The sequence below is a fragment of the Hyla sarda genome, chromosome 12 (genome assembly GCF_029499605.1).
Source record: "Hyla sarda isolate aHylSar1 chromosome 12, aHylSar1.hap1, whole genome shotgun sequence".
NCBI classification, from domain to species: Eukaryota; Metazoa; Chordata; class Amphibia; order Anura; family Hylidae; genus Hyla; species Hyla sarda.
The window spans coordinates 79270728-79559085 of NC_079200.1; the positions used below are offsets into that span (position 1 = coordinate 79270728).

The window sequence follows — 288358 nt, forward strand, 5'->3', positions numbered from 1 at the left end:
AGCGAGGACGATCAACTAGAGGACAGTTAGCAGCTACTGCCTAGCCAAGATGTGGAGGAGACATCCGCCGCTTCCTCCGCTAGGCAGGCAAGTAGTGATGAGAAGAGTGGTGTGGGAGGTGGTGTTACGAGCGTTCAGGCTCCTGAAACAGACACTGTTGAGGATGTAGTGACATGCAGACACAACTCGATGATGATGAAGCCGATCGCACTTGGGAGCCGGGTGCAGAAGGGGCTTCATCATCATCAGGAGAAGAGGGTGGCAGGTTGCCCATGAGGCAGCAGCTGAGCCAGCAAGGTGGTAGCATGGTTGGGAGTCAGCATGGTGGCAGCAGTGGGAAATCTGGAGCCAAACGTGCCCGGGGTAGACCACCTGCTTCGCGGCAGCCTAACTGCCCGGTAGGTAGTGGAGCAGGGGTTCCCAGAGTCTGCGGCAGTAGCAGTCAGTGCGGACTGATGGGGGGAAAATCAGCTACTCGGCAGTGTTGCAGACTTTTGTCAAGCATCCAGAGGTTAACATGGCCACATGTAAGATATGTCGGCAGAAGGTGAAGTGTGGCCAGGGTCCCAATGTTGGCACCACAGCCGTGTCAACATATGCAACGTTACCCCATAAAGTGGCCTGGGAGAACCGTGGCTCCGATGTGGGGGTCCAGCTGCATAATCCAGTGGCACGCCGCTCCCTGTTCCAGCCAGCCAAGGCTCCACCACCTCAGTTGAAGGGAGCTGTCTGTCATTCCCATCTTCTGTTGGTCCAGGTGCTCCTGCTTCTCCTACTTTTCATCAGTCATTTCGGCAGCAATCCATCACCGAAGCGATTTCCAATAATCAGCAGTATGCACCCACTCATCCAACGGCGCAGAAGCTGAATGTGCTACTGTCCAAGTTGCTGGTGCTGCAGTCCCTTCCTTTTCATGTGGTGGACTCTGCACCTTTCAGAGAAATGATGGCTTGTGCCGAGCCATGGTGGAGGGTCCCAAGCCATAATTTATTTTCGAAAAAGGCAGTACCAGCCATGCACAAATGTGTAGAACAGAAGGTGGGCCAGTCCTTGAGCCTGTCTGTGTGTACCAAAGTGCACGGCAGCGATGTGTGGAGCTGTAACTACGGTCAGGGACAATACATGTCCTTTATGACCCATTGGGTGAATTTGGTTCCTGCACAGCCACACCAGCAACTTGGCCAGGTCACTCCGCTTACTCCTCCACGCTCTCACACTGTTGGTCCTGCGACAATGTCCGACTCTGCATCCTCATCCTCCACCATGTCCTCAGCCTTCACTGCACGGACAAGTCATAGTGCCCCTCCAGCATACCATGTGTGCAGGGCACAGCGGTGTCACAATGTTCTTTACCTGGTTTGCCTTGGCAAACAGAGTCACACAGGGGAGGAACTGCTCAAAGGGATTCATCAAGAAATCAAATCATGGCTTTCTCAGCAACAAATAAAAATGGGAACCATGGTGACCGACAACGGGAAGAACATCTTGTCTGTGCTGCATCAAGGAAGCCCGAGCTATGCACCCTGCATGGCACATGGGAAGAGGAGAGCCCGCTATCAGAGATCCCTCTACTTAAATTACAAAACATCTGGGCATCTGAGTGAGTGGTCCTTAACGGACCGACCTATCAAAATTTGGGCATATACTGATAACAAGTTTATGTTTTACCGTATCTCTAGCCTGTATTGTTTTGTTTCTCTTTCTCCTGATGAACCCTTCCCATTTTTCTGTGTATCGAAATAGGGGGGAAACGCGGCGGGAATTATTGCATATGGTGAATTTCCACACAATGCTATGGTTATAATATTTGTTATAGGAAAGTAATTTTGGCAGGCAATATTGCTGCTAACACATAGGGGCTTGGTTCCCTTAGTCACGCACTGAGCCGCGAATCTGGAGGCCTGTGTTTGTATTTTTTGCATTTCTTTATTTGCTATTTTGGAGGACATTTATTTTTATTTACAACCAAATAAATGTTACGTTTTAATTAAGCGTACCTGTCCTATCACAGAAAAAATAATGCTACCATATGTTACTCACTAGGTCATGCTGATGCTTTACATGTCTTTTTATGTGTCTAGCTTCTGTATTTGGTTAACAAATCTCTCTTTCCTGCTACTCACTCAGTCTGACATCCACTGCTCAGGAAGGGGTATGTCTGAGGCAAGTACTGAGGCCGCCCTAACTCACCATACATTTACTTCCTCCCTGAGTCTGCTGTGCTGGGTCTCTTCATCCAATCAATGCAGGCTGCTCTGTACCCCCATCCCCTCTGTTTTCAGACAGGACAGGAGTCAGCACAGAGGAGTGCTAGTCCCGTCCTCACTTCCTGGACAAAGATGATGCTGCAGCTGGATAGGATTATGTTCTGGATGGAACAGGAACCACTAGTGGTCTTACTTATAAGCCACAACTTCAAAAAAAATTGACATTTTCAAGAAGTATTTTAGAAAGGTTAATGTTTTGCCAAGATGTACAACATATAAAAAGTTTTTGATTCTGACAGTGCCCATTCAAAGGGGTATTCCCATCTCAGTAACTGGGTTCTCGAGCCAGTTGGAGATGGTTGGGAAGTCGAGAACAATCAAGTAGGCTTTTTTTTTATTGACTTTAATAGGAGCCACATCGGGGGAAGAGGACAAAGGGGTCCGAAGGAAAGGACAGATGAGCCTGAAAGAGGGGACAGATCAATCTGGAGGAGGAGGAGGAAACACAGAGGTCTAGAGGAAGCCAGGGGAGGACAGAGGATGACAAAGTATTCTGAAGGAGAAAGAGGAGGCTGGGCAAGCACAGTGGAGGCTGCAGAGGAAAAGAGTTAAGTAGTGTCTTTCTCCCTTTTCCATGTTAAGAACACCAGCACACTCAGTTGAACCAATCGTGCTTGTTGGCATAATTAGGAATATGTGTTTAGTTGAGAACTAATAAGGTGTATAGGTGGTAAATATCCAGCACACCGGACCCTCCCTCCACCGACTTCATCTGGTGGCGATAGGAAGTGGGTTTGGCCGACTTTGGTATAAAGTGTATGGGGACCTGAGGTGGTCCAGGAGATCTGAACATTTGCCGCACATAAATTATTATTATTATTATTATTATTAGATTATTACTGATTGTAGGCCCTCGGCAGTGGTACATCCTGTGATCAACTTATTATCAAAGGAACCTTCAATATTCTATGCCCTGGATTACAAGGTATACTATACTTATGTCTCTTAATTCCATAATAATTTAATAAACAAAGGTACAAAGGTAACATGCATGCTGACGACTTTACAATGTGACTGCATGGTCATAAAATAACGGAGGCCTAGCACTCCAGCAGACCCTACAGATCGGACGCAGATCACCCTCCATGTTTGCTGCATGATGTGAGGACCAGTAAAACTTGATTTATGCAGTAAAGAAAACTCTTACTATTTCACAAAAACATTTAGCGTGTGTGTTTGTGCACGGGGCTTTTTATGGAGTCATTAAATTACTTTAAGCATATAAATGTTCCCTGAAGCATTATATCAAATGCTGTATATCTTTCAACACCTTGGATTTAAGTTGCACCGTTCGGAGGCCTCTCAGCATCTGGATACCCTGAGACCCTCTGATATAATGCTGCATTATTCTGAAGAGATGCAGAGTTAATGTGACCGAGTAAATCCGGCTGGCATGCACCGCCTATGTAATCCTTCTTGTGCTAGGGAGCCAGGGTATTTAGTGCTCAGACAGCGCACATTCAATATCCTAACATTTGAGCTCTTCTACATTTTGTTCACTATTCAAATGTACAAGGATAAGCTTTACTTATGGCCTTGTCATGTGTAGAAATACAGAACTTACTATATTATTACAAGTCAATAACATTTTGTAAATATATTTCAAAGCAATGTTCTATTCACTGACAATACACAAAAGTAACTAAACTCCCTATTTATCAATAGCCAAACTGAAATCTTCCTGACCCATCTGTCATTACCGGTCACAACCTCTTTTTTTCTCAGTCATGTAGCTTATATTGCGGTTGATAAACTTTCTTACTTGTTCCAAAGAGGAATAATTGTTGGTGGGAACCTGTAGGGGCGCCTGTGACAAGAGTTGCGAAATTAATGGGTGATAGTTGAATGCAAGTTTATGCAGCATCAGTATGAGTAAAAACTGTCAGGCATTCACTGTACAAAGATGATTTCCATGGTAGGGCTGCAATAGCCAAACATTTGTCAAACAGAAAACGTGGATGTTGGATGTAGGCATGGAAACATGTAATATGGTCTGACGATTCCAGAGGCACTATTTTTCCCACTTACGGTTACAAGTACATCAGATGAAGCCTACAATGTTGGTCCGACAGTTGTCCCATAGGGGACTATAAGATGCAAAACATTGATTAGCATAGCATTGATCAGTGTTATCGGCACTCCACTGCTCCTGCCTGGATCTCAGGCATGGAGCAGGAGCAGTGAATCGGCGACTGGACAACGAGGAGGCAGGTAAGGACCCTCCTCGTCTCCTAACAGCTGATCGGGACACTGCGGTTTCACTGCGGTGGTCCCGATCAGCCCGAGTGACCTGCCTGGAATTTTTTTTTTTTTACTTTAGACGTGGCAATCGCTGTGTCTAAAGGGTTAATACCATGCATCACCGAGATCAGTGATGTTTAGTATAATCCAGGGGTCACGGCTATCGTTAGCCCCCAGGACTGAGCCGAAATGATGCGGGTCACAGAGTGACCCCGCGTTATATCGTGGGAGCGGGTGCAGGACGTGAGAGGTTAAAAATAAAGTAACAGCCCAGAAAACTCAAGATATGCTAAATGACCATCCCATGGTCCAGAATGATGGTGAGGCAATCTTGGAGGATGACAAGGCTCCTTTCCACACTGTTTGGGGCATTGGATCTTGGTTCAGGGAGCAAGAAAAGGTTAACCATTTACTCTGGCTAACCAGTTACCAGACTTGAATATTATTGAGCCTGTGTGGGATATTCTTGAGTAAAAGCAAGGTTAGGAGTAGATTCCCACCTCCTCCTTCTAGGAAATATCATCTCTATATTAGCTGAGAGTAGAAGAATGAAACAACATTTTCATAAATGTTGTTTGTGATTTATACCTGATTATTCCTCAATATATTTCAGCTGTATAATGTGCAAAAGTGGGTCCAACCCCCCCCCCCAATTAATCAATGTGTGATTTGTAGTCACACTGCTCAGTACTGCTCTATAATGTCTTCCATGCTGCTTTTGAGAGTGTGCAATAGAATTATAGAGGAGGAGGATCCCCTCTTCTGTGTGTGCAGTATATGGGATGCATCATAGCAGTTTATGTAAACCCACAAGCCCAGGGACAACTGCATATTAAAGATAAAGAAAACTGGTGAAAAATGCCATATACAAGTTATATAATGGCCAGAAATAGCTCTACTCCTCATGTACACACACAGGACTGCTTATGCTGAAAAGTTACTTGAAGCTACAGGTATGCTTTAAGACTGGACAGCTGCGTATATTTTTTACCTAGTAGAAGTTCGATGTCGGCACTTTCGTCGTTGGTGGTGCACAAGACTAAGTCACAACATAGTGAAAGAATAATTCTCAGCACTCACCAGATTTTTCATTTCATATCCTAAAAAGAACAGGATGCATTTCGGCCCTTCAGCCTTCCTCTGCTGTCTCAGACAGCAGAGGGAGGCTGAAGGGCCGAAATGCATCCTGTTCTCTTTAGGATATGTAATAATCTACTTGATGCATGGAATTGTGGGGAGTGCTGGGAATTATTATTTCACTATATCTTTTACCTAAGCACTCTTAAGTATGCCCCTACAAAATGTATTTATGATTATTATAGATGTGGTTGCCACTGCTACCATATTCAAGGTTCCCTTAAAGAGAACCAGTCACATGCTTAATGCTACCCAATCCACGGGCAGCATAACACAGGTACAGTGAGCTGGCCTTGATTAAAGCGTCTCTTCCTATACACAGAGAGGGAGAGACATGTCACTCAAGGCCACTTTCTATAAGGACCAAAACGTATTCCTAATTCTGTACAGTTCACCAACAAAATGGAGCCACCCTCGATAAATGAACATGTAGTACCACACTGTACTATAGAGAGGTGATACTAGGCAACCAATCAGTGAACACACTGCAGTATTACAGTGGGTTTGTCACATGAAATGCCCATGCTTATTGTATAGATCTTTCTGTCAATCACAAGTGCTACTCATCTGTACGGTCTGTAATATTTTATGCAGAATGCCCATTGTATGTTGAATATACTGAAACCAGAGACTATTATCTCTGAAAGTGCAAAAGTAAGTTGTAGGCCCACCTGAGTAGAGTGCATGCCCTCAGCAGTGAGCTCTCAGTCCTATCAGAACAGACTTCTCCTGGGTCAGGTCTAGTGAATGTTTTGTTCCATGTTCCAGACTCAGTCCTGGGCAGAAGAAGGGAAATGGACAGACTTACCTCACCACAAGCCATCCCTGCGGTAGAATAAAAACTTGCGGAAAAATAATGGGTAATGGCAAAAAGATGCCAAAAACCCTATTTTTACATGCAGAATGATTCTGAAAGAATGTCTGAGTTTTCATAATTTCCCTGTGTAATTCTGCTCTGGTTTGGCCAGTAGAGGGATTAGACACAGCCTGCCTGAACTGCACAGTCATAAATAACCACGCACGCTGCTTAACATAATGGTTTGCAAGGCTTTAAAATAAATACATGTATCCACACACCTGGGAACACTTGAATGGAGGGTCTTTGGGGGATATAAAAAAGCAGGTTGTGTGACTCCAATCTGAATCCATTACATTATTTTAAAGGCAGCAGCATTGTACAGGAGACGCGTTTCAAGAGGCTGCATAGAAGGAGCGTGGTGACTGACCCTGGACAGGGAGATGCAGAAACAGGTATTTCATATATACATCTTCCAGAGACATGTATATTGCAGACTAAGCCTATGAAACCAAGATGGGATAGACTGCTGCGCTTTGTGACTGTTATAGTCTACACAGTATGGCTACTTCCAGTCTTTGCTAGTGGAGGGATCAAGTTACAAAGTTTATGAGATGAAATCTTATACAGAAAAATGTTAAATAGTCTAGTCTATCAATATCTGTGTTTTGCATGTTGCACCGAAGCATTAAAATGGATTTTCTGCTAGATTTTTTTTATAAAAAGCTCAGGCTGAAACAGAGTTAAAAAAGAAAACAGAAAAACTTTACTCGTCCATAAATATCCTGCAGCTGTGAGGACATCACGTACATCCAGGAAGAGATCAAGGCTATAGACTGGTGCATCATGTGAACAATGTATACGAATTCATCACAGCAGTTCCAGTTGGGGGGAAATGGATGACACAAGAGCAGCGACAAATGTAGGACTAAGTTTTTTGTTTTCTTTTTTTTGCACTGGTTCCACCCTGTAAGACTCATGGAAAACTCCTTTAAGTTGCATAAATATTCCTAAGAATATCACTGCTGTGCAAATCCTTGTTCATGCAACATTTTCAAAACTTACACCATATTTTAGCCCTAGGGTTAGGTAAGAAAATGAATGACACAGGTATCTCAGCTATTTTGTACCTGGTGGGGGACAAACAGGATGGACAAGATCAGTCGTACTGTAAACTTGCTGTGCACCTGCTCTGTGGGCATGAAACTGAACTCTCTGCCTTAGAGATGTCTTTTTGTTATTGTGATCAGGAAGCGATCGCAATCTTCTGCTACACTGCAGAACAGCAAGGTCAAAACCAGACCAGAAATGTAGCACGCTCAGCTGGGGCTTTGGGGTTTTCATGAGCTGTAAACAATAATCCTCATAATTATGACAAATCACGGCTTGCAAAAAGCGGAAGGCGCTGCCTTGGGCCGTTACCGAGGGTGAGATGGTTAAATCAGGGTTGCGGTTTACTCACGTACCTGGTGATGTTGGGCTCAGAGCTTAACATCTATAGTAGCATAGAACATGCAGTAAGGGGCAGCCTCTGGACCAGGGTCCACCTGTGGAGGGTGGCTGAAGGATGCTTGGGTGTCTGCTGGCAGTAACCGTACGGGGAAGAAAAAAAGCCGGGTAATTTTCAGGGTGCACACCGCAAATTTCAAGGAACCATGGATGCCTTGGATTAGATTTTAGTTCTTTTATACATATAGACAACGCATTTCGAGAGCGGTCCGCTTTCTTTTTCAAGTACAGAAATGACATACAATCAATGCTTTATACATTAAAAAGTTTGTTTTTTTAAACGGGAGTTTTGCAGGATGGGTGACATAACACACTTGGAATATCACATCCTGTTCACACAGGTGTATATGACCAATCAGAGCATGGTATAGGTGTATATAAAATGACATCGACTGGTGAGTACAGTTAAAAAAATTATCTTGAGAAAAAGTGGTTTAAAATATTGCGAAAATTCAGTAGTTAAAACATAGGTTTTTTCTTTAGAACAACAAAGTACAGGAAAAGGGGGAAAAAAGGAAGGGAGGGAGGGGACACATTCCTCCACTTATCACTAGCTTAGTACCCGGTGTTGACCGCTTTTTTCTTCCTAATCCTTGTTGGGGAGGAGAATCAACAAAGGAGGAAGCTTTTGACTTCATATCCCGACCTCATATCTCAACCTCATATCCAGACCTCATATCTCAACCTCATATCCTGTCCTCATATATCAACCTCATATCATGTCCTCATATCCCGACCTCATATCCCGTCCTCCTATCTTGACCTCCTATCCGGTCCTCATATACCGTCCTCATATCCAATCCTAATATCCTGTCCTCATATCCAGACCTCATAGCCTGACTCCATATCCGTCCCCATATCCCGTCCTCCTATCTCAACCTCATATCCCGACCTCATATATATGTGGGATTTTCTAACGGAGGTATAGGATTTGGTTACTGACGGTGACAGCTGATTTTAGGATGGAACTAGTGACCGAACTTGCTAAAAGGAGTAATTTGCTAGTGTGAAACAAGCCTAAGAATAAAGACCAATTCATGCAGTGCCTCACGTAACCGCAAAACAAACACGTTAAGTGACCATGAAGAAGCATGCTTTTCATGTGCTTCACTATATGGCACGCAACGCACAATTAGGAGCAGCAATACTTATACTTTCCATAGTGTTGTGTTCTGCTGTTACAGGGAACCCATGGGTAACCTAGCCTCTCACTGATAAGGGATTAAGTAAATATGTTTTTTGCAGGACTAGAGACACTTGTATAAGTGAAGGGAATGGAGAGTCAATAGTTCAAGACTGAAGCTTTAAACCATTGGAAAAACTGCTGCCATTCAGCTAAGGCTATAAAAACTTGTAAACTCCGATTGTTAGCTTAACCTCTTCAGGACATAGGGCGTATGGATACGCCCTGCATTCCGAGTCCTTAAGGACCGAGGGCGTATCCATACGCCCGTGGGAATTCCGGTCCCCACCGCTAGCCGGTTGGGGACCGGAGCCGGATGCCTGCTGAAATCGTTCAGCAGGCATCCCGGCATATCGCCCAGGGGGGTCAATATGCGCCCCCATGTCGGCGAATGCCGCAGATCGCTGGATAATTCAGTCCAGCGATCTGAGGCGATTCCGGGTCAATCGGGTCTCCAGTGACCCGGTATTACTGGCTGTTCGGGGCCGTCTCTGACGGCCCCGAACAGCCAGAGCCTGCAGGGGTGAGGTGGCACTGGTGCCACCTCACGATCGCCCTGATTCGTCGGCCGGATTACCGGCCGACCAATCAGGGCGCCTGCTGCGGGTCTCACTCCCGCAACCCGCTCCGCCCCTCTTCCGGAGGATGTGAGCGGGTGCGGGACGTGCACCCCAGCGTCAATGTTGGGATCGGGGCTCCAGGAGCAGCGGCGGCGACGACGAGGGACTGACTTTCCGGCGTGGATCGTTGGAGGTGAGTGACAGCCTCCTGCTGTTGCTTAGCAACAGCTCCCAGCATGCAAAAAGGGCATGCTGGGAGCTGTAGTTATGCAACAGCAGGAGGCAGACCACCACAACTCCCAGCATTCCCTTATGGGCATGCTGGGACTTATGGTTTTGCAACAGCTGGAGGCACATTTTTTCTAGGGAAAAGTGTACCTTCAGCTGTTGTATAACTACAACTCCCAGCTGGCACAAACAGCTAAAGTGCATGCTGGGAGTTGTAGTGGTGCATCTGCTGGTTGCATAACTACAACTCCCAGCATGCCCGTTGGCTGTCGGTGACTGCTGAGAGTTGTAGTTTTGCAACAGCTGAAGGCACACTGGTTGTGAAACACAGTTAGGTCACAAACTCAGTGATACATAACCAGTGTGCCTACAGCTGTTGCAAAACTAAAACTCTCAGCATGTATAGTCTGTCAGCGCATGCTGGGAGTTGTAGTTTTGCAACAGCTGGATGTCCCCCCCCCCAATGTGAATGTACAGGGTACACTCACATGGGCGGAGGTTTACAGCAAGTATCTGGCTGTAAGTTTGAGCTGCGGCAAATTTTGTGCCGCAGCTCAAACTGCCAGCGAGAAACTACTGTGAACCCCCGCCCGTGCGACTCTACCCTAAAAACACTACACTACACTAACAAAAAATAAAATAGAAAGTAAAAAACAATACATATACACATACCCCTACACAGCCCCCCTCCCCTCCCCAATAAAAATGAAAAACGTCTGGTACTTCACTGTTTCCAAAACGGAGGCTCCAGCTGTTGCAAAACAACAACTCCCAGTATTGTCAGACAGCCGTTGACTGTCCAGGCATGCTGGGAGTTTTGCAACAGCTGGAGGCACCCTGTTTGGGAATCACTGGCGTAGAATTCCCCTATGTCCACCCCTATGCAAGTCCCTAATTTAGGCCTCAAATGCGCATGCGCTCTCACTTTGGAGCCCTGTCGTATTTCAAGGCAACAGTTTAGGGTCACATATGGGGTATCGCCGTACTCGGAAGAAATTGTGTTACAAATTTTGGGGGGTATTTTCTGCTTTTACCCTTATTAAAAATGTAAATTTTTTGGGAAAACAAGCATTTTAGGTTAAAAATTATATATATATTTTTTTTTACATATGCAAAAGTCGTGAAACACCTGTGGGGTATAAAGGTTCACTTAACCCCTTGTTACGTTCCCCGAGGGGTCTAGTTTCCAAAATGGTATGCCATGTGTTTTTTTTTTTTTTGCTCTCCTGGCACCATAGGGGCTTCCTAAATGCGGCATGCCCCCAGAGCAAAATTTGCTTTCAAAAAGCCAAATGTGACTCCTTCTCTTCCGAGACCTGTAGTGCGCCAACAGAGCACTTTTCACCCCCATATGGGGTGTTTTCTGAATCGGGAGAAATTGGGCTTCAAATTTTTAGGGGTATTTTCTGCTATTACCCTTTTTAAAAATGTAAAATTTTTCGGAAAATAAGCATTTTAGGTAAAAATTATATATTTTTTTTTACATTTGCAAAACTCGTGAAACACCTGTGGGGTATAAAGGCTCACTTTACCCCTTGTTACGTTCCCCGAGGGGTCTAGTTTCCAAAATGGTATGCCATGTGTTTTTTTTTTTTTGCTGTTCTGGCACCATAAGGGCTTCCTAAATGCAACATGCCCCCCAAAAACCATTTCAGAAAAACGTACTCTCCAAAATCCCCTTGTCGCTCCTTCCATTCTGAGCCCTCTCCTGCGCCCGCCGAACACTTTACATAGACATATGAGGTATGTGCTTACTCGAGAGAAATTGGGATACAAATACAAGTAAAAATGTTGTCCTTTTACCCCTTGTAAAAATTCAAAAATTGGGTCTACAAGAACATGTGAGTGTAAAAAATGAAGATTGTGAATTTTCTCCTTCACTTTGCTGCTATTCGTGTGAAACACCTAAAGGGTTAAAACACTGACTGAATGTCATTTTGAATACTTTGGGGGGTGTAGTTTTTATAATGGGGTCATTTATGGGGTATTTCTAATATGAAGACCCTTCAAATCCCATTCAAACCTGAACTGGTCCCTGAAAAATACCGAGTTTGAAAATTTTGTGAAAAATCGGAAAATTGCTGCTGACCTTTGAAGCCCTCTGGTGTCTTCCAAAAGTAAAAACACGTCAATTTTATGATGCAAACATAAAGTAGACATATTGTATATGTGAACCAAAAAAAAATGTATTCGTAATATCCATTTTCCTTACAAGCAGAAAGCTTCAAAGTTAGAAAAATGCAAAATTTTCACATTTTTCATCAAATTTACGGATTTTTCACAAGAAATGATGCAAGTATCGACAAAAATTTACCACTATGTTAAAGTAGAATATGTCACGAAAAAACAATCTCGGAATCAGAATGATAACTAAAAGCATTCCAGAGTTATTAATGTTTAAAGTGACAGTGGTCAGATGAGCAAAAAACGCTCTGGTCCTTAAGGCCAAAATGGGCTTGGTCCTGAAGGGGTTAAAGTGGTACTCCGGTGGAAAAACTTTTTTTTTTAAATCAACTGGTGCCAGAAAGATAAACAGATTTGTAAATTACTTCTATTAAAAAAAATCTTAATCCTACCAGTACTTATTAGCTGTTGAATACTACAGAGGAAATTATTTTCTTTTTGGAACCCAGAGCTCTCTGCTGACATCACGAGCACAGTGCTCTCTGCTGACATATCTGTCCATTTTAGAAACTGTCCAGAGTAGCATGTGTTTGCTATGGGGATTTTCTCCTACTCTGGACAGTTCTTAAAATGGACAGAGATGTCAGCAGAGAGCACTGTGCTTGTGATTCAGAAGAAAGCTCTGTGTTGCAAAAAGAAAAGTATTTCCTCTGTAGTATTCAGCAGCTGATAAGCACTGGAAGGATTAAGATTTTTTAATAGAAGTAATTTACAGATCTGTAACTTTCTTGCACCAGTTGATTTAAAAAGGGGAGTACCCCTTTAAACATGACTATGGGATTCTACTAGGGAAGTCATGTTTTTATAATAAATGTCCCTTCCTGGATCCTCCCACTGCCCTATCTTCAGCAGCAGATCAGCACACAAAAAGTAGAAGGCAGCAGCTTCTGCCCAACTACCTCTCTCTGCTAGAAGAGCTTAGAAGAACTTGGTGAAACAGCTTCTTGGATTCAGCTGTAAGTGTTTATAAATACATTTGCATATTAATACAGAGGAGTCGAAATCAGGGAGTTGGAAGTACAAAAAACTGTGGAGTCGGAACATTTATCTACCGACTCCACAGCCATACTCTCTAGACACTGCAGATATAAGCACCACTGCAGCCTTCCCCCACGTAGCATTGTGGTCTCTCTAGACCATGCTGGAAGCTGGTTTATCACCTTCCCTTGTGCCAATGAGTTGAAGGGAAATGGCCTCATTTTCAGTTATTTTTCTATTAAACACTCTTAAAATGTCTGCAACTCATAAACAATATTTATTAACATTTAAGATCTCTGTTTCCTGTCAGGGAATATAGACATTATTGACATTAACTCTCTGCATGGTCTGACTGCAGTGAAGGACTGTATTGCCAGGGGAATGTGTTATTACATTGTAACAAGCCATGCACAGAACCTATATTTTCAGTCAATTTATATTAACAAGTATCCATTCATGGACAGTAAACAGTAGATTTGAAAATATATTGAAATGTGCAAATTTCTGATCATTAAGCACGCACAAAAATGTAGGAGTTTTGTATGAAAGAGAACTACCATACACGCCTTGATGAATTCCCCCTCTTTGACATGTATATTAACCACCTTATTTTTATTTTAACCTAAAATCTGACGTTACATTGTTCCTGGATTGAATTTTAATGTTTTCAAACATCCCATCTTCATCCTACTCTAGTTGGTATGAGGAACTTCTCTCCCAACCAAAGTTCACCATTCCCTTACTATAATGTTAAACTTGAAACACTGCTGAAAAACCTGAGCCTACTAAAGCCCAGGAGGACACCTGAGGGGACTAACAATAAATAAGATACACATCTGACAAGTCACAGTATACATGTGCTGTATATAAGATATATTTATGTCACATACAGAACAAATGCTATGAATCAAAGCCTAAAGCCTATGCTATGCAAACTGCAAAATCCTCATTCTTCTGTATTACAATAAATCTGAAGCTGAATGTAAAGCACTGGAAGTTCTGTACCAAGCATTAATAAGTACCAGTCATTGTGTATTCAGGCTAGATCCATTACCACAAGTGCTTCACGTACAAACACATCTAAGACGAGACACTGTGTAAAAGAGACTGAGCATCTGGATGGTACAAGATTAGAACTGGATACATTCAGGTCCCAAAAGAGAAGCTGCATAAAATCCCAGGGATAGAGGTTATGTCTCTGTGTAATGGTGAATACAGAGGGGATGTCTGGCCTGATGTTACGTAGTCTTCAGGAAGTGAGTGGAAAAGATCTCTAGTTCTCTGTTAGTATACAGACAGGTAATAGGCAAAAGAAGATAATGCAACTAAAAACATTGGTATTAGTGGGTTCTCCGGAACTGAAAAATTGATGGCATATCTAGCTGTGGTGTCCTGGTACCATATAGTATACCGTACCTTGTATGGTGGTCCCCAAAGTCAGAGTTACTTCGTTCCAGTAGGGTACTCCTGGTGGGATAGCCCCTAGTCACCTCTTCCTTCTTTAATTTTGTGATGTTTGTATGTATATTTAATTGTGTATATAGTGTCGCAGGACCTTAGGTCATGTGACTAATGTTAATCCTTTTAGAGTATGTTAAAGGACCTTCCTAGGTCACATGGGTGGTCACATGTTTAGACCATAATTCCTTGTGTAAAGTGAATGACAGATGGTATGTACCAATGAGCTCAAGGCCAGCCCATATAAGGGAGCTGCCAGCCAATCCCCGCACTCTTGGGTTCCGGACTAGCAGAGAGGAGAGATCCGTGCAACTTACAAAGAAAAGACCAGGCCGAAGCCTGATAATACCGCGACTTACCAAATCGTGAGTTACAATACTACTCACCGCTAAAGTCTACGTGACTGCTGGACCTAAACTCAATCCCCTAAATCCAGCGGAACAGCGCATATAATTCTCCTGAGCTTAAAACTCACAAGGTCCCAATCAACTGTCAGGATCCTAATAGACTCTTATTGTACAAAGACTGTTCCTGTTTAATTCTGCATAAAATCTGCAGTAAAATTCCGACAGTTTTCTGAAACCTCCAGTTGTGGACATTTATTATTCCTCCCTATCGCTCTTGGGACGGGTGGCCATAGGACAAGCATATACAGAGGAGCCCTCACCCTGGCGTCACGACAGTTAAGGGTAAAACCAGCACCCTTTAGTTACTGCACAGCTACACCCCATATACCCTACACCCCCACAAGCTTACCACATACCAATATCAGATTGGTGGGGTCAGATGATTTAAGGGACCACAGTGCTCATAACCCTACATTGTATACCAGCTATAGTTTTAGTGGCTGCATATGGCATACAGCTCAGTCCTATTGAATAGGAATAAAATGTATTTGTTTAGGTTCACACTTGTGTTGGAAGCTCCATTAAGTGGCTCCGTGGCGAGTTCTGCCAAAAATATTATGTGTGATAAATTCATGAAAGCCAAATGACCGCATTTAAATCAATGCAACACTTTTTTTCTTGGTTGCTCAGTTTCAAGGATAAAGCAGAAAAACAGAACCTGCAATGCAATTGTGAACCCAGCCTCAATAGATACGCCTGCTACTAAAGAAATAAGCTGCACCTAATAAACAATGAAGGCGTCATGGTGCCCCAAATGCAGTGTCCCCACCAATCCCAAATGAATGGCCTCTCCTACAGATGTTATTTATTTTCTAGTCCTGGAGTAACCTAAGGGTAAGTCATCAATGTCAGATTGGTGAGTGTTCAACTCCTGGCACCCCAGTTGATGATCAGCTGACTGAAGGGGCCAGTGCGCTACCATCTAAAGCTCTGTACTCTGGCTGGTAACTGTACTTGGTACTGGATCTTGTCAAATTAAAGTGAATGGGAATACAAGATTCATTCACTATCAAATGTATGGAAATATGGCAGGTAGGAAGTAAGGAGGCTGAAGCACTCAAACAAGTGTTGTGGACCTTTAAATCAGCTGATCATTGGCTGGGTGCTGGGATGTCCCAACAAATCTGTTTACCTAAAATGATCTTATGTGCTTAGGGGCCTTCAATCCAACCCTGAAGCAAGATGATAGGGACAAGTCTGATTGGGGGGTGTTTGATTTTAACACTATAGATAAGGGTCTGTTTGTATCATGTATGGGCTATATACATATTTGGGATGCTGACTCCCAATGGATATCACATAGTATAGGTTTTGTTATGGCAACCAGACGTATGGATATACTGGCCATTCATTCAGAAGAGAACACTATGCATAATATTAAATCTATATACCTTACAATATAGATATGGGAACAGCTTAGTAAAAAACTGTTTTATAGGAACCATAGGTAGAACTGTTAATAGTTCTACAGTAGAGAACAACTGAAGATAATATAGGTTACTTATGCATTTTTCAAATTGAGAGATGTTCACTTCTATGTCCAATGAGTCCTGATCAGGCACGTGACTTCCCAACATGACAACCTGATGGCTCCTGGTAATAATTGTTCACTCACGCTTTATAATAGTAATATATATATATATATATATATATATATATATATATATATATATTACTATGTAACTTTATTATCTGCCTCAGAAGGAGAGACTTGAGTTGCCCCAGGAAAAGGTTTTACATAACACATAATCCAATCCAACATGGAATAGTAGTTGTGAACACAACAGTCCAAACAGAGCAGAGATAAAAGGGGACTCCTCTGCACTCGGAGCAGCCTCACTCCACAAGGGATTTTACTGCTGTTTTCCACAAGAAACAATCTTGGCTGGATGTGTGGAAGACTTGGCAGAGGCCTGTTGTCAAGTTGCTTATTTAACTGGGAAAACCCTTTCTGATTTTTTTCATGCTTTACAAATCAATCTTAACACACATGGCGTCTCAGAACATTTAAATATTTTCTTCTGCTTGTAAAAAAAAAAAAAAACAGACATCTTGACATTTTTACAGGGCGATTTCTCAGGCTTTGTGTTTTTTGCTGAGAAAACAGTCTCTTTTAGATTTCCCAATTTGAGGTGCATAAAATCTAATATTTTATCTAAGACAATGACCCAGATTTATCAATCTGTGTGAGAGAAAAAGTGGAGTGATTTTCTCATAGCAACCAATCACAGCTCAGCTTTCCCTTTACCAGAACTCATTAGCTGAGCTGTGATTGGTTGCTGTTGGAAAATCACTCCACTTTTTCTTTCACACAGTTTGATAAATCTGGGCCAATATCCACTGCGGAATCACAAAAAAAAAAAAAAAAAAACTGTTTTTTTTAAAAACCAAGGTTCCTTAACCTCTTAAGGACCCAGGATGTACGGGGACGTCCCCGCACCCGTACGTCCTGGCGTTTTCCGGTCTCTGCCGCGCGCCGGGCAGAGATCGGAACTGGATGCCTGCTGAAATCCTTCAGCAGGCATCCAGGGCAAACGCCGAGGGGGGCCATGTAGGCCCCCCATGTCGGCGATCGCCGCAAATCGCAAGGGAAATCGCCCTTGCGATCTGCGGCGATACCGGGCTGATCCGGTCTCTGGGACCCGACCGCCCGGTAATTTCGCATGATCCCGGCTGTCACAGACAGCCAGGACCATGCTAACGTATAGGAGCGAGGTGGCAAGCCTGCCACCTCCTCCTATACCCTGCGATCCGTCGGTTAGTTAACAGACCAATCGCAGGAGGGGGGGCGGTTACTTCCTCCCGTCCTGCCCGGCCCCTGAAAGTCCGGAGAGGACGGGAGAAAGACAGGAGGACGCGGCGGGGGACGGGGGAGTGCTGGGGACCGGCCCCGGTACTTACCTCGTCCCTGAAGACCCGGATCCAGACGATGAAGATGGCGGCGGCGGCGACAGGTGAGTATATCTTCAGCCGCGGTCGGGCCCTTTGCAGCAATGCACGTCGCCGTAAAGCGACATGCATTGCTGTAATAGGACCCTGTAAACTACAACTCCCAGCATGCCCAGACAGCCCTTGGCGTCTGGGCATGCTGGGAGTTGCAGTTTTGCAACATCTGGAGGTCCACAGTTTTTGGACCACTGTGCCCTTCCAGATGTTGCAAAACTACACATTCTCAGCATGCCCTTACTGTCCAGGCATGCTGGGAGTTGTAGTGCTGTAACATCTGGCCCTTCAGATGTTGCAGAACTACAACTCCCAGCATGCCTGGACAGTTTTGGCATACTGGGGGTTGTAGTTTTGCAACATCTGGAAGGGCACAGATTGGGAACCACTGTATTAGTGGTCTGCAAACTGTAGTCCTCCAGATGTTGCAAAACTACAACTCCAAGCATGCTGGGAGTTGTAGTTCGGCAACATATGGCTCTAAAGATGTTGCCGAACTACTACTCTCAGCATGCCTGAGAATGTTTAGGAGTTGTGGTTTTGCAACAGCTGGAGGCACACTGGTTGGGAAACATTGTTTCCTAACTCAGTGTTTCCCAACCCGTGTGCCTCCAGCTGTTGCAAAACCACAACTCCCAAACATTCTCAGGCATGCTGGGAGTAGTAGTTTTGCAACAGCTGGAGGTCCCCCCCCCCCTGTGAATGTACAGGGTACATTCACAAGGGCAGGGGGCTTACAGTGAGTATCGGGCTGCAAGTTTGCAATGCAGCAAATTTTGTGCGGCAGCTCAAACTCGCTGTAATCCCCCGCCCCGTGTGACTGTACCCTAAAAACACTACACTACACTAACACAAAATAAAATAAAAAGTAAAAAACACTACATATACACATACCCCTACACAGCCCCCCTCCCTCCCCAATAAAAATGAAAAACGCCTGGTACGTCACTCTTTCCAAAATGGAGCATCCAGAAGTTGCAAAACAACAACTCCCAGTATTGCCGGACAGCCGTTGACTGTCCAGGCATGCTGGGAGTTTTGCAACAGCTGGAGGCACCCTGTTTTTGAATCACTGGCGTAGAATACCCCTATGCCCACCCCTATGCAAATCCCTAATTCAGGCCTCAAATGCACATGGCGCTCTCACTTTGGAGCCCTGTCGTATTTCAAGGCAACAGTTTAGGGCCACATATGGGGTATCACCGTACTCGGGAGAAATTGCCTAACAAATTTTGGGGGGCTTTTTCTCCTTTCACCCCTTATGAAAAGGTGAAGTTGGGGTCTACACCAGCATGTTAGTGTAAAAAAATAAACTTTTTACACTAACATGCTGGTGTTGCCCTATACTTTTCATTTTGACAAGAGGTAAAGAGGAAAAAAGCCCCCCAAAATTTGTAACGCAATTTCTCCCGAGAACGGAGATACCCCATATGTGGGCGCAAAGTGCTCTGGGGGCGCACAACAAGGCCCAGAAGGGAGAGTGCGCCATGTACATTTGAGGTGATTTGCACAGGGGTGGCTGATTGTTACAGCGGTTTTGACAAACGCAAAAAAAACAAAACCCCACATGTGACCCCATTTTGGAAACTACACCCCTCACGGAATGTAATGAGGGGTGCAGTGAGAATTTACACCCCACAGGTGTCTGACAGATCTTTGGACGAGTGGGCTGTGCAAATTACAAATGTTGTACAGCCCACTGTTCCAAAGATATGACAGACACCAGTGGGGGGGTAAATGCTCACTTTACGCCTTCTTACGTTCCTCAAGGGGTCTAGTTTCCAAAATGGTATGCCATGTGGGGGTTATTTTGCTGTCCTGGCACCATATGGGCTTCCTAAATGCGACATGCCCCCCGAGCAAAATTTGCTCTCAAAAAGCCAAATATGACTCCTTCTCTTCTGAGCATTGTAGTTCGCCCGTAGTGCACTTCAGGTCAACTTATGGGGTACCTCCATACTCAGAAGAGATGTGGTTACAAATTTTGGGGGGTATTTTCTGCTATTAACCCTTGCAAAAATGTGAAATTTGGGGGGAAATGTTATTTTAATTTTTTTACATATGCAAAAGTCGTGAAACTCCTGTGGGGTATTAAGGCTCACTTTATTCCTTGTTACATACCTCAAGGGGTCTAGTTTCCAAAATGGTATGCCATGTGGGGGATTTTTGCTGTTCTGGCACCATAGGGGCTTCCTAAATGCAACATGCCCCCAAAAACCATTTCAAAAAAACGTACTCTCCAAAATCCCCTTGTCGCTCCTTCGCTTCTGAGCCCTCTACTGCACCCGCCGAACACTTTACATAGACATATGAGGTATGTGCTTACTCGAGAGAAATTGGGCTACAAATATAAGTATACATTTTCTCCTTTTTCCCCTTGTAAAAATTCAAAAATTGGGTCTACAAGAACATGCGAGTGTAAAAAATGGAGATTGTGAATTTTCTCCTTCACTTTGCTGTTATTCCTGTGAAACACCTAAAGGGTTAAAACGCGGACTGAATGTCATTTTGAATACTTTGGGGGGTGCAGTTTTTATAATGGGGTCATTTGTGGGGTATTTCTAATATGAAGACCCTTCAAATCCACTTCAAACCTGAACTGGTCCATGAAAAATTGTGAGTTTGGAAATTTTGTGAAAAATTGGAAAATTGCTGCTGAACTTTGAAGCCCTCTGGTGTCTTCCAAAAGTAAAAACACGTAAATTTTATGATGCAAACATAAAATAGACATATTGTATATGTGAATAAAAAAAATAATTATTTGGAATATCCATTTTCCTTACAAGCAGAGAGCTTCAAAGTTAGAAAAATGCAAAATTTTCAAATTTTTCATAAAATTTTGGGATTTTTCACCAAGAAAGGATTCAAGTTACCATAAAATTTTACCACTATGTTAAAGTAGAATATGTCACGAAAAAACAATCTCGGAATCAGAATGATAACTAAAAGCATTCCAGAGTTATTAATGTTTAAAGTGACAGTGGTAAGAATTGCAAAAAATGGCCGGGTCCTGAGGTGTAAAATGGCTGGGTCCTTAAGGGGTTAAAGGGGTATTCCGCCCCTAGACATCTTATCCCCTATCCAAAGGATAGGGGATAAGATGTCAGACCCCCGGGATCCCCGCTGCGGCACCGAACTCTCATTACAGCACAGAGCGAGTTCGCTCTGCACGTAATGATGGGCGGTACAGGGGCCGGAGCATCGTTACGTCACGGCTCCGCCCCTCATGATGTCACGGCCCGCCCCTTTCAATACAAGTCTATGGGAGGGGGCGTGGCGGTCGTCATGCCCCCTCCCATAGACTTGCATTAAGGGGACGGGCCACGAGGGGCGGCGCCATGACGTCACGCTGCTCCGTCCCCCATATCGCCCGTCATTACGCACAAAGCAAACTCGCTCTGTGCTGTAATCATAGCGCGGTGCCGCAGCGGGGATCCCGGGGGTCCCCAGCAGTGGGACCGCGGCGATCTGACATCTTATCCCCTATCCTTTGGATAGGGGATAAGATGTCTAGGGGCAGAATACCCCTTTAAGCTTGGCAATCCAGCATAGTATCTGTCTGCCCTGGTTGGGCCAGATTGTAAAATGTTGCATTCAGCATTCTTTGATCTAAGGCAACCACACCAGAGAGCATTATGCTAGTTATTTCTGGTGCGTCTGGCTTTCCCATCCGAGATGATTCAGGAGGGTCATTGGAAATTTGGGAACCCAAATTATCCATACATTCTGCATTATCCTTTATCATTACCCCTTGATTTAAAGGGATTGTCTAATAAAAACCTAAAATCTTTAAATACCAGATTAAGAACTTCAGAGTTATCGGGGAGAGTATTTAGGACCCTCATATAATGGAGAGAGCACCTTTGGAGGACCTGTGAGGTTGAGTATTGACATTAATGGGAACTGTCTAAAGCTCCATTTCCCAGTGGTGGTGTAGAGGTTATGATCGCCTGCTGACAGGTTCCACCATAAATTACTGCCAGAACATCTTTATGTTGGGTGTAAATTTGTGGCGCAGGTTCAACCTGCAAATCTGCAGCTATTTCCACCACAAAGTAAGTGGATGGGACTGTAAAAGCCATGTTCAGAAACCCCACTCAGAAATTAGAACATGCTGCTGATTTTCTGGATGCTCATTCTGTTGCAAAAGTGCTTTGATATACATAACATAAAACCCATGCCAAAATCTACTTCATTAGTAGTTACAACAGATTTTAAGGAAGAATAGCGCTTTGCAGCAGAGAGTCTACGATGGAACTCATTACAAGTTAATGAGGTCTATCAAGTGTCGATGGCGTTTGTTGTTTGACAGGTCCGTCACTGCAGTCATCGTTTTTGGTAAAGCATATACCATAAGCACTGTGTAAACCTAATAATAATGGAAATTCGACCCCAAGGAATGAACTTATATTAAGGTATGTAATGAATTGAAAAGAGAAATACGATGTAGCTGGATTCATATAAAATTGTGTAATTTATTATATAAATACATAGACTGGTATCTGGGCAAGGCCCTTGCTCCAGATCCAGTAATAAGTTGATAAAAAAAATTATAAAATAATGATGGGATTAAGAAAACAAATATAGGTAAAAAAAATAAAACAAAATAAGTACATGGAGGTTATGCTAAAAGTCAAATATTAGCATTGGTTATGTTGGATCCAATATACAGCGATAACCAGGATCACTAATTTAATACATCAGATGCCAGTCACATAAAACTTTGTTGAATAACGGTTTGATTTATATAGGTAGTTTCTATGCAAGATTAAGTAATCACTGGATAACCAGAGATACCAGAGAAGCAGTATAGTAGCGATATAGTCTGTCCCGCTGGATGAACTATACAGGAAGGCAAAGGCTGCGCCCGGCCTGCAGATACAAAAATACCTGTATGAACAATGAAGATCGCAGTTTTGGTGGTGTGTGACGTCAGGATGTGCTGACTCCGCTATATGAGGGATTGTCGGCTGTCTCCACTGTGATAAGGCACGGATCTGCATCCGGCTCACTACTGTGATGTCCGGGCAGCAGGAGTCACAGGTATTCGTGCGGCAGTTAGGAGGCACTTGGCAGTAGTCTCCTATTGGAGGGACTGCAGCGCTTGCAAGGGAGTATGAATGTTGATATGCAGTGGCAATAAGGTGACAGTACTCAATATCATATGGTGTACTGATAAGGACAGACGCATTTCGGGGAATCCCCCTTTATCAATGGCTAGATCTATTATCTAGCCATTGATAAGGGAAACTCCCCCGAAACGCGTTTTATGTGACTGGCATCTGATATATTAATTCAGTCATACAGTGGTTATCACTGTATATTGGATCCAACATAACCCATGCTTTTAGCATAACCCCAGACTTTTAGCATAACATCAGAGACAATCCATTAAGGTGGCATATTCTCATTCCTATGTACTTATTTTGTTTTATACCTCTCCTACTCTGGACATTTCCTAAAATGGACAGAGGTGTCAGCAGAGAGCACTGTGGTCAAACAGAAAGGAAATTCAAAAATAAAATAACTTCCTGTGGATTAGAACAGCAGCTGTTGTAAAGTAATTTACAAATCTGTTTAACTTTCTGGCACTAGTTGATTTAAAAAAAAAAAATGTTTTCCAGTGGAGTACCCCTTTAATAAACAGAGCTACTTTCTTTTAAAAACAGCCCCACCCCTGTCTTCAGGTTGCGGGTGGTGTTACAACGCCGCTCCATTCAGTTTTATGATACTAAGCTCCAATACCACACACAAACTGAAGAGAGGCACTGTTTGTGAAAGAAAGTACCTTTGTTTTTTCTAATCCCTGATAACCTCTTTAAGCATAATATTCTACCCAATTTAAGCCTGTATGGCTGTACCTTTAAGAGGCTGTATTTGTCTTGAGAACTACGGTTATTTAAGACAAAAAAAAAGCTGGAGCAATTTCATAGGACCCATGTTGACATAAGACTCTCGATACTTTTAAAGCCCGAGTGAATGTAAACTTCATGCCTGGAGAAGCAACTATTATTAGCAAATTCATGCCTGGAGAAGCAACCATTATTAACACAAATAAACTCAGCAGCTTCCAAGCTCCACAGAGAAACTTTATATAAACTGTAGTTACTCGGCACCCCTCCACGCTTCATGCGTCCTCCCCACAGATCCATCAGTTTGTCATGACAGTCCTGCTATTTTAATCCTGGTGATTCCCAGTCCGAGTATCTGTGCAGCTCCTGGTGTCTGCCTGCAGCCTTCTTTGTACATCCACAAAGCAATGCAATACCTGTACATTAACTCCATCATCATCCTCTATGTTTGTAGCTGACAGCTAAATAAGTCAGTAAAGTGCCATCTTTTAGCTGCCAAAATGTCTTCTTCCATAGAACTATGGAAAAGCAACTCCTCCCAATGGTTTGTACAGGTGTGAATATGGCCTGGCACTGTTTCGCTCAATTTGTAGCTTTAGAGGAAGTTGAGGTCAAATTCCCGTGGCAGCTTAGGATCCTGTGACGCAATGAATCCAAAAAATTAATATGCAAGAGCTTTTCTGTAACTCTCTAAGGGGAATGTGAATAGTTTTGCTTAATATTGAGCCCTTACACCTAATGGATATATAATGAAATGATTGGGACCGTTTAATTCGATGAAAATCTAATACACGGCTATTTGTAGTAAACGTTCCTGTACCTGAGGTCTTTCTCATATAGTTTTTTGCTCCAATGGAAGTTAGAAAAAATCTATACAAATATGGCCAGAATATACACACTGTTTAATGCAGACCATGGTGTACGCAGAAGATAGACTTAGGAGTTGCTCCACAATGGATAAGACATATTTCATACAACATGGTGATCACTTGTGTTGAGAAAATATTTTAGACATGATTTTGCACCGTCATACTGTAAATGTACAAAACCAGGACAGCTAGTTGCACTTTAGTTTTGGCTTTATTAGCAGGTTTGTTACTTTTGTGCCCCTTGGGGTATGTTTACACGCCAGACTTCAAATAAAATGTTTATTTTCACTGTAGAAATCTGAGTCTGAGATGGAGATGTTCTGTGGGACATTACCTGATGGAGGCCAAGGGTGTACTTTGATTCCCATCAGGTTGACCTGTATAAGCATACAGTTTCCTCAACTAAGGAAAGCACAGCAGACTAAACATAAAGAGGAAAGTGCTTCATGTGCAGGGTCCAGCAATATCATCATAAGGTATGTGGGTATTAGATCCACACATCGGGATTAGTCGTGTTCAGACCACAACATTCAAATGGGCCCTGGTAGTATTGTTCAGCAGCCTGGGATCTTCTGATTGGTGTATAACAGAGTAAGGTGGGAATACACATAGGGGGAGATTCCTCAAAAATGGTGCAGTTTGCCCATTGCAACCTATCAGATCTCTTCTTTCATTTTTCATAGGCCTTAAAAAAATGAAAGAAGCAATCTGATTGGTTGCTATGGGCAACTGCACCACTCTTCCTCTACACAGGTTTTGATAAATCTTCCCCATAGTTTTTGTCCTTTGGGATAAGCTATATTTTTCTAGGCACTCTTACAAAGTAATGATGACAGCCATGTATATATCCTGTCAGACACTTACCTTCTGAGCTTATAATCCTAATGGATGCCACAAGCAGAATGGGGCACATTTACTAATGCAAATATACCAAAAAGCCAGACACTATTTGCGCCCAAAAATTGGTGCTCCGGTGGAAAAAAATGTTTTTAAATCAACTGGTGCCAGAAAGTTAAACAGATTTGTAAATCACTTCAATTTAACAAATCTTTACCCTTCCGGTACATTTTAGCAACTGTATGCTACAGAGGAAACTCTTTTCTTTTTTAATTTCTTTTTTTTTTTTGTCTTGTCCACAGTGCTCTCTGCTGACACCTGATGCCCGCATCAGGAACTGTCCAGAGAAGGAGAAAATCCCCATTGCAAATCTATGCTGCTCTGGACAGTTCCTGACATGGACAGAGGTGTCAGCAGAGAGCACTGTGGACAAGACAAAAAAAGAGATTAAAAAAGAAAATAAATTCCTCTGTAGCATACAGCTGCTTAAAAGTACTGGAAGGGTAAAGATTTTTTTAATAGCATTAATTTACAAATCTGTTCAACTTTCTGGCACCAGTTGATAAAAAAAAAAAAAATGTTTTCCACCGGACTACCCCTTTAATAATGTGTCAAATTTATCAAACAGCCTCTGTCTGGTGCATCCTTAGACTGTCTATACTAAATCTGCCCAATGTTTGTTTGGCAGACAAGTATCTACCCCATCCGAACATGATTGTGCTCTGAACAGGGGAAGGGAAGACAGCCGCTACCAGATACCTCCATCCACAGTTATCTAATACCGGGAACTAAGGGATTGGGCATGCTTGAATCCAAAATGCCTGACTGTTTTCTTTCTCAACATCTGCCGTGGGTATAGATATGGGGGGGAATCTTCATACACATTACATAGCTGCCGATCCTGACAGAATGGGTTGGGTTTGGCCAACTTTCATCTAATGTATATGTAAATCTGTGCCAAAAATTTGTTACAGGAATTAGTAAATGGAGTTTTACAATGTTGTCTGTGCTAAAACCCAGAGCACGTAAAGCTTGTAAAACATTTGCAATTTGGAACATCTACTTCATAAATGTTGGTATTTAAACAAGTGGCAGATTTTGGTGCAACATGGCACTTACTGTCTACTTAATGCTTAATGCATAGTCTCATAGTCAAACTTTAGAGTTTTAGACCATTTGTCTGGAATGGGCTGACAAACAGTATTATCACCCATGAATTTGTGAAGGAGTCTTCTAGGAATTATTCTCCACGTCTCCAAGATGTCAACTATCAAATACCACACATGTACCCATTATAGCTATAACCTGGGGCAGGTCCATGTTCACTGAGCACTGGGGTCCTAAGTAAAGGAGCCCATAACAATCATGAGTTGAAGGACACAAGTAATAAAGGGTTTGTATACTTCTTTAATAATCCCTATCAGAGACCATAAATCATTATGTAACAAGGAAAGGGGGTTTGTTATAATGGGTGAGATGCAGTTGCTATCATTCTTGACAACAAACCAGCAGCAGAGCCTCTGATAGTGACAGCTCTGAAGTTCTATTGTAGGATTAAGTGTATAAAATGGAAATGTGTGTCTGGTGCCAGCCAGTACTCAATGCAGCTTAAGTTGAAACCCATCTGTAAGAAAGTGGAAGATGAGTCACATTCTGTTCTTGCCTAGAATTCAATCTGACCTCTGCTAACAATAAGCATTTAAACTGAATATGTAAAACCCTCTTGGATTAGTCTTTAGTGCTGTCTCGCTTTCTATCACCTCCCGTCAATCTTTAACCCTCTCCGTGTAACACAGTGGACACCCAATGGGCACAATGCAATGCGCCTAAGCCACTTTGTATTCTACAAATGGTTACCATCAGTAATCACACTTATATTACACTTTCCTTTCTAAGGCCCCTTTCACACTAAAAAATTCTCCGTATTTAAACATCCGTCTGAAGTTCCGTCTGAAAATCAGCTGAAATCAGCAGTTACAAAATCCTATACGGCCGTTAGAAAATCCCATTATAGTCTATGGGATTTTTCTAATAGCCGTTTTAACCCGTTATGGCCAGTTATTAATAATGGCCGTTATTTTGTTACGGAAGATGAACGATTTCTTCCATTACGATCTTCCATCACAAAATAATGGTCTATAACGGGTTAAAACGGCTATTAGCAAAATCCCATAGGCTATAATGGGATTTTCGAACGGCCGTATAGGATTTTGTGACTGCCGATTTCAGCAGATTTTCAGACGGAACTTCAGACGGATGTTTAAAAACTGAGAATTTTGTAGTGTGAAAGAAGCCTAAGAGATTTTGTAATACACATTAAGATCACTACCATCAATTGGAAAAGTAAGGTCTCACCACTAATAAAGCTTGCTGTACACATTACATTAATGTTAAATGAACTTGCAGAGTTCAGCAGCATCAACTGACCCTTTAATGTAGGGCTGGGCGGTATGACCAAATATGTGTATAACAGTATTTTTGTAACTTATGGTGGTTCCACGGTATATAACGGTATTTCCCCCCCCAAAAAATTAATTATTAGCCCAGCGCTGCGCTGTCCCCATCGGGGTACTACTCACATATCGCCCGCAAGCGCTGCCCTTCTCGTCCTCCTGTTTGTTGCGGCCGCCGGCGCTGACACTCTATACTGTACGGCTTCTTACATAACAGTGGACTCAACCTATCACCGGCCAAGGCGGAACATCGCTGCGGCCGGTGGTAGGCTGACGGCTGTCCGACGTTCCCGGCACCAGGAAGCTGGTGAGGCCGGTACCGGACCAATGGGAGGTGAGTTACAGTTTACTTTGTTTATCTTTTGCAACCCAGGCATAGGGATACAGAGTACAGTATATAATGTCAGCACCGGCGGCCCGCAACAAACAGGAGGACGAGGAGGGCAGGGCTTGTGGGTGATATGTGAGTAGTACCTCGATGGGGACAGCACAGCGCTGGGCTGATAATTAATTGGGGGGGGGGGCAGAACAGTGCTCACGGGTCACATATGATTAGTTCCCCCATGTGGGGACAGCACAGCGCTGGGCTGATAACTCATTCATTCCCGAGGGGGAGGGGCTAAACCGGTATTGCGATATGGGGAAAAATTCATATTGTGCAGGACAAATATTTCAGTATTCGGTATGAACCGGTATACCGCCCAGCCCTACTTTAATGTGTATCTACCCCAATCACAGATGTCAAGGAAGAGAAGGATTGGGCACATTGGATTTCAATATGTCCCTTCCTTTTGTTTTTAGGGAGCTAAACAGCCACAGAGGAGCGTGGAAGGAACTCAGAGGGAGGGGTCTGAAGGGGACTGAGTAGTCTACCTTTCCTCTTCCCATTCAGAATATATGCATATTCGGTTGAATCAACTGTGCATGTGTATGGGGGGGGGGGGGGGGATCTGGAGATATAGCTATGGCCAGTTTAAGATCTAGTCAATGACATAAATTCCAATTGAATCCCATATGACTGCAGTAGTCTCTCTAGCCATGTTTGTTGGACGACCGGCACGAATAAATTTCCATTTGATCACATTACTTGGAGTATGTGCATTATTTTGGGACATTTTCCTGAAGAAGACCAATCTCTAGAAGACATCTAGAAGGTTTTACTGTGTTTGTTAATCAGTTTAGATTGTTTAATTCAAGTGCCTATTACACCTCAGACACCACTGGATAACCAAATCTTTTGTTCTACTTATTGAAACCGATGTTTAAAAAGGACCAGTGGTATGTTCAAAAGACTGTCCACAGTCCACATGAAGCCTCTACACCACCTATTCTGTCTTTATCTTTCTAGTCTTCCATCCCTTCCTATGCATTCAGTGGTGATAGTTTAAGTACTCATTACTAGAGATGATCGAACTTTTGAAAAATTTGATTCGGCCGATTCGCCGAATTTTCCGAAAAAATTAAGTTCGACCCGAATTTATTTGCGGTGAATCTATATAAAAAATGGCTATTTCTGGCCTACAGAGAGCCTCAATATGGGTGTAGAACACTTTGCTTTGTTCTAACACGCATATCACAGTCAGAATAAATCCCTGGATCAACGTTCTGTCCCTATAAATCTAGCATACATAATCAGTGATGTTATTATTCTCCAGAAATGCATCAAGATCACTTTTGAACTCTTTTACAGAGTTCACCATGACCACCTCCTCAGGCAGAGAATTCCACAGTCTCACTGCTCTTACAGTAAAGAACCCTTGTCTGTGATGGTGTAGAAACCTTCTTTCCTCTAAACGTAGAGGATGCCCCCTTGTTATAGATACAGTCCTGGGTATGAATAGATCATGGAAGAGATCTCTGTACAGTACCCTGATATATTTATACATAGTTATTAGGACGCCCCTAAGCCTTCTTTCCTTCTAAACTAAATAACCCTAATTCCGGGAAATGGGAGGTAGTGGATCCTCTGGGCCTGTGTGGAAGATGACGTGAGCCATGCCAGGGAGCGGAGTCTAAGGTGCCACTGGTTTTCACCAGAGCCCGCCACTAAGCGGGATGGTCATGCTGCAGGCGGCACCCAGATCCCTACCCCTGGTACGACTCGTCCATACAGGTAGCTGGGAGGTGGCGTGGCACAGAAGGAGACTGGCAGGACGTGGCAAGATGGCAGTAGGTCATGGAAGGTAACACAGGTGCAGGGGAGGTAAGGTAGCAAGGAACAGGTACACAGTAACAGGGACACAGGACTTTCACTATGGCACAAGGTAACCAAAAATCCAGCAGGGAAACAAGGGAGAAGCTGATATTTAAGGACAGGGGACAGGTGTAGACACGATTAATAGAGCACTGACCCTTTAAGTGAAAGAGCTCCGGCGTGCGCGCCCTAGGAGGCGGGGACACGAGTGCCGGGACTGCGAGGACACGGAGAAGCAGAAGATGAAGGAGGTGAGTGACGGGCTGGGATTCGCATGCGGGCGCATCCCGCCATGCGTATTCTCAGCCTCGCCGGCAGCAGGAAAGCAGAGAGCGCTCACAGCCAGCGTGTCCGGCCGGAGCGCAGGTGTTACTGTACCTCCCCCCCCCCCCCCCCCTTTGGTCTCACCCTCGCCTTTCGAATTCAGAGAGTCCCTCACTACATGAGACCAGGGGGTTTCTGGTATGGACATAGGCTATAAGGAACTTGCAGGCTTCTGTCGCGGAGTCTTCAGTCTTCTAAGGTGACCAACTGGCAAGGAAGAACGTCCCCAATTCAAGACTTTACGTCTGAGTTTAACAGGCACAGAAGATGTAACAGGGGAAACAAGATAGTGATCTTGGCAATATTGTCCCCAACAAATGATTTCACCTAATGTCCTGTCAAGTTGTGGAGAATGACATTGAAGCCAAGTAAGACCAAGAAGAAGCTCGGAAGTACAATCTGGTAGCACATAGAACTCAATTTTTTCCTTATGCAAATTTTCTACTTCCATGACGAGGGGTTCCGTGCGAAATTGCATCTTAAAGTTCAGATTTTGTTAATTAACAGAAGAAATGTAGAAGGGCTTGGCAAGACGAGAAACTAGAAGAGGGTGTTTATGGACCTGGGAGGCACCAATGAAGTTACCAGCGGAACCCGGAGTCTGAAAGAACAGAATCGATGAAGAGACGTCTTGGCAGAGGAAAAAAATACTTGAAATGGGTGGTCAAGCGAGGAGAGGTAATATTAACATCTAGGGAAGCCACTCCTACTTGTCCAAGTTGAGAGCATTCTCCCAGACGCAGAGGATGTATAGAACAGTCTTTGAGAAAGTGCTCAATATAGGCATAAATTCTCATTGTGTCGACAGGATTTTTCTTGCTGCGTTAAGTGAAAACGTTCCACTTCCATAGTCTCTTCTGTAGGAGGCAAAGTAGATAGTAGGGGTGGATGTTGGGACACGGGGGCCAGACGAAGTAAATGCCATGTTCGGGCAGGTTCTTTTTCCAAAGGAAGTTCCTCCTGCCTCTCAGCAAAACGCACATCAATTTGAGTGGCTAAATGGATAAGTTTGCTTAGGTTAGCCGGAGAATCTGGTGCAGCGAGAGCATCCTTGATTCGAGAGAAACGTCCTTTTTTTAAAGGTAGCACACAAGGCCTCATCGTTCCAAGAAAGTTCAGAGGCAAGAGTGCGGAACTGAAGCGCATAGTCGCCAACGGAGGAGTTCCCTTGTAAGAGGTTCAGTAGAACAGTCTCAGCAGAGGAGGCTCGTGCAGGTTCTTCAAATGCATTATGGAATTCTGCAAGGAAGGCTGACAGGAGACCGGATCTCTACGATCGCAGAGTGGAGTAGCCCAGGTTATTGAAAGTTTACTTAAAAAGTAGGAGTGTTTACTTAGTACCACATAATGAATTTATTATATCATTACTTTCGTTCATCTTAACGCACAACTTTTTCATTTTTAATAACAGGATCTACCACCCACTCAGGTGCACGCCAATGGGGTCCCCAGTGGCTCCCACTTATGCCAACATGCTCCTGGGTTGGTGGGAGGAGACTATTGTCTTTGGGGATCACCATTCTCAATACCACGATTCTGGAATTTTTTGGGCCCGCTATATCGATGATATAGCTATTATTTGGTCCGGAACATCTGAACTGTTTGAAATTTTTTTACTGCCACTCAAAAGTAATAATATAGGCCTTAAATTTACCCACAAAAATTAATAAGAACACTCTTAATTTCTTGGATGTAGTCCTGGAGCATAATGAGAATGGTGGGATCAACACAAAAGTAGGAAACCCACAGCAGGAAATAACTTTGTGGGAGAGCCGCCATCCCACTCCTTTAACCCCTTCCCGCTATTGGACGTATGCATACGTCCAGGCGAATTACACGTTCGCGCAAATGGACGTATGCATACGTTCAAGCGATCTCCTGCTCTGCCGCGGGCAGCGCAGGAGATCGCGGGTGGGACTCAGCTGTCAATCACAGCTGGAATCCCACCGCAGCTGCCGGGGCCGCGATCCCGGCAGCATTAACCCCATAGATGCCGTGATCAGTTCTGATCACGGCATCTATAGTGTTTGCAGGGGGAGCGCTCTCCCCCTGCCCATCAACGGCGGCGCAGTGATAAAATAAGGGGGATCGGGGGTGTCCAAGACACCCTCGATCCCCCCTTGAAGAGATAGGAGTGAGGTGGCAGGGTTGCCACCCCTCCTATCCGTGCTATTGATCGGCCGAGCGACCGACCAATAGCAGACTGGGGGCGGGGGGGTTAAAGTTCGGTTCCCCCCGCTATGCCCACTCATCGGTGTCCGGGCACAGCAGGGGGAACCGTGTAGTAGCGGCGGCGGCGGCAGCGGCGATCACTTACCCGGCGGCTGTGATCACGGCGGCGGTGGAGGTGAGTATGACGCCGCGTGTCCGGGAGTCTGTTGCCTAGCAACATCTGCAGGGCGACAGTTTAGAGAGTGGTCTCTAAACTGTCGCCCTCCAGATGTTGCAAAACTACAACTCCCACCATGCCTTGACAGCCGTTTGCTGTGTTGGCATGCTGGGAGTTGTAGTTTTGCAAGATTTAGAGGGGTTCAGGCTAGAGATCACTGACAGTGGTCTCTAAACTGTAGCCCTCCAGATGTTACAAAACTACAACTCCCAGCATGCCCAGACAGCAGTTTGCTGTCTTAGCATGCTGAGATTTGTAGTTTTGCAACATCTGGAGGGCCACAGTTTAGAGACCACTGTCAGTGATCTCCATACTGAACCCCTCTAAATCTTGCAAAACTACAACTCCCAGCATTCAGGAACAGCAAATGGCTGTCTCGGCATGCTGGGAGTTGTACTTGCGTGCCTCCAGCTGTTGCATAACTACATCTCCCAGCATTCCCTTTGGCAATCAGTACATGCTGAGAGTTGTAGTTCTGCAACAGCTGGAGGCACACTGGTTGGGAAATACCGAGTTAGGTAATAGGTTCTATTACCTAACTCAGTATTTTCCAACCAGTGTGCCTCCAGCTGTTGCAAAACTACAACTCCCAGCATGCACGTTCTGTCAGTGCATGCTGTGAGTTGTAGTTTTGCCCCCCCCCCCCCCCCTCCCATGTGAATGTACAGGTTACATTCACACTGGCGGCGGATTACAGTGAGTTCCCTGCTTCAAGTTTGAGCTGCAGCAGCCGCAGCTCAAACTCCTAGCGGGAGACTCAGTGTAATCCGCCGTCAGTGTGAATGTAACCTAAAAACACTACACTAACATAAAATAAAGAGTAAAAAGGGGGGGCGTGTCCGGCTATGGAGTGAGACAGACGCAGGAGAGCAGAGCTCCGTCTCCCTGGCCTCTACAAACGGGGAATCCACCGCCTTTCATGAGCACTAGGCGTCCAGGAAAGAGGGGACACTCCGCAGGGACACCCGGGCACTTAGGGGTCCCCATCAAAAACTTCTTCAGTCCCCTGAGCAGGCTCTCGGAGCCGCCGAAGGAACTGGCGGGTCAGTCCAAAATGGCGCGGGAGCAGCCGCCACCATCTACTCCCGCCTCCTCCCCGCCGACAACGAGGCAACGTGCCGCGACTAACTCCTCGGCAGCACAGAAGACCCACTTACCCACTGGGGCCCGCAGAGTCGCAGCCACACCGAACCAGCTCCTCACCAGCGGAGAGACTGCACATCCGCCGCCTCCACGCACATTGAGCGCAGCGCGAACAGGAACGCAGCGCCCCACGGAGACGCCACGGGACGGTGACTGCCTGATGATCCCCAGCGTGCAAGAGAGCGGACGGGACCGGCAGCGGCTCTCCGGGGAAGCCTCCGACCCGTCCGTCTTCCCAATGGAGGCGAGTGCTGAGGGGGACACAGCTGAGCCATCACACCGGCCCCTGACTCCACTGACCCCACCTGCACAGAAGCCCCGTGTGGATCACTCACCCACACCCAGCACCCCTTCCATGTTTGGGAGTCAGAGGGGACCCCCCTCGCCCACCTCCCAGCTGTACCCACCTGAAGAGGGATTGATGCAGGGACTGAGATACTTGCCTGAGCCACTGGTGGGGCCCTGTGCAGCTGCCCGAGAGCCCTGCACTCGACCGCCCGCACATCTGTCTCCCTACCCTGCTTCACGTACGGATTATGCAAACGGGGATCTGACCCCCCAAGTATGGCCACAAGGAGATCCACGATCCTCGGGGACTCATGCTCCCATAGTGACTAATGATTCTCAAGGCAGTGACTACATTGCATCCTCCCTCCCTCCACCCGCTCAAGCTGTGGCACTTTTAAAGGGGCACCCCGAACTGCAAGCATTATTGGCGCTGCTCCCTACCAAGTCTGAGATGTCCGCCATGGCCTCTGATCTTAAGTTTGCATGGCGTCAGGATCTACAACCTGTTAAGCGCGATGTAGCAGACTTACAGGGAAGGGTTTGTGTTTTGGAGGACTTTCGTGAATCTGTCATTACCTCAATGAAAGAGATGCAAACAGCCCTGAACGCTCAAACGTCCACCCACCACGCCCTAGCTGACCACCTGGACGATATTGAAAACAGAAACCGCAGGAACAATGTTCGTATAAGTGGCCTCCCAGAAGCCACTAGGGCTCCTGACCTACACGCTACCATCACTGGAGTTTTCAACTTGGTCCTAGGACGCCCCCCGGAGACCCACATAGAGCTTGACCGGGTGCACCGTGCACTGAGAGGACCCAGCACGGATCCATCTCGCCCCCGTGATGTCATTTGCCGTATACACAAATATACAGTGAAGGAACAACTTATGCAAAAGGTGCGTCATATGGGAGATGTGGACTTTGACGGGGCTACTCTCCAAATTTACCCTGATCTATCTCGGCGTACACTTCGCCAAAGAGCCTTACTGCGACCATTACTACGTATGCTACAGGAACGCAATATCCAGTACAGATGGGGCTTCCCGTTTGCCCTACATGTCTCCTCTGGGTCCACTACTGCTACTCTGCGCCACCCAGGCGACCTACAGACCTTCCTCGATACCCTGGACCTGCCACAGCTGTCGCTCCCGGACTGGATAGCCTTCTTGAGGGACCCGTATGCCCCTCCACCAGTGCCACGAGCGTCGCAAAGAACCCCTACTCGCAGACTGACAGCCGGAGAACCTCTACCCCAGAGACAGAGACGACGAATGAACGGTCCGGAGGATCATGGCATAGAGCCCTGACCGGCTCTGAATGACTGTTCCAGTCGCTCACCCTAGTCTTAACTGCCTCTCCTTCCACCCCAACCCTCTAAGTCCCTGACACCTGCCACGGACTCAATTTTTCTACAAGCTGGACTGAGATTATACAATTACTGGCCCCCCCTCCCCCATCTACCCCCCCCCCCGATCCGCTGTTTCGTACTGTCAGCTCAGCAAACTTAAGAAACTCTTACATTCCTTGCAGCTGTGTGACGTGTGGAGACTCCAACATGCCAACGATAGAGACTACACGTTCTACTCTAGCCCCCATGACTCCTACAGCCGACTGGACTATATTTTTTTACCCCATTTTTATCTATCTCGGCTATCCTCTTCCCACATAGGTAACATATTTCTGTCCGACCACGCCCCGGTCCACTGTACGGTTTTAATACCCTCCCTCAGTAGACCCCAATATAACTGGAGACTGAATGAGTCTCTACTGTTGGACTCACTATGCCTGACCGACCTTAAGTCCACCATAGCCCATTTCTTGACCGACCATGCAGGAGATGACACGCCGCTTCCCACTCAGTGGGAGGCACTTAAATGTGTACTGAGAGGGGTGTTGATTAGGCATGGCTCTCGCCTTAAAAAGGCGAAGTCGGACAAGCTGAAGCTTCTACTCGACTCTCTAGCGACCCTTGAGGCCCAACACAAACGATCCCGGCAGGAATCGTCTCTGCGAGCCCTGATCAAAACCCGACATGACATCTGTACACTTCTGAACGACAGTTACAAATACTACCGACAACATTGCTCTAAGGCGTTTTACGAATGGGGTAACAAACCTGGGAAATATTTGGCTAGGGCGCTGCGCGACAGGAGAGAGGCGTTGTACGTCCCCTCTATCACAACTCCCCAAGGGGGCAGGACATTTCTCACGAGAGAAATCTTAACTGCCTTTGAAAGATATTACACTGATTTATACAACATTCCCTCTCCATCCCCGACCTTCCCCTCCTCCTCTCCCCCCCCTCTCCCTGACCGACAATTTGTCCAGCACAGCCCTTCCTAGACTGACAGACGCTGACATTGAGTCCTTGGAGACACCGTTCACGGAGGAAGAGATAGCCGCCGCCATATCCAATATGCCGGCTGGTAAAAGTCCAGGTCCTGACGGTTATACCGCCAAATTCTACAAGACACTGAAGGGAGACCTGCTCCCGATATTGTGCGGTGCCTTCAACGTCATTTCCAAAGACTCCACTTTTCCCCCTGATTCGCTGACTGCACACATAACAGTGATACCCAAAGAGGGTAGGGATCCGAACCTATGCGCTATCTACCGCCCCATCTCCCTACTCAACGTAGATACCAAGCTATTCGCTAAGTTACTGGCAGACCGCTTGGCCGCTGTTCTTGGACCCCTGATCCACCCTGACCAATCTGGCTTTATCAAGACTAGAGAAACGCGTGATAACACCATACGAGCTTTCTCCATCATCCATCTGGCTAGAACCGACAGTCAGCCATTGATGTTACTGTCGCTTGATGCCGAGAAGGCATTTGACAGGGTGGATTGGGGATTCATGAAGGCTACCCTCTCGCAGATCGGTCTGGGACCTGCTATGTTGGGCCGCATTTCTGCACTTTACAGTGACCCTCAGGCGAGAATTAGGATTAATGGCTCCCTCTCTTCCCCTATACAGATTCGGAATGGGACAAGACAGGGGTGTCCGCTCTCCCCCCTGCTGTATGTTTTATGTATGGAACACTTACTTAACGCACTCAGATCTGACCAGGCTATCTCAGGATTCCAGCGGGGTGGGGAGCGACATGTCTGCTCAGCATTTGCAGATGATCTGCTTTTGTATGTCACATCGCCGCAGTCATCTCTCCCTGCCATACTACGGGCTATTGCATTGTATTCCCATTTTAGTAACCACAAAATTAACTTCTCCAAAAGTATGGCCCTCAATGTCACGCTCCCGGAGGTGATGGTGGATCAACTTAAACGTGAACACCCCTTCCGATGGAACTCGGTCTCGATCAAATACCTTGGGGTTCAGGTTCCTTCAAACCTTTCCGATAGCTTTGCCCTAAACTTCCAACCCCTATTGTTATCCATTGATAGGGATCTACGTAAATGGACTAGGGGAACTTTCTCATGGTTGGGCAAAACGAACATTCTAAAAATGAACGTGCTCCCAAGGCTGCTCTATTTATTCCAGACGGTCCCGATAGCACTCCCACCCCCCTTCTTTAAAAAACTGGACAGCTTGTTCCGAGCGTTCATTTGGGCTGGTAGACCGTCGAGGATAGCCAAACAGATCTTGGTCAGACGTAAGCAAGCGGGGGGCTTGGCGGTCCCGGACTGCAAAGCCTATTATATCGCGGCTACACTGGCAAGACTTTTGGATTTCTTCCATGGCCGAACCTCCAAGAGATGGGTGGCGGTGGAGACAACAGTAAGTGGCCTCACCACCTCCTTCCCGTGGTTACCCCGTAGTGCTATCCCGCAGAGAGTTTTGAGGGACTTGCCTTGGGTGACTAAGGAACTGATCACGGCGTATCGTCGATACATTACGGGACGTGGATTGATTAGCCCTAATGGACCACTGACGCCTGTACTAGGTAACCCGCTTTTTGAACCCGGCCTACACTGCAATGAGTTTTTGGGGAGACCGCGGGACGTGCCTCTCCCCTTGAGCTCCTTCCTAAACGGTACCCTGATAAGACCTTACGCAGACTTAATACCCACTACCCTCCGCACGCCTTATACATATATGCAATACTTGCAATTGGACCACTTCATTAAGACAACAGGACAGACTCTACAATTGGCCAGATCACTATCACCCCTAGAGAAGATGTGCTCTTCTGGCTCCACTCCGGCCAGACCAGTCTCCCAGATTTATGGCCTATTATTAGAGGAGGCGGCCCAGTCTCCGCCTCGGTTTGTGGCGGAGTGGGAGTCAGAGCTGCACACAACCTATGCGCCTTCTGACTGGACTGCTGCATTCACTATGTGTCATCGCCTGTCCATCTCATGCAGAGCACAGGAGACCAACTACAAGTTGTTGTCCCGCTGGTATAGAGTCCCCTCTGTTCTACACCGTTTTTTCCCGACCGTGCCTGACTTGTGCTGGCGATGTGACACCCCCCATGGGTCAATGACCCATATTTGGTGGTCATGCCCTGTGCTTGGAGAGTTTTGGGGGCTTGTGCTGTCCCGTATAGCGCACATCTCCGGAGTATCTTACCCAAATGATCCTAAAGCTCTGCTGCTATCCATTCTACCGGTTTCCAGACAAACACCCTCTAAGAGATTAGCACACTTCCTATTGATGGCTGCACGGACGGTTATACCCAGACGTTGGAGGAGTCCCCTCCCTCCGACCATCTCGGAATGGTACAAGGAAGTTCTCTTCCTGTGCCGGATGGAAGAGTTGATGGCAGACTCTCATGGTAGACAGGAAAGGTACATTTCAATTTGGCGACCCTGGCTGGCCTTCATTGACTCCCCACTCTACACAGCTAGGGATAGCCCATGAGACATGACCCTACTTTACTTGACAGACGGCGGTTTCCTTGGGAGGACGAGGCTGGAGCCGTGAGGCTGGGTCGACTAGATCCGTTTGCGGTGAGTGTACTACTCTCTTTTACCCATACTCTCGCAGTCTGAGTGCCCTCTCCCCTCTAGCCCCCGACTTTGCTACCTCTCCTGCCCCCCCCCCCCAATGTCTCTACCTTTTGTCCCTCCCCTCTCTCTCTTTTTCCTTCTCTCCTTCTTACTTCTCTTGCCCCACCTTCTCTCACTGATGTTTCATATCTATATACATTTTTTTTTGTTTTTGTTTTGTTTTTTTTGTTTGTTTGTTGTAGTTTACTTTTCTCTTTGATACTAATGTGTTCTATGGATTTATTAGTTGTGATGTCTGCACTACCAACGTAGAGAATGCTTACATTGAGAATGGAGTTTTTCTGTAGATGGTCCACATCCCTGCCATTTCAGTGTTCTATATACTGCTAGACTCACGTTGACTGTGGCTAGCTATAGCTAAACTTACCTACGTTGTTACGCTTTCAGCGGAATGTGTCTTATGAGGACCCTTGTTGTTTACTACTGTACTAATAAATACTTCCTTTGAATAAAAAAATAAATAAATAAATAAAGAGTAAAACACTACATATACACACATACACTGCCCCCCCCCCCACCACCCCTTCCCCCCCAATAAAAATGAAAAACGTATCCTACAGCAGTGTTTCCAAAACGGAGCCTCCAGCTGTTGCAAAACAAAAACTCCCAGCATTTCCGGACAGCCATTGACTGTCCAAGCATGCTGGGAGTTTAGCAACAGCTGGAGGCACCCTGTTTGAGAATCACTGGTGTAGAATACCCCTATGTCCACCCCTATGCAAATCCCTAATTTAGGCCTCAAATGCACAAGGCGCTCTCACTTTGGAGCCCTGTCGTATTTCAAGGCAACAGTTTAGGGCCACATATGGGGTATCGCCGTACTCGGGAGAAATTGCCTAACAAATTTTGCGGGGGCTTTTTCTCCTTTTACCCCTTATGAAAAGGTAAAGTTGGGGTCTACACCAGCATGTTAGTGTAAAAAAAACATTTTTGTACACTAACATACTGGTGTTGCCCCATACTTTAAAATTTCACAGGCGGTAAAAGAAAAAAAGCCTCCAAAATTTGTAACGCAATTTCTCCTGAGGATGGCGATACCCCATATGTGGGCGCAAAGTGTTCTGGGGACGCACAACAAGGCTCAGAAGGGAGAGTGCACCATGTAAATTTGAGGTCTAAATTGGTGATTTGCACAGGGGTGGCTGATTTTACAGCGGTTCTGACATAAGTGCAAAATAATAAATACCCACATGTGACCCCATTTTGGAAACTACACCCCTCACGGAATGTAACAAGGGGTACAGTGAGCATTTACACCCCACAGGTGTCTGACAGATCTTTGAAACAGGGGTCTGTGAAAATGAAAAATACAATTTTTAATTTGCACAGCCCACTGTTCCAAAGATCCGTCAAATGCCAGTGGGGTGTAAATTTTCCCTGCACACCTTATTACCTTCCGTGAGGGGTGTAGTTTTAAAAATGGGGTCACATGTGGGGGGTCCACTGTTCTGGCACCACGGGGGGGCTTTGGAAATGCACATGGCCAAATTCTCTCTCCAAAAGCTCAATGATGCTCCTTCTCTTCTGAGCATTGTAGTTCGCCCCCAGTGCACTTCACGTCCACTTATTGGGTATTTCCATACTCAGAAGAGATGGGGTTACAAATTTTGGGGGGGTATTTTCTGCTATTATCCCTTGTAAAAATGTAAAATTTGGGGGAAAGCAAGCATTTTAGTGTAAAAAAAAGAATTTTTTTTTTACATATGCAAAAGTCGTGAAACACCTGTGGGGTATTAAGGTTCACTTAACCCCTTGTTACGTTCCCCAAGGGGTCTAGTTTCCAAAATGGTATGCCATGTGGGTGTTTTATTCTGTCCTGGCACCATAGGTGCTTCCTAAATGCGGCATGCCCCCAGAGCAAAATTTGCTTCCAAAAAGCCAAATGTGACTCCTTCTCTTCTGAGACCTGTAGTGCGCCAGCAGAGCACTTTTCATCCCCATATTGGGTGTTTTCTGAATCGGGAGAAATTGGGCTTCAAATTTTGGGGGGGTATTTTCTGCTATTACCTTTTTTAAAAATGTAAAATTTTTGCTAAACCAAGCATTTTTGGTAAAAAAAAAAATTTTTTTTTACATATGCAAAAGTCGTGAAACACCTGTGGGGTATTAAGGTTCACTTAACCCCTTGTTACGTTCCCCGAGGGGTCTAGTTTCCAAAATGGTATGCCATGTCGTTTTTTTTTGCTGTCTTGGCACCATAGGGGCTTCCTAAATGCGACATGCCCCCCGAGCAAAATTTGCTCTCAAAAAGCCAAATATGACTCCTTCTCTTCTGAGCATTGTAGTTCGCCCGTAATGCACTTCAGGTCAACTTATGGGGTACCTCCATACTCAGAAGAGATGGGGTTACAAATTTTGGGGGGTATTTTCTGCTATTAACCCTTGCAAAAATGTGAAATTTGGGGGGAAACACACATTTTAGTGAAAAATTATTATTATTTTTTTTACATATGCAAAAGTCATGAAACACCTGTGGGGTATTAAGGCTCACTTAATTCCTTGTTACGTTTCTCAAGGGGTCTAGTTTCCAAAATGGTATGCCATGTTTTTTTTTTTTGCTGTTTTGGCACCATAGGGGCTTCCTAAATGCAACATGCCCCCAAAAAACCATTTCAGAAAAACGTACTCTCCAAAATCCCCTTGTCGCTCCTTCGCTTCTGAGCCCTCTACTGCGCCCGCCGAACAATTTACATAGACATATGAGGTATGTGCTTACTCGAGAGAAATTGGGCTACAAATTCAAGTATAAATTTTATCCTTTTACCCCTTGTAAAAATTCAAAAATTGGGTCTACAAGAACATGCAAGTGTAAAAAATGAAGATTTTGAATTTTCTCCTTCACTTTGCTGCTTTTCCTGTGAAACACCTAAAGGGTTAAAACACTTACTGAATGTCATTTTGAATACTTTGGGGGGTGCAGTTTTTGTAATGGGGTCATTTATGGGGTATTTCTAATATGAAGACCCTTCAAATCCACTTCAAACCTGAACTGGTCCATGAAAAATAGCGAGTTTGAAAATTTTGTGAAAAATTGTAAAATTGCTGCTGAACTTTGAAGCCCTCTGGTGTCTTCCAAAAGTAAACACTTGTCAATTTTATGATGCAAACATAAAGTAGACATATTGTATATGTGAACCAAAAAAAAAAATATTTGGAATATCCATTTTCCTTACAAGCAGAGAGCTTCAAAGTTAGAAAAATGCAAAATTTTCAATTTTTTCATCAAATTTTGGGATTTTTCACCAAGAAAGGATGCAAGTTACCACAAAAATTTACCACTATGTTAAAGTAGAATATGTCACGAAAAAACAATCTCGGAATCAGATTGATAAGTAAAAGCATTCCAGAGTTATTAATGTTTAAAGTGACAGTGGTCAGATGTGCAAAAAAGGGCTGCGTCCTAGAGGTGAAAATGGGCTGTGTCCTTAAGGGGTTAAAAAGAGGCATCCCCAATGGCCAATATTATTGTACCTGAAGAAACTGCTCCTCTAAATCCACTTTTAAAATTGAAGCTCAAAAATTGAGATTGCGTTTTAAAGATAGGGGCTATCCTGATAGGATTCTAAGACGTGCCTATCAAAGCGCACAACAAAAGGATAGAGCTGACCTCCTACAACCAAGGGTACGGGACGATAACACCACTACTCTACCACAAATTATCACCACGTTTGATGCAGCAGCAGACCATGTAAGACGGATCATTAATCAATATTGGCCTATTTTAAAATCTGATCCACTAGTGGGTCAGTTGATTGAAGATAGGGCTATCATAACCTATAGAAAGGCTTAGAACCTCAACGATCTTTTAGTCCACAGTCACTTTTCACTTAAAGCCTGTGAGTACATAAAAGTGTCCAAGGCATTCAGTAGGTATACTGGCAACCGTGATTTTAAGAATTACAATTATGCCAATTGGAAGACAGTAGGGGTGGTTTAGTTGGCATCTTGCCCCTGCCCAAAAGGATATGTGGGCAAGACTCATAGGCAGTTTAGATGCCGCATCTTCGAACACGTGGGGGACATAAAAATCAGAAGGGACAAAACCCTTTCTAATCACATGCACCATTATCATGCCACTTCCCCCCTAAATGTCTCTTTTCAGCCATTGAGACATTAAAAATGGATAGCAGAGGAGGAAACTTTGATCAAAGACTCTTCCAAATGGAGGCCAGATGGATATACCCTCTTTGGACGGTAGCCCCTCTTGGCCTTAATGATGCGCTTTCGTTCACATTATTCATTTGACCTATTTTCATCTTTGCCCCCTTTCTTATTTAGTACTTTCTCTTTCTTAGAGTACAGTTATATCTTACAATGATGCCTTTATCTTTATCGTAGATTATCAATTTGGGATGCTTCCATATTTTTTATAATTTTGAACCATCTCTAGTGCTGTCTGAGTTGGTGGTTGTCAAGCCAAACATCCTTTTTGCATACACAATCTTTAGGTGTCTAGGTCATTTATGTTATCACCATCCAGCCAGCAGTGTTCTAATTATGGTTACCTTGCCTCTAGCTTACTATGTCTATCTCACCTGTTTGCTGGTCAACTGCTTGGCTGCCTGTTTATCCCATGTGACCACTCTTACATCTGGTCAGTGAGTCGGTCCATTCTATTTTATTCAAACCATTTTGAGAGCATAATTTACATAACATCTTGGGACATGTTCTTTATGTGTATTGACAGAGGGTTATTATCCCTTTATTGTATTACAGTTTGTAACATCCACTTTACAAACAAGAATTATTTTCTGGCCCGGTTTTCTTCTTGTTTTGCCCTCTATCTTCGGGTAAGTGGCTTTTGGACTGGAGGTGATTTATAGGCTGGTATCCTGGAGGATATATTTTTTCTTTATCATGTACATATGCATCTTTGCAGGCAACTGTCCTTGAATATTTGGTCCCTATCCTGGATCATTTAGCTGTCAGCCTGATTGTAACCCATGGAATGAGTATTGGTCGCTGTATATGTGTAACAATTTACCATGATTGGTAAGCAATTTATTCTTTGTTGTTTTTTGCCACATCACTCAAGTACTCATCAGTTCATTTGTGTGACATTGGCTTGTATTTATCTTTCAACAGTGGGCATGAACATATTTCAGGAGTCCAATTGAGACAATATTTGCCTATATATTTATGCATTTATTTATGAAATTATGTAAATGACCGTATTGTGTTCCTTACCTCTGTCTGTCAGTGACATATCTATACATCATACTGACTGTGGTCTGTATCTAGAAAGACTGACACTCACTAACTTATTGATGCTGCACTAATACCATTGAAATCATTACCCTTTATGTGCTTCTACTATCTGTGTTTTGTATTTTTTGTCTTCTGTATTCCACTGTTGTCTCCTCTCGCTCCCTGATGATCCCTTATAATCAATGGGTGAAACGCGTTGGCAAGAGAGGTCCGCTAACTGATTTTATGTATGCATTGTCATTTGCTCCCTAACCCTATCCGGCAGTTTCCTCTCTAGATAGGAAGGGTCTCTAGTGTAGACACTCACCTGTACCCTTTTTCCCTATCCCAGCCCTATCCCATATTGATTTATAATCAAGTAAAATTAAGTCCTAATATATCTAGAGCCTAATTGGTGATTTTCTTTGGTTATATACTTAAAGGGGTACTCCACCCCTAGACATCTTATCCCCTATCCAAAGGATAGGGGATAAGATGTCAGATCGCCGTGGTCCCGCTACTGAGGACCCCCGGGATTGCCGCTGCGGCATCCCGCTATCATTACTGCACAGAGCGTGTTCGCTCTGTGCGTAATGACAGGCGATACAGGGGACGGAGCAGCGTGCCGCCCTGGCCCGCAAGTCTATGGCAGTGGTGCGATGATCGCCACGCCCCCTCCCATAGACTCGTATTGAGGGGGGCGGGCCGTGATGTCACGAGCGGCGTAGCCATGACTTAACGATTCTCCGGCCCCTGTATTGCCCGTCATTACGTGTAGAGCAAACTCGCTCTGTGCAGTAATGAGAGCGGGGTGCCGCAGCGGCAATCCCGGGACTACGGTGATCTGACATCTTATCCCCGATCCTTTGGATACGGGATAAGATGTCTAGGGGCGGAGTACCCCTTTAAGTTGTCTCACCAAGGGACATTCTTATCAAACTGGCTTGGGGTGCCAGGTATCGTTTACCCACATTGTGTGTCTTATGAAGCATGAGGAGACCATATAGTGGCTATATGACACAGCATGGAGGTGTTGGCAGCATGAGGAGACCATATAGTGGCTGAATGACACAGCATGGAGGTGTTGGCAGCATGAGGAGACCAGATAGTGGCTGAATGACACAGCCTGGAGGTGGCTGAAGCATGAGGAGACCAGATAGTGGCTGAATGGCAAAGCCTGGAGGAGGCTGAGTAGATACTAGGGCTTCACAATCCCTAAGATTAACCCCTTAAAGACGGAGCCCATTTTCACCTCTAGGACGAAGCCCTTTTTTGCAAATCTGACCACTGTCACTTTAAACATTAATAACTCTGGAATGCTTTCTGTTATCAATCTGATTCTGAGATTGTTTTTTCGTGACATATTCTACTTTAACTTAGTGGTAAAATTTTGTGGTAACTTGCATCCTTTCTTGGTGAAAAATTCCAAAATTTGATGAAAAAATTAAAAAATTTTCATTTTTCTAACTTTGAAGCTCTCTGCTTGTAAGGAAAATGGATATTCCAAATTTTTTTTTTTTGGATTCACATATACAATATGTCTACTTTATATTTCCATCATAAAATTGACGAGTTTTTACTTTTGGAAGACACCAGAGGGCTTCAAAGTTCAGCAGCAATTTTCCAATTTTTCACAAAATTTTCAAACTCGCAATTTTTCAGGGACCAGTTCAGGTTTGAAGTGGATTTGAAGGGTCTTCATATTAGAAATACCCCATAAATGACCCCATTATAAAAACTGCACCCCCCAAAGTATTCAAAATGACATTCAGTAATTGTTTTAACCCTTTAGGTGTTTCACAGGAATATCAGCAAAGTGAAGGAGAAAATTCAAAATCTTCATTTTTTACACTCGCATGTTCTTGTAGACCCAATTTTTGAATTTTTACAAGGGGTAAAAGGAGAAAATGTATACCTATATTTGTAGCCCAATTTCTCTCGAGTAAGCACATACCTCATATGTCTATGTAAAGTGTTCGGCGGGCGCAGTAGAGGGCTCAGAAGCGAAGGAGCGACAAGGGGATTTTAGAGAGTACGTTTTTCTGAAATGGTTTTTGGGGGGCATGTCACCTTTAGGAAGCCCCTATGGTGCCAGAACAGCAAAAAAAAAACACATGGCATACCATTTTGGAAACTAGACCCCTTGAGGAACGTAACAAGGGATAAAGTTAGCCTTAATACCCCACAGGTGTTTCACGACTTTTGCATATGTAAAAAAAAAAAAAAAAATTTCACTAAAATGTGGGTTTCCCCCCAAATTTCACATTTTTGCAAGGGTTAATAGCAGAAAAGACCCCCCAAAATTTGTAACCCCATCTCTTCTGAGTATGGAGGTACCCCATAAGTGGACCTGAAGTGCACTACGGGCGAACTACAATGCTCAGAAGGGAAGGCGTCATATTTGGCTTTTTGAGAGCAAATTTTGCTCGGGGGGCATGTCGCATTTAGGAAGCCCCTATGGTGCCAGAACAGCAAAATAACCCCCACATGGCATACCATTTTGGAAACTAGACCCCTCACTAGTCCCAGAATGTAATGAGGGGTACAGTGAGCATTTACCCCCCACTGGTGTCTGACAGATCTTTGGAACAGTGGGCTGTGCAAAATTTTTCATTTTCACGGACCACTGTTCCAAAGATCCGTCAGACACCTGTGGGGTGTAAATTCTCACTGCACCCCTTATTACATTCCGTGAGGGGTGTAGTTTCCGAAATGGGGTCACATGTGGGTGTGGTTTTTTTTTTTTGCGTTTGTCAGAACTGCTGTAACAATCAGCCACCTCTGTGCAAATCACCTCAAATGTACATGGGGCACTCTCCCTTCTGGGCCTTGTTGTGCGCCCCCAGAGCACTTTGCGCCCACATATGGGGTATCTCCGTACTCGGGAGAAATTGTGTTACAAATTTTGGGGGGCGTTTTTCCCTTTTACCTCTTGTGAAAATGAAAAGTATAGGGCAACACCAGCATGTTAGTGTAAATTTTTTTATTTTTTTACACTAACATGCTGGTGTAGACCCCAACTGTTCCTTTTCATAAGGGGTAAAAGGAGAAAAAGCCCCCCAAAATTTGTTAGGCAATTTCTCCCGAGTACGGCGATACCCCATATGTGACCCTATTCTGTTGCCTTGAAATACGACAGGGCTCCAAAGTGAGAGCGCCATGTGCATTTGAGGCCTGAATTAGGGACTTGCATAGGGGTGGACATAGGGGTATTCTACGCCAGTGATTCCCAAACAGGGCGCCTCCAGCTGTTGCTAAACTCCCAGCATGCTTGGACAGTCAATTGCTGTCCAGAAATGCTGGGAGTTTTTGTTTTGCAACAGCTGGAGGCTCCATCTTAGAAACACTGCCGTACAATACGTTTTTAATTTTTATTGGAGAAGGGGGGTGGGGGGTGGGGGGGCAGTGTACGTGTGTATATGTAGTGTTTTACTCTTTATTTTATGTTAGTGTAGTGTAGTGTTTTTAGGTTACATTCACACTGGCGGCAGATTACACTGAGTCTCCCGCTAGGAGTTTGAGCTGCGGCAAATTTGCAGCGGGGAACTCACTGTAATCTGCCGCCAGTGTGAATGTAGCCTGTACATTCACACGGGAGGGGGGTCAAAACTACAACTCCCAGCATGCACTGACAGACCATGCATGCTGGGAGTTGTAGTTTTGCAACAGCTGGAGGCACACTGGCTGGAAAACCTTGAGTTAGGTTCTATGACCTAACTCAGTATTTTCCAACCAGTGTGCCTCCAGCTGTTGCAAAACTGCAACTCCCAGCATGTACTGATTGCGGAAGGGCATGCTGGGAGATGTAGTTATGCAATGGCTGGAGGCACGCAAGTACAACTCCCAGCATGCCAAGACAGCCTTATGCTGTTCCTGAATGCTTGGAGTTGTAGTTTTGCAATATTTAGAGGGGTTCAGGTTGTAGATCACTAAGTGGTCTCAAACTGTAGCCCTCCAGATGTTGCAAAACTACAACTCTCAGCATGCCCAGCCAGCAAACTGCTGTCTGGGCATGCTGAGAGTTGTAGTTTTGCAACATCTGGAGGGCTACAGTTTGAGACCACTTAGTGATCTACAACCTGAACCCCTCTAAATATTGCAAAACTACAAGTCCCAGCATGCCCACACAGCAAACAGCTGTCTGGGCATGCTGGGAGTTGTAGTTTTGCAACATCTGGAGGGCCACGGTTTAGAGACCACTGTAAACTGTGGCCCTCCGGATGTTGCTAGGCAACAACTCACCTAGCAGGACCCGGAAGCCGCCGCCGCACGTGGGGGATCCCCGCATGGAGGATCGCGATCCGGGATCCAGGTAGGGACCTTCGGCGCCGACCCTCCCTGGACGGTTCCCCCGTTTTGCCCGGACACCGATAGGTGGGCAAAGCGGGGGAACCGAACTTTAACCCCCCCTCCCCCGGTCTGCTATCGGTCGGTCGCTCGGCCGACCAATAGCAGGGATAGGAGGGGTGGCAACCCTGCCACCAAACTCCTATCCCTTTAGGGGGATCTAGGGTGTCTCGGACACCTACGATCCCTCTTATTTTCCGGGTCACCGGGTCACCAGTGACCCGTATGACCCGGAATCGTGCAGATCGCAGGTCTGAATTGACCTGCGATTTGCGCGCATCGCGGTCATGGAGGGGTCCCAGGACCCCCCTTGGCGATGTGCCGGGATGCCTGCTGTTAGATAACAGCAGTCATCCCGGTCCGATCACCGCTACCGGTGACGCGGCGCTCCCGGAACCCCGCGACGTACATGTACGTCGCCGCGCGCCAAGTGACACTTCGCGGCGCCGTACATGTACGTCGCTCGTCGTCAAGGGGTTAAAAGATGAATTTTAAAATTTCAATTGAACATTTATGGTAGCTAGCTTTTAGGCCCAGGCCCAGCAGCATCAGTAAACCATATATTGGCTGAATGACACAGCCTGGAGTTGGCAGAAGAATGAGGAGACCATTGATATTTAAGAGTTTGAAATATAAATTTAAGATTTTGAAACTGAAATTGAGGATTTTGAAATGTAAATTTTAACTCCCAAGATTTAGCGTCCCGGCCACGGCATGTGAGTACAAAGGACCAAATATAACAAGGAGTCACATGGCAGCACAATGACAGAGCCTGGAGGTGGCATCAGTATTAGGAGACCATATAGCATCTGAATGACTGCCTGGAGTTTGCGGCAGCATAGAGAGACCATATAGTGTCTGAATGGCACAGCCAGGAGGTGGCTAAAGCATGAGCAGGGGCGGATCCAGAGTCGAGTCTCGGGAGGGGCACTATTAGAGTATTTTGTGTTGGCGGACAGAAAATAAGATGTTGCTTACGGAACTTACAATATTATTAAATGTATCATACAGTCCTAACCTTGTTTAAGACTTTTTGGCCATGCCCACATGTCAGAATAATAATCAAATATACCAACTGCCACAGAATGGGAAAGCGCTAAAGAAGTTTTTACCATTTAAAACTACAGCTTCCAGTATGACCTAAGTAGTGGTAAGGGGATGCTGGGAGTTGTTGTTTCACCCATCATTACTGCAGAACTTACAAGTGACTCCAGCTCTTATGGGACACACACAGGAGGACACAGAATGATATCAGTGACTACAGGTGACGTCTTCTCTATAGTCTTTCCTTATCTAATTCAGATGTACATACCACCGGGACTTGTTCCAGCTAAATCTTCTCTCTGCAGAACTTGACGCCAAATAGCTCCTCACTATGTCAGCGGATTCTGATCCTCTATATGAAAACAATAATTATTATAAACCTGCCAGACACTGTATTATTCAAATATAATACTGGCACATACCTTCTAAATATAATTCTGACACACTGTATCCCCTGAATAAACAACACACTGTACCCTCTGAATATAATACCACAACATATCGTACCCTCTGAATATAATACTATCATACACTGCACCCTCTGAATATAATACTATCATACACTGCGCCCTCTGAATATAATACTACCACACACTGTGCCCTCTGAATATAACACTACCACACACTGTGCCCTCTGAATATAATACTACCACACTGTGCCCTCTGAATATAATACTACCACACTGTGCCCTCTGAATTTAATACTACCAAACACTGCACTCTCTGAAAATAATACTACCACACACTGTGCCCTCTAAATTTAATACTACCACACACTGCACTCTCTGAATATAACTTGCTGTGCAGTGCACCCTCTGAATAAAATACCCAAATGTATTGTTGCCCATAAAAAACATACCACCCCAGAAATTCCTCATAATCTACAATATACTTCTGAAATGCAGAACACTCTGTGCCTTCACATATAGTAATAATGCCCCATCTTGTGCCCCTACATATAATAATTATGACCCGTCCTGTTCCCCCCACATAATAATGCCCTGTGCTCCTAACATATATTGCCCCCTGTGCTGTGCCCTTCACATATAATTCCCCCGTTCTTTGCCCCTCACATATAATGCCCCCATCATGCATCCCTCACATATAATGCCCCCTGTGCTGTTCCCCTCACATATAATGCCCCCCGTGCTGTGCCCCTCACATATAATGCTCCTGTTATATGCCCCACACATATAATGCCCCGTGCTGTGCCCTTCACATATAATGCCCCCGTTCTTTGCCCCTCACATATAATGCCCCGATCATGCACCCCTCACATATAATGCCCCTATCATGCACCCCTCACATATAATGCCCCGTGCTGTGCCCTTCACATATAATGCCCCCGTTCTTTGCCCCTCACATATAATGCCCCCATCATGCGCCCCTGACATATAATGCCCCCTGTCCTGTCTCCTCAGGGGGCATTATATCTGAGGGGCACAGCACATGGGGCATTATATGTTTGGGGCACATGACAGTAGCATTATATGTGAGGGGCACAGCACAGGGGGCATTATATGTGAGGGGCGCATGATATATGAGGGGCACTATATATGAGGGGCGCATGATGGGGGCATTATATATGAGGGGCGCATGATGGGGGCATTATATATGAGGGGCGCATGATGGGGGCATTATATGTGAGGGGCACAGCACAGGGGGCATTATATGTGTGGGGCACAGCACAGGGGGAATTATATGTGAGGGGCGCATGATGGCGCATTATATATGAGGGGCACAGGATGGGGGCATTATATATGAGGGGCGCATGATGGGGGCATTATATGTGTGGGGCACAGCACAGGGGGCATTATATGTGTGGGACACAGCACAGGGGGAATTATATCATATAATGCCCCCTGTGCTGTGCCCCATACATATAATGCCCCCTGTGCTGTGCCCCACACATATAATGCCCCCATCATGCGCCCCTCATATATAATGCCCCCATCTTGTGCCCCTCATATATAATGCACCATCAAGCGCCCCTCACATATAATTCCCCCTGTGCTGTGCCCCACACATGTAATGCCCCCTGTGCTGTGCCCCTCACATATAATGCCCCCTGTGCTGTGCCCCACACATATAATACCCCCTGTGCTGTGCCCCCCACACATATAATTTATATGTGTGGGCACAGCACAGGGGGCATTATATGTGAGGGCCACAGCACAGGGGGCCCCCCTGTCATGTGCTCTTCACATATAGTGCCCCCAGTGCTTTGCCCTGCAGCCCCTCACATTAAAAATTCCCTTTTCTCCCCCCCCCCCTAAGTTTTTAAATCCCTCTCCCCTCCTCCTGTACGATATAGTGCCCTTAACAGTGGCACATATTCTGTCCGCCAAATCCCCTGGGCCCTGAGCATACTCTTAGTACTTACTGTATGCTGGCCGCGGGGACGGGATTTCCGGGCGCCGGCGCGATGATGTGACGTCATCGCGCCGGCCTGCAGTGGATTACGACCCCGCAGCTCACACGCTGTGTACTCACAGCGTGTGACAGCCAAGGTTAGTGAATGGTGGAGCGGAAGCTTACAGCTTCGGCTCCACCATTCTAGGGGGCGGGGGGGCAGTAATCTCGGGGGGGGGGGGGGGGGGGGGGCAATTTCCCCGTTGCCCCCCCCCCCTGGATCTGCCACTGAGCGTGAGTACACACTAAGGCTTCACAATCCCCAAGATTAAAAGATGAATTTTGAAATCTCAATTGAAGATATATGGTAGCTAGTGCTATCATAACATTTTTTAGGCCCAGGCCCAGCAGCATCAGTAAACCATATATTGGCTGAATGACACAGCCTGGAGGTGGCTGAATTATGAGGAGACCCTATAGTGGCTGAATGGCACAGCCTAGAGGTGGCTGAAGCATGAGGAGATCATATAGTGGCTGAATGGCACAGCCTGGAGTATTTTAGTAAAGCACCAGCCAGTGATTACTTTTGCCTGGACTTTCACCGTATCTAGACCCTTGACAGATTAACAGATTTACAATAGTACACTGCTTAGATGTAGGTATGCACTTATGAGGGCATTGAAAAAGCACTACAGTACGCTTAATAAACGTATTGGAGTAAAACACCAGCTGGTGATTACTTTTGGCTGTCCTTTCACAGTATGTAGGCCCTTGACAGATTAACAGGTACAAAATAGTACACTACTTAGATGTAGGTATGTGGTATGCACTTATGAGGGCAGAAAAATGTGCTACGGTATGCTTAATAAACATATTGGAGTAAAACACCAGCCAGTAATTACTTTTGCCTGGACTTTCACCGTATCTAGGCCCTTGACAGATTAACAGATTTACAATAGTACACTGCTTAGATGTAGGTATGCACTTATGAGGGCATTGAAAAAGCACTACAGTACGCTTAATAAACGTATTGGAGTAAAACACCAGCCGGTGATTACTTTTGGCTGTCCTTTCACGGTATGTATGCCCTTGACAGATTAACAGGTACAAAATAGTACACCACTTAGATGTAGGTATGTACTTATGAGGGCAGAGAAATGCGCTACAGGACCATAAAAAAAAATTTGCCCACAGCACCAGCAGTACACAACAATGCTAGAGCATACAGTCACTGGCCCAGATTTATCAAACTGTGTGAAAGAAAAAGTGGAGTGATTTCCCCACAGCAACCAATCACAGCTCAGCTTTCATTTTACCACAGCTCATTAGCTGGAAATTCCTCCACTTCCTCTTTCACACAGTTTGATAAATCTGGGCCACTGTGTACTAAACCCAAAATCAAAAAGACTCTCTCTCAAATACTATTAGGAATGGACTGCTGGGTTTGGATTATACTGTCTACAGACTAGTATAACCAGACCAGTTGTTGTGGAACAAAGACACAGATTTGCCCTAAAAAAGTATTTCTCCCTCTCGCTGCGTAATAATTTCTGTGCAAAAACACTGTGCTCTGTGTCCTACAGAAGGCTGAGGTGACTAAGAGGTGAAACGCTGCTCCAACAAGCTTTTCTGTGTAACACACTGCGATTTCCGTCCTCTCTCGGCAGTGGTAATGCATTAACCCCATAAGGACCCAGGGTTTTTCCATTTTTGCATTTTCGTATCTTCCTCCTTACCTTTAAAAAATCACAACTCTTAAAATTTTGCACCTAAAAATACATATGATGGCTTATTTTTTGCGCCACCAATTCTACTTTGTAATGACGTCAGTCATTTTACTCAAAAATCTACCGCGAAACGGAAAAAAAAATCATTGTGGGACAAAACTGAAAAAAGAAATACGCCATTTTGTAACTTTTGTGGGCTTCCATTTCTACACAGTACATTTTTCGGTAAAAATGACACCTTATCTTTATTCTGTAGGTCCATACGATTAAAATGATACCTTACTTATGTAGGTTTGATTTTGTCGTACTTCTGGAAAAAAAATCATAACTACATGCAGGAAAATGTATACGTTTTAAATTGTCATCTTCTGACCCCTATAACTTTTTTATTTTTCCACGTATGGGGCGGTATGAGGGCTCATTATTTTGCGTCGTGACCTGAAGTTTTTAGCGGTACCATTTTGCATTGATAGGACTTATTGATCACTTTTTATTCATTTTTTCATGATATAAAAAGTGACCAAAAATGCTATTTTGGACTTTGGAATTTCTTTGCATGTACGCCGTGCGGTTTGATTAACTATATATTTTTATAATTCAGACATTTCCGCACACGGCGATACCACATGTTTATTTTTAGTTACACTGTTTGTTTTTTTTTTATGGGAAAACGGGGGTAATTCAAAATTAGGGAAGGTGTTAAATGATCTTTATTCACTTTTTTTGCTGTGTTATAGTTCCCATAGGGAGCTATAACACTGCACACATTGATCTTTTACATTGCTCAGTGGTTTCTAATAAGAAACCACTGATCAATGATGCTGCCACTTGACTGCTCATGCCTGGATCTCAGGCACTGAGCAGTCATTTGGAGATCGGAAAGGATGGAGGCAGGTAGGGACCCTCCGGCTGTCATGCAAGCTGTTCGGGATGCCGCGATTTTGCCGCGGCGATCCCGAACAGCTCCCTGAGCTTACCGGCTTGGTTTTACCTTCACTTTAAACGCAGCATTCAACGTTGAAGGCCGCGTCTAAAGAGTTAATAGCGCGCGGCACCGCAATCAGTGCCGCACGCCGTGGCCCTACGTTATAGAACAGGAGCAGACTCATGACGTACCGGTACGTCATGGGTCCTTAAGAGTTTAAATGACGAGCCGCAAAATGGCTGCCAAATATGTAGGGCTGTGACATCACGGGGTGACTGGCTACTGATAGGCTGCATCCTGCATGTGATTCGGGGTCATTTCGCCAACTTCCCTACCCGCCTTGCCGCCTTCCCAGCGTTCCTTGCCGCATGTACTGACACGTGGATCCGCCATTTTAGGTGCCTTGGATAAAATTGCCGGGATATTCACATTAGATGTGAATCAAATATTTTATGAAATTCGTTACTAATTCGGGTTCATCAGCTTCAATTCGCTCATCTCTACTCATTACATTATGAGGGAATAGACTGAACTGCTAGGGGTATGTTCAGATGGACCCAAACAGCATAATTTTTGATTCAGAAACTGTGCTGATTTTCAGCACAAGCCCCTCCAGATCAATTGCACACTGGGCTTGAAATTCACCTAACAAACCCCACTGACTCTAATAGGGGCACTAAAATGGGCACTGTCATTAAAACTAATTTTTGCTATTAACATAGAATGTGTCGGCAGATAAGAACCATTTGGCCCATCTAGTCAATCTGAATCCTATCAATAGTCCCTGGCCCTATCTTATATGAAGGATAGCCTTATGCCTATCCCCTGCATGCTTAAACTCCTTCACTGTATTTGCAGCGACCACTTCTGCAGGAAGGCTATTCCATGCATCCACTACTCTCTCAATAAAGGGATACTTCCTGATATTACTGCATTAACCTTTGCCCCTCTAATTTAAAATTATTTCTTCTTGTGGTAGTTTTTCTTCTTTTAAATATCTTATCTATCATATCCCCTCTGTCTCTTCTTTCTTCCAAGCTATACATGTTAAGGTCCTTTAACCTTTCCTGGTAAGTTTTATCCTGAAATCCATGTACTAGTTTAGTAGTAGTTTAATAGAGTATCTATATCCTTTTGGAGATACGGCCTCCAGTACTGCACACAAAACTCCAAGTGAGGTCTCACCAGTGTTCTGTATAGCAGCATGAGCACTTCTCTCTTTCTACTGCTTATACCTCTCCCTATACATTCAAGCATTCTGCTAGTGTTTCCTGCTGCTCTATTACATTGTCTTCCTACCTTACTCCTAAGTCCCTTTCCTCAGATACTGAGGTCAGGACTATGTCAAATATTCTATATTCTGCCCGAAGGTTTTTATGCCCCAGGTGCATTATCTTGCATTTATGCACATTAAATTTCAGTTGCCAGAGTTCTGACCATTCTTCTAGTTTGCCTAAATCCTTTTCCATCCCTCCAGGAATATCAAACCTGTTACAGATCTTTGTGTCATCAGGAAAAAGACACCTTACCATCGAGACCTTCTGTAATATCACTAATAAAGATATAAAAAAAAATTGGTCCCAGCACAGATCCCTGAGGTACCCCACTGGTGACAAGACCTTGCTCTGAATATTCTCCATTGACTACAACCCTCTGTTGCCTGTCATTCAGCCACTGCCTAATCCACTAAACAATATGGGAGTCCAGGCTCAATGACTGTAGTTTATTGATAAGTCTTCTATGTGGGACAGTGTCAAAAGCCTTACTAAAATCTAGATATGCGATGTCTACTGCCCCTCCGCCATCTATTATTTTAGTCACCCAGTCAAAAAAATCAATAAGATATGTTTGACATGATCTCCCTGAAGTAAACCCATGTTTTTCATCTTGCAATCCATGGGATTTTAGATTTTCCACACTCCTATCCTTTAGTAGGGTTTCCATTAATTTCCCCACTATTGATGTCAGACTATTGATGGGCAGCCGAGGAGGACTTCATAACTTTGTCACCCAGGGATGGTGAAGATACATATTTTGCTGTATATAATGAGCTGTCAAGTGTTATATATGGCAAAATCTAATGATTGGTTCCCTAGAAGTTATAGAGGGTAGCACATATGTTGATGTTATAGTGAGAGTAAGGTTAAAATAACCTGACATATTGGAATACAAATACAGTGCATAGCAGTGAGAAAACAGCTCAATCTGTGGCTCTCTAGCTGTTGAACTACTAAACCCAACTAATGCAATGTTCCCCAAACTGTGGCTTTACTTCTATTTTAAAACTACAACCCTCATCATGTACTAACATCATCCAGCACAATCTAATGCAGCTCTCTCTAACCCATGGCTTTACTGCTATTGCAAAACTGCAACTTATATAACATCTTGACACAGGGTTGGGGAACACTTCTGTAAAGGATACTTATATCTGTGTATGTATACCCATACACATATATAGCCATATAGTAATTTTAAGAGCATTTAAGAGCATTTTAGAATAGATAGAAAACTAGTATTCAAAGAACCTACATTACATAGAAGAGAGTGCATGTATTTCTCAGTAATGTGGAAAGTCTTTGTGTTCTCTTTTTCTTGACCCCATCCTTGTCGTTTTAGTCACCCCATGACCTCCATCCATGTATTACTTGTGTTCTAAGGTGATGTCACAGGCCCCAGAGCCAGCGGGCAGAGACTCTTGTCACCCAGGCTAAGCTCACTTGGGGTGAGATCACCATTCAGGCAGCGTGCAGCCTAGACAGGGATCCAATGTGTACTGGTGTCATAGAGGAGGCTCCTAGAGCAATTTGTTTCGGCGAAGTAGACGCTGTGAATGGAGGTTTTACAGGGAACATGTGTTCATGCTCTTGTGTTCTTTTAAACCATAGACGATGGTAAACAAGCTAGTAAACCGATGCAACAACAAACTAACAGCATGCGTTGTATCTGCACTGTGTGCGCCCAAGGAACACCTGGCTCTTATTACTTTAATGATTTAAACAGAATACACACGGAAACGGAAAAGCGATGTTAGACCAGCCAAACGCTGCAGAAATTTTCCACCCTATATCTTGATGTAAAATGGTCACAAATACACAGCAAAATCTGTGTGTCTTTCATGTGGATTCAACATCTGCTTAAAGGGGTACTCCATTGGGATAAGATGTTTTCAGCGGAGTACCCCTTTAAAGGATAATGGTGAAATCCGTGGTAAAAATCTGTGGCAGGTCCACAGAATTGTATTCCAATGGTCAAATTTGCAGTATTTCTCCCGCATGTGAATTTAGCCCCAAAACAAGAGATTGCTTATTACAATCCAGTTTCAACTTTGTGAGATTTTAATTTTATAGGAAATCCCCAAGCTGTTGGCAAGACATAAAAAATGGGGGGCTCCTAATGTTACTTCCATGTCAGGTAATGGACTCCTAATGTTACTTCCCCTTGTCACGACAAGTAGCACTTCCTGTTTTCAGAACAACTCTGATTGGCCGATAGTGGTCATATACTAGTTAAGTGTCTGGCTCATTGCTCTGTCACTGGTACCGTATGGACCTACCACTTCCTTTTACAACGCTGTGTGCTATTGGGGGGTTATCGATCTTCATACCAGCTGAATGGTTTAGGAACATTTACATAGGTTTGTGAGGTTAGATTTCCATAGGTTGTTTATCCAGCTCAGCCTACTACACTGCAGTCTTGATCCAGAGGAAGGCAAAACCTCCATAAAAGGTTAAAAGCCAATAATATTTTCCAAGCCTATCATAGGAATAAATTCTTTAACAATCTTTCTTGAGAATCTACGAACTATAATCTGTAAGGTAGATGTTGATCTTTTTCTTGACTAAAGGGGTACTTCACTGTACAACAACTTATACCCTATCCAAAGAACTGGGCAATAAGTGTCTGATCAACGTTCCCCACCCTCGGAGAAGTGCACTTGCTGAAGAGAAGTGACGGCACCCTGTATTGGCCAGTCATTGGCTTAGCAGGCCATAACTTTTCTTCAACTCCAATGGTGAGGCCCGGAGTACACTGGCGAGAAGCTATGGACTCAGGATGAAGTGGTGAGAGCTGGGGCCCCTTACAGGTTTTAAAAAGGGTATTCCAGTGGGGGAAAAATATGTTTTCAAAACAACTGGTGCCAGAAAGTTATACAGATTTGTAATTTACTTCTATTGAAAAATCTTTATCTTTCTAGTACTTATCAGAAGCTCTATACTACAGAGGAAGTTGTGTACTTCTTTCTAGGCGGACCACAGTGCTCTCTGCTGACACCTCTTGCTGTGTCAGGAACTGTCCAGAACAGGAACAAATCCACACAGCAAACCTCTCCTGTTCTGGAAAGTTCCTGACATGGACAGAGGTGTCAGCAGAGAGCACTGTCGTCAGACTGGAAAGAACTACACAACTTACTCTGGAGCAATATAAAAAATATGTGAAAAAATGCTATGATGCCTTCAGATGAATATAAAATAGTAGTGTTTGAAACAAAATGGTAATACAAATGTAACTGGATAGCATTGGAGAAAATGTAGCCATCTGTATTAAAAAGATACAATTTATTACTAGATACAACCTAGTCCACACCACAGGAACCGTGTGTTTGGCTAGATAATCATAATGAGTAAAACTTTGTGTAAATGGGCAAAAAAAAAAGAAAATATAAAATATCTTATAAGTGGCGCTATTCGAGGTAATTTCTGCAGTATCTCCCAAACTGATCAACAACAGAAGAAAAGAACATCTGCACTCACCGCTCAGTATCGACCGATACTGAGCAGTGAGTTCAGATGTTCTTTTCTTTTCTTGTTGATTCTATGATTCTGCCGTGAGTTTTCTGCACCCCGCAGATCGGCTTCACTCTGAACTCCCTGGTACTCCAGAGCAGCTACAAGTTAGTGCCTGTCATACGTTGCCCGTTTTTCCCTACCTATTAGTGTGCTCTCCTCATGCTTGTAGTATACTATACCGCAGTTGACTTCTCCCAAACTGATCTCATTCATTAAAGGGGTTATTTCCCATAAAGAGATTTTAGTACGTACCTGGCAGACAGTAATGGACATGCTCAGGAAGGATCTGCACTTGTCTTGGGGCTAATTGGCTATGTTGTGAGATTACCTTAACACTGTGGCTAGCTGTTTGTGAACTAGTATTTCCTGATTGACTTTTCTTTTTTTGACTACAAATCACACAATCCCATCTTGCTCCCTCCTACACCTCAGCCACCCCACCTATTGAAACAAAAATGAGCTGCATCCATTCAAATCAGTGTGGTTTTCAATCAGGGTGCCTACAGCTAATGCAGATTGCTCTCTCCCACCAAGCGATCGCTCCACCCACTGAAGCAGATAGGCTCCCTGCCATCAGCTGACTAGTGAGTCAGGTCTCGGCCACATTGCAAGCTTGGAAAAATATGAGAAAACAGTCATTTTGTATGCTGGTAAAAATAAATATTGGGGTGAAAATCCCATAAGAATTGTGAGAAAACCGTCACACACAGGTACAGACACTATAATATGAACTACACCAACTTTATAGCCCCTGTAGCATTGTCAAATAAAAAAAAATTACTGGAATACCCCTTTAACCATGCATCTTTCATCCAGGGAGATATTGTGAAAAAGACCCCCTCAGGGATCTTTGGAGTTTTTGAGGACTTATCTTCTTTTATTATTTCCTGGTGTCCATTTGGGACACTTTGTGTATTAGTGTCTTTTAACAATTAACATCAGACCTCGGATATTCCTCTGAAGCATACAGCAGCTGATAAGTACTAGAAGGTTTTAGATTGTTAAATAGAAGTAATTTACAAATATGTTTAACCAGTTGTTTTGACATTTTTTTTCCTGTGGAGTACCCCTTTAAAATGACCACTGAGGCTTATAATATAGCCAGTAAGGGGCAGAGTCAGTAACCATCTCATTATCATAAGGTGTGGAGTCCACAGTCATCTCAATATTATGACAGACAGGATTACCATATATACAAAATCCATGAATTCAACAACACTCCTTTGTATGCAAGTTAATTCCCAAGTGGCTTAAAAACAAATTTATTAAGGTCAGGTTGAATATTATTTCATATAAATGCATCAGTCATCACGACCTATGTCAACTGGTATAAATCTTTTAAAAATTCAAGAACATATTTCATATGCAATATATTTATTAAAGTACAATGCTATATTCGTGTAGCGACTGGTGTGGGACAGTATTATTTACATTCATAGAAATGGATAGTATGGGGTGACTGGTATGTCCCTATCTAATAGCCCTACCTAGCGATACTGTAGGTCCCCTTACCTAATGACCTGGGCCTACACTGGAACCTCCTAGTGACCCTAGGCTACAGAGGGGACAGTCAAACAATAATGCTGAGTCGCCTGGGAGTGGTTGAGCAAGGCCATTGGCCCATAAGATCCAATATAGAGTATAGTATATTAGGTATAACGCACTGAAACTGTTTCAAGAATAGACATACATGTGGTAAATACAATACACTGTATATTGTATTTACCACATGTATGTCTATTCTTGAAACAGTTTCAGTGCGTTATACCTAATATACTATACTCTATATTGGATCTTATGGGCCAATGGCCTTGCTCAACCGCTCCCTGGCGACTCAGCATTATTGTTTGACTTTCCCCTCTGTAGCCTAGGGTCACTAGGAGGTTCCAGTGTAGGCCCAGGTCATTAGGACAGGGGACCAACAGTATCGCTAGGCAGGGCTATTAGATAGGGACATACCAGTCACCCCGTACTCACCTTGATCCAATGTATACTATCCATTTCTATGAATGTAAATAATACTGGCCCACACCAGTCTCTACACGAATATAGTGTTGTACTTTAATAAATATATTGCATATGAAATATGTTGTTCTTGATTTTTGTGATGTTGTCTTAACATATTTCCTCCTACCCTAGACGAGTAACATCTACACAAGTTACGTCTATGCGCTCCTTGGTATAAATCTTAGGCATACTAGTTTATAACAATAAAGAAAAGAGATTGCAATGACAGGTAATGCCTATACACAATTTACAGTAGGTGATGGTAACAGGATCCCACCTCCCCTTCTCTCTGCACAGGTCACAGAGCATGTCCACAACACTCTCCTATAAAAATCAATAGATTATGTTCTCACCTCCGCCCCTTCCCAACACACTGACCTCTGCACTGAACAAAGAGCCTCAACACTGCCCCATAGAAGTCAAAGAGTTTTCTCCAGACTAAATGTTTCTAAGGGCCAGGTGGCTGCTAAAAAAAATATCTCTGAATGCTGTTATCAACAATTCTGGCAAGATGACCACCCCCATAATCATGTTAAACAAATAAAATAAAAATTTTCAATGAGAAAATCAAAACAGATTAAACAAATGTATGCATTAAGATCTGACTGTAACAAACAAAAAAAAAGTGATATATCAGCAATTGATGGTCTATCCAGAAGGTCCCAGAACATCCAGGGATTATCCTGAGATTGAAAGTTATAACCTATATACAGGATTTGTGATAAGCCTTTGTAGGGTGGTGGTCCGAATAGTCTAATCTCCACTAATTATTAGAACAGAGATCAACTGCCCTCTGAGTGAACGTAGCAGCAGTGCACATGCTTAGCTTCTGCTCCATTCCCTTTCTATGGGACCTTTGACTGTAGCCAAGTACAGTGCTCAACTATCCTTAAGTCCTAAGCGAGTAAATGGAGTGGAGGCCAAAATGCCCACAGCAGTTCCATTCACTTGAGGAACAAGGGACCTACCCTTTCATTGGGGGACATCAGTTCTTGTGATTGGTGGAGGTCCCAGCTGTCGGACCCCCAACAGACATTTATCAACTTTCCTGTAGGTAATAACTTTTACTCTTGAGATAATTGAATTTAGGAAAACAACATGGCTTCTAGAAGCAGCGCCACTCCTGAGCTGCCAGAAATCAGACAAATATTTTACCAGCTTAAAAGGGGTACTCCACTGGCCAGTATTCGGAAGTAAATATTTCAAATGCTGTTTTCATGCTACTGGGGTCGGTCTTGCCCCTTCTGACCTCACAGCCATGCCCCCTCAATGCAAGTCTATGGGAGGGGGTGTGACAGCAAAACATGACAGCCACCTGAAGTGGTGGGTATTATACATAGAAAAGGTTTTGTTTTTGTATGTAATACTTTTCTCCAGACAGTATTAAAGGGGTATTCCAGATTTTTTTTTTTATTTGACTATGCTACAGGGGCTGTAAAGTTAGTGTTGTTCATAATATAGTGTCTGTACCTGTGTGTGATGGTTTTCTCACAATTCTGTGATGTTCACTCCAATATTTATTTTTACCAGCATACAACATGACTGTTGTCTCAGATTTTTCCCAGGTTGCAATGCGGCCGAGACCTGACCTCACTTGTCAGCTGATGACAGGGAGCCTATCTGCTTCAATGGGTGGAGGGATCGCTTGGTGGGAGAGAGATGAATCTGCAACTAATGCAACAGCTGTAAAACCACAGGTCTTTTGAATGGATGCACCTCATTTATGTTTGAATGGGTTGGGTGGCTGATGTGTGGGAGGGAGGAAAATGGAATTGTGGGATTTGTAGTAAAAAAAAAAAATAAAAAAAAAAAGGAAAACTCAAACAGGAAATACCAGTTCACAAAAAGCTAGCCACAGTGTTATGGTAATCTCACAACATAGCCATTTAGCCCCAAGACAAGCGCAGATCCTTCCTAAGCATGTCCATTAATGCCTGCCAGGTACGTACTAAAATCAACTTTAAAAGACACGGGGAGTGACCATACAAACAGGTATTCTCCTCCATGTAACTAGAATTTCTCTACTAATGCAATCACTATAATGGCTTCAATGAGGGTGTTTATTATTTCAGATAAATACATAAGGAGGTTGTATGGCTATATTACAAGTGTATTACTCCGACACTACTTCCAGTCTGCTTTTCCTGAGACATGCATGTATGGGATAAGTGTAAGATCCACTTATGTCTCAGTATTTGTGTCCTCAGGGGAAAAAGTTAACAGTGATCCGCTGACAGCCTGGCGATTGTTAGTTAACCCCTTTTTACAGGCCGATTACAGGTGATGTCATGGCACTGCACAGCCTACCAACCCTAATGGACTTAAACAGAAGCTGCGCTGTGCAGGCAGTTTTTATTAGCACGAGTACACACAACATTTTTTTTCTCTCCTTCTCTTTCTTCATAAATATATTACTGGGTAGTTTTCCTCCTCGCTCCCTCATAGCTCAGCTCTCAACAATTAAGTGCTTGTACTGCTATACTGAGAGAGCCTCAGAGAGCTGGCTTGGCCCAGGGCTGGGAGACGTCATGGATTCCTCAGTGTGAAGTTTGCAGGAAAGCCCTTAGTTTAGAAGATGGAGCACATCCAAACGTTCCCATAGCAATGGGATAAACAGGAGGAAACAGTGAGGGAATCCCTTTATTCAAACACTATAAACACTCGGAGTGGGGAAGGAAGTAGCCTTTCCCTCTCTAGTAACCTAGATCATAGACAACTGCTCTCACTTCATGTCAAGCTCTCATCCTTGTTGGTTCCTCTCCTCCGGGTTCCTAAACTGAAGAGGGTCTCCCTCCCCCTCCCCATTTTTTTTCCCCTCTCTCTTGAGAAGCAACTTTGCATTACTATGAACCACGGGAGATTTTTCTTTCTTTAAATATATATCTTTTTTTTTATTTTTATTTTTTATAAAGTATTTTTCTGTATCCTAATGCAGAGAGAAGCAGGCTGCAGACTGGCACAGTATCATCACTACATAATGCGGTCTATGGATCAAGGTACGTCAATGTCCAACAAGGGGGTTGGGGAGGGAGGTGACATGGTGACAGTGTACACAGGTACCAGATGTGTCCAGATGGTTGTTTAGTTATTTTATGTTGTTGATTCTGATAAATATATAATGTCCTAAGGAATTACAGCAACAACAATAAACAACTAACGCATATATCTACTATACATGTCTAGTAGTAAACTGTCTAAACAATAGCGTTCTATGTGAGATAAAAAAAAAACTATTATCTGAATAATATGCACAATTATAATATTGCATTTATTTACTAATATATCTATATGTATATCTATGTATCTATCTATCTCTATGTATGCCATATATATATATCTTATCTCATTTATCTAAGTATCTCATATCTACATATACAAGTATCTATCCAATATCTCTATTTCTAACCTATATCTAACTTGTGAGTTGTGTAGTAAAGCACAATGTGATGGACAGGATTGTTGTACTAACTAGAACTAGGATTTAAAGGCATAGACCCCATGAACTAAAGTGACACTGGTGTCACTAGAACTTAAAGGTGTGTATTACATGCCAATACATAGACGCATGCTAAATGCTCCATAGATCGTGATTTGTGGTGAACTGAAAACACATTTAGTATACAACCCGCATTACCCCCTGTAGAACAAAAGCATATAAACCCCAATATTGCTATACGGACAAGCTAGTGTCAACCATTGTCTTAGGAAGGTGAAAAAAAAATTACTGATATAAAGTATTTAATATGAATTGGCTCTTAAATGCGGCTAAAGGATACCGGCAGCTCTGCTTCCTACGCAATGACAAGGGGTTACATAACATTCTGAATAAGTCTGACCCCATGACCCTCTAATGTATGCATTTACATTAAACACATGTTGAGCATGTACAGGTCAGAGCACCAGCTCTTCCGAACGTATAAATCTTTTCTGCAACTAAATATCTACTTTGTAGTATAAGTAATTAAGTATCTGCTACAAAATATCAATATTGATACAGATACAGGATATGTACATTATATATTGACAGAGTATAGTTATAGAGTAAATGTTTATGAGGTATAGATATAGTAAGTATATATTGGGTAAAGATATTATATATGATTATTAGGTTTAGCTATAGTATATGTGTATTATGTAGGATAATTATTAGATGTTGATAGAGAATATTTGCATAGGTCTATGTGTATTCGGTATATGTGCATCAGATATATGTTTAGTAGGTACTGATAAGGGTATATATATATATATATATATATATATATATATACCCTTATCAATATAGTATATGTTTATTGGGTACTGACAGAGAATATTTATATAGGTGTTTGTGTATTTGGTGCAAGTACAGTATATATATTTATCAGACAGAGATATGGACTATGGATATATAAGTATAATAGGTCCTATTTCATTTGTAGTAATGTCAGACCCATTGCCCAATAAGTATTTCAGTATCTGACATCAGTGGGGGCCCCGGTGAGCTCTGTGCTTGGAGGGGACACAGTGCGCTCCCTTGTGCGAATTCTTGTGGCCGCTGGTCAGAATTACCGGATAATGAATAGCGATTTCGTGTACACAGCAACCAGCCTGGGTTTATAGAGTAAACGTACATCACATTGGTAGCTGGAAAGAATGTCTTCCTACCAGAATTAGGTCACCATCAGGCAGATGCGAGAGGGAATTCCGTTTGGGGAAAAAACACCTATTATTAATAGTTTAGAGCTTTGGCTATTGGGGCCAGTGTGGCTGCCAGGACTCTCCCACTCGTTTTCTGAAGGAGGTCCAACGTTATCTGGAAGATATGACTAGAAGGCTAGGAGTTACCCAGCCGGGGAGATCCTCTGCACCTCTCAGACCCATTTCCATGAGCCGGTCCCTGTGGGCCAAACAGGGTGACTCATTTTCCTGTCTCAATGCACAACGGAGGACACTGTGCGTCTTATTTTATAGTCATTTTTTGGATTAGATCATAAATTTCACAGGGAACTTTTTAAAGTGACACCACTCCATATATATGCTAAGATCTGAAATGTCACATCAAAGTTTTTAGAAGTTAGGAAACAATTCTGACCACCCAGGGATATTTTATCTGAGAGAGAGGGGCATTTATCATTCTCTTTGTCAGTACAGAGTAGCAATTATTTTGCACAAGCCCCCCTTGTGCAAAATAATTTGCAAAAACTTCCACTTTGCACAAAATAATGTCCAAACAAATGCACAATTTTGCTACTCTGCACTGGCAAAGGGAATGATGAATTTCCCCCAGTGTCTTTATAAAAAGTAATCTTCATAGAGTAAATATACAATATACTTTTCAGGGACTTTAATGTTACACATTGCAGAAATCACAAACATGTCATAACAACTACTAGAATTTGCTAGTTTATATTTAAAGGGATATTCAAGCCAGAAGCTTTTATCAACAAAACGCTAGATTGGTAATGGACTCACTATTGGGATCCCCAATGATCTGCAGAATAGGAAACCCCAGTCCCAAATATGTTCATCCAGACTCCTCTTAATTATGGTTTTGTAGCTGGAAACAATGGGGGATTGATAGGGGTCTTAGCAGTCAGACTCCCAATGATGCAATGGATACATGGTAAACGCTTCTGGCCAGAATACCCCTTTAATGCTGGATAAACTCACTATACATAAGTAATCTACATATATTCTGGGACCTTATTTCTATTTTTTCCTGTAAAGGTGCCCTCCTAGTGTGACTTTACTGAACCTACACAAATACCTTCTTCCCCTCTACAAAAGGTGGGAATGGTGGATGGGGTACTTGCTGGACCCCACCTATCATTTGTACGGAGATAGTGGCTGAAATCCACCCTCAATTTTTATTACAATCAGTTTAATATTTACCGGTAATTGAATTCTTTATTCAGGGCTAAACATTAAAAGAAGACTTCTTATCTTAAAGAGAACAAAATTCCATACATATTTTAAAAGAAATGCCTTTTAGTGTATTTTAAGATGGCAGAAATTACAGGTGGAAAATCCATTGCAGATTCTTTGGCATTTGTAGCATATTATAGTTTTTTACACCGCAGATTAGGCTATTCAGTGCAATTTTTGCACAGAATTGGCGCCACTTGTTTTTCTTTGATGCCAAAGAATTCAAATCCTTTTCAGGAAAACAAATTCTGCACTGTATGAAACTACAATGTGGATTTCCACTGAAAATCACCGAGCTGCAGTTTTCACATGGATTCTAACACGCAACTTTTCCTGTGTGAACATACAGTACCTCAATAATACTCTACTGCCACAAAGTCCTTTTTAGTGGCCATAATAGCCAAGATCATTGATATTGCTGTATTACTTACTAGAATAATGCATATCAATTGATTCCAAGGTCCAAATACACCATAAAATAATCCATATATAAAAAGATATATTATTAAAGGGGTATTCTTATTTGACTATGGTACAGGGGCTGTAAAGTCAGTGTAGTTCATAATATAATGTCTGTACCTGTGTGTGACGGTTTTATCACAATTCTTATGGGATTTTCACCCCAATATTTAGTTTTACCAGCATTCCAAATGACTTGTCTGGATTTTTCCCAACTTGCAATGCAGCCGAGTCAGCTGATGACAGGGAGCCTGTCTGCTTCAATGGGTGGAGGGATCGCTTGGTGGGAGAGAGATCAACTGCAACTAATGCAACAGCTGTAGGCACCCTGATTGAAAAACACAGGTCTTTTGTTTCAATGGGTGGGGTGGCTGATGTGTGGGAGAAAGGAAAATGGAATTGTGGGATTTTTAGTAAAAAAAAGAAAAGTCAAACAGGAAATACAATTTCACAAAAAGCTAGCCACAGTGTTATGGTAATCTCATGACATAGCCATTTAGCCCCAAGACAAGCGCAGATCCTTCCTAAGCATGTTTATTACTGTCTGCCAGGTACGTACTAAAATCACCTTATGCTGGATAACCCCTTTAATTCTACATTCATATAATGACACTTGTGTGTTAGAGCTTGGACTGTATTCAGTCCTTCCATTTAAAACTAATAATAGTAATCCTATCACTAAGGTCACATCAGGTCATGCTATACACATAGTGGGCACAAGCCAGTCCACAGACCACAAGCTGCTCAGACCCGGCGCTGGCTATGTAATCTGATGCGGGTAGTATACATATGGCTGCTCAAAAAATCTCCTGCTAACGTCGCCCAGAATATACTGGTTGCACTGCAGCTATGGAACTGGTATGTATCACAGACTGGCTGCTGGTGTTTTAGTTAGGTGAGAGAAATTTCCTTATAGATATAAAGATTGCTGACTTCCCTACTGTATGTAGATGCGGGCAGACTTCCTATTCAAAAGTCTCCACAAAGATCTGCTATGGGACACAACTAAATGCAATAACTGATTGCATGCCTATACTCCTGTCTGTTTGCCTGGACTCTCAGTTATCTGAGCAAATCCAATGACAATTCCTCCAGTGTGTAGGCATGAGTCTACTAGTAATCTATTTGCATTGAGTACATAAGAAGGTCCACAGGCATGAAGTTCTGGAGCTCGGCCAGTGTTGAAGGCAGAAGTCTGATCTCCAGACTCAAGGAGAAACATACTTTCAAGAAAATTAAGTATTTCTCACAGAAAAGGATTTCAGTAACACATGTTTTGCTATACACACGTTTATTCCATTTGTGTGTATTGGAACTAAACCATAAAAGGGAGGAAAAAAAGCAAATTGGACATAATGTCACAACAAACTAAAAAAATGGGCTAAACTAAATTTTTGGCACCTTAACTTAACTTATAATATTTGGTTGCGCACTCTTTGGAAAAAATAACTGAAATCAGTCACTTCCTATAACCATCAATAAGCTTCTTACACCTCTCAGCCGGAATGTTGGATATCTCTTCCTTTGCAACTGCTTCAGGTCTCTCTTATTGGAAAGGCGCCATTTCCCAACAGCAATTTTAACTCCTTAACGACGCAGGACGTATGTTTACGTCCTGCGCCAGCTCCTGCGATATAATGCGGGGTCACACCATCGACGGCCGGGACCCGCGACTAATCCCGGACATCACCGATCGTGCTGATGCCCGGTATTAACCCTTCAGACGCAGCGATTAAAGTTGACCGCCGCATCTGAAGTGAAACCGAAAGCATTCCGGCAGCTCAGTCGGGCTGTTCAGGACCGAACAGCTTGCAGGAAAGCAGGAGGACCCCTACCTGCCTCATCGCTGTCCGATGGCCAAAATGACTGCTCAGTGAGATCCAGGCAGGAGCAGTCAAGCGTCGATTACACTGAACAATGACATGCTATTGTATGGTAGTGAACAGTGTAAGAGATCAGTGTATGCAATGTTATAGCATATGGGGGCTATATGAGGGCTATAACATTGCAAAATGAAAGTGAAAAAAAGTGTTAATAAATGTGATTTAACCGCTTCCCTAATAAAAGTCAGAACCATCCCCTTTTTCCCATAAAAAAAATATGTAAATAGAAATAAACATATGTGGTATCGCCGCATGCGTAAATGTCCAAACTATAAAAATATATCTAGGTGTAGATAAAGGAAATGCGGACGGCACCAAATGTTAAACCCAAGTCAGAGGTACAAAGTATCCAGCAAGGTAGATAAGCACAGCTGAACCAATCAAATAGAAACTGTCCGGGTGGTGGTGCTAGGACAAATGAAAAGGATAGCTAGTAATATCATAGGTAGAAAGCATAAAAAGACATATCTGCACTCACCACCAAATTCGGAATAAGACGCTCCTACATGGAAATAGCCACAGGATCAAAACGACAGCATCGCTTTGTGCGCTCAGAGGCGATAACCGGCTATATCGCGCATCCGGTACTCTGAGCAAACAAAGCTATGCTGTCGTTCTGATCCTGTGGCTATCTCCATGTAGGAGCATCTTATGCCGAATCCGGTGGTGAGTGCGGATGTGTATTTTTATGCTTTCTACCTATGATATAAAAATATATACTTAATTAAACTGCACAGTCAATGGCGTACACGTTAAAAAATTCCAAAGCCCCAAATAGTGTATTTTTGGTCACTTTTTATACCATTAAAAAGCAAATCAAAAAGTCTGATCAAAACAAAAATGGAACCAATAAAAAGTTCAGATCACGGCACAAAAACTGAGCCCTCATACATCCCCATATGCAGAATTATTTTCTTCAATTTTGTCGCTGAGAATTTTTGGGTAAAATTACTACTGTCACTGCAAAGTAGAATTGGTGGCGCAAAAAATAAGCCATAATATGGATTTTTAGATGGAAAATTGAAAGGGTTATGATTTTTAAAAGGTAAGGAGGAAAAAATGAAAATGCAAAAACTGAAAAACGCTGAGTCCTTAAAAGGGGTATTCCGGTGGAAAACTTATTTATTTTTTTTTTTAAGTCAACTGGTGCCAGAAAGTTAAACAGATTTGTAAATTACTTCTATTAAAAAATCTTAATCCTTCCAGTACTTATTAGCTGCTGAATACTACAGAGGAAATTCTTTTCTTTTTGGAACACAGAGCTCTCTGCTGAATCACGAGCACAGTGCTCTCTGCTGACATCTCTGTCCATTTTAAGAACTGTCCAGAGTAGGAGAAAATCCCCATAGCAAACATATGCTACTCTGGACAGTTCCTAAAATGGACAGAGATGTCAGCAGAGAGCACTGTGCTCGTGATGTCAGCAGAAAGCTGTGTTCCAAAAAGAAAAGAATTTCCTCTGTACTATTCAGCAGCTAATAATTACACATCTGTTTAACTTTCTGGCACCAGGGTTTAAGATTTCTCCACAGGTGTTCAATGGGATTTAGATCTGGACTCATTGCTGGCCACTTCAGAACTCTACAATACAGAAATTTAGGTGCACTACTGTGGTAGATGTATACAATGACATTGGCTAATCCCTCAACACTGATGTTAAAATTGAGACATTCGCCAGTGTATCCTTATATTAACCCCTTAAGGACTCAGGGTTTTTCTGTTTTTGCACTTTCGTTTTTTCCTCCTTACCTTTTAAAAATCATAACCCTTTCACTTTTCCACCTAAAAATCCATATTATGGCTTATTTTTTGCATCGCCAATTCTACTTTGCAGTGACATTAGTCATTTTACCCAAAAATGCACGGCGAAACGGAAAAAAAAAATCATTGTGCGACAAAATAAAATAAAAACGCCATTTTGTAACTTTTGGGGGCTTCCGTTTCTACGCAGTGCATATTTCGGTAAAAATTACACCTTATTATTCTGTAGGTCAATACGGTTAAAATGATACCCTACTTATATAGGTTTGATTTTGTCGCACTTCTGGAAAAAATCATAACTACATGCAGGAAAATGTATACGTTTAAAAATGTCATCTTCTGACCCCTATAACTTTTTTATTTTTCCACGTACAGGGCGGTATGAGGACTCATTTTTTGCGCCGTGATCTGAAGTTTTTATCGGTATGATTTTTGTTTTGATCGGACTTTTTGATCACTTTTTATTCATTTTTTTAATGGTATAAAAAGTGACCAAAATACGCTTTTTTGGACTTTGGAATTTTTTTGCGCGTACGCCATTGACCGTGCGGTTTAATTAATGATATATTTTTATAGTTCGGACATTTACGCACGCGGCGATACCACATATATATATTTTTTTTTACACTGTTTTATTTTTTTTATGGGAAAAGGGGGGTGATTCAAACTTTTATTAGGGAAGGGGTTAAATGACCTTTATTAACACTTTTTTTTTGCAGTGTTATAGGTCCCATAGGGACCTATAACACTGCACACACTGATCTCTCATACTGATCACAGGCGTGTATTAACACGCCAGTGATCAGCATTATCGGCGCTTGACTGCTCCTGCCTGGATCTCAGGCACGGAGCAGTCATTCGTCGATCGGACACCGAGGAGGCAGGTAAGGGCCCTCCCGGTGTCCGATCAGCTGTTCGGGACGCCGCGATTTCACCGCGGCGGTCCCGAACAGCCCGACTGAGCAGCCGGGTCACTTTCAGTTTCACTTTAGAAGCGGCGGTCAGCTTTGACCGCCGCTTCTAAAGGGTTAATACCGCACATCGCCGCGATCGGCGATGTGTGGTATTAGCCGCGGGTCCCGGCCGTTGATGAGCGCCGGGACCGACGCGATATGATGCAGGATCGCGGCGCGATCCCGCTTCATTTCGCGGGAGCCGGTGCAGGACGTAAATATACGTCCTGCGTCGTTAAGGGGTTAAGGACACACCAGAGCCCGCACACCAACGCCAAGGTTTCTCAGATGGCACGGGACCTAACGCTTACCTACCTGTGCGTGAAAAGCAAAAAACCAGGGGCCAGTGGGCAATTACAGCAGCACTAGGCCGACATGCAGTCTGCTCCCAGTTCCCTCCAGCGTGACTGAGCACACATACAATGGGAGGAGGGAGAGAGGCTACAAGCCCCACCTAAGTTGGCTGATATAGGTGAATGGCCTCACAGGTGCAACCCTAATGCTGCCTGGAAAATGTTCAAGGCGCATTAACATATGGAGTTTACACACCTCCACATATAAAATTTTCAAACAACAACAAAAAACATGGTCCCAAAAGGCTGGAGGTGCTCAACCCCAAATGCGGTTGTGCATTTATACTGGGGGAGCAGATCCTGCTCTTGTAGTCCTTTGCTAGGGGCGATCCCCAGCATAAAAATGCATACAATGGAGGATGCCTGCAGTGGACTACAAGTGCCACAATAGAATCCTACACCAGATACACTTCAGAACTCTCCAACGCTTTGTGTGACCCAAAATCCATTGGTAATCCTCAGATTTCATGATGCCTTGCACACACTCAAGGCACCCAGTGCCAGATGCAGCAAAACAACCCCAAAACATCATTGAATCTCCACCATATTTCACTGTAGGTACTGTGTTCTTTTCTTTGTTGGCTTCATTCCATTTTCGGTAAGCAGTAGAATGATGTGTTTTACCAAAAATCTCTATCTTGGTCTCATCTGTCCACAAGACATTTTCCCAGAAGGATTTTGGCTTACTCAAGTAAATTTTGGCAAAATGTAGTCTTGCTTTTTTATGTCTCTGTGTCAGCAGTGAGGTCCTCCTGAATATCTTTGGAACTTGTTTGGAGCTGCTTATCCACCATCCGGACTATCCTGTGTTGACACCTTTCATCAATTTTTCTCTTAGGTCCACACCCAGGGAGATTAGCTACAGTGCCATGGGTTGCAAGCTTCTTGATAATATTGTGCACTGTGGACAAAGGCAAATCTAGATTGTTGATATTTTTCCACAATTTTGGTTCTCAAGTCCTCAGACAGTTCTCTTCTCCTCTCTCTGTTGTCCATGCTTAGTGTGGCACACACAGACACACAATGCAAAGACTAAGTGAACTTCTCTCCTTTTTATCTGCTTTCAGGTGTGATTTTTATATTCCCCACACCTGTTACTTTCCCCAGGTGAGTTTAAAGGAGCATCACATGCTTGAAACAATCTTATTTTTCAACAATTTTGAAAGGGTGCCAATAATTTTGTCCGGACCATTCTGAAGTTTGGTGCGACATCATGTCCAATTTGGTTTTTTTCCTCCCTCTTTTGGTTTAGTTCCAATATACACAAAGGGAATAAACATGTGTATAGCAAAACATGTATTACTGCAATTTTTTTTCTGTGAGAAGTACTTCATTTTCTTGAAAAATGTCAGGGTGCCAACATTTACAGCCATGACTGTATATTTATTTATTTATTTAAATGACAGTATTTAGAAATGTCTGACTTCTAAAGCTGAGAACAAAATTTGTAAACACATTGGTGAGAGAGACTAAATCAAGCCAGAAAACTGATGGTTATTTTATTAAGTTGTGCATTAAAAAGCCACAAGGGGGAAACCATACATTGAGATTTACACTTATCAACCACAACACAGTAGTTAACACTGTATATATAAGATAAACAAAAGCACTGAATGTATCCAGCCAGCGATGAATTGACTGTACATGAAGTTGATGGAGTTATCAGTCTAAAAACCGCCGTGAATCTACATAATTTACTGCCCAGTTTTTGTGGTTTTTTTCAAGTAATGAAAGCTTAATAGACTGCAATTATATGGAAGGAAAACCAATGTAAGGGTGCATTCACACCAACGTTTTTGCATAACAGTTCCCGTATACGTTTTCAATTTGAAAACCGTATGGAACCATATTGAAAACCGTATGCATTGACTCTCCATTGAAAACCGTATGCAAAATGATGCATGGGGTTGCATCCGTTTTACATCAGTTTTTTTCCTGTACCCATAACCGTAGCCTACCACGGTTTTTGGTTCGGGTGAAAAACCGTATTAAAACCGCATACGTTTTTTATAACAAGGGAGTCAATGGGAACCATACAGAACCGTATGTGCGTACGGTTCCATCTGGTTTGCACCATACGGTTATTGACTTTGCACAGTTTTTTCAATCAAACAATCAAACAAAATCAAACATTTCAATCAAACAAGTGAAATTTTATTCATGATGGAGTGAAAATTTAAAAATATATACGGATTTTCTTAAAAAAAAACTGATGCAACCGGACAACATTTTTCAAACCGTACACGGTTTTTAACTGTAAACGGGTTAAAATTTGTACACACGTTTTGATACAGTTTAGTACGGTTTTGGGGAATCTGGTTTTCATCAAAAACCTGATATGGGAATAGTATTGCAAAAACATGGTGTGAATGCAGCATAAGAGAGTTGGAGACCTGTGGCATTTTCAGAGATATAAACCAACAATGTTTCCAGGTTTCCCACGCAGACCAGTTATGTTTATGGACAGAGTGCATGCTTTCTCCTATACACCTCTTCACTCCTTGTAGCGGCTGTGCATTAAGGGTGCATTCACACGCTAGCAACTAGCAGCGAGTTTCCCGGTGCGAGTTACTCTACCATTCATTTGAATCTGACACTGTTGCAGACTGTCCGCGCACCCGTTCAGATGAATGGTAGAATAACTCGTGCAGATTTCCCGCTACTAGTTGCTAGCGTGTAATCGCACCCAAAAGGATATGGGCACCATTAAATGCATTTTTTTATGGTGCAAACAACATTTTCTCCATACGTTTTTATTATAAATTCAGCTTAGTTTCACTTCTACAGCCATTGTTATCACCTGTGTCCTGTTTCTAAAGAGAAACAGCCTGTCTGCTCAGCCTTGAGCCCCTATATCTACTCTCCTAAATTATCTCCTCAGCTGACTTAAAAGGTCAACTTTGTATTATAAATCAGCCTAGAATTTAGTTCAGGAGAGAGGGGATAAGGGCTGGAGACTGTTTTTCTGATGAAATAGGACACTTCTGATAGCATATGTGAAAGCAAGATTTATAGAAGCAAAACTAATCCTGTATAAATCACAGCATACTGGGCATTGTAGTCTTAAATGGGTTATCCAGTGGGATGTTGTTGTTTTTTTCAGGACTTAGGCAGTTAACAGCATATGAAAAACCCAAACTTTTACTTACCTCCTGTGCTCCAGTGGTGGCTTCGGAGAACCGGTCTGGTCCCGGTTGCACTCCTCTTCCGCTCAGAAATCCGCTCCTCTTCTGCCCGATGTCCCGCCTCAGCCAGTGATTGGCTAAGGGGTAATGTGACCCTCCAGGCCCCAACGTCACTCCAGGCAGAGGTATCACGATTTCTGAGTGGGAAAAAGAGTGCAGCCAGGGACAAATCAGGTCACTGAAGCCACCGCTGGAGCACAGGAAGTAAGTTATATTTTTTATATATGCTGTTAACTGCCTAAGTCCTGAAAAAAAAACTCCTGCTGAATAACTCCTTTAAAACAGCTGGAGAACCGCAGGTAGTATATATCACTGCTATAGACAGTCCCCATGCCTCAGGGCATGCTAAGAGTTGTAGTTTTGCAATGGCTGGAGATCCAACGGTCAGAGAACGCTGTAGTATCCTTATTAACTATACAACCCTGCAGCCATTAACTTTATGCACTGTTTACAATGTATATATATTACAATGAGGTTAAAAGTACTGGTGGGTTGTCCACTTGGCTTTCCATGTGACAAATGAGAGAAGCAGGAAGGAGACGGGAGTACAACATGTCACTGGTGAAAAATCACTACTGCTCGTACTTCTTTCAAGTACATTACTCTTTACCTCCCTCATCCCTATGAATCCAGAGATAAATGTCCCAACACTCACAATGGGTTTTATCAAGGTGACCTTCTCTCATCCTTTGTTTGTAACATTAAACTTTTTTCATACAAAAAAAAAAAAAAAAAAAAAAAAAAGCTTAAAAACAGCTGTAAAAACAAACCTGAGGAATTTTTAAACCAGGAATCAGACTGTGATGTAGCTATACTGATATGTCACCAATGGGGAGGGTGGGGCGGGCACTAAAAGAGCAGAATGATAGAAAGCAATGACATTTTCCACTTCCAGACACTGATATATGGATTTTCTATCATTAAGATAGCAGCAGGGTCTGTAAACAGCTGATACTTATTAGTAAGAAGATGAAGGCCATAAACTAGACAGGCTTGCTGACGGTCAGTTGACATGACTAGAGACACATTTACTTGATATTAGCAAGTCATATGTTTTCACTTAAGACTTAAGATATTTTTAGCTGGTGCTTGGTGCCAGTTAAACACATGAGGAAAAGCCAAATGGTGCCAGAAGGCTTTACTTCGAGATTTCTTAAATCATAAGGAAAATACACTTCTCAAAAAAATAAAGGGAACACTAAGATAACATATCCTAGATCTGAATGAATGAACTAATCATATTAAATATTTTCGTCTTTACATAGTTTAATGTGCTGACAACAAAATCACACAAAAATTATCAATGGAAATCAAATGTATCAACCCATGGAGGTCTGAATATGGAGTCACACTCAAAATCAAAGTGGAAAACCACACTACAGGCTGATCCAACTTTGATATGATGTCTTTAATGGTCTATTCACTCGCACAGTATTCTGTGCAGATTTGATGCACAGGATTTTCTGCAGCAGATTTCAATGTAAACTGGATGACTGAACACAGCTTCATATCCTGTGCATCAAATCTGGGCAGAATACTGTACTTGTGAATAGACCCTAAAACAAGTCAAAATGAGGCTCAGTAGTGTGTGTGGCCTCCACGTGCCCATATGACCTCCCTACAACGCCTGGGCATGCTCCTGATGAGGTGGGGGATGGTCTCCTGAGGGACGTCCTCCCAGACCTGGACTAAAGCATCCGCCAACTCCTGGACAGTCTGTGGTGCAATGTGGCATTGGTGTGTGGATTGAGACATGATGTACCAGATGTGCTCAATCGGATTCAGGTCTGGGGAACGGGCGGCCAGTCCATAGCATTAAGGCCTTCCTCTTGCAGGAACTGCTGACACACTCCAGCCACATGAGGTCTAGCATTGTCTTGCATTAGGAGGAACCCAGGGCCAACCGCACCAGCATATGGTCTCACAAGGGGTCTAAGGATCCCATCTCAGTACCTAATGGCTACCTCTTGCAAGCACAAAGAAATGCCACCCACACCATTACTGACCCATTGCTAAACCGGTCATGCTGGAGGATGTTTCAGGCAGCAGAATGATCTCCACAACGTCTCCAGACTCTGTCACGTCTGTCACAAGTGCTCAGTGTGAACCTGCTTTCATTTGAGAAGAGCACAGGGCGCCAGTGGTGAATTTGCCAATCTTGGTGTTCTCTGGCATATGCCAAACATCCTGCAAGGGGTTAAGCTGTAAGCACAACCCCCACCTGTGGACGTCGGGCCCTCATACCACCATCATGAAGTCTGTTTCTGACCGTATGAGTTGACACATGCACATTTGTGGCCTGCTGGAGGTCATTTTGCAGGGCTCTGGCAGTGCTCCTCCTGCTCCACCTTGCACAAAGGCAGAGGTAGCGGTCCTGCTGCTGGGTTGTTGCCCTCCTACTGCCTCCTCCACGTCTCCTGATGTACTGGCCTGTCTCCTGGTAGCGCCTCCATGCTCTGGACACTACGCTGACAGACACAGCAAACCTTCTTGCCACAGCTCGCATTGATGTCATCCTGGATGAGCTGCACTACCTGAGCCACTTGTGTGGGTTGTAGACTTCATCTCATGCTACCACTAGAGTGAAAGCACCACCAGAATTCAAAAGTGACCAAAACATCAGCCAGGAAGCATAGGAACTGAGAAGTGGTCTGTGGTCCCCACCTGCAGAACCACTCCTTTATTGGGGGTGTCTTGCCAATTGCCTATAATTTCCACCTGTTGTCTGTTCCATTTGCACAACAGTATGTGAAATTGATTGTCAATCAGTGTTGCTTCCTGAGTGGACAGTGTGATTTCACAGAAGTGTGACTGACTTGGAGTTACATTGTGAGGTTTAAAGGGGTACTCCGCCCCTAGACATCTTATCCCCTATCCAAAGGATAGGGGATAAGATGTCAGATTGCCGCGGTCCCGCTGCTGGGGATCCCCGGGATCCCCGCTGCGGCACTGTGCTATCATTACAGCACAGAGTGAGTTCGCTCTGTGCGTAATGACGGGCGATACAGGGGACGGAGCAGCGTGACGTCATTGCTCCGCCCCCCTCGTGACGTCACGACCCGTCCCTTTAATGCAAGTGTATGGCAGGGGGCGTGACGACTGCCACGCCCCCTCCCATAGACTTGGATTGAAAGGGGAGAGCCGTGACTGCACGAGGGGCGGAGCCGAGACATAACTATGCTCCGGCCCCTTTATTGCCCGTCATTACGTGCAGAGTGAACTCGCTCTGTGCTGTAATGATAGCGCAGTGCCGCAGTGGGGATCCCGGAGCTCCCCAGCAGCGGGACCGTGGCGATCTGACAACTTATCCCCTATCCTTTGGATAGGGGATAAGATGTCTAGGGGCGGAGTACCCCTTTAAGTGTTCCCTTTTTTTTTTTTGAGCAGTGTACGTTTCTACAATCTCTACAGAAATATCTCCAATTGATATAACCAAGGCCTATGCCTTTGAAATATGACTCTCGTTTCCAATGGGAATTGCCAGCGTTACCAAGATGTAAACTTCATTGGCAAAATAAAATGGATCAGCCCAGGCACATGAGGCCTTCTAAATGTTTGCAAAGGCTTAGAGGATGCAATAACAATCTATGTATTTCCCCTGTAATGGGCAAATATATGGGAAAATGCAAACAATTCTAAAATAGTACCTGTGATTTATCAGAACTTGTGTAGGCACAAATAGTCCTGTCAATTTGCATCTCCTTGTCAATTATGTAGGCACAGATAGTACTGCCTTCCTGTGTCTCAATGTAAGTTATATAGGCACAGATAATAACTAGTGTTGAGCGGCATAGGCCATATTCGAATTCGCGAATATTCGCGAATATATGGACGAATATTCGTCATATATTCGCGAATATTCGCTATAGCCTCGTTTTATTTTCGCGTATGCGAAAATACGTGCATGCGAAAATTAGCACATGTGGAAATTCGCATATGCGAAAATTAGCATATGCTAATTTTCGCATATGCGAAGTTTCGCACGCCAGTCTGACACAGTAGTATTACAGCCTTCTTTAGGCTGGGTTCACACTACGTTTTTCAACTACGGTTCCCGCATACGGTTTCTATCAAAAACCGTATGGGGAAAAAACGGATGGAACAGTATGGGAAAAAGTAAACCGTATGGGTTTTTAAACAGTATACTGTTTTTAAAAGTGCATACAGTTCCGTCAGTTTTTACAGAAAAAAAAACCATACGTTTTTGAAATTTTTGTCCATTTTTAATGGGAGGGGTCTTGGGTGGGGACTTTAGTATTCAAATGCGCATGTGCAAAGTAAAAACGTATACGTTTTTCCCGTATGGAACAGTATACATGTGCGTTTCCCATTGACGTCCATGTTAAAAAAACGTATGCGGTTGCAGTACGGTTTTTAAACCGGAGTCAAAACTGTGGTTGACCACGATTTTGTCTCCGGTTTAAAAACCGTACTGCAACCGCGAATATTCGTAATTACGAATATATAGCGCTATATTCGCGAAATTCGCGAATTCGCGAATATGCGATATTCGCGAATAATATTCGAATTGCGAATATTCGCGAGCAACACTAATAATAACATCCTGTGTCTCAGAGTAACTTATGTAGACATAGATAATAATGCCTTCCTGTGTCTTATTATGAATTATTTTTTTAATCTACCCATTAAAAGGGGTACTGCAGCAAAAATTAACTTATCCCCTAGCCATTAGACCCAGCCCCTCCTCCCCCGCAATCTGTTAGAAGCTGTGTCTGGCCAGGAGCAGTGGTGTGTGAGAGAGAAGTGGCCAATGTCCTTATCAGAAGGCTGCGTACCACAGCCTTCTTGTTCTACGCAAGTGGATGTCCCTGAGGTCCAGCCCCATCTACTCGTCAAATTGAATGTGAATTGTAACTAAAAACTTTGACAGGATTGACCTGTATTGTCACTTCTCTCAGATACCGAGATGGCCTGATCACTTACAGCTCCACTCAACAATTCCTGTTGCAACACTGAAAGTGCTTAAGTGAAAAAAAAAAGAGATGAAAAATGTATTAGGAAGTCACTAGACATTTCACCTCTTCTAACCACAACACATACATTAGACACTTTGCAGACCTCTTCTAAAAGCATTTCACTAATAATGTTGATTTTGGTTCTTGGATATGCATGTTTTAATAAGCATATCTGGCAGACTACAGAGCAGATCAGGAGAGATGCTGTCCATTGAGGGAAGCAGGTTAGAAGACCTAATGGACAATCAAGCATTTACTGAGGGTTTTAAGGCTAAATTAGACATTTCAATGGATATAATGGCGAGTCCATGTATTATAGATCGCAGTTCACTATTTACAGACTTTTAAGTTAATCTGCCGTACATTCTGGCTCTTTGTGTTTCTTCTATTCGAAATGTCTTTTTGATCATTATTGGATGTAGACAATGCTCAACGTCTCCAGCTTGTTAATCTCTAATGGGCTAAACCTTGTGAGGAGCAACAGGCCTGGGATATATGATATAATGTATAAAAGAGCCACTTACCTTTTGTGAATGGTTGTACAAGTCTTCAAGCCTTGTCAGAACTCAAGATGTTTGTATTTAAGCTTCCTATACAGCTTCTGTTTTGTCAGCTACTTAGCACCAAGAATGATCCATGACCATGGTCCTAGACTAGACATAAATATAGGAAGTTAACACCTTAAAGACGAACCCATTTTTTACCTTAATGACCAGGCTCTTTATTTTTTTATTTGACATTTGTCTCTTTAAATGGTAATAATTTAGAACGCTTTTTCTGAGCGGAGAGATTCTGAGATGCCCATTTTATATAGCTGTTTATGTGCAGTGTTATAGGTCCCTATGGGAGCTATAGCACTGCAAAAAAAAGTGAAAAAAAAAAGTTAACAAAAGGTAATTTAACCCCTTCCCTAATAAAAGTTTGAATCACCCCCCTTTTCCCATAAACAAAAATAAACATGCGTAAATGTCCAAACTATAATAATAGACCGTTAATTAAACCGCAGGGTCAATGGCGTACGCGCAAAAAAATGCCAAGGTCCAACATAGTGTATTTTTGGTCACTTTTTATATAATAAAATAATGAATAAAAAGCGATCAAAAAGTCTGATCAATGCAAAAATGGTACTGCTAAAAACTTCAGAAGATGGCACAAAAAATGAGCCCTCATACCGGCCCGTACGCAGAAAAATAAAGAAAGTTATAGGGGTCAGAAGATGACAATTGTAAACGTATAAATTTTCCTGCATGTAGTTAAGATTTTTTTCAGAAGTAGCGGTGGGGGGTGCAGTGCGGGGCATTATAGGATTATCGGCAAGGTGATTGCTGATACTGATAACGTCCAAAATTGTGAATATCGGCCGATAAAATCGGCCAAACCGTAAATCGGTCGATCCCTAGTTTATAGTGCACGTCATTACAGACGTGGCAATACCTAGTATGTATATAATTTGTATTTTTTATTTATTTACTAGCTGAATACCCGACATTGCCCGGTTTTTCCTTCCTCATCCTTGTTGGGGAGGAAAATCAGCAAAGGAGGAAGCTTTTGACTTCATATCCCGTCCTCATATATTGTTGTCATATCCCAACCTCATATCCCGTCCTCATACCCCAACCTCCTATCCCAACCTCCTATCCCGTCCTCCTATCCGGTGCTCCTATCCCGACCTCCTATCCCGTGCTCCTTTCTCGTCCTCCTATCCCGTCCTCCTATCCAGACCTCCTATCCCGACCTCCTATCTCGATCTCCTATCCCGACCTCCTATCCCGACCTCCTATCCCGACCTCCTATCCCGACCTCCTATCCCGACCTCCTATCTCGTCCTCCTATACCGATCTCCTATCCCGACCTCCTATTCCGTCCTCCTATCCCGACCTGTAATATGTGTACCAGGTATTGAAATATCTCCAGCCGTATGGAAGTTATGTGAGAATATACATTTCCCATTGATTTGCATGGGACGTTAAACAAAAACCCCGACCCTCACAAATGGTGGTAGTTAAGGGTTAAATTAACTATCCTATATTTTAAGTGGACATATAAGTAACATGTGACCAAGTATTATCGAAATATCTCCAGCCGTTTGGAAGTTAGGCAGTAACATATATTTCTCATAGACTTGTATGGGACTTTAAACATAAACCCCGCCCCTGGCAAATGGGGGTGAATAAGGGTTAAATCACCTATCCTATGTTTTCTGTTGACATATAAGTAACATGTGTGCCAAGTTTCATGTTAATATCTTGGAAGTTTTTGTGGAGCATACATACATACACACGTTGAGTTTTATATATATATATATATATATATATATATATATATAGATGATAATACAGGGCTTTTATTGAGAAAGGGGCATTTATTAAATTTTTACACTTCATACCTTTATTGAAGAACCTTTTATTATTATTTTTTTCACTTTTAACAAGTTACACTATGCTGCAATACATTTGTACTGCAGCACAGTATGACCTAATGAGCTGCACACACTACAGCCAGTGCGATAAGGCCTCTGGCTGCATCTCACAGGCTTCCGTAGCAGGAAGACAGGAGGTCATCTGACCTCCTGCTGCCATAGCAACCAACAGCGACCCGCTATTGTATTGCGGTGCCTCCGTTGGTGAACAAGGGGAGCACCCTCCCCCTGTCAACACCATAGATGCCGTGATCAGGATTGAGGAGGAACGTGTCAGGAGGAATGTACCATTATATGTATATTTGTAATAACCATTGGTTAAAAAATGTGTATATTTTTGGGTGATAAAATGCTGTCCCTGCAGCTATTGCCTGTGTGTCTTTATGAGGAGTCCCAGTGCGCAGAGCCCCGCTTGTCCTCAGTGCGCAGAGCCCCGCTTGTCCTCAGTGCGCAGAGCCCCGCTTGTCCTCAGTGCGCAGAGCCCCGCTTGTCCTCAGTGCGCAGAGCCCCGCTTGTCCTCAGTGCGCAGAGCCCCGCTTGTCCTCAGTGCGCAGAGCCCCGCTTGTCCTCAGTGCGCAGAGCCCCGCTTGTCCTCAGTGTACAGAGCCCTGCTTGTCCTCAGTGCACATAGCCCTGTTGGTTCAGCCCTCACTTCCTGTATTTGGACTCCTCACAGAGACAGAGAGGCAGTAGATGCAGGGACAAAAATATACCGTACACATTTTTTTAACAAATGTATATTACAAATATACATATAATGTTATTTTCTACATTATATAAAAAGTTTTTGCTAATGACAGGTACACTTTAATGGAGACAAAACGTTTCATTTTTACCTGGACAAATAGCTAATTTTGAAAAATGTATGCCGAGTTGTGATTGATTGCTATCTGTCAGACAAAAATTAGACATTTTTTTTCAGACAGAATGATAAATCTGGGCCAATATTATGTATATTTTAGGTCTACCACAAACAGTAATCCATGTGCAAGAAGTCCCTATGGCTCTATAGCTTTCCATGTGCCATTGTAAGGTGCATTCTCTTTACTAATATGCAGGAGTTACATAATAATCAAAATGTATATGCTTGCACTCATATTTTTGTTTTCAATATATTTGTTGCTTTTGATAAAACTCAATAAAACCTGTTAAAAAAATAATGGGAATTGAATTGGGATTGCACATAATCTCAGACTTCTCATTAAAATCAATGGGGCTTATATTCCATGTAAATTTCTAGATGGACTCTGTGTAGAAACCTGTGTGGAATCTGCCTCAAATGACTAAATGTGAATATACCCTTAGATGTCTAATGATGGAAATCATTTTCACATTCACTGACTCTATGGTGATCTTGTGCTCCGGTGTGTTGGGCTTCCACCTTTCTGATGATTATGGTCAGCTTTAGACTCCAATAGATAATGCAGTTATACTGGAGTCTCTGACATATGACTGCACCATAATAGAGGTGGCCCATACTCATTTTCCTTTAGTTAATATAAAAACGTCACCAGATCACATAAGAGGTCTACTGGGATACATTCCTGCTTGTGAAAAGGGAATATAGACGTAAAATTTAAGTATGTTATTTTAGGTGGAAATGTAAAAAATGCAAAGTGCATTTTAAACAGATACTAGAACAGGATTATATCATGAATTATTTTAACTGTTCATTACGAGCAAATATTTACCAAGCTGGGTGGGTTACGTCAATGCTTTATGTGTAGCTGTGGTCATCCTCTGCTGAGGTCACTTTCAGAAGGGCATACTTAGCACATTCTGGAACGCCTTCCCCTTACATAATTGTACAATGCCCAATTCAGCATATTTAGCAGATATGTGATGTATATGCGATGAACCAATTGCTAGCTATCAGCAGATTAGGCAACTGCTATGGAATTCTCTGCCCGTTGCCAAGACCCTATAAGTGAGTCATTTCATTCTCAAGATTTCATTTTCCTTTACGTCCAGTGAAATGAATTATTGTGCCCAGCGAAAATAGAGCCTGCGTTTTTCACTGACAGCTACACTACTTTTCCAGCCCATGTTGTGGGTTTCGGTTGAAACACTGTGCTTATTCAATGCTTAACCAAACAAGGGAGATGAAAGAAGCATTTAAATACCAGGCTGCTGCTGTTTTTGGAGGCCTTTACAACTCCAATAGAAACTATTACTACAGGCATCATTGCAGCAGTCACTAAGAGATCTCTTTTACCTTTTTTTGGTGGATGAGGTAGGTATACAAGTTACCGGTGAATTAATTAGTAACTTTATCTGTCCAGGCTGCAATTCAGTCTATTAAAGAAATGGACTTTCCTAAGGTTCCTAAATGTTATTAACCAGAGGTCCCTTAGCTTTTGAAGATCACAAGCCAGGCTGCTTATTAACCCCTTAACGACACAGGACGTAAATGTACGTCCTGGTGACGTGGTACTTAACGCACAAGGACGTACATTTACGCCCTGAGCATAAACGCGGGCATCGGAGCGATGCCGGCATCATGCGCTGCAGGTCTCGGCTGTGGATCGCAGCCAGGGACCCGCCGGTAATGGTGGACACCCGCGATCCCCCGTATGTCCGCCATTAACCCCTCAGATGCCGTGATCAATACCGATCACGGCATCTGCAGCATCGCGGTCACTTAACAGGATGATCAGATCGCCCGCAGCGCTGCCACGGCGATCCGATCATCCTGCACGGCAGACGGAGGTCCCCTCACCTGCCTCCGCTGTCTACCGCTTTGATCTGCCTTCCTGCAGACCAGAGCAGAAGATCACCGATAACCCTGATCAGTGCTATGTCCTATACATAGCACTGAACAGGATTAGCAATTGAGTGATTGCTTTAAATAGTCCCCTATGGGGACTATTAGAGTGTAAAAATAAAAGTAAAAGTAAAAAAAAATGTGAAAAACCCCCTCCCCCAATAAAAACGTAAATTGTCCCATTTTCCCTATTTTACCCCCAAAAAGTGTAAAAAAAATTATTTTATAAACATATTTGGTATCTCCGCGTGCTTAAATATCCGAACTATTAAAATAACATGTAAATGATCCCGTACGGTGAACGGCGTGAATGTAAAAAAAAAAAAGTCCAAAATAGCTGCTTTTTTATAACATTTTATTCCAAATAAAATTAATAAAAAATGTAATAAAAGTTTTGTATAAGCAAATATGGTATTAATAAAAAGTACAGATCACGGCGCAAAAAATTAGCTCTCATACTGCCGCTTATACGGAAAAATTAAAAGGTTATAGGTCTTCAAAATAGGGGGATTTTAAACGTACTAATTTGGTTAAAAAGTTTGCGATTTTTTTTAAGCGCAACAGTAATAGAAAAGTGTATAATCATGGGTATCATTTTAATCGAATTGACCCAGAGAATAAAAAACACGTCATTTTTACCATAAATTGTACGGCGTGAAAACAAAACCTTCCAAAATTATCAAAATTGCGGTTTTCTTTTTCATTTCCCCACACAAATAGTATTTTTTGGGTTGCGTCATACATTTTATGGTAAAGTGAGTGATGGCATTACAACGGACACCTGGTCGCGCAAAAAACAAGCCCTCATACTAGTCTGTGGATGAAAATATAAAAGAGTTATGATTTTTTGAAGGGGAGGAGGAAAAAACGAAAACGTAAAAATAAAATTGTCTGAGTCCTTAAGGTCCAAATGGGCTGAGTCCTTAAGGGGTTAAAGGGGTTATCCCAAAAATTTTATGTCATCCTCTGGCCACATGAAAACTGCTGATCAGTGGGATCCAACCACTGGGACCTCTACCGATCACAAGACAGACAGTCATTTGTCCTCTGAGTGAATGGAGTGGTAGCTCCAATCTATTGGACTTACAACCATAGGCAAGTTCAACACAATCCTATCTTTCAGTAGTTCTGCCCCTTTCACTTTCTATGGGATTTCTAAAGATAAATGAGAGTTAATCTTGGGTATTTTCAGAAGTCACACGAAGAGAGAATAAAGTGGCAGTCAAGCACGCCTTCTGAGGCTTAATTTACTTTTGATAACTGACCTCTGTTCTTGTGACTGATGGAGTTCACAGAGGTTGGACCCCCCCAGCAATCAGCTGGTTACCCCATATCCTGTGAATAATGATAACTTTTAATCTTGGGATAACCCCTTTAATTGTCCAAGAGTTTAGGAAATTAAAGGGGTATTTCAGAGAATATGTATCCTCCTCGCTTTCCTTTCTTTTGTCTTTGTCGGAACAAGGACCTTCCCTCTCAGCCAATCAGTGTTTTCAGTGGTGTCCCACCTCAGCCACTAATTGGTTAGAAGGGAAGATCTTTGTGCCTATACTGACACAGGAAGTGCAGCGCAGCAGGGACTGACATTGGGACAGCTGGGGCGAGAGCGTGAGGAAGGAAAGTATAGTCATTATGTCTTGATGCTGTTTTACCATTTGAAAGAGGGCCTTTAATGTCCATTGACAGTGCCCTTTCACTTGCAATCGGTGTGGATATTTTAGACGTCTCATGTCTTTAACCCCTTAAGGACCAAGGACGTACCGGTACGTCCTTGGTCCTGCTCTCCTGATATAACGCGGGGTTACACAGTAACCCCGCGTCATATCATGGCGGGCCCGGCGTCATAGTGAAGCCGGGACCCGCCTCTAATATCGTGCAGCGCCGATCGCGGCGCTGCGTGCTATTAACCCTTTAGCCGCGCGCTCAGAGCTGAGCCGTGCGGCTAAAAGCGAAACCGATAGTGGCCGGCTAGCTCAGTCAGGCTGTTCGGGATAGCCGCGGCTAATCGCAGCATCCCGAACAGCTGACAGGACAGCGGGAGGGCCCCTACCTGCCTCCTCGATGTCCGATCACCAAATGACTGCTCAGTGCCTGAGATCCAGGCATGAGCAGTCATGCGGCAGAATCGTTGATCACTGGTTTCTTATGAGAAACCAGTGATCAATGATGAAGATCAGTGTGTGCAGTGTTATAGGTCCCTATGGGACCTATAACACTGCAAAAAAAAAGTGAAAAAAAAAAGTGAATAAAGATCATTTAACTCCTACCCTGTTAAAAGTTTGAATCACCCCCCTTTTCCAATAAAAAAAAAAAAACAGTGTAAATAAAAATACACATATATGGTATCACCACGTGCGGAAATGTCCAAATTATAAAAATATATCATTAATTAAACCGCTCGGTCAATGGCGTGCGCGCAAAAAAATTCCAAAGTCCAAAATAGTGCATTTTTGGTCACTTTTTATATCATTTAAAAATGATTAAAAAAATGATTAAAAAAAGGGAGAGAGACTATAATGTCCGTTCTCGACAGAGAGTATCTGCAGTGTGAAAGGGGCCTTAGTCTGAAGAGGAGGCAGGAACAGGGTATAAAGTCAAGGTGGTGACTTTCTTTTTTCTTCTCTCTGCCCCACCAAACTTGATTGACAGATCTCTTTTTATATATGTGTATAGGAAAAGATTTATCAACCAAGCCAGGCAGGGAGGGGATCCACTGCAATATGGAAGTTCCCCCTAGACTTCAATGAAGAGGTAAGTAAATTTCCTTAAAGGGGTACTCCGGTGAAAACCTTTTTTCTTTTAAATCAACTGGTGGCAGAAAGTTAAACATATTTGTAAATTACTTCTATTAAAAAATCTTAATCCTTCCTGTACTTATTAGCTGCTGAATACTACAGAGGAAATTCTTTTCTTTTTGGAATGCTCTCTGATGACATCACGACCACAGTTCTCTCTGCTGACGTTATTATAATAATAATAATGCTTTATTTATTGTTGTCCTTAGTGGGATTTGAACCCAAGTCCCCAGCACTGCAAGGCAGCAGTGCTAACCACTGAGCCACCATGCTGCCCTTAGCATACATCTGCTATGCATAAAAAAAGACACAAAAGGAGCGCTCCATAGTGTAATACCGCCAATTCATGCAAGACGCTCAATGTAAATTCGCACTTACCAAAGTTGGTTGTGCAAGGGCCAGCACAACATGGATAAGGGTATGTAATGGTGGTCCACTGCTGCCGCTCCACAGGTATGGCACAAAAAAAACAATCACCTCCAAGGAAGGGTGGAACTCAGGCGCTGAAGGACCAGGCAAAACATTTATTCCCAGTGAGCAGTATGCAACGCGTTTCGCGCATAAGCGCTTCATCAGGCATATCCATATTGTTTTTCTATCTGCTATGCATGGTTGCTAAAATGGACAGAGATGTCAGCAGAGAGCACTGTGTTCGTGATGTCATCAGTGTTCCAAAAAGAAAGGAATTTCCTCTGTAGCATTCAGCAGCTAATAAGTACTGGAAGGATTAAGATTTTTTAATAGAAGTAATTTACAAATATGTTTAACTTTCTGCCACCAGTACCCCTATAAGGGTGTATTTATACGTACAGTATCCTGCGCATATTTGATGCACAGGATTTGAAGCTGCAGATTTAAAGCTGTGTTTAGTCATTTCGTTTACAAATATGTGCAGGTTACTGTACATGGGAATATACCCTAAGAGTCTATTCACACGTACAGTTTTCTGTGCAGATTTGATGCGCTGGATATGAAGCAGTATTCAGTCATACAGTTTACATCGAAATCTGCAGCAGAAAATCCTGTGCATCAAATCTGCACAAAATACTGTACGAGTGAATTGACCATGAAGGGGTTTCTCATGTCTTTAACCCCTCAATGACGAAGGACGTATATTTACGTCCTCTGCCACCTCCCGCGATATTCGTATAAATAAACGTAAAAATCTTCCTGCATGTAGTTATGATTTTTTCCAGAAGTGCGAAAAAATCAAACCTATATAAGTAGGGTATCATTTTAACCATATAGACCTACAGAATAATGATAAGGTGTCATTTTTACCGAAATATTCCCTGCGTAGAAACGGAAGCCCCCAAAATTTACAAAATGGCATTTTTTCTTCGATTTTGTCAGACAATGATTTTTTTTTCCGTTTTGCCGTGAATTTTGGGGTAAAATGACTAATGTCACTGCAAAGTAGAATTGGTGACGCAAAAAATAAGCCATAATATGGATAAGGGTTATGATTTTTAAAAGGTAAGGAGGAAAAAACGAAAAAGTGCAAAAACTGAAAAACCCTGAGTCCTTAAAGGGGTAGTCCAGTGGTGAAAAACTCATCCCCTATCCTAAGGATAGGGGATAAGTTTGAGATCGCGGGGGGTCCGACCGCTGGGGCCCCCTGCGATCTCTCTGTACAGGGCCCCGGCTCTCCGCCGAGATAGCGGGTGTCGACCCCCACACGAAGCGGCGGCCGACACGCCCCCTCAATACATCTCAATGGCAGAGCCGGAGATTGCCGAAGGCAGCGCTTCGACTCTGCCATAGAGTTGTATTGAGGGGGCGTGTCGGCCGCCGCCTCGTGCGGAGGTCGACACGCCCCATTCCCGCGGGCTGTCGGGGCTCCGTACAGGAGATCGCAGGGGGCCCCAGCGGTCGGACCCCCCACGATCTGCAACTTATACCCTATCCATAGGATAGGGGATAAGTTGCTCACCACTGAGTCACCACTGGACTACTCCCTTAAGGGGTTAATACGTCATCTGTGTTTGATCTTTGGGGTCTGACTCCTGAGTGCAGTAAAATGAGCTGCAGTACCAGGCACAGCCACCATTGTAAGTATGGCGCCGTACCTGGAGTAGAACCTCCATCAGAGACCTATGAATGACACAATACTAATGTTTCACAACCAGGATGCCTCCAGCTGTTGCAAAATTACAACCCCCAGCATGCCCGGACAGCCATTGGCTGTCCGGGCATGCTGGGAGTTGTAGTTTTGCAACAGCTGAAGGCACCCTGGTTGAGAATCACTGCTGTATACACAGGACATCACTGTGGCCCCTGGCCCTATTGCCTTCGGTGCAGTAATCTATGAACCTGACTAAAATAAAACCTGAATGTGTTGCCCATAGCAACAAGCTTTAATTTTATAAACTGCTGCGCTGTGATTGGTTGAAAACAGTTTGGCAACTATGTGCCAACCATGCCACGATATGGCTGCGGGACACCGAAACGTTTTATCCATATGAGGATGAGGTCACATGACATTACAATGCATTGAGATAAGTAAAATGCTGTGTTCTTGTCATTAGACAAAAGGGGCAGAGAGGGGATATAGAATTTTATGGGGTTAAACACCTCAATATTCAAAGCCTTATTCATAAACTGCGGCTTGTTAGCGACAGTAATACCAAATAATAGACATGCATGATATAGTCTGAGAATTCATTTTACTTTTCACCTGACACGTCCTCCAGCTTCCCTTCATCTACCGCGCCACTTGCACCTGAGGAGACCGAGCGAAACTCTTACACGTACCGCGGAGCATTCTGGGACTCGTAGTGAAGTTTACATCCCGCACCCCCATCGCTCAATATACTTATAAAATAGCTAAAACTACATCCCCCACAGCCTCCGCGCGGGTCATGTGACAGGGGGCGGCCAATCATCGTCGTAGATTCTGTCACACACCCAAAAGGTTCCGCGCCTTAATCGTCAGTTGATTTTTTCTTCCGGAGAGAAGGAAACGGTGAGGTGAGGGCCACACAAGGGCCCCAGCCTGGATATTACTACCTGACTACATGGGCACATGTGAACGTGTAGTGGTTTACAACAGGAACTGGTCTATTATAATTACTCTGGCAGCTGGGGGACTAATAGATCATGAATGTAATGGACATGATTTATTTTTTATTTGCATGTTTTTTTGTCATGTTTTTCCTCTCACCTTAAGCTCAACATTTACATTTTCCACTTACAAACTCATATAAGGGCTTATTTTTCAAGTAACCAATTCTTCTTTGCAATGACCTCAATTATTTTACCACAAAATCTACAGTAACCCCCCCCCCCCCCCCAAAAAAAATTATTTGTTGGGCAAAATAACAAAAAAAAAATAATAATTTTGTAACTTTTGGGGCTACTGTTCCTATGCAGTGCACTTTTTGGTAAAACTGAAATATTATCTTTATTCTGTAGGTCCATACAATTACAAAGATACCCAATTTATATAGGTTTTATTTTACTTACTTTTAACCTATTGGGGACCAAAGGCTTACCTGTATGCCCTGGTCCTGTTACCGGGGTTTGAAGCTTGCTAACGGTATCAGCAGCCAGGACCCAGGGTTAATGCCGGCACCACCGATCAGGCTGATGCCCGGCATTAGCCATTTAGACGCCGCAATCAAAGTTGATTGTGGCATCTAAAATGAAAGTAAAAGTATCCCGGCAGCTCAGCGGAGCTGATCGGGACCATGACGGTGAAACCGCGATGTCCCTGTCAGCTGAGAGGATGGCGGGAGGGCTCTTACCTGCCTCCTCGCCGTCCGATCAGTCCCTTGATGGTCCAGTCAGGCTCTGCAGGATAATACTGATCAATGCTATGCTATGGCAATCAGAAAATTGCGTGTTATAGCCCCCTATGGGGGAAGTGAATTAGCCCCTTCCTAATAAAAGTTTGAATATCCCCCCCTTTTTCCCATTTTTTAAATAAAATAAAAAATATAAATAAACATATGTGGTACCGCTGCATGCCTAATCGGGCATTTTTGGTCACTTCATATACCATAAAAAATGTAAAAAACAACCAAAAATTCCATCAAAACAAAAGTGGTACGGATAAAAACGACGGACCACGGTGCAAAAAAGAAGATGACAATTTAAAACACTCATTTTAAAACCTACATAAATTGGGTATCTTTGTAACCGTATTGACCTACATAATAAAGATAAGGTGTAATTTTTACTGAAAAGTGCACTGTGTAGAAACTGAAGCCTCCAAAAGTTACAAAATGGCATTGTTTTTTTTTTATTTCACACCACAAATAAGTTTTTTTTTTGTTTAGCCGCAGATTGTGTTATAAAATAAGTAATGTCATTGAAAAGTACAATTGGTGACACAAAAAACAAGCCCTTATATGGGTCTCTAGGTGCAAAATTGAAAGCGTTATGATTTTTAGAAGTGGATGAGGAAAAAAATAAAGGGAAAAAACGAAAATTTGGCCTAGTCCTTATGGGATTAAAAAGTTTTAACTTTTTGTCCAAAAACTAGTATGCGTAAAATTGTCCTCCTAACTATAACTCTTATTTTTCCGCATACAGGGATGTATGAGGGCTCTGTTACGCCGAGCGCTCCGGGTCCCCGCTCCTCCCCGGAGCGCTCACAGAGTTCTCCTGTTCGCAGCGCCCCGGTCAGACTCGCTGACCGGGTGCGCTACGATAATGTCCCCAGCCGGGATGCGATTCGCGTTGCGGGACGCGCCCGCTCGCGGTGCGCATCCCGACCCGCTTACCAGACTCGCTCCCCGTCTGTGCTGCTACGGCGTGCGCGGCCCCGCTCCCTAGGGCGCGCGCGCGCGCCGGGTCTTTGCGATTTAAAGGGCCGGTGCGCCACTGATTGGCGCATGGGTTTTAATTAGTGTCTTCACCTGTGCACTTCCCTATATTACCTCACTTCCCCTGCACTTCCTTGCCAGATCTTGTTCCCATTGTGCCAGTGAAAGCGTTCCTTGTGTGTTCCTAGCCTGTGTTCCAGACCTCTTGCCGTTGCCCCTGACTACGATCCTTGCTGCCTGCCCTGACCTTCTGCTACGTCCGACACTGCTCTTGCCTTATCCCTTGTACCGCGCCTATCTCAGCAGTCAGAGAGGTTGAGCCGTTGCCGGTGGATACGACCTGGTTGCTACCGCCGCTGCAAGTCCATCCCGCTTTGCGGCGGGCTCTGGTGAATACCAGTAGCAACTTAGAACCGGTCCACCGACACGGTCCACGCCAATCTCTCTCTGACACAGAGGATCCACCTCCAGCCTGCCGAATCCTGACAGGCTCATTATTTCCACTATTCTCTATAGTTTTTATCAGTACCATTTTTGTTTTGATGAGACTTTTTAATTGCATTTGATAATTTTTTTTTTTGTAGTATATAAATTGGCCAAAAATGAGCAATTTTGGACTTTGGTATTTCTATTTTGCTTACGCTATTGACTGTGCAGTTTTATTAACATTGTATTTTAATAGTTTGGACATTTACACACACGGTGATACCTTGTATGTTATTTTTTTATTATTTAATTTAAATAATGGCAATTGATTCTAAACTTTATAAGGGAAGGGGCTTATTCATATTTATTAATATTTTTTTTATATACATTTAATTTACAGTTTTTTATTCCCCATAGGTAATAACATGCAATCTTTCAATTGTGTACAATAAACAATGCTGTGCCATACAGCACAGCACAGCATTGATAATTTTTATTGGCGCTTCATTACTTGAGGCTGTCTACAGTTTAGAAGCACTGATCAGATGAGCCGGAGGCAGGTAGCAATACTCCACTGGTTCACGACCCCGCAATTTTGTCGCTGTGGTCTAGATCAGCTCCTTGACCTAACCGGCAATATTATTTTCCCGTTTTAGACACCTCAATCAACTATGATTGTGGCACCTAAAAGGTTTATGCCAGACTTCAGCCTGATTGGCAATATTCAGGATTAGCCGTGGGTAGTGGCTTCATACAACGGACATTTACACCTGATCTGCTGAAGGTGGTAAGAAATATAACATCCAATTAAAAGTAAACGTTGTACATTTATTTTTTTGTGGTGGAATTCTAGAGGAAATACATTATATTTTTTACTCCTATTATGCCTTTACAGCCTTCAGCTATATACTGTCCCCTACTGGAATCGGTTGTCTGTAAATGTGCCAGGTTCTCCAGAGCAGGGATACTCATCCTGTTGCTTTAATGGAAAGATCCCTTTTTACGCAGTGCATGATGGGAGCTTCTTATATTTTGTACACTCCTCTGGCATGGTCATTCATAGACAATGAATGGAGCGTCTGTGTACGAGTACCAACCCACCACTACATTCAGTTGCAAGAGTTAGGGCCTAGTTCTGGAGAACACAAGGGGACCTAGAATACTTTCGGATAGGGGATATGTTTTTTGTTACTGGACTGTGTTAACTATGGCACATATTCCCTTTCAAGGCATTGACATTGCATGTGTTTTTTGTGCCTTCAAATCGCCACATCTGAACTCTCCATAAAGGTTATGTATATACGTACAAAAAAATGTTGTCTGACAAGTAGGCCAGACATGTAATTCCTAGATACACCTAGAGCCTCATTATTCAGTAAAATGAATTATTTCAATGAGACTTGAGCCAGATCCTGTCTTGTCCTATTATCTTTACATATGCATTTAGGAAGATAACACGACTTTGACTTGTCTGTCATCACAAATACTTCAGGATAGTTTGTCTTCAGATCATTAGGATAAATGGATTTTTTTAGTATTAATCTTAATTTTGCAATGTAAGATCACAGTAATGTTTGTGATAACTAACTGCAGCAGATAACCGGGCATAACTTTATAATCCTGTGGCCTGCGAATGACCTTGTCAGATGTTTTATTTTAATTTTTAAAATTTTTTTTGCAATATGGATGACCTGTTAAACATCCTTATCCCAATATGTGAGCAGATAAAGACATACAGGGAACAAGTTTTTATATCATCACCAGAGTGCACTTTCGTGGGATTTATTAAAACTTGTGTTTTCATTTGTTAACATAAAATACACCATATTTATTAAAAGTCACAATATGGAATCTACGCATGCTGTGAGGGATTTGACCACTTACAACACTTGATCCCACAGGATAAGTGTATGTTTGAGAGGTTTATGACAGCCTGGGTACTGGGGGCTTGATTCTCCTTGAGGGCACACTGCCTCTCCACCTATTGTCTATGGGACTGCTGTATTTAATTGTCTTCACCATTCCAATGGCAGACTAATGACCCTGTCCTGAAGATCCTGTGGATATGGAGGGGATAAGTGTTGTTGGTGAGACAAGTGATTTAAAACTTAAAGAGATTATCCACCATAAGGTGATTTTAGTACGTACCTGGCAGGCAGTAATGGACATGCTTAGGAAGGATCTTTGCTTGTCTTGGGCTAAATGGCTATGTTATGAGTTTACCATAACACTGTGGCTAGCTTTCTGTGAACTTGTATTTCCTGTTTTCAGTTTTCTTGTTTGCCTACAAATCCCATGATACCATTTTCCTCCTTCCTACACATCAGCAACCCCACCCATTGAAACATAAATGAGCTGCAGACCTGTGGTCTTCAATCAGGGTGCCTACAGCTGTTACATTAGTTGCAGATTGATCTCTCCACGCATTAAAGCAGACAGGCTCCCTGTCATCAGCTGACTAGCGAGTCAGGTCTCGACCGCATTGCAAGCTGGGAAAAATCCGAGACAACAGTCATTTTGTATGCTGTTAAAAATAAATATTGGGGTGAAAATCACATAAGAATTGTGAGTAAACCGTCACACACAGGTAAAGACACTATATTATGAACTACACAAACTTTACAGCCCCTGTAGCATAGTCAAATAAAAAAAATTCCCGGAATACCCCTTTAAAATCCATTTAAAACAAATGTATTAAAGTGTCCCTGTGTCACAACCTTCCAAGTGTCACAGGAATGTGTTATCGAGCATTCAGACTCCCACTTTTTGGGCCTGGTACTTTACAAACTGCTGTATATCAACTACACTGTGTCAGCTTGATGTGCCAGCTAGTATAGTGATCTTCCTTTTTTGCAGCAGCAGACACCATATGACTGCTCTTTGTATGATGGTTTGCTGTGTGTTTGTATTAGAGTTAGCAGATTACAAGCGTTGTTCCTGTTCTGTGCCGAGGGGCAGTGTCACAGTGACACTGGCTGCTGACACGCTTGCTTCCCCAGTTGTGGCTGGAGAACACGCCTCCTCTATAGCAGGTGTCTGTATTGAGCAGGAAGTTCAGTACTAGCTATTTTTGTACTTCTGCCAATTTCACACACTTGTGATCTCTTGTCACCGAGCTGATTTGAACCGTGCCTGTCTTCCAGCCAGCCATCACTTTTGGATACCTTGCCTGGACCTCACCTATCCTACTCCATCGCCTGTACCAGTGGCACATTTCAAGGGTTCTCCCAATGACCTCCAAGAACATCAAAGCTCTGTTTTTCCAAGGATTAAAAGTTTTCTAGTGGATATAGGTTTTAGGAGGGGAAATCCTTGGATCCTCGTCTTGTGTGAGGATTTGTTCTGTGCTGTAAAGAAAATATAAAGATGAGCTACAACGATCGAGCTCCAGATCCCGACCTGATGGTCGGTTGTGACCCTAAGTACAGCCTTGAAGATGAATTAGATTTCAACATCCTGTTTGAAGAAGGTTTGTAAATATTCAGGACAGACGTAGGGATTGATATTTTGTGCAAAGCTTGATCAGAATGTAGAAAGGTTTTGTAAAATTAGACTTATTTGATGTTCTTTGGTTTGATAAAACTACTGCAGTGAAGGGTTAAAAGCACACATAATATTTACTTTATGCTTTTCAGCGCTTTGCAGTTTACTCACCATTGTGTACATACATTTATCTGCCATCCGCTGCTTGCAGGTTTGCATTGCATTTCACTTTGTTGCTATAAAGTAAATCTTAGGGAGAATATTTTTGTCCATTCCTCTGTTCTGCATATTTATTATGTTCATTTTACTGTTGTTTGTGTGTCAGAATCCGACATTTTCATTTAAAAAAATGTCTTAATGAAGATTCTTACCTTGTATTTGAATATCTAGCTGAAAGGTGCCTGAGCCCCTTGTTGTTAGAAGCAAATTACACCTGGTTTGTTTTCTGAGTAACTTGGTTATGTCGGGGTTAAGCAGAGGAGTCACTAAAGTCACAATTTGCATGGAGCGCACAGCATATGTGTTTACATTAGTCATTTTGCATGCATCTAGTTTGTATGCTAAACAAATATTTACATGCTTTACAAGATAATACGATGATTTATTTAGGGAGGTCAAAGCGCTGTGTGATGCAGCAAAACTGCAGCTGGCTGACTGCTTTAACCCTTTGGGTAGTGGCTATGTCACCTATCCCCAGAATGAAAGGGCACCAGCATCAATTTAGCTTTACATGCTTTTCACAGTTTTTTCAGTGCAGTGGCACCCACCCCAGCCTCCCACTTTGCAGGGAACTTTAGCACCGACTCATTCGGGTGAATAAAGCCAGCTGCTTATCCCTGCATAGCCAGGTGGCTGGGAATGCCGCTGAGCAAGGAAAAAATCTAACATGGAACCTGTCAAATTCCTTGCAGATACCTCCTGAATTTCCTTAATGGGAACTAGCCCTAAGGGGCTGAGGTCCTTTTGGTTCATACCCAATCCGCTGTGCGGATGGAACACTTAAAGTGGTTGTCTTATGACAGATGATGGTCGCATTTCACTAGGAAAAGCTGACAATGTCCGATCAGCAGGGTCCCACCGATGTGAGTGCTAAAACGTAGCGGCAGCAGCTCAAGAAACTTCTAATGGCTTTGTTTGGCTTTTTCCAGGCATCCACATGGTCGTTCCACACTTTAGTAAGCAGAGTAGGAGCAACAGAGAATGGCACTTTACGATAAAATAAAAAAGTATAAAGCTTTCTATCAAAAAAGTTTTGATACACAAGTCAAATGGTAAATTATCCACTTGATTTCCGGTAGATTTTATTGTATTTCTGCAAAGCAAGCTTCACAAAATTGCCATAACTTGTTATACCTTTCTGACTGATCGATCTGTCAGTCACCTGGAACAGGGAATTCAAAGATGTTATGGAAAAATATTTTGCCTGAATTCTTCCAACGTCTGTGAAAATACGAAGCAATCTTGTTTTTCTGCATTGTGTCATGCTTATGTATTCCTTTAAGCATGTACACTGCAGTTGATGGTTGTGGTTACACTTTACAGGTAGTATGACATTTGTCCTAATTGTGGTAACACCTTTGTGGTCGCTCTTCCACGAAGATAGGTCTTTTTACCATGATGCTACAAGATCACAAAAATTTATATTTTTTAAAACATACATATTACTATATTAGTTAGTGATATGACTTACAGAACAACTGGCAGTCGGCTTGGCCTAAAACAGCTTCTTTCTGCGTGCACACCCTCCTAGGTTAGAATGCAGTTTGTTGTCTTTGCAAAGAAAACCTTAGATAGAAAGGAATGTAATACATGATTTATGTATGAAGATAATCTGCTTCATAGAAAAGCAGCATGGAAGCACAAAGGGTATGTCTGATTTGGAGAACTAATTTAAGCTACCCTTTTGTACGCAGTCGATTAGATGTGGACTTTTGTGTACAATATTTATTCCACAAATCTCCATTTAAAATAGCGCATGCAAGTAAGAGTCACCGAAGCACTCTACTCATACTGAAAGATGATTGTTTTATTCGTGGATTATGCCCATTGCAGATTTTACACAAACCAATGTAGATCAAAATTAAAATAAGATTCCAATGGGGAGTGCCAACATATAACAGTATAACGTACAAAACCACTGACTCTAAAATAACTTTATTAAAATAACATCTTTATTAAAGCATAGCTCTGATGGTCTGGCAGCAGGAAACCTGTTTAACCCCTTAAGGACGCAGGGCGTATGCATACGCCCCCGTTTACGAGTCCTTAAGGACTCAGGGCGTATGGATACGCCCTGCGTTCTTCCGGCCCCTGCCGCTCACCGGGCAGGGACCGGATCGGGATGCCTGCTGATATCCTTCAGCCGGCATCCTGGCATATCGCCCAGGGAGGTCCTGAGGTCCCCCCATATCGGCGATCGCTGCAAATCGCGCGTCAATTCAGACGTGCGATTTGTGGTTATACCGGGTCAATCGGGTCTCTGCAACAGCTGGAGACACCCTGTTTGGGAAACACTGCCGTAGGGTATTTTTGTGGTGGATTCAAATCCCCAATTTAGTCCTCAAATGCGCATGGCGCTCTCTCACTTTGGAGCCCTGTCGTATTTCAAGGAAACAGTTTAGGGCCACATATGGGGTATCTCCGTACTCGGGAGAAATTGCGTTACAAATTTTGGGGGGCTTTTTCTCCTTTTACACATTATGAAAAGGTAAAGTTGGGGTCTACACCTGCATGTTAGTGTAAAAAAAAAAAATGTTTACACTAACATGTGTCACGATTCGGCTTACAGGTAGTGGATCCTCTGTGTCAGCGAGGGATTGGCGTGGACCGTGCTGGTGGACCGGTTCTAAGAGGCTACTGGTGTTCACCAGAGCCCGCCGCAAAGCGGGATGGTCTTGCTGCGGCAGTAGCAACCAGGTCGTATCCACTAGCAATGGCTCAATCTCGCTGACTGCTGAGAAGGCGTGGGACAGAAGGACTAGGCAGAGGCAAGGTCAGACGTAGCAGAAGGTCGGGGCAGGCGGCAAGGTTCGTAGTCAATATGGATAGCAGGAGATCAGGAAACACAGACTTGGACAACACTAAACGCTTTCACTGGCACAAGGCAACAAGATCCGGCAAGGGAGTGCAGGAGAAGTGATGTGATATAGCCAGGGAGCAGGTGGAAGCCAATTAGGCTAATTGGGCAAGGCACCAATCATTGGTGCACTGGCCCTTTAAGTCTCAGAGAGCTGGCGTGCGCGCGCCCTAGAGAGCGGAGCCGCGCGCGCCAGCACATGACAGCAGGGGACCGGGACGGGTAAGTGACTTGGGATGCGATGCGCGAGCGGGCGCGTCCCGCTGTGCGAATCGCATCCCCGACGGCCTTGTCAGTGCAGCGCTCCCGGTCAGCGGGACTGACCGGGGCGCTGCAGGGAGAGAGACGCCGTGAGCGCTCCGGGGAGGAGCAGGGACCCGGAGCGCTCGGCGTAACAGTACCCCCCCCCCCCTTAGGTCTCCCCCTTTTTTTGTCCGACAACTGCTTTACCTGGGACGAGGACACCGGGAGTGAATGGAGGGTTTCCTCACAGGCAGGCAGTACAGCAGGAGTGGGAATGGGGAGGGAGGGCAGAGGGTGAAGCTTGGTACGGGGCAGTGTGTCACCAGGACGGGGGCCATGAGGAGGCACTGAGGCTTGTCTGACGGGACTGGGAGGGGGGGAGAGGCATTTCTTATGGCAAGCAGAGTCCCAGTTCTTGATCTCCCCGGTGGTCCAGTCAAGGGTGGGAGAATGAAGCCGGAGCCATGGCAGACCGAGGAGGACCTCAGAGGTACAGTTGGGAAGGACGAAGAATTCAATCATTTCGTGATGGGGTCCAATACACATTAAGAGGGGTTTTGTGCGGTAAAGCACGGTGCAATCCAATCTGACTCCGTTGACCGCGGAAATGTAGAGCGGCTTGACGAGACGGGTCACCGGGATGCAGAATTTATTCACCAAAGACTCCAAAATACAATTCCCAGAGGCACCAGAGTCCAAGCAGGCCACGGCTGAGAGGGAGGAGTTGGCAGAAGGGGAGATCCGCATGGGCACCGTGAGACGTGGAGAAGCAGATTTTGAACCAAGAGACGCCACACCCACGTGAGCTGGGTGCGTGCGTGCGTTTCCTAGACGTGGAGGACGAATAGGGCAATCCACCAAGAAATGCTCGGTACTGGCACAGTACAGACAAAGATTTTCTTCCCTACGCCGATTCCTCTCTTCCTGGGTCAGGCGAGACCGATCCACTTGCATGGCCTCCTCGGCGGGAGGCCCAGGCGTAGATTGCAAAGGATACTGTGGGAGAGGTGCCCAGAGATCTAAGTCTTTTTCCTGGCGGAGCTCCTGATGTCTCTCAGAAAAACGCATGTCAATGCGTGTGGCCAAATGGATAAGTTCTTGCAGGTTGGCAGGAATCTCTCGTGCGGCCAGCACATCCTTGATGCTACTGGATAGGCCTTTTTTAAAGGTCGCGCAGAGAGCCTCGTTATTCCATGATAATTCGGAAGCAAGAGTACGAAATTGGATGGCGTACTCGCCCACTGAAGAATTACCCTGGACCAGGTTCAGCAGGGCAGTCTCGGCAGAAGAAGCTCGGGCTGGTTCCTCGAAGACACTACGGACCTCAGCGAAGAAGGACTGGACTGTGGCTGTGGCAGGATCATTGCGGTCCCAGAGCAGTGTGGCCCAAGACAAGGCCTTTCCTGAAAGAAGGCTCACTACGAACGCCACCTTAGACCGTTCTGTAGGAAACAAGTCCGACAACATCTCCATATGCAGGGAACATTGAGACAAAAATCCACAGCAGAGTCTAGAGTCCCCATCAAATTTGTCCGGCAGGGACAAGCGGAGGCTAGGAGCGGCCACTCGCTGCGGAGGAGGTGCAGGAGCTGGTGGAGGAGATGGTTGCTGCTGTAGCAGAGGCAGAAGTTGCTGTAACATGGCGGTCAACTGTGACAGCTGCTGTCCTTGTTGGGCAATCTGCTGAGATTGCTGAGCGACCACCGTGGGAAGGTCAGCGAGACTTGGCAGCGGCACCTCAGCGGGATCCATGGCCGGATCTACTGTCACGATTCGGCTTACAGGTAGTGGATCCTCTGTGTCAGCGAGGGATTGGCGTGGACCGTGCTGGTGGACCGGTTCTAAGAGGCTACTGGTGTTCACCAGAGCCCGCCGCAAAGCGGGATGGTCTTGCTGCGGCAGTAGCAACCAGGTCGTATCCACTAGCAACGGCTCAACCTCGCTGACTGCTGAGAAGGCGTGGGACAGAAGGACTAGGCAGAGGCAAGGTCAGACGTAGCAGAAGGTCGGGGCAGGCGGCAAGGTTCGTAGTCAATATGGATAGCAGGAGATCAGGAAACACAGGCTTGGACAACACTAAACGCTTTCACTGGCACAAGGCAACAAGATCCGGCAAGGGAGTGCAGGGGAAGTGATGTGATATAGCCAGGGAGCAAATGGAAGCCAATTAGGCTAATTGGGCCAGGCACCAATCATTGGTGCACTGGCCCTTTAAGTCTCAGAGAGCTGGCGCGCGCGCGCCCTAGAGAGCGGAGCCGCGCGCGCCAGCACATGACAGCAGGGGACCGGGACGGGTAAGTGACTTGGGATACGATGCGCGAGCGGGCGCGTCCCGCTGTGCGAATCGCATCCCCGACGGCCATGTCAGTGCAGCGCTCCCGGTCAGCGGGACTGACCGGGGCGCTGCAGGGAGAGAGACGCCGTGAGCGCTCCGGGGAGGAGCAGGGACCCGGAGCGCTCGGCGTAACAACATGCTGGTGTTGACCCATACTTTTAATTTTCACAAGCGGTAAAAGGGAAAAAACAAAACAAAATTTGTAACGCAATTTCATGAATGAAAAGTATTTCTATTAGCAGCGCATAGTGCCGAGAGCCGGCACTATGCGCTGCTAATAGAAATACTTTTCATTCATACGGCGGCAGGGGCATATGTATATAGAAGAGCTGTGGGGGGCAGACAAATAGCGTTATCTGCCCCCCCAGTGCTTCGATATACATATACCTCTGCTGCCATATGAATGAAAGGTATTTCTATTAGCAGCGCATAGTGCCGGGAGCCGGCTCTATGCACTGCTAATAGAAATACTTTTCATTCATATGGCGGTAGGGGCATGTGTATATAGAAGGGCTGCGAGGGCACATATACATTCGCTGCGGGGGTCATATCTAATGCGCTGCTGGGGGGCTAGATATATAGGCTATATGTCTGCCCCCCCCCCCCTCTGCAGCGCTATATATCTTTCCCCCCACAGTGCTCTTTGGCCCCAGCTACTCTCAAAGTTCATTTTTCAATCTCTCTCTGAGAGCCCTGATCGGCCATTCAGGGCTCCCCGCGGGGGATTCAAAAATGAAAGTAAAATACACTAATACATCGCAGGGTTGCGGAGCATGCCGCCCGCTCCCCTGCTTAATAACTTTTGATAGCATCGGGTCTCAGAAGTGAAACCCGATGCGATCAATCCCTCAGCCCCTGTACTACAACCCCCATCATGGAACAGACTCTGTTCCATGATGGGGGTAGTAGTGCAAGCACCAATGTAGCCTCCCCAGCTGTCTGCAGATCCTGCAGCCAGGGAATTTCTACTCCCATCATGGAAACAAGTCTGTTCCATGATGGGAGCAGTAGTAGTCCCAGCTGTGGGAGTCTGTAGGCAGAGGTGTTTGGCCATACATGAGTGATAAAGGTAACAGATGAATATTTATTCAGCCGTTAGCACCCTTTATTTCATCCGTTATTAAATGTCCGTTTTTACACAGAAAACGGACATTTAATAATGGATGAATGCTCATAGTGTGAAAGCAGTAACCCTGTCCTGAAAGACTGATGTGTTTTTCAGGTTTGGTAGAAGAAACCCTTTTGTTTTGCCCAGAATGCTGGCATTAAAAATATAAACCAGGAAGTACCTCCTGCCACTCCCCCGATATCTCCATTCTGGTCTTTGCTGTGATCCTCTTCCTGCTTCTGGGGTCCAACACGCAATGCTGAAGCTCAACTAATCCCTGCTGCAGCATTGTCCCACTTTATGCCAGATTGGGACCGGGCATTAGAGGGAAGACCGGTGCCCGTGCCCAAACTGTAATATTGCCGCCCAGCCAATTATTGACCTAGGTGGGACACCGCTGCGATTAACTGTTTTTTACATCTATTCATATATACATGCATTAATAGCTGCCTAGATCTGCCCAAAGACAGCTTTTCCTGTAGTAGTATGGAAGGTTTACAAAAAATTATATTTGAGTGGTCAGTAACCTTTCAACAAACCTTTCAGGCTAAGCTGTCTTGTGTGTACATGAAGAATAGCACTACGTCTGGGGAATATGTAATTTATATAAGTTTGCCTTTCTGCAGGCTTCATCTTTTCCTTTTCAGTTGTCTCTGAGCTAGTGGACAAAGACTAGCTGCCATGATGTCTCTATACACTGTACACACAAAGAGTTCCTGTTCCCCTTTATCTCCATAGCACACCCCTAGAAACAGCAAGCTGTGTAAGCTGTGAATCCAGTATCGGAGAGCAGATATAACACTAAAGCTTTCTACAGCTCTCTGTAGACTTCTTTGGGCAGCACATAATTTGATCCTTCAGTGATTCAGTCCATCTGGAGATGTATTTTTACTAGATTTTCATAGAGAATAATTGAGAGGCCTGATAAGTGGATAAATAGGCAATTTTGGCAATAAGAATTGTTACAAAGTGTCTTATTATATTTTCTTGTACTATTGATTCATGCAAAGTTTTTAAAAAAGTGAACATTCAAATATTTATCTGATGTGTCTGTGACTTAACATTGGTGAGTCAGCTATTTGTGATATTGCACAAGTTGCTTCCTCCTTTTACTGTAACCTAAAATCCAAGTCACATGTTTGATTTCTTTTATTCCTCTAAATAATAGTTTTTTTCTTCTTTATAATTTAGAGGGGAAAAGAACAACAGATACTGCAACAGGAACTAATGGATCCATAGTATTTCAATGCAATCCTTTGGCTGCATGCCTTAGGTATTGATGCATTGTTAAAGGGGTATTCCAGGCAAAACCTTTTTTATATATATCAACTGGCTCCAGAAAGTTAAACAGATTTGTAAATTACTTCTATTAAAAAATCTTAATCCTTCCAATAGTTATTAGCTTCTGAAGTTTTCTGTCTAACTGCTTGTTAGGTTCGTCAATGATGATGTCACATCCCGGGAGCTGTGCATGATGGGAGAATATCCCCATAGGAACTGCACAGCTCCCTGGACGTGAGTCATCAGAGAGCAGTTGGACAGAAAACAACAACTCAACTTCAGAAGCTAATAACTATTGGAAGGATTAAGATTTTTTTATAGAAGTAATTTACAAATCTGTTTAACTTTCCGGAGCCAGTTGATATATAAAAAAAAAAGTTTTGGCCTGGAATACCCCTTTAATCAATGGAGAAAAGAAAGTGTCCTGCTCCCAGGAAGTCCAATTAAAACTTAATGTTTAATATAATGCAAAGTTAAAAAAGCATTCCATTGAAGGAAAGTGACATGTCACTCATAAAAGATGGGTTTCGAGCATAAGCTCTTAGTCATGGCAATGATACCACCCGACTGAGGGGTTTAAATACACAAGCACATATGGCAGAGACCCCATTTCAGGTACACCCACCAGCATTCCAAAATGGAACTGACGTGTTGACCCTTCAGATGTCAGGTACAATGCACTGGTGCGGGATAATGGTGATCCGATTCAGGCTCACACGCTCTTGGTTGTCATCATATATGCAGAGGGTTGGGATCCGAATGGACAATGTGAAACAGAGCCAAACAAGTGGTTTACAAGTACCTAAAAACACAAATGCAAAGGGCTGAAAGCGTGGTTATACATGTTCACTACCAGTTGCTCAATAAGAGAAAGGGCAAAAATTATAGTCTTCTAATACCAAAAAACAACGCATAGCAGGCAGGTTTAGGAAATTCAGATATCACAAACAAACACAATTGATGTATTGTGCCTTTTTGCAGAAAATTCTGTGGATTGTCTGCCAAATTTTTTTCAGATTTCACCATTTAAAAAAAAAAAAAAAATGAGGAAAGCTATGTCAGCATTACATGTGGATTTATAAAGTGATTGTCATGTGAATATATAGGCAGCAATTTTAACTCCAGCGCTTGGGCGCTCTATTGGACCAGCGCTCCATGCTGATGGTAGATTTGGGATCCTATTATTGAGGTTGCAGCTGTCCCTCCCCCCCCCCCCCCCCAGCTATTATATACGTATCCCTTATGTATATAGGGGATATGTCTTAAATGCAGGCCATTCCTCTTTAAAGTAAAATATGTCTCTTTTCCATTTGTAGAACTGTATGTAAAAAAAAAAAATTTCACTGCAAATAGCAACATAATACAGAAGATGGATATAGAATATTTTCATTAGAAAAGTTAATGGGAGGAAGTTCACTGAGGAAGTGGTTTCGTTTCCCCCCCCCGAATGATCTCTGCAGTAGAGACATTACTAATATGTTTGTACCAGACCACACTAAGAATCCTGTGAATGAGTTTGGGATAGTTGTTGCCATGCTGATAGCTAAAGAATGGGATTTTGTTGCAAAGACATGCTCATATAGATATTCAACATAATGAAGAATTTGTGAAATACATCACAATCTATTGCAATTCACAGTGTATGTGTTGCTTTTAGCATTCACCATATTAAATACATGTCAGTAGTGAGTTTCTCTTGGACAGAGTCCAGCTCTGGATAGTATATGCATTCCTAAGGCTAGTGCATGTCTGTCCTTGATCTCCATATACACTTTCAAGTTCAGCCATGAAGTGTACCAGGCGCTATATATAATTCTTTTATATATATATATATATATATATATATATATATATATATATATATGTGGATACATAGATAGATATCCAAACAGTGTTGAGCAGCACTCCCAGTGAGAAGGTTGGCGGGTGCAAGCAGTCCCAGGCACTTAAAGCTATGTAGAACACAATATTGCAGCTCTCCAGATGAAAGTGAAAAATTATGAAATTTATTCCAATCAACAAGATGCAACGTTTCGGTCACCCAAGCATGGGCATGCTTGAAAATGGCCACATTGGGCGACCGAAATGTTGCATCTTTTTGGATGGAATAAATTTCATAATTTTTCACTTTCATCTGGAGTGCTGCAATATTGTCTTCTACATACATAGATAGATAGATATATTGTTTATGTACAACATTTTTTAGCTGTGTCTCTGCCATGTGCTTTTTACAGTTTAGTCTTCCTGCTTCTATTTAAACTTGATGTAAAATGTGGTTTCTGACATACTTACTGTGTGTTCTCCTGGAATTGTTGGGGAAAGTACAGAAGTGTAAGGCACTGAGTCCCTGCGCACATAGATGAGCATTACACAAATGCACTTTTTTTAAATCTGTATTACGGTCGAACCACAGACCTACTAACCCAAACACCCCAGCATCATAGTAAGGCGAGGTTCACATCTGCATTTGTGTTTTCTGCTTCATTTTTGTTTGTCTGCAGCATTGAGGAGTAAGAAAAATGAAAATGAACTGATACCTTTGATTTCAGTGGGTCATTTTTATCACCAGTTCATCTCAGTTTACATAAGTTCAGTCTGTGTTTTAAACCGACTGAAAAATAGTGCATACATTAACGAAAAAAATTACAACAAACCGAACTCAATTGTCTATTCCAAATTTTATGTTAACACCTTCCCACTATTGCACATATGCACACGTTCCTGCTGCTAACATGATTGCATAGCAATGCATACTTCTAACGGATATCCTTCCCTGTGCTGCAGAATATCAGCGGCTGAACCGGGCTGTCAATCACAGACAGGATCCCACCACAGCTGCCGAGACCAAGGTGGTGCTGGTCTCAGCAGCAGCATTACCCTCATAAATTCCATGGTCAGTACTGACCAAAGCATCTATAGGATTGACAGGGGAAGGGGGCTCCCCCTGTCCCCATCACGGTGTCCTGATGGTTGCTATGGCAGCAGAATGCCAGCTGATGGCCTCCTGTCTGCCAAGTACGGCAGCCTGTGAGGTCCAGCCATAGGCTGTATAATGCAGGCTGAGTGTCAGTGTAATAATGACAGTAATGCTGTCCTTCAGTACAGATGTCCTGCAGCATAGTATAACAGATAAAAAATTATAAAATAAAACGTTTATCAATAAATAAAGTTAAAGAAAATAATAAATAAATAAATGCCCCTTTCCCAATAAAGCCATCTATTATCACAAAACCTATACTATTTAGGTATGGCCACTTTTGTAATGACTTATATATTAAAACAATAATGTTACTTATCCCACATGGTGAAAGCTATAAAAAAAAAAAAGCACAAGAATCACAATTTTGGTTCAAAATGTGGAATTAAAATGATCATGTATCGCAATAGATGTAAAATAGTGCATCTCATCCAGCTAAAAATAAGCCCTCACACAATGCGGTCGGATAAAAAAAAAAAAAAGTTGTGACTGTCGCAACACACAAAAGGGGAACAAAAGGATTTTTTTGTGAAAAGAAAAAAGAACCTAAAAAGCTATATAAATTGGCTACCGCCATAATCATACCGAACACAAAATAAAGATAACATAATTTTTACGACATAGTAAACGCCATAAAAAAATCATTAAAAAAAAGCCAGAAATTTTCCAATTTTTTTAGTCTTTCACAAATTCAACAATAATTTACCTCTAATATAAAGTACAATATGCCACAAAAAATATAAAGTTTTTACCACTTAAAGAGACACATACCAGATTTGAAAATTGGAGCTTGGTCATTGCCGTAAAAACAGACAGCGCCCTTAAAGGGGTATTCTAGGCAAAACAAAATTTATATATATCAAATGGCTCCGGAAAGTTTAGCAGATTTGAAAATTACTTCTATTAAAAAATCTTAATCCTTCCAATAGTTATTAGCTTCTGAAGTTTTCTGTCTAACTGCTCAATGATGATGTCACGTCCCGGGAGCTGTGCATGATGGGAGAATATCCCCATAGGAACTGCACAGCTCCTGGGACGTGAGTCATCAGAGAGCAGTTAGATAGAAAACAACAACTCAACTTCAGAAGCTAATAACTATTGGAAGAATTAAGATTTTTTAATAGAAGTAATTTACAAATCTGTTTAACTTTCCGGAGCCAGTTGATATATAAAAAAAAGTTTTGGCCTGGAATACCCCTTTAAGTGGTTAAAGTCTGTGGTGATTTATGCAGACGGAAAAGTGTTCTGTTTGTGTCCACCATTTTTTATGACCATTTGTGTCTTTGTGTCTATCAATCTGAACATGCTCAGAAGGTGAATGAGATCCAGAAAATTAGGCCAGATCACAAAACCAGGCATCCAAAAAACAGCAGAAAGAAGTGTGCAAAAGGTGTTTGGCATATGTGGCTGCTCCAATCCATTATTGGACCCAAAGGTGGAGATTTATCAAAACCAGTAGAGAGGAAGGGTGGTTCAGTTGCATGGCAACCAATTACATTGCTTCTTTTATGTTTCAGAGGCATTTTTGAAAATGAAAGAAGCGATCTAATTGGTTGCGATAAGCAACTGCACCATGCCTTAACCTGTTCCCGACCCGTGACATACATGTACGTCATGGGTCAGGTGGGCGGACATGACGGAGGTCCATCGGTTGGGTCTGCGTCATGACCGGGAGATGTCCGTTGCTATCAGCAGCAGGCATCTGCCAGTAATGACGGACTTCGGCGATTGCGCCGAGGTCCGTCATTTAATTGGTTAAATACCATCTATACAGATCACAGCATTTAAACACTAAATGCTGCTATTCCCTGGTGTCTAGTGGTCCCTTTGTCTATGGGTTGCTAGGGAAGCCCGAGGTCTTACCTGTTCCTTGGAGTCTTCCCTGGCTCTGTGATTGCTTAGGGCTCACTTAGGCAGCCCTTAGCAATCAAGCACAGATTATGCAATAGCATTACATTGATTTATGTAAGCCATCTGATGATGGCTTATGATAGGCACCTAGGGGGGCCAAAAAATATGTATAAAAAAGTTTAAATCCTTAAGGTGTTAAAACTTGTTGCCTAGGGTTACTGAAATAGATCCTGGTTGTACCCAGTGAAGATCTGCCCCTTCATGATTAATTTCATCAGAAGTGGTGCATGCGCTAAGAAAGACCACTCAGACACCTGTCAGCTGAGATGATTCTTTTTTACAGAGGGAGCGACTACAGGGGGGGTTATAGGTTATACAATACAATGCTGTGTGCAGGAAGTTACGTGAATTGGGTGTGAAAAACAGCCAATTCGTTAAAACTCCTACTTATTCTTCATTAGATACATTTTCTTCTTTATCTTTGTGACATTCCACTGCTAGCCACCATCTTCGATACACGATGGGAGGGGTAAGGAGCATTTTAGGTGAAGGAGGAGGGAGTAGTTTAGCTGGAGGAGGATCTCTGTATGCAGCTTAAGAAAATAGAAGTATATATATGTTAGTACATTTCAATCCACTACATTTTACTGTATATTAGTACATATGAGTACACTACATTACAACCTGTAGTTCAGCTTTATATTTCTGGTTGAGCATACTCAGTTGCTGCTCTGGGATTAGGAGAAGAACTAGGAACTAGTATGAGTGGCTCAGAAGTGAGGAGCACAGTATGAACTGCACAGTAGTGTGGAGACTCTTACGCAGTTGGTGGAATATGAGTGGAAGAGGACAGCCTGGAGCAGATGTGTAGTAATAAATGATGGGAATAGTAGTCTGCTACCCACATGGGCTGCTTTTGAAGCCATGTCTACTCTCGCTAAACTGATAAGTAGCACATGGAGAGCAACAGTGTGACATAAAAGGTAATTATATACGTTTAGGATGTAGGATTAATATTTTACTGCTGTCCCTGCAGCCTTTAAAGTTTTCCGTCCAAACTTGGGAATATCCTTTCACAGAACATTGCCTGTGAATACGAATCAGTAGTAAACAGGCCCTGTGTGGTGGTGTAGTCCAAAAGTGACAACAGGAAGTGACAGGCTGAGGCCACACGTAGGCTGTGATATTTTACCTGTAGAAAAAAGTATGCTTAAACCCTATAAAAATGTACAGCCAAAACATTTTCCTAAATCTCAATATTTTGTGGTAAAGCCACACATGACCTGACCCTTTTAAGGGCATGCTATGTGACTTTTTTAATGGTCACCTGCTGCGTTCATATAGTACAATTTTTGGAACCCTTTAGAACAAAACTAGGGATTGGATCCAATCAAAGTTTGAATGAAAAATTTATACTTTTCAGTTCTTTGAAAACATTTTTGGTTTTGGTTAGAAAGATGCATAGAAAATGCACCAAATCACAATGTCAACAAGGCCTAGCCTGTATTAAAACTAGTACATTAAAACTATATATAAAAACTTTAGTTGCACCATTGTCATTTTCCTTTGAACTTAAAGGAATTAGTCAGTATATTCTATAGCTTAGAGAGGACTGATCACCTTTTTGTAGCATGTTGATCAACCTGAACCTGCTGCTATGTTCACTTGTCAGAATTTTCATTCAGCAGACGTCGGAGATCCCAGAGCAGCAGAGTCCCATTGTATTCAATGGGATTCTGCTGAGCTGTGCACGCGGTGGAATTTCCGCACCAGTCCACAGAAAGAATAAACCTGTCCATTCTTTCTGGAGCCTCTGCACGGAATGCATTTCTGTCTATGAGACAGCACATTCCTGTGTTACTAGTGCCGGCAGGTCACCGTTAGTCTGCAGAATGTCCCCACAGAGATTTGTCCATGTGGACATTTCAATGTGTGAACATAGCCTTATAGCGCTTTGTAGCCCCTCTGATGATTAAGGTATGAGCTGTGTACCGTCACTTTAACATGGCGTGATATAATGGAGGAAAGGGGCATTGACATCCTACAAAAAGGTATCGTGACCACAGGTCCTTTTTAATAAATTACTGCGGTATGCGTAACTGCGTATACTTAGCCTTGGTGCTGATTGCTCAAGTCACAATAAATTTTTTACAGAATTGTACGGTATCTGACAGAAACACTCTATGAAACCCTAGCACATTAAGACCTGGAAATCTCTGTTGGCGCCCTATTTCATTTTCATACAACACAGAGCGATATTTTCATGAAGAATGGTAGGCAGCTACAGAGCCCCTAATGAATACATATATAAACCACTATTTTTATAAAGAAACAAAGATGAAGTTCAGTTCATAGTATTTATTATGCGCTGAATGTCACCAGATATAATTATTGTTTTTACAGCATAACTCTGTAAAGTGTAGGAAAAAAATAACAAAACAGCATTTTGATGACCGATGCTCTTTAAAGTCTATATTGTCTTATTTATTCATTGCCAACATACTGAACCTGCATTCTTTTTTCTAATTACGTTTGTTATACTTTTTTTTTTTTTATACTTAAATTTTTTAGGCCTTTCTCATCTTCAAAGCGCTGAAAACCATAATTGAAATAATTTGTTCTTGTTAACAGCCTGGAATTAATTAGGACAAAAGGCTGTAACATACCAAGGCCTCATAATAGACAATGTTACATGGCTTTGTAGTGCCTGAATGTAACCGCTGCAGCATCTGTAGTCTCTAATGAAGCATGATTAAAGACAAGGGCTTCTTTTAACATTCACCAAAGACGTACAAGGGTAACTTGCTGGCGCTGTTCCTTTGTCTTTGCCATTATGCACAATGGATGGAAATGCTGCCAGCTTTCACTGCTGTGTTACTTTTCACTCTGTTGGAAAGGGACTTGTCATCTTTTTTTTTTGCAAAGTGCCAAGCGTTTAACCAATTGCCCCGTGTTAAACATCTAAAAGGAAACCTGTCACATTGTCACACACACATACATACATATATGTGTGTGTGTATATATATATATATATATACACACAAACACACACATACATATATGTATATATATGTGTGTGTGTGTGTGTGTGTGTGTGTGTGTGTGTATATAACTTCAGGCATAAACCTTACTTAGCTGCTGCACAGCCATATTTGAACCACAGCCTGTGCTGCAAGCTCTTGTCAAAGCTCCTGTTAATTTCAATTGAAGCTTGATATTTGTACCTTCTTATTCCAAGTGTTACCATTCCTCCTACTGAAATCAATTGGGAATATATACAAATATTTCTTTTTTTAAACTTGCAAAGTGTAACGGAGTCGGATGGGGATCCTCTAACCTGTGTGGCTGATGACACGGACCATATCGGGGAGCGAAATCTAAGGTGCCGCTGGTCTTCACCAGAGCCCGCCGCAAGGTAGGATGGGCTTGCTGCAGCAGGCGACACCCAGGTTGCCACCCCCCGACACGGCTTGCCCACACAGGTAGCAGGGCAAGGCGAGGTACCAGAGGATAAAGCAGTAGCGTAGTCAAATGTAGCCGAAAGTCAAGGCAGGCGGCAAAGGTGCAGAGTCAAATAACGTAGTGGGAAGGTCTGTATACACGGATAAGGCAACAGGCAAAATGGAACGCTTACCGTATTTTTCGCCATATAAGATGCTCTGGCATATAAGATGCACCCAATTTTAAAGGGTGAAAATCTAGAAAAAAAAGATTCTGAACCTTCATCGCTGTCTCCGCATCCCCGGGTGTCCTCATCGCTCCAGAACGTCTCTGCTGCCGGGTATCCTCGCTCTCCGTTGCAGCCATCACGTCGCTACGCACGCCACTCCCATTGGATGAAGGGATGGCGTGCGCAACGACGTGATGGCGATGAAGGAGAGCGCCGCCATGCAGGGGATCCTGGCACGGAGCAGACACCGAGGAGGCAGGTAAGGTCCCTCCTGGTGTCCTGTAAGCTGTTCGGAATGCCACGATTACACCGCGGCGGTCCCAAACAGCCTGACTGAGCAGCTGGGTTAGTGTCACTTTTGCTTCAGACGCGGCGGTCAGCTTTGATCACCGCGTCTGAAGGGTTAATATAGGGCATCACCGCGATCGGTGATGTCCTGTATTAGCCGCGGGTCCCGGCCATTGATGGCCGCAGGGACCGCCGCGATAGGACAGGTTTTAATGTGTATTTGCCATATAAGACGCACCAACTTTTCCCCCCGAGTTTTGGGGAAGAAAAAGTGCGTCTTATACGGCGAAAAATACGGTAATCTCAGGCTAGGGACACTGAAGATCCAGCACGGAAGTGTGGGAGGTGCAGGGACTTTTAATGTGGTGTCAAGTGCAAACACACACTATGGGCGCACTGGCCCTTTAAATTTCACCCGCAATGCAGATCCCAGCCCCGCCAGCAGACAGGGACCCTGGGACACTGCGCTCACGGCCGGAGCACAGAGCGTGACACAAAGTGTCTCAAGTTTTTACATCAAAAACCATGCAGGATTTACTTATGTGAGCATGCACTTGTATATTAATTTAAAGGGGTTATCCACCATAAGGTGATTTTAGTACATACCTGCCAGGCAGTAATGGACATGCTTAGGAAGGATCTGCACTTGTCTTGGGGCTTAATGGCTATGTTGTGAGATTACCATTATACTGTGGCTAGCTTTTTGAGAACTGGTATTTCCTTTTTGAGTTTTCTTCTTTGCCTACAAATCCCATAATTCCATTTTCCTCCCTCCCACACATCAGCCACCCCACCAATTCAAACATAAATGAGCTGCATCCATTCAAAAGACCTGTGGTTTTTAATCAGGGTGTCTACAGCTGTTGCATTAGGTGCAGATTGATCTCTTTCCCACCAAGCGATCGCTCCACCCATTGAAGCAGACAGGCTCCCTGTCATCAGCTGACTAGTGAGTCAGGTCTCGGCCGCATTGCAACTCGGGAAAAATCTGAGACAACAGTCATTTTGTATGCTGTTAAAAATAAATATTGGGGTGAAAATCACAGAAGAATTGTGAGAAAACAATCACACACAGGTACAGACACTATATTATGAACTACACTAACTTTACAGCCCCTGTAGCATAGTCAAATAAATAAAATCCTGGAATACCCCTTGGAATATTTGGGGCTCATTTGGGGCTTAGGAGTCCCGTCTTATCAGAGTCAGTTTTTTTCTGTTAGACCCCTGAGCCTAAAGCTTGCAGGAATTGAAAGGAGTTGTCCCAAGATTAAAAGTTTTCCCCTCTCCACAGGATAGGGTGTAACTAACTGAGTGACCGCTGAGACCCCCACAAGAATGAAGGTCAGTTATCCCTCGATTAAATGGAGTGGTGGTGTGCAGGCTCAACTGCTGCTCCAGTCATTCTCTATGGGGCTTTCCATTTCCATAAGTCCCATATTGTCCCATTGGCCATTTTCAGTAGTCACATATACAGCAAGCATTGAGCATGCGTGCTGCAGCTCCATTAATTTGGGAGACAACTGACCTTCATTCTTGTGATCTTTGAGGTCCCAGCGGTCAGATCCCTTTTGATCAGCTACTTGTTCCATATCTTGTGGATTGGGGATATCTTTTAATCTTGGGCTAACTCATAAATTATACTGAAGTCATAGTCCAGTAAAACAAGAAAAAAAAACACGGCACTCACCCTTTCACTGTGGCTCCTTTGTTTATTGAAGTATGACAGCATGGCAGGTAATACAGACTTGCAGGGGCATTTGAAGCGGTGGACCCTTTCATGCTATGATCAGCACTTCTTCTAGCCTCATCTTGAGGTCAGAAGTACTGATCATAGCACAAAATGGTCTGTTGCTTTACATACCCCTGGAAGCCTTTATTATCTGCCATGCTGTCATACTTCAATAAACAAAGGAGCCACAGTGAAAGGGTGAGTGCTGTGATTTCTTTCCTTCTGTTTTACTAGGATATTTTATATTGGGGAAGTCCTAGTTCTAAGACTGAAGTTAAACTCCTCTCACATTGGAACAGGTCCGGAGGACATGGCACAGTGTGGGAGTGATTCAGGTTGCTAGGGATGATTTTGGAATGTTCAGACCAAATGCAGTAGGCAAGTGACATGTACTGAGGGATGAATCTAGGAAGAAACAATACAACAAGAAATCAAAAGCATATGGAGTATGAGTAGTAAACTCTGAGACAGACAGTTGCCACTGCTTTATGATCATGGGGTCGGACCTTCATTCTTACAATTAGTCGGACCCCCACTATCGTAGAGTGATGTCCTATCCTAACAATATGCTAAACAACAAGACACAGTAAAACCCCTCTTAATGCAAGTGATGCAGTAATGGAGAAAATAGAATTAAATTTTATCACGTGGATATGGATTGCATGTCGAGTCCCTTTTTTTTTATTTTATTTTTTTTGCACATTAATAAAAATGTTATGCTGTTTTCTTATCCATACACTGTTTCCGGTAAATTCCTAACGCCACAGCCCCTAGTGCACTTTGCTTTTAGGTGATTGATTTAGAGCCATCCAGTCAATATTTCCTTTAATGTGCAAAAGTATGTTTTCCTGATAAAATAAGGCTGACTCAACACTCAATTGTATATTGCAACACTCTATTGTTTATGTTTGTGAGGCTTCTATGACAAACTGTAATGTGGTGAAGTGTGTTATACACTGAAGTTAGGATAGTGGGGTAAGAAGGTGGATCTAAAATAGTGGTCTTTAAACTGTTGACTGATACAAAACTGCAACTCTCAGCATGCCCGGACAGCAGTTGGTTGTAAGGGTATGCTAGGAATTGTAGTTTTGCAACATCTGAAGTAGTGATGAGCAGCATTGCCCATATTCGACCAACGGCTGTCCGGGCATGCTGGGAGTTGTAGTTTTGCAACAGTTGGAGGTCTGCAGGTTTGAGACCACTGCTGTACGCTGTATTCCTATGCCCGGGTTGCAAAAGATAAAGAAATTAAACTTCAACTTACCTACGTCGGCCTTACGCTGGGGACTGGAACGTCAGACAGCCGTCAGCCTATCACCGGGCGGAGCGATACCCCGCCCTGGCCAGTGATAGGCTGAGCCCACTGTCATGTAAGAAGCCGGCTAGAAAGAATAGATATGCATTTTCTTTCTGCGAACTCTGGAATCGGGATTTCCACAGCAGATACATCTGCCACGGAAATTCCACTGTGTGCACAGTACAGCAGAATCCCATTGAAATCAATGGGCCTCTGCTGCTGCAGAATGTCCATGCGTAATTCTGCATGGAAATTCCATCATGTGAACATGGCCTAAGGGTAAAAACATGATGATCAGGTCGCATTGCAGTTGCATTACGGTTTTAATACTGCAATTAAGTTTTTCTACTGCAATGCAACTTGTGTGTTTTCACCCTAACCACTATATTGCTAGTAGGTTCATCAATTGGTGAATGCCATATTGCTTGATGTTTTCATCCCATATGGAATGTCATGTAGCTGAGTGCTGCAGTCTTCTCTGGAGATACACAACAAATGTTAAGGGAGTTTTCTGACGACACAAAATTAGGGACAGGGATTGGGAGGGTAAATTAAGGAAAATATAAAACAACAAAATACTAACCCCTCTATTCACTCTCGCTCCAGGACCTCTGCCACTATGAAGTTCCCAGCAGAAATACCTTAATGTCCTTCCTGTATTTTCAGCATAGGGAAAACTGACTTTAGGGGCAGATTTTAAACTCAGCAGTGTGTTCCTTTATTTTGTGGACTTGCTGCAGATTGTTTTCCACTTGTTTTCCACCTGCAACAAAAACAATGTATCACGGATTACTGGGGGTCCAATATCCAAATGTTAAAAGTAAATTGAACAAAGTATTGAGACAAAACATTATACTCTCCTCCCCTAGCACTCATTTGGCACTGCTTCTCTGTTCACCCTCCAATCTTAAAATGGGTTTACTGACTGCAAAAAAAAAAATAATTATATATATATACATATATATATATATATATATATATATATATATATATTCTTTTTTAAACTTTGGCTTTCTTCCCGATGTCACTGATGTACTTGAAAGAGAACGGCTAGCAAAGGCTGGGTTCACATCACATTTTGCTATACTGTTTTCAGTCCGTTTTTCTAAAGAAAACCGTATACCAAAAAAACGGATGGAACAGTATGGGAAAAAGTAAACCGTATGCGTTTTTAAACTGTATACTGTTTTTAAAAGTGCATACATTTCTGTCCGTTTTTATTAAAAAAAAACATGTTTTTGATAATTTTGTCCATTTTTAATGGGAGGGGTGTTGGGTGGGGACTTTAGGATGCAAATGCGCATGTGTAAAGTAAAAACTGTATACGGTTGTTAAAAAAAAGTATGCTGTTGCAGTATGGTTTTTAAACCGGAGTCAAAAATGTGGTCAACCACGACAGGTAAGGCTGGGTTCACATCACGTTTTCTCCCATACGGGAGCTCATACGGCAGGGGGGAGCTGAAACCTTGCACTCTGGTATGCCCTTCTATGTGCCCCCGTATGTAATTCATTTCAATGAGCCGACCGGAGTGAAACGTTCGGTCCGGTCGGCTCATTTTTGCGCCGTATGCGCTTTTACAACTGGACCTAAAACCGTGGTTGATCACAGTTTTAGGTATGGGGAAAAAGCGCATACAGCGCAAAAATGAGCCGAACGGACCAAACGTTTCACTCCGGCCTGCTCATTGAAATGAATTACATACGGGGGCATATAGAAAGGCATACGGGAGCGCGAGGTTTCAGCTCCCCCCTGCCGTATGCGCTCCCGTATGGGAGAAAACGTGATGTGAACCCAGCCTAAGACCAGGACAACTCCCTGCTGGTTGCATGACAGAGCCCGCTCTCGTGAATGCCTGGTGGTCTAAATACTCCGACCCTGACTGATGAAGACTTTTGATAAGACTCTACTATATGTTAAAAGATTTTTTCTTTTCTTTCATGACAGTTCCATTTTAAGGTTATAAAGGTTCCCATACACTTGCTGATAGCAGAACTCTCAGCAACAATCACCTAATGGTCATAGACATTAGATGTTCATGGGCAGATCCGAGTAACATATTCTGTGGACAGGCAGGCATTGTGTGGACATCTGTTATGAAATGCATGGACTGAACTGGATAGAATCTGTGTGTGCTTCCTATGTTTTTCTCTCATCACCTTCCTTATCCATTCAAATAGCATGGCTGAGCTGGAGCAATGATGTAGCTTGTTGCTTGTTCAATCACTAATTCACCAGCTAATATCTATGTTAAGTTTTTCCTTACATTTCCTCTTTTAGAACTGTATTGGATATATTTTGTTTAGCATGCTAGATAAACCAAGAAATTATTTTATGATAAATGTTTTCATATGCATCATTTAGCTTGGTAGGATGTGTGGATTTGTTCTTTCTAGCCAACATGATACAGGATTACAGGGTCATACCATTCTATACATAGTAGGTTATTTATAGTGTTTTATATAAACAGTATATGTGGAATGTACCACATACTACTGACATAACATAATAATAAAGCTGATATACATAAAGCACAAATATGTTTTCTTTTGCAGAATGACCTGAGGGCATTGCATCTCATTTTCTATTTGGCTTACCGTAATTCTGCAGAAAAACACAATAGTGATTTACTTCTTTAGATCTCCACAGTTCAGTGTGTGTCAGAACCAAACATTTACAACGCTTCTGTATTTAACCTAGGGAAAGACTGTTCTTACAACAGTATATGCAAATTGACAAAGATATTTTATATTGTTTGTGGCCATATCTTCAGACCTAATATACAGGTTAGAAATCTGGATTTCAGAAGTTTGGTTGGAGAGCAGAGCCCTATGAATTCTCCCGTTTTTAATAAAATATTTTAGTTTAAGTTTAATTATTATCCTTAAAGGGATCCTGTCATACCCCTCATGCTGCCTGAACTATGGGAAACTTAGGGTATGAAACGCTGCAGTTTTTCAGAGTAATCACAGTTTAATAAATGTCCTGAAACGAGTATGGGCTCCAAGTCACCATGGTATCAGATGGATTTGCCACACCAGACTTTATTGATACATCTCTTCCTATATACCAATAGGTAGAGACATATCAATCAGCCCTGACTGGAAGAAGACAACTGGGACCATCCTGGTTACTTAAATCTGCTGATGTCTCTGAAATATCACAGCCTTTCAGACTTAGATTATATTCACACATGGCATATGCCCTGTAGATTTTGTGCAAGGGGATCTACAGGGTGCAAAAATTCTGTTTTATCTGCATAAAGTCTGCATCCATTGCTGAGGATTTGATGCTGAGAATATATCATTGCAGATTTTATGCTGTGTCCAATGATTGTGAGAAGAATAAACAGCGTATCAAAGCTCTCACTGATTTTCTTGCATGAAATCTGCAGCATATATACTACACGTGGACATACCCCTGATCATACATGACAGTGATAAGGGAGTTCGTCTCTCTTTCATGCTGCCTGTGGTTTGCCCAGCCTGAAAACTTATGACAGGTTCTATTTAGTTTCTTCTCTAATCAACATTCAATTGTCCATGATTATTACCATAAGTAAATATATAGTTTTAAAAAGACCCTTCTTTTTCCAGAAGAATCGACTCCTCCACATAAAATCATCAGCCAATCATCTTCTGGAGTTGCGTATTCTCATGACGATGTCTCCGATTATCGGTCCAGATCTCTGGCTTATCATAGGTTATCCTCAGATCCCACGAGCATATATGAACAGCACAATAGTGTAGGGTCCAGGTACCACTTAGACCCTAAAAATGCTACTGGGGCTCCAGCTCTGAGTCCAAGGATTGAGATCACTCCATCTGAACTGTTTCATACAGGTTCATTTCGCAACAGAGATTCAGATACTTTGGTAGAACATCAGCCAAACTTGGCTGCTACCTTGCAAGTCTATACTTATGATGGCTACAGAGAACCGCTTTGCTTGAGCCCTGCTAGTAGTGGGTCATCAACAAGTTATATTTCAGAGACTAATTTTTCTCCTTACACTTCACCTTGCGTTTCACCAAATAATGGTCCTAATGATGACCTGTGTCCACAGATACAAAACTTCCCTCGTTATTCTCCTAGAGCTTCTCCAATAATGTCTCCACGGGCCAGCATCACAGAGGACACCTGCCCAGGACCACGTTCTCCATCTCCTCGACCCAACTCCCGGTCTTCATCCCCAGGCTTCAAAAGAAGGTACCCTTGTCCTGAGCTCAGCAATAGCCACCAAACCAACATTTCTCCACGACAGTCAAGAACACCTTCTCCCCAGACATCGCCCTGTGTTCATCTGAGGGACGATAACTCTTCACTGAGTTACATTAACCCTTCTTCATCTGCACATCTTATGGAAGACCTGAGTCTATCTACCGATCCTTCATGTGGTGTACCAACCAAAATGTGGAAAAACAGCTCGGATCGTTCCCCATTGGCTGCTCATAAGAGTATGTCATGTCAGGTTTATCAGCCTTCAGAATATGGGCCTTACGATCATGAAGAGAGGAAGAATTCGGATCCGGGATCAATCCTGCTTGTGCCACCCACCTGGCCAAAGCAAATTTTACCAGCAATGCCGTACTACAGGTATAGTTTTTCTTGTTTGATTTAATATAATAACATTTATTGATATTTATTGGTTACAATAATTGTTTAAAAGCAAAATAATAGTTTACACTTGTTTACCTATTAGGTTTAAAGAAGTCCTACCACCATTGACCTTTATCATACCTTAAGTGCAATCTCAGGAGCCAGGTTCCTGAAGCTCCCATTGGGATGGAGCAGTAGTGTGCAAGTCCTGCCAAACCATTCACTTGCTATGAGACTTCTGAAAACAGAAGAGTGATTGCGGACTCAATCGGCAGTCGCTTAACAAGTGAATGGAGCTGAACTACGCATGCCCAACTGCTATTCAATTCTGACAGAAGCTTCATGAACCCTGAGGGGCATTTACTAAGATGTGTGTGATTTAGTTAATTATTTTTATTTTTCCGAAGATTGCAGGGCAATTTCACTCTTCACATACACCAAAGAGCTACGCTAGGTCTGGGCTGGTGTAGAATTGAACCTTAGTGGTGGGTTTTGCGACAGTCGCAGTTGATAAATTCATTACCACTGCACTAGACTAACCCTTAACATCTGGCCTGTACCCTGTTTTTAAAAAGAGGTGTAAATCGAAAAGGCGCAAAAAATAGCCTGAGGCACAGTGCTGTACCTAAATAGGGACAAAACAACACTATAAAAAAATGAAAACAATGATAAATGCCCCCATCTGTTCATAAAACTGCAGGGGGTCCCACCAATAGGACCCCTCATAATTATATACTTATCCCCTTTCCTGTAGATAGAGGATAAGTGTCACAACCCTTTAAGTTGTTTTAAATGATGTGTGGGGCCAAGTACAAATTGTAAGGAATGCTGATCCTGTAGATTTGGTGATCACCTAATTCTCTACAATGCGGCTTTATTATTATTTTGTAAGCATTTGGAAAAGTCACTGTTAAACTATTCAGGGAATGCAAGAAGCTATCACCATCAAGAATTTTTGGACTTTAGTGTAGAAATTTCTGATAATGGAATGAGGTGGGGCATTACATATCAGGGGGCTCTTCAGCGTATGATAGATCATCACTGGAGCTGTGTATTGTGGGTTATAGTTCAAGGTACAATATGGAAGGATATCAGCAGTCAAAGGTAGGGCTGTGGAGTCGGTCGATAAATGTTCCAACTCTGCAGTTTTTTGTACTTCCGACTCCGACTCCCCAACTCCGACTCCTCTGTATTAATATGCGAATGTATTTTATACATTCCTTGAAGGAAAGAAAGGCAACATACATGTCCTTACCACAGGACTACTGGCTGGGAAGCCAACAGTCTAATGTATTGAACAGTTTGTGTGCTGATCTGCTGCTGAAGATAGGGCAGTGGGAGGATCCAGGAAGGGGCATTTATTATAAAACATAATTTCCCTAGTAGAATCCCATAGTCATGTTTAAAGTTTAAAGGGGTACTCCGCCCCTAGACATCTTATCCCCTATCCAAAGGATAGGGAATAAGATGTCAGATCGCCGGGGTCCCGCTGTGTGCGTAATGACGGGCGATACAGGGGCCGAAGCAGCTCCGCCCTTCGTGACATCACGCCCCCCCTTAATGCAAGTCTATGGCAGGGGACGTGACAACCGTCACGCCCCCTCTCATAGACTTGTATTGAGGGGGCGGGCCGGGACATCACGAGGGGCGGAGCCGTGACGTAACGATGCTCCGGCCCCTGTATTGCCCGTCATTACGCGCAGAGCAAACTCGCTCTGTGCAGTAATGATAGCGCGGTGCCGCAGCGGCGATCCCGGGAGTCCCCAGCAGCGGGACCCCGGCGATCTGACATCTTATCCCCTATCCATTGGTCTGCTGATCTCACCTCTTCTGAGCATGCTCAGAAGAAATAACGGTTAGTATAAACTGGGGCAAACGGATGACATTAAAGGTTCATCCGTTTGCCATAGACTTCAATGTTAAAATTATGATGTCCGTTTTTTCTTCCGTTTTTTTCACGGAAGAAAAAATACTGCATGTGCCGGTTTTTCTGCTGTGAAAAAAAAACGGTAATGAGTGCAGACGGGTGCAAACGGATTTAAATGGATTGTAAAAAAAATCCCATTGACATGAATGGGATTTTTTAAAAACCGTTTTTAATCCGTTTACAGCCTGCAAAAACGGAACCAAAATGGGGATAAAAAAAACGGGGACAGACGGCCGTGTGAACGCACCCTTAGTGTTCCAATTTTCAAGAGAAGTCTGGAATAAGACAGTCAAGGGTCTCATTCTTGCCTTTTCAGGTAAACAGAAGATCTAAAAAGACATTCACAATATATAGGGTACTGTCCCATGTAGCGCTTATGCAGCGTATTTCACGCTGCATATTCCCAGATGAGCAGACACACAGGGCTCCCCTCGCAGTAAGCCCTGTGTGCAGTGAGCTTTGGAGGCGGCACAGTCACGCCGGTGCATGGACTTGCCTACAAACCTCACTTAACACACAGGGCTGCCGCCAGTAGCTCTGTGTGTATGCTCATCAGAGAACATGCAGCACATTTACCGCTGCGCAGCAGATTTTGTGCAGTGTGAAATACGCTGTATAAGTGTTACATGGGACTGTGCCCTAAATGAATCTTTGTGGAGGTATTCCATTAGTGTAAATCCTGAAGGGGTTATCCAGGGTTAGAAAAACATAGCTGCTTTCTTCTAGAAATTGTGACTCTCTTGTTCTCATTTTGTGTGTGGTACTGCAGCTGAATTCCGTTTAAGTGAATGGAGTTGTAATACCACACACAACCTGAGGACAGGGGTGTCACTGTTTTTAAAACAAAGCAGATATGTTTTTTCTAATCCTGGATAACCTATTTTCTTATCATTATTATCATTAATCATCATTGGTATCTATCACCCAGCTCTGCATGATCATGTGCATATGTCTGTTAACCTAGACCTATAGGCATATCCCTGGTGTCTTCTACATTCTGTAATGGCACACAGCCATGCAATACACTAATCACATTAGCCAATATGACAGCAGATGGCTGAAACATGTACACATTCATTTTCTCCCAAGAGTCTTTATCATAAAAGATCTCCCAGTACTAAATTACTCCTACCAGTCTTAAACAAGTGACTGAATAATGCACACAATCCTTGATCTGATCTTTAATCATGCAGCCAGACTGAAGGGCCCTTTAGAGGCACGTCTTCCTCTGGATCCTGAATGCTTCTGCAAAGTAATTTAGAAAAATGTGTTAAAGCAGATGAGTGTATTCAATAATATAGGAAACTCCATTACTGACTGTAAGTACTTCCTATTGAGTACAATAGTAGATAAGTCGATTATTTCAGAAGCCTTGATGGTACATGCTTCTTAGCAAGTGTTCCAATGCTTTTCATTAGATAAGTGGTCTCCAAACTGTGGACCCCCAGCAATTGCAAAACTACCATGCTGGGAGTTGTAGTTTTGCAACAGCTGGAGTTACACAGTTTGGAGTCTACTAATTTAGATGCTCATCCTGAATAGTCCTACCTGACAAGACAGAAATGGTCATTCTGTTCACACTAAACCCGATACATCGAGTTATAGTGCAGGTGAACAGGAGACTGATGCGGAGTCTCTGACTAATATAAATACCTTCTGTCCGGCACCCAATCCCTCTGAAAATCCTCTTCTATTTTTGCTGAGTTTGAATATTCATGGTCGCTGGTCATGTGAGCACTTGTGTCTACTGAGCACTCACGTGACCAGCGACCACGAATATTCAAATCCAGCCGGCCGGCCTGCCTCCAGCGCACAATTCTGCGAAGATAGAAGAGGATCTTTAATGGGATCGGGCACCAGACAGAAGGTATTTATATTAGTCAGAGTCCTCGCATCGGTCTCCTCCGGTGTATTGGGTTTAGTGTGGGTGAACAGGATGGCCATTTTCCTTTAAGATAACTTCTAGCATAGCTGCAGATATGATTTCTTCCTGCAGATTCTCAGCTGGTAAACAATATACCAGAGGTATTAAATGTTAATTTAAACATTTTCACACGTGTATATATGAACTTTCTGAACATGAAAACAGATTTCTTCAGTAAGAAGATTCTTTTGAAGTTAGGACTGAGGTGACTTGCCTTACCATTAGGCCCCATTTACATGACAGGCACAAGCAAAACAACCAGCACTAGGATCATTAGGTAATGTGCCATCTCCATAGATGATGATGCATTTCCAAGCTGATTCGGCAGAAAGAATTGAATTGGTCAGTCCGAATTTTTTATTTCTGCCTCAGATGTTTTCTCCGCGGAAATTCTGCCATGTGCACAGTGCAGTAGAATCCCTTTGAAAACAAAGCTGCAAATGGAATTTCCAAGCTGAATTATTTTGCCGGATTCTGCTTGCAAATTCCACTGTGTGAATGGGGCCTTACACAAATATTAAGATAGTAAGATGGCAACAATGCAGATTTCAGATAAGGAAATCTGGGATACATTATTTTTGTCCTCATTGATCCTGTCGCTTTTTCTTTACAGTATCCCTGTTGCTTCACTACCTCCTCTTGAGTGGCCCCTGACAAGTCAGGCGGGCTCATATGAACTCCAGATTGAAGTGCAGCCTAAACCACACCATCGTGCCCACTACGAAACTGAGGGAAGCCGCGGAGCAGTAAAAGCCACCACCGGAGGACACCCTGTAATTCAGGTAAGGTCGAATCATTTAGTATCATAGACAATGGAAAATTGTCCTGACAATATTTTTTTTTTCAAGGTCCAGATTATTTTATTCTTCTCATTTATTATTCAGAAGAATTCTTTAAAAAAGAGTACATTTTAATTTTAAAATTTTAATTTTAGATGAACCGAATAAGGCACTTCAAAGTTACTTCTTTGGTTCATCATTTACAGTGGACAAAAAAGTATTTAGTCAGCCACCAATTGTGCAAGTTCTCCCATTTAAAAAGATGAGAGGCCTGTAATTTTCATCATAGGTATACCTCACCTATGAGAAACATAATGAGAAAAAAAGACATAAAATCACATTGTCTGATTTTTTAAGAATTTATTTGCAAATTATGGTGGAATATAATTATTTGGTCAATAACAAAAGTTCATCTCAATACTTTGTTATATAACCTTAGTTGGCAATGACAGAGGTCAAATGTTTTCTGTAAGTGTTCACAAGGTTTTCACACACTGTTGCTGGTATTTTGGCCCATTCCTCCATGCAGATCTCCTCTAGAGCAGTGATGTTTTGGGGCTGTCGCTGGGCAACACAGACTTTCAACTCCCTCCAAAGGTTTTCTATTGGTTTGAGATCTGGAGACTGGCTAGGCCACTCCAGGACCTTCAAAGGCTTCTTACAAATCCACTCCTTCATTGTCCAGGCGGTGTGTTTGGGATCCTTGTCATGCTGAAAGACTCATTTCATCTTCAATGCCCTTGCTGATGGAAGGAAGTTTTCTCAAAATCTCACGATACATGGCCCCATTCATTCTTTCCTTTACACGGATCAGTCATCCTGGTCCCTTAGCAGAAAAATAGCCCCAAAGCGTGATGTTTACACCCCCATGCTTCACAGTAGGTATGGTGTTCTTTGGATGCAACTCAGCATTCTTTCTCCTCCAAACACAACGATTTGAGTTTTTACCAAAAAGTTCCACTTTGGTTTCACCTGACCATATGACATTCTCCCAGTCCTCTTCTGGATCATCCAAATGCTCTCTAGCAAACTTCAGACGGGCCCGGACATGTACTGGCTCAAGCAGGGGGACACGTCTGGCACTGCATGATTTGAGTCCCTAGCAGCGTAGTGGGTTACTGATGGTAGCCTTTGTTACTTTGGTCCCAGCTCTCTGCAGGTCATTCACTTGGTCCCCCCCCCCATGTGGTTCTGGGATTTTTGCTCACCGTTATTGTGATCATTTTGACACCACAGGGTGAGATCTTGTGTGGAGCCCCAGATCGAGGTAGATTATCAGTGGTCTTGTATGTCTTTCATTTTCTAATAATTGCTCCCACAGTTCATTTCGTCACACCAAGCTGCTTGCCTATTGCAGATTCAGTCTTCCCAGCCAGGAACAGGTCAACAATTTTGTTTCTGGTGTCCCTTGACAGCTCTTTGGTCTTGGCCATAGTGGAGTTTGGAGTGTGACTGTTTGAGGTTGTGGACAGGTGTATTTTATACTAATAACAAGTTCAAATAGGTGTCATTAATACAGGTAACAAGTGGAGGACAGAGGAGACTCTTAAAGGGGTACTCTGGTGAAAAACTTCTTTTTTTTTTTTTTTTAAATCAACTGGTGCAAGAAAGTTAAACAGATTTGTAAAATACTTCTATTAAAAATCTAAATCCTTCCAGTACTTATTAGTTGCTGAATACTACAGGGGAGATTTTTTTCTTTTTGGAACACAGAGCTCTCTACTGACATCACGAGCACAGTGCTCTCTGCTGACATATCTGTCCATTTTAAGAACTGTCCAGAGTAGGAGAAATTCCTCATAGCAAACATATGCTGCTCTGGACAATTCCTAAAATGGACAGAGATGTCAGCAGAGAGCACTGTGTTCGTGATGTCAACAGAGAGCACTGTGTTCCAAAAAGAAAATAATTTCCTCTGTAGTATTCAGCAGCTAATAGGTACTGGAAGGATGAAGATTTTTTTTAATAGAAGTCATTTACAAATCTGTTTAACTTTCTGTCACCAGTTGATTTAAAAAAAAAAAAAAGTTTTCCACCGGAGTACCCCTTTAAAGAAGAATTTACAGGTCTGTGAAAGCCAGAAATCTTGCTTTTTTGTAGGTGACCAAATACTTATTTTCCACCATAATTTGTGAATAAATTATTTAAAAATCAGACAATGTGATTTTATGGATTTTTTTTTATGTCTTTCATAGTTGAGGTATACCTATGATGACATTTACAGGCCTCTCTCTTTTTAAGTGGGATAACTTGCAGAATTGGTGGCTGACTAAATACTTTTTTGCCCCACTGTAGATGCTTTCTGCACTTAGATATAGGACAGGCTGGCCAAAACTCTGGAGCCAGGTATAGAGTTAACAAAGAAATCTGTATTTGAACCCTAAAACTTCAATGGCATGTGTAGGTCGTCAGCCTAATGCTTTGAAAGAACTGAGAAACACATACTGTAATTATATGTAATTTCTTTCTATATTACTATAACCTTTCCCCCAAGGTTTTCTAGTACTTTAACATTGAGAATAAATGACAAGATGCATTGTTGTGGGTCATATATGGAACAAGGCCATGCAGTAGTTGGGAAAAAAAGAGTACTTGCAAATGTACTAATGCCACACTGCCTCAGCACAGATCCTACATAGTTACATAGTTTCTATTGTTGAAAAAAAAAGAGTCCTTCAACTTTAAAGGGGTATTCCGACCTAAGACATCTTATCCCCTATCCAAAGGATGAGATGTCTGATCAAGGGGGACCCAACGCTGGGACCCCCCGCGATCTCCAGGCAGCTCCCGGCATTCTGGAGGGGGCGTGGTGTCACTAGGGGACGTGACATCTCCGAAGCAGCACCCGGCAAAGAATGGGAGCTGCCCAGAGATCGCAGGGGGTCCCAGCATCGGGACCCCCACGATCAGATGTCTAAGGCCTGAATACCCCATTAATATAAAACCTTAGTGTGTTGATACAGAGGAAAGAAAAAAACCCATAAGGTTGACGCCAATTGCCCCAGAACAGAGAAAAAATTCCTTCCAGATTGCAATAGGGCAATCAGAATTAACCCCTGGATCAACGTTCTATCCCCATAAATCTAGTATCTATAACGTGTAATAATATATTTTTCCAGAAAAGCATCCAGGCCTCCCTAGAACTTATTTATTGAGTTATACATCACAAAATCATGGGGCAGAGAGTTCCATAATCCCACTGCTCTTACAGTAAAGAATCCCCATCTGTGATGATGGCAAAACCTTCTTTCCTCAAGAAGTAGAGGATACCCACTTATCATGGTTATCGGCCTAGATATAAAAAGATCACTAGAAAGATCTCTATACTGTCCTTTCATGCATTTGTACATTGTGATCAGATCGCCCCTAAGACGTCCTTTCTCCAAACTTAATTACCATTATTTATTATCTTTGTCGCCCTTCTCTGCATACTCTCTAGTTCATCCATCTGTGCAGACAGATGCTATCTTCTGGTCTTTGTTTACAGGCTGCCATGTTTAACTGGCATGTGACCACTGCGGCAATTCAGTAATCTCAGCAGCTATAAGACTGGCAATAGCCTCCCAGAAATCATGAAATCATGCAACTGATCATTGAAGATATACAAACACATATATATATATATATATATATATATATATATATATATATATATGATCATCTACATGATCAAATACAAGGAAAGTGTTGAAACCAGAGATCCAGGCAGTTTGCTTTCTTTATCTAGTCTTAAAGGGGTTCTCCCTTGTTCATACAGTTTTTTTGTTATTATGTTTGTGTGTTATGTGTGTATAAGTATGTGTTTTTTTATGTGTGTTGTGATTATGTATATGTATTTTCTTACCTTTTGTGAAGATCCGGAAGCAGGCCCCTTTTTCTTCCAGTGGGTTGCTGTGCACCTCGGCCTCTGCCATGTTGTGTTCGGTAAGTGGGATGTCGGGGGGTGTGTTCTTGCTTCTGTCCTTCCTATCTTCTGACGTCCGAGGCGAATCTTTTCTTCCTGTTTCTTCCGTGGCTCAGCGACGAATCTGCGGCCTCTTCCGGCGCATGCGCAGGTAGTTTTTTGGGTTTTTTTTTACCAATAAAGTTTTTTTGTCTAATTGACAAACTGTCTGCACATGCGCGAGTACGCAAGTGCTACGCTAACAGCGTAGCGTATGTTAGGTCTACGCTAATAGCGTAGCTTCGTGCAAGCGCAGACAGTTTGTCAGTTAGACAAAAAAAACTTTATTGGTAAAAAAAAAAAAACTACCTGCGCATGCGCCGGAAGAGGCCGTAGATTCGTCGCTGAGCCACGGAAGAAACAGGAAGAAAAGATTTGCCTCGGACGTCAGAAGATCCCACTTACCGAACACAACATGGCGGAGGCCGAGGTGCACAGCAACCCACTGGAAGAAAAAGGGGCCAGCTTCCGGATCTTCACAAAAGGTAAGAAAATACATATATACCTAATCACAACACACATAAAAAAATACATACTTATACACACATAACACACAAACATAATAACAAAAAACAGTATAAGCAAGGGAGAACCCCTGTAAGGTGGGCAAATCTTTTTAATAAATGTGGGCCTCCTTTCCCATGCGCATAAACATTTGGCACGACCGTACGTTCATGTGTTGTCTACAGAAGAGGGGGGTAAGCCGTAACAGACTGATTTGGCGATGGCTTATGGTGGCCATTGACATTTCATATTTTCTGGCAGAGCAACAGAGTTTTGGTAAGTTCTTTTTGTTCATATCTTGTATATCTGACTGTGATCAGCTTTAGCTGCTTTAATATCCAACTTAAAATCATTGCTGTTCCCAAATAAATCCAAGGCTTGTTCAGCTCATGTGTAGCAGAAATGCTAAGGCCAAGTGCACTATGTTGAGTTCTTATCTGTGAAAGGATCTGTCCTTCCCAGGATCAAAGTGCATTAATGGAGAAGGTGTGTCATTACTTTATCTTATCCCAGGCACAACCTGTCCATAGTGTACATTGCAGCTATACAATTGTCTGTCTTTGTTATGGCCATATCACTGGAGACCTTGCTCCAGCCTACCTGGCTTTTTTCCTTGCTTGTTACGTCTTTGAGAGTAAACAAGTGTTTGAATGCTTGGGCGAACAGGAGTATTATTGTCATCTGGAGAGAGTTGTCCCATCCTCACTGCAGACAGGTGTGAGCTGGATCCAGGGTGATGATAGGTCACTGTTTGCACAAAGTATAAAGCAGTTTTTAAGCCCTCAGCATATGAGAGGCAGCTATATACACTGCTCCAAAAAATAAAGGGAACACTAAGATAACATATCCTAGATCTGAATGAATGAACTAATCGTATGAAATACTTCCGTCTTTACATAGTTGAATGTGCTGACAACAAAATCACACAAAAATTATCAATGGACATCCAATTTATCAACCCATGGAGGTCTGACTATGGAGTCACACTCAAAATCAAAGTGGAAAATCACACTACAGGCTGATCCAACTTTGATTTAATGTCCTTAAAACAAGTCAAAATGAGGCTCAGTAGTGTGTGTGGCCTCCACGTGTCCGTATGACCTCCCTACAACGCCTGGGCATGCTCCTGATGAGGTGGCAGATGGTCTCCTGAGGGATGTCCTCCCAAACCTGGACTAAAGCATCCGCCAACTCCTGGACAGTCTGTGGTGCAACGTGGCATTGGTGGATGGAGCGAGACATGATGTCCCAGATGTGCTCAATTGGATTCAGGTCTGGGGAACAGGCGGGCCAGTCCATAGCTTCAATGAACTGCTGACACACTCCAGCCACATGAGGTCTAGCATTGTCTTGCATAAGGAGGAACCCAGGGCCAACAGCACCGGCATATGGTCTCACAAGGGGTCTAAGGTTCTCATCTTGGTACCTAATGGCAGTCAGGCTACCTCTGGCAAGCACATGGAGGGCTGTGCGCCACCTCAAAGAAATGCCAATCCCACACCATTACTGACTTTCCGCCAAGCCGGTCATGCTGGAGGATGTTGCAGGCAGCAGAATGTACTCCACAGCGTCTCCAGACTCTGTCAATTCTGTCACATGTGCTCATTGTGAACCTACTTTCATCTGTGAAGAGCACAGGGCGCCAGTGGCGAATTTGCTAATCTTGGTGTTCTCTGGCAAATGCCAAACGTCCTGCACGGTGTTGGGCTGTAAGCACAACCCCCACCTGTGGATGTCAGGCCCTCATATCACCCTCATGGAGTTTGTTTCTGACCATTTGAGTGGACACATGCACGTTTGTGGGCTGCTGGAGGTCATTTTGCAGGGCTCTGGCAGTGCTCCTCCTGCTCCTCCTTGCACAAAGGCGGAGGTAGCGATCCTGCTGCTGAGTTATTGCCCTTCTACGGCCTCCTCCATGTCTCCTGATGTACTGGCCTGTCTCCTGGTAGTGCCTCCATGCTCTGGACACTATGCGGACGGACACAGCAAACCTTCTTGCCACAGCTCACATTGATGTGCCATCCTGGATGAGCTGTACCAACTGAGCCACTTGTGGAGGTTGTAGACTCCGTCCCATGCTACCACTAGAGTGAAAGCACCACCAGCATTCAAAAGTAACCAAAACATCAGCCAGGGAGGATAGGAACTGAGAAGTGGTCTGTGGTCACCACCTGCAGAACCACTCCTTTATTGGGGGTTGTCTTGCTAATTGTCTATAATTTCCACCTGTTGTCTGTTCCATTTGCACAACAGCATGTGAAATTGATTGTCAATCAGTGTTGCTTCCTGAGTGGACAGTGGGATTTCACAGAAGTGTGATTGACTTGGAGTTTAAGTGTTCCCTTTATTTTTTTTTGAGCAGTATATCTTTGTTAAGTCAGAAAAGCTGCTGACTCCCTCCAAGCTGCATCTAAAAATATCCTGAACAACTTATTTATTTTCAGTAAAGCAGCTGAAAAGTGGTGTTTTCATCTGGCCAGACTCAGAAGCTTCCCTTCCTGTGACTATAACCACCGCTAACACAGTCTGTTCGTCTGCTCTTTGGTCCTGACTCCTGACAAGAAAATGCTAGACAGACAGCGGTGACACAGCCAGCCGGCTTTTTTATGCAACCTCTTGTATGTCAGTCCTTAACCTTTTCAGTAACAATGACTGGGACCAAGCTGTAATGGTTACTATTAAGAAGTACAGTGCTAGCACACTGAATTACAGACATATTTAATAATGTATTCATTTCATGACAGCCCTTACAGATGTTGGATCATGTAGGCAATATTAACATGCTGTCAGTTTCTGGGCTGTTCCCATAGCAGCAGTCGTAGTAGCATTCTTTTAAGGCTATGGTACATTTTTGTGAATTTAGCCCGATTTTTCTATTGCAGCAGCAGTATGGTTCCCTGCCTCACTACTATTAGAATGCAGAAATGTTTACTCTGTCATCAGCTGTGGATTTTTGAGCCCTGTCTGTTCTACACTTGGGATGTAGAAATGAATTTCCATGTCATTATTTTGGTACTTCACTTGGCTAGCGATGCTCAATTTTGCATTGCCGCATAAAATGTGTGAGGCTTAGGTAACACTGGTGCCCTGTGTTGAGCGTTTGCAGTGCAACGTGTTACTTGTCTCCTTGCTGTTATCTTGTGGCCAACATAAGTGATGGTGCTTCCTTTGTGTTTTTAACCACAGTCATGTGCACGGCCAGCACAAGATACAAATCGTGAACAACGCCTGTTCTGGGCGGATTGTAGTCTGGCACGAAAATGTGTATCTTGCCTGGGAATAAGAGTTGTGTGACACCAGGTGATCATATTTTTTATTTCTCTTTGCCTAACATATAAAGAGCAAGGCCAAGTGTTTCAGGCACCATAGAAGAGTAGTCACTGAACACCGGAAGCTTCATTAATTTCCTCTTTTTAAAAAAACGTCTGTCTCGTAGATGGTTCAGTAAAATAAAGGAAGGAAGTAACCATGACGGAGAAAGGACAAAGCACAGAGGAGACTGATGCAGCTTTTCTTGCTCTTGTGCCTCCATATTTTTTTTATTTAGAAATTGAGGCAGTGGCCATTATATTGGCTCTCTTGTTACCACTCTGGGTAATGTATGTTTTTATGTCTCTCTCTCTCTCTCTCTCTCTCTCTAATGCCCCAAAGCTTAGAACCTTATGGTCTTCAAAAGGATTTAGTCTCTTTTAATATTATTTAACATTGGGTCCATTTAACACTATTCCCCTTAGTTTCAGTCTGCAACCTTCATACCTTTGTCCAGAGCCCCTGATGTACAGCTTACTGCTCTTAGGTTCAGATTCTTCTCATATGGTGTGTCCATCCATTAATACACGCTTGATAAATGGTCTGTGTGTTCAGGAATCATCAATTTTCTGTGAGTGCTTTCCTTTCTGCCTACACATGTATACAGCCCATGTTATTCCGCCATGTAAACTGCATTGTATCTGTTTTTCTTTCTATTTACAGCCTGTGTTAGCTGTCCTGATTGTATGCTCTCCTACCTATCTACAGCCTGTGTGGATTGCTCTTCATGTATGCAGTCCCAACTCTCCACTCTCTGTTGCAGTCGCTAACACAGAGAGAATGGAGGGGGAGAACAAACTCCCCATTCTCTCCTTTTTACTCATACTCAGGAACCAGATAAAATACTTAGACTCTGTAGAAGCAAAATGGAAGGAAATTTTTAATAAAGACTATTTATAAAGTTGTCATTTTTTTGCATTCAGGAAACAATTAAACAGTGCAGAGGTACCCGTAGACTTTAAGCTACCACTTCTCACTTCCACAAGAGCAAGGAATTTGGCAGGAACAAGTTAGGTGAAAGATGACCGATGCTGGATACTTAAATATAATGCTCTCTCAATCCTTAATCAATGGCTGAAATCACAGAGCAAATTACCATTTTGTTTATCCAGTTCTCGTAAGGTACCAGGCAAGAAAGGCCTCGTTGTTGGCCTGGGCGAGGAGTGATCAGCTGCCAGTGTGCCTCATGTTCCCTCCAGTTACAGACTGCTTCATGTCTGTTCAGAGTTATAATATCAGACCAATTATGCAAAAAGATTAAGAAAACGTTTCAACAGAAAAATAGGATCTTTAAATCCCAAAATATGGGATGGAAAGGCAGACATTACGTCTGGCTTTTCTTTGCTTGTGTGGCAAATGTGACTCAGGGTTCTTGGTTTCTGTCCAGCTGGTCCTGTGTACTCTTTATAGATGTTTTTATTGTGAACAGCACACCTTTTTTAATGCAAATAATTTCCTTTCCAGGTGTTGGCTGTGTTATTAAATGTGTATTTTTTTTCTTCTTTTCTTTACACAGAAAATGTGCTCACATTAATATACATTATACTTTTCACAAAAAAGGCTGCATACGTTTTACTTTAAAAAAAAAAAAAAAAAAAAAGGTTGGAGGCTTGCCCTTGTTTGTTGTCATCCTCCTATCATCCCCATATAATCTTGGTTGTTTGTTTTATCTGCTACATATTATTTTACACACAGATGTATCGTGACCCAGGCAGGTGGTGCAAGGAGGAGGTGTTGATAGATGGAAGGATGTTCATGTCATGTTTGTTAGCCCTTCAAAATAAGTTTATTCAATTTGGTAAATGGTAAAAAATTAGTTCCCTGATGGTTGGGGTGCAATTCTGCAGGCAGCTTTTTCTGTTAGAATACATTGTGATTACGGCAACATGTATACAAAAGTTTACAAATAAAGAGAGTAATTGTGTTTAAAGTGTTCCTGTTGTTAACAAAAACATTTGAAACCATGTAGACAATACTATTATATGTATATTTGTAATATACATTGATTTAAAAATTTGAATATTTTTGGGTGAAAAAATGCTTTCCCTGCAGCTATTGCCTGTGTGTCTCTATGAGGAGTCCAAATACAGGAAGTGAGGGTGGAACAAGCAGGGATTTGTGCAGGCTCCTGACTTGTCAATCATCCTCATGTGTGAGCCAGAAGCTTGTCACAGATCCTCAATGCACAGTCCTGCCTGTCCTCACTGCACAGATCCCTGCTCAGTGCACAGTCCTGTATTTGGACTCCTCACCAAAACATACAGGCACTAGCTGTAGGGACAAAAATATACACATTTTTTTTTATCCAATGGATATTACAAATATACATATAATGGTATTATCTACATTATACAAAAAGTTTTTGTTAAGGACAGGTTCACTTTAACTGTGAAACATATCCTAATTTCTGAGATCTGTAATGTGATCTCAATATAATTTATACACACAGGAAAATTCTGTAACTCTCCAGTCCTTGCACAACCCCTTTAACATATTTATATATATGTGTATGTTTTTTTGAACTTTTTTTAAACTGTCATTTAGAGGAGGGACAACTGGGTGTCTGACTACTAGGACCCTCATCTTGAGCCAGACAGCCAACTTGTTATTTATGTCTTTCCACATCTCCCTTTTATTACTATTTAGGTTGGCCAAGCAAACATGTCCAGCTGCTTAGCCCCAAAAATGCCAACCTTGGACCCTGGTGGAGGTCCAAAGTTATCCCAAAGTGGGATCAATTTGGTGATCTAATGGTCAGGTCTCAAAGGAAATGTGTCAATAGAAAGTGTCCCGTTGTTTAAATTTTCTTTTTTTATTGTTCAATATCTTTTAAGAATTTTTTGTTGAGTTTTTTTTCTCCTTTTTCATTTTACTGTCTATATTATAAAATAATCCTAATTTTTTTTCAATCAGGCCTCTAGGCCTAATAAGCTGTAACCACCTGTTCTGAAGAGAAAAAATGAATGGTCTCCTGACTATCATCACAGACAGGATTACACTAAAAGGTGATATCAGTATATAGATAAGAGAGGATTTGGCCATTCACATTATGTGATGGTTATATCTCACTCTGCACAGCAGCTTCTGCAGAGGTCACAGATCATTCCTCGATAATTTTCCCATAGAATAGTGTCCCCTCCAGTCTATTGTTTCCTATGTGCATGAGGCTGGCTGTAAAGGATACCTCTAAATGTTGTGCAAAAAATCTCAGGTAATATAGCAAAGCCCCATAATCATGCACAAAAGATTTTTTTTTAAATTGTCAGGAAATAAAACTTGTTTTTTTTTTTTTCTCTGGCCAATTAGTTCTTTTCAGACACAGTGCTACCTACTGCCACCTCTGTCCAGAGCAGGAGAACGAGGAGGTTTTCTCTTGTGCTGGACAGTCCCTGACACAGACAAATGTGGGAACACTGTTGGACTGGAAAGAGCTACAGGACCTACCCCATGGCATACATCAGCTAATAAGTACTCGAAGGCTTGAAATGGTTAAATAAAGGTAATTTACAATAATTTATATAGTTTTTTGCCATTAGTTCATCTTTTTTTTTTTTTTTCATTCAGTTCTTAGACAGTTTCAACTTTTGTGACCCAGTTAAAGGACTAAACAAATTAAATTAAAATAAAAAATGAAAGGCTAGGTGCCAACTGAGAATTTAAACTGAGATTTTCCCAGTCTTGTCGTACAAAATGAGATATATTATTCATCTGCTATAGCTGCTTGTCTGCTATAACTAACTTTATCATTTGTTGGGTCCAGGGTCTTTAGTCTTAGAGATTTTATTTCAAATTGATTCCATCAATACTTTGTGTTGCAGACCTCATGATCCTACTATACACCACCACCAACCCTTGGTCATAAATTTAACATTTGATGTGCTCTCTAAACCTTTTTTAAGACAGACATAGATGATATTCCTTACCATGATTGTCAGATTTTCCAGTTAAAAATATCAAGCTTAGTAGTGACAGTAGACTTTTATGTCTGTGATTCACAATATGTTCTTCCTGGTCAGATGCCAGGGTCTTCTGTCTGCCCAAAAGTGACACAGGACAGTATTGGGGTAGAGCAGACTTAGAACACATTAAGGTGAAATTCAGACATATTTGGCAGTCATTAAAAAATTTCCACAGTTCCGTTCCTATGTGGCAGCAAAACACGTCGAGGAGAATTACAAAAGTCATATAAGCAAAAAATTATTATTTTTTTTTAATAGCCAAGTTGGATTGGAACAATAGAAAGACAAGTTGTAGTGACAATCATATGTTTAAAAAAAAACAAAAAAAAAACATTTTAAAAATCACAGGTTTGTTATTGTTTACCGTTAGGGTAAATTATTTTCATAGAAGTGTTCCCCATTGCTAGTGTAGAGTTAGCACAAAAAGCAGGACCTGGTATGGCTAACTATTACATAATTGGCCATTTTTAGAGATGAGCGAACCAAACCCGTAAAAACAGAGTTTAGTCAGAACTTTGCTAAAAGTTTGGTTCGACTAGAAATCAAATTTTAGGTGGTTCTGTTTAGCAGAACTTACTAAAATAACATCAACAACATAGCAGAAAGAGGAAGGATCACATGATCCCCCTATATTGATTTTCAAACTAGACTCCCAGCCAATAAGGAGGCAGTATAGTGGTGATGTCAAAGCCAATATAAAAGCCTATGGATGCTCTCTAGTATACAGCCCCTAAAAAGAACTGGAAGGATTAAGATTTTTTAATAGAAGTGATTTACAAATCCAAAAAAAAAAGTTTTCCACGGGAGTACCCCTTTAAAGCGTACCTGTCAGATCACCCAAAAAAAAAAAACTGTAATATGTTGCTAAGTATCTCATCCTGATCATGTACATGTAATTTTTATGTGTTTATGACCAATATTTCTCTTAGAATTTACTTTATTTACTTGGAGTGATTGCAAAGTGAAAGTACTTTTCATTTACAGCAGGGGGCGGGTCCTCACTGTGATGACCACTCCCCATCCCTCACTGCTCTGGGAGCAGTAAACATTTCCTTTCTAGTTTTATGCTATACACACACATACACACACACACACTGTGTGCCTACAGCTTTTGCAAAACTACAGCTCCCAGCATGCCACATCCTATGAGTTGTAGTTTTGCAACATCTGGAGGCATATGATTGGTGAAACTGATTTTCAGCAGTGTTGCTGCAGGCTGTATTCCTCCACTTGTTGCAAAACCACAACTCCTAGCATGCCCACACATCATTTGGCTGTGCAGGCATGCTGGGAGTTATAGTTTTGCATCAGCTGGAAGCATATGATTGTAGTCCCCCGTAACACACACATACACACATTCACTTCATATATTCACATATACACACACATATATATACATACAGGTACACTTACTTTTTAAACAAAGAAATCCTCCATTCAGTCTTCTGTCTCTTGCTCAGTCATGACAGCAGTGTGCTTCGGTCTCTCCCCCCTTCTCTTCACATAGCAGACAGTGAGGGAGCCAAGAGAAGTGTTCTTCTGCCCCCCTTCTCTTCACACAACAGACAGTGAGGGAACCTGTGCTTCTGCCCCTCCTCCCCTTCTCTCCACAGGAGCACACAAGCAGCAGCTTTATACCTGCAGACCTGTCAATCATGAAGTGGGTCCATGACGTAGGTGATGATGCATGGACACAGCAGGTCTAGTATGTATCCTAGGAGGCAGGGGGGCAGTTTTTTGACTGGCTTTTTCAGTATGAAATACTGAAAATGTTTCAATGAAAGCAATTGCAAAACCTATTAGTTTTGTATGCTTTACAACATATCAAAAGTGTTTGTATCTGACAGTGCCCATTTAAAACTAGCTCAGAAGTACATGGTTATATTTTTAGGTGCCCTAATAGTGTTATACAGGGCTTTAAGGGCTCTTATACACACATTTTTGGGCTTTTGGGGAAGTACAGGTTCGGAGAGAACTAGTTTGTCAGAACCAGAAGTTCAGTGAACTTGCAGAACTGAACATTAAAAAAGTTTGCTCAACTCCAACCATTGTCCCTAATAGATGTAGATTTGTGTGTAATCACAGCTTTCCATTACAGGCAAACTTATTTCTGAACATGCTCGGAAGCTTTCTGTGGGGTAAACTGCATTAAGGAATAATGCCTGATCCCTGGACACTTTAGTAGGGGTCTTTTGTCTGAAAAGGTAGAAACTCTTGTCGCGTGTGAAAAAAGGAATGGAAATTTATGTAAATGATACAGTAAGAACAGACTTCTGTGTATTTTACACAGGCCCCTCCTCATGTGAAGATGGATGAAAATCTTAATGTAAAACTTAATGTATTGACAGAAAATGTTCTATATAATTTACACTGAGATCCTCCATGGCCTTTGGGTTAAGATTTACTGCCAAGTCTATAAGGGGCTAGTGTCACTGACAGGATCTCCCACAAGCCTGTATCTTCTGTGGTGGCGTGATGAAACCACAATGCTCGGCTCAGCAATTTATTCTCAACTGTGTATAGTTGTACGGCCTATCTGTGGGAGTCCATCGTTCCCTTTTACAGTTTGGGAGGAAAGTGGAATATCAATAGGAAACCCTTAAAAATATGGGGCTAATATCCCATTTTCACATGTATGTAATGTTGGCTTCAAGGCATCAGTTCTCATAATAAAAGGTAGGGGTATGTAGCATCTCTAGAAGATGTAAATGGTAAAGCATTTCTTTATTATATGCCCCCATCTACATATCTTCTGTCTTATATCGGAAGGTAGCTAAATGCTCTTAACTTTTTTTATGAGAAGTGATGTTACTTGAATCTAATGGCTTAGTAGGAAAGTGCAGTTTGCCAAATATTGAGCACTCTTAGATAAGGGAATCAATAGTATACTCCTTGGAGTAAAATAAAATGGACATTTGTGTTTACCGAAGTAAAGGCTTTGATCTTTGGCTTTACAATATTACTTTAGTGCAGCATATAAAGCTCTATTATATATTCAACTCAGGGATCTCCACATAACACCTGCCACCTGACTTTACAAATGCAGCAGTGGCCTATTTTACACTGTTTCTATAAGGCTGGGTTCACTCCACGTTTTTGCAGTACAGTTCCCTTATACATTTTCAATTTGAAAACCATACGGAACCGTATTGAAAATCGTATGCATTGACTCTCCATGGAAAACCGTATGCCAAAAGATGCATCAGGTTGTGTCCGTTTTGCATCCTGTTTGGTTTTGCCAGTTTTAGTTTTTTACCCGTACGTATACATTTTTTTTTATTAACATGGGAGTCAATGGGAACCGTACAGTGTATGTGAGTACAGAGCCATACGGTTTTCACCATACGGTTTTTGACTTTGCTTGGAATTTCTATCAAACAAGTGAAACTTTATTCATATTGGAATGAAAAGTTGAAAACGTATACGTTTTTTTCTTAAAAAAAACGATGCAACCGGACATAATTTTTCAACTGTATACGGTTGGATTAAAATTTGTACACACATTTTGATACAGTTTATTAGTCAGGTTTTGAGGAATCCGTTTTTAATCAAAAACTTGATACAGGAACTGTATTGCAAAAACATGGTGTGAACCCAGCCTTAATCCCATAGAAGTAAATAGGGGTTACAAAAACCGTGTATCGCTGCCAGGTACAGTATCCTATTGGAAGTCTGAGCATGGAATACCCCTTTAATTCTCTGGCTTGAAGCAGTGCTTCTCTTTATTAAACTGTGAAATGAGGGGGCACTGTTCATTTACAGATTAAATATCACCCTGTTTGCCTATACTTCCTCTTTGAAAAAGATTACAGATCATCAAGAGTAAGAACTGCACAATTTATTTGTTTAACCCAGATGCCTATCACAAGATATTTACATGTTTTTTTTTATTATTATTATTTTTGTACCTGGAGAATAGTCCTTTAAGCATTTTCATTCTGTATTTCATTTTCTGTGTGTGTGTGTGTGTGTACATGCCTAAAAAATGCAAATGAAAGAACATCTGTCACCTTAACAGACCTGCCTCTTATCTAAGACTTCTACTGAAATACATGTCACACGTGATGTTCAGTATTCTGTATAAGCCCACTAGTCTTTTCAACAGGGAATGTTAAATTGTCTTAAAATAATAATATGATGTACATTTCCCTGCTTCATCTACTGCTGCTCTTACAACACTTGAGGATCAGCAGACCGGCCTGTTTGCTGAAGTTGCCTAGTATTGCAGCTCAGCCATATGTGCTTGAGTAAGTCTGCGCTGCAGGACCAGACACAACCAGTGGACAAAATATATAAATACATATATATGCGTAACTGAAAAAAATGATGGACAGGTAAAGGCTTTACTCTCGTTTGTGGAAAAAAGTGGATGTGTTACTTGTATTATCGTGATTTTACAGTACTGTTTTGGGAGCATAGTGTAAACAAATGTAATACATGGTTTTAGTCTGGTTTACCTGTGCTGTTTCTTCAAAAAACACATCACAAATTTAGAGTAAATGGTGCAGTTTTGCAACACACCCCAACATTTCATTCACAACTATTCACAACTATTTCTACAGCTTCATGGCTACATGGAAAACAAGCCTCTGGGACTTCAAATCTTCATTGGGACAGCAGATGAACGGATCCTCAAGCCACATGCCTTCTACCAGGTCCACCGTATCACAGGAAAAACTGTTACTACCACCAGCTATGAAAAGATTGTCGGCAACACCAAAGTCCTGGAGATTCCGCTGGAGCCAAAGAACAATATGAGAGCAACGTAAGACTGAAGTTTAAGACAGGCTATCCTAGTATTGCCAATTTATGTCTCTACCAATAATCATTTTTAGTCCACTACTACGGAGAGCCTCAGTGGCATTCCTTTTAAAGGTATATTTCCAACATTAAAAACTATTCCCTATCTACAGTATATGGGAGAAAAACTGACCATTGTGGGTCTGACCACTGAAACTCCCATCAATCCTTAGAACTCTGAATCATTCCCAAGATTGGATGGGGTCCCAGCGATCAGACCTCCACCAAACAGCTTTTTATGCCTTATCCTGTGGATGGGGTTAACTTTTGATGTTGGAAATACGCTCCAGTTCTAGAGCAGGAGACAGCCTTAAATTTTATCAGTGAATACTATCCACAGTACACTGACATGCCTTCTGGTGATTGCCAAGGCGTGGGTGTATTTTCCCACAGAATCTAAAGCTGTCCATAAAATCTTGGTTAAAAACAGCATAAATAGGCGGCCTCCAGTCATCTGGGCCAATAGCAATTGAGATGTAGCTTAACCCTATCTACATAGATAACCCTTTATTAGTACTAGTTACTAAATAAACACACATATGTTTAATTGTATATACTGCGTGTACAGAGGTATATTAGTTTTGTCCTGTGCCAGCAGATTTTCTTCAATTTATTTTTGAACCTTAAACTATAATCTAAGGGGTTTTGTTTTCTATGGTAAGTAACAAAGTGATGTGATTTATTTTTCCTGGAACAAGGAACAAGCCATCTGGGACCCCCACTGATCACGAGAACAGGGTCCTAAGTCCCCTCAGTGAAATGAGCAACACATGATTGGTCATCTCATCATCTATTCACTCTCTGACCACTAAAAATAGCAGAAGACAGTGTTCAGCTATCTTCACAATTCCATAATGAGTGAATGGCACACTCCTGCCTTGTTCCTAGGGCATAAGGGACCCCCATTCTCGTGGTCAGTGGGAGTCCCAGCAGTCAGAGAACAACAATAATTCTTTCAATATGTTTTTGGAAGAAATCATCTCAGTTTTTCTAGTGCTAGATAACTTCTTTATTTTTGCTGCCCATACCAAGTGGAAAAGCATAGGTTTTTGCATTGTGGCAGTAAAGCCAGCCAAAAACAATTACCCCTGATAAGTTTTTTTTTATACACTTACAGATATTTTGCTATGATCGCACAATTTGTCAGCTGGAAATCACAAACATGAGTTTGGAGTTTGTCTGATATGTTTGATGTATGTGTCTCATTAATTATTAATTTATTATCACCAAATATTCACACTATTTATTGTTTGTATAAGCCATGTTATTTGGCATGTCTTCTATGACTAGTAAGGGTGCATGAACACCATGTTTTGTGCCTCTGGCACTGTTCGGTTCAGTCTTCGACCATATCCAACACTAGGCCAGAATTGAAAACCACAGCAGAGTACGCTTTTCAGTCCGTGCCAAAAGTCTGATAGGGTCGGAAAATGACCCGGTATGAGTCACTCTATTCAGGTTATTGGAATCAATGGAGAGAGGAAGAAAAGAAGCAGATACGGCGCTTCGATAGTGCAATTATTCCAAGGGTTAAGCTTTAATTTGTGTGAAAAAGAAAATGAACTTTGTTATGCTCACCTTATAGTGTTGTGTTGGCAGGCACAACACTGATTTGCGCTAGAGATATGTAGCAGAGTCGGGAGGCAGCTGGCTGTCGGTCCCACTGTGCGAGCAGCGGAGTTGCAGATGTACTGGTGCAGACAAGGGATACCTGGCAGGGTTATCCAGATGTCTGGGAGAATATTCCGACTTTTGGCTGAATTGGCGCACACCCAAGGAGTCACAAGGAGGTGGTGAAGAAAAACTGCTTTATTGAGAACAGAACAACGCGTTTCGAAGGGTCAACCTTCTTCGTCAGGTTCACCACCTGCTTGTGACTCCTCGGGTATCCCTTATCTGCACCAGCAGAATTGGAATCAATGAGGTATGGCAAAGGTCCGGCACATATATGTTGTTAGGCGGTTTTTAGCTTCTGCTGCCGGATCCGTGCCATGAATCCACAAAAGGCGGCGTGCATAAACTCTATGGAGAGTAGTAGTAGTGGTTAGCCTGCATTAGACTGCAGTACAAAACTGTCATCTGGTATCTATTTGGCTGTTGATAAAAAGAAGACTACCGTTTTAGTCACTCAAATATCTATAATGTGAATGGAGATCTATACAAGACAATCTGAGGCTTTTATTAACAAATGTAATGTATCCTGTCATATTGTCTATGTTCTCAGAATTGATTGTGCTGGGATACTGAAGCTAAAAAATGCTGACATTGAGCTGAGAAAAGGGGAGACTGATATTGGGAGGAAGAACACTCGAGTGCGACTTGTCTTCCGAATACACATTCCGGAAGCCAGTGGAAGAATTGTCTCTCTGCAGGTAGCATCCAACCCTATAGAATGCTGTAAGTACAGTTCACTTTACTCTGTTTACCACAATATTGTAAATACTTGAGTGTCTTTATTTTCCAGCAATCTAGTGATGTATGGCAGATCTTTTCCATTAAGCCATTGTTGCCACCTCTACCCTCTTGTTTTCAACTTGTATTCAGTTGCTTTTAGCAGCATAATTGGATTTGATACATAGACCTGGAAAATAAGTTGGCAACCTACCAACTGTAGCTAGGATAAGGGACTATACACCTAATGGACATTGGAAATGATCATATACTGAACTGATGGTCTCATTCATAAATAGGACTGAGTAATGACCAGATATATTGAGCTGATCTGTCACAAAGCCAGCGTAGCCTTCTGTGGTTGGTTGGTTTGTCATTGAATTATGTGCACACTCCCGAAACTTCTTCTTGCTCGGATTACCCACAAGCGACTTCCTGAGAAACCCATTTTGCTTGTATAGAGGTGAGATAAACATCAGCAGGGCTGAAGAGTCAGAACAGCTTTGTCTGCTTTACAAGTGAAAATATGAGCTGTGTACGCCTGAATGCTGCCACCGAGCTTTTGGAGACACTAATATTAAACAAAAAATGTAAATAGCATTATATGTATGCTTCATTTACTCTAAAGTACTTTCCTTCTTAGGCTGTGTTCAAATGTTCCAACTATTCAGCGGTACCACAACTAATTACAGCATGCGTTATTATAAAAATTCTGTATTTTTAGCAAATTACAGTAACATTTGTAATTTTTCCTGCAATATTGAGAATTTGCCATAAAACATGGCAAAAGAACAAGTGGTGATTAGTTGCGGGACCACTTATTATCTGAAATGTGTGAATGCAGTCTAAGGACCGCTGCTTTGTTTTAGGTTTCCTTGCTGCTGCATGCAGTAGAAAACAGCTAATTATTTCATTGGTAAATCCATACAACAACCAATTTATTTTCTGGAATGAAAATGCTTAATTTTCTTAAGACAATAAGAAAATGAAGCATTTTTCCTTCTGTACATTAATTGGTTGTGTTCGGATTCGCCATTAAAACTTTTAAAGGGGTACTCCGGTGAAAAACGTTTTTTTTTAACCCCTTAACGACACAGGACGTAAATGTACACAGGATGTAAACATCCCCGCTGCTGATAGCAGCCAGGGACCCGCCCGTAATGGCGGACATTCGCGATCGCGCGGATGTCTGCCATTAACCCCTCAGATGCTGTGATCAATACAGATCACGGCATCTGCAGCGCTGCGGTCACTAAAATGGATGATCGGATCGCCCCCAGGCGCTGCCGCGGCGATCCGATCACCCAGCATGGTGGCCGGAGGTCCCCTCACCTTGCTCCGGCCGTCTCCCGGGGTCTTCTGCAGAAGATGACCGATAATACTGATCAGTGCTATGTCCTATGCATAGCACTGAACAGTATTAGCAATCGAATGATTGCTATAAATAGTCCCCTATGGGGACTATTAAAGTGTAGAAATAAAAGTAAAAAAAGTAAAAAATAAAAGTAAAAAAATGTGAAAAACCTCCTCCCCCAATAAAAACGTAAATTGTCCCATTTTCCCTATGTCACCCCCAGAAAGTGTAAAAAAAATATTTGATATACATATTTGGTATCCCTGTGTGCGTAAATATCCCAACTATTAAAATAAAATGTTAATGATACCGTACGATGAACGGCGTGAACGTAAAAAAAAAAAATAAGTCCATAATAGCTGCTTTTTTTTTTTACAACATTTTATTCCCAAAAAAATGTATAAAAAAAGTATTAAAAGATTTATATAAGCAAATATGGTATCAATAAGATCACGGTGCAAAAAATGAGCCCTCATACCGCCGCTTATACGGAAAAATGAAAAAGTTATAGGTCTTCAAAATAGGGGATTTTAAACATACTAATTTGGTTAAACAGTTACGATTTTTTTTAAGCGCAACAGTAATAGAAAAGTAAATTATCATGGGTATCATTTTAATCATATTGACCCAAAGAATAAAGAACACATGTCATTTTTACCGTAAACTGTACGGCGTGAAAACGAAACCTTCCAAAATTTGCAAACTTGCGGTTTTCTTTTTAATTTCCCCACACAAATAGTATTTTTTGGGTTGCGCCATACATTTTATGGTAAAGTGAGTGATGGCATTACAACGGACAACTGGTCGCGCAAAAAACAAGCCCTCATACTATTCTGTGGATGAAAATATAAAAGAGTTATGATTTTTTTGAAGGCAAGGAGGAAAAAAAGAAAACGTAAAAATAAAATTGTCTAAGTCCTTAAGGCCCAAATGGGCTGCGTCCTTAAGGGGTTAATCAACTGATGCCAGAAAGTTAAACAGATTTGTTACTTCTATTAAAAAATCTTAATCCTTCCAGTACTTATTAGCGGCTGTATACTACAGAGGAAAATTATTTTCTGTTTGAATTTCCTTTCTGTCTGGACACAATGCTCTTGGCTGACACCTCTGTCCATGTCTGGAACTGTCCAGAGCAGGATAAAATCCCCATAGCAAACATATGCTGCTCTAGACAGTTCCTAAAATGGACAGAGGCGTCAGCAGAGAGCACTGTGGTCAGACAGAAAAGAAATAGTGGTATAATCCTCTGCTTGAGCTTCTTAGGTTTAATGTGACTTTTTTAGTGGCCTATAATAAAAGTTAAGCTAAGTTTTAGTTCTTCTGCAGTAAAACCCTCACCTGCAACATACTGAAAGGCTATGTTCACACGACAGAATTTCAGTGTGGAATTCTGCATGAAAGTTCTCTGAATTTATAGCCAATACACTTCAATGGGACTTCTGCTGCAGAATTTCCCCTGCAGGAATTTCATTGAAGTGAATGGGCAATTAATTTCTGCAGAATTTACTGCAGAATTTTCATGCAGATTTACATGCAGGAATTCTGCTGTGTGAACACAGCCTAAGGCATTTAATGGGATTGTCCAAAGGGTAAAAATGTTCATAAAAAAAGGTGTAGACTGCCTAAAAATAGGAATATTAGAATGGAAGAGGTGGGGGATTGTAAAGGTGAGTGTTTTGGTTTTGTTTTGGTCTTTTTTTTTTTTTTTTTTGGGGGGGGGGGGGTACTTGGGCTCACCTTTACAGGCAGCTAGCAGCAGCAATTTTGGAGTTGTTAGTTTTACTAAGTTAGTAGTAAGTAACTTCAGGCCCATCCTGCAGTATTCCTCCAGAAGAAGGGTTGTGTGAATCCGAGGCGTGTCTGCAGGGTGTACCAAGATCATTTCTCAGGAAAACCTTGGCTGGAATGATGAATTTTTATTGCTTGAGAAGTGGGTCTGTATTGCCAAGTGGCGGACTTGGAAGACTGTTGTTTTTCTGCAGCATCAGCCCACAAAGTGTCTCTTTAATGAAACACAGACACACACTTTTGGGGTCTACTAAAATATTTCAACATTTGGGGTTTTCCTTCTGCGTGTGGTTTTTGGTCAGATATTCTCCATAAGTCATTGGCTGTCAAAAAAGAAACAAAAAACAAATAACTTACTGTGGTCTGTACATTCTGCAGGGTTGTGCGGCGTCATTGATTTTCTGAATCATGGATCAGCTATTAAAGTGCACAGCAGATGTTAACTAAAAGACCCGACCATTGTAAAAGTTGTTGTTACAATCTGTTATGTGTGGCCTAAATTTATGGAATATTAATAATGACCGTATTTATATCGTGCTAAAAATTACTTTTTCTTTTTCAGCTCAGCGATCAGCTCATGAACTCCCTCTAGTGGAAAGGCAAAATATCGACAGTTGTCTCGTCTATGGAGGGCAGCAGATGCTTTTAAATGGACAGAATTTTACAGCTGAATCCAAAGTTGTGTTCACAGAAAAGACGCCTGGTAAGGAATTTAATGTTTTGTTTTTTTATTACCCATTATTGATGTTGTGCTAATATACTCTAAATATATACAATTATGTTTCCTCTGGTTTCTGTCACAACTAGGATTCACAATCTAATTGTCCAGTCAGATACACACACATTTCAGAGACAATTCTATATGAAGTCAATTGGCAACAAGAGCACAAAATAGCACAATATACACAGTTTGCAGATTTTGCCTAAAACTGTTTATAGATAATCACAGAAAAATCTTGCTGTGCAGGATGGAGTATTGTCTCCGTTGTCTATGGAGCTGCCAAAGTACAACGCTCAGCACAATGAATGAAGGAGCGGCACATGTGTGTTTTGCTGCTTCATTCAAAACAATGTCTCTGGGCCCTGTTCTTGAGATTACAGGGGTCCCCCTGCAATCTGACTCATGTTCCTAAGGTGTTTTAACTCAAAATGCCACCTGTAATACATGAACTTCATAGTGACATTAGGGGAGATTTATCAAAACCTGTCCAGAGGAAAAGTTGCTGAGTTGCCCATACAAACCAATCAGATCGCTTCTTTCATTTTTCACAGGCCTTTTCAAAAATGGAAGAAGCGATCTGATTGGTTGCTATGGGCAACTCAGCAACTTTACCTCTGGACAGGTTTTGATAAGTCTTCCCCATTAGGTATATATGGAGCAGAGAAATTATTATACCTACATACAAGCATTCTGGATAAATATGATGCCATTTGGTTCTTCACAATGCTTGACCAGACTTATGCGTGTACCTTAAGATATTGCCACTTAGGTAACTTAACCTGATCACCCAACCTTATTTAGATCTTCCCTGCTCTACAGGTCCTTCCAAACATTGCCTGGAACCATCTATAGCTGGGCCCTAAGTTTACTTGTTTTGTGTCAGTGCCCTTCCCACATTTTGTAATCGTGACCTAGAGCCAGACATTGGTGCTTTCTGCTGTGTTTACGACACTGTCTTTCTACTGCGTAGTCTTGTGCTATTGCCTTTTTATTGTTGTTGTGAGTGCCTCTTGAGTTTGTATGGATTTACACAGCCTTGTGCCAGTTTGATTTCTATTTTAATGCCTAAAGCTGCCTTCTTAGTTTCTGTCATGCATCATATTTGGTTTACTGCACTTGTGCTTCTATAAAAGAAAGTTTTTTTTCTAAATTAAAAAGTATATATGGAGCAGGCATTGGAGCACTGGTGATGGCTGCTATCAGCAGCTAACAGCAACCATCAGCATTGTGGCATCAGTTACATTCCCCGGGCCTGTCATCTCTGTTTTTAAAATATAAAAATGCCCCACAATAAAAATTTGTTTTACCCCGCCCCCATGTTTTTCCCGTGTTCATAGTTGGTAACACCTTGGCAGAACTGTCCAAAATGTTACAATATATCGTTAATTATACCACATGGGGAATGCCATAGCAACCGTGAGGACTGTGAATTTATGGAACGGTCTACCTCAGGAACTGGTCACAGCAGGAACAATTAACAGCTTTAAAACAGGGTTAGATACATTCCTGGAAAAAAATAACATTAATGCTTATGCAGAATTATAAAACTACATCCCTTTCCCTTATCCCCTTACACCCTTCCCTTCAATTCCCTGGTTGGACTTGATGGACGTATGTCTTTTTTCAACCATACTAACTATGTAACTATGTAACAGTCACATCACATCATAGACACAAACATGATTTAAAGTGTACCTGTCAAAAGATTTTTTTTCAAACTGCATGTTTTTGTTACATTAATCCTGTAGACTGGTGACGAGGTGATATTATTGCCCTCACTGGTGAAAGTCCCATCGATGGCACACCTATTTCTTATCCTCTCCATTGCAGGGAGTGGGACCAGATCTGGGCTGTTTGCCGGCAGTACTCACACAGGGATACTTTTCCCTTATTTCTCTGGCCACTTAAAGTGAATACTACTTTCTTCTGTGCCTTGACACAGTGCTGGAGAACTTTCACTGGATTGATCAGGCTGTTACTGTGCTGGGGGATGATTTACACAATACTATAGACAACATGTGAAGGGAGAAAGGGAGCAGAAAGGAAAGAAACAACAGCAGGAAAAGGGGTTACATTAAGCACTGAGCTCCTCCTGTTGTTGCTGCTGCTGATAACAAGAAAAAGGAAGTGATAAGGGGGGGGGGGGTGAGATCACACTACAGCAATATGAACATACAGAAGTAGGTCTATTGGTATTTACACAATTGACAGCTGCTTTATAGTAGTGAGAGATGGAAAGGGAGCTCTGATTTACCTTTGAGGAGCAGTGTGGATAATTTTTATCAGGCAGACTGGTTCAGCTTGCAGGTTCCCACCTGAAGCTTCTTCCCTCTCTACTGCACAAAGCCATTGCTACACCCTCCTCCACTCCCTCTAAGTTGTCCTGATTTGGCTGTAACTGTAGACAGGTTTCCCCCCACAACAGGCAATAGATAGTAGATAGCAGGAGTCATTTATGATTAATGAAACAATTAAAAAATATGCTAGGAATCACACAGACTATCATATAAAGTTTTTAGAAACAACAGTAACAGTTTAAAAAGTGATAAAAAAAAAATCCCATGTACCCCTGAATTGTATAAATAAAAAATCTTTGCTCATTGTGTTAAAAAATGATCTGTCACCCAGCTCTATAGACAGCCTGAATACCGCAATTTCTACTGTATTTAATTATTTATTTATTTAGTAGTGAAATACATAAAACTGTATATAAATCTTTTATAGCTCTAATCGTACTGACCTGCAGAATATAGGGATTTAAGCTTTATTTGAGCATGTTTAGCTTTTTTCTCTGAGTGCTGTGATTTGCAATGCCTGGCATCGTGAACTCAATGCATGAATCTCCAAAATACTGAAAGCTGTTTTAACTCTGATGTCATTGGGATATCCCCAAAAAAACATTGCAAAACAGGAAAAATCCAAGTGCTCTGATTGAGAAACAGAGTTGCTGCAAGCCAGTTACCATGGTTATAAGAAGCACAGGGAGACGGATGGAATGGTTTGGAAGGTTCCTTTGTGACACAGTCCTCTGGAATTTTACAGATGGTAAATCCTGATTAACAGAGGAATCCACCATTCACTCCAGCCATTCCGGCTCTGTCCTTTTCACGGGGGCGCACATTGAAGCCTGCCTATGCATTATTGTTCTGCACTGAAATCTAATGCCATTGTTTTTATAGGGAATCTGTGACTAGATTTATGCTGCACTATATAAGGACAGCATTAAAGGGGTACTCCGCCCCTAGACATCTTATCCCCTATCCAAAGGATAGGGGATAAGATGTCAGATCGCCGCGGTCCCGATGCTGGGGACCCCCGGGATCCCCGCTGCGGCACCGCGCTATCATTACAGCACAGAGCGAGTTCGCTCTGTGCGTAATGACGGGCGATGCGGGGGACGGAGCAGCGTGATGTCATGGCTCCGCCCCTCGTGACATCACGGCCCATCCCCTTAATGCCACACCACGCCCCCTCCCATAGACTTGTATTGAAAGGGGCGGGCCGTGACGCCACGAGGGGCGGAGCCGTGACGTAACGATGCTCCGGCCCCTGTACTGCCCATCATTACGTGCAGAGCGAACTCGCGATCCCGGTGGTCCCCAGCAGCGGGACCGCGGCGATCTGACATCTTATCCCCTATCCTTTGGATAGGGGATAAGATGTCTAGGGGCGGAATACCCCTTTAACTAGTGACAGAGAGGGGTATTTATGAAGGCTTTTACACTGTTGTTTTAACTGTGTTTTGTCGCTATTTCCTTTATATGTTACTTTTTGTGACAATCATTTGTGCCAAACGGTTTAGAACATTATCAATGAGGTGACGGTGTTAGTTGTGATTTCAGTTGAAATCATGCATTTGTTTGAAATTCGTTAATTGCGACTTTTCGATTTGGCGAAAATTTTGGCAAAAATACCTTAACTAAGGCGCAAATTCACACCAAAATCAAAATGACTGGGAAAATAGCTACAAGAATAGAACGTAGAACATTTAAATAGTGCCCAAACAGAAAGTGGTAAAAGGACCCTGAACAATAAAAGAAGCAACCTGATTGGTTGCTAGGGGAAAATGCAACACTTTTCCAAGGCAGAGGTCTGGATGAATATCCTCCCTAATGCACAAATTAAAAACAGCAAAAAAGACCCTGGCTGTGCGAGCTTTACCTCTGTGAACCAGCCAGGGCCCCAAGATCAGATTTAACTGCCTCACAGTCAGAAAGTTCTGCCTGGAATTCTGGGGCAGGATTTGTGCCAAAATTACAAACTTGTGTGCAACAATAGAGAATTGTGGTGCAACTAAGCTCCATTTGGCGCAAAAAACATACACACATTACAACACCATTATTGATGCATACCCCACAGAGACTTTGTTTACAATAATGTATCACTTACATCTTGTAATGCAACCATTCACCTGATATACAAGAGGAGGAACACTGTGCTGCGCAGTCCCCTGACATTGATTGTAAGTGCTCTGCCTATACAGAGTATTGATAGATAATAATAATTTCTTAATTTATATAGCACCAACAGCGCAGTACAGAACTTGTCATCACTCACATTGGTCCCTTTCCCCATTGGGGCTCACAATCTAAATTCACCTATCAGCATGTTTTTTAGTGTGGGTTAAAACCAGAGAGCATACAAACTCCTTGTAGATTTGGTCCCTGGTGAGATTTGAACCTAGGACTTCAACGCTACAAGGCAACAGTGCTAACCACTGAACCTCCATGCTGACCGCTGTTAATCAGAGGGCGGAAGGAGGGGGTCCTCATGGATATCCAGGACTATCAACCACACACACATAATGGGAAGGACTGCTTGGCTGTGCTTGGTGTCCTCAAAATCAATGAGGATATCAGAGAAACGACTGCATGACATAATGTAGGTAATACATCACATCACCAGTTTATACTGCCCTCAGTTAGGGCAGAATAAACCTAGTGGTAGAGTCTCTCTTAACTCTTAGAAAAAAAAAACCTGAAAACACAATCCATCCCCTGTTAAAGGCCTCTGATTTTATTGGAAACTGGCAAAGCAAGAGAAAATCCCCCTTCTTGTGAGTCAGAACCTCCATATGACTCATTTTAGTGTTCCAAAGCAAAATATGAATCTATGTGTTCATATTATCTGTGTGAATTGATATAACCAATATGTGTCGTAGCGATATGGATGTGCTCAGATGCAGAAGTTGTCATGCTAGCAGGAGGTTACAGACCTGTCAAGTTCTGAAATTACTGTGCAACTTTTCATAGATGATTTTACTGCCCTGGCTGGTAAGATACTTTCCTAATTTTGAGACACGTTGAACCACTTTTAGTTTTATGACGTTTTCGGAGAAATTCCAGTGCAAGTTCTGTTTCCCTACATTTGTTAGATATTCTCATTATTTGTGGTTAAAGCATGGATAGAAAACTGCATTTAACTTACCCCCTTAAATTGGTACTTATCCTTAATAAAGAGGTTTTCCATGACTTTTAATTGAGCCTATCCTAAGTGCAAGCTGTCAAAATCTGAGTAGTGGGGTCCCACCCTAATCACTGTATTACACTGTACACTGTATTCTCTGTATATGGCACCTGCATATACTGAGAATAAAGACAGTGTTCTGAAGTTTGTGGCATGTCTTAAGATTCACTTCCGATGACCATTGATCGAGCTGTTTCACCCCAAGTGCTGTACTGCACATGCCCAAGCTATACATTGCACAACTCCATGAAAACCAGAATACCGATTATCAGTATTCAGAATACCACTGCAGCTGTGACAGAAACCGAAAAGTGGCCTGTCTCATGGAGGTTAGCGCAGACAGCTGCGCTAAAAACGTCAGGACAACAGAGCTCATGGATTCCCCTCCTTGTTGTGAATTTGAAGCGGGGGAAGGAGGAGGAAGCAGGCGTTTTGACAGCTTCATTCACATCCCAGTCCAGAGAGGAGGAAGACTCACTGTATAGGCTGTAGTTATATGTCATCAGCTGTCAATCAGACGGGCCGATCCAGGGTTCCTGTCACAGCTGCTCTGGAGCAATGTGTAGCTTGAGCATGTGCACTACTACAGTCGATCGCTGATCACTAGAAGTGACAAATCTCCATTTCAGAACACCAGAAGCAAACATCTCCATACATTTCTCGGTTACTGCAGCTCAGCAATCTTTCACTTTTGTGGACCCCCACTGACCAGACACTAGTGCCCTTTAATTCTAATAAACCTCAACATACAATAAAAACTTTGAGCAAGCAATTGCTTTGGTACACAGGCATTTCCCTTCTTAAACTCTTCAAAAATATGCTTGATACAGTAATCAAATATTTTTGCACCTGTCAAATCCTTTGTGGTAGTACGGTACTCAGGATTGTTGCTAGACCACATTGCCTTTTTATATGATGATTCATATGACAGCAAAGAGCGATAGAGAAACCAGATAACAGATTATAAAGAAAACAGGAAAATACATGAAATGGACACAGTTTACCCTGAAATTCTCAGAATGCGTTTGTTAATTTCAGTCACACTAACCTCTTGAAGAGAAAACTTGATCAATGCCTGGCGTATATTTACAGGCATCTTGCACCAGAAGAGGTGCACATCTTTTCATTTTTCCCATTTTACATTGATGCCTCTTTTCAGAAATGTTTTTGTCAAAATTAATAATACGGTTTCCCTCTTTTTGGTGCAAATCTCCCCCCCCCCCCTTGTTTAAAAAAATAAAAATAAAATAATAGAAATAGCATAGAAATCAGCTCACAACTTTAGCATTTTTCGGTTGGCACGGGTCAGGAATCATTATTGGGGGCACCTCCTCTGTGCACCTATGCACCTATGTTCAGGTGACCTTTGAATTTGTTATCCTTTTCGTAATGGCAAATACTCCTTTAATGACTTCTCATTTAATGTACCTTGTCTGTATTCTTTGTTCATACCACCGAATTGTCAGATAAGAAGTGGACTTCTATTTCTTTTGAGCTACAGGAACCCAAAAGTGTCTTTTGTTTAACCTTATCTCAGTTCTTGGCACACTTCTTACTCATACTAAATGCATGACACAGTTTGTGGCTCTGATTTGCAGTGTGCCTTCATACAGTTGTTTAACATTTCACAGCCATTGTCTTCTTGCCGCCAACCCTAACATTTTGCCTTTAGGGAATATTAGTCTTCAACACCCTTATAAGACCTTTCTTATCATTTAGTGAAAACACATTTGTGCTCCAATAGATGATATATTTTCCAGAATGCATCCTGCATTCAGGAACATTTAAAAAATTCATAATTCTACAAGCCAAATACAAGGGAATCAATTTTGCTAGTGTATCAGATTTACTTTGATTTTTACTAACTCAAATATCTTTTTGGTATTTTCAGATGGCCAGCAGATTTGGGAGACAGAAGCCACAGTGGATAAAGACAAAAGTCAACCTGTAAGTTGGATGGTTTAAAGCATGGGTGCTTGGGTACCTCCAGCAGCCTTTGGTTTAGACCAATGTGCCCCAACATGTGCCCTTCAGCTGTTGCAAAATTACAATTCCCATCATGTCATGGCAGCATCTAGATGAAGGCTGGGGAACATTGGTAGATGCTAATACCAGTATATAGAAAACCCATGATTTTGCGCAGTCATACAATAAAATTAAAAAGTGTGATAACTAGGTTATTATTGATAGATAAATTAGTAGGCCGGCAGGATATTGTCATGTATCAAAAAAGGCATGGACTCAAGGGACAGGGACATAATACTCCCCCTTTATAAAGCATTGGTATGGCCTCACCGTGAATATGCTGTTCAGTTTTGGTTGCCTGTCCATAAAAGGGACACTGCGGAGCTGGAAAGTGTGCAGAGACGCGCGACTAAACTAATATGGGGCATGGAACATTTTAGCTACGAGGAGCGATTAAAGGAGTTACAATTGTTTAGTCTTGAGAAGAGACGTTTAAGGGGGGATATGATAAACGTATGTAAGTATATAAATGGCCCATACAAAAAATATGGAGAAAAACTGTTCCAGGTTAAACCCCCCAAACGACGAGGGGGCACTCCCTCCGTCTGGAGAAGAAAAGGTTTAGTCTAAAGGGGCAACACGCCTTCTTTACCATAAGAACTGTGAATTTATGCAACAGTCTACCTCAGGAACTGGTCACAGCAGGAACAATTAATAGCTTTAAAACAGGGTTAGATACATTCCTGGAACAAAATAACATTAATGCTTATGCAGAATTATAAAACTACATCCCTTCCCCTTATCCCCTTACACCCTTCCCTTCAATTCCCTGGTTGGACTTGATGGACGTATGTCTTTTTTCAACCATACTAACTATGTAACTATACTGCACTGCCTTTGCATGCCTTCACTCTTAAGAATGAGAAACTGCTCAGTATCCATATGTGGACTAACTTTTTGTACTATGCTGCAGTCTTGTGTACCTCCTTTCCAGCTGTATCCTATCCTGCTCTCTGTAGATTTGCAGGATAAACGGTTCAGTAGGAACAGACAAAGGACATTATGTTTCTTTTATACAGCTTAGGTAAAAGCAAAGAATATTCGATGGCACATGCGGGCGGCTATAGAGTCATGCAGTGACATCAGCCATTAGTCACATAAGTATACAGTATGGTATACTTATTTTGAAGTATCCAACACATTCATTTGCTTTCCTGTACAGAAAAAAAGAAAAGAAAGCTCATGCTGCCCCAATAACGGCTAAATGGTCTTTTAATCTCCTTCAGGTCATTTGGAGCCTATTGGTACAAAGGTGTAGCTATAGAGGTAGCAGTCGCATCAGGGCCCTGGTGTTTAAGGGGGCTCCAAAACGCATCTGCACTATAAGAGACCAGTATTTTAATTGGCATATGGGACCCTGTTGCAAATTTTGCATCGGGGCCCAGAAGCTACAAGCTACGCCTCTGGCTCCGAATGTGTTTAACTGAATGTGGTGTAAACATATTATTAAGTCATAAGTGCACAAATACACTTAAAGGGTACCACTAAGGAAAATTTAAGACAAAGCAGGAAGCTCAGTCTCATAATGCAGACGGAGAGAACAGTGCCCCGTTCCACTGTTTAGCCACTGAATTTGAATCAGGTTAAAATGTATGTCATTTTCAGAAAATTGATCAAGGGATTAGAGGAATGGTTTAAAGGGGTATTCCAGGCAAAACCTTTTCTTATATATATATATATATATATATATATATATATATCAACTGGCTCCGGAAAGTTAAACAGATTTGTAAATTACTTCTATTAAAAAATCTTAATCCTTCCAATAGTTATTAGCTTCTGAAGTTTTCTGTCTAACTGCTCAATGATGATGTCACGTCCCGGGAACTGTGCATGATGGGAGAATATCCCCATAGGAACTGCACAGCTCCCGGAACGTGAGTCATCAGAGAGCAGTTAGACAGAAAACAACAACTCAACTTCAGAATCTAATAGTTATTGGAAGGATTAAGCTTTTTTAATAGAAGTAATTTACAAATCTGTTTAACTTTCCGGAGCCAGTTGATATATAAAAAAAAGTTATGGCCTAGAATACCCCTTTAAGGCTAGGATTCCACTGAGGTTTTTGCATTGCAGTTTTTTCTGCCGTTTTTACCTTTGTGTGGAATCTGTCTTTTTTTCCCCTTTTTTGTCCCCAAAATTTGTTGGGTACAAAAAAAAACACAAAAAACAGTGCACACATCTCATAATAGGACATAAGAGTACTGACAGTATGCACGTAACTACTCAACGATGTAAAATAACATATACCCTCTACTTTGCAAGTTTTACGTTTTATTATTAAGTTTTAATATGAAGACACACATAATTTTAAATGAACACTGCCAGTCAGTATGATCCGCATACGGAAACACATTGTGAAACATTGCCCGTTCTAGCCATAAGACATCACTCTGACAGGTGCGACTGTTACGTCACCATTGTGGGCAGTTCACATGGGGTGGTCCCGCACCTGACCCGTTCGCGGGCTTTTTACTGTTTTAAATATCACTTGCTTTTGTATGTAATGTATAAGCCATTGTTCATTGAGAAAGAGGCGGAAGCCTCGAAACGCGTCTGAACCTGCAATAAAGAACATAAATCCAAATATTGGATGTCTCTCCATCTTTGCGGTATGCGCCAGAATACCCAGATTTTTTTCCTACCTTCCACTTGTATTTTTAATAGCAACATTTTTATTATTCTTTAATAAAAAGTGTACGTTTCACTTTTTTCTCTCTATTTTTTTTTACATTTTTTAGGTAGTACCACTACTCCCAGCATAGAACAGACTGTTCCATGATGGTAGTAGTAGTAGCTGTACTAATAGACATATCACCCCAGGTGTCACTCCTGACACCCGATGCGATCATTCATAATGTAGCAGAGATGCGGAGCGGCTCTGTACAGCGCTCGCATCTCTGCACTATACTCCGGGCCATCCAGTGATGGGAATAGAACATCACTTTCCACTCATATTTTCCACCCAGAGTGGCGATTGGCCGGATGGTTGCAGCCAATCACCATTCTCAGCGGGAAATATGAATGAGTGATGTTCTATTCATATCACTGGCCAGCCAGATTATAGTGCAGAGATGCAAGAGCTGTACAGAGCCATTCCGCATCTCTGCAATAGATAGGACAATTGCATCGGGTGTCAGGAGTGACACCCGCTGGGATCTGTCCTTAACTGCAGGTACTACTGCTCCCAACAAGGAGCACACTCTGCTTAATGCTGGGAGCTGTAGTACCTGCATTAATAGACAGATCGCAGAGAGTGTCACTTCTAACACCTGTTGCGATCTGTCTATTAATGCAGGTACTACAGCAGAATGTGCCCCATGTTGGGAGCAGTAGTACCTGCAGTTAAGGAAAGATCACAGCAAATGTCACTTCTGACACCCGCTGTGATCCTCTTGTATAATGTATAGATGCGGCGGGCGCTCTTCTATGGTCCCCTGCACTGCCGTATATATATACCTATTCATATTTCCCACAGAGAGTTGTGATTGGCTGGAACAAGTAGAAGAGCGGCCAGCCGCATCTATAAATTATACAGAAGGATCGCAACGGACCCGGGGCGATCTGTCAATTAGTACAGGTACTACTACTCCCATCATAGAACAGTGTGTTCCATGCTGGGAGTAGTAGTACTACCTAAAAAATATAAAAAACAAAGTGAAAAACACACACACTACATTTTTATTATTGTTGGCTACATTTTTAGTGCCCTGCCCGCCCACATAAATTGATCCCTGTTTAAAAATTAATAAAAATTTGGTTAAAAAAAAGATACATTTTGTTAAATACTATTTTTTCCATCACTACTGTATCTTTTTTATTATTATTTTTTAATGGTACCCTATGAAATTTTATTAGAAAAGGTATCTCCATCACTTTTTTGGAGTCCAAAAAAAAAAAAGAATAAAAACCGCCGGCAAAAATGCCAAAGTTAAAACCCACATGGAGTTTTTCTTGGCATTTTTTCACTTCATAGACTTCTATGGGAGGAAAGATTTTTCCAATAAAAACACCAAACTAGGATTTGGAGGCCGTTTTTGAAAACCAACCTCTGAGCCCAAAATAGTTGAAAAAGCCCAAACGGCAATGTGACAATCCTCAGTGGAATTCTAGCCTAAGGACTGTTTGTAGTCTGTAAACATGCAGAATGATAGGTCTGCACAGGAGCTGTGTACACAGTGTTGTATGACATTTTTAACCATTTTTAAGCAATTGCAAAATTGCTTGATTCCTTATTTTAGATCAGGACAATGAAGATGTACACTAGAGACTCCTTTTTTTTATGTCAATTTAATTTATAAGCATAGACATAAGGTTGTGCTGCTTTTCCAGTATGTGACTGGCCATCTTTTCCTGTTTTAGAACATGCTGTTTGTTGAGGTGCCAGAATATCGAAATAGGCATATCACGTCTCCAGTGAAAGTGAATTTCTATGTTATAAATGGGAAAAGAAAAAGAAGCCAGGCCCAACACTTCACCTTCCTGCCAGGTAAGTTCATTACCATCCACGGATATTTTTTCAGAGAGGATAAGTATTTTTTTTTTTTTAGGGTTCCCTCATTTTTTTTCAGTACTGAATATTGTTTTTTTTAAGGGTTTATTCAAACATACAGTACCCTATGCATATTTGATGCTCAGGATTTGAAACTGTGCTCAATCATTTACTTTACATTGAGCTCTGCCGCATAAAATCTACAGCTTTAAATCTTGTGCCTAAAATATACACGGGATACTGTATATGTAAATACGCCCAAAAGGGGTATTCTGCCACTGTTATGGTGTCGGTCTCATCTGCACGTGTTGTTGGCAGCACAATGACTTACCCACTCAGCCTTTCACTAAACACTCCTGTTGGCAGGTTCTTGTGCCTACAGGGGAAAGTGCTGTCCAGCAGGGACCAACACTGTGACACCGGCAGGTAAGATAAGTATAAGGCTTTGTTCACAAAATGGAATTTCAGTGCGTAATTCAGCACGGAGATTCCGCAGCATCAGAGTCCCATTGATATTACTGTGATTCTGTTGCACTGTGCACACAGCAGAAATCCCAATTCTGGAGTCTGCAGAAAGAATAAACATGTCTATTCTTTTTCTGGAGTCCGCACTGAAATGCATTGATATTAATTTGATATTAATTTGAGTTGGTGAACTATGTAGTTTGATATTAATGTAGTGACTCGTCCAAGCACATAATGGTATTCTTGATATTATATTTCAGATTCGTTTTTTGTCACTAATATGAGCATTATATCTGTTTTGCTCTTTCAGTGCCATCTATTAAAACAGAGCCTCTTGAAAATGAATATACTTCCCTAGTCAGAAGTAACGCGCATACTGGGTTAGGAACAGCAGCACAACCTTTCTACCCCCAGCATCCACTGAGCAGTGAATCCCCTTCATGCCTAGTGGCCAACTTGGTCTCCTGTCAACAAGCAAGAGTTGGCCTTCCATCACCAGATTCACGATATACACAGCAGAGCCCATCAGCAGCTGTGTACCAAAGAAGCAAAAGCCTTAGTCCCAGTCAGCTAAGCTATCACCAGCCCTCTCTGGTGACTTCTCAGATCACAATTCCTGATCCTCATAGATCAGTCCTTGTCCACACTAGCTCTCCGATCCAGTCTGCAGCAAACCCTCAGCCATCTCCAGTAATCCACTTTTCTCCCACCAATCATCAGATGAGATGTGGAAGCCACCAAGAGTTCCAGCACATCATGTGCTCCGACTTTGCTCCCAGTCTTACACGTCCAACCCAGGCGCAAAGAGTAAGTCCCACCAACTATCCCACTGTAATCCAGCAGCAGTCCAATAGCCAGAGGTCTCCTAAGAATTGTCCTCCAGCCACAGAACAGAAGGAAATCTTACCTTCAGGAGTCACGGTTAAGCAAGAGCAGAACCTGGATCAGGCCTATTTGGATGATGGTAAGCACTGTCTTTTTTGTAACTATGCTAGAATGTGCACAGTTTGCAACTTTCCAAGCTGTAATACTACAAATGTATAGCATTCTTACCCCTGGACTGTTATTCATGCGGTATACAATTTGTAAAGTCTATTCATCCACATTAACTATTCTCATCTAAAAGCTATACACGTTTCAGAATGACGGTAAAGTGCGTAGGAGGCTTAGAGCAAAGATACTAAAGCTGAACAATACTCTGAACTTAGGTATTTTTTTATTATTATTAGTGGTAGGTAAGTGAAAACATATACTTAACATGTTTGTTAAAACTCAGTAAGGTAATATTTCCCCTTAACTATAAGCTCCAAAGCCACCACACTTCCTGGATATGTTCCCTATAAACCATCCTGCCTGATATTCATGGCCCCTGTGGCCTCTCTTGCCTTCTATGGCTACATGATATTCTTTGCTATCCTTCTCTCTCCTTGCCTACAAATCCCAGCAATCATTGCAGCTCTGCTCTGTCAGTCAGCTCCCTCCTGATCTGAACAGCAGAGAGACATTCAGTGTGTGATTGGCTAAGTCTGCACACACTAGAGAGCATGAGACCGCACTAAAGAGAGCATGACTCATCAGTCCAGGACAGAAATCACATGGTCTGTGTCTCTCAGGAGGGTGGGGGCTGCTTTCAGAGAGGGATTTGGACAGAGACAGAGTGGATGGCTGGATGATGTAATCTCCTGACTTCATGCATGTAAGTGACAACAAAGAGGGCAAACTACTCTATATAGCTATTGAATTATAGTTGGACAACTAAATAGGTTCATGAGAGGGAAAGGATAGGCTATGAGTTTAGTTCCCCCGGAGTACCCCTTTAATAATCTATAATGGTGTTTCTTTGTGTAATTTATTAGGTACCCGATGTTTTTCTAGTTATGCCTGTTGAAAATATTTTATAATTATATAGACTTATATAGTGTATGTATATATATATATATATATATATATATATATATATATATATATATAATTGATAAAAGTGAAAAATAGTAGAATATAAAGTCTTATACTTTGTGGCCCATACGATAAAATGAAAGACTCCTCCTTTCGAGTAGACTTCTGTCTTTCCCTTTTTCTATTACATAATATGAAGCTCATAATGGTTTTTGAGGATTCCCTCTTAAAACAAGAATTAGGGGGTTCACACTATTATATATATATATTTATATGTGTATATATATATATATATATATATATATATATCGAGGTGCTTGTGTTGCATGTACCCTTGGTGCCAAATTATGCACAATGGAGAAGGAAAATGGTACAAACCTCTAGACATATATATATATATATATATATATATATATAATTTAATTAAAAATGTTAGAAAAAAACTAGTCAACATTTATTAATAGACAGAAAATATGTTCAAGCAGGGCCCTTGCTATGGACTATATCTAAGATAAAGTGCACAGTAAAGTGCAATTACAACTGTATCCGAAAGTATCCAATAACAGAGTTTATGATATGCACCACTCACCACACCACTCACTGCACCCGGAGCTTTCTGCCCAGTGGTGCGGTGAGTAGAGCACCAAACTCTATCATAAACTCTGTTATTGGATACTTTCGGATACAGTTGCAATTGCACTTTACAGTGATACAATATCGCAAGACTGTGGGTGGCTATATCGCTATTCAGCAACAATATCATATTTAGCAACACTATATTGTTTTAATACTGTCACGATGCCGGCTGGCAGGTAGTGGATCCTCTGTGCCAGAGAGGGATTGGCGTGGACCGTGCTAGTGGACCGGTTCTAAGGCACTACTGGTTTTCACCAGAGCCCGCCGCAAAGCGGGATGGTCTTGCTGCGGCGGTAGTGACCAGGTCGTATCCACTAGCAACGGCTCACCTCTCTGGCTGCTGAAGATAGGCGCGGTACAAGGGAGTAGGCAAAAGCAAGGTCGGACGTAGCAGAAGGTCGGGGCAGGCAGCAAGGATCGTAGTCAGGGGCAACGGCAGAAGGTCTGGAAACACTGGCAAGGAACACACAAGGAACGCTTTCACTGGCACTAAGGCAACAAGATCCGGCAAGGGAGTGCAGGGGAAGTGAGGTGATATAGGGAAGTGCACAGGTGAACACACTAATTGGGACCACTGCGCCAATCAGCGGCGCAGTGGCCCTTTAAATCGCAGAGACCCGGCGCGCGCGCGCCCTAGGGAGCGGGGCCGCGCGCGCCGGGACAGAACAGACGGAGAGCGAGTCAGGTAGGGGAGCCGGGGTGCGCATCGCGAGCGGGCGCTACCCGCATCGCGAATCGCATCCCGGCTGGCAGCGGAATCGCAGCGCCCCGGGTCAGAGGACGTGACCGGAGCGCTGCCGCGGGGAGAGTGAAGCGAGCGCTCCGGGGAGGAGCGGGGACCCGGAGCGCTCGGCGTAACAGTACCCCCCCCCTTGGGTCTCCCCCTCTTCTTAGAGCCTGAGAACCTGAGGAGCAGACTTTTGTCTAGGATGTTGTCCTCAGGTTCCCAGGATCTCTCTTCAGGACCACAACCCTCCCAGTCCACTAAAAAAAAATTTTTCCCTCTGACCTTTTTGGCAGCTAAAATTTCTTTGACCGAGAAGATGTCCGAGGAGCCGGAAACAGGAGTGGGAGGAACAGATTTGGGAGAAAAACGGTTGAGGATGAGTGGTTTGAGAAGAGAGACGTGAAAGGCATTAGGGATACGAAGAGAGGGAGGAAGAAGAAGTTTATAAGAGACAGGATTAATTTGACACAAAATTTTGAAAGGACCAAGATAGCGTGGTCCCAACTTGTAGCTAGGGACACGGAAGCGGACATATTTAGCGGAGAGCCATACCTTGTCTCCAGGGGAAAAAACGGGGGGAGCTCTTCTTTTCTTATCCGCGAACTTCTTCATGCGTGATGAAGCCTGTAAGAGAGAATTTTGGGTCTCTCTCCATATGATGGAAAGGTCACGAGAAATTTCATCCACAGCGGGCAGACCAGAGGGCAAGGGAGTAGGGAGGGGGGGAAGAGGGTGACGGCCGTACACCACGAAAAATGGGGATTTGGAGGAAGACTCAGAGACCCTGAAGTTATACGAGAATTCGGCCCATGGGAGGAGATCTGCCCAGTCATCCTGGCGGGAGGAAACAAAATGTCGCAAATAATCACCCAAGATCTGGTTAATCCTTTCTACTTGTCCATTGGACTGGGGATGATATGCAGAAGAAAAATTTAATTTAATCTTGAGTTGTTTACAGAGAGCCCTCCAGAATTTAGACACGAATTGGACGTCTCTATCCGAGACAATCTGCGTAGGCAACCCGTGAAGACGAAAAATGTGTACAAAAAATTGTTTAGCCAACTGAGGCGCAGAAGGAAGACCAGGGAGAGGGATGAAATGTGCCATTTTGGAGAATCGATCAACGACCACCCAAATAACAGTGTTGCCACGGGAAGGGGGTAAATCAGTAATAAAATCCATACCAATCAGAGACCAAGGCTGTTCGGGGACAGGCAGAGGATGAAGAAAACCAGCGGGCTTCTGGCGAGGAGTCTTATCCCGGGCACAGATAGTGCAGGCTCGCACAAAGTCCACAACATCCGTCTCCAGAGTCGGCCACCAATAGAAGCGGGAGATGAGTTGCACAGATTTCTTGATACCCGCATGACCTGCGAGATGGGAGGAGTGACCCCATTTGAGGATTCCGAGGCGTTGGCGAGGAGAAACAAAGGTCTTTCCTGGAGGAGTCTGCCTGATGGAGGCAGGAGAAGTGGAGATCAGGCAGTCAGGTGGAATGATGTGTTGCGGAGAGAGTTCAACTTCAGAGGCATCCGAGGAACGAGAGAGAGCATCGGCCCTAATGTTCTTATCGGCAGGACGAAAGTGAATCTCAAAATTAAATCGGGCAAAGAACAGAGACCACCGGGCCTGGCGAGGATTCAGCCGTTGGGCAGACTGGAGGTAGGAGAGGTTCTTGTGGTCGGTGTAGATAATAACAGGAGAACTTGATCCCTCCAATAGATGCCTCCATTCCTCAAGTGCTAATTTAATGGCTAGAAGCTCTCGATCCCCGATGGAGTAGTTCCTCTCCGCTGGAGAGAAGGTCCTAGAGAAAAAACCACAAGTGACAGCATGCCCGGAAGAATTTTTTTGTAGAAGAACAGCTCCAGCTCCCACTGAGGAGGCATCAACCTCCAATAGGAAGGGTTTGGAAGGGTCAGGTCTGGAGAGGACGGGAGCCGAAGAAAAGGCAGACTTGAGTCGTTTAAAGGCGTCTTCTGCTTGAGGAGGCCAGGACTTGGGATCAGCATTTTTTTTGGTTAAAGCCACGATAGGAGCCACAATGGTAGAAAAATGTGGAATAAATTGCCTGTAATAATTGGCGAACCCCAAAAAGCGTTGGATAGCACGGAGTCCGGAGGGGCGTGGCCAATCTAAGACGGCAGAGAGTTTGTCTGGATCCATCTGTAGTCCCTGGCCAGAGACCAAATATCCTAGAAAAGGAAGAGATTGGCATTCAAACAGACATTTCTCAATTTTGGCATAGAGTTGGTTGTCACGAAGTCTCTGAAGAACCATACGGACATGCTGGCGGTGTTCTTCTAGATTGGCAGAAAAAATTAGGATATCGTCCAGATATACAACAACACAGGAGTATAACAGATCACGAAAAATTTCATTGACAAAGTCTTGGAAGACGGCAGGGGCGTTGCACAGTCCAAAGGGCATGACCAGATACTCAAAGTGTCCATCTCTGGTGTTAAATGCCGTTTTCCACTCGTCCCCCTCTCTGATGCGGATGAGGTTATAGGCGCCTCTTAAGTCCAATTTAGTGAAGATGTGGGCACCTTGGAGGCGATCAAAGAGTTCAGAGATGAGGGGTAAGGGGTAGCGGTTCTTAACCGTGATTTTATTAAGACCGCGGTAGTCAATGCAAGGACGTAGGGAGCCATCTTTTTTGGACACAAAGAAAAATCCGGCTCCGGCAGGAGAGGAGGATTTACGGATAAAGCCCTTTTTTAGATTCTCCTGGACGTATTCGGACATGGCAAGAGTCTCTGGGGCAGAGAGAGGATAAATTCTGCCCCGGGGTGGAGTAGTGCCCGGGAGGAGGTCGATAGGGCAATCATAAGGCCTGTGAGGAGGTAGAGTCTCAGCTTGTTTTTTGCAGAAAACATCCGCGAAGTCCATATAGGCCTTAGGGAGACCGGTTACTGGAGGAACCACAGAGTTACGGCAAGGGTTACTGGGAACCGGTTTTAGACAGTTCTTGGAACAAGAGGACCCCCAACTCTTGATCTCCCCAGTGGACCAATCCAGGGTAGGGGAATGAAGTTGAAGCCAGGGAAGTCCAAGGAGAATTTCCGAGGTGCAATTGGGGAGGACCAAAAGTTCAATCCTCTCATGATGAGATCCGATGCTCATAAGAAGGGGCTCCGTGCGGAAACGTATGGTACAGTCCAATCTTTCATTATTTACACAATTGATGTAGAGGGGTCTGGCGAGACTGGTCACCGGGATGTTGAACCTGTTGACGAGAGAGGCCAAAATAAAATTTCCTGCAGATCCAGAGTCCAAGAAGGCCACTGTAGAGAAGGAGAAGGCAGAGGCAGACATCCGCACAGGCACAGTAAGACGTGGAGAAGCAGAGTAGACATCAAGGACTGTCTCACTTTTGTGCGGAGTCAGCGTACGTCTTTCCAGGCGGGGAGGACGGATAGGACAATCTCTCAGGAAGTGTTCGGTACTAGCACAGTACAGGCAGAGGTTCTCCATACGGCGTCGTGTCCTCTCTTGAGGTGTCAGGCGAGACCGGTCGACCTGCATAGCCTCCACGGCGGGAGGCACAGGAACAGATTGCAGGGGACCAGAGGAGAGAGGAGCCGAGGAGAAGAAACGCCTCGTGCGAACAGAGTCCATATCTTGGCGGAGTTCCTGACGCCTTTCGGAAAAACGCATGTCAATGCGAGTGGCTAGGTGAATAAGTTCATGTAGATTAGCAGGAATTTCTCGTGCGGCCAGAACATCTTTAATGTTGCTGGATAGGCCTTTTTTGAAGGTCGCGCAGAGGGCCTCATTATTCCAGGACAATTCTGAAGCAAGAGTACGGAATTGTACGGCATACTCGCCAACGGAAGAATTACCCTGGACCAGGTTCAACAGGGCAGTCTCAGCAGAAGAGGCTCGGGCAGGTTCCTCAAAGACACTTCGGATTTCCGAGAAGAAGGAGTGTACAGAGGCAGTGACGGGGTCATTGCGGTCCCAGAGCGGTGTGGCCCATGACAGGGCTTTTCCGGACAGAAGGCTGACTACGAAAGCCACCTTAGACCTTTCAGTGGGAAACAGGTCCGACATCATCTCCAGATGCAGGGAACATTGGGAAAGAAAGCCACGGCAAAACTTAGAGTCCCCATCAAATTTATCCGGCAAGGATAAGCGTATCCCAGGAGCGGCCACTCGCTGCGGAGGAGGTGCAGGAGCTGGCGGAGGAGATGACTGCTGAAGCTGTGGTAGTAACTGTTGTAGCATAACGGTCAGTTGAGACAGCTGTTGGCCTTGTTGCGCTATCTGTTGTGACTGCTGGGCGACCACCGTGGTGAGGTCAGCGACAACTGGCAGAGGAACTTCAGCGGGATCCATGGCCGGATCTACTGTCACGATGCCGGCTGGCAGGTAGTGGATCCTCTGTGCCAGAGAGGGATTGGCGTGGACCGTGCTAGTGGACCGGTTCTAAGGCACTACTGGTTTTCACCAGAGCCCGCCGCAAAGCGGGATGGTCTTGCTGCGGCGGTAGTGACCAGGTCGTATCCACTAGCAACGGCTCACCTCTCTGGCTGCTGAAGATAGGCGCGGTACAAGGGAGTAGGCAAAAGCAAGGTCGGACGTAGCAGAAGGTCGGGGCAGGCAGCAAGGATCGTAGTCAGGGGCAACGGCAGAAGGTCTGGAAACACTGGCAAGGAACACACAAGGAACGCTTTCACTGGCACTAAGGCAACAAGATCCGGCAAGGGAGTGCAGGGGAAGTGAGGTGATATAGGGAAGTGCACAGGTGAACACACTAATTGGGACCACTGCGCCAATCAGCGGCGCAGTGGCCCTTTAAATCGCAGAGACCCGGCGCGCGCGCGCCCTAGGGAGCGGGGCCGCGCGCGCCGGGACAGAACAGACGGAGAGCGAGTCAGGTAGGGGAGCCGGGGTGCGCATCGCGAGCGGGCGCTACCCGCATCGCGAATCGCATCCCGGCTGGCAGCGGAATCGCAGCGCCCCGGGTCAGAGGACGTGACCGGAGCGCTGCCGCGGGGAGAGTGAAGCGAGCGCTCCGGGGAGGAGCGGGGACCCGGAGCGCTCGGCGTAACAAATACATTCCACTATACGTGCACTTTATCTTAGATATAGTCCATAGCAAGGGCCCTGCTTGGATATATTTTTGTATATTTACTTTAATAAATGTTATTGTGTTTTTACATACAACTAGTCTTTTTCTAACATTTTTAATTTAATATATATATATATATATATATATATATATATGTCTAGAGGTCTGTAAGATTTTCTTTCTCCAGGATTCCCTCTTGCTGAACATCTTGCTTGACCAGTAAACCACATAAGCAGTAGCGCTGTATTGCTTCGATATAGCCACAGCAAGAAACCCGAGTAGTCTTTTAGATATTCATGCTAAAATTCCCCTTAAATAATTATTTATAAACATACTTTGAATGACCATACTATGAAACTGTAAGTGAGTTCTTGCACATTTTATTCAAATGTATTGTTGTATGTATGTTTATAGCATGGTAGATTAACCACTCTCTTATGACCAATGGGACGATTTTTTGTTGTTATCGGTAGTAACCAGTCCTGTACGTATCATTTATGATCATGTTATCCATTTGTTAGAGTTGTTTGTATTTAGAAGTAAAGCTAGGGTCACGTCATGCTTTTGTCTCTGTTTCATTGTTTCCGTCACAGTCAGTTTAATTTTGCTGTATACAACAACGCACTATTGTACAGTATATGTTAAAAATAAATCAGATCTATTATGGTCAGTTTTTAAATTATGTAAGGCAATAGGAAACAAACTATTCTAAATGCTATACAGAAGCATCTGTTCTTAGCATCCATTAATGTATCTTCCATTAATAACGCAGTGTGAACACACTATGCTGGACAAAAATAGATGTCCCATTGAATAAAATAATGAAGAGGGCCAATGGGTTGAGTATTATCAGGGCCACACATACACAGTACAGCACGGACTGACCTTCTTTTTTTTTGCTGTGCAAAAAGCCTTTTGAGTACAATGTGAACTTCAGACATAGACATCACTCTGTCCATGTGTGTATAATCCCATCAGCAGCCCGGTCCTGCCAGAACCTGAATTTCCTATGCTGATTAAGTATATAATGCCGTAATAGCACAAACACGTCCCATGGGAGGAATAGGGGAATCTCTCTCCCTCGGAGGTAGGAAAAAGATGAGGACATTTGTCTGCGGTCATTCTCTGTATGTTCACTTTCTGAATAATCTTCCTGTACCTGAATAATGCCGCTGTCTGCCCTGACATCATCCCTCTTTTTATGCTACTTTTATTGTTTGCTCATAACATTTTAAATAGGTCTGGTAAAATTTTGTAAAAATCTAGATATGCATTTTCCATTGCTTTACCATTCTGTCTCTTAGTGTCCCTGACGCTGGCCAAGGTTTAGGCTGCCAATATGGAGTCGGTTAAGCACATTAAACTACGTGATCGCTGCAATGATAGTTGATGGCCCCAAGTGCTGTCTGCCCTGTAACATTCCTCATGATTATAAGAGTCCTTTTCTTCTGAGGATTAAAAATAACACGGAGTTGGGTGTAGTATAATGACTGGATTTGTATTCTGTGGCCCACAGTCATTTGGCTGCCCATCCAGCAGCTTTCTGGAACAGTGAATGTTGACTCTCAGTCTTGTACTTGATCTCCACTCTGGAGTCGTCTTACTTACATACTGTTAAGGTTTCTTCAAAGAGAATCTGTGCCCTCTGAGAATTTAGGAAGGTGACTGTAGCTCCAGTCTTTGTACTGCACTGTAATGTTCTTTTCTCACTTATTTGATATTCACATTGTGTACAATGATGTGTGGCCATCTCCTCTCAGCAAAATCTCATGAGCACTGTCATTCATGACAACTATGTCATGTAATGGAGCTTGGTCTGGGAGGAGCAAGATTATTGTTGTCTTGAAGTCAAGCAAGAAACCATCATATTGCTAACTTCATTTTTCATTGGGCCTCTGGAGAACGAGATCTGGCATCTGGTTACTCTGCTTCTTTTTTTTTCTGTCTATCGATATAAATAATATCCCCATTTTAAAATCATAGTCATTCTCTTAAATGTATGTCTTAGAGGAGGAGATCTACCCTTATAGATAAGTTTTTATTTTTATGTCTTATAGCCTGCCAGTGTCACTCTGTGTACCAAAATTGACACAAAAAATTTGGTGCAAAATTTTATACTAAAAACATATCCCTTATCGACAGAATAGGACTTAAGTGTCTGATCACAGGTGGTCCAATCTCAGGGACCCCCACAATCTCAAGCTGAATGGAGTGGTGAGTCAGCACAAGCTCCATTCATTCTGTGTTGAGGGAATTGGGGGGTAGGGGGGGAGGATAGGGAATGTAAAGAGTTTATAGGTTTCCTTCTACGGTAAAGAGAGATCTTTATTAAATTAAAACACAAAGGCGAAAAAGTTCTTTAGAAAAAGGTGTGCCACGGTTGTGTTGTATGATTTACTCAGCAACACATAGTTTTAAAAATCTGCCAGATACGGGGCATGTAGTCATTGGGGCAGTCCCTGGCAGCTGCTCTCCACTCCAAGAGTGATGCTCTCTCCCTATGTGTGGGAGGGCAAGGACCAGCGGCCTCCCTTGACTGCAACTAAGAAATCTCTGATCAAATCTGCAGCATACACAACAAATACCCTTAAAATGAAATCTGTGCCAGCTTTCACCTAGTGTAGATCTTTCCTATTATTCACGCCCCCTTGTGACGTAACGGCCCGCCCCTCATTACAAGTCTATGGGAGGGGGCGTGGCAGCCATCATATCCCCTCCCATAGACTTGCATTAACACCTTAAGGACTCAGCCCATTTGGGCCTTAAGGACTCAGACAATTTTATTTTTACGTTTTTGTTTTTTGCTCCTCGCCTTCAAAAAATTATAACTCTTTTATATTTTCATCCACAGACTAGTATGAGGGCTTGTTTTTTGCGCGACCAGTTGTCCGTTGTAATGCCATCACTCACTTTACCATAAAATGTATGGCGCAACCCAAAAAAATACTATTTGTGTGGGAAAATTCAAAAGAAAACCGCAAGTTTGCTAATTTTGGAAGGTTTCGTTTTCACGCCGTAGAATTTACGGGAAAAATGACATGTGTTCTTTATTCTTTGGGTCAATATGATTAAAATGATACCCATGATAACATACTTTTCTTTTACTGTTGCGCTTAAAATTGCAAACTTTTTAACCAAATTAGTGCGTTTAAAATCCCCCTATTTTGAAGACCTATAACATTTTTCCGTATAAGCGGCGGTATGAGGGCTCAATTTTTGCGCTGTGATCTGTACTTTTTATTGATACCATATTTGCTATAAAACTTTTAATCCATTTTTTATAAATTTTTTAGGGAATAAAATATTATAAAAATGACTTTTTTTTTTACGTTCACGCCGTTCACTGTATGGTATCATCAACATTTTATTTTAATAGTTCAGATATTTACGCATGCGGCGATACCAAATATGTATATAAAATATTTTTTAACACTTTTTGGGGGTGAAATAGGGAAAATTAGACAATTTACGTTTTTATTGGGAGAGGGGTTTTTTCAAATTTTTTCTTACTTAAATTTTTTACTTTTGTTACTTTTATTTTTACACTTTAATAGTCCCCATAGGGGACTATTTATAGCAATCATTCGATTGCTAATACTGTTCAGTGCTATGTATAGGACATAGCACTGATCAGTGTTATCGGTCATCTTCTGCTCTGGTCTGCGGGGAAGGCAGATCAGAGCAGAAGACTCCCGGAAGGCATCGGAGGCAGGTGAGGGGACCTCCATCTGCCGTGCTGGATGACAGGATCACCGCGGCAGCGCTGCGGGCGATCCGATCATCCATTTTAGTGATAGCGATGCTGCACTTCCGCGGATGTTCGCCATTACCGGCGGGTCCCTGGCTGCGATCAGCAGCCGGGACCTGCCGCGCATGATCCGGACATCGCTCCGATGCTTGCGGTTATGCTTAGGACGTAAATGTACGTCCTGGGTCGTTAAGTACCAGCTCACCAGGACATACATTTACGTCCTGCGTCGTTAAGAGGTTAAGAAGGCGGGCCGGGACATCATGAGGGGCAGAGCTCTGATGTCACAATGCTCCGGCCCCTGTATCGCTGGTCATTACGCACGGAGCAAGTCTGCTCTGTGTAGTTATGATAGTGGGGTGCCGCAGCCGAGATCCCAGGGGTCCCCAGCAGTGGGACCCCCGCGATTTGACATCTTATCCCCTATCCTTTGGATAGGGGATAAGATGTCTAGGGTCGGAGTACCCCTTTAAGTTTCAGCAGTTTTCATCGTACAATGATTGAATTTAGTTTGCAAGAACCACCCCTTTAAAGGGGTACTCCGCTGCCCCAGAACGTTTTGTTCCGAATACTGGGTGCAAGCGGCAATGGGTTGTGATGTCACGGCCATGCCCCTCATGGAGTCACACCACGCCCCCTCAAAGCAAGTCTATGGGAGGGGGCGTGGTGTCCGCCACACCCCCTCCCATAGACTTGCATTGAGGGGTTGAGGCATGACATCACAGCCACGCCCCTCGTGACGTCACGCCACAACCCCTCAATGCAAGTCTATGGGAGGGGGTGTGGCAGACGCCGGGTGCTGCACAGAGATCGCGGGGGTCCCAGCTGCGGGATCCCTGCAATCAGACATCTTATCCCCTATCATTTGGATAGGGGGTAAGATGTCTAGGGGCTGGTACCCCTTTTAAAGACTTTCTTCCTTAAACTTCTGGACAATTAAACCAAATTATAGCTGAAAAAGATAGGTGATTATGGTCTTGCCCTTTATTAATAGATAGTTCATTATTATTTACCAGACAGGGCTGCGGGGTCAGCTTAACAGTGTCAGTATCAGGCCTTGGGTTATTACTAAAAAAAAACAAAAATGCCATAAAAGTCTGGTATGATCCACCACAGTGAAGAATAAATCAAAAACACAGCTATGCTGGCATCGATGGTGAGCTCCGTTCCAGTATCTTTAGCTGGTTTTGTTTTAAGTGCAGTGCCTAAAACTTCAGCATTTCCTGTGTAGACAACCCACCAAAGCTGAACTGAGTAATGGTCTTGTGCTACCAAATCATCTTTAACCATTTCAAAGTTGTTTTCCTGGGTCATGGCTTCCAGTGTGCTGGCAATGCTTTTATCTTTGTGGTTGCCTTGTTTATATGAGAACTCCTAGTGTCTTCTTCTGTAGTGCACACGCCTATTGCAGACACAAACTTGTCTGCACCAGTTTAATTTTATAGTACATATAGTTTGATATTCAGATCTAAACATATATTCGCTTATGTGTCAGGGCAGCTCTACGTGGACCAATTTTTAATCCTAATCCTGTGATTGAACAGATGATTAGACTGTGCAAGGAGCCTATGGACGGCTTCTGACTTACAACTGTACATACATTTTCAGTCTTACTGGAAAATCTGTAACCAGTCATTTTTATTTGCAAAGAAGTAAGCATAGAGCCACGTTTAAATACATTATATTAAATATTTTACTGTTCCAGAGTTACATCGTGTATTATACTCCAGAGCTGCACTCACTATTCTGCTGGTGGGATCACTGTGTACATACATTACATTGCTTATCCTGTACTGATCCTGAGTTATATCCTGTATTATACTCCAGAGGTGCATTCACTATTCTGCTGGTGGGGTCACTGTGTGCATACATTACATTACTTATCCTGTACTGATCCTGAGTTATATCCTGTATTATACTCCAGAGGTGCTTTCACTATTCTGCTGGTGGGGTCACTGTGTACATACATTACATTACTTATCTTGTACAGAGCCTGAATTATATCCTGCATTATACTGCAGAGCTGTATTCACTATTCTGCTGGTGCATTACTTATCCTGTACTGATCCCGAGTTATATCCTGTATTATACTCCAGAGCTGTACTCACTATTCTGCTGGTGGGGTCACTGTGTACATACAGTACATTACTTATTCTGTACTGTTCCTGAGTTATATCCTGTATTATACTCCAGAGCTGAACTCACTATTCTGCTGGTGAGTCATTGTGTACATACATTACATTACTTATCCTGTACTGATCCTGAGTTATTTCCTGTATTATACTCCAGAGCTGGACTCACTATTCTGCTGGTGAGTCACTGTGCACGTACATTACATTACTTATCCTGTACTGATCCTGAGTTATTTCCTGTATTATACTCCAGAGCTGTACTCACTATTCTGCTGGTGAGGTCACTGTGTACATACATTACATTACTTATCCTGTACTGATCCTGAGTTATTTCCTGTATTATACTACAGAGCTGAACTCACTATTCTGCTGGTGAGGTCACTGTGTACATACATTACATTACTTATCCTGTACTGATCCTGAGTTATTTCCTGTATTATACTCCAGAGCTGTACTCACTATTCTGCTGGTGAGGTCACTGTGTACATACATTACATTACTTATCCTGTACTGATCCTGAGTTATTTCCTGTATTATACTCCAGAGCTGAACTCACTATTCTGCTGGTGAGTCACTGTGTACATACATTTTTACTTATCCTGATTTCAATCCTTTATTATAAAAAAAAACATATTATTCCTTACTCGTAGCTACTTCAACAAAATGCTGATACAATCTATTAGATTATGGTATATTCTGATGCTGTGTGATTATATATGTATTTTTTCATAGTACAATGTCTACATCTAGCTGTTTCACTGCTTCCCTGGAGCTCTGATTGCTAGCAGAATTGTGAATGCAGCTCTGGAGTAGAATGCAGTTTTTACAAGGTAACCAATGTAACATTATTCTGCTTTTATGTGTCCATATGTAGTCTGGAGAATAGTGTTCAGATGCTTTACCATATTTCAATATAACATCCCTTTTATACTGTTTCCTTCAAGTGAGCCATGATTTAGGAGATTTTATTAAGCACTGTCATGTGCCGCTGTGATTCTGAGTCCAAAACATCTTGATATGTGGTGTAGGGATAATAGCGTTCCACTGTCTATGAGATGCCCTGTTTCCTCTTGCAATTATTTTACCCCTCACCGCATTAAAATTACTTCTCGGTTCTACTTATATGGTGGCTTAAATGAACCATGAAAGTGAAGGGACATTACAACATTCTATATTACATGGTATTAGTACAGAGTTCTTTTGTTCTTAATGTTTTATGACATAATTACATTGGGTTATTACAAGATGCAATCTCTAGCTGAACTGACTGCTATAGTAGGAAAAAGCGGTAGAGTCATCCAACAACAGGGATGACCCATCTCACTGTCTCCCCAATATTTAAGCTGTTTCTCAAGTAAGTTGTGCTATTTATAAAACCTTGCTGCCACATGCCTACATCTGTAAAGAATAATATTAAACATTATTATTTTTTTAGAGAGGCAGAATAGTAACCAGAAAATGTAACAGTTAATACATCTTTACCTCTCCATCTTTTTATATGAGTTCAGTAACTATATAATAGTTTAGCAGGTTAACGCCCTAAACGTTTTTCACACTTTTGACATGTCTTAATATTCTCCGAGCTTGTGGTTTACATTAGAATGTGCTGTACATACAAATGACAGGTTTTGCCTGACCCAGCTCAATATATATATATATATATATATATATATATATATATATATATATAGAGGTTAAAGAGGTTTTATATATATATATATATATATATATATATATATATATATATATATATATATAAAATGGGTGTGCAAATTATTATCTGAGTATTAAAACCTAGTTATGTCCTTCTATAGAAGCCAGGCCTGCAGTATTTTTCTTGGCTTGTCGAATCTCTCCTCTGGCATCAAAAGTGTTAAGCTAAGTAAGGTTAAGAAAAAATGTCTACTATGAAATTCTCAATTTAGTGGTTACTGGGTGCAATTCAAACATGGAGAATGGCCTGTGTCACCAGTGGAAAAGGCATGCTGCGCCCTCTATCAATTTCATAAAAATTTCCTGCCATTCTAGAAACATTAAAGTGCCCTTAAGCTATGTTCACATCTGCATGGAGGTTCCGTCTGCTTATCTACTTATCTGCTTTGTCTGGAAGAAAACAGGGGGGGGGGGGGGGGGGGTGAAGCCAATGGATCCGCTGCATGTCAGACACCAATAGAGCCTAACAGACCCCATTGAGTTTAATATAGTCTATTGGATATTCGGCTAATGTCTGTCATTTTACTGTATTTAATCTAGACACAAAATAGTGCATACTACATTTTATTTGGCTCCAAAGCAGATGTGGGCCTAGCTCTAGTTTTTCGACAGAATAGAAGCATACATGGTGTTGTATCTTTGCCTATCCCTCATATAATCCTGTTATGTTGCTTAAAGGAATAATGTGGTGAGGACAACTTTGGATAGGGGATACATGTCTGATTGCGGGGGGTCCGACCGCTGGAACCCCTCACAATTTCCTGTACAGTGCCCTGGCTCTCTGCAGGGAAGGACCTGTGTTGGCCACCGCTTCCTCCATGCATCTCTATGGGAGAGAAGGAATACAGTGTTCCCTGATTTGTGCTGAAGGCGATCGCCTCCTTGCACGGAGTGGAAATCCTTCCATGCACTAGGAGAGTGGGGTGCCGTGCAGAACATCTGGGACCCCTTCAATCAGACACTTATCCCCTATCTTTTGGATAGTGGAAAAGTTTCCCTAAACCACATAACTCCTTTGACATCTTTGTAATACTGTAGGATCTTATACTGTAGGATGTTTTTATGTACCTAGAAACTGGCAAAGGTATCCTTCTGGTTATACACCTACATAGCTGTGCTATGTAATCCGAAATGGGTGTCTGAAGTTTAGTGAAGAGGTTGTCATTTTTGGTAGGCACAAAGAGGGGGGGGGGTGTATCTTTGCGTGTGCATATCAAGTTCTTTTTAACCCAGTTTTCCTGGACGAACATCATATGTACTTCCCTCACATAAAAGAGGTGCACAAGTTTTTGAGTGAGGTCCGTATATTGCGTATATACAGTGGGGAAAAAAAGTATTTAGTCAGCCACCAATTGTGCAAGTACTCCCACTTAAAAAGATAAGAGACCTGTAATTTTCATCATAGGTACACTTCAACTATGAGAGACAGAATGGGCGGAAAGAATACAGGAAATCACCTTGTAGGATTTCTAATGAATTAATTGGTAAATTCCTCTGTAAAATAAGTATTTGATCACCGACAAACAAGCAAGATTTCTGGCTCTCACAGACCTGTAACTTCTTCTTTAAGAGTCTCCTCTGTCCTCCACTCGTTACCTGTATTAATGGCACCTGTTTGAACTTGTTATCAGTATAAAAGACACCTGTCCACAACCTCCAACAGTCAAACTCCAAACTCCACTATGGCCAAGACCAAAGAGCTGTCGAAGGACACCAGAAACAAAATTGTAGACCTGCACCAGGCTGGGAAGACTGAATCTCCAATAGGCAAGCAGCATGGTGTGAAGAAATTAACTGTGGGAGCAATTATTAGAAAATGTAAGACATACAAGACTGATAATCTCCCTCGATCTGGGGCTCCACGCAAGATCTCACCCAGTGGTGTCAAAATGATCACAAGAAAGGTGAGCAAAAATCCCAGAACCACATGGGGGGACCTAATGAATGACCTGCAGAGAGCTGGGACCAAAGTAACAAAGGCTACCATCAGTAACAAACTACGCCATCAGGGACTCAAATCATGCAGTGCCAGACGTGTCCCCCTGCTTAAGCCAGTACATGTCTGGGCCCGTCTGAAGTTTGCTAGAGAGGATTTGGATGATCCAGAAGTGGATTGGGAGAATGTCATATGGTCAGATGAAACCAAAGTAGAACTTTTTGGTAAAAACTCAACTCATTGTGTTTGGAGGAGAAAGAATGCTAAGTTGCATCCAAAGAACACTATACCTACTGTGAAGCATGGGGGTGGAAACATCATGCTTTGGGGCTATTTTTCAGCAAAGGGACCAGGATGACTGATCCGTGTAAAGGAAAGAATGAATGGGGCCATGTATCGTGAGATTTTGAGTGAAAACCTTCTTCCACCAGAAAGGGCATTGAAGAGGAAACGTGGCTGGGTCTTTCAACATGACAATGATCCCAAACACACCACCTGCACAATGTCCGAGTGGCTTCGTAAGAAGCATTTCAAGGTCCTGGAGTGGCCTAGCCAGTCTCCAGATCTCAACCCTTATAGAAAACCTTTGGGGAAAGTTGAAAGTCCATGTTACCCAGCGACAGCCCCAAAACATCACTGCTCTAGAGGAGATCTGCATGGAGGAATGGGCCAAAATACCAGCAACAGTGTGTGAAAACCTTGTGAAAACTGACAGAAGACGTTTTACCTCTGTCATTGCCAACAAAGGGTATATAGCAAAGTATTGAGATGAACTTTTGGTATTGACCAAATACGTATTTTACACCATAATTTGCCAATAAATTCTTAAAAAATCAGACAATGTGATTTTATGGATTTTTTTTCTCATTATGTCTCTCATAGTTGAGGTATACCTATGATGAAAATTACAGGCCTCTCTCATCTTTTTAAGTGGTGGATGACTAAATACTTTTTTCTCCACTGTAAATACAAAAATAAACAGGGTAAAACCATGATAAATCTCCCCCAAGAAGTATACATATATCAGCAGTATCACAGACCTGAGATGTCGTCTGAGGCACAGATGTGACTGATGATCGCCAGTGTGCTGACAGAACACTTGTCTCATCAATGGTAGGATCACAAAGGGATCCACAGGAAAAAGCCTGGCTTTTGTATTGTTCTAGAGCAGAGAGTACAAATACAGGACAGCATTTGCAGATGGGGAGGGGGGGGGGGTGTTCTATAGCCACATATGTCTGCAGCATCAATTCCCTGCACCATTATAATCTTTACACAAATATAGTTTGCGAGCAGTGGCTGAGGTTCTGTAAACTGCATAGGAGCAAAATCCAAAAGTGCAGATGTGAATGTAACTTTTCCTAGTATTCCCCTCTCTGTATTGCACACATTTGGGACCAGACCCCAAGGTATATGGCACTGTCCAGTGGAATCCAAACACTGAAGAACTTGTGGCGATTTGTGATTTATTTCCCTAACTAATAACAAACAGCTCTGAACAGTAGACAAGTTAAAAAAAAAAACATAAAGCCCCATTCACACGGCAAAATTCAGTGCTTATTTAGGAGGCAGTTTGCAGGCAGAAAGGATACTGCATCCAAATCAGTGTCTTTACTGCCTCCCGTCGATTTCAGGGGGAAACAACTTGACAGTGCACCCACTGCTTAATTTACAGATGGATTTGGGAGTATTTTTGTGGGACTTTATCTGGAAATCAATTGGGGTTTGAAAATTTGTGCAAAGGTCTGTGTGAATTCTCCATCATCACCTGATCATTGCAGATTTCAGCATTTTATTTTTTAGCCATGTGAACATGTAGACAAAGACTGTATGAGGACCACACCAGACAACACCCCATGTCTGTCTTTACTAGACTCATTTGATCAGGCCTCTGAAAGCAGTGAGGACACTATAGTAAACTACAGTCTGGTGAATTTTTAGATTTCAAGATTTCTATACTATCTTAAGTGTTTAAAGCTGAAAGAAGTGCTGTTCTTAGAATTATTTGTGGCACAGCAGAGCCCAGAGTTCAGGCATTGAAGTGTATTATTACTTGGATTCTCTTAGATAGCAACATGACTTATATTTATTTACTGAGTAAACCCTATGAAATAGAGACCCTTCCAAGCTTCCAGCCCTGAGATATTACATCATGTCAGCAAATGAAGACCAGCTCAAAAAACAGACTTAGTGTGATCCAAGCTGTATGTCTGACTGGCTGGGAATGGCTGTGCATGGGGAATAACCCTGTACTGCTTATTTTGCTCCTTCAGTAGATTTCACAAACCATAAGTATATACTTTCTCTGTATAAGTTACAGATACAAGGGAAGAGTGGTTACCAAGGTTGCCGATATTTGTGTTTGAGCTAATACATTTTAGGTGTTAAATATCCTAGACTAAGTAAAGAGGGTCACAGGGACTTCTAGGGGCAACTTTGGCTCACTGGGGATTAAGCAGGCATGCCAGCATGGCCATATAAGGGGTGAGCAGGGTTAGGGAGCCCTTCTGTTGCTATGAAGGGGTGGGCATTGAGTGGACTAAACCAATGGTGGAGACTTCCTATGAGACCCAGGGTATGTAAAGGTGAAGTTATCCTCTTCATCTTGGTTCCCAGAAGTGATTATCCCTCCCTCTATCCCTCCCTTTGTTTGTGGTTTTGGTTTTTCACTTATTTTGTTAGTTTGTCAAGTCAGAGCTGGCAGTATGGAGAAGAATATGAAAAAGAACGAGCAGGGAAGGCCTACTTGCCTGCTGGGAGCCCGGTAGTTGGCAATCTACTTCATGCCGTCGCGTTGTAATAATAGCTCTGACAGATCCTCACCCAGCATAAAGTTTTCTAGTTTTCTTGTCATTATTTCTAAGATAAAACAGTATTGGGGGTATGCCAGCCCAGATTGTTCGTAGGTTTGCTTGTTGGCAGTCCTGGATGTATAGTTGGGTATGGTGCTGTGTCTTCCTTTACCTAATTACGCTCTGCCTGGCTTATTTCTGCAAGCTATACCCTGTCTACACAGTTTGTGTTCTGGATTTCTGTTTACCAGGTATGATCACTGTTCTAGCATTTTAGAGAAATACAGTGGGGGGGGGGGGGGGAGTATTTAGTCAGCCATTAATTGTGCAAGTTCTCCCACTTAAAAAGATGAGAGGCCTTTAATTTTCCCACTTAAAAAGAAGAGAGCCATGTAATTTTCATCATAGGTGTACTCCGGTGGTTAATTTTTTGACTATATGGCATCTTCTTTGTAAGTTTAGTTTTTTTGCAATATACATGTGTTATATGTTTTGGCAGCATGTGTGTGTTTTTCTTACCTGTTTGTTGGGCAGGAAGTTCTGTAGTTCATAATGTTTTCTTTTACTGTTGTCCACAGTTCTGAGTCTGTTGTGGACAAGATGTCACAGCTTTTTTTTTTCTCTCTGTCTGTATGAGAGGAATAAGCCACGCCCCCTCATCTCATCCAGCTGAGTACACAGCTCCTCACCTCCCCTCACCCTGCTCTGTATTCTAAGGATGCAGGTCTGCACAGGAGAAGATAAGTGTTATCTGAAGGGGAGGATGAGAAGGTGCACAGGCTGGGGATGTATGGACTGCAGGGGAATAAATCTCATACTGGGAATGATCTCTATGGGGGAGATTTATCAAAACCTGTGCAGAGGAAAACTTGCCCAGTTGCCCATAGCAACCTATCAGATCGCTTCTTTCATTTTTCACAGGCCTTTATAAAAATGAAAGCAGCAAGCTGATTGGTTGCTATGGGCAACTGGGCAAGTTTTCCTCTGCACAGGTTTTGATAAATCTCCCCCTATATGTGAAGGGGGGGGGGGGACTCCTGAATGACACATGGGAGTTGTAGTCCCTGTTGTGTGTGTGTGTGTATGCTAGTGTTTACAAACCAGTGTGCCTCCAGCTGTTGCAAAACTGTAACGCCCAGCATGCCCTGACAGACTTTGGGCATGCTGGGAGTTGTAGATTTGCAACAGCTGGAGGTACACTGGTTGGGAAACACTGTTCTAGCCTATTCAGCATACACATCATGTTACACCAGTGTTTCCCAACCAGTGTGCCTCCAGTTGTTGCAAAACTACAACTCCTAGCATGCCCAAAGGCTGTCAGGGCATGCTGGGAGTTGTAGTTTTGCAACACCTGGAGGCACCCTGGTTGGGAAATACTGGTGTATGCCCTACAGAGGTGTGGTGAACTACAACCCCCAGGAGACTACAAAGGCAGCATGCTGGTGTTATACCACAGACTGAAGACTCCTGAATGACACATGCTTGGAGTTGTAGTCCCTTTTGTGTGCGTATGCCAGTGTATCCCAACCAGGGCTGATTATATTAGTGTGCTGTGTATAAGGGGGCTGACCCGGGAAAATAGTAGGATGGGTAAAGGGTGGAACAAACAAACAAAAAAGAAGGAGGATGCCCCAAACCAGCAAGGCATGTGGCATGCTGGGATTTGTAGTTTTCAGCACAGCAAGAAGCAGGAAATAGAAGCAAAGATAGGAAAACAAATGGGGGATAAAAAGACAACAAAGAACGCAAATAGAGTAGGCTAAACAACAAGAAGAGAAATGAAACAAAACAAATAGGGTAAGTCAAAAACGGAAAAACACGTTGACCACCGGAGTACCCCTTTAACTATGAGAGACATAATGCGGGAAAAAATCCATAAAATCACATTGTCTGATTTTTAAAGAATTTATTTGCAAATTATGGTGGAAAATAAGTATTTCGTCAATACCAAAAGTTCATCTCAATACTTTGTTATATACACTTTGTTGGCAATGACAGAGGTCAAATGTTTTCTGTTAGTCTTCACAAGGTTTTCACACACTGTTGCTGGTATTTTGGCCCATTCCTCCATGCAGATCTCCTCTAGAGCAGTGATGTTTCAGGGCTATCGCTGGGCAACATGGACTTTCAACTCCCTCCAAAGGTTTTCTATGGGGTTGAGATCTGGAGACTGACTAGGCCACTCCAGAACCTTGAAATGCTTCTTACGAAGCTACTCCTTTGTTGCCCAGGCGGTGTGTTTGGGATCATTGTCATGCTGAAGCCATGTTTCATCTTCAATGCCTTGCTGATGGAAGAAGGTTTTCACTCAAAATCACATGATACATGGCCCCATTCATTATTTCCTTTACACTGATCAGTCGTCCTGGTCCCTTAGCAGAAAACAGCCCCAAAGCATTATATTTCCACCCCCATGCTTCACAGTAGGTATGGTGTTCCTTGGATGCAGCTCAGCATTCTTTCTCCTCCAAACACGATGAGTTGAGTTCTACTTTGGTTTCATCTGACCATATGACATTCTCCCAATTCTTTTCTGGATCATCCAAATGCTCTCTAGAAAACTTCAGATGGGCCCAGACATGTACTGGCTTAACCTCTTCAGGACATAGGGCGTATGGATACGCCCTGAATCCCGAGTCCTTAAGGACCGAGGGCGTATCCATACGCCCGTGGGAATTCCGGCCCCCACCGCTAGCCGGTTGGGGACCGGAGCCGGATGCCTGCTGAAATCGTTCAGCAGGCATCCCGGCATATCGCCCAGGGGGGTCATTATGCCCCCCCATGTCGGCAATCGCCGCAGATCGCTGGACAATTCAGTCCAGCGATCTGCGGCGATTCCGGGTCAATCGGGTCTCCAGTGACCCGGTGACCCGGAATTACTGGCTGTTCGGGGCCGTCTCTGACGGCCCCGAACAGCCAGAGCCTGCAGGGGTGAGGTGGCACTGGTGCCACCTCACGATCGCCCTGATTCGTCGGCCGGATTACCGGCCGACCAATCAGGGCGCCTGCTGCGGGTGTCACTCCCGCACCCGCTCCGCCCCTCTTCCGGAGGGCGTGAGCGGGTGCGGGAAGATGACCCCGGGTGCTGGGGACCCCGATCCCCGGCACCCCTGTTGGGATCGGGGCCCCAGGAGCAGCTGCGGCGGCGGGACTGACCTGTGTGCCGGCAGCAGCAGGAGGTGAGTGACAGCCTCCTGCTGTTGCTTAGCAACAGCTCCCAGCATGCAAAAAGGGCATGCTGGGAGCTGTAGTTATGCAACAGCAGGAGGCAGACCACCACAACTCCCAGCATTGCCTTATGGGCATGCTGGGACTTATGGTTTTGCAACAGCTGGAGGCACATTCTTTCTATGGAAAAGTGTACCTTCAGCTGTTGTCTAACTACAACTCCCAGCTTGCACAAACAGCTAAAGTGCATGCTGGGAGTTGTAGTGGTGCATCTGCTGGCTGCATAACTACAACTCCCAGCAGTCCCGTTGGCTGTCGATGACTGCTGAGAGTTGTAGTTTTGCAACAGCTGAAGGCACACTGGTTGTGAAACTCAGAGTTTTTTTTTTTACCTAACTCAGTGTTTCACGACCGGTGTGCCTCCAGCTGTTGCAAACTACAACTCAGCAGTCACCGTACACCATGCACCGTACATGCTGGGAGTTGTAGTTTTGCAACAGCTGGAGGCACACTGGTTGTGAAACACTGAGTTAGGTCACAAACTCAGTGATACATAACCAGTGTGCCTACAGCTGTTGCAAAACTAAAACTCTCAGCAGTCACCGACAGCCAACGGGCATGCTGGGAGTTGTAGTTTTGCTACAGCTGGATGTCCCCCCCAATGTGAACGTACAGGGTACACTCACATGGGCGGAGGATTACAGTAAGTATCTGGCTGCAAGTTTGAGCTGCCGCAAACTTTCTGCTGCAGCTCAAATTGCCAGCGAGAAACTACTGTGAACCCCCGCCCGTGCAACTGTACCCTAAAAACACTACACTACACTAACACAAAAAATTAAATAAAAAGTAAAAAACACTACATATACACATACCCCTACACAGCCCCCCTCCCCTCCCCAATAAAAATGAAAAACGTCTGGTACGCCACTGTTTCCAAAACGGAGCCTCCAGCTGTTGCAAAACAACTCCCAGTATTGTCGGACAGCCGTTGACTGTCCGGGCATGCTGGGAGTTTTGCAACAGCTGGAGGCACCCTGTTTGGGAATCACTGGCGTAGAATACCCCTATGTCCACCCCTATGCAATCCCTAATTTAGGCCTCAAATGCGCATGGCGCTCTCACTTTGGAGCCCTGTCGTATTTCAAGGCAACGGTTTAGGGTCACATATGGGGTATCGCCGTACTCGGGAGAAATTGTGTTACAAATTTTGGGGGGTATTTTCTGCTTTTACCCTTTTTAAAAATGTAAAATTTTTGGGAAAACAAGCATTTTAGGTAAAAAAAAAATTTTTTTTTTACATATGCAAAAGTCGTGAAACACCTGTGGGGTATAAAGGTTCACTTAACCCCTTGTTACATTCCCCGAGGGGTCTAGTTTCCAAAATGGTATGCCATGTGGTTTTTTTTTTTGCTGTTCTGGCACCATAGGGGCTTCCTAAATGCGGCATGCCCCAGAGAAATATTTGCGTTCAAAAAGCCAAATGTGACTCCTTCTCTTCTGAGACCTGTAGTGCGCCAGCAGAGCACTTTTCACCCCCATATGGGGTGTTTTCTGAATCGGGAGAAATTGGGCTTCAAATTTTTAGGGGTATTTTCTGCTATTACCATTTTTAAAAATAAAAATTTTGGGGGAAAACAAGCATTTTAGGTAAAATTTTTTATTTTATTTTTACATTTGCAAAAGTCGTGAAACACCTGTGGGGTATTAAGGTTCACTTTATCCCATGTTACATTCCCCGAGGGGTCTAGTTTCCAAAATGGTATGCCATGTGTTTTTTTTTTGCTGTTCTGGCACCATAAGGGCTTCCTAAAGGTAACATGCCCCCCAAAAACCATTTCAGAAAAACGTACTCTCCAAAATCCCCTTGTCGCTCCTTCGCTTCTGAGCCCTCTACTGCGCCCGCCGAACACTTTACATAGACATATGAGGTATGTGCTTACTCGAGAGAAATTGGGCTACAAATACAAGTAAAAATTTTGTCCTTTTACCCCTTGTAAAAATTCAAAAATTGGGTCTACAAGAACATGTGAGTAAAAAAAATGAAGATTGTGAATTTTCTCCTTCACTTTGCTGCTATTCGTGTGAAACACCTAAAGTGTTAAAAGGCTGACTGAATGTCATTTTGAATACTTTGGGGGGTGTAGTTTTTATAATGGGGTCATTTATGGGGTATTTCTAATATGAAGACCCTTCAAATCCACTTCAAACCTGAACTGGTCCCTGAAAAATACTGAGTTTGAAAATTTTGTGAAAAATCGGAAAATTGCTGCTGACCTTTGAAGCCCCCTGGTGTCTTCCAAAAGTAAAAACACGTCAATTTTATGATGCAAACATAAAGTAGACATATTGTATATGTGAACCAAAAAAAAATTTATTCGTAATATCCATTTTCCTTACAAGCAGAGAGCTTCAAAGTTAGAAAAATGCTAAATTTTCAAATTTTTCATCAAATTTACGGATTTTTCACCAAGAAAGGATGCAAGTATCGACAAAAATTTACCACTATGTTAAAGTAGAATATGTCACGAAAAAACAATCTCGGAATCAGAATGATAACTAAAAGCATTCCAGAGTTATTAATGTTTAAAGTGACAGTGGTCAGATGTGCAAAAAACGCTCCGGTCCTTAAGGCCAAAATGGGCTCCGTCCTGAAGGGGTTAAGCAGGGGGACACGTCTGGCACTGCATGATTTGAGTTCCTGGCGGCGTAGTGTGTTACTGATTAGAAATCCCACAATGTTATTTTCCTGTATTCTTTCCCCCATTCTGTCTCTCATAGTTGAGATATACCTATGATGAAAATTACAGGCCTCTCTCATCTTTTTAAGTGGGAGAACTTGCACAATTGGTGGCTGACTAAATACTTTTTTTCTCCACTGTACCAGCAGCTAAAGCCCGGGGATAGGATCCTGAATGGATTTGGTATTTCACTACTTTCAGATTTGGTTCACACTAACCTAATACTAGTCCCTTCAAGTCATGAGTCATGTAGTTGATTCAGGAATTGTGGCCATAATACAGATGTAAAAAATACACGATGGTGTGAACCCAGGCTCTGGCTTCAGTGGCTCACATACTTCTGTATTATTGTGGCCTGACAAGAATGCTAACCACAGAAAGTGTAAATGCTTCCAGCTCTTCCATGTGTGCAGTCTTATCCAGTCAGTGAGCTGAAATGTAGATGCATGAAGCAGCCTATGTCTCAGTGATACTAGAATTTCCTAGGACACACAGAGGAAGAATCCACCTCCACTCTGATCATCACACTGCTGGTTTTATCCTATGGCGGCGCGTTAGGATTTATCCAGTGATTCCACCTTCACCAAATCCAGTGTCAGAGCGATTATTTATTTAGTTTGTAATTTCTTTTTATTCACAAAAATATTGTACATAAATGCATTATATTAGAGATCATAAAAGAACAATATTTCATTTCATGCAGAAATATACAAACTTGCATTCATGTACAAAATATAAATGTGATACTTCAATAGACTTCAGAAAAAGTCACATATATACTCGTCACTTACATATAATGAATATCACATGTTTCTTAACCCCTTAACGACGCAGGACGTATATTTACGTCCTGCGCCGGCTCCCGCGATATGAAGCGGGATCGCGCCGCGATCCTGCATCATATTGCGTCGGTCCCGGCGCTCATCAACGGCCGGGACCCGCGGCTAATACCACACATCGCCGATCGCGGCGATGTGTGGTATTAACCCTTTAGAAGTGGCGGTCAAAGCTGACCGCCGCTTCTAAAGCGAAAGTGAAAGTGACCCGGCTGCTCAGTCGGGCTGTTCGGGACCGCCGCGGTGAAATCGAACAGCTGACAGGACACCGGGAGGGCCCCTACCTGCCTCCTCGGTGTCCGATCGGCGAATGACTGCTCCGTGCCTTAGATCCAAGCAGGAGCAGTCAAGCGCCGATAACACTGATCACAGGCGTGTTAATACACGCCTGTGATCTGTGTAAAAGATCAGTGTGTGCAGTGTTATAGGTCCCTATGGGACCTATAACACTGCAAAAAAAATGTTAAAAAAAAGTGTTAATAAAGGTCATTTAACCCCTTCCCTGATAAAAGTTTGAATCACCCCCCTTTTCCCATAAAAAAAATAAAACCGTGTAAAAAATAAAAAAAATAAACGTATGTGGTATCGCCGCGTGTATAAATGTCCGAACTATAAAAATATATCATTAATTAAACCGTATGGTCAATGGCGTATGCGCAAAAAAATTCCAAAGTCAAAAAAAGCGCATTTTTGGTCACTTTTTATACCATTAAAAAATGAATAAAAAGTGATCAAAAAGTCCGATTAAAACAAAAATCACACCGATAAAAACTTCAGATCACGGCGCAAAAAATGAGTCATACCGCCCTGTACGTGGAAAAATAAAAAAGTTATAGGGGTCAGAAGATGACATTTTTAAACGTATACATTTTCCTGCATGTAGTTATGATTTTTTCCAGAAGTGCGACAAAATCAAACCTATATAAGTAGGGTATCATTTTAACCGTATGGACCTACAGAATAATGATAAGGTGTAATTTTTACCGAAATATGCACTGCGTAGAAACGGAAGCCCCCAAAAGTTACAAAATGGCATTTTTTCTTCGATTTAGTCGCACAATGATTTTTTTTTCCGTTTCGCCGTGCATTTTTGGGTAAAATGACTAATGTCACTGCAAAGTAGAATTGGCGACACAAAAAATAAGCCATAATATGGATTTTTAGGTGGAAAATTGAAAGGGTTATGATTTTTAAAAGGTAAGGAGGAAAAAACGAAAGTGCAAAAACGGAAAAACCCTGAGTCCTTAAGGGATTAAAGACGTTGATAAAACATAAATTTCTTTATAAATACACCCCCCCCCCCCTTTTCTCCACAGGACAGGGGGGTGACGGAAATGAAAACATTTTTTTAACTCATTCATACTCCCCGATTTTCCCAATGTTTGGCTCTTTTTATAGTAACTCCTCCCGCTTTATCGTTCGTTAGAGTGATCTCATACTTTTTAATTCTTTCTACTAACAGTTCCCATACCTTAATGGATGGAATTTTCTTAGCAAACCAATTCCTAACTATTAATAATACTCCGAAAAAGACAAGTTTAGACAACAGTTTAAGTCATTTTGAAGCTTCTATTCTGTGCATATTACCCAAGATAACCATAATTAAATTAACTTCTAGAATCCCATTGATACGATCTCAAATTTTTGTAACAATTGCAATCCATGCGAGCATTTGCATAGAAGATGTTCAAATCCTGCATCACTCATTCAAAACAAGGACATTCAGCAGAGGCTCTCATACCACATTTAAAAAGACTCTCAAGTGTATAATATAGTCTAGGAATAATTTTAAATTGGATTATTTTATAGTTCTCATTTAGTGAAACAATTTTCGGACTTTTCAATATAGTATTCCATTCACCCATTTTCCTTTCTCATCTCTTTTTACTCAGAAATTCAACTTCTTGAGAGACAGTATTTTTAATAGTTTTATAGAAAAAAAGATTGACTTTGTTATATTCCCCATAAGTGTTTCAAATTGATTGTTTTCATGTGATCTCATCCTGAAGCTCTTGCCTTATACCACTGCACTCTGTTGTTAATGGAGGCTGAGACAGAGAAAAAAGCAGGCCTTTTACCCTCACCAGTGTGCACTCTGTACTTTGGCTCTCAGACATGAAGGTTGGGGTTACAGAATATTTAAAGGGTCTACCTGTGCTTAAGATACAATCTACATATAACTTTGAGCAACTTTGCAGATACTTACATTTTTCTCAGAAAACCCCAAAAAGCAGCATGTCTGCTAGGGGAAAGGGGCATGTCCCTGACATATTTACTAATGTTTCCACATAAAATGTGGTGGATTTGAGCTCTGGAAAACCCATCAGATCATAACAGTTGTAAAAAAAAGCAAAATGTAGGGAAAAATGTGTAAATGCCGTGGAAAAATACCTGTCAGGAAAAAAAAACCTCCACTTTTAGTAAATCAACTACTATATGTATATTTATAATTGTGTATATTTTGGGTCAAAAAAACTGTCTTGTCCCTGTAGATATTGCTTGTGTGTCAAAATACAGCAAGTGTGGGCATGACAAGCAGGGCTCTGTGCAGTGAGGACAAGCAGGACTCTGTACACTGAGGACAAGCAGGGCTCTGTACACTGAGGACAAGCGGGGCTCTGTACACTGAGGACAAGCAGAGCCCTGTGCACCGAGGACAAGCAGGGCTCTGTACACTGAGGACAAGCAGGGCTCTGTACACTGAGGACAAGCAGGGCTCTGTACACTGAGGACAAGCAGGGCTCTGTGCAGTGAGGACAAGCAGGACTCTGTACACTGAGGACAAGCAGGGCTCTGTACACTGAGGACAAGCGGGGCTCTGTACACTGAGGACAAGCAGAGTCCTGTGCACCGAGGACAAGCAGGGCTCTGTACACTGAGGACAAGCAGGGCTCTGTACACTGAGGACAAGCAGGGCTCTGTACACTGAGGACAAGCAGGGCTCTGTGCAGTAAGGACAAGCATGGCTCTGTGCATTGAGGACAAGCAGGGCCCTGTACACTGAGGACAAGCAGGGCTCGGTACACTGAGGACAAGCAGGGCTCTGTGCAGTGAGGACAAGCAGGGCTCTGTGCAGTAAGGACAAGCAGGGCTCTGTACACTGAGGAAAAGCAGGGCTCTGTGCAGTGAGGACAAGCAGGGCTCTGCAGTGAGGACAAGCAGGACTCTGTACACTGAGGACAAGCAGGGCTCTGAACACTGAGGACAAGCAGGACTCTGTGCACTGAGGACATGCAGGGCTCTGTGCACTGAGGACAAGCAGGGCTCTGTACACTGAGGACAAGCAGGGCTCTGTACACTGAGGACAAACAGGGCTCTGTACACTGAGGACAAGCAGGGCTCTGTACACTGAGGACAAGCAGGGCTCTGTACACTGAGGACAAGCAGAGCCCTGTGCACCGAGGACAAGCAGGGCTCTGTACACTGAGGACAAGCAGGGCTCTGTGCAGTAAGGACAAGCATGGCTCTGTGCATTGAGGACAAGCAGGGCCCTGTACACTGAGGACAAGCAGGGCTCGGTACACTGAGGACAAGCAGGGCTCTGTGCAGTGAGGACAAGCAGGGCTCTGTGCAGTAAGGACAAGCAGGGCTCTGTACACTGAGGAAATGCAGGGCTCTGTGCCGTGAGGACAAGCAGGGCTCTGTGCAGTAAAGACAATCAGGGCTCTGTGCAGTGAGGGCAATCAGGGCTCCGTACACTGAGGAAAAGCAGGGCTCTGTGCAGTGAGGACAAGCAGGGCTCTGCAGTGAGGACAAGCAGGACTCTGTACACTGAGGACAAGCAGGGCTCTGAACACTGAGGACAAGCAGGACTCTGTGCACTGAGGACATGCAGCAGGGCTCTGTACACTGAGGACAAACAGGGCTCTGTACACTGAGGACTAGCAGGGCTCTGTACACTGAAGACAAGCAGAGCTCTGTACACTGAGGACAAGCAGGGCTCTGTGCACTGAGGACAAGCAGGGCTATGTACACTGAGGACAAACAGGGCTCTGTACACTGAAGACAAGCAGGGCTCTGTACACTGAGGACAAGCAGGGCTCTGTACACTGAGGACAAGCAGGGCTCTGTACACTGAGGACAAGCAGGGTTCTGTGCACTGAGGACAAGCAAGGCTCTGTACACTGAGGACAAGCAGGGCTCTGTACACTGAGGACAATCAGGACTCTGTGTACTAAGGACAAACTCTGTGCAATAAGGCCCTGACACGCCCCCAGCTCAGAGATCAGGGTAATTGACAAAGTCGGGAGCATTACAGAGCCTTGCTGATTACAGATATACATATAATGTTATTATCTACATTGTATAAAATGTTTTTGCAAATTACAGGTACACTTTAAAGGGTTTTCAGGCAACCCCACGCTTATGAGACCTGTTTCACAGATCATACAGCAGCTCTTCTTGCTAGATTATAGACCCCCCCACCTTACATCCTGCTATCTTGACATCCATAATGGCTGTCCATATGCCACACAGTACTTGAGTATATGGATGCCACAGAAGATCATTAAGCTAACATAAGGATCAGGGGATACGTATACCTGGACCGCTGTCTGATTTGTGCAGCTCCTATCCTATTCAGTGGATAAAATATGGATGCTACGGCATGAACTCAGAAATGGTTGTAGATCATATCAAGAAGTAAACTGAAATATAATGTTCAGTATTTAACCTGCCCTTTAACTCTGTTCCAAAAAGGGTTTATATTCATAATAGTTGACATTGAGTATTCTAGGATCTGTGGCTACTTTGGTGGCTTTTTTTTTTAGTATGCGTACCCCATTGCTGACTCTGGATAGTGTAGCTTATATGTATGGACACAGAGCGTTACATTCAAAACAAATCCCATTCACCTCACCCATGGAGTGACTCTTCCTGGAGATGAAATATAAAAGTGATGAGAGTTTGCTATGGCAGATGCAACTGTATCCAGGGAGTCCCCCGTCTGTGGCACCCACACAAAAATGACCTGGCACCCTGACAAACCAGGAAATGGATTGTCTTGACAAAACAGTGCGCTCTGCAGTGCCTGGATATACTGATTTTGTTATGCTAGCAAAACAAGTTCTATGGAAACCATTGTAAAAGTGAGGGATGGGCTTCTCCAGAGGGTTGGGGAAAGCCGCTTTTTGTTTGTTGTACTTGGCTTCTGTGAGGCTTTCATTTCAGGGGAGGGTGGAAGAAGGGGGTCTCACGAGAGCCTCCTTATTTTCCACACCAGAGGGTATGCCAACCTGGCATTAGGATGTCTTTTTTCCATCATCTTCCTTCCAAACATGTTGGGTCGCCTAAAGATAGTCTTGTCAGTGGCCGTGAAGGGTGGAAAAAATGAAGCATGAATGGATTAGGCACTGAGTAACTGGGTTTCCCTCTGTAAACAGCTGCTAACAAACTCGCAGTGTACACTGCAGTTCATCTGGAGTGTTCAGTAGCAACCGGAGCTGTGCTTCATGCACTGGCATTAACCCTTACAGCAGAGATAACCTGTTAGCTGTGGGCTAATATAAATGCCATACCTGTGTAATGAGATTGTAGGGACCATGGGGCTCCCTGTAGGGATCTTAGGACTCTTTTTTTATGGCTAGGAAACATATAGGGCTGTCATGATTTAATTCTGCTTCATTTTGCAGGGTGCAGGGAGGAAGCATAAATAAGCTGATTCCTATTGCGATATCACCCCATAATTGGGGAAGTCTATAGATTTGCTTTTTATTAGGAATAATCTATGCCAGTTATGCCCCTATAGTATTGGATCCATACCTAAGCCATTCATTGTGATCCACCGTAGTAGGAATCCTTCTATATATAAGGAATATTTAGTGATGACTACTCCTCTGTATATTGGTGCAGATGTGTCTGAACCTGCCGCTTGCTGGCACTGACTGTCTTCTCTTTATTTAGGAGTGGTGAATTTAACATGTTTTCGCCCTAGGGATTCAATTCAAATCCTGATATATTAATAGGTCCATAGAGCGGAGGCCAGGAATAACTTCACAGCAGAACGTGCTATAAACCTGCGGATTGTAGGCTGGGTGTGCAGACATTCATTTGTGATGATGAAGTTTACAGCAATCTGTATCTTCTCCATCTGCTGTAACTACAGGCACCACAAATAATTTGAAAGCCAAAAGTCATTTGGGCATGCTGGTACCTGTAGTCCTACATGGCCTGAAGTAAAATTCAGGTTCTTTATATGGAGGTTGTTGAATACTAATGGAATGTGTGTTCTCTCTCTGTCCTGGCTGAAATTTATCGAAAACAGTGCAATGTAAATTTGGCTTTATGATGTTGACAGGGTGATAAGGCTGCACTGAAAGTATATTTTCGTGTTATGTTTAGAGCAAATCAAACTATAATGGGACACATAAGTAGGAATGTTTATTCGCTCTTAAAATCGTCAACACCTTATAACTTTTCAGAATTTATTACATACATGGACAACCGTGTGTACACAGAATCCGTCAGGTCCACCAGGCAGATAGCTGCTGACAGGTTGGGGGTCAGTGGGGACCACAGAGTTATTTTTCCTGCTTTAAGCACCTCTCCGGCGATGACCTACAGGAAGGAATTAAAAACAAGATTAGATTTCATGCGTAGTGATGGCCAGCCCGCCCTTTCTCACCCCTCCCCACTTTAATGTGTGTATAGGTGTGTGCTTTGACCCAGCTGTTTGTCTATCAGTGATGGGTGGACAGTTTGACCATGAGGGCCTTACATGGGCTGATAACATGGCCTCAGCTACCTGTTTTGGCCACATTCACTCGAAAACAGGATACGTAGATCGAGTGAAGCCAAGCAGAACATAGGATTCCCCACGCCGCACAGCCGAGCCCCTCTGCAGCTGTTACAGCTCTTTTTACCATGAGAAACAAATACTCAATTACAGTAAATGACTCAAAGCATTGCAGAATGGAACAGGCATGTTTCCCATGTGTGACCGTCCAGCTTTCAAACATAGGGAACAGAGTTCTACTAGTAGAAGGAAAATCAAAAAAATCAAAGAAAAAAAAAACAAAGAAGAAAAAAAAATGCAGAAAAGAAAACCTTCTGCTATGAAAGTGAATGCATGAGGGGCATTCCTATAAAGATAGGTGGGCCTAGGTCTGGCACAAATGGGTTTGTACAAATGGGTTAGTCAGGTCTACTTGTCAGGCTACCTTTTATATTCAGCAGTTTTGAGGATCCTCAGAACTAGAGAGAACATCAACATTCAGTAAAGTTGCCAGACCCAAGAAAAACTATTCCTGTAATGTAATAATTGATATTTAAAATGCATTCCATCCCTGTACTTATTGTAGATTGTGGAGATATAAAACCCAGCTGGCCCATGACTGTCTGATATAATTGGTGGCTTCACTAATACCCATTGCTAGCATAAAGAAGCTAAACTGAGACTGGAATAGACAGTAGGACTCTGGTATACAGCCACTACTGGTGCACACTACAAATTGGTGGTGGTTTTGCATTGATTGGGACATAAAATAGAATATCTGCGCATGTGCCTTTGTGTTTTCAGCTTTGGGACTGACGCGCTGGGGTATTGTTAACACTAACCTTGCCAGAGGGGAGTCCCTGTGTGCTGGACAGCTCCCAAAGGTTTGCTAGGCGCTCTCTGGCAGATGACCCTCCCGGCTGAGGACGAACTGCGCATGCGCCCAACAACGGAGCCGATTCACCGCGAGCAGCCCAATCAGCAATCAGCTTATAAGAAGCTGAAAGGAAGGAGGTCCACGATTATGACGGTGGAATATTCATTGGCACGGGAGGCGGGCACGTATGGAGCATGGGGCAGGCTGGCCTCCAACACAACACCCTGCAGGGTGACGTAGCAATGGAAAAATGGCGGCGGCTGAAAAAAAACAGTGGTCGAAAAAAGCCAGAAAACTAATGAAGTAACCAGCTTCTGGGTTTGAAAATAAAGTAAAAAATAACCCAATTACAGTAGCGTTACCAGCAGGAAACAAAGGGGTAATAACATATAGCCACAGTACTACCTAACTGCCCCAAGAAGGTTAAAGCAGTGGAGAACCCCTTTAACAATTACACTGTGACTCCCACATATACCTGGTAACCCTTGGGGGAATACCTGTCTCCTATGACTGGCTCTGCAGTAACATGCTGCTTGCTTCTCATGTTTATTGTGTCGTTCACAAGTGAGTAGATTGACATCATGCAGTTTGATGTGGTCAGTCACCCCCTAACTAAAATAAAAGAAGTTTTCAGCAAATAGTTGAGAGTCGAGTGTTTTCAGCAAATAGTGCAAAACAGTGTTTGATGTAGTGATTTTCAGCCAAACACTGGAGTGAATTTTATACTTTTCCATCCATGTGAATCCAGTTTTGCTTTTTATATAAATTGTACCTGTCATTAGGGAAAATGTTTGACATGTCCTAGTGACATGTCAAAAGTTTTAATCTGCGGGGGTCTGAGAGTTCAGACCTCCGTTGATCAGGAGAGCGAGCCGGGAGACAGCGCTGCCGCGCGCTCCTCTCTGCCTCTCGCCTGCTGTGTCACATGCTCAAAGACTTACATGGCGAGTTTATCTCGATCACGTGACACAAGAGCCATGAGAAGAGCACAGAATTTTCCCAGGCCTCCACCAATCAAAACTTTTGACATGTTGCTAGGGCATGTGAAAAGTTTTTCCAAATAACAATAGCCATTTAAAGGAGAAGTCTCATGTCATCAAAGTCTCATCAAAGGAGATAGTCTCTATGGAGCCCTGGCTCCCCACACAGAGTGGCGCATCACAACCCCGCCCGAAGCGGGGGCCGCCACACCCCCTCCATATATCTCTATGGTAGAGCCATTTGGCAATCTTCGGCTCTCCCATAGAGATATATAGAGGGGGCGTGGCGGCCCCACCGCTTTGAGCAGGGGTCATGACGTGCCACTCTGGTGGAGAGCCGGGGCTCTGTACAGACGATCACGGGGAGCCCTAGCTGTCAGACCCCCGTGATCTAAAACGTATCCCCTATGCGCAGGAAGTTTTTAGTAACATTGAGCATGAGACTTCTCCTTTAAAGAACAGTGTCAAAAACTGCACATGTGATTGTAGCCTAATGCATATTTTCTGCAAGACTGCATTAATTCACCTGACATTGTGGCTTTTTGGCTCCTTCAGCCCTGTGTGCCTTCCACTTGCACATGTAGCTCAGGTATTAAATATCAGATTAAGTTCTTCATCTTGAATCATTTTCCTTTCAAACCCCAAACTGCATATTTGTCTAGCAGGAAATGAATATGACTTGGGTGCTGCAAGTGGCAGAACAGCAGTGTTGCACTATGTAATGTTTGTAAAACATGAGCCTCGGTGAAGTTTATTGTAAAATTATAGTGATGAAAAATCCCCTTCTGTCACCAAACCACTTGTTCTTTTCACACCTCATCTGGGTCTAGAAGTAGAAGATTGGTATCAAACATTTTAAGTGCAGCAGAAATGCCCTAAATGTAGCAGGGAAAATCCACCTTTTTTTTTACAGTAAACCTCACTTTCTCACTCTTTAGCATGTGCGACACAGGGTTACATTAGCGTAGGCCGACATTCTGCTTATCAGATCTCGATAGGAAATGCAGAGCAGGAAATGACATGTGTGAGCACAGTCATCATGCGGTGTATTCTCTGCCCAGGGGCACTAGCAGCACTGGGCACCTTCTGATCTCATTAGAATCTGTCCCCTTACTCAGCAATCTGATTTGCATAGACATTCTGCTTATGGAGGAGATGGACTGTGGCTGCTGTGCATTAGTGCTGTCCACAGGCATGAGGGAAATGCAAAGAAAGCCTCTCCTTGGCTGCCTGGGTTATAGTCTGAGATCTAGTCTTAATAAAATACACTTTCCAGATGGTCTATCCTCAGGATATTAGAACAGACTGTGGCACTCATTTGATCACTGCAGCCTCTTCAGTATATACCCCAGCTGCAGGTCCATTCAGACTGCATATGCTGTACTTTTAGTAGCGGCCGCACAAGGTACTCCATCATTGTCCCATTTAAATGAGCGCGGATACACTGCAGTACCTCACAAGCCAATGCGGACACTGAAGAGGCTGCACAACCTCTTCAAAGTGCTCACTGGCGTATGTGCCCTGATGATCTAATTTTCATGCCCTATGGAGGGGGGGGGGGAGGCAGGGGTACAACTCCTTTTAAAAAAGGTTTAGCAGTTAGATTTCAATCTCTCTAGAAAAGGGAGTAAATCTTACACAGTTAGTTCCAGTCTCAGCTGAGCAGTAAATACAATTGTATCCAATGCTTCATTATCAAATCTCTCTGATTGTTACAGTGAAAAACCACCTTATTAAAAGTTATCCAAATTTAATATTTACCTGTGCACTCATTCAGATGATGGGCGGGATTATACAATCAAGGGGGCATGTATTAGGCAAATATGCCCCTCAGTGTACAGCATACACACCCCCTGACTATATAATCCCGCCCATCACCTCATCGCCTGTCACTCCAATTATTAAAATTAAGTTCACGCCCATTTGACCAATTCCCTGAATTGTTGGACAAAATATAAACTCTCATATCTCAGGAACAGAAGGATGTGTCAAGACAGGGCACCCTAAACTATTTAATAATAGTATAAGGCACATAACTCCTCTGCACATCTCATCACTCAGAGATACAAATGTCTCTGGATGAAGTCCTCATCCTCCGACAATGTTTTGAGGTGTTGTCCATGCAAAAATCTACTGCCCAGTGTATCTTCCCATATAAAATACTTACATCACCCATCCCTGTATATACCATACAAACAGATGTATAATGGATACTACAGTGGTAGAGCTGTTAGTGGTGAAGAGTATTTCTAAGGAGGCTGTTCCTTCTTGGTTAATACACGGTACAGTGGAAACCTGTGTACTACAACCCCCATTGTGTTTTTACTACTACATGAAAAATCTCTATGTAAGGAAGAAATTTTTATAAAAATAGTAGTAATCATTCTGTGTTGGAGCAGTGGAGAAAAATACCACTTAGACTATTATCCTGTATAAAGACATAAACCTGAATCTGCATTATCTATGTCTGAAAAGGAGTGCAGGGTTACCTAGAGCGCTCCGCATTCTGACCTCCATTTTGCTCTCTACTGCAACACATTGACTGCTAACACAGATTGTCTAAATATATATTAGAAAACTAAAGAAGGATTTTTAAGGAAATTATGAAACTTTATTTACATACCATAACACTGAGCCCCACATTGTTACCCCCATAACATATAGCCCCACAGTTTGTACACTGACCTTGTGTCATGCTAAAACCAGTTTCCCACTATGTAGAGCAGAGATTGTGACCCAATATTTCTTGTGCTGCATTGAGGAAGTGAACATCTTCTCTTACATTGTCTGCATGGTTCTGCTATAAGCTGTGATGATGATGATGGTGAAGGTTTTATTTGATTTCATGTAATTTCTTGCATGACTGAAATGTGATCAGAATTGTTACAGAATATATGGTTTCTGTTGGGTTTTGTGACATTTTACATGCTGTCTGGGGCCCATGAAGAGTCCAAAAAAACATAGCTACAAGCCTTTTACAATGGCAAATTCTGGATGGTTGCCATTAGTAACAGCACCACTGCTAAGTGCATACATTTGTATTCCTAGCCCCTTCTGTGTGCTGTTCACAGGGGCAGGGACTATATCATTGGACTCTTAGAAAAAACCCCAGATACTGTGGAAAAGCTTTATCTGGTCCTCAGAAACCAAAAAGTTGCAGTTGTAGCATTTTTTTTTCTTTTCTCCTTTCTTTGTATCTACCCGAAACTCAAAATTGGTTTTTGCAAATCTTTTTCAGAACTGATAGATACAAACCTTAGCTGGATACAAAACATTATATGAGGCCGGGTCAGTGGTCTCTGAGGCAAGAATTGAAAGTAAAAAGGTAACTCCTCCTCATTTTACTCCATTTTCCTGGCAGTTTCTCACATTTCTGATCCTTTCACTTAGTCAGATCTTTTTTCATTATGACTACTTTCTGTTTCAATGTGAATTTCTTAAAGATTACTCAGAAATTTTGGCTTAGGTTTCTGTATTTCTACCAGGACGTTGAGATACCTTCATACAGTGGGTGGAATTGGGGAGGGGGGTCTATTTAGACCTGACCATTACAGAAGTTTGCATGATTGTTGCCATAGTTGTCAGAAGTTGCATTACTAGAGAATCTTTTCAGAGTTTCCAGGTCTTTATCTTCTCTTTGTAGCTGCTTTCTTTGCTGTGCATGGATTATGCAGGCTGTCTTGGTTCATCAGGGATCTAAGACATCACTAAAGCACTATAGGACTGCTTCTGATGATGTCACTGATGTTGTGTGGTGTCATATGGTAGTGCCGCCTACCTTATAATATGCTGATGTAATGTTACAAATTTGTATGGTAGATATGCTAAGCCATTATATATACTGACAATATGTCTTTGTTATCATTGGTCATCTAAATAGTAAATATATAAAAGAGCCTTGTAAGAAAGTAAACTAGTTATCATAGATGCATGCCTAAAATATAATGTTTGACGTATAACTAGGATATGCATAGTGTTGAGCACAAATAATCGTAATGCAAATTTTTATCGCAAATGTCGGTACTTTGCGATTTCGCTAATATTTAAAATATAGTGCTATATATTCGTAATGACGAATAGTTTTTTCTTGTTTTTTTTTATGCGAATTTTCCAATGCGAATTCCTGCATGGAAAAAAAAGTGAATGAACATAGCGAATATGCAAATTTTGCGAACATAGGACGAATAATTGTTAATATATTTGTGAAATATTGGGAATTCGAATATGGCCCCTGCTGCTCATCGATAGATATGCATAAGAACAAAAGGAACCAAAATATCTTAATATGGTCACAAGTCAAGCTGGGATTTACAACACAGCTCTGTTTAGGTGTATGAGACAGTAGTTTCCTGGGCATTGGGCATCCAGGAGTGCTGCTCTGCAGGTATATACATTGTTAAGGAATAGCTGTTGCTTAGCTGGAATCTAACACTCTTTATACTGGAAGTTATAGCAGTCGGAACCCTTGAGAATTTGATAGTCTTTCCTGTTCATAGGCTATTATTCACCATCATGGAAAAAGCCCTGTAACACGGCTTAAATGTTAAAGTCCACTGGAGTGTCAATGCACATGTCCGACTGCCACTCCATAAAAATGGGGGACATGAGTCCTCTGTTCTTGTGACTGTTGGGGGTCCAAGCGGCCAGATACCCACCTATCAGCAACACTCTTCATCTATCCACCAGATAGATGATATGCGGTTGATGATATTGTCCCAGGAGGCAAGAGTACATAATTGTTGGATAGTGCTACCAATAAGAAACAATTTACTGGGGTTTTCATTATACTGGTATTAATGACTTCAGAATTTCATTATTTTAAAAACTGAGTAAAAGTTTGCAGCAGAGCGTGGACACATACACCATAATAATTCTGCACTATTATACATATACTATTATAATCCTTTATTATTAAAAAATATACCATTATAATCTTACACTACACTATAAATTATTATAATGCTACACTATTACACATACACTATGTTGCATAATTTCCTATTGCTATGTCCACATTTTCAGTATCTCCGTAATATTTGCACTGGCCATCTTGTACTGCCTATACAGGACAGACATGATCCATTGTCCTGTTTTCTCATCCCCTCCTGTTATTGGGATTCCTCAAGGCATAGCATTACACCCAGCCCTGTGTTGCGTTCAGTACCCTGCCATATTGATGTCACACCTATGATGGCTATAGGGTATTTACGTGATCTTGTGAGATGGTGCTGGGCAGGGATTGTAGAACACAAAAACAACCTGGACTCTCATGCTTAAGTGGTAACTCTCATTAAAACCAATTTTTGCTATTGCACTCCTTATAGTAAATAAAAAATCTTTCTAATGTACTTTGTTTAAAAAAAGTTTTCTATGTTTTAATTGTGTTTGAAAAAGCTGCCACTAGGTGTCTCCTTACTTGTCCTGAGCACATTTCCCCCATCTTATGCACAAACTTTGGACTCCTGCTGGCCTGGCAGAAGTCCAAACACAAGAAATGCAGTCTGGAGTGCTGAGAGGGGTGTGTGTACAGCCTTATCATAGCCCAATCATAGCTCGTCTCACACTTAACTGCTGTTTGCTGTGTGTAGCAGAGTGAGGGAGGAAGTTCTCCCCTGTATGGCTTCAGATGATGTCACACCTGTTGGGTAACGCCCCTTCCCAGTCTTTGAATCTGACTGAGACTGACCAGAAAATACAGAGTAATATCAAGGTAGAAAACTAAAAAATAATAAAAATAAAGGCAGGGGGTGGCTTATCATGATGAGGGCAGTGAACTGGGAGGATTGTAACATTTATCAAGTTAATGAGAGGTACTCTTTAAATATATTATACGCTATACTACTATACTAAGGTCTTAATTCTGTAAAAACTTTGGGACAGATTTACTGAAACTTTTGTACATTTTGGCTAGACAATGCTCTAAGGTGCAAAGTGTCTAGACATAATAAATGTGGTGCAGCGTATGTATGTATAGTAGATCGGCCCTATTGTGGCAGGGGTGAGAAACCTCCTTAGGCTAGGTTCAGACTACGGAATTTCCGCCTGCAATACCGCTTTGAAATTACAGGCGGAAATTCTGCTTGCTAAAATGTATAGTGTAGTGAATGGGTTTCCATTCACAAATTCACACTTCGGAATTTGTGAACGGAAAATCCGCTTGGAAATTTCCGCCTGAAGAATGGCGTTGCTCTTTCTTCAGGCGTAAATACTCGTGGAACACATTGCAGTCTATTGGAGACTGCAGTGTCCGCACAGTCCTAGCACCGACTGATTCAGTTGGCACTGGCCGCACTTGGAATCTCCGGGTGGAAATTTTCTGCCCGGAGATTCTGTAGTCTAAACCTAGCCTTACAGGAGCTGTTAAGTCTTGTTTAAAGAAGCAGGCCACATAATGTATCATGCCTCTTCATTCTGACAATGTGGCCTCCATGTCCTCATCGATATAGTAACCCCAACGATTGGTCAATGCCTCTCCCCAGTTTGCCTGGATGCAGCCATTTTCTCAGTTGCTCTGGACCGTGTGACCCACCGATCACTGACTAATTATTTTCAAGCTCTCACGGTTTCTGCACTAACTTTAGCTATAAACCTGTGATGTGAGAAATCTGTACAATGTTGTCCTCACCTCCAGCCGCATCAACCCCAGTGTCACCACCCAGCGCGCACTCGTAAAGAACATCTCCTTTTGTGCAGCCCCCAGGTACACACGGGCACCGCCATTCAATGGCTCTTTTAAGAAAGGTTTGGCACCACCTGCTGCTGGCACAAAATCCAGACCTTCACCAAACAGAGGCCCATTCATGGGCAGCGTGGACTTTATTATAGATTTTTACAGCCCCTAGCTGAAAGTGGCCTAAATGTCTTATGACTGTTCTGTCGGGTCTTGTAGGTTGAAGCGTCAGGAAATTAATTCCCCCAAGAGTTATTAAAACTTATGGACAAAAACATACAAGGAGCGTTATTACCCAGCATTCTCCTGGCAGCTGTAACTGGGACAGACAAGGCATTACATCCATCACTAATGTATACTCTGATTTAGAGGCTGCAGTGCATAAATCAGAAGCAGTATCTTCCATTAGGAAATCTTTTGTACTAGATTTGTACTAGTCACTCAAGAAGGGAACCAAGGACTAAGGGGGGGGGAGATTTATCAAAACCTGTGGAAAGTCAAAGTTGCCCAGTTGCCCATAGCAACCAGAGTGCTTCTTTCATTCTCAACAAGGCCTGTGAAAAATGAAAGAAGCGATCTGATTGGTTGCTATGGGCAACTGGTCAACTTTGCCTCTCCACAGGTTTTCACTAATCTCGCCCTAAGAGAATGATAAAGATATAAGACTACACAACTGCCGCTTCTTACCATTATAGTGCTGACTGTCAGCAGAGAAAAGTCATCAATACCTATGTTTGCCAAGTGAAAAGATGTGCACCCATCATGAAAAGGCCCAGGGCAAGAGTCAATCTGCTAATTGCTGGCGATTTTTGGTTTTACATAACTTTAACAGATTAAGTGTGAATGAGGTGTGACATTGTTGTATCACCACCAGCACAAGGGAACGGAAACATTCACTTGCCCACGATTTCAGATTGCAATAAATCTGACATTGTGTAATGTGGACCAGGAATGGTGGGGGTGATCAGAGTATTTGTGGTTGGATCCTATCTATAGAGACGTGGGCAGCTATGGTTTCAAGAACTACACAGTCCTTGTTATTTATAGCCGCAGCGTATGGGTGACAAGCTAACGGAAATGTTAAGGCAGCTCACACTCTGAATGATCTGCCTCTATCAACAACTAAGATCTACTAGCATAAAGCGAGACACTGTATGGCAATTGTTGCCAGAAAACAGGGCGCACATGCCAAGTGCCTGACAGTTTTCAAAAGTGTCTGGAAAAGGGGGTGTGCAAACTGAAGTCCTGAAATGTGCCAGATTTTTTTTAATGGCATGTGCCCCAATTTTGTCGCAGCCCCTGGTGTAAAGTAAGGGAAAAGTCTATCAAGATACACCTCATGAACCATATGCACCACTGGGATTACATTTGGTGTATCTTTTTTTTTTGCATAGCAAATTTTTGCTATGCCAAGGATAAAATCCACAACATATTCTTTACATGTCCACACATCCACATCATATTTTTCTGCAGCGCATTCATTTTAATGTAAGCTACTGCAGCACGTCTGACCCTTGTGAACATTTCAGTATAGCAAAATACAAAAAAGAATTATCACATCATGGGGAGTAAACAACTTTCCTGATGTTATGTGAAATGCTCTATTTATTTATTGGCAGAAGATTCAGCAACTTTGTAATACTTTGTATCCTAATTTCTCACTATTTTTAAGATTCTGATAGCAATTGAAAATGCCCCCAGCAAACAAAGGCTAAAAGCTATTAGTAGAGGTAAAACGGGAGTCCAAGTCGGGGAGAGATTTGCACCTCTCCTGTGTTTAGAAAGTTGTAGAATCATCGTATGTGCATGCAGATTTTTATTTGCATTAGGTCTTTCTCTGGCTGATTACTTTCTAACATTGCACCAAGGCTGTTCTCATATTGTGATCTGCTACTTGTTACTCATATATCAGAAGAAAGATGATACCCAGCACTCACCAGTAATGCACAGTGAAGATTTATTATGCCATTGTGTAGTACAAGGACACGTTTCGGTGTGGGAGCCTTCCTCAACTGTTTGCCATAGGCTCCAATGCCAAAAAGGCGTCCTTGTACTACACTATGGCATAATAAATCTTCACTGTGCATCAATGGTGAGTGCTGGGTATCATCTTTCTTCTACTTGTGGCTTTACCCTACCGCAGATTCCACGGAAGTGCCGACATATCCCTTTATTGAACCCATATATCAGAGACATTAGCGCAACTTTATCTCAGGTAGTCAATAAGAACACAGAAATTGCATAATGAACTGAGTGAAAGATGAAGACATAAGTAACTGTATAGTGTATATGAGATCCTGACCCCCTGCATGTAAAGTACATTTGAAGGAATTTGTCATTGTACAGGATGTAAAGATGTGACAGGGCTGGAAACTGATTTTTCACTTGAGCCTCCTTCGTTTCCTTACTGATCTGTGAATATTTACTTTGTCTGGAATCATTTTATTTATATTCTCTTTTGTCTACAGTGAATGAAATTATCAGGAAGGAGTTTTCGGTGCTGCCTGCAAGAAATCAAACATAGAAGAGCGACGCTGCCAGGACCTCTCATACTGAACGCTTCGTTCCCTAACCTCCATGATCCTCCTGCCTCATACACCCCACCTTCTGTTTCCTCTTCATCCACGACAAGCTGCCGATTCCAGCACCACAAACAATATCCTGGCACCGTGCTCTACCGGGCTCCTGTAAACATCAAAGCCACAAATTGTCCTGTCATAAGAAGTGTATCCCAGGACCAATGATGTGGGAAATCTATAAGATGGTGAGATGTGAAGGATGATTTGTAAGATCTGAGAAGAACAATGGCTCAAAGTGACAACTGGTAGGAAATAAAATGAGTCGCAAGACGGATGGCGCTTATTGAGAGTCTGTGACGGTGGCATTGAGAGAACGGTGCTCAGGATGTTCCAAAAGTACACAGATAAGAGAGCGCACATACTGAAAAGAGGCCAACGTGTGGCCCTCCAGCTGTAGTACACTACTAGTTCCAATGTACTTTACTGCCAGAGAGTCACAATGTGTGCTGTACAATCTGCTTGTGTTATATTACTTCAGAGTTCCCTAAACTATGAGTCTTCAGATGTTACAAAATTACAAATCTCATCATGGTCTGACAGCCTGGGTCTTTCAGGGAATGATGGGAGTTGTACTTTGGCAACAGCTGGTGAGACATAGGTTTGGAAACACTGTATTACTCTCTGTTATAGTTATTGGAGGGACATTGTAGATATGCGCTGCCTTATACAACCTGTCTCTCGTCTATTCTGTAATACAGTCGCTTTTGTGCCTCTTCCCCTCAGTCTTATCATAATCCATACAATGCATAAGTAGAACATCAGATTATTATATTTTAGCTAAAATATATACATACATTTCTATTGTCTTTTGTATAGATGATTTGTGCCATTTAAAGCAGGGATTCTAAAACTGCTCGAGCCGGCCGCTGCTTCAGAATTATGCCCCATTGTTGCCACTTATATGTACAGCCCCCCGCTTACTCTCCTCTGACACCCTTAATCCGGCACCAAACAATCCCTGCTCTAAATTGTAAGTAGAGATCTCCCGACAGCATCTGTAAATAGTGAATGCAGAATCTGTTATTTATTGTGTCTAATCAAATGTTTAGATCGAGGAATTAACTAATGTGCTTGTTTTATAGATTATATATAAGAGCCGCCTTTGTATATTTCTGTGGTATATAATGCTTTAAAAAAGAAAACTTTATCCGAGGTGTCCCAAGGACCATAAGTCAGGAGAGCGGTGCCCATCACTTTACATCCCCATAGCTGAGAACACCTTCATGTTGTGGTTATTTACCACAGCGACCCAATGTTACATAGTATCCAGTAGGATTATTGTTCACACAGTGCAATGTTAGGGCACACTGTGGGTTAAAGCTGCACATTTGTAGTTGTTTTCCACCATTCATTTTCTATTTGCAAGCATTTTGAAGCCTATTAATAGCCTGTTTTATAGTCTATTTGCCACATATTTTACATGTATTAGGAGCATTTTGGGCCCCCCACTGACTTCAATGAAAGCTTTGGACTTGTAGACTTTTTATATAAACATGCTTTTTAAAAATAATCACCATATGAACAATAGCTCATATTTCCCATTGAAATCAGTGAGGTGGTGCATAAAGCTCTTTGTGAAGTTTTTATAAAGTATGTGCCTGGAGATCTCCTGGCATATGCATTAAACTGATCAATAGACCCCCTTCACCTGACATAGTGTTGTCTTCTGTTTGGGTGGTGTCTAGCAGATTTTCTTTTTATGAGAATTGTGCAGATCTCTGTGCTATTCCAAAGACGTGGATCCAGTAAATAACATATCTTGCATAGTATACTTTTTTATACACTTTACAGATTTTAAGGGCTCGTTCACTCCCCAATTTGTGCCTCCGAGGTACGGATATATTAGCAATAAAAAGAAAAAAGTACAACTCAGCTCACCACCTTCAAAGGTAATTCTTGTATGTCGGACAGGTACAGATCATGTAGAGGGGAGCATGGAATATAAAGCGGGCCATATCCTGTGAGCACAAATTGAAGAAAATTCAGGTGTTCTCCCAAGAACAGATGAAAAATGAAATGCTGACGCGTTTCAAGCTAAAAACCTAGCTCTTAATCATGGCCATTAAGAGCTAGATTTTTAGCTTGAAACATGTCATCGATTACTTTTTTCTTTTGTTTAACATTATTTTAATTTGTCCTTTTAAATCAATACCTATTAAAAGTAAGTTTTATCTTATCATCTGATCTTGGGAGAGCTGGAATTCACCGGAATTTTCTTTAAGTTTACGGATACATTAGTAAAGTGTCAAAATGACATGCAGACTTATCCATGTTTGGATAGGCCTGGTCCCCATTCATAATGTCTTGAAGTGAAAAGTACTGCAACCATGTTTTCTCAGTCTGAGCCAAAACTTTGATATGTTCAGAAAATAACCCAAATGTATTCACTAGCTGACTACACTCAAGCCATTGAAATCAATGAGTCCCATGTCTGTCCAAACATGGATACACTGGCATGTTATTTTGTCAGTTCCCCGATATCGGTGCTTCAGAGGCACAAATCGTGGTGTGAACCCTGCCTAAGTGACATCACCCTGCCTAAGTGACATCAGTTGAAGGAATACATCTGAGGTAAATGTTGCGGAGTCCTTTAATGTACTCCTCTAGTCAGTCAGTAGGTAAACTGGAATTGTTGTCTATGCACACAGGAGCACTGCACATGAAGTATCTATGGCCCTGCATTATCGTGCCGCAGGCGCTCTATGTCACAATAGTCTCTCCTCTGGGGCAGACTTGACCTTCTGACACATTTGGGCGCAGCTATACAGCAGATGGTGTTTTCTCCATTCATTTGTGTTGTTAAAAATCTCATTCAGAACCATATAAGTGGTCGCTGGGGTAAAATATACTGCATGTGAATGAGTCCTTATGACTTTATCCCAAGTAGTCATCCCATGGGCAGGAGAAGGAAAGGGCTTCCAAAACTGCAATGTGACAATCTTAGCTTCACTTCAAGAAGTCAGTATTTGCCTTCTCCGAATAGATATGCGGTAGCAATATAAGCCATAGCCTATGGAGCATGTAATAAGCAATCAAAGCAAATCCAAAGAGAAGACTACTGCTGAGGTTCCAGCATTTGTTGTTACTGCTCTGGGAGCCTCTGTCACCTGCACTTATTCAGTAACATAGTGACTGTGGTTCCCGGAGTAAATGTTCTGGTTGTTATTTAATTTACCAAACTGCCTTATATGCCTAAAAACCTTATATGTCTAAAAATTGCTAAAAACCGGTCCCTATGGGCAGCACCACTGATTCCTCAGTCCATGCCAGTGTTTCCCAACCAGGGTGCCTCCAGGTGTTGCAAAACTACAGCTCCCAGAATGCCTGGACAGCCAAAGGCTGTCCAGGCATGCTGGGAGTTGTAGTTTTGCGACATCTGGAGGCACCCTGGTTGGGAGACACTGGTCCATGCTTTAGTCATGTCCTTCCAGTCCTGCCTCATTATTGGTTTAACAACTAGTAGCAGAGCTGTCATGCATATATTAAACTGTAGCTGTAGTGTGTAAGTAAAATAAAACATGAGTTGCAGGTAACACACTCAGCTCTGCAACATCTGTAGAGACCATGATTCAGAGAGCAATTTATGGGGGGTCTCATAGGATCTCCATGTCCTATTCCAAAGTGGCATTACAGCAGGCTGAACTGTAAGCCCTAGTCCTCGCACAGATAGTTCTGCTTATCCACACTGTACTGGAGGCGGTAGTCGCTCTTCAGCATTCAGAATGGCTGCCGTTCGTGTCTCACATTAAGCCTCCACGTCATGCTGCCAGCGAAGCCTTAATGTGTTTACCTAAAGCAGGAGATGTGCTCGCTGTGCCTGGACTACGGCCATATTTGCACATGAGGAAATTCTGTTTTTCCTCAACAATGTGAATGTTTTTACCACAGTGCCTTCCTGTCATTGTACCAAAGAATCTCAGATCACATTGTCTGACGGCTGCACACGTTCTGATGGATTTTCCATGAACGGCATCAGACAAGTGGTGGTGGTGGAATGTGTGCAGCTCTGGGTGTAGCACTACAGGTCTGCAGGTGCCTAATGATAAGTATTAGCACCCTCAGTCTTCTACAGGAAATATATTGGTGTGGGATAATCGCATAACTCCTAAACCCGGCAAGAATAACCCACAAAGATATCCAACCTTAGACTGATCACATATAGATCAGGCTGTAGAACAGTGTTTCTCGAGCGCTGTCCTCAAGTACCCCCAACAGGTCATGTTTTCAGGATTTCCTTAGTCTTTCACGGGTGATATAACTGTGGTGATGCCTGATTCACTGACCAGAATTATATCACCTGTGAAAGACTAAGGAAATCTTGAAAACATGACCTGTTGGGGGTGCTTGACGACTGTGCTTGGGAAACACTGCTGTAGAGCAGGGATCCCTAACTTGTGGCTTTCCAGCTATTGGCTGTCAGAACTTGCTGGGAGTTGTAGTTATGCAAAAGCTGGGGAGCTGCAAGTTGGGAAATTCTTCTCTTAAAGGGGTTCTCCGGTGCTTACACATCTTATCCCCTATCCAAAGGATAGGGGATAAGATGCCTGATCGCGGGAGTCCCGCAGCTGGGGACGCCCGTGATCATGCACGCGGCACCCCGTTTGTAATCAGTCCCCGGAGCGTGTTCGCTCCGGGTCTGATTACGGGCGACTACAGGGCAGGCGGCGTGTGATGTCACGCCTCCGCCCCCATGTGACGTCACGCTCCGCCCCTCAATGCAAGCCTACGGGAGGGGGCGTGATAGCATGATCACGGGCGTCCCCAGCGGCGGGACTCCCCCGATCAGGCATCTTATCCCCTATCCTTTGGATAGGGGATAAGATGCGTCAGCCCCGGAGAACCCCTTTAATGTTGCAGACTGTCAGTGCATGGTGGGAATTGTAGTTTTGCAACAGCTAGAAAGCCACAGGTTTGGAAACCCTTGTGAAGGATAACCATTCCATTAATACAAGGTAAGCAGGCTGAAGAAAAAGTCACTATCGCCACAAGTCTAGCTCAAGTTAGAAAGTGCTGGTGCTGCCAATAGCGACCAATCGGATTCCAGATATGATTGTTATATGTTGTCATTACCACGTGTAGCCCAAAACTCTGCTCCATCTGTATGTTGCTTTTTTCCTGTAGATTGTAAGCTCTTTGGAGCAGCTTTGTCAGCTGATAAAGTTCTTGATGCGTTATTCTCGGATTAGTTAAAGGAAACTGTCAGCAAGTTCACTCACACTAAACCCAATACATTGTGTTATAGTGTGGGTGAACAGGAGTCTGTAACGTGCTCACTTACTTAGTAAAGTTTTGTTTTGGCTGAGTTTGTGTCCTCTAAAGTGTCCACCATCCATCCCGGTTTTGCATGCAGCAGTCGGGTCTCCCGTTGGCAATCTTGCTTTGTGTTCCGGAGGCAGGCGCCTGAAGCCTGCCCCCCTTGTTGCATATTCATTTTTTGCTTCTCCACGTCCTAATGACGTGGCGTTATCCGCCCCCCTAAGGGCTGCGCCCTGTCTTCCGAGCACATGCGCTGTTTTTTTTACCCAGCTTTCCGTCCTGATGACATGAGAGCTGTGCGTCCTCAAAACTGCTCTGCGCTGCAAAACAGTGCTGCAAAACTGTCAGAAGACAGAGTGCAGTGCTTGGAGGGGCAGATAACTCCACGTCATTAGGATGTGGAGAAGCAAAAAATTAATATGCAACAAGGGGGGAGGGCTTCGGGTGCCTGCCTCCGGAACACATAGTAAGGTTGCCAGCGGGGGACCCGCCTACTGCGGGCAAAACCCGGATGGATGGCAGACACTTTAGAGGACGCAAACCCGGCCAAAACAAAACTTAACTCAAGTAAGTGAGCACGTTACAGACTCCTGTTCACCCACACTATAACACAATGTACTGGGTTTAGTGTGGGTGAACTTGCTGATAGTTTTCCTTTAAAAGGGTACTTTGGCCCTAATACATCTTATTCCCTATCCAAAGGAGCGTGACGACCATGGGGTTGGAGTATCGTGATGCCACGACTCTGCCCCCATGTGACATCACGCCACTCCCCCTCAATGCAAGTCTATGGGAGGGGGCGTGGCGACCTTAAGGATCCATCAAGAGCGGACAATTTTCTCACTCAACATTGTAAATAGCTGTATGTAGAAGATGATGGAGGCAGATGCATCATGTGACTTGTAGTCCTCCCCAGTGTTATTAAGTGGTCTTATTGTCTGATCATGAACTGGACCAAAGAGCCTGGATCGCTCCAGTGTCCTGGGGGTGAAAGGCGTGATTTGCACTTTCATTAATACAACTCGTGCTCATCACTTTGTACAATGTCTTAGTATAACAGTGTACGTAGCTCTCCTGCCGCGCAGTACAGCTTGGAAATGTTCTCAGATGTTAACACAGCATGTTTTTTTTTACATAAATACATTTTATATTCTGTATCTTAACCTGTCTCTGTGTGATTATTCATCAAGCAGAAAATGTTATAAGTAGCTTACCCCTCTGTAACCCTACCGGGAATTCAGACTCTTCCTAAACTGCTCAAAAAAATAAAGGGAACACTAAGATCTCAATGAATGAACTAGTCGTATGAAATACTTTCGTCTTTACACAGTTGAATGCGCTGACAACAAAATCACACGAAAATTATCAATGGAAATCAAATTTATCAACCCATGGAGGTCTGGATATGGAGTCACACTCAAAATCAAAGTGGAAAACCACACTACAGACTGATCCAACTTTGATGTAATGTCCTTAAAACAAGTCAAAATGAGGCTCAGTAATGTGTGGCCTCCACGTGCCCGTATGACCTCCCTACAACGCCTGGGCATGCTCTTGATGAGGTGGTGGATGGTCTCCTGAGGGATGTCCTCCCAGACCTGGACTAAAGCATCCGCCAACTCCTGGACAGTCTGTGGTGCAACCTGGTGTTGGTGGATGGAGCGAGACATGATGTCCCAGATGTGTTCAAACGGATTCAGGTTTGGGGAACGGGCGGGCCAGTCCATAGCATCAATGCCTTCCTCTTGCAGGAACTGCTGACACACTCCAGCCACATGAGGTCTAGCATTGTCTTGCATTAGAAGGAACCCAGGGCACACCACACTAGCATATGGTCTCACAAGGGGTCTGAGGATCACATCTGGGTACCTAATGGCAGTCAGGCTACCTCTGGCAAGCACAGGGCTGTGAAGCCCCCAAAGAAATGCCACCCCACACCATTACTGACCCACTGCCAAACCGGTCATGCTGGAGGTTGTTGCAAGCAGCAGAACATTCTCCACGGCATCTCCAGACTCTGTCACATGTGCTCAGTGTGAACCTGCTTTCATCTGTGAAGAGCACAGGGCGCCAGTGGCAAATGCCAAACCTCCTGCACGGTGTTGAGCTGTAAGCACAACCCCCACCTGTGGACGTTGGGCGCTCAAACCACCATCATGGAGTCTGTTTCTGACCGTTTGAGTGGACACATGCACATTTGTGGCATGCTGGAGGTCATTTTGCAGGGCTCTGGCAGTACTCCTCCTGCTCCTCCTTGCACAAAGGCAGAGGTAGCGGTCCTGCTGTTGGGTTGTTGCCCTCCTACGGCCTCCTCCACGTCTCCTGGTAGCACCTCCATGCTCTGGACACTACGCTGACAGATTCAGCAAACCTTCTTGCCACAGCTCGCATTGATGTGCCATCCTGGATGAGCTGCACTACCTGAGCCACTTGTGTGGGTTGTAGACTCTGTCTCATGCTACCGCTAGAGGGAAAGCACCGCCAGCATTCAAAAGTGACCAAAACATTAGCCAGGAAGCATAGGAACTGAGAAGGGGTCTGTAGTCACCACCTGCAGAACCACTCCTTTATTGGCGGTGTCTTGCTAATTGCCTATAATTTCTACCTGTTGTCTGTTCCATTTGCACAACAGCATGTGAAATTGATTGTCAATCAGTGTTGCTTCCTGAGTGGACAGTGTGATCTCACAGAAGTGTCATTGACTTGGAGTTACATTGAGTTGTTTAAGTGTTCCTTTTATTTTTTTGAGCAGTGTAGTTGCCTGCAGGGTATGAGGGGTAAGTGCCAGGAGGCTAGCGCCCGTTTATGGTGATTAAATTCTTAAAAGAGTGGTCCAGCCTTACAAAACTGATGGTTTATCTTTAGAATAGACCTTTAACATTAGATCCACAGTTTACATAGGTTCGTACCTGCATCAGCTGTACTGTTAGTAGCAGTGGTGGAAGATGCTTCAGTGCATCGCTGTTCACTTTAATGGGACAATGTTGCAGTAGCTTGCACCCTCACTACCAATAATATGGCAATTGCAAGTAAGAGCAAAGCTAAACATTAAGATGACTGATCCTTTTAGACAGCTGATCGACAGGGGATAGGCCATCAGTATTCAAAGGCTGGATAACTTCTTTAACAGGCTGTTTACATTAATTTCTTGGTTACTATTGGCAATATGTTTTGTTTTAAAATTTATTTTTATTAATTTTTCGCAAACATAAAATATAAAGCATATGTATTCCAATTATGCAATAAAAGTTGTATAACAAAGCAATGGACAACAAATTTCAATTATTCTTCCACAAAACTTACATATGCAAGTAGTTTGCATTAAAGAACTTGCAAAAAAAAAAAAAAAATACATATTCATATAGGGGGAGATTTATCAAAACCTGTCCAGAGGAAAAGCTGCTGAGTTGCCCATAGAAACCAACCAGATCGCTTCTTTCATTTTTGAAAAGGCCCCTGAAAAATGAAAGAAGCGATCTGATTGGTTGCTATGGGCAACTCAGCAACTTTTCCTCTGGACAGGTTTTGGTAAATCTCCCCCATAGTGAACAAATGCTACCTTTTTGTTATTTTTATTTTCACTTTGGTTTAGTGGGTAGAATCACAGAGGGAAAAAAAGAAAAAACAAAAACGTAATATGAGTTAAATTTAACCCTTACCCATTCCCATTTGGGATGGTAAAATCTATGGGACTTCCAAACCATCTCCCAATCACGTTATTCTCAAGCTGCAGAGATTGCCCAGGACTTTTAAACATCCTTTCCGTTATGCAGGTGTAGAGAATAGTGCACGGAATTTGAGGATGGGACATGAGGTTGGGATATGAAAACGAGAGCATTATTGTTGATTTGTCCTCTCCAACAAGGTTTAGGTAGGGACTCTGCTGTTATAAAATATAGATAAGCTGCTGCCTGTGGTCTCGTCCACCATCATTCAGGGTCTGTACTGCACCAGTGGATTACATTGGGATATATAGATTTGCTGCATCACTTCAATACTCACATCCGACAGTAATGCAGGAAGCGGTGTCTGTGTCAATACTGAGCTCTCTGACTCTTTCAGGAAAGACATTATTGATAGGAGAAATGTGGTTTTCGGTTATTAGCGACCACAATATTGGTAGCTAGGTCAAAGGACAAAACCCCAGAATCCTCAGTCTCCTGTCTGTCCACTGGCTAAACACTCACAACAATATACAGACAGGAGTCTCTGGTTATAGACCTTAGTGAACAGTGCCGACATCACACCCAAATGTATCATCTGCTCACCATTCCAAGTCACTAGAGGTCACTAGACCTGTGCTTGCTGGGTAGGGGATTATTTCTCAATAAAGGCAAATGGTGGAAAAAAGATTCTAAAACCTAATGTTTATATTGTAGCAACATCAATTGATCCATAGTAGGAACTCGCAGCTTGGCCTTCGCATTTGAGCTGCAGCCCTTAAAAAAAAGCCAAGGCAGGTAAACTGGTTTCGACTAAAATTTTTTTCATTTTTGCAACAATATTTTACCTATTGTGGTATCCATTAGGAATTTTCAGCCATGAGCTGACTTCATGAACTTGTTGTGTATTTATATACAATATATTTCCAATTCCTGTTCCCCTGCAATAGGGTCCAGACATAGATTCCACAATGATTTATCCAATTTATTTAACATTTACATTGTATTGCTTAGTGCAAATTCCTGCAGAGCAGAGGGTCTCCAGCTGCTGTGGAACTACAACTCCCATCATGCCCTGACAGCTCTCCAGGGATTGTGGACTTACAGCACCTGGCATGCTGGGAGTTGTAACTATGGAACAGCTGAAAAGCCTCAAGTCTGGAGGAGCAGGCTGTTAAGCAGTATTACCCAACAAGTGTGCCTCCAGCTGTTGCAAAACACAGCCTTAGGGTACATTCCCACACGGCGTATTTGCTGCGTATTTGCTGCTGCGTATTTTATTTTCTCTGTTGAAGTCAATGGGTAGGAAAATACGCAGCACCAAATACGCAACAAATACGCAACAAAATACGTCGTGTGGGAACGTACCCTTAGGGTGCGTTCACACTGCGGAATCTTCGCTCGCTGAATTCAGCGAGCGGAGACTCCGTCTGGTAGCCGCCGCTGAAAATACTTTGGTGCTAGGGCCGCGGGACACTGAGCCGTCACCATTGACAGCTATGCAGTGCTCGCGGATTCCGCGCAAAGAATGAACATGTTCTTTCTTTGCGCGGAACAATTTCAGAGGCGGAATTGTCTGCCGCTGGAATTCTGCAGTGTGAACGGGTCTCGAGGAGACCCGTTCACACTAATGTTAAGTTCACACCGTGGAATTCCACCCGTCGAATTCCGTGGGAATTCCGTAGTGTGAATGTACCCTTAGGGTCTATTCACACAGCAGAATTTCCACTTGCAGAATTTCTCCTCAAATTAAAGCCCATAGACTTCTATGGGATTCCGTACCCCCATTCACAGAAGTGTAAATGGGAGTGCGGAATCCCATAGAAGTCCATGGGATTTAATTTAAAGGCAGAATTCCGCAAGCGGAAATTCTGCTGTGTGAATAGACCCTTAGGCTGTCCGGGCATGTTGTAGTTTTTCAACAGCTGGAGTCACACCTCTAAGGAATGAAAAAAACAAATATTATGTTTCCTAGGATGCAAGATAATAGTGAATGCTGGGATCTGTAGTTCTACAACTGTTGGAAGCCATATGTCACAGGCTGTAGAGGAGGTCATTGCCTAGCATATACAGTCACTACATCCAAGGAGTTCCTGTAATCGTCTCACAGATGTTTGGTGTAAATCTGGAACCATCATAATGAAGCAACCTAATAAATAGTAGACTGAAGCGTTCAGCACATGTCCCCATGACACCCACATAAACCAAACCAACATTCTGACACACAGAACCAGACAAGACCCAGAGCACAGCACAGGCAGCTGTTGGCCTACAATGTTACACATTCTGCCTTTTACACCGAATATCAAATTTACATCATGTTAGCCCTAGAGTAAACAGGAACAGAGAACAAAATTCACATGTAACTGTGGAGGTCTGCATAGGAGCTGTAAACACAAAACTCTAATGCTATTCATGAATTTGCTGCGCTGTTTTTTATTTTTTTATTTAGATGCATCGATGCATTGAACTTTTTTTGCGGTTTTCAGTCCGGTAAAAAAATAAATAAATTTAAAAACACGGTCTGAAAGTGAGCTGGAGTCACTAGCGTATAATACAGGTCCAGCGGGGATATGGCAGCATCCGGTTATTAAATGATCCCGCTGCCTTATACCTGTGTATGTTCCGTAAGCTTGACCTGGCCCAGAACTCAAACTAACTCCTGATCTGGGTTATGTTTGTTTCCACTTGGTTTATTTTGGCAAAAACGACACATTTGCACTGCAGTACAGTGTTTTTTTCTTTTGACTTTTTTTTCACTTTTTGATTGGTGTTATTTGGCTCAGTGGCCGTTATCATAAATCACATCATGCTGAGACTATGGCTTTTTTCCCCCACTTTGAATCTTCACATTTTTCCCTCCCATAGACATTGATTGGAGTAAAAAAAAATTTGAAAAAAACACAATGTAGGTATAACATTGGCGTCCCCCCCCCCCCAATTCTTCAATAGAATTCCTTGAGTGACATGATGATTGAATCACATAACTTGTAATGAAGAAAAAAAAAATGTAGAAAGCACCATAGAAAAAACGCCAAGACTAAAACTCTCTACTTTTGAAAAAACACCACAAACACCCATATTGCAAGTGCGAAATGAGAGTGCAATTTTTGGGGGCATTTTATTTTATTTTTTTTTAGGTTAAAAATAATTGTGTCAAACAACGGCTTTACACTGGACAATATACAGAATCTGTACAAGATGGAAATACAGAGATGTGTCTTATTAAAATGTACTGTCTATCTATAGCGCTACCTACAGGCCACGCAACATACTTATCATTGACATTTCCATATAGTAACAGATTTCAAAAATTAGTCACTGCCATTTCTTGTCTTCATCTAAAGATATACACACACACACACACATATATATTCTAATGTCCTCTGGTCTCACATAAAAAAAAAAAAACTAGTGCAGCCACAGAGTGGAGCCCGAGTGTAATAATGGTTCTAGAACAGTGTCAGCTAGGTTCTGATTGGTTGCTTAGCAGGGGCCCTAAATCTGGTACTGCTCCACACACAAGGCCGGGGCCACGGCTGGGATAGGATAAGTGTCTGTGATGATGCAAGTTAAGGTTTCTGTTTAGAACATCCTACAAACTAGAAGCAAATCTAACTGAGGATTTTAAGAAGAACTAAAAAATATCTTATCACATGGAGAAGGTGCAGTGCTGCCATCTGGTGGGCAACAAGAAGCACACAGGCGAGAAGCAGGTAACAAGGCAGAGGTGGTGCTGAACACTGTATAGAACAGGAACACCATCATTTAATAAATGGGAAAATATATGTATATACCAGTCCTCAAGAACACTAGGGATGTGTAGAATAAAAACGAAAGAAAATAGTGGATCTAATAAGGATTTATTAATATATGTATATGTGTAAGTAAATGCAAATAAATCACCAATCACTCTGCAGGGCCCTTGCAGGAATGAATTGGTAAATAATCAATATATAAATAAAAATGCAAATGAAAATGCAGATAAAAATGCAGATAAAAATAATATAGCAGAAATGCACCAATGTCCACTACGGTGGTTAGCAACGTGTCTCTTTTGGTTAGTAGTCACTCTTGGTCACAGTTAAGTCCAAGGATATCCAATTAAAAGAGTCACAGTTCAGTAATCAACTCCTATGATACTGTAGCCAAATATAGCAATAGTGGCGATAGTAGCAACTGTTGTAGCAATTATGGCAGTAGTTTGTAGAGTATCGGTGCACAGCACCACTCACCCTCCTTCTCGGCTGTTAGCGATCCCGGCAAGCAATGATGTTCACAGGTAGCGATTTTGGCAGACCGCGATGTCCTGTAGGTGATAAAAGCTGTTTGTATTGCCGGTCTGGATCGTAGCCTAGGTGAGTGGTTCTCCGGTAGGCTGTAAGTATCCTGGGCTGGCACGGGGAGGCGTCCGGCCTAGGGAGAACGTGTCCAGGAACTCTGCCGTCCAGGGATGTGAATGGAGATCTGGGAGCAGCTGCGTGTCTGAATGATGCGCTAGCTGCGCGCGTGTTGCAGTGGTCCCAGTTCTGTGAGCATCCAGCAGTTGCTAGCCAAAATGTGTGGATATAGTCTCTTTAGAAGTGGTATAAGGTGCTTTTGCAAGTCAGATGCGTTTCAAGGCCTGCGGGCCTTTTCTTCAGTGACAGTAAGGTATCTTAAGATACCTTACTGTCACTGAAGAAAAGGCCTGCAGGCCTTGAAACGCGTCTGACTTGCAAAAGCACCTTATACCACTTCTAAAGAGACTATATCCACACATTTTGGCTAGCAACTGCTGGATGCTCACAGAACTGGGACCACTGCAACACGCGCGCAGCTAGCGCATCATTCAGACACGCAGCTGCTCCCAGATCTCCATTCACAGCCCCGGACGGCAGAGTTCCTGAACACATTCTCCCTAGGCCGGACGCCTCCCCGTGCCAGCCCAGGATACTTACAGCCTACCGGAGAACCACTCACCTAGGCTACGATCCAGACCGGCAATACAAACAGCTTTTATCACCTACAGGACATCGCGGTCTGCCGAAATCGCTACCTGTGAACATCATTGCTTGCCGGGATCGCTAACAGCTGAGAAGAAGGGTGAGTGGTGCTGTGCACCGATACTCTACAAACTACTGCCATAATTGCTACAACGGTTGCTATTATCGCCACTATTGCTATATTTGGCTACAGTATCATAGGAGTTGATTACTGAACTGTGACTCTTTTAATTGGATATCCTTGGACTTAACTGTGACCAAGAGTGACTACTAACCAAAAGAGAGACGTTGCTAACCACCGTAGTGGACATTGGTGCATTTCTGCTATATTATTTTTATCTGCATTTTTATCTGCATTTTCATTAGCATTTTTATTTATATATTGATTATTTACCAATTCATTTCTGCAAGGGCCCTGCAGAGTGATTGGTGATTTATTTGCATTTACTTACACATATACATATATTAATAAATCCTTATTAGATCCACTATTTTCTTTCCTCTTTATTCTACACATCCCTAGTGTTCTTGAGGACTGGTATATACATATATTTTCCCATTTTTTGACTAGGCCTGATTGGGTGAAGGCATCACCTTTAACCTCGAACACTCTCCTTACCTTTATTTTTAAGTGAGCTACACATCCTATTGTCCATATTTCTTACCATATTTTAATAGTTCGATCAATTACACACACGGCGATATTTATGTTTTTTTACAGTGTTTTATTTGAAAAACGGGAATGGAGGGGTGATTTAAACTTTTATTAATGGGGGGTTATCTTTTTAACAATGTTTTTACTTATTTTTAACACTAGCTGAGTACCCGGCGTTGCCCGGTTTTTCCTTCCTAATCCTTGATGGGGAGGAAAATAAACAAAAGAGGAAGCTTTTGACTTCATATATTGTTGTCATATCCCAACCCCCTATCCCATCCTCATATCCCGACCTCCTATCCCGACCTCCTATCTCGACCTCCTATCCCGTCCTCCTATCCCGTCCTCCTATCCCGTCCTCCTATCCTGCCCTCCTATCTCGACCTCCTATCTCGACCTCCTATCTCGACCTCCTATCCCATCCTCCTATCCCGTCCTCCTATCTCGACCTCCTATCCCGACCTCCTATCCCGTCCTCCTATCTCGACCTCCCATCTCGACCTCCTATCCCGACCTCCTATCCCAACCTCCTATCCCGTCCTCCTATCTCGACCTCCTATCCAGACCTCCTATCCCGACCTCCTCTCCCAACCTCTAATCCCGACCTCCAATCCCGACCTCCTATCCCGTCCTATCCAATCCATCTATCCCAACCTCCTATCTCGACCTCCTATCCCATCCTCATATCCCCTGCTCCTATCTCGACCTCCTATCTCGACCTCCTATCCCAATCTCCTATCCCGTCCTCCTATCCAGTCTATCTATCCCAACCTCCTATCGCGACCTCCTATCACGACCTCCTATCCCGTCCTCCAATCCCGACCTCATATCCCGTCCTCCTATCCCGTCCTCCTATCCCGTCCTCATATCCTGTCCTCAAATCCCGACCTCCTATCTCGACCTCCTATCCTGACCCGTAATATGTGTACCAGGTATTGAAATATCTCCAGCTGTATGGAAGTTATGTGGGAACATACATTTCCCATTGATTTGCATGGGACTTTAAACAAAAACCCCGACCCTCACAAATGGGGGTAGTTAAGGGTTAAATTAACTATCCTATATTTTAAGTGGACATATAAGTAACATGTGACCAAGTATTATCGAAATATCTCCAGCCGTTTGGAAGTTATGCAGTAACATTTATTTCCCATTGACTTGTATGGGACTTTAAACATAAACCCCTCCCCTGGCAAATGGGGGTGAATATATTACACATCATACATATTACCATCATACTGTTACTGACCAAATCCTATATACTGACCAATATAATCAATAATACCAGTATACAAGGAGGAATATTATCAACATACATATTACCATCATACTCTTATTGACCAAATTCTGTATGCTGACTAATATTACCAATAATACCAGTATACAAGGAGGAAGATTATCACCATACATATTACCATTATACTGTTACTGACCAAGTCCTGTATACTGAGACCAATATTACTAATAACACCAGTATACAAGAAGGAATATTATCACCATACATATTACCACTATACTGTTACTGACCAACTCCTGTATACTGAGACCAATATTACTAATAACACCAGTATACAAGGAGGAAAATTATCACATTACATATTACCGTCATACTGTTACCGACCAAATCCTGTATACTGAGATCAGTATTACCAATAAAACCAGTATACAAGGAAAAAATAATACCACCACACCATCACCACTACCACCACGGAATGACTAATACCCCCACACTGCTCCTAAATAAAAGCCACTATGCAAAGACCAAGATTCTCACATACAGTGCACATATACATGTAGACACCATAACTACACAGGCGGTGCAGCCTATATAAATGCTTACAGTTACATCCGGTGAATCACAGCTGACATCTTTGTTCAGAGCTGTTCACTTTTGCTATTCTTCTCCATCTGTCCTGGGCATCATGAAGACATCTCCCGGCCAGAACTTGTAGCCGCAGAATCTGCCAGATACACATTTTATATTCCTTGCTTCAGCTTCATCCTCATCTCTATAAAAACTTCCTATTAATATTGCCTAACATAATAATAGTGCCCCCATATAGCAGTAAAGCCCCTTCTGTGCTCCCTTGTTGCAAAACTACAACTTCTAGCATGCCTAGACAGCCGAAGGCTGTCCAGGCATGCTAGGAGTTATAGTTTTGCAACAGCTGGAGTCAAACAATTTATTCAACATCACGCAGGACCTTCATGTATGTGTATGTCAAGATGCCGGGGAAGCAGGCGGTCGAACTCAGGCCCCTCCATACACAGGTGGTTTTGGTGGTTTACTTTAGCTGCCATTGGCCAGGAGCAGAGATAACTCTAATCTAGAGCTTAAATAGCATAGAATCTAGGTGGTAGAGTGTGGAGGAAACCCCTCTGTTAGATTAATACAGCTCACCTCATCCCTTTTTCTGCACAGGTCATAGAGCATGGCCACGACACTCTGCCCAAAAACTAAAGGCCTAGTTTAGTATGGTTGAAAAAAGACACATGTTCATCAAGTTGAACCAAAGAGGTTAAGGGAAGGGATATGGGTAAATGCAGGGGATGGGATTCTACATTTCTTCAAATGTATTAGTGTTATTTTGTTCTAGGAATGTATCTCAGGCTGGGTTCACACTACGTTTTCTCCCATACGGGAGCGCATACGGCAGGGGGGAGCTAAAACCTTGCGCTCCCGTATGCCTTCGTATGCGCTCCCGTATGTCATTCATTTCAATGAGCCGGCCGGAGTGAAACGTTCGGTCCGGTCGGCTCATTTTTGCGCCGTATGCGCGTTTACAACCGGACCTAAAACTGTGGTCAACCACGGTTTTAGGTCCGGTTGTAAAAGCGCATACGGCGCAAAAATGAGCCGACCGGACCTAACGTTTTACTCTGGCCGGCTCATTGAAATGAATGACATACGGGAGCGCATACGAAGGCATACGGGAGCGCGAGGTTTTAGCTCCCCCCTGCCGTATGCGCTCCCGTATGGGAGAAAACGTAGTGTGAACCCACCCTAAGCCTGTGTTTTTTTTATAACTAATTTTTTTTAACCTCTTCAGGACCCATGACGTATGCATACGTCATCACACCCTGGGTCTTAAGGACCCATGACGTATGCATACGTCATGTCTTTTCCTGGTCTCCGCCGCTCACCCGGCGGAGATCGGAAGCGGATCCCTGCTGAAATCCTTCAGCAGGGATCCAGGGCAAACGCCGATGGGGGCCATGTAGGCCCCCCATGTCGGCGATCGCCGCAAATCGCAAGGGAAATCGCCCTTGCGATCTGCGGCGATACCGGGCTGATCGGGTCTCTGGGACCCGACCGCCCGATAATTTCGCATGATCCCATCTGTCACAGACAGCCAGGACCATGCTAAAGCATAGGAGCGAGGTGGCAAGCCTGCCACCTCCTCCGATCCCCTGCGATTCTTCGGTTAGTTAACCGACCAATCGCAGGGGGGGGCGGTTACTTCCTCCCGCCCGGCCCCTGGAAGTCCGGAGAGGACGGGAGGAAGACCGGAGGACGCGGCAGGGGACGGGGGAGTGCTGGGGACCGGCCCCGGTACTTACCTCATCCCTGAAGACCCGGATCCCGGCGAGGAAGATGGCGGCGGCGGCGACAGGTGAGTGGATCTTCAGCCGCGGTCGGGCCCTTTACAGCAATGCACGTCGCCGTAAAGCGACATGCATTGCTGTATTGGGACCCTGTATACTACAACTCCCAGCATGCCCAGACAGCCCTTGGCATCTGGGCATGCTGGGAGTTGCAGTTTTGCAACATCTGGAGGTCCACAGTTTGGAGACCACTGTGCCCTTCCAGATGTTGCAAAACTACACATTCTCAGCATGCCCTTACTGTCCAGGCATGCTGGGAGTTGTAGTTCTGTAACATCTGGCCCTTCAGATGTTGCAGAACTACAACTCCCAGCATGCCTGGACAGTTTTGGCATACTGGGAGTTGTAGTTTTGCAACATCTGGAAGGGCACAGATTGGGAACCACTGTATTAGTGGTCTGCAAACTGTAGTCCTCCAGATGTTGCAAACTACAACTCCAAGCATGCTGGGAGTTGTAGTTCGGCAACATCTGGCTCCAAAGATGTTGCCGAACTACTACTCCCAGCATGCCTGAGAATGTTTGGGAGTTGTGGTTTTGCAACAACAGGAGGCACACTGGTTGGGAAACATTGTCTGTTTCCTAACTCAGTGTTTCCCAACCCGTGTGCCTCCAGCTGTTGCAAAACTATAACTACCAGCATGCACTGATAGACTGTGCATGCTGGGAGTTGTAGTTTTGCAACAGCTGGAGGTCCCCCCCTTGTGAATGTACAGGGTACATTCACATGGGCAGGGGGCTTACAGTGAGTATCAGGCTGCAAGTTTGCGATGCAGCAAATTTTGCGCGGCAGCTCAAACTTGCAGCGGGAAAATCGCTGTAACCCCCCCTGCCCGTGTGACTGTACCCTAAAAACACTACACTACACTACACTAACACAAAATAAAATAAAAAGTAAAAAACACTACATATACACATACCCCTACACAGCCCCCCTCCCCTCCCCAATAAAAATGAAAAACGTCTGGTACGCCACTGTTTTCAAAATGGAGCCTCCAGCTGTTGCAAAACAACAACTCCCAGTATTGCCGGACAGCCGTTGACTGTCCAAGCATGCTGGGAGTCTTGCAACAGCTGGAGGCACCCTGTTTGGGAAACACTGGCGTAGAATACCCCCATGTCCACCCCTATGCAAATCCCTAATTCAGGCCTCAAATGCGCATGGCACTCTCACTTCAACAGTATAGGGACACATATGGGGTATCGCCGTACTCGGGAGAAATTGCCTTACAAATTTTGGGGGCTTTTTCTCCTTTCACCCCTTATGAAAAGGGGAAGTTGGGGTCTACACCAGCATGTTAGTGTAAAAAAATAATTTTTTTACACTAACATGCTGATGTTGCCCTATACTTTTCATTTTGACAAGAGATAAAAGGGAAAAAAGCCCCCCAAAATTTGTAATGCAACTTCTACCGACTACGGAGATACCCCATATGTGGGCGCAAAGTGCTCTGGGGGCGCACAACAAGGCTCAGAAGGAAGAGTGCACCATGTAAATTTGAGGTGATTTGCACAGGGGTGGCTGATTGTTACAGCGGTTTTGACAAACGCAAAAAAAAAAACCACATGTGACCCCATTTCGGAAACTACACCCCTTACGGAATGTAATGAGGGGTGCAGTGAGAATTTACACCCCACTGGTGTCTGACAGATCTTTGGAACAGTGGGCTGCGCAAATTTAAAATTTTGTACAGCCCACTGTTCCAAAGATCTGACAGACACCAGTGGGGGGTAAATGCTCACTGTACCCCTTGTTACGTTCTTCAAGGGGTCTAGTTTCCAAAATGGTATGCCATGTGGGTATTTTTTGCTGTCCTGGCACCATAGGGGCTTCCTAAATGCGACATGCCCCCGAGCAAAATTTGCTCTCAAAAGCCAAATATGACTCCTTCTTTTCTGAGCATTGTAGTTCACCCGTAGTGTACTTCATGTCAACTTATGGGGTACCTCCATACTCAGAAGAGATGGGGTTACAAATTTTGGGGGGTAATTTCTGCTATTAACCTTTGCAAAAATGTGAAATTTGGGGGGAAACACACATTTTAGTGAAATTTTTTTAATTTTTTTTTACATATGCAAAAGTCGTGAAACACCTGTGGGGTATTAAGGCTCACTTTATTCCTTGTTACGTTCCTCAAGGGGTCTAGTTTTCAAAATGGTATGCCATGTGTTTTTTTTTCCTGTTCTGTTACCATAGGGGCTTCCTAAATGCAACATGCCCCCCAAAAACCATTTCAGAAAAACGTACGCTCCAAAATCCCCTTGTCGCTCCTTCCCTTCTGAGCCCTCTACTGTGCCCGCTGAACACTTTACATAGACATATGAGGTATGTGCTTACTCGAGAGAAATTACAAATATAAGTATACATTTTCTCCTTTTACCCCTTGTAAAAATTCAAAAATTGGGTCTACAAGAACATGTGAGTGTAAAAAATTAAGATTGTGAATTTTCTCCTTCACTTTGCTGCTATTCCTGTGAAACACCTAAAGGGTCAAAACGCTGACTGAATGTCATTTTGAATACTTTGGGGGGTGCAGTTTTTATAATGGGGTCATTTGTGGGGTATTTCTAATATGAAGACCCTTCAAATCCACTTCAAACCTGAACTGGTCCCTGAAAAATTGTGATTTTGGAAATTTTGTGAAAAATTGGAAAATTGCTGCTGAACTTTGAAGCCCTCTGATGTCTTCCAAAAGTAAAAACTCGTCAATTTTATGATGCAAATATAAAGTAGACATATTGTATATGTGAATAAAAGAAAATAATATTTGGAATATCCATTTTCATTACAAGCAGAGAGCTTCAAAGTTAGAAAAATGCAAAATTTTCAAACTTTTCATCAAATTTTGGGATTTTTCACCAAGAAAGGATGCAAGCTACCAAAAATTTTTTACCACTAAGTTAAAGTAGAATATGTCACGAAAAAACAATCTCGGAATCAGAATGATAACTAAAAGCATTCCAGAGTTATTAATGTTTAAAGTGACAGTGGTCAGATGTGCAAAAAATGGCCGGGTCCTAAGGTGTAAAATGGCTGGGTCCTTAAGGGGTTAAGTTGAAAAAATATGCATACTAGAAGAACATACAGTGAAGGTCAAATATAAAAAATAAAAAGTAAGCAGTTGTACATCATGAAAGAGGTACATACAATTTGTGCTGCAATAGGGGGATGTGGGAGGGGAAGGGAGAGGAGCAACGGGAGAGGTATATTGGGAGGGGATGAAAGGAGGCACAATGTAAAGTTGTCGAGACACTGCTTAAGATATTGTGATAGTATAAAAAGTGTGTTAAAAAAAAAACAAAAAAAACACAACTGAAACAACTGAATGTAAGTACAACCAGGCTCCAAGAACTAAATTAGGGCTGTTTGAGGGAAGAAGTTCTCCCCTGTATGGTTTCAGATGATGTCACACCTGCTGGGGAACGCCCCTTCCCAGTCTGTGAATCTGACTGAGGCTGAGAAGAAAATACAGAGCAATATCAAGGTACAAAACAAAAAAAATAATAAAAATAAAGGCAGGGGTGGTTTATCATGATGGGGGCAGTGAACCGGGAGGATTAAAAATTTTAACAAGATCTTGAGAGGTACTCTTTAACCCCTTAAGGACCGGTGGTCTTTCCGTTTTTGCATTTTCGTTTTTTGCTCCTTGCCTTTAAAAAATCATAACTCTTTCAATTTTGCACCTAAAAATCCATATGATGGCTTATTTTTTGCGCCACCAATTCTACTTTGTAATGACGTCAGTCATTTTGCCCAAAAATCTACGGTGAAACGGAAAAAAAAATCATTGTGCGACAAAATTGAAAAAAAAAAACGCTGCTTTGTAACTTTTGGGGGCTTCCGTTTCTACGTAGTACATTTTTCGATAAAAATGATACCTTATCTTTATTTTGTAGGTCCATACGATTAAAATGATACCCTACTTATATAGGTTTGATTTTGTCGGACTTCTGGAAAAAATCATAACTACATGCAGGAAAATGAATACGTTTAAAATTGTCATCTTCTGACCCCTATAACTTTTTTATTTTTCCGTTTATGGGGCGGTATGAGGGCTCAATTTTTGCGCCATGATCTGAAGTTTTTAACGGTACCATTTTTGCATTGATAGGACTTATTGATTATTCATTTTTAAATGATATAAAAAGTGACCAAAAATGCACTATTTAGAATTTTGGATTTTTTTTGCGCGCACGCCATTGACCGAGCGGTTTAATTAATGATATATTTTTAGAATTCGGACATTTCCGCACGCGGTGATACCATATATGTTTATTTTTATTTTTATTTACACTGTGTTTTTTTTTTTATTGGAAAAGGGGGGTGATTCAAACTTTTAATAGGGGAGGAGTTAAATGATCTTTATTCACTTTTTTTTTCACTTTTTTTTTGCAGTGTTATAGGTCCCATAGGGACCTATAACACTGCACACACTGATCTTCATCATTGATCACTGGTTTCTCATAGGAAACCGTGATCGACGATTCTGCCGCATGAATGCTCATGCCTGGATCTCAGGCACTGAGCAGTCATTCGGCGATCGGACAGCGAGGAGGCAGGTAGGGGCCCTCCCGCTGTCCTGTAAGCTGTTCGGGATGCCGCGATTTCGCCGCGGCTATCCCGAACAGCTCATTGAGCTAGCCGGCAACTTTCGCTTTCGCTTTTAGCCGCGCGGCTCAGCTCTGAGCGCCCGGCTAAAGGGTTAATAGCGCGTGGCCCACGCTATTAGAGACGGGTCCCGGCTTCACTATGATGCCGGGCCCGCCGTGATATGATGCGGGGTTACTGTGTGACCCCGCGTTATATCAGGAGAGCAGGACCAAGGACGTACCGGTACGTCCTTGGTCCTTAAGGGGTTAAACTCAAGCCATTTGGGACAGGCTGCAGAGAAGTGATAAAGATTATTTAATGCAGAGGCTATGGAGAGTTTCATTACACAGTGTCAGGATCCGGACTGGCGGCTGGTGAGGACAATGGAGGTGGATGCTCTGGACCAGAGGTGATGGCGCGGGTCGTACTGGGGGATCGGTTCTAAGTAGTTACTGGTGTTCAGCAGAGCCCGCCGCAAGGCGGGATGGACTTGCTGCGGCAGTAACTACCAGGTCGTGTCCCTCAGTAGCAACTCAACCTCTCTGGCAGCTGAGGCTGGCACGGTACACAAGGACAAGACAGAGGCGAGGTCAGACGTAGCAGAAGGTCAGGGCAGGTGGCAAGGTTCGTAGTCAGGGGCAACGGCAGAAGATCTGGGTATACAGGCAAGGGAACACACTAAATGCTTTCTCAGGGCACAAGGCAACAAGATCCGGTGAGGACAGGAAGGGGAAGTGGGTTTTTATAGCAATGGAGGTGAATGCACTTGATTGGGCCAGGCACCAATTAATGGTGCACTGGCCCTTTAAATTTCAAAGAGCCGGCGCGCGCGTGCGCCCTAGAGAACGGGGCCGCGCGTGCCAGGACGGGACAGAAGGAGGACAGGGCAGTTATGCAGAACGCATCCCCGCCGGGGGACTCAGAGCAGCGCTCCCGGTCAGCGAGTCTGATCAGGGCGCTGCTAACAGAAGATGAACGCTGCGAGCGCTCCGGGGGAGGAGCGGGAGCCGGAAAGAGCTCTGCGTTACAGTACCCCCCCTTGGGTCTCCCCCTCTTTTTAGAACCCAAAAATTTATAAATGAGTGACGAGGCCAGTGAGAGCGACTTTTGAGTCTCTCTCCATATAGATGAGAAGTCCTGAGTTAACTCATCTACTGCAGGAACTCCAGATGAAGTGGGAATGGGGAGGGGGGCAGCGGGTGATGGCCGTACACTACAAAGAATGGTCATTTGGCGGAAGACTCAGAATTCTTGAAATTGTACGATACTTCGGCCCAGGGCAGCAGGTCAACCCAATCATCTTGGCGGGAGGAGACAAAATGTCGCAGGTAGTCACCAAGAATTTGGTTCACTCTCTCCACTTGTCCATTGGATTGAGGGTGATAGGCGGACGAGAAATTCAATTTGATTTTTAATTGAGTGCAGAGTACTCTCCAAAATTTTAAGATAAATTGAACACCTCTGTCAAAGACGATATGCGTGGGAAGCTCGTGAAGACAAAAAATGTGCAGAAAAATTTGCTTCGACAACTGTGGCGCAGAAGGAAGGTCCGGAAGCGGGACAAAATGAGCCATTTTGTAAAAACGATCAATGACCACCCAAATGACGGAGTTGCCATGAGATAAAGGAAGGTCCGTAATGAAGTCCATGGCTAAGTGGGACCATGGCTGTTCAGGCACCGGCAGGGGGTGGAGGTGGAGAAACCTGCAGGCTTCTGGCGTGGATTTTTATCACGTGCACATAGAGTACAGGCCCGTACGAAATCAGTCATATATTTTTCCAGGAAAGACCACCAGTAGTGTCTAGAAATTAACTGTATGGAATTTTTAATTCCGTGTGACCAGCCAGATGGGAGGAATGACCCCATTTGAGAGTCTGGAGGCGAAGATGTGGAGGAACATAAGTTTTTCCTGGAGAAACTGGCACCAGAGAAGCAGGAGCAGAAGAGATCAGGCACTCAGGAGGTATGATGTGCTGAGGAAGGGTCTCGGCTTCGGAGGCATCGGTGGTACGTGATAAGGCATCTGCCCTGATATTCTTGTTTGCAGGACGAAAATGAATCTGAAAATTGAAGCGGGCAAAGAACAGCGACCACCTGGTCTGGCGAGGATTTAAACGCTGGGCGGACTGGAGATAGGACAGATTTTTATGATCTGTATAGATGGTGATAGGATGAAGGGACCCTTCCAGGAGATGTCTCCACTCTTCAAGTGCCAACTTGATGGCCAACAGTTCATGGTCTCCTATAGAATAGTTCTTTTCAGGAGACGAAAAGGTTTTAGAGAAAAAAACGCAAGTGACATTTTTACCCTTAGCGGTTCTTTGAAGAAGGACGGCCCCGGCTCCTACTGAAGAGGCGTCAACCTCAAGGAAGAAAGGCTTCAGTGGATCCAGTCTAGACAAAACTGGTGCAGAAGCGAAGGCGGCCTTAAGGCGAGTAAAAGCTTCATCCGCTTGGGAAGGCCAGGACCTCGGATTAGCGTTTTTCTTCGTCAGTGCCACAATAGGAGCAACGATGGTGGAGAAGTGGGGAATGAACTGAAGTAGTTGGCGAATCCGAGGAAGCGCTGGATAGCACGAAGTCCAGAGGGGCGTGGCCAATCCAAGACCGCGGAGAGCTTGTCAGGATCCATTTGAAGACCCTGTCCAGAGACCAGGTATCCCAGGAAAGAAAGAAAACTACATTCAAAAAGGCATTTTTCTAACTTGGCGTAAAGACGGTTTACACGAAGGCGCTGGAGCACTTGACGGACATGGAGCCGGTGTTCCTCAAGGTTGGAGGAGAAAATTAGGATGTCATCTAGGTAGACAACTACACAGGTATACAGTAAGTCCCGAAAGATTTTGTTGACAAAATCTTGAAAGACTGCAGGGGCATTGCAAAGTCCAAATGGCATGACGAGATATTCGAAGTGGCCATCACGGGTGTTAAAAGCGGTTTTCCACTCATCTCCTTCACGAATTCTGATGAGATTATAGGCGCCCCTGAGGTCAAGCTTAGTAAAAACTCTTGCTCCGCACAGACGGTCAAAGAGCTCAGAGATAAGAGGCAAAGGGTAGCGGTTCTTTACGGTAATTTTATTGAGGCCACAATAGTCTATGCAGGGGTGTAGTGAACCATCCTTCTTGGCAACGAAGAAGAACCCCGCTCCGGCTGGAGAAGAAGACTTCCTAATAAAACCTCTCTTAAGATTTTCCTGAAAGTATTCAGACATGGCCTTGGTCTTTGGAGCGGAGAGAGGATAAATTCTGCCACGGGGCGGTGTGGTACCAGGGAGCAAATCAATAGGACAGTCGTAGGGTCTATGTGGTGGCAAGACCTCTGCTTGCTTTTTACTTAAGACGTCAGCGTAATCCTGGTAGGCCTTAGGAAGGCCAGGCACTAGAGTAGTGATGGGGACTTGGCTGATTGGTACTGGCTTAAGGCAATGTTTGTGGCAGGAGGCGCCCCAGGACTTAATGTCCTCCAGTCGAGGGTAGGAGTGTGACGCTGGAGCCAGGGCAAGCAAAGCAAAATGTCTGAGGTACAATTCGGCAAAACAAAGAATTCAATCTTTTCTTGATGGAGAACTCCAATGGTCATGAGCAAGGGTTCTGTGCGGTAACGCACGGTGCAGTCCAGATTCTCTCCGTTTACAGATGAGATAAAGAAGGGTTTAATAAGACGGATAACTGGAATGTTAAATCTGTTGATGAACGAGGCTTCAATAAAGTTTCCTGCAGAACCAGAGTCCAGGAAGGCCACCACAGAGAAGGAGGAGTTAGCGGATGGAGAAAGGCGTGGAGAGGAGAAATTCACACCTAGTAACGCCTCTCCCACGTTAACTAGGTGTGTGCGTTTCCCTGACGTGGAGGGCGAACAGGGCAGTCTTTAAGGAAATGTTCAGTACAGTACTGGCACAGTACAAGCACAGATTTCCATTTCTGCGGCGAGTCCTCTCTTCTTGGGTCAGACGAGACCGGTCCACTTGCATAGCCTCCTCGGCGGGAGGCACAGGGGTAGGTTGCAGAGAACTCTGGAAGAGAGGTGCCAAGCAAGGAAACCGCCTGGTGTGAACAAGATCCTTTTCTTGGCGGAGCTCCTGGCGTCTTTCCGTGAAACGTATGTCTATGTGGGTGGCCAACTGGTTGAATTCAGGCAAGGTAGCAGGAATTTCTCGTGCGGCCAGAACATCTTTGATGGGGCTGGATAAACCTTTCTTGAAGGTCGCGCAGAGGGTCTCGTTGTTCCAAGCTAGCTCAGAGGCGAGGGTGCGGAACTGGATAGCATATTCGCCCACTGAAGAGCTCCCTTGGACGAGATTCAGAAGAGCCGTCTCGGCAGAGGAGGCACGGGCTGGTTCCTCGAAGACGCTTCGGAGAAAAAGGACTTAACGGAAGCAGTGGCAGGATCGTTGCGGTTCCACAGTGGTGTGACCCAGAACAAGGCCTTTCCAGATAACAAACTGACAACGAAAGCCACCTTCGACATCATTTCAAGGTGCAGGGAACATTGGGACAGGAATCCCCGGCACATCTTAGAGTCCCCGTCAAATTTATCCGGAAGAGACAAGTGGACTCTAGAGGAAGTTGCAGCAACTCGGAGTGGAGGAGAAGCTGGAGATGGCGGAGGAGATGGTTGACGCTGGGCAGGCAGAAGCTGTTGGAGCATGGCGGTCAACTGCGTCAGCTGTTGTCCTTGTTGGGCGATCTGCTGGGACTGCTGGGCAACAATGGTAGTGAGATCAGCAAGGCTCGGCAGCGGCACCTCAGCGGGATCCATGGCCGGATCTACTGTCAGGATCCGGACTGGCGGCTGGTGAGGACACTGAAGGTGGATCCTCTGGACCAGAGAGGCGATGGAGGATCGGTTCTGAGTAGTTACTGGTGATCACCAGAGCCCGCCGCAAGGCGGGATGGACTTGCTGCGGTGGTAACTACCAGGTCGTGTCCCTCAGTAGCGACTCGACCTCTCTGGCAGCTGAGACTGGCACGGTACACAAGGACAAGACAGAGGCTAGGTCAGACGTAACAGAAGGTCAGGGCAGGCGGCAAGATTCGTAGTCAGGGGCAACGGCAGAAGATCTGGGTACACCGGCAAGGGAACACAATAAACGCTTTCTCAGGGCACAATTCAACAAGATCCGGCGAGGACAGGAAGGGGAAGTGGGTTTTTATAGCAATGGAGGTGATTGCACTTGATTGGGCCAGGCACCATTAATGGTGCACTGGCCCTTTAAATTTCAAAGAGCCGGCGCGCGCGCGCCCTAGAGAGCGGGGCCGCACGCCGGGACGGGACAGAAGGAGGACAGGGCAGGTAAGCAGAATGGGATGCGACCCGCGGGCAGGCACGTCCCGCCGCGCGGATCGCATCCCCGCCGGGGGACTCAGAGCAGCGCTCTCGGTCACCGAGTCTGACCGGGGAGCTGCTAACAGAAGATGAACGACACACAGTATAATGAGTAGTGTATAATGAGTAGTGTATAGTAGGTGTTGCAGATCACACATGTCTGCACTTTCACCAGGCAGCAACAGTGGGGGAAAAAAGTATTTAGTCAAATCCAATTGTGGAAGTTCTCCCACTTAAAAAGATGAGAGGCCTGTAATTTTCATCATAGGTATCCCTGAACTATGAGAGACAGAATGGGGGAAAGAATAGAGGAAATCACATTGTAGAATTTCTAACAAATTAATTCCTCTGTAAAATATGTATTTTGTCACCTACAAACAAGCAAGATTTCTGGCTCTCACAGATATGTAACTTCTTCTTTAGGATTCTCCCCTGTCCTCCACTCGTTACCTGTATTAATGGCACCCAGACATCTGTCCACAACCTCAAACAGTCACACTCTAAACTCCACTATGGCCAAGACCAAAGAGCTGTCGAAGGACACCAGAAACAAAATTGTAGACCTGCACCAGGCTGGAAAGACTGAATCTGCAATAAGCAAGCAGCTTAGTGTGAAGAAATCAACTGTGGGAGAAATTATAAAAAAAAATGTAAGACATACAAGACCACTGATAATCTCCTTCGATCTAGGGCCCCACACAAGATTTCACCCCGTGGTTTCAAAATGATCACGAGAATGGTGAGCGAAAATCCCAGAACCACATGGGGGACCTAGTGAATGACCTGCAGAGAGCTTGGACCAAAGTAACAAAGGCTACCGTCAGTAACACACTATGCCGCCAGGGACTCAAATCATGCAGTGCCAGATGTGTCCCTCTGCTTAAGCCAGTACATGTTCGGGCCCGTCTGAAGTTTGTTAGAGAGCATTTGGATGATCCAGAAGAACATTTGGAGAATGTCAAATGATCAGATGAAACCAAAGTAGAACTTGTTGTGTTTGAAGGAGAAAGAATGCTGAGTTTCATCCAAAGAACACCATACCTACTGTGAAGCATGGGGGTGGAAACATCATGCTTTGGGGCTATTATTCAACAAAGGGACCAGGATCACTGATCTGTGTAAAGGAAAGAATGAATGAATGGGGCCATGTATCGTAAGATTTTGAGTGAAAACCTCCTTCCATCAGCAAGGGCATTGAAGATGAAATGTGGCTAAGTCTTTCAGCATGACAATGATCCCAAACACACCACCACAGAAGCATTTCAAGGTCCTGGAGTGGCCTAGCCAATCTCCAGATCTCGACCCCATAGAAAACTTTTGGAGGGAGTTGAAAATCTGTGTTGCCCAGCGACAGCCCCAAAACATCACTGCTTTAGAGGAGATCTGCGTGGAGGAAGGGGCCAAAATACCAGCAAAAGTGTGTGAAAATCTTGTGAAGGCTTATAGAAAACGTGTGACCTCTGTCATTGCCACCAAAGGGTATAGAACAAAGTATTGAGATGAACTTTTGTTATTGACCAAATACTTATTTTCCACCATAATTTGGAAATACATTCTTTAAAAATCATAAAATGTGATTTTATGGATTTTTTTTCTAATTATGTCTCTCATAGTTGAGGTATACCTATGGTGAAAATTACAGGCCTCTCTCATCTTTTTAAGTAGGAGAACTTGGTGGCTGACTGAATACTTTTTTCCCCACTGTATATTCATCTTATCTACTGTCAATAAGTGCACAATGACTGTGGCATCTTGAGAAAGGATGTCATCTAAGAGCAGATGGAGCAATACCACCTCAGGTCCCCACAGGATCAGATGAGCTACAATTTCGCATAGTTTCATGTGTATTTTGTCCCAGAGGGGATGAATACCTATGCAGTCCCACCGTACATGTAGGAGATATCCCACCTGCAGTCCAAGAGCGGTCTGAGCAGATTTTGGATAGTCTATATGGGGTGAGGTACCAGCAATATAATACACTGCTCAAAAAAATTAAGGGAACACTTAAACAACACAATGTAACTCCAGGTCAATCACACTTCTGTGAAATCACACTGTCCACTCAGGAAGCAACACTGATTGACAATCAATTTCACATGCTGTTGTGCAAATGGTACAGACAACAGGTGGAAATTATAGGCAATTAGCAAGAAACCCACAATAAAGGAGTGATTCTTCAGGTTGTGGCCACAGACCACTTCGCAGTTCCTATGCTTTCTGGCTGATGTTTTGGTCACTTTTGAATGCTGGTGGTGCTTTCACTCTAGTGGTAGCATGAGATGGAGTATACAACCCACACAAGTGGCTCATGAAGTGCAGCTCATCCAGGATGGCACATTAATGCGAGCTGTGGCAAGAAGGTTTGCTGTGTCTGTCAGCATAGTGTCCAGAGCATGGAGGTGCTACCAGGAGACAGGCCAGTATATCGGGAGACGTGGATGAGGTTGTAGGAGGGAACCAACCCAGCAGCAGGACCACTACCTCCGCCTTTGTGCAAGGAGGAGCATAAGGGGCACTGCCAGAGCCCTGCAAAATTACCTCCAGCAGACCACAAATGTGCATGTGTCCACTCAAACGGTCAGAAACAGACTCCATGAGGGTGGTATGAGGGCCCGACGTCCACAGGTGGGGGTTGTGCTTACAGCCCAACACTGTGCAGGACATTGGGCATTTGCCAGAGAACACCAAGATTTGCAAATTCGCCACTGGCGCCCTGTGCTCTTCACAGATGAAAGCAGGTTCACACTGAGCACATATGACAGACGTGACAGAGTCTGCAGATGCCATGAAGAACGTTCTGCTGCCTGCAACATCCTCCAGCATGACTGGTTTAGCGGTGGGTCAGTAATGGTGTGGGGTGGCATTTCTTTGAGGGCCCGCACAGCCGTCCATGTGCTTGCCAGAGGTAGCCTGACTGCCATTAGGTACCGAGATGAGATCCTCAGACCCCTTGTGAGACCATATGCTGGTGCGGTTGGCCCTGGGTTCCTCCTAATGCAAGACAATGCTAGACCTCATGTGGCTGGAGTGTGTAAGCAGTTGTTGCAAGAGGAAGGCATTGATGCTTTGGACTGGCCCACCCGTTCCCCAGACTTGAATCCGATTGAGCACATCTGGGACATCATGTCTCCCTCCATCCACCAACGCCACGTTGCACCACAGACTGTCTAGGAGTTGGTGGATCATTTAGTCCAGGTCTAGGAGGACATCCCTCAGGAGACCACCACCCCATCAGGAGCATGCCCAGGCATTGTAGGGAGGTCATATGGGCACATCAAGGCCATACACACTACTGAGCCTCAGTTTAACCCCTTCCCGCAGAATGTCATATATAAACGCCGGGTTGTGCAGTGCGTTCGCGCATCCCGGCGTTTATAAATGACATGCAGTTAACCCGGCGATGCGCAGCATCGCACGGGTTAACTGGCAGAAGTCCCGCTGTTTCCAGCAGGGGACAACTTCTGCTTCACCCCCAGGACCATCAATTGATGGTCCTGGTCAGCGATCACTGTGATTGGTCCCTGTGGACCAATCACAGTGATCTGGGGTGAAAGTTCAGATCCCCCGCACTGCCCGCCCCTGGAAGTCGGGCAGAACGGGGGACGATGGCTGCAGGGGCTCGCGGGGACCTGCGGCACACGGGGGGTAACACGTGGGGACCGGCGGACTTACCTGGAGCAGCGGCAGGACCGAGGATCAGCGGCAGGACCGGCCACGTGGACGAGCAGCGACGGGACCAGCAGGTAAGTATGTAGTCCTCAGAGGCAGCAGTGAAGATCTTCACTGCTGCTTCTAGGAATCTGAAAACTACAACTCCCAGCATGCCTAGACAGCCTTTGGCTGTCTGGGCATGCTGGGAGTTGTAGTTTTGCAACATCTGGAGGGCCCCAGTTTGGAGACCATTGTATAATGGTCTCCAATCTGTGCTCTTCCAGCTGTTGCAAAACTACAACTCCCAGTATGCACTGACTGTCCAGGCATGCTGGGAGTTTTAGTTCAGCAACATCTGGCCCTTCAGATGTTGCCGAACTACAACTCCCAGCATGCCCTTCAGCTGTCTGGGCATGCTGGGAGTTGTAGTTTTGCAACAACTGGAGACACACTGGTTGGGAAACATTGTCTGTTTCTAACTCAGTGTTTCCTAACCTGTGTGCCTCCAGCTGTTGCAAAACTATGACTCCCAGCATGCACTAACAGACCATGGAGTTGTGGTTTTGTAACAGCTGATGCAAGCCCCCCCCCGCCCCGCCACCCCCGTGAATGTACAGGGTACATTCACATGGGCGAGGCTTTTACTGTGGGTTTCTCGCATCTTGAGATGCAGCAAATTTTGCGCTGGGAAACTCGCTGTAACCCCCCGCCCATGTGACTGTACCCTAAAAACACTACACTACACTAACACAAAATAAAATAAAAAGTTAAAAACACTACATATACACATACCCCTACACAGCCCCCCTCCCCCAATAAGAACGTCCGGTACACCACTGTTTCCAAAGCAGAGCCTCCAGCTGTTGAAAAACAACAACTCCCAGTATTGTCGGACAGCCGTTGACTGTCCAGGCATGCTGGGAGTTTTGCAACAGCTGGAGGCACCCTGTTTGGGAATCACTGGCGTAGAATACCCCTATGTCCACCCCTATGCAAATCCCTAATTTAGGCCTCAAATGCACATGGCGCTCTCACTTTGGAGCCCTGTCGTATTTCAGGGCAACAGTTTAGGGTCACATATGGGGTATCGCTGTACTCGGGAGAAATTGCGTTACAAGGTTTGGGGGGCTTTTTCGTCTTTAACCCTTCATGAAAAGGAAATGTTGGGGTCTACACCAGAATGTTAGTGTAAAAATTTTTTATTTTTTACACTAACATGCTGATGTTGCCCTATACTTTACATTTTCACAAGAGGTAAAAGGGAAAAAAGCCCCACAAAATTTGTAACGCAATTTCTCCCGACTACAGAGATACCCCATATGTGAGCGCAAAGTGCTCTGGGGGCGCACAACAAGGCCCAGAAGGGAGAGCGCACCATGTACATTTGAGGTGATTTGCACAGGAGTGGCTGATTGTTACAGCGGTTTTGACAAACGCAAAAAAAACAAAACCCCACATGTGACCCCATTTCGGAAACGACACCCCTCACGGAATGTAATGAGGGGTGCAGTGAGAATTTACCCCCCACAGGTGTCTGACGGATCTTTGGAACAGTGGTCCATGAAAATGAAAACTTGTACAGCCCACTGTTCCAAAGATCTGTCAGACACCAGTGGGGGGCAAATGCTCACTGTACCCCTTGTTACGTTCCTCAAGGGGTCTAGTTTCCAAAATGGTATGCCATGTGTGGTTTTTTTTGCTGTTCTGACACCTTAGGGGCTTCCTAAATGCGACATGCTCCCCGAGCAAAATTTGCTCTCAAAAAGCCAAATATGACTCCTTCTCTTCTGAGCATTGTAGTTCGCCCATAGTGCACTTCAGGTCAACTTATGGGGTACCTCCATACACAGAAGAGATGGGGTTACAAAATTTGGGGGGTATTTTCTGCTATTAACCCTTGCAAAAAGGTGAAATTAGGGGGGAAACACACATTTTAGTGGAAATTTTTTTTTTTTTTTTTTACATATGCAAAAGTCGTGAAACACCTGTGGGGTAATAAGGCTCACTTTATTCCTTATTACATTCCTCAAGGGGTCTAGTTTCCAAAATGGTATGCCATGTGGGTATTTTTTGCTGTTCTGGCACCATAGGGGCTTCCTAAATGCGACATGCCCCCCGAGCAAAATTTGCTCTCAAAAAGCCAAATATGACTCCTTCTCTTCTGAGCATTGTAGTTCGCCCATAGTGCACTTCAGGTCAACTTATGGGGTACCTCCATACTCAGAAGAGAAGGGGTTACAAATATTGGGGGGTATTTCCTGCTATTAACCCTTGGAAAAATGTGAAATTTGGGGGGAAACACACATTTTAGTGAAAAAAAATAATTTTTTTTTACATATGCAAAAGTCGTGAAACACCTGTGGGGTATTAAGGCTCACTTTATTCCTTGTTATGTTCCTCAAGGGGTCTAGTTTCCAAAATGGTATGCCATGTGAGGGTTTTTTGCTGTTCTGGCACCATAGGGGCTTCCTAAATGCAACATGCCCCCCAAAAACCATTTCAGAAAAACGTACTCTCCAAAATCCCCTTATCGCTCTTTCCCTTCTGAGCCCTCTACTGCGCCCGCCGAACACTTAACATAGACATATGAGGTATGTGCTTACTCGAGAGAAATCAGGCTACAAATATAAGTATACATTTTCTCCTTTTACCCCTTGTAAAAATTTAAAAATTGGGTCTACAAGAACATGCGAGTGTAAAAAATGAAGATTGTGAATTTTCTCCTTCACTTTGCTTCTATTCCTGTGAAACACCTAAAGGGTTAAAATGATGACTGAATGTCATTTTGAATACTTTGGGGGGGTGCAGTTTTTATAATGGGGTCTTTTGTGGGGTATTTCTAATAAGAAGACCCTTCAAATCCACTTCAAACCTGAACTGGTCCCTGAAAAATAGTGAGTTTGAAAATTTTGTGAAAAATTGGAAAATTGCTGCTGAACTTTGAAGCCCTCTGGTGTCTTCCAAAAGTAAAAACTCGTCACTTTTATGATGCAAACATAAAGTAGACATATTGTATATGTGAATAAATTTTTTTTTTATTTGTAATATACATTTTCCTTACAAGCAGAGAGCTTCAAAGTTAGAAAAATGCAAAATTTTCAAATTTTAGGATTTTTCACAAGGAAAGGATGCAAGTTACCAAAAAATGTTACCACTACGTTAAAGTAGAATATGTCACGAAAAAACAATCTCGGAATCAGAATGATAACTAAAAGCATTCCAGAGTTATTAATGTTTAAAGTGACAGTGGTCAGATGTGCAAAAAACGCTCTGGTCCTTAAGGCCAAAATGGGCTTGGTCCTGAAGGGGTTAACTTGTTTTAAAGACATTACATCAAAGTTTGATCAGCCTGTAGTGTGGTTTTCCACTTTGATTTTGTATGGGACCTGTCCAATAATAGGAATAGGTCCCACTGACTGTATGGACACTGGGGGGTTAACAGGTGCCGAACAAGTTTGGGGCCCTCCCACAGGTCGGGGTGGGAACTGGGTGTATAGTTACGCCCATAAGGGATATAGGGGACTCTCCTGCTTCCTCCCTCCTCTTACCTCACCAGCAACGAGAGATGTCCCGCCCTCCCTCCCCTTTTGGTTGTTATAATTTATAATGTTTTTCTTGTATTTATGTCTATTTTGGCCCGCGCTCCGGTTGTTCGGCGCGTGGGCTTGCTTGTTCCCCCTTTTAAAAAAAAAAAAAAAAAGAAATATAATTATAAAAAAAAAAAAAAAAAAAAAAAAAAAAAAAGAAAGTTATAATGATTTGAAATATTACCAAAAAAAAAAAAAAAAAAAAAAAAGGTGGTTTACTTTTCAGAGGCCGTACTGTAGGCTTGTCTACTCCCGTAATGTTTACGATTTTCTGCTTCTTGTACTTATTTCTGTATTGTGTTTTTCTTATTCTTTTTGTCTTCCTTTTAGTCACAGCTGGTATGGAATGGTTTGACCTTAGAAGATGGAAGATGCCGTGGGCAGTCATGCCCGTCGGGGATCCGACGGTTGGCATTCCTCTACGGCTGTTGAACAGGTCAATATCATAGTTTTGTTATATGGTTACTGCTATGCAGTGTTGATTTAGAGTTGCACGCTATAGTGCTGTTCATTACTTAATAAATTGGAGCTGTGACCACCACCTCAGCCCACTAAAAGAGTAACACGTTGTCTGTGGTTATTTACTGAGCGGGGGGAGGGCAAAAGGTTGTAGAGGGAAGGTGTGTTCAATGCAGTCTGAGTGTGACTCCATATCCAGACCTCTATGGGTTGATAATTTTGATTTCCATTGATAATTTTTGTGTGATTTTGTTGTCAGCACATTCAACTATGTAAAGACGAAAGTATTTAATTTATTCAGATCTAGGATGCGTTACCTTAGTGTTCCTTTTATTTTTTTGAGCAGTGTAATTTCCTGGCTGTATCTAAGCCTGTTTTGAAGGCCTCAACTTTGACCAGTTCCTCAGACAGACTGTTCCACAGATTCACAGTTCTTTTGGTAAAGAAGGCTTGTCGCCCTGGATACTAAACCATTTGGTGGTGGAGAGGAGAGGGGGTGGTGGTGTGTTGTTGTTTGAAAGACTGACATGAGGCAGACATGTGGATCAGTGGACATGTGGATCAGCGGCGGCGGCATCTGCATCAGAGACAGCAGTGAAGCTCTTCACTGCTGCTTCTGGTAGTTTCAAAACTACAACTCCCAGCATGCCCAGACAGCCTTTGGCTGTCTGGGCATGCTGGGAGTTGTAGTTTTGCAACATATGGAGGGCCGCAGTTTGGAGACCACTGTAATCTGTGTTCTTCCAGATGTTGCAAAACTACAACTCCCAGCATGCCCAGACAGTCCAGGCATGCTAGGAGTTGTAGTTCTGTAACATCTGGCCCTTCAGATGCTGCCGAACTACAATTCCCAGCATGCCTTGGCAGTCTGGGCATGCTGAGAGTTGTAGTTTTGCAACATCTAGAAGAGCACAGATTACAGTGGTCCTCCAGAAACTGCGGCCCTCCAGAAGTTGCAAAACTACAACTCTCAGCATGCCCTTCGGCTGTCTGGACATGCCGGGAGTAGTAGTTTTGCAACAACTGGACGCACACTAATTGGGAAACATTGTCTGTTTCCTAACTCAGTGTTTCCCTACCTGTGTGCCTCCAGCTGTTGCAAAACTATAACTCCCAGCATGCACTGACAAACCGTACATGCTGGGAGTTGTAGTTTTTTTCAACAGCTGGAGGCGCACGGGTTGGTAAACACTGAGTTAAGTAACAAACTCTCAGTGTTTTGCAACCAGTGTGTCTCCAGCTGTTGCTTAACTACAGCCCCCCATGATGGGAGTTGTAGTTTAGCAACAACTGGAGGCTCCCTGTTTAGGAACATGCTGCATTATGTGCGCTCTTCCCAGGGGAGAGCACAAAAAATGCACTAACCCATATCTCTTGTTTTTCTTTTCTTCTCATTTCAGATACGTGAATGCGGAGGACTACATCGGATTCGGTGGACTGCGACGATGACCAGCGTTTTTTTTTATTTCAATAAAATGGTTAACGAGGGCTGTGGGAAGTATTTTTTTAAATAAACTTTTTTTTCAATGTGTTGTGTTTTTTATAATTGAATTTTCAGGGTTAGTAGTGGAAGCCGGTCTTAATCCATTACTAAGCCGGGGCTTAGAGTTAGCCCAAAAATCAGCTAGTGCTAACCCCCAATTATTACCCCGGTACCCACCGCCACAGGGGTGATGGGAAGAGCCGCTACCAACAGGCCTAGGCGGTAACAGGCTGGCGTTATTTAGGCTGGGGAGGGCCAGTAACAATGGTCCTCGTCCACCCTGGTAACGTCAGGCCATTGCTGCTTGGTTGGTATCTGGCTGATACTGAAAATAGGGGGAAGCCCATGCATTTTTTTTTTTTATGTATAAAAAAAGTGTGTGGTTCCCTAATTTTTTCAGTATTAGCCAGATATCAACCAAGCAGCAACAGCCTGACTTTAGCAGGGTGGGCGACCATTGTTACTGGCCCTCTCCAGCCTAAATAACGCCAGCCTGTTACCGCCTAGGCCCAGGAGCGCCATTTTTGACGCTCCGGGCCTGTTGGTTCTGGCTCTCCCTGGAAACCCTGTGGCGGTGGGTACCGGGGTAATAATTGGAGGTTAACACTAGCTGTTTTGGGGCTAATGCTAAGCCCCGGCTTAGTAATGGATTCTGTCTACAAGACGCCTTCCTCTACTAAGCCTGAAAATTCAATTATAAAAAACACAACACAATGAAAAACACATTTTATAAAAAAAAAAACACTCCCCCACAGCCCTCGTTAACCCTTTTATTGACATTTAAAAAAAAAAAACGCTGTTCATCATCGCAATCCACAAAATCTGACATAGTCCTCCGCATAAACGTATCTAAATTTTAAAGAAAAAAAAAAAGTTTTGTACATTTTTTGATTTCCACACACCAGCAAAGATGCAAGAAAAAAAAAAACACAAGAAAAAGCTGGAACAGTTTTTCTGGCGTTTTTTATGATGCATAAAAAACCTCAATGGAATCCTGGCCTCAAAGCAATAGAGCAAAATCCCTACGTCCACTTTTCCACTTTTCCTGTAAGGTAGAGAAGGAGTGCACGGTAGAGCGAGGGGGGGCGTTTCTATATTTGCACAAGATTTATCAAAGGAGTGCAACAGCCTTAGTAAATTCTGAGCAAGAGTGTACAATAGACAAGCAGTGTAAATGGATGGATAGAACTGTGTCTACAATAGACACATAAGGATGAATCCCCCCCAATGTGAAAATTATTTATGGTCAACTCATCTGCAAAATAGACTAAGACTAATAGACTTATCAAAGCAAATCTCACACTGGGAAGACTCTTTAAAAAAGAAAGAAGCAAGCTGGTTGCTATGGGCAACTTTTCTCTGGACAGGTTTTGATAAATACCCCCCCCCCCCCGCCCCCCATGGATTTTACATAAAATGCTGCAACAGTTCTATTAAAAGGGTACTCCACCCCTAGACATCTAAAAAAAAAAAATGTCTGATGTCATGATGTCTGATCGCGGGGGTCCCGCTGCTGGGGACCCCCACAATATAGCATACGGCACCCACCTGTTTCTTGTCCGGAAGCGCTGGAGGGTCTGGGTGGCGACCACGGGAACGGAAGTCTGTGACGTCATGACTCCGCCCCCGTGTGACATCATGCCCTTCAATGCAAGTCTATGGGAGGGGGCGTGACAGCCGTCCCCTCCCATAGACTTGCATTGAGGGGACGGGGCGTGACGTCACACGGGGGCGGAGTCATGACGTCACGGACTTCCGTTCCCGTAGTCGCGACCCAGACTCTCATGCGCTTCCGGACAAGAAACAGGTGGGTGCCGCATGCTATATTGCAGGGGTCCCCAGCGGTGGGACCCCCGCGATCAGACATCTTATCTCCTTTCCTTTGGATAGGGCATAAGATGTTTAAGGGTGGAGTACCCCTTTAATGGAAACACTTGTAAGGAGTCTAACAGTCTGTGCTATTATAGGGGCCCGATTCTTCCATTATGTAATACTCAGGGGGAGATTTATCAAAACCTGTGTAGAGGAAGAATGGTGCAGTTGCCCGTAGTAACCAATCATCTAGCTTCTTTCCTTTTTAAAGAGGACTGTGAAAAATTCGAGAAGCGATCGAATTGGTTGCTATGGGCAACTGCACCACTCTTAATCTACACAGGTTTTGATAAATCTCCCCCTCAGTCTATGATCCCCAAGAGATCTGCACTACTTTCCTAAAACACTCTGGGGGAAATTTATCAGAACCTGTGCAGAGGAAGAGTGGTGCAGTTGCCCATAACAACCAATCAGATCGCTTCTTTCATTTTTAAAGAGGTCTGTGAAAAATGAAATAAGTAATCTGATTAGTTGCTATGGGCAACTGCACCACTTTGTTTCTACACAGGTTTTAATAAATCTCCCCCAACGTTCTGCCCTTTCCACTGGAATCAGTGATATTTTTTGGGGGTTAACCATCCGCAGTGAAGAGCAGCACACAATGCATCCAGTAATTCGCAGTGAAGGACACCAGATCCAGGCCCTCACCCCTTAGTGACCTGTCCCATCTGCTGCAGGTTCACAGATGTCTTGTACATATTCATCAGGCCACCATTGAGCTTCTGTTTGTCACTGCAGGTTATAAATAGCCAGCTCCTATTTGCGCACATTCAGATTTATTTTGATCACGGTCACCCCTGCAAACATATTTATTGGTTGCTCAGAGACGCCGCGCACCGAGCTCGCTGCAAGCAAACAGGCTGCATGTGTTTGTGTTTATAGACACAGATTCATTGTGACAGCACAGAGGTTGAGTCAGAGCTCGCCCGGCCGGGGTACGTTCCAGCTGGAGACACTCAGTCGACAAAAATGTCAAGGAAACCACTGGAACTTTTCAATGTGCGCAGGCCAAGATAGGCAGCCCACCCCGAGCAAACAGCACCCGGCCCCTGGCGCTGCAGTCATGCCTCCTGTAGCCAGGCAACGGATTGTTTGCCAACCAAATGTGACCATCCTCAGCCATTTTTATGAATGAATTCAGTGATGGAGCAAGGAACTCCCCTCATAGCTTGCGTCACCGGGAATGATGTCCTGCAGACACCTCACTAATGTCCGTAGCATTGCACCGCCTCCAACATCACTGGTTATAGAAATAAGGTCTCCTCTGTAACCTGCATACGATGGATTCCACACTAATAGTAATGCATTGGGGGCCCCTTAAAATCTATAGTCCTAGTTTGAGACCATTAAGGGCGTATTCACATGGACAGTATTCTATGCATATTTGATGCGCAGGATTTGAAGCTGCAGATTTGATGCTGTGTTCAGTCATTTAGTTTACATTGGACTCTGCAGCATCAAGTCTGCAGCATCAAATCTGCAGCATTAAATATGCGCAGGATACTGTATGTGTGAATAAACACTAAAGGTGCTTCCTAGCATTTATGTGCTGAACTCTGGTATGTCACAGACAATGCATAGAACGCGCGTGGTCTACAGCTTCAAGCAAGGGGTCAGGCGGAACACCAAGATTGTGGAAGGTCCCAGTGGTTGAAGCCCCTGCCACCTCGTGGTCAACCCTTGTCCTGTGATAAGTGCTGGATAACCCCTTTAATGGTCTTCAACAAAGACCACAGATATTAAGGGCCCCCAATGAATCATCATTAGTGTAGCTAAGCGATAAGTTGTTAAGTGCTGGGTATTGTTATAGGGGTACTCCGGAGGGGAAAAATGTTTTCAAATCAACTGGTGTCAGAAAGTTAAACAGATTTGTAAATTATTTCTATTTAAAAATCTTAATCTTTCCAGTACTTATCAGATGCTGTATGCTTCACAGGAAGTTCTTTTCTTTTTTTATTTCTTTCCAGTCTGACCACAGTGCTCTCTGCTGACACCTCTGTCTGTCTGGGGAACTGTCCAGAGTAAGAGAGGTTTGCTATGGGGATTTGTTCCTGCTCTGGATAGTTCCTTATCCTCGACAGTGGTGTCAGCAGAGAGCACTGTGGTCACAGAAAAGAACTATTCAACTTCCTCTGTGGTATACAGCAGTTGATAAGTACAGGAAGGCTTCAGATTTTTAAGTAAAAAGTAATTTAGAAATCTGTATAACTTTCTGGCACCAGTTGACTTGAATTTTTTTTCTTTTTTAACCCCTTAACGACATCGGACGTAAATGTACTGGTGCTCGCATCATGCATGGCAGGTCCTGGCCAGGGACCAGGGAACCGCTGGCAATGGCAGACATCAGCGATTGCGCTTATGTCTGCCATAACCCCTCAGATGCTGTGATTAATACAGATCATGGCATCTGCGTCAGTGCGGCACTTAAAATGGATGATCAGAGTACCAAAGCTCTGGACATTAGGACTATTAACACCAAAGAAGGGACTAGATAACTTGGAGTAGGAGAAAAAAAAAAGACTAGATACCAAGGAATAAGAGGGACAATCCACCAGACAGCTTGGAGGAGGTGTGCAAAACTAACAATCACCATATGGCAGATATTTAGAGCACCAAACTGGAGGAAAACTAGGAGTATCCATGTGAAACCACAAACACAAGGGAGTAGGGGTACCAAACCACTGTCTATCAAGGAGTGAGAAGACCAAATAAATGGCACCCAATAATTACAGAAGCAAGGGATTAACCAATTTACCAGATAACATGAAATATGAGCACCAAACCACCGGATAAAGAGCAGAGGCACCAAGTCATAAGATAACATAGTGTAGGGGTGCCAAGCTACCAGATAAAATGAAGTGTGGGTGCCAAGCTACCATAAAACATGAAGCAGGGCATTATACCACCAGATTACATGGAATAGGGGCACCAAACCAACAGATAACATGGAATGAAGAAGCCAAACAACCAGACATCAAGTATTAAGAGCACCAGACCACTGGATATGAGGATAGAGGCAGAGGAGCCAATCCACCTGACATCAGGTAATGGGAGCACCAGACCACTGGATATGAGGATAGAGGCAGAGGAGCCAATCCACCTTACATCAGGTAATGGGAGCACCAGACCACTGGATATGGGGATAGAGGCAGAGGAGCCAATCCACCTGACATCAGGCAATGGGAGCACCAGACCACTGGATATGAGGATAGAGGTAGAGGAGCCAATCCACCTGACATCAGGTAATGGGAGCACCAGACCACTGGATATGAGGATAGAGGTAGAGGAGCCAATTCACCTGACATCAGGTAATGGGAGCACTAGACCACTGGATATGGGGATAGAGGCAGAGGAGCCAATCCACCTGACATCAGGTAATGGGAACACCAGACCACTGGATATGAGGATAGAGGCAGAGGAGCCAATCCACCTGACATCAGGTAATGGGAGCACCAGACCACTGGATATGGGGATAGAGGCAGAGGAGCCAATCCACCTGACATCAGGCAATGGGAGCACCAGACCACTGGATATGAGGATAGAGGTAGAGGAGCCAATCCACCTGACATCAGGTAATGGGAGCACTAGACCACTGGATATGAGGATAGAGGCAGAGGAGCCAATCCACCTGACATCAGGTAATGGGAGCACCAGACCACTGGATATGGGGATAGAGGCAGATGAGCCAATCCACCTGACATCAGGCAATGGGAGCACCAGACCACTGGATATGAGGATAGAGGTAGAGGAGCCAATCCACCTGACATCAGGCAATGGGAGCACCAGACCACTGGATATGAGGATAGAGGTAGAGGAGCCAATCCACCTGACATCAGGTAATGGAAGCACCAGACCACTGGATATGGGGATAGAGGCAGAGGAGCCAATCCACCTGACATCAGGTAATGGAAGCACCAGACCACTGGATATGGGGATAGAGGCAGAGGAGCCAATCCACCTGACATCAGGTAATGGGAGCACTAGACCACTGGATATGAGGATAGAGGCAGAGGAGCCAATCGACCTGACATCAGGTAATGGGAGCACCAGACCACTGGATATGGGGATAGAGGCAGAGGAGCCAATCCACCTGACATCAGGTAATGGGAACACCAGACCACTGGATACCAGCGTGGAGGACACAAAATCATGAACACAAGAGAGTAGGGACAGCAAACATTAGACAACTGGTAGTAGGATCACCAAACCACAGTGAAAACACTGCAGATCATGAACACCAGTATTAAGGGCATCAAAACACTGGTACAAGAGAAGTTGGCACAATTATAGTTGAAATAAGGAAGGATTCTGCTGAGGAGACAAAGGTTCCTGGAGCCCAAATATCCCTAATGCGCAATGGCCTCTGCTGTGTCTATGCTTCTAAATAATAGATGTGATAAAGATGGTGCCTTCAGCATAAATGATTCCCATCATCCCAATGACTTTACATTATATTGCAGGATTGCACCAAGTCTAGAATTACACAACATCAACGTGTGAGAGAATGACAAGCACAGAGGAAAATTAATGTGGATGTACAAGGAAGAAACCTCAGCCCTGGACCTGTCATAACACAGAAAATAATCCCCCAGAGCTGAACCTCTAGAGGGTGTAATGATGAAATAGTATAAAGCATGAATAATGCAGAACCGCCTCAGCGTGTCACAATGGATTACCCGCTCCTGATACATTGCATTTCATTCATATATACACTTCAGCCTTCAGTGGTAGTCGGGGGAGTTGTTTTTATTGATCCAAAATAGTATTCATAGATAGAGCTTGTTGTGGATACGAAAACAGAGCACCATTACAACGGAGGTCACCTGAAGGGTTAAATAATATAGTAACATAGTTTGCAAGGTTGAAAAAAAGACAAGACTCTATCAAGTTCAACCTAAAACCCTACCGTGTTGATCCAGAGGAAGGAAAAATCTCCCCATGAGGCTGATGCCAATTGACCAATGACAGGAAAAATTCCTTCCCAACTGCAATATATCAGAATAAATCCCTGGATCAACATTCTATCCACATAAATCTAGTATCTATAACTTGTTATATTATATTTTTCCAGAAAAAGCATCCAGGCCCCCCTTGTCAGACATCATGTGGCAGAAAGTTTCATAATCTCACTGCTTTAACAGTAAAGAATCTCTGTCTGTGATGATGGTGAAACCTTCTTTCCTCTAGATGTAGAGGATGCCCCCTCATGGTTACTGGCCTAGGTATAAAAAGATCACTAGAAAGATCTCTGTATTCTCCATTCATATATTTGTACATTTTGATCAAATTATATTTCAGATGACTTTAAATAGATGGCAGCAACATAGCTGCTCTGTTATGCACGAAACCCTGACCCAGAATCAGGTCGTCTACGAATTATTTAGCACCGGGTCCCCGACGAATGTGCAATGCACTTCGGGAGAGGGGCAGAGGTCTTCCTTCCGCGCTCCGGACCAGAGGATTGCTGGCCAGCTACCCGCGGGGGATGGGGCTTGGGAGAGTCGGTTATTCCAGACCGACCCAGGCTCCTCGGCACTGCGGTATCATCACTTTTAGGGGAGATTCTGACTTACAGGCATTCAGTCATAATCCCACAGATGGTTCACCCCATTGACTCGTCAGCCAAGCACATACACCAAATTTCTGAACCTGCGGTTTCTGTTGTATTGAACAGGATTACTATTGCGACAACACGATCATAAGTAGCGTAAAACTAATCTGTCTGACCAAGATCTAATGCCTCATGACACTGGGTAATAAGGCTGGGTTCACACTGTGGAATCTCTGGGCAGAATTTCTGACGGAGATCAAGCTGCGGCACTAGGACCGAGTGACTGCATTGCCATCCCCATAGATGTCAATGCATTTCTGAACAGATCTCCCAAAAGATCCACCCAGAAATACATTGCCATCTATGGGGGCGGCAATACAGTCCGCATGGTCCTAGTGCCGCTGGCACGATCTCTGTCAGAAATTCTGCCCAGAGATTCCACAGTGTGAACCTCGCCTAATTGGTATAAGGGGGACCATAGGGACTGTCATTTTGCTTTCCGCTGACCCTGCAGGGCAAATATATCTGTAATCCCTATCCCTTCTGCTTTTTCTTTTTCTTACTGTTCTGCCTGTGTGTGAATTTGAGTGAAGTTCTGGGACTGTGCATAATAAATCAGGAAGCTCTGGATGAGCAGGGGTACACTGCATTTTCAGATCCAATATTAGGGATTTGCTATTCGTGCAATATTTTAAGTACATTCCTCTTGACAAAATGCACAGAACAGCAAATTCTATATTTTCTGGGTTGTGAATGAAATTTGGAGCCCCAGCTCATCACATTTCACATGCTTGGGCTGTGACCTATGTATGTTGGCTGTATACAGAGAACGGCTCATCTGCTCTGATGAAGAATGACCATTGTGCAGCACTGAGCAGAACACACAAAGGCTCATATTGTGCACATCTGACACATTGCAAAACTGCACTGTTGTCCATAGCAACCAAAATATCTGTCACATCATCCGACCTGTGTCCCCCAAATGACAACTGAAGTTTCCTGCTTGTAAAGGCGTATATATATATATATATATATATATATATATATATATATATATACATTTACATACTGTCTGCTATGGTCACAAGATTAAATAGTTACATGGGGTATTTTTTTTGTATAATTTCTGCAAGTTTGTAATAGACTTTTTTGTTTGTAAACATTTTCAATATCTCTGCCTTCTGTCATTTTCAATATCTCTGCCTTCTGTCATTTTCAATATCTCTGCCTTCTATCCATTGAAAGCAGTCCTAGTCCTGCATACATAACCGAGTGGCTGTCAGGACATGATGAGAGTTGTAGTTTACCCTTAGCTGGAGAGCCACATATTAGGGAACACTGTTATTGGGGGACAGATAAAGTTGTAACAATATTTTAGCTATGTGAGAAGGGCAGAGCCGTAGCTGCCATCCATGAGGCGACTGAGGCAGTTGCCTCAGGCGCAGCTACAGCCTCTATAGACGTGCTCTCCCTTTTTATTTTTTCTCCCAGGACACAGGCGGGCCAGGAAGTGAAGGCGCAGACGTGCTCCCGAGGCGCAGACGTGCTTACCTCCCAGGCACTTAAGAGTACCACAGTGGCCGTCTGGATGTAGAGAGGGCCAACGGGACGTCACGTCAGTGATGACGTGCAACGTTTTACCAATAGGCCGGCAGAGAGGAGCACGTGGTAGATGCGCATGCGCCCTCCTCGGTGCCTCATCGCGTCCTGGGCCCGCCTAGGCTGCTGTCTGATTGCCTGAGCTGCTGCTGAATGTCGCAGCGCCAGGCCTCATGTTGAAAACACCTGCCACTGCTGCCAGTGCCACCCACCATATAGGTAATCCCCCCCCACTGGCCTGCCCACCACCTACCTGCCAGTGGCACCATATACATATAATTAACCCCCCACCTACCTACTTCCCTCCCCCCCCACTTTCCTACCCCAATAACCCCCCTCCCCACCTGCCTACCCCAATGACCTGCCTCCCCACCTGCCTACTCCAATAACACCCCCCCCCCCCCTCCCCCCGGCCCCACATACCACCCTTCCTAATTACTGTGTCCTTAGGGTACATTCAGACGAGCGGATCCACGGCGTATTTTTCTACGACGCTACGAGCAGACACACTGTTGCGATGTGTGGGTCTCTGCACATGGGCAGTGTACTGCAACACATGCATGCAAGTATCCTGCACCTGCTTATATGATATAAAACAAACTGGACTTACCTGGCGTTGCTCTTTTGGTATCCTGGCATCACCACTCCAGTCCTCCGCTGCTGTCTTCCTCCTTGTTGCCCAATGTCAATGCATCAAACTGCAGCTCAGCTAATCGACCCTGCATTTTCTGCAATGGATAGATTTTTAACAATGGGTGCCACCCATTGGACAAAATCTCACTATGTCACATTACATTACTAATTCTGCACTGATCCTGAGTTATATCCTGTATTATACTCTAGAGCCGTACTCACTATTCTGCTGGTGAGGTCACTGTGTACTTACATTGCATTACTTATCCTGTACTGATCCTGTGTTATATCCTGCATTATACTCCAGAGCTGTACTCACTATTCTGCTGGAGGGGTCACTGTGTACATACATTACATTACTTATCCTGTACTGATCCTGAGTTATATCCTGTACTATACTCCAGAGCTGCACTCACTATTCTGCTGGTGAAGTCACTGTGTACATAAAGTACTTATCCTGTACTGATCCTGAGTTATATCCTGCATTGTACTTTAGAGCTGTACTCACTATTCTGCTGGTGTAGTCACTGTGTACATACATTACATTACTTACCCTGTACTGATCTTGAGTTACATCTTGTATTATACTCCAGAGCTGTACTCACTATTCTGTTGGTGTAGTCACTGTGTACATACATTACTTTTCCTGTACTGATCCTGGGTCAGGTAATGGAACAAGGATAAGGAACACGAATATCAGGAACACAATGCAACAAAGATCCAGCAGGAAACAAAGGGAGGAGCTGATACTTAAAGGGGTACTCCGGTGAAAACCTTTTTTCTTTTAAATCAACTGGTGGCAGAAAGTTAAACATATTTGTAATTTACTTCTATTAAAAAATCTTAATCCTTCCAGTACTTATTAGCTGCTGAATGCTACAGAGGAAATTCCTTTCTTTTTGGAGCACTGATGACATCACGAGCACAGTGCTCTCTGCTGACATCTCTGTCCATTTTAGCAACCGTGCATAGCAGATGTATGCTAAGGGCAGCATGGTGGCTCAGTGGTTAGCACTGCTGCCTTGCAGTCCTGGGGACTTTGGTTCAAATCCCACTAAGGACAACAATAAATAAAGCGTTATTATTATTATTATTATAATAACGTCAGCAGAGAGAACTGTGCTCGTGATGTCATCAGAGAGCATTCCAAAAAGAAAATAATTTCCTCTGTAGTATTCAGCAGCTAATAAGTACAGGAAGGATTAAGATTTTTTTAATAGAAGTAATTTACAAATATGTTTAACTTTCTGCCACCAGTTGATTTAAAAGAAAAAAGGTTTTCACCGGAGTACCCCTTTAACCCATTCAGGACCCATGACGTAACGTTACGTCCTGACACCCTGGGTCTTAAGGACCCATGACGTACAGTTACGTCATGGGCAGTTCCGGTCCCCGCCGTGCGCCGAGCGGAGATCGGACCAGGATGCCTGCTGAAATCATTCAGCAGGCATCCCGTGCAAATGCACAGGGGGGTCATCAGACCCCCCCATGTCAGCGATCGTGGCAAATCGCAAGTGAATTCACACTTGCGATTTGCGCGATTCCGGGTCATTACGGGTCTATAGTGACCCGGAATGTAAGGGGGATCGTGGGTGTCTAAGACACCCAGGATCCCCCTGAAGCGATAAGAGTGAGGTGGCACGGGTGCCACCCCTCCTATCCCTGCTATTGGTGGTCTAGACGCGACCACCAATAGCAGATCGGGGGCCGGGGGGGTTTACTTTCGTTTTCCCCGTCCTGCCCTCCCACAATAGGCGGGGTAGGATGGGGAAACGACGGGGACCAGCGCCGAAGATCCATTTACCGATCCAGGCGGGCGACGGAGGCAGCGGCGAGGGAGATCGGCGGGCGGCGATAACGTGCGGCTGGATCCGACGGAAGCCGGTGAGTTGCCTAGCAACATCTGCAGGGTACAGTTTGAGACCATTATACAGTGGTCTCTAACTGTAGCCCTCCAGATGTTGCAAAACTACAACTCCCAGCATGCCCAGACAGCTGTTTGGGCATGCTGGAATATGTAGTTTTGCAACAGCTGGAGGGCTACAGTTTGAGACCACTATATAGTGGTCCCTAAACTGTAGCCCTCCAGATCTTGCAAAACTACAACTCCTAGCATGCCCAAACAACTGTTTGCTGTCAGGGCAAGATGGGAATTGTAGTTTTGCAACAGCTGGAGGACCACAGTTTGGAGATCACTTTGCAGTGTTCTCTAAAACTGTAGCCCCTTTTTCTCCTTTTACCCCTTATGAAAAGGAAAAGTTGGGGCTACACCAGCTTGTTAGTGTAAAAAAATAAAAAAATTTACACTAACATGCTGGTGTTGCCCTATACTTTTTATTTTCACAAGCGTTAAAAGGAAAAAAAGTACAGAAATACCCCATATCTAGGCGTAAAAGGCTCAGGAGTGAGAGCGCACTATGTACATTTGAGGCCTAAATTGGTGATTTGCACAGGGGTGGCTGATTTTACAGCAGTTCTGACATAAACGCAAAAAAATAAATACCCACATGTGATCCCATTTTGGAGAGTACACCCCTCACGTAATGTAATAAGGGGTGCAGTGAGCATTTACGCCCCACAGGGGTCTGGCAGATTTTTGGAACAGTAGTCCGTGAAAGGAAAAATTTTATTTTTCATTTGCACAGCCCACTGTTCCAAAGATCTGTCAAACGCCAGTGGGGTGTAAATACTCACTGCACCCCTTATTAAATTCTGTGAGGGGTGTAGTTTCCCAAATAGGGTCACATGTGGGGGGTCCCACGGGGGGTTTTGTACACACACATGGCCCCTGACTTCCATTCCAAACAATTTTTTTCCCAAAAGCTCAATGGCGCTCCTTCTCTTCTGAGCATTGTAGTGCGCCAGCAAAGCACTTGACGTCCACACATGGGGTATTTCCATACTCAGAAGAGATGGGGTTACAAATTTTGGGGGGTCTGTTCTGCTATTAACACTTGTAAAAATGTGTTTTTTTTTTTTATATATATGCAAAAGTCGTGAAACCCCTGTGGGGTATTAAGGCTCACTTTATTCCTTGTTACGTTCCTCAAGGGTTCTAGTTTCCAAAATGGTATGCCATGTGTTTTTTTTTGCTGTCCTGGCACCATAGGGGCTTCCTAAATGCGACATGCCCCCCGAGCAAAATTTGCTCTCAAAAAGCCAAATATGACTCCTTCTCTTCTGAGCATTGTAGTTCACCCGTAGTGCACTTCAGGTCAACTTATGGGGTACCTCCATACTCAGAAGAGATGGTCTTACAAATTTTGCGGAGTCTGTTCTGCCATTAACCCTTGCAAAAATGTAAAATTTTTTTTTTTTACATATGCAAAAGTCGTGAAACCCCTGTGGGGTATTAAGGCTCACTTTATTCCTTGTTACGTTCCTCAAGGGGTCTAGTTTCCAAAATGGTATGGCATGTGTTTTTTTTTTGCTGTTCTGGCTCCATAGGGGCTTCCTAAATGCAACATACCCCCCAAAAACCATTTCAGAAAAATGTACTCTCCAAAATCCCCTTGTCACTCCTTAGCTTCTGAGCCCTCTACTGCGCCCGCCGAACAATTTACATAGACTTATGAGGTATGTGCTTACTCGAAAGAAACTGGGCTACAAATATAAGTCTAAATTGTCTCCTTTTACCCCTTGTAAAAATTCAAAAATTGGGTTTACAAGAACATGCGAGTGTAAAAAATGAAGATTGTGAATTTTCTCCTTCACTTTGCTGCTATTCCTGTGAAATACCTAAAGGGTTAAAATACTGACTGAATGTCATTAGGAATACTTTAGGGGGTGCAGTTTTTATAATGGGGTCATTTGTGGGGTATTTCTAATATGAAGACCGTTCAAATCCACTTCAAACCTGAACTGGTCACTGAAAAATAGTGAGTTTGAAAATTTTGTGAAAAATTGGAAAATTGCTGCTGAACTTTGAAGCCCTCTGATGTCTTCCAAAAGTAAAAACACGTCAATTTTATGATGCAGACATAAAGTAGACATATTGTATAATGTGAATTAAAAAAAAAACTTTTATTTGGAATATCCATTTTCCTTACAAGAAGAGCTTCAAAGTTAGAAAAATGCAAAATTTTCAAATTTTTCATCAAAATTTGGGATTTTTCACCAAGAAAGTATGCAAGTTACCACAAAATGTTACCACTATGTGAAAGTAGAATATGTCACAAAAAAACTTTCTCAGAATCAGAATGAAAGGTAAAAGCATTCCAGAGTTATTAATGTTTAAAGTGACAGTGGTCAGATGTGCAAAAAATGGCCGGGTCCTACAGTGAAAATTGGCTGGGTCCTTAAAGGGTTAAAGACAGGGTGCAGGTGTAAACACTTAATTAAATGAGTACTGGCCCTTTAAATGTATGAGCTCCGGGGCGGGGGTACGCGTGCCGGGGCTGCAAGGACAGGAAGACCTGGGAGGTGAGTGACGGGCTAGGATTCGCATGCGGGCGCATCACACGATGCGAATCCCAGCCCCGCAGGCAGCAGGGACCACACAATGGAGCACAGATTACTTCTATTAAAAAATCTTAATCCTTCCAACAGTTATTAGCTTCTGAAGTTTTCTGTCTAACTGCTCAATGATGATGTCACGTCCCGGGAGCTGTGCAGTTCCTATGGGGATATTTTCCCATCATGCACAGCTCCCGGGACGTGAGTCATCAGAAAGCAGTTAGACAGAAAACAGCAACTCAACTTCAGAAGCTAATAACTATTGGAAGGATTAAGATTTTTTAATAGAAGTAATTTACAAATCTGTTTAACTTTCCGGAGCCAGTTGATATATAAAAAAAAGTTTTTGCCTGGAATACCCCTTTAATATATGCTGTGTTCATACTTTGTGGAAAAGGAGCCCCCTACATATAAGAATTGTACAAAGGCAACAAGGCTGAAGACACCTTCCCCCTCAAGATTTTGTAGAAATCACCTGTAAATCCATCTGGGCCCGGTGCTTTGCCAGCCACCCGGCCTTTTACCACCCTGTTCCATTCCTCCTCCATGATCAGGGCATTCAAAGCAGAAAGCCCCTCCCCGATGAGGGACAGAAGTCGGGCTATCAGTAACCAGTCTTGGGACGGGGACGATTGTCCGCCCTCCTCCGTATAGAGATCTTGAAAATAAGTCAGCAGGATGTCAGATATGATGTTGGGTTCTCTGTGTGCCACCCCAGCTCTATCCTTCAGGACAGGGATCTGGCTGTGTGGGAAGCCAACAGGCGCCCTGGTTTGTTGTCGTAGCGGAACAAAGGGGCCTCAAAATGAGAATAAGACAAGTTAGCCTTCTTTTCCAGCCAATTGGCATATGCAGATTTAGCTAGGGTCCATGCTTCTTTAGTCTGGGGCGAAGGAGACTTAGTGAAGGTCGTATAAGCCGACCCACAGCCTTTGGCAGGGAGACCTCACAGATGTAAACAGGCCCTTGGCTGGGACCGACTATGGCAGGCCCACTACAGGCCCATGTTGCTGCGTCTGGACCTATTTTTGAGGTCCGTCACCTTGTCACCAAGTTGCCTGCATTCCGCTTCCAGTGCAGAGAAGCATGTCTCAGACAGCCCGACTGTCTCCTCCTGGTGACCACCTACTGAAGAGATTTGCGCCTCGTGTTGCGTGGAGGTCTGTTGTAGTTGGGCCAGGGTGGATTGTATTGTGGCTATAATCGCCTTCTGTATCCTTGGCGTGATTGGTTTCACCACTTCCTCAGCCAGGCAAGCGTAATCAAGCTCGGATGATTCGCAGTCATCGTCCCTGTCTACTGACCCAAAGTCTGAAGGTGCATGGGAAGCAGCGTGGCTGGAGGCGGGAGAAGCGGCCATGCTGGATCGGCTGCTGCAACCTGTCAGGGTTTCCCCTTGTTCTTTTGACGAGATGTCCGTCCCATAGGAAGAAGAAAACATTCCATTTAGACCCCTCCGTCAGTTAGGGTAAGTTCTGGGATCTCAGTCATAAGATTGTGGGTAGAAATGACTGGGAATTAGCGTGTAGGCAGGGAGCTCACTTGCCACGTGTCTTCACTGTTTTTTAAAGAAATCTTCTAAAGCAAAAGTCGCAGTGAAAAGTCTGTAAACAGCATCTGAGACAAACTGTGCAACAAATTTACACCACAAAACCAGGGAAAAACCAAAGATAACTTCCCTCCAAACACATCAGAAAGTTGTTGAACTTTTCACTCTACGAGGATTCAGCCTTATTTACATAGGACTGGAGGAGCACGTCTGATGCAGTTCCCAGGACAAGGGCAGTAAATGATTCTCCACTTTCTCTCAGACCACGTAGTTCAGTAAATCAAAGTTATTTGTATCCAAGATCACATATAAATAATCTTTTAATGGAAAACATCAGCTCAATGAAATAAATCACTTTGTGAGCAAAAAGCCAGTCACATCCTCATCAATGTGTGAGAGAAGTGTGATGGATAAAGCTGGACACAGATGCCCATATGTCTCAACACAAAAAAACTCAAAATCCCAGCTGTGATGGCACCCGCAGGGCACTAAGGGACTGCAGGCATCAGTCTAGGTATATCTAAAAATTGTATTTCTTTTACTAGAAACAAGTCATCATCAATAGCAGGCTAGTTGTTGGATGCTGATGTGAAGATAGGTGAGACATTACAGTAAGGCAGCCTATGATCGCATGATGATGTCACAGGACAAGTGAGGTCACCCATTTATGCACTGGTCAGTCTGTGATAGGATGATGAGGTCATGTTGGTAAAGCAGTGAGGTCACACAGTCTATGGAGCAGCTTAGTCTTTAGATATGAAGGTAGTGAGGTCACACAATGGAGCAGAACAATCTATAACTTTATGATGATGTCAAAGGACGAGGTCTTGGACTATGCAGCAGGTCACTTTAATGGGGCAGTGATGTCACACATTGATGACAGTGAGGGCACACAGACTATGTAGGAAGTCAGTCTGTGATTCGATTGTGATGTCACAAGTTGAGGGCAGTGAGGTCACTGAGCCTACTGTATGTCACAGGTCAGTCTGTGACCAGAGGGTGATGTCAGAGGCTGAGGTCAGTAAGGTCCCTCAGGGAAGCAGTTGATTGGATTAATCTCTTGTTTGGGTTGTGTGAGTTTATTGATGTTATTATATCATCATAAGAGCCTGTGGATAGTATCCTGTTACTAGGTCTTCAAGAAATGTAACGTTATAACCAGTTACACAGTAAATATTTAGAAATCTGGATTCTCAGACTTTCTATGAACTCGTTCCCTGGGTTTCCTGCTGAAGTAGATAGACGGATAGTGTGACATATGGCAGAATACTTGAGATGAATGGCTTCTCAGTGTGGGATGAGTCAGCCAGCGGCTCCAATGAGTCATGGATCTGTGTGTCATCCTACAAACGGGTTAAAAAACAAACAATATAACTTCATGTGGACTCCTGCGGTGCTGGTCCGGGACGTGGAGACACATATTATAGAACAAGTCTTATAATGCCAGATTACAATGTGGGAAAAGTACCACACACTCCCAGCCTGGATCACGTCTTTGAGACCAGTATCGGGGGATGATCGTCAGTTCACACAGGGTGCGCTGGGAAACTTGTATGCAGGAATTATTACCATAGATATAATGGAGGATGGGATCATGGGGAGCTCATGGCAATGTAGGGTCTCGGCAAGTAGAGACTCATACTGAGGACTGTAGGGAAAAATAAACAGAAATGCTCAATAATGTTGAGTGCCTTCATTTATTGTTAGATACAGTGTTACATAAAATGTCTGCCATGGCTATTAACCCTCCGTCATGTTTAAGACTCTTTTATGGGTTGAGCAAAGACTTGCAAGGATGTTGCAAGTCTTTGAGCAAACTCTTTTCATTCTGGAGGGGAACTATTTTGCATATTTCTTTTTCTAGACAGCACTGCATGGTCTATAAGACTTCCTACACCAGTTTGGTGGATACATGTTACCCCTTCAGACCATCTGGACCTAGAAAAACAATGGATATGTGAGATCCCAGGCTCAGATGGACCAACAACCACTTATAGGGCAGAAAGTTCTGTCCATGTCAAAGGCCTTTGGACCAATCACATACAGTAAGAGGGTCACATGACAGAAACTGTCTAAAATAGTTGACAAAAAGGGAAAACTTGTTGTCACATGGCCTATTCCATTACATCCAAATGGCTGAGGGGGCTTGGACACCCTATACAGTATATAGTAGTGCACAGAAACTGTTGGCACGATAACAACCTGGCAAGTTCTTTGGGGAAAAGCTGCGTAGTGCTATGTACGTAATTAATATAGAGAAACTCAGTATAAAGTTGAATATGCAAATATACCATGCCTCTTCTCTCATAAAATTAACCCTAATTTTCCAGAGAAAAATTAGGGAGATCTAAAAAAAAAGTTCTGTGAACTTTATTCCCTTTTTGGAACTGTTCACCGATATCAATTACAAATTCTGAGAAAAACAGTACCAGACTGTATCTCTGCATAAAAATGGCCACTATGTTATTCCCTTTCACTAAAATAACCATCACCCTCCCTCTTCTCATTAGAACTAAGCAATTATGGTCTAAACAGGCGGAAATCACCATGTGCTATAAGGGTAGGGATCAGCTGATGAAATGCTCATTTGTTGGCCAATAATGTAGTTTTGACCAGCTGAAAATGTAATCGATGTGAGACGCACATCTAGCGTGTAATAGGGGATGTGCGGCTGATGTCTTATTGCAGCAAAGGGCCGCATGCATGTTTACAGGATGGCTCAGACAGTCTAATACGATGTACAGAATCTAGAATACCTAACAGCCAGCTTCTAAAAAGTGTGGATATTTTTAGATAATTTTTAGGAAAGCCTTTCCTTATGAGGGCAAAATAACCCCTCTCCTCCCACGGTACCCTCCTTTTCATGTCTAGGTATTAGGGATACCTTCCCTGTTTTCTTTCATAGTGCTTACTGTGATCATCAATGTACTTTTATTGCTTTCTTTTCTTCTGTACACTTTTTGAGCCCTATTTGTTATTTTCAGGTTGCTGGCTATAGTTGAACTACTGCTGCTTAAACACTTTTTGAAAACTAAACTGTTGGTGCTGCCATCACTATAGCCCCTGTTGTCTAGAGGTTTCATGTAGATTAGCTCGACAGTAAGTGTGTGCCATTGGTAGATCTGACACTGTTTACAGAGGAGTAACACCCCTTAAATGGGTTTCCTCTCAATTTAGCCCCCATTTACACACTATGGGGTAGATTTCTCAAAACCTGTCCAGAGGAAAAGTTGCTAAATTGCCCACCGCAACCAATCAGATTGATTCTTTCACTTTTTCAGAGGCCTTTTTAAAAAAAAAAAAAAATAAGGAAGCGATCTGATTGGTTGTTATTGGCAACTTTTCCTCTTTTCCTCGACATTGATAAATCTCCCCCTATGATTTTGGACAATGTCGCCTGTATATGTTGGGTTACTGGCAAAAAAAAAGTATTATGAAATATTGTGGTTGCCCACTGATTTTAACCCCTTAAGGACCAGGCGATTTTTCGTTTTTGCATTTTCCCCATCCCCTTCTAAAAATCATAACGCTTTCAATTTTGCAACTACAGACCCATATAAGGGCTTGCTTTTTGCATCACCAATTGTACTTTTTAATCACTTCACTTATTTTATAACAAAATCTGTGGCGAAACAAAAAAACTTATGAATTGGGTGGAATAAAAAAACAACTTTATTTTGTAACTTTTGGGGGCTTCTGTTTCTACGCAGTGCACTTTTCAGTAAAAATGCCTTATCTTTATTCTGTAGGTCCATACGGTCACAAGGATACCCAATTTATATAGATTTTATTTTATTTTACTACTTTAAAAAAATCCTAACTACATTCACCAAAATTTGTATGTTTAAAATGGTAATTTTCTGACCCCTATAACTTTTTTATTTTTCCGCATACAGTGATGTATAAGGGCTAATTTTTTTGTGCCGTGGTCTGTAGTTTTTATCAGTGCCATTTTTGTTTTCATAGGACTTTTTAATCACTATTTATACATTTTTTTATGGTACATGAAGTGACCAAAAATACGCAATTTTGGACTTTGGTGTTTTTTTTTTTTACGCGTACGCCATTGACCATGTTGTTTAACTAACATTATATTTTAATAGTTCGGACATTTACGCACGTGGTGATACCACATATTTTTATGTTCATTTTTTATTAAATTATTTTATTTAAAAAAAATGGGAAAAGGGGGGTGATTCAAACTTTTATTAAAGGAAGGGCTTATTCACATTTATTAACTCTTTTTTTTAACACCTTTTACTTTTTTTTATGACCTCATAAAGTGTTATACCTTGCAATCTTTTGATTGCATACACTGATCAATGCTATGCCATACATTGCATTGATCAGTGTTATCGGTGCTCTGCTGCTCCAGCCTGCAGAGGCTGGAGGCAGCAGAGGATCACCGATCGGACAGCGAAGAGGCAAGTAAGGGCCCTCCCGACATCCCCTCAGCTGATCAGGATATCGTGATTTTATCGTCCTGGTCAGCTTATTTCATTTTAGCACTGGCCTGAGCGCTTCGGCGTGTAAACGGTCCGTCGCCGCTCCTTTTACCCCCGCGTTTTTCTCCATCCTCCCCTGCATGTATCCCGACTGGTCTATCTGATCTGATCAATAAAGAATCCTTCTGCTGACCTGGTGAGTGCTTCGCTATCTTCTTTTCGTCTAACTTCACCTGCTCTTTACGTTCGGCGTGGTAGCACTGAAGAGGTTGAAACTGCTGGCTTCCAGGGACTTTGTGGATCAGGTGTCCATTCATTGCTGTTCTGTGCAACGTGTGAGAAGGTGCTGAGACCAATCTTCTATGTCTATGCTCATTTCATTTTAGATGCCGCAATCAACTTTGATTTCGATGTCTAAAGGGTTAATGCAGGGCATCGGCCCGATCTCAAACTACAAGTCTGAAAGTTCCATAGTTTTGTAAGTGTGAGGTCACTTTCCTCACTCCCACACATTCCATTGAAAAGACAAGCGTTTTCTAACCAGGGTGCCTACAGTTGTTGCAAAATGATCTCTCTCCCACCCAGCAGTCAATCCACCCATTGAAGCAGAAAGGCCCCCTCTGATCACCTGACTAGTGATGTCAGGTCTCGACACACTGCAACCTCGGAAATCCTGAGTAATTTTGTATGCTGTTAAAAAAAAATATTGGGGCGAAAATCACATAAAAATTGTGAGACCACCATGAAACACAGGTACAGACACTATATCATGAATTACACTAACTTAACACCCCCTGTAACATAGTCAAATAAAAAGAAATTACTGGAATACCCCTTCAAAAGCTGAAAAAAAAGTGTTGTGCCTGCTAGTGCAACACAAAAAGGTGAGCACCTGCTATCATATTTACTCTCTGTTTTATACGCTACAAGGGTTATGGCACAATATTCCGCCATCTCTGTTCTTTTCTCTTTTTTTTTTAATTATATCTTTATCAATCAAGAATGTGGCATTGAGGGCTGCATCTTTCTGAATACATTGCCTAAAGCAGTTCCATCCAGTGACCCTCCAGCTGTTGCAAAACTACAACTCCCAGCATGCCCTAATAACCTGATTTGTTAGGTCACGGGCTGGTGATCATTGATCTAAGAAACAAAGAAACTGTTGTACAGCCAATGCACCCCAAATGAACCAGAAAATACGTCATGAAGATGTTAACCACTGCTAAGACTGGAGTCGCAATGTTTCATTGGGGAAGGCAGAAGATATAAAGTCTAATTTCTGCCGTGTCATTACAGTAACAAGCTGCAGGAAAACTAAAATCTGCATTCTGCCAAGTCAAAGCTTTTCCATATGAAGCTTGTATAATACTATGAGCTCAGGGAGATGGCGGAGGCCCAGCCTCTAGTATAAGGAATGGACTCCACACAAGGAAGATGACAGGAAGAGAAGGAAAAGAAAACAGTCTGAGTCAACTGAGAAATACAGAGGCCGCTGTTCACACACAGACAGACAGGGGCAGTGCCGGATGAAGGGACTTGGGGCTTTCATGTTTATGCAGTTGCATTTGCTTTTTCATTCTGGCTGGACAGTGTCCTGTTCCGGGGGCCAGAGTTGCAGTCATGATTCAGACTGTTTGCTGTGACTCAGACACTTTTTTGGGAGTACACTGGGCGGCTTCACACAGAGCAAACAGCAGGATCAATACAGCACTGGCCGGACCAAGGAGACAATCAGGTAAGGTGCAGGAGAGTTAATTTCACATAATGCAACGCGTTTCGCGGCGGAAGCACAGTTTTCTCAAGCATGGCGATACAGAGGCTAGTGAGGTTTATATACTCCAGGATTAACCCTTCCTATCCAATACAATTTCATGGTAAAAACTGTGTATCAGGGTTAACCCCCTTCATATCCAATACAGTTACATGGAAAAAAACTCTGTATCACAGAACTTTTTAGCGAGTGGCATATATATATATATATATATATATATATATACTGCAGTTGAATATAAATACATGACAAATAGATTACAAAACATTGTAAAAGCACTCTAAAAGGAAATGCAGCTGCCCAGAGGGAACGTTTCTTAGCCAAAGGATATCCCAAGAGAATATTCACCAATGCTTTTCACAGGGTTAAGGGGCTAAAACAATCTGACCTTACTAAACCTAAAGATGTCAACAAAAATAAAAATATAAATACTGAAACCAAGTTTAAAGGGGTATTCCAGGCAAAACCTTTTTTTTATATATCAACTGGCTTCGGAAAGTTAAACAGATTTGTAAATTACTTCTATTAAAAAATCTTAATCCTTCCAATAGTTATTAGCTTCTGAAGTTTTCTGTCTAACTGCTCAATGATGATGTCACGTCCCGGGAGCTGTGCATGATGGGAGAATATCCCCATAGGAACTGCACAGCTCCCGGGACGTGAGTCATCAGAGAGCAGTTAGGCAGAAAACAACAACTCAACTTCAGAAGCTAATAACTATTGGAAGGATTAAGATTTTTTAATAGAAGTAATTTACAAACCCTGGAATTACATTTAGACATTCCAAAAACTTACAGAATTTTATTGCTTGAATTATTTCATTTTATTTAATTATATGTATTTTATATAATTTTTCCTTTACATTGTCCTCCTTTTCTGTATTGTAAAGTCCCTGTGGGATAGATATAGCATCGATCATGTCCTTTTAGTGTGCTTTTACAATGTTTTTAATATGTATATAACTTTTGTAATCTAATTGTCATGTATTTATAAGCAACTGCAGTATATATATTTGTTTATATGTGCCATTCGCTAAACAACTCTGTGATACAGAGTTTTTTCCACGTAACTGTATTGGATATGAAGGAGTTAACCCCGACACATAGTTTTTACCATGTAATTGTATTGAATACGAAGGGTTAATCCCAAAGTATATAAAACTCACTAGCCTCTGTATTGCTCTGCTTGAGAAAACTGCGTTTACGCAGCGAAATGTGTTGCATTTTGTGAAATAAACTCTCCTCCTGCCGTTTGCTCCATATGAAGCTGCCCTTTGTACTACAAGATTTCAGGATGGAAGCTGCAGATGGGACCTTGCATTCACTTATTAAGTGCACATCATTGTTGTGTATACCGGTACACAACGAGTATTGTACATGGATGACAAAAAGCCTGTACACAGCTTACCTCTCGGCTTTAGAAGAGACCATAGAAACACAAACAAATTATATTGCTATAATTTCAGGGGGAGTGCCATTAAAACTTCACTTTTATTGGTATGTATTAGGATACACCAAAAATTTAATCTGTCATAAATGCCACCACCAACAAAATCAAAAATTAGTTGGTTTGCACCAACAAGTACCACACTTGAGTGGATTTACTCATATGCTACAGCACATACTCTTTTTAATGCCTGGGCTGAAACCCAACGCATTTCTGCCCCTGTATTAGAGCGTTCTCAGGAGTATTACCCAGCAGGTATAAGAGTAGGTAATTATATTATAGCAATATGTTACAAAAAATTTATATTGTGGCTGAACATATTATATATATAAGAGGGGCACCCGATACTAGTGCTCTCCCTCTATTCCAATGGACGGCGGACAGCAGAGCCCAGCGTACCTAAAAAGAAAATACAGCACAATAAATACATTACACATGGACAATGGTCCCTTGAATGTTTGGGTGCTGATGCTCCAGTTCAAAGAGCCACACTCACTGTTTATGCAAACTGCTCCAGGTACCTAGAGAGAAAACATATAACAGTATGCTGTTTTTAATCTATCCAGGGTACTTGAAAAAAGAGCTAGGCAAGTGCCACTAATGGGCTACTTACGATTCCGCCGTTCATCCGAGAGTCTCCGGTGTAGCGCCAACCTGCAGTGGCGGGGAGCTGTCTATGTCTGACTGCTCTCAGCGCTCACTGCCGGAGACTACCAGCGTCCCACGTCATATAACGGAAGCCCGGCGCCACGTCACTGGGGCACGCCAGCCTATGACATCACAGTGGGCGGGTTCTGGTTGTGAGTGCGGCGCACAATTGGACCATGGTAGAGATGAATAGATACAAAGTAATTTTGGCCAGAGGGTAAAAATGGTTACCAAGTATAAAAATGGGTAAACCCTATTGATGCTTTATCCTAGGTTATACATTATGAAGGAGACAAATACCTGTCAAAAAATGTGGCAAGATAACGGGGAAAGGTGCCTGGTGCCTTATTACTATCAGAAGGCACAGGGTCCCTGGATATCAGTTGCACTCTATATTAACCCTGAGAGGCTGCCACTAGAAACGCTGCGAATAACAATAATATATGTCAAGTTGTTGTCCCATACATTCATTTAACAAAAAGATTAATTAATATAAGGAGCTAGGGGGACTTACATGTAGATACAGACCCCAAAAATAGGGTTCATCAGGTAGGTTACAGACTAGACACATGTACCAATCATTGCATATCTGGATGGCGATTGACCTCTGGATATGCCATTAGATGACAGATACTATTCTGTTGCCACTAGCAACAGTAAAAAATAAATGGAATAGTTTAACTATTATTATGTTTCTTATTTGTTTCAAAATTGCCTAAATGTGTCCCAGACACACCTGCCGGGATATAGTTCTGAGGATTTTGGACACACAAACATTGTTGTACAAAAGCATGTCCACCTCTCCCCTACCCTAAATGATAAAGAATGGGAAAGGGGGTAAGTAGGGGCCTAGGGAGCCTATCTTAACCTATTTCTAACTTACGTCCCTATTCCTAGGCGGGGTAGCTGTCCTAAAAAGGACGGGCCCGCTCTCGTACCTCCTACTTGTCCTAGTGGACCCTCCGCTAGCGGTGAGGCTGCCTTTAGATCCACTAGGATCTCCGCTCACTACCTCACACTCACCGCAGGTGGATGGATAACGGGGAGAGGAGGAACCTGTAGAGTGAAATAGGACCAAGGGTATTGATTCGAATGACAGCAGGGTGGCAGAGGTGGCATCACAGAGACTGGTAATATATTTACATTTCCAGAAAAAGGGAGAGATTATGTAATTCAGGGTCTTGGGGGTGTACATAGGGATCATGCGCATTTTATAGGAAGCAAGCAAAGTTTAGTTGTTCATTGAGGCCCACTTGGTGAGAGGTATGGAGCTCATAGATCCACCTGCTCTCCCTCTGGAGAAGGATCCTATCCCAATCTCCCCCTCTTTCAGGTGGATCTATTTTCTCAATCCCAGTGAACCTCAAATCTGTTGCTCTACCCCCATGATGTAAATTCATATGATGGGCTACTGGTGTATCCCGATCATGTCTTATATCCCCCATGTGCTCCATGATTCTCTTCTTCAATTCCCTGAAAGTTTTGCCCTTATACCTTTTGGGGCAGGGGCAAATGGCCATGTAAATAACTCCCCGGGTACTACAATTAATAAAATCTTTAATTGTGTATTTGCGCTTAGTTAAATAATCCTCAAAAGTTTTTAATTTCAGGATTTGTGGACAGGCTTTACAGTGCCCGCAGGAAAAACATCCCCTCGGGCGTGGGATCCTGTCTAGCCACGTTTGAGATTCAGCTGGAAGAGATGGTAAATGGCTCTTGGTAATCATGTCCCCTATATTTCTGCCCCTTCGGTATGTAATCTGCGGAGTTTCTGTGATCACATCTCTCAGATCTGGATCCATGCGTAAAATGTCCCAGTACTTCGTGATGATCTGCCTCATTTCTCCTGCACAGCTATCAAATGTTGCAATAATCCACGTGGTGTTATCAGTCTCTATTTTGGGTTTGGGGGTAAGTATGGTGTGTCTGGGACACCTTTGGCATGTTGAAACGCCGTTTTGAGAACGTGTTGAGGATAACCTCGATTGGTAAACCTTGTCCTCAACTCCCTCGCCTCCCTGATGAAGTCCTGCACCTCTGAACATTTCCTCCTGAGGCGGAGATACTGCCCCTGCGGGATCCCCCTTTTTAGTGGTCCCGGGTGGCAGCTCTCCCACCTCAGGAGGCTGTTCGTCGCTGTGCTCTTTCGGTGGATCGTAGTACGAAGACTACCATCACCCTCAATATTGATGTTAATGTCCAAAAAAGGAAGAATAGTTCTATTCACTTCAAAAGTGAAAGTGAGGCCCAGAGTATTAAAGGGGTATTCCAGGCTAAACCTTTTTTTTATATCAACTGGCTCGGAAAGTTAAACAGATTTGTAAATTACTTATATTAAAAAATTTTAATCCTTCCAATAGTTATTAGCTTCTGAAGTTTTCTGTCTAACTGCTCAATGATGATGTCACGTCTCAGGAGCTGTGCATGATGGGAGAATATCCCCATAGGAACTGCACAGCTCCCGGGACGTGAGTCATCAGAGAGCAGTTAGACAGAAAACAACAACTCAACTTCAGAAGCTAATAACTATTGGAAGGATTAAGATTTTTTAATAGAAGTAATTTACAAATCTGTTTAACTTTCCGGAGCCAGTTGATATATAAAAAAAAGTTTTGGCCTGGAATACCCCTTTAACATTCAAGGACCTAATGAAAGATTCGAACTGCTGCGAGTCACCCTGCCACAAAGTGAAGCGGAGGGTCCACTAGGACAAGTAGGAGGTACGAGAACGGGCCCGTCCTTTTTAGGACGGCTACCCCCGCCTAGGAATAGGGACGTAAGTTAGAAATAGGTTAAGATAGGCTCCCTAGGCCCCTACTTACCCCCTTTCCCATTCTTTATCATTTAGGGTAGGGGAGAGGTGGACATGCTTTTGTACAACAATGTTTGTGTGTCCAAAATCCCTAGAACTATATCCCAGCAGGTGTGTCTGGGACACATTTAGGCAATAGTGTCACCAAACTGTGTGTCCTATTTTGCATTTTTGAAACAAATAAGAAACATAATAATAGTTAAACTATTCCATTTATTTTTTACTGTTGCTAGTGGCAACGGAATAGTATCTGTCATCTAATAGCATAATAGCATATCCAGAGGTCAATCACCATCCAGATATGCAATGATTGGTACATGTGTCTAGTCCGTAACCTACCTGATTAACCCTATTTTTGGGGTCTGTATCTATATGTAAGTCCCCCTAGCTCCTTATATTAATTGGAGATTTTCCTATCCTAGGTGACGGAAAATATAGATTTTATGAAAGACAGGAGGCGAGCATTATATGCAATGACTTTCTTTACTGAAACATATAGCAGTAGTAATAAAGTTCTTTTTTCAATGAATTACAAGAAAAAACTTTAAAGGGGTACTCCGCCCCTAGACATCTTTTCCCCTATCCAAAGGATAGGGGATAAGATGTCAGATCGCTAGGGTCCTGCTGCTGGGGACCCTGGGGATTGCTGCTGCAGCACCCCGCTATCATTACTGCGCAGAGCGAGATCGCTCTGCACGTAATGACGGGCAATACAAAGGCCGGAGCATCATTATGTCACGGCTCCGCCCCTCGTGACGTTACAGCCCGCCCCTGTCAATACAAGTCTATGGGAGGGGGCGTGGCGGTCGTCCCGCCCCCTGCCATAGAATTGCATTAAGGGGACGGGCCGTGATGTCATGAGGGACGGAGCCATGACGTCACGCTGCTCCGGCCCCTGTATCGCCCATCATTACGCTCAGAGCGAACTCGCTCTGTGCAGTAATGATGGTGGGGTGCCGCAGCAGCGATCCCCGGGGTCCCCAGCAGCGGGACCGTGGCGATCTAACATCTTATCCCCTATCCTTTGGATAGGGGATAAGATGCCAGGGGCAGAGTACCCCTTTAAGGTAGCAGGTGTATCATTACAGGTATGCACAGCCGAACATGCTAGTCAAGGTACTGGCCAATGAGCATCCAGCCCAGGTGATATAAGGTCCTGTGTTCTAGAGATAATCCTCTTTCTTTAATAATAGTCAAATAAACCAATTGTAGGTAATAGAGTAAAATCCACGAACAGAACTGGAACAACATGAAGAATGCATTCTTCGTCAGGAGAACATCTAGGAGTGGGAAGATGAGATCAGCGCTGGAACTGAAGAAACACTTGGCAAATAAACAAGGCCATAATCCATAACGCAGAGATGTAGAATAAATAGGTCCATGCGTCGGGATGATTAGTAAGCTGTAATAGAATAAAAAATTATTAGAGGGATGGGTTAAGGGAGGGATAATGCTCGCCTCCTGTCTTTCATAAAATCTATATTTTCCGTCACCTAGGATAGGAAAATCTCCAATTTTATATCAAGACAGGAGGCCTTGCATTATATGCAAGTTTAAAGCTATATTGACATATAAGAAATATACAACAATGATAACATAAAATAATCATAAAAGAGACATGGATACATGAGAATCAGGTCTGAAATAAAAAGATTAAAATGTAGACTCTGAAGACCAATTTGCAGCTTTGAGTAAGTCTGAAAGGGAACCACCTGACTGGAAGAGTTTGGTAGAGACAGCTCCTCTAGTTGACTCACCAAATAAGGAGATATCTATATTAGCCAAAGGCAGGGTTTGTTTGATCCATCTAGCAAAAGTGGCGGAAGAAACTGGACGATGCGGTTTGCAGTAGGAAACTAAAAGTTGGGAAAAGTTAGGATGACGTAAAGGTTCAGTTCTAGATTCATAGGTCTGGAGACAATGGACTACACACAGTTTGTTGTTATGAGGAAAAGCGGGATAGAAGACTTGTTGTTAATTAGTTTTGGTGCGTCTGGTAACAAAAAATATAATTCCTTGAGGCGAATATTTTCTGCGAGAAATATCTAGAGCTTTGACGTCAGAGACCCGTTTGATAGAAATAAGGCAAAGGAGGGAAGTAAGTTTGAAGGATAAGATTTTGAGAGATAAAGAATCATTATCTTCCTAAGAAATGAAAAGATTAAGGAGTAGATTAACAATATTTGGGTAAAGGAGGGCGCCGGAAGCTAATACCTTTTAAAAATGTACAAATAATAGGGTGTTTTCCTACCGGAATGGAGTTTATGGGAGAATGATAGAAAGAGATGGCAGAACGGTATAGATTTAGGGTGCGGTAAGCTTTCCCTGAGTCAAAAGAGGCTGATAAGTAATTTAAGATGTGAGAAATAGATGCATGAACGGGATCCAGACTCCGTTGACTGCACCAATCAGCCCAAAGTTTCCAGGCTGATCGGTAAGCCTTTCTGGTACCTGGAGCCCAGGCGTCTGCCAGGATGTCTCTAACTGATTGAGAAATTTCTGACTCAAACAAGGTTGTCCTGAAATTAACCAAGCAACCAGAGGAAGTTGTTGGGATAGGATCAGAGGATGAGGGTTCCCTAGGGGGTCTAATAATAGGGACGTATGATGAGGAAGTATTCTGGGATAATATATCAGCTTCCTGAGAATATGAGGGAACCACGACTGGGACGGCCACCAAGGAGTGACCAGGACTATGCTTGCTTTCCAAATGGATACTTGTAGGAGGACTCTGGGGATCAGAGCAAATGGAGGAAAAGCATATAGGGTTTGAGATGGCCAACTCTGAAGAAAGGCATCTACTCCTAACGCTTCCAGATCGGGTCTCCAACTGAAAAATCATGGAAGTTGGCGGTTGAGGCGGGAAGCGAAGAGATCCAAGTGAAGAGGTCCCTAGAGAAGATTCAGTTCTTGAAATATGGAGGGATCCAGCTTCCAATCGCTGGAATCTATGAGATACCTGGAGTTCCAGTCCGCTACGATATTGGAGAGACCCGGAAGGTATTCCACTCTTAAAGTTATATTTCTGTCTAAACAAAAGTGCCAAAGATTCTTGGCAATGTTGGCGAGAGCCTCTGACTTCCTTCCTCCTAAACAATTTATGTATTGGACAGCAGAAATGTTGTCCAATCGAAGAAGAATACAACAATTCAAGTAATCTTTCGCAAAACTCTGGAGAGCAAAGAAGCCTGCTAGGAGTTCTAAACAATTGATATACAAGAGAGACTCCGAAGGGGACCATTTGCCTCCTGTAGAAAGGGAGCCGCAAGGAGCCGTTCAGACTTGCGTCTGATTCCATGACTAAATCTGGGTTGGAATGGAAAATTGTCTTGCTATTCCATTCTTGAATATGTTGAAGCCATCAAAGAAGTTCTTCTTTGGCTTCTGGAGAGAGTAAGACTTTGTCTGAATAAAGTAATCCTTCTCTCAGATGTTGAATCTTTAAACGTTGAAGGGCCCTGTAATGTAACGGGGCTGGGAAAATCGCCTGTATGGAAGAAGAAAGGAGGCCTACTATACGAGCTATGGCTCGTAGGCAAATAAAGTTCTTGTTGAGGAGAGAACGGATTTCTTTCCGTATGGTTTTTAGTTTTTTGGGGGGAAGACTCAGAATGGTAGAATGGGTATTGATGAGAAAAGCTAAGAACTCCAGTTCTTTGGATGGGGTAAGGACAGATTTGTCAAAATTGATTAAAAAGCCCAAGTGGGTTAGAAGAGAGAGGGTCCATTCCATATGAAGATAAGCTAAGTGTTGGGAACTGGCCATAATGAGGATGTCATTCAGATAGATTATTAGATGAACTCCTCGGGAACGAAGAGCGGCCATGACTGGTTTCATCAGTTTGGTGAAACACCAGGGAGCTGAGGACAGGCCGAAGGGAAGGCAATTGAGTTGCCATTTTTTGTTGTTCCATAGGAATTGAAGGAATTGTTGGTGAGAGGAGTGGATAGGGACTGTTAAATAAGCATCTTTTAAGTCTATTTTTACTAACCAATCCTCTGGTAGTAATAGATCTCTCAAGAGATGGATGCCTTCCATCTTGAAGTGTTGATAGCGAACAAAATTGTTTAATATTTTTAAATTTATTACTGGTCTGAAACCTCCATCCTTCTTTTTTACCAGGAATAGGTTGCTGATGAAGTCAGGGGAATTTAGAGGGACTTGAGATATTGCATTTTTTGCGGAAAGTTCCATTATCTCTTGATTTACAAGAATCTGGTCTGCTCTGGAAAAATGTATTGGATGAGGAAGTTGTTCTTGATAAGGAAGGGAAATGAATTCTATCTGGTATCCTTTTACCGTTTTCAGGATCCATAAATCGGATGATATTGTTATCCAGTTTAGGGAAAAATGAAGGAGACGACCGCCTACTGGAAGAGGGGAAGAAAGAGTACCATACAGTCTTACCTGATGGTCTGGAACGGGTGAAACCTCTTTGTCCTCTCGCTATCCAAGGACGTCCATGGGCTGGGAAGAAGGGGGGGGGGGTTGGGTGGTGGGGACAGGATATGAGGGTCTATCTTGTTGATAGGATCCTGTTTGTTGAGGTCTATAATGGGGGCCACGGCCGGAAAAACGGCCTTGACTTTTTCCGGCCCTGGAGAAAACCCTGCTGGAAAAGATCTTCTTTAGAGAAGATTGGGCCTTATCCAGGGAAGAAAATAAACCTACATATTTGGAGATTTCTTTTATGAATTGATCTCCAAAAAGGAAACTTTCACTAGGAGATTGGGGGTTTGAGGAGGCTAAATGGGTTAGCTGGGGGTCTAACATCATTAGAATTGCCCTTTTTCTCTCTGTGCAAAAGGAGTGGTTAACATTTCCGAAGGTGCACATGGCCCTTTGGCCCCAACCTCTGATGGTAGGGACATCAATGGGATTACCGGAATTATATGCTTCCTCTGAAATGTCCAATATTTTGGCAAGGGGACCTAAAAGGTCCAAAAATTTATCCTGACACAGCTTAAAGCTGCGATCAATGCCCTTTTTAGGGTTTTTACCCGATTTTTGGAGGTATTTTATAAGGATCGGGTCAAGCTCATGTGTTTGAGCTGCAGTCAAAGAAATGGTAGGTCTTTGGCACTCAGCCTTTAGTTTATTACGGGTCTTATTATCTAGACCCTTTTTTATCCAATGTTCAATACATTTTTCAACTGAAGAATTAGGTGTCCATTCACCCGTTCTGGGGTGTGAAATTTGGGAGGGGTCAAAAAATGGGACACCTTTACTATCTATCTATTCATTATCATCATCACCCTCCATTTCATCTGGTAAGTAGGAGGGGTCATTATAATCTGAATAAACTGAATTATCCGATTCATTATTGTCAGAGTCCTCATTGTAATTAGTGCGATCAGGCTGAAATGAGGCTTTTTTAACCCGTTTGCTTGTTTGCTCCTCACGGGTAGAGGGTCCTGGATGCGAGGTATACACGTCATCATCATAGCCGTCATTATAGGACAGGCTTTCAACATAGTCCTGACCTTCAACCTCAAAAGAGGATTTTTTATGCTTGGGATTAGGAAGGTCGTTAGCATTAATATGCCTCTTTTTAGAGAGACTCTTTCTTACAAGAACATTAGACTGATGCGTCTTGTGGGACATCATTTGAGAGACGGTCATAGCGACCGATTTAGTCATGGATTCGTGCATGGCAGTCACGGCGTTACTAACAGCGGTCTGGACCGACCTGGAGACAGATTGGTCGACCAGCTGTTGAATATGGTCTTCTGCCATAGTACTAGATTGATTCTGTCAAGAAGACATAATGGATAATACTATTAATTATATAAATATATATATGAATAATAACCGTATATAAGTTAATAATCTATGTATATATACATATATATATATATATATATATATATATATATATGAATAAAGTTAGTCAGTAATATATATCGTAAATGTAATAACTTTGACTTGAAAGAATTTCAATATTAGTACAGGTTCAAAAACTTTTTACCACAGGACTAAAGGTAAGTAGTATCTGGACTATATGTATATATAAAGTTAACGGAATTACAGTAAACCGACTGGAATGTCCTTAAAAGAAAAGGACATTTAGAGCACAGTCTGGCAACAATAGTTACAAAATAATTAAGTTTCTGGTGTGTGACAGGATTCACAGTGCTAAGTGACGGAGGTCCGCTCTGACAGGGAGAGGAGCGTGTCTGTCAGGGCGGGAGGCGGGAGCTGCCAGTGATCACCACTGGCAAATCTCGTGAGAGCCGAGACTACGCGCGTTCTAAGACAGAGCAGGAGAAAGCGCGCGTATACAGGATAGAAGGAGCGTCGGAATAGAAGATGTGTCAGGATACGGACTGATATGCAGCGAGGACACTGGAGGTGGATCCTCTGTGTCAGTGGGGTGATGGCGTGGGCCATACCAGGGGAACGGAGTCTAAGGGGTTACTGGTTTTCACCAGAGCAAAGCGGGATGGACTTGCAGCGGCAGGTAACCCCCAGGTCGTTCCACCCGATAGCGACTCAACCCCAACTGACAGCTGAGACAGGCGCGGTACACAGGGACAAGGCAAGAGCAAGGTCGGACGAAGCAGAAGGTCAGGGCAGGCAGCAAGAGTCGTAGTCAGGGGCAACAGCAGAAGGTCTGGGTACACAGGCTTGGGAACACACTAAACAATTTCTCAGGGCACAAGGCAACAAGATCCGGCAAGGACAGGAAGGGGAAGTGGGTTTTTATTCACATAGAGCAGGTGGGAGCTAATTAGGAAGATAGGACCAGGCACCAATTAGCGGTGGGCTGGCCCTTTAAATCTGAGTGCCCCGGCGCGCGCGCGCCCTAGAGAGCGGGGCCACGCGCACCAGGACCCAGCAGGAGAACGGGACAGGTGAGAGGGACGGGGTGCGATCCGCGAGCGGGCACGTCCCGCTAGGCGGATCGCATCCCCGCCAGGCACAGCTGAGCAGCGTCTCCGGTCAGCACTGCCGACCGGAGCGCTGCAGAACAGGAGACACTGCGAGCTCCGGAGGAGGAGGATGAGCCGGAGCGCTCGGTGTAACAAGATGAAGGTAAAAGGGGGGTTAAAACGGGGTTAATAGCCCACTGGTATATGAAGGGGATGTGATTTAAGTTAGAAAGAACTGTGTTGAAAAAGGGGGTTAAGTATTTATATATATGCGGACGGAGTATAGCTGAAAGATGAATATCAGAAGGAGGACCAGAATATATTTATGGAAAAAATGTGAAGAGAATGATATGAACAGAATATTATAAGACAATAAACTGAGATAAACTACTTATCTGCAGAGCAGTAAAGAAAGAGGATTATCTCTAGCACACAGGACCTTATATCATCTGGGCTCTATGCTCATTGGCCAGTACCTTGACTAGCATGTTCGGCTGTGCATACCTGTAATGATACACCTGCTACCTTAAAGTTTTTTCTTGTAATTCATTGAAAAAAGAACTTTATTACTACTGCTATATGTTTCAGTAAAGAAAGTCATTGCATATAATGCGAGGCCTCCTGTCTTGATATAAAATTAATCTTTTTGTTATATGAATGTGGCATTTATGACACATTTAATTTTTGGTGTATCCTAATACATGCCAATAAAAGTGAAGTTTTAATGGCACTCCCCCTGAAATTTTAGCAATATAATTTGCAAGTGTTTCTATGGTCTCTATAACGGTACACAACTATACAGGGTAAGCGGTATTTTGTAATTGACTACCCTCACCTGTCCTCTGGTGTTATGCTATGGAGCGCTCTCCTCTCTTGTTCTAGATACTTTGTCGGTAGAGACACTGCCCTGCTCTCTGTTTTGGTTGATTTTGCCATTGCCAGCATTGCCAAAAGGAGAATTTAGTATGCTGATGTGAAGGGGCCCAGCTGTTGTAAGTACAGAGGAAGCTCTAGACTTTGTGCGGCCTTAGGAGAAACTCAAACATGAGTCCCTGACTGACACTCACTGTTCGCTTTGTTGCTGCAGCACTATTTCCAAGCAATAGCGGTTGAGATATAGGTTTATAATGTAAGTCACATATTAGTACATAGACCAATATTCCCCCATACCAGTGCCCATATAGTGTTGACCCTAGCTCTACACAGGCTTTGTTGATCATATGAATGATTACAATGCAGTTAGATCCAGTGACTCACAGGGGGCGTCTTCTTGGTGTTGTTCTCTTTACTTTTCTTCTCTATCTGGCTCAGCCCACCGCAAACACTTCAATGAGGAGATTTGAGTGGAGCACCTGCTTTCTATGTATGAGGGTTGGGCATGGCATGGTCCAGGGCATGCTGGGTATATATCAATATCACACAGATTTGTCCACAGTTTATCTACTCTACTACCCACTGGCGGTAGATCAGTGGAGGCTGGAGCATGGAGGGTGCACCAAAGCAGGTTGACTGACTTTGTTAACGGTGCCCGCACGCTGTTGTTCTCCAGGCTTTTCCCCCTGTGCTTCTCCTCTTTGGCAGGCAGCTGAGGCAGGGATGTCTTCTAGCAGAAATGCCTGTGCAAGGCACTTCTGCTACCATCAGCCACTTCTCTAAAAGTGGCAGACAGCATTTAGCCTGATCTTAAAGTGGTGGCGGCAAAAGTGAACTGGGGCTGGGGGAGGTCCGGAGCATAAGCCCCAGATGCAGTAGTTTTATTAGGCCAATTAGACAGCAGCACGTGCTACTCTGCTCAGTCAGCCCTTTGCAAGGCTCCTTGAGTGTGAGGCCTTAGGCATTTGTCTAAACGGCCTAAAGGTAGAGCCGTCTCTGATCACCTACATTATGATTACATGGGGTAACTTCCTCCCACCACAGTAGTACTGCAGCAGCAGGGTGCCCTGACCAGGGGACCCCACTCCTTCTATGCTACTGACAAGCTCTAACAAGGAATAGGGATAAAGGGCTAAAGTTCCTCCTTCCTCCTTTAAAAGGCCTGTGCAGTATTATAGGCCATGCAATGATCCACTAGGAAAGCTAGTTACTCTCCAAAGGAAAGCTTGCTCTTTGGTGCCACCTATTGGAGATAGCTTCCCTGTATGTCAATGCTTGACCCCTTAGAGTCCTGAAACATGACTGGGGATTATTATCCAAAGCAGAATCTTCTCCTGAAGGTGACAGAAGAATAAGAGTAAAAAAATATACATTGAAAAAGTAAAAATATACATTGAAAAAACTAACTTCCTTAAAAAAAAAGAAAAAAAAAGAAAGAAAAAGAGAGTAATATATAATGCTAGGATTACTCTTAACCCCATAAAAAATCATTAGTGTTTTTGTTTGTTTTCTGAACATGTCATGTGAGTAGCTTTGTGGCCAGACTGTGAATGAGGATACTTTTCTGCAGGAACTTCCAGAAAAATGTCATTCCAACTGAACTGCAGGATTGTCACGACAGTATCTGGGAGGAAACTTCAATAGTAAGTTAGGAACTGTCCAGAGCAGCATATGTATGCTATGGGGATTTTCTCCTACTCTGGACAGTTCTTAAAATCTACAGAGATGTCAGCAGAGAGCTCTGTGTTCCAAAAAGAAAACCATTTCCTCTGTAGTATTCAGCAGCTAATAAGTACTGGAAGGATTAAGATTTTTAATAGAAGTAATTTACAAATCTGTTTAACTTTCTGGCACCAGTTGATTTAAAAATTTTTTTTCCACGGGAGTACCCCTTTAAGTTTTATGAGAGAAGGGATTATGAGGGAATAAGTGCCTTATAGGCACATCTGTTGTTAGCTCATCCAGGATGGCACATCAATGCGAGCTGTGGCAAGGTTTGCTGTGTCTGTCAGCATAGTGTCCAGAGCATGGAGGCGCTACCAGGAGACAGGCCAGTACATCAGGAGATGTGGAGGAGGTCGTAGGAGGGCAACAACTCAGCAGCAAGACCGCTACCTCCGCCTTTGTGCAAGGAGGAGCACTGCCAGAGCCCTGAAAAATGATCTCCAGCAGGCCCCAAATGTGCATGTGTCCACTCAATTGGTCAGAAACAGACTCCATGTGGGTGGTATGAGGGTCCGATGTCCACAGGTGGGGTTGTGCTTACAGCCCAACACCATGCAGGACGTTTGGCATTTGCCAGAGAACACCAAGATTGGCAAATTCGCCACTGGCACCCTGTGCTCTTCACAGATGAAAGCAGGTTCACACTGAGCACGTGACAGACGCCGTGGAGAACGTTCTGCTGCCTGCAACATCCTCCAGCATGACGATTTTGGCAGTGGGTCAGTAATGGTGTGGAGTAGCATTTTTTTTGGGGCAAAACAGCCCTCCATGTGCTTGCCAGAGGTAGCCTGGCTGCCATTAGGTACCGAGATGAGATCCTCAGACCCCTTGTGAGACCACATGCTGGTGCGGTTGGCCTGGGTTCCTCCTAATGCAAGACAATGTGTGTCAGCAGTTTCTTCAAGATGAAGTGGATGGAATGGCTTGCCCGTTCCCCAGACCTGAATCCGACTGAGCACATCTGGGAGATAATGTCTCGCTCCAGCCACCAACGCTACATTGCACCACAGACTGTTCAGGAGTTGGCGAATGTTCTAGTCCAGGTCATCAGGAGCATACCCAGGCGTTGTAGGGAGGTCATATGGGCACGTGGAGGCCACACACACTACTGGGCCTCATTTTGACTTGTTTTAAGGACATTACATCACAGTTGGATCAGCCTGTAGAAAAAGCCCCGGAGTGGACAGCATGGAAGGGGGCACATGACGGGGGTAGTAGGAAGTGGGAGATAAGGGGTTAAAAAAGATAGGAGGTGAAGAGGGAGCCAAGTGGTTAAAGATGGGAGGAGTGGGGTGATGTCAGAAGGCTTTGAAGAGAGGGAGCAGGAAGGGGAGGAGTCATTCAGGACCAGAAGCAAGCATGTGAAGAGCAGAAGGTACCTGGTATGGTGGACCTTGAGGTGCTTCTTCAGAGGGTGCGTGCTGCAGTGTTGCTGCGGGGTGCGGGCTGGCTCAAGGAGCAGTTGCTGGGGGTCGCCTCGGGCTCTGGCACCGGGGTCCTCCTCCGCTCTGCACCAGGGTCTAGTGCGAGTTCGCAACGGGCCAGCACGCCCCTCTCTCTCGTTCCCTGTCCCGCCTGAGCCCTGGGGTGGTCCCACGCATTAGGCGCCATTGGGAGTCCCCGGTCGGGGCCCCTCCAGCTTCTCCTGCCTGCTCTGCTGTGGCAGCAGTTGGTGGGGGAGCTGGGAGGACGTCCCAGCGGGGCCTGCGTGCAGCCAATGCTGCTGTGGTGCCTGAATCCTCCTCCTCCAGGGGGTGGAGCCTACGAGCGGGGCGACGGTGCAGCCCATCCCCAGTGCGGCCGGGCAGTCGGGCCTCCACTTCTGCTGCAGCGGCGGCTCAGGTCGGCCAGGAGAGCTCTTCAGTGAGTGCACAGAGTGTGGTGGACAGTGATGGATGGAGGGGGCGCACTGCTGGCCCCGCCTCCCTGGCTACGGTGGCTACGAGTGGGTCCCAGAGTGCGGGGGCATGCAGGAGTGCTGGGCCCAGTGCTGATGCAGCTGTAAGGACTGTCTCCCCTCTATCTAAAGCCTGGGGGGCTTCTGGGACCGGAGGAATGGTCAGGGAAAGAAGAGCCCTAGCCCTGCCCCTAGTGATTCCTGCCCTGAGGACGGTAAGCTGCTGGACGACAGGGACATGTCCCCTCCCCCTGGGACTGCTGCCCATGCGGATCTTGTGGGCTTGCGCCGAGGATCGGCAGGTCGAACAGCTGCTGAGTCAGCCAGTGGTGACAGTGAAGCTGCGGCCTGAAGCAGTCGGTCCCTGGGCCATGCTGCGGTCCGGCAAGAAGGAGTTGCTGGAGTTACGGCCGCTGGGTTGAGGGAGTGGATATGGAAGGGGGAGTATGTGGAGATATTTTCCCTGCTCCCCCTTGAGAAGTTCAATTTGGATAGGGTGAAGTCTGATGAGTCAAAGAAGGAAGAGGAGGAACGTCTTAGGTATCGGTTGATACCGAGGACTTTCTCGAACTGGCTTCAGGCATTTGCCATTTTGACGAGCGTTATTGGGGAGAAGGCGCCAGTAAATTGGTCGGCCCTGTTTTGTTATTTAGATTCTATAAGGGAGGCGTATCTTGTGTATGGGGGTACCGCATGGTTGCGGTATGACAAGCAGTTCCGTCAGTAGAAGGCTGTCCGCTCGGCGTTGAGCTGGGATCATGTCTGGGCCTTGGGGGGAGCAAGCAGCAGTCCTTTCAGGACAAAGACGGCAGCTCTGGTGGGGTGCGGCCGGCGGGTGCAGGGAAGTGCTGCTGTTGGCAGTTCAATGACAGACAATGCAAGTTCAGGAGCGAGTGCAAATTCATGCACGAATGCTCCGGCTGCGGGGGAGTGCACAGTTTGTCCCGCTGTTTCAAGCGGGGCAGGGGAAAGGGGGCTGGGGAGACTGAGCAGAAGAGGGGTGACGCCGGTGAGGCTGGCAGAGAGGCTGCCATTCCTCACGCGGTACCCAGATAAGGAGGCGGCTGCGTTGTTGCTGGATGGGTTCGCTAGTGGTTTCAGGATTCCGTGTGTTGGGAGTGGATCTGTGGGGGGGGGGGGGGGGGGGGGCGAAACCTGGTATCGGCTTGGGCGCACCCTGAGGTGGTGCGTGACAAGTTGCTTAAAGAGGTGGAGTTGGACCGGATACCTAATAGGTATAGGCTCATTCACCACCTTTCTCATCCTGAGGGCGCGTCAGTGAACGATGGGATTGATCCAGCTTTATGCATGGTGTCCTATACTTCTTTTGATGTGGCGTGTGGCGTGCTTTGATGGCAAAAACCATCAATGAGTCGGCTTTTCGCCTGCTGCTGGTTAATCCGGACAGTTTTCACTTGATGGGTTGTGTTTGTGAAAGTTGTTTCTTTGTTGACTTGTGTTTGCCAATGGGGTGCTCTATTTCATGTTTGTATTTTGAGAGGTTTAGCACCTTTTTGGAGTGGGTAGTGCGAACTGAGGCTCAGGTGTCATCTGTTCTGCATTACCTGGATGACTTTTTGTTCCTTGGCCCGGCCAGGTCGGCTTTGTGTAGGGTGTTGTTGCTGACTATGGAGAGGGTGGCGGTGTGGTTAGAGGTGCCGCTTGCCCCGGACAAGACGGAGGGGCCAGCGACGATGATCAAGTTCTTGGGGATTGTGGTGGACACTGCAAAAAGGGAATGCAGGTTGCCGGAAGATAAGTTGGTGGAATTGCAGGCGGCTGTGGGGGTGGCGCTGCGTGCACGTGAGTTGCAGCACCAGGACATTCAGTCTTTGTTGGGCCGCCTGAATTTTGCGTGCCCCCTTATGCCGATGGATGTTTTGCCGGTGGTTGGTGGGTGCACTGGTGTATGGAGGCCTCATCATTATGTGCGCCTTTTAGCGGAGGTGCGTGCGGATTTGGAGGTGTGGCGGCAATTCTTGGCACAGTACAATGAGAGGTCGATGGTGATGGAAGTTATGGTGTCTAGTTGGGATCTTGAACTGTTAACTGACGTGGCAGGGGGCTTTTGTTTTGGCGCCTACTTGCAGGGACAATGGTGTGCCGGAGGAGGAGTAAGGGGTTGGTTTATAATATGGCATTCCTGGAGCTGTTTCCTATTGTGGTGGCAGTGGTTATTTGGGGGATGCAGTTCCGGAATCGCAAAGTTTGCTTCCGCTGCGATAACCTTGGGGTTGTGCAGGCAGTGAATTCGCAGACGGCCGTTTTTTGGAGCATTTCGCGTCTCTGAGCTGATGGCTCCGAGCAGGCATCGAGTAGGGGGGCTTTTGGCGGTGGATGTGGTTTTGGAGGGTATAGTGCTAGGGTGTGTGCTCCGACGGTCTAAGACGGATCAGTTGGGGAAGGGTTTTAAGGTGCGTTTGGTGGTGTTGCCGAGATCAGGGGTGTGCCCGTTTTCTTGTTTTCGGGAGTTTGTGGCACTGCAGACGGTGGTTGGGGGTCCCTTACTGATGCATGAGGATGGTTCCTTTTTGTCTAGGTTTCAGTTTGTGCAAGTTTTTCGCCATTACCTGGGCGTGATGGGCTTTGTTCTAGGGGAGTATAGTTCACACTCCTTTTGGATTGGGGCGGCCACGGAGTTGTCAAGGGGGGGGGGGGTTGGGACAGGAAGTCATTTAGAGAATAGGGAGGTGGAAGTGGCAACATTTCCAGTAATATGTTCGCCCTCATTTGTTGGGAGTGGTTCTTGTTATTGGGTTGGATGGTGGGGATTCCTGTGGGGGCGTGTTGTTGCTGATTTTTTGTTGTTGTGTCTTACAGATCCCAGGCCCTGCTTGGTTTGGATAGCAGGGCATTCCTATGTGCGCAGGGGTGGAGAGAGGGCCGATATGTGCGGCCGAATGGGCGGCAGCTGGGTCTCCCCAGGGCCATGGCTCAAGTTCGTTGGCTGGGGCGCGGGGGGCTGATGTGGTCGGAGCTTCTCCCTTTTGTGCAGTCCTTTGTGGTTTTGGATAGAGCTCCCGATGTGCTGGTCATCCATGCGGGGGGGGGGGGGGGGGGGGCGTTGCGCACCTCTAGATCATTGCTGCGGGATATTAAGCTTGATCTTCCATGGCTGTGGTCCTCCTTTCCAGGCATTGTGCTTGTGTGGTCCGATATGGTAGCTCGTTTGAAGTGGTGGCAGGTGCGGTTGGTGTGCCAGGTGAATCCGGCCAGGGAATGGGTTAATAAGGGTGTTGGAAAATTTGTGGTGAGGAATGTGGGGCTCGTGGTCCGCCATTTGGAGTTGGAAGGGCCTTCTGAGGAGTTTTTGGGGTGGGATGGAGTTCACCTGAATGCTATTGGGGCAGACTTGTGGACTTTGTCCATACAGGAGATGGTGGAGCGAGCAGTGGCTTTGTGGAGGGACGGCCGGATGTAAGGGATCACAACCGGCTGCCTTGGCAGGAGCTGGAGGGGTATTTGGATCTCTATGCTCCCCTAGTCAAGCCCCCGGAGTGGACAGCATGGGAGGGGAGGGGGACCATGACAGGGGGTAGTAGGAAGCGGGAGACAAGAGGTTAAAAAAGATAGGAGGGGAAGAGAAAGCCAAGGGGATAAAGATGGGAGGAGTGGGGTGACATCAGAAATCTTTGAAGAGAGGGAGCAGGAAGGGCAGGAGTCATTCGGAACCCGAAGCAAGTGTGTCCCGCCTGTCCTGTAGTCTCCGAAGGTGGTGCCCTTGGGTCTGGTGATGGACAACCAAGGGCACAGCAGAAGAGCATGCCTGGAAGAGAAGGTGCCTCCAGGTCCCCCTATCTCAGGGACTCAGGGATTAGGGTCAGTTTTCGGTTTGCACAATTTAATGGTTATGTAAATTTTATGGGGGGGGGGGGGGGTATGTTACCCCGGATATTTTGTTGTATTATTTATAAAGAGATTCAAAATATGATATATTTTTGTTACTCGGTTTTGTTAATAAGATTTTGGTCCACTGTGGCCTTTGCACCATAACCAGCAGTCTGTGTTTATTCGGGGAAGTAAGAGGTGGGGCAAGGTGAAGCGTATCTCTACTCTCCCTTATTCAGGTGGTTTTCCATTTTCATTTTGAGTGTGACTCCATATCCAGACCTCCATGGGTTGATACATTTGATTTCCATCGATAATTTTGTGTGATTTTGTTGTCAGCACAGTCAACTACGTATAGACGAAAGTACCGTATTTATTGGCGTATGACACGCAAACTAAAAATATCAGCCAGAAACGCTGATAATGCGAGTTATACGCCAATATGCGCTGAATGTGTGTTATTCGCCGGTCCTGTGAAGCTGCGAGGAGCTGCGCAGGCTTCCCCTGCACAGGGCTCTCGCGCACCCTCTCTGATGCCAGCAGGGGGGAGATTACTTCACTCCAGCCCCGGCATTGGTACCAAAGGAGGTAGGGGTACGGGCCTCTTAATGAGCCCGGCCTTATGTGTAAAAAAAAGTCCTTATGTGTAAAAAAAAGTCCTTATGTGTAAACGTGATTAACCCCTTCCCGACCTGACTAACCCCTTTGCGACCCGATTGACCCCTTCCCGACCTGTGAATAACCTTTCCCGACCCATGACATATTGTATGTCATGGGTCCGGTGAGGAGAATATGGCGCAGGCCCGCGTGTCGGCTCCGCATCATGACTGGCAGATGCCCGCTGCTATCAGCAGCTAACATTTGCCGGTAATGACGGACATCATTCCGATGTCCGTCATTGAAATGGTTAAATGCCATGATCAATTGCGATCACGGCATTTAAACACTACATGCAGGTTATCACTGGTGTCTAGTGGACCCATCTCCCCCTCCGCAATGTACCGGTAATCGCGGGGTGGAGATGGGTTGCCGGGGAAGCCCGAGGTCTTACCTGATCCTCGGCGTCTTCCCCGACTCTGTAACTGCTGAAGGCTGTGATTGCTGAAGCTGTGATTGTAACCCTCAGCAATCAAGCCCAGATAACATAGATCAATATAACCGTGGCCTAAAACCGTGGTATACTTTGTCGGTGGAAAAATATATTGTTCCACCATTAAGTTCAGAGCTTCCAAGTCATTACTTTTACATTTATTTATTTTTTACTCAGATTTTCCTGTTAAAATGAGGGTGTGTGTTATACGCCAGTGTGTGTTATACGCCGATAAATACGGTATTTCATATGATTAGTTCATTCATTCAGATCTAGGATGTGTTATCTTAGTTTTTGAGCAGTGTATGTCCCTGTCCTGAGCCTCTATGCCGCTCTTCATACATTCCATTACTTTATTAGCCTTGGTAATAGCTATTGTTGGGGGAACTCTGCTGCCTATACCTACTGTGGAGGAAACTCTTCTGCCTATGCCTACTGTGGGTGAACTCTGCTGCCACCTATACCTACTGTGGGGGAACTCTGCTGCCGCCTATACCTACTGTGGGGGAACATTGCTGCCTTCACCTACTGTTGAGGGAACTCTGCTGCTTACACCTACTTTTGGGGGAACTCTACTGCCTACACCTACTGTTGGGGAACTCTGCTGCCACCTATACCTACTGTGGGGGAACTCTGCTGCCTGTACATATTGTGGGGGAACTCTGCTGCCTATACCTACTGTGGGGGAACTATGCTTCTACCTATACCTACTGCTGCCTGCCCCCAAAACCTACTGTGGGGGAACTCTGCTGATGCTTATACCTACTGTGGGGAAACACTGCTGCCGCTT

The 288358-nt window shown here is 43.5% G+C and overlaps 1 protein-coding gene and 1 long non-coding RNA gene across 6 annotated transcripts; one reads left to right on the forward strand and one right to left on the reverse strand.

Annotated features, from left to right (window-relative positions):
- The first annotated feature begins 64361 nt into the window (after positions 1 to 64361).
- NFATC2 (nuclear factor of activated T cells 2) lies at positions 64362 to 210543 on the forward strand. Of its 5 annotated transcripts, XM_056548368.1 has the most exons (11): positions 97350 to 97708; positions 121175 to 122171; positions 126639 to 126807; positions 143082 to 143284; positions 145544 to 145716; positions 149415 to 149555; positions 156931 to 156986; positions 161427 to 161553; positions 162332 to 162985; positions 201228 to 201314; positions 207128 to 210543. In XM_056548368.1, the coding sequence occupies exons 1-10, from the start codon at positions 97606 to 97608 to the stop codon at positions 201269 to 201271; spliced, it is 2667 nt and encodes an 888-aa protein (XP_056404343.1). In that variant the 5' UTR covers positions 97350 to 97605; the 3' UTR covers positions 201272 to 201314; positions 207128 to 210543. The 5 variants fall into 5 exon arrangements, with proteins under 5 accessions (XP_056404345.1, XP_056404346.1, XP_056404347.1 ...); XM_056548370.1 differs by lacking the exons at positions 97350 to 97708; positions 201228 to 201314 and adding an exon at positions 64362 to 64588; XM_056548371.1 differs by lacking the exons at positions 97350 to 97708; positions 201228 to 201314 and adding an exon at positions 64362 to 64588 and having other exon boundaries at positions 121671 to 122171.
- LOC130296626 (uncharacterized) lies at positions 68082 to 91953 on the reverse strand. Its single transcript, XR_008849245.1, has 3 exons — positions 91722 to 91953; positions 81591 to 81719; positions 68082 to 68326 (listed from the first exon to the last, which is right to left on the reverse strand). It is a non-coding gene; the product is annotated as an uncharacterized LOC130296626 (long non-coding RNA).
- Positions 210544 to 288358: the final 77815 nt, after the last annotated feature.

Coding starts and splice junctions, on each gene's coding strand:
- NFATC2 (XM_056548367.1), top strand. CDS start 97,606: ATGAGCTACAACGATCGAGCTCCAGATCCCGACCTGATGGTCGGTTGT. Junction 126,808..143,081: donor GAGGACACCCTGTAATTCAG/GTAAGGTCGAAT, acceptor CTATTTCTACAG/CTTCATGGCTACATGGAAAA. Junction 143,285..145,543: donor AAGAACAATATGAGAGCAAC/GTAAGACTGAAG, acceptor CTATGTTCTCAG/AATTGATTGTGCTGGGATAC.